Source organism: Dermacentor variabilis, chromosome 6 (genome assembly GCF_050947875.1).
Source record: "Dermacentor variabilis isolate Ectoservices chromosome 6, ASM5094787v1, whole genome shotgun sequence".
Taxonomy (NCBI): domain Eukaryota; kingdom Metazoa; phylum Arthropoda; class Arachnida; order Ixodida; family Ixodidae; genus Dermacentor; species Dermacentor variabilis.
The window spans coordinates 185856065-186131219 of NC_134573.1; the positions used below are offsets into that span (position 1 = coordinate 185856065).

General features: G+C 46.4%; 4 protein-coding genes and 1 long non-coding RNA gene across 15 annotated transcripts; 3 read left to right on the forward strand and 2 right to left on the reverse strand.

The window, feature by feature from the left end:
- Positions 1 to 1385: 1385 nt before the first annotated feature.
- LOC142585942 (uncharacterized) lies at positions 1386 to 24103 on the forward strand. 2 transcript variants are annotated; one of them, XM_075697064.1, is made up of 4 exons: positions 1389 to 1688; positions 11206 to 11377; positions 21804 to 21955; positions 23215 to 24096. In XM_075697064.1, the coding sequence occupies exons 1-4, from the start codon at positions 1601 to 1603 to the stop codon at positions 23568 to 23570; spliced, it is 768 nt and encodes a 255-aa protein (XP_075553179.1). In that variant the 5' UTR covers positions 1389 to 1600; the 3' UTR covers positions 23571 to 24096. The 2 variants fall into 2 exon arrangements, with proteins under 2 accessions (XP_075553180.1, XP_075553179.1); XM_075697065.1 differs by lacking the exon at positions 11206 to 11377 and having other exon boundaries at positions 1386 to 1688; positions 23215 to 24103.
- A 57721-nt stretch (positions 24104 to 81824) lies between these two features.
- Positions 81825 to 94547, forward strand: LOC142585943 (ubiquitin-like protein 4A). 2 transcript variants are annotated; one of them, XM_075697066.1, is made up of 4 exons: positions 81825 to 82201; positions 82493 to 82598; positions 83029 to 83195; positions 92479 to 94547. In XM_075697066.1, the coding sequence occupies exons 1-4, from the start codon at positions 82145 to 82147 to the stop codon at positions 92653 to 92655; spliced, it is 507 nt and encodes a 168-aa protein (XP_075553181.1). In that variant the 5' UTR covers positions 81825 to 82144; the 3' UTR covers positions 92656 to 94547. The 2 variants fall into 2 exon arrangements, with proteins under 2 accessions (XP_075553181.1, XP_075553183.1); XM_075697068.1 differs by having other exon boundaries at positions 81830 to 82192.
- Positions 94548 to 110443: 15896 nt separating this feature from the next.
- On the reverse strand, positions 110444 to 113745 carry LOC142585944 (uncharacterized). Its single transcript, XR_012829156.1, has 2 exons — positions 113499 to 113745; positions 110444 to 113333 (listed from the first exon to the last, which is right to left on the reverse strand). It is a non-coding gene; the product is annotated as an uncharacterized LOC142585944 (long non-coding RNA).
- A 4234-nt stretch (positions 113746 to 117979) lies between these two features.
- Positions 117980 to 175554, forward strand: LOC142585947 (mitochondrial S-adenosylmethionine carrier protein-like). Of its 6 annotated transcripts, none has more exons than XM_075697073.1 (9): positions 117988 to 118639; positions 118739 to 118895; positions 119703 to 119836; positions 126965 to 127069; positions 133981 to 134073; positions 160905 to 160968; positions 163028 to 163092; positions 169929 to 170002; positions 175205 to 175554. In XM_075697073.1, exons 1-9 carry the CDS (start codon positions 118598 to 118600, stop codon positions 175419 to 175421), a joined length of 951 nt encoding a protein of 316 aa, XP_075553188.1. In that variant the 5' UTR covers positions 117988 to 118597; the 3' UTR covers positions 175422 to 175554. The 6 variants fall into 6 exon arrangements, with proteins under 6 accessions (XP_075553190.1, XP_075553191.1, XP_075553188.1 ...); XM_075697074.1 differs by having other exon boundaries at positions 117990 to 118639; positions 119703 to 119812; XM_075697075.1 differs by lacking the exons at positions 169929 to 170002; positions 175205 to 175554 and adding an exon at positions 165724 to 165978 and having other exon boundaries at positions 117980 to 118639.
- LOC142585946 (cytochrome P450 2J4-like) lies at positions 148093 to 243205 on the reverse strand. Of its 4 annotated transcripts, none has more exons than XR_012829157.1 (10): positions 231870 to 231992; positions 223508 to 223789; positions 222285 to 222412; positions 221921 to 222027; positions 221045 to 221346; positions 216421 to 216527; positions 198612 to 198873; positions 197243 to 197430; positions 196097 to 196342; positions 148093 to 151478 (listed from the first exon to the last, which is right to left on the reverse strand). XR_012829157.1 is itself a non-coding variant. In XM_075697072.1 (9 exons), the coding sequence occupies exons 2-9, from the start codon at positions 223720 to 223722 to the stop codon at positions 196152 to 196154; spliced, it is 1500 nt and encodes a 499-aa protein (XP_075553187.1). In that variant the 5' UTR covers positions 223723 to 223789; positions 242991 to 243205; the 3' UTR covers positions 194583 to 196151. The 4 variants fall into 4 exon arrangements, 2 of the variants coding, with proteins under 2 accessions (XP_075553187.1, XP_075553186.1); XR_012829158.1 differs by lacking the exon at positions 148093 to 151478 and adding an exon at positions 174825 to 174874; XM_075697072.1 differs by lacking the exons at positions 148093 to 151478; positions 231870 to 231992 and adding an exon at positions 242991 to 243205 and having other exon boundaries at positions 194583 to 196342.
- Between the last annotated feature and the right edge of the window lie 31950 nt (positions 243206 to 275155).

Genomic DNA, 275155 nt, shown 5'->3' on the forward strand with positions numbered 1-275155 from the left:
GCCTGCCCCAGTGTGTGTTCAGGCACCTCAGCCATCTTGGCCAATCGCCACATGTAGTTGAGTGGCCAAATCCAGGTTATGTACTGAAGCGGTGGATACTCCAAAAGAACTTGTTCTTGGGAAAGTTGTTGCTTAGACTTTCCAAACATATTGTCGCTGGCGCAAAGTAGAAGAACATGAAGCAGGAGAACAGGAAAAAGAAGTGGGTCAGAGAAGAGAAAGAAGGAGAAGCTCTCTGCTTTTTCTTTTGTTCGCCTGCTTCATGTTCTTCTTCTTCGTGCCAGTAACAATACGTTTAGCGATACACCTGCACGTTTTTACACAAGCAGCCTTCTCTAGTTCTTTTGCTGCGATTTACAGGTATATTGTAATTTAAACGATTTTAGCTCACTTCTTGTTTACATAAAAATTACACGGTGGACATAAATTCAAAATACATACATACATACATACATACATACATACATACATACATACATACATACATACATACATACATACATACATACATACATACATACATACATACATACATACATACATACATACATACATACATACATACATACATACATACATACATACATACATACATACATACATACATACATACATACATACATACATACATACAATTTAGTTACCTCTCCTGTGGTATCCATCCGTCCTTGTTTTCCGTCATCACTGTGGAAATATCCAGAAGAATTCGTACAAAACCAGGATGCCGGGCAGCAATCACAGTCGTATTTATCAAATGGTATTTTATGCTGACGATAAAGTAATATTAAAATAAATAATGCATAATTGATGTAGTCTCTGTGGCTTCATTGCACGTGTTTTCGATTATGCTAACGTATTGGTCACGCCAGACACAGCGGGACATGAAGTGCAAATCAAGTGTGGAAGGAGAAGCATATCGGAAAAAGGCGCAAACAGAACATCGATAGCTATCCTTTTTTGTTCGTACCTTCCTTTATTTTAATCTGGGATTTTCGCTGGTGCGCCTTGGTTGGCCTGCTCGCATGCTTCCCCAAATTTCGCAATTGCAAGCCACTATATCCCTTCGACACGTTAGCAGAAGCAACAGGTATTCAGGGTAAGTACGACAGCACGTGAACTGCATCTCAGTCAACGACGTAAGGCACAGCGAGCTTTGATTATCCCGCCACTCGAAAGCCGACGCGCGAAATAGCCGGAAGTCCTTTCTGCTCCTATTTCCGTTGAGCTCATCTCTCTCCCCTCGACCTTCGCTGCCTCCACTCTCAGCTTCATAGGGGTCTCTGGTTTCGTTGTGGTTGCCCTCTCCTGCTCTCTGCGCACCGCACCGCCGTCTCCTCCACCCTCCTTTCCTCCTCCTCCTCCCCGTCAGCCTCCGCTCCCGGAACGGAAGGGGGGCGAACCAGACGGCCGTTCGGTATGGGGCAATCCTGGCGTCGTCGTCGTCATACACCGCCGTCGCTGCATTCGATCTGCGTTCATCACACAACCACGTTGTCGTCGCCGCGGTTGGGCGACCGGCCATGCTTGCCGCTGCCTCTTCGTGAGCGGACCACGAGCTGACCTCTCGGGGCCCGATCGAGACGTGCAGCCGTAAGATGAAATGACAAGTCGGACACTATGGACAGTGATGCGTCCCTGCGCTCCTTCACCAGCCGTTGGGCTTCTCCTTACGGCGTCGCTCCTTTCCGGTAAGTCACCCAGCGCAGGAAACGCTCTCGTGCGCTCGACACCCGTTTGGCAACCGCGTGCTGGACGGAATGGCAGCCGAACGAGTCTTGCGCTGCCGCTGTGTTCATCTCCCGTAAACATCTCCCGTAGCACATTCCCATTTCTTCCTATTCTCTTCTTTCTTCGCGATCTATTTAATTATTACTTTTCTTTTACGTTTAAGTGACCAGCTTAATTCGTCTTTCTTCTGCTATATTGGTGCACTATATGTGTTATCGTGTAGTGAGGTTGTTGCGCGAATTTTTCCCTGCAACCCCTCAATCTTCTTCACACTGAACGTTCCTGGATTTCGTTGTTATCATTTTACTTCTTTTGATAAGAAGATGCATAGTGCACGTTGGCAGTAATTTGCACAACTACAAGTACGTATTTGCTTAGCATGACTGCCAGTATGACAGCGCACATGCTTGCACCAATATTCTGTTCTCTAACTGATGCATAACTAAAAGTTTGAGGAGCTCATGCTAATTGTTTGCACCCCTCATCCCGTCAAATTTTGCTAATATAAATATAACCTCAATATGACATTATCGTCTCCCGGTGAAGGAACCATGGGTTGTTTCGTTTAAAAATTTGGAATGAATAATGACATCCGTGCTTTTGCTTTTTCTCAGCACTTGAACGAAAGCTTCACAACGGTGTATGATGTTCTGCGCAATGACACAGTCTCTTTCTTTCTTTCTTTCTCTCTTTCTTTTCCTGTTTCCTTTTTTTTTCTTTTTTTTTTTTTTGCTGCGGTGTTATGTCCCGAAGCTTCACACCCCTCCTGCTCTCAACGTATCCGTGTAGTTAGCGCTGCTTTATGGTTGTGTAAAAATACTCGTGATGCCTGCTCTGAGAAAGCTTGCGCGCAGAATCCATTCTTCGCCATACAACCGGCAAATGAGAGAAAATCGTGATGCTCTGTCGACAATCCAGATGCCTTTTAACTGCTGTAAAACGAAGGTTGCGAGAGAAATGCAGGATAACTACGTCTTGCACTTCGAACGAACTTCCCGGCAAATAAAGCAAGTGCCACTGTTTTACCATATTGACGTCTAATGCAGAGATGTTTGGTGCTGAGAAAAAGAAAAAAGAAGAGCCCAATTGCAAGACTGATGACGACAAATGTTTTTTTTTTCTTCGTGTTCAATGCTTTATTTTAAGTATTGTCCATGCCTGAGTAATTACGTGTATCGCGCGCGTGTTCGTGCTGTCGGGTTTTCGTGAAAGCATAAATGAATAAAGCATGGCGTAAACCCTGGCGCTGTGCCCAACTCATTTCGAGCTGTTCGCTCGCTCTTGAGGACAGCGAACCCTCCTTCGGGGAACGGCCCAAATCGATAGAGGAATGACACGGGCGTCGTCACGAATTGTACACTTACACGGCGACAATGTTTTCGGGAGGGTCACGAACTTGGCCATCGGCCTTGACAAAATCTCGTTAGGCCGCTGGCACATCGCAAGGGAAACGGCGTGCAACGAGCCGCGTGAAAGCGGGAGGGGTACGATGACATGGGTCCACCACTTTGTTGTCAGAATATCGTCCGTGTTTGCTTGGCACTGTGAGCACTGTGAAAGAGTTCGACGCTGCCGGAGCTTTCTTTGTTTGTTCGTTCGTTTGCTATTGTCATTAATTCTGGGGATCGAACCAACCTATTTTATATACAGAAAAATAAATCGAAATGCAAGATCAGGCACGAATGAAAACAAGAAACGATGAAGATTTCAGCCATGGAAAACGCCTCCGAGGCCGCAATGAGCTCCGCTTGTGGTCAAGTGTTTCATAAGGGAAACATAAAAAAGTGTCCAATTACGCGAAATTTCGACGGAAACACCCATATCTGCCGCATTTATTTTTGTTATTTATTTATTTATTGTGCGCGTGCGTGGGGGCGTGCTTATTGTTGTGTGTTTTGTGTTGGCGTGTGCAAGGTTTAAAATAAGGCTTTGTACACAACGAAAAAGAAACAAGATTTCATCATTCTTGTTGTAATTGGGCGGCTGCTTGCCAGCTTTATTTCTTTTTATTGGAGTTGGGGAGGGGCATAGTGCTTATCTTTACATTCAGATAGACAAAAATTATGGCCTATATAAATGTAAAGCAATAAAATTGAGAGGACAAGAAGAGGAGTGCAACGTATCTTCAACACGAATCCTCGCATCTCCTTCGCTGGCACTGAAGCTTAGTTTGTGCTCCTAGTGACCAAGCTCCTTATTTTCACGCATCCTCCCTCACATTTTATATTCCTTTCTCCTCTTCTTTTTCTAACCACCCCTACCCCCATAACGTAGAATAGCCAATCGTAAGGTTATTCTGGTTAACCTTCTTTCTCTCTCTCTTTGTCCTCGTTTACACACATACGTATAAACTGATATTACTATGCTGTTGTTATTACAACGCTTCTCCGACAGTCTAGGAACCGATGCTCAAGGATCATTTGTCGCTATGATATTCTAAAATTTGCACGCAGATAAAAACTTTTTTTTCTTTTCTCCACACACATGAAAGCGGGACGTTGCGTTACCTCCGCTCTTTCATGAAGTGAAAACTAGCATTGCTCTATATGCTTATTTAGAACGAAGGCGTCAGTGAATATGTCCAACTCACTTAAGCTCTTATAACAATATTTATTTGGAATGAAGTGAGAAGCTGCAAAGCGTAATTTAATAGAACCATATATATATATATATATATTGGTAGCTTACGCCACCATTAAGCCGCGGCTTTTCAGTGAGCTCAACAGTTTTCCGAGTACCGTGACTTGAATTTTATTTATTGACTGACGTTTGCAATGTAAAATGAGACGTTATACAGTAAACATATTCGTTTCATCCGGGGAAAGACAGTGAGCTCCCGTTAATTCGACGTCGGGTAAAGAAGAACTCGTTTAGTTCGAACGCGACAGTATGTGGCTTCGGTTAATTGAACCTCCACCGGTTCCCATCGTTATTAGTCACAGCGTTTATTGAAGGCTTTAAAACGCAAGAAATTCAGCAGACAGCGGTACTACTCGCGTACGCGAGAAGCTCTCGCATTTTTGTTTTTTAGTGGCTAACGCTCCCTCCGGCCGTCAAGCCATCCTTCCCCGCTTGTCTCGTGTCCCACAATATTGGGCAACCTTCGTCGTACCTTCAGCGTGGCTTTGAGCAGCAACTGCAAAAACCTGTCCATTGAGGTAGAGAAGGAAATTCTTCAGGATCTCTTTATTCGTCCTGAAAAAAGATTTGGTATCGTTCTTTTTCCTGCCGTTTGTTAATTCGACCTTTCTGATAATTCGACCAAATCTTGCTATTCCGCGAGGGTCGAATTAATGGAACTCGAATTTATTTATTTATTTATTTGTTTTTTGTTTGTTTGTTTGTTTGTTTGTTTGTTTGTTTGTTTGTTTGCTTGCTTGTTTGCTTGTTTGCTTGTTTGTTCGTTTGTTCGTTTGTTTGTTTGTTTGTTTGTTTGTTTGTTTGTTTGTTTGTAAAGCACGCCTCCTCTCCGAAATTTTGCTACCAGCACTCCCCCCAAACAGAAAGTATGGCTACGCTGACGCGTGCATGCCTGCTGCGTTCATGGTGGCCGGTCGTGCCGACTGCCGAGAATCGCGACGCTTCGCCGCGCTGCACGCCCACGGGACACAAGCGCGTCCGTTCTCCGAATTTCTCCGGGGACGCGCGCGTGTCCTCCGCACGGTCGACTTCGGCCCCTCCAGCGCGCGCTTCCCGGCACGTGACTCACCATCGATTACCGGAATGCGCCGTGCGCGCGCGAGCAACGCCGTGAGCCTCTTTGTTGCGCCTCCTCGAGGCGCTGGTGCACGGCTGGCGCACGCGCGCGACGCTAGCGAATTCCGCGACGCTGCGCTCTTCCGAAAGCGTCGTGAGGCGTCGCAAAATTCGTAAGTGGCTTCTCGGGGCTGCGTCCCGAGATTACGGGGGCTCTTTGGCGTTCGTGAGATTCTTCGGCTCGATGTTGCTCCTCGCTTTAGCGTCGTGCCACTGAGCACGAGGCCGACAGTTCTTCGCGACCGCGTACAGAAATTGTGTGAGGAAGCAAGTTATTCACTGCTGAATTCACGAGCGATGCGAAAAACCGCCTTGGAAATCTCCGGAAACGCTTCCTTATGCATTGCGCGGACCCCACCAGTGTGTCTCGCAGCACCGCTTCGGAAATGTATATTGAAGCTCACAGATTTCTCAGGACACTTACGAAAGGTGTGCGCTGGACAGCGTCTGGTACTGTCTGAGCCAGAGAGAGAATGCAAGCATAGCTTAAAGATATGCGAGTATTCGTTTCGCTATACCCTGCGGGCGGGTGAGAAGCTAAATTAAAGAGAGAGAGGGAAAACATATAGTAAGTATTGCAGCCCGTGTCTTCGCTCTAATAATCGAATATGCCTTTACTGCACCATCATCTTGTGAAACACTGGGCTAACGAAACCGAAGTCAAACTTAAACAGTGCTCCTTATTCAGTGCCTTCTGACCCTTTCACCCACCTGAGTTCAATCAAGGTTCAATCAAGCACATCCCCCCTCTCCTTTGTTTATTTTTCGAATTTATCTAATAAACATATTTTTCGTCAACGATGTTCATCCCGTCGGCGCTTCCCTTTTGTAGTGATATCCGTCTGTGCTGTTTCACAAGGCGAGTGTACGCCAACTATGCCAGTTTTGTTACAACAGCGTACCTTTTTTCTGTCTAATAATTAGTAATCATGCACAGCGTAGCTCCTAATGTTCATGGTCGCTCACGCTACACAAAGAAATAAAGCTTATTTTTTTTTTCATTTCCACTGCAATGACAAATAATATGTACCGTCCTCATTTAGACAAGCAGCGTACGCATGCGTCATGGCTCGAAGTCGTGTAGCGGTGGTGACGTCATACCGAACAGGTCAGCCACAAGCAAATGCGCAAATCCACCTCTCTTTTGAAAGGGAAGCTTTCTTTGCCTAGCCCGCCGTGGATTCGCGCTTGTCAGTATCTCTCACGCTACGTTTGCCCACCGGCCTATAATGTAAGCACTGCAAGTTCACCTCCAAATAAATAACAATGCGTGCACATTTGTTGTGCTTGGTCAAACAATAAATAACGGCGTAGAACATGCACATAGGACGGCATCTCATAGGTTCCTCTAACCCTTCTTAATGAAATAGCGCATGATATTTGACGGTTTTCTTGGAATTATATTTGGCCAGCACCCATTTTTGGGCAGTTGCATACATGTGCCACTGCGTACATACGGTCATTCCAACCCCCAAGAATGGGCATGTGTTATGGTGATACATAATGAGTTACGGGAAACTTAAATGTGCATATATATGTGTGTAATGTCGTTGTTATTATCGACTTTATCAATTTTAAGAAAGTGTGTCACAACTATATCTGTCATCCCATCCGTCTCTGTAATGCACCCTGAGCAGTTGAGAGTATCAACAATAAATAAATAAATAAATAAATAAATAAATAAATAAATAAATAAATACTAATAAATAAATAATATTACGAGGGTGTCGTTCTTCCATCCCTGCATGCACCTATAGTCACACCATTCTTCGCCCGACAAGGACCAGACATCGCCGACATCTCACAGTGTGCATCCAACTGAACTGTCGTTTGCAATCCGGCATAGCTTGTGAACGGCAACGGCATAGTGAATAAAAATTACTATTGCATGACAATAAGGTTGTGACCCGTGCGTTGCGTAAACATTGAATTAGGTTACATGTTTGCCCACAATAAAAATAAATACAATCTTACGCATCGCATTTCATCTTACGTTGTATTTAAATAAGCGCCTTACAATAGCTCCGCTTCACATAGATTCGGACTTGCGCGTTGTATCTGCATATTCATTTTTTTTTCTTCGTTAGAGCATGAGGCTTCTGTACCCAATTCAAAAAAAATATTCGATAGCCAGCAATTAATACTCGACAAAAGCAGATAAACATACACACGTTAAACGTTGAAGAGCATATATATATATATATATATATATATATATATATATATATATATATATATATATATATATATATATATATATACTTCTCTCGTCAACATATATATCTTTAAAGGAGTCCATCTTGCTGAACGTGCTCGAGGTTCAAAAACGTAAATTCTATTTTTTCTGTTGTTGTTGTTGTTGTTGTTGGCGGCAACGAACATTCCCCTTCACCGTCACAGCATTGCAGGCATTACAGGCACTGACTGACTGTCTTCGAAAGCCCTGCGCCTATTATACAGCCCGTATACCATCCGCATACACACGCACACTACACACGGGCAAGCACGCCTCCCACGAACGGGCGCGTTTCGGCCCGGCTCGCCCGCGCTCGAAGCGAGGCGAACGAAGAATGCGCGTGGCCTGGCGGTAGCCATACACGTCGGGCCCCGCCTACTTGGCACGGGCTCCTCGGACGCTCTGTTAGCGCCGTCGGGCGGAAACGAGCCGGTTGCGCGCGAGATAGCGGTTGGGGGGCGTCGGAAGCAGGACCGCCGAGTACTCGCGCAGATTCTGTGGCACGCAGGAACTTTCTGGTGCGCCACTTGTGCTCACAGCCGACGGAAAGCTTCTGTGCGAAGTCACATCTCTTTCTCGGACAATATCGGAACGTCCTGCGCTTTTAAAATCTCTTCATGCAGGCTGTACTGAACTTGTGGCGTTCCTTCAAGGTTCGTTTTAATATTTATGTTTTTCGTTGCCACGAGTAATAAACAGCCGTCATAACCGTAAGGTGACTAGTTATAAAAAAGAAGATAAACGACAGATTAAACGACTGGACAAAGCGCAGTATTGTCGTTCTCTTGAATAGCTGTATTTCTTCGAAGTTACTGCGTGCTCCGCCAAGTTCTTTAGTGTTCAATTTGCGAACGAAAGGCTGTCAGCCATATGAAGAAAAAGTGATTTGTTCCTATAAGATTCATCAATTTTCACGGAATTTGGCGCTCACAGTCCTTATACAGAGCAATAATAGCATTAATAATTGAGAAAATTTAACGTCCCACAGCTACAGTTTAAAATCGGGGACACAACCATGGGGTCCTCCGGAATTACTTTGAACTACGCGGAGTTTCTTAACGTGCATATGCATCGTTTTTTCTTTCTCATTTTTGCAGAAACACTAAATCGTTAGTATTTTATATCACAAGAAATCCTTTGACATACGTTTTGTTAACTTCTCTATTCTCAGAAACTGCACGTCCGTGAATCAATTGGTTGACGTGTGAGGCAATTACAATCCAAAGAACCAGCGATAGCTGTCAGGCAACGCGGATGTGCGTGCTGTGCACGCTGGTCTCACCGCACCGCCACTTCCCCCTCTGCATCTACCGGAACAGGAACTCGAGCACCGCCCCTCGATCGGTTATTAGTCGACGCGAGCACTCCCCGCCGCTTGGCAGCAGTTCATGTCCGGAGAGCATGCAAAGAGGAAGTGAAGTCAAGGAAGAAAACAAAGGCAGCGACAAATTTGTTGTCACTTGGAAATGATATGGCGTACTCCTTTTTTTTCGTTTGTTCGTCAGTGTCCTTTAGGTAACCGCCACATTACATATTAGAGACTTTTAGCGTATCCGCTATTCCGGAAAACTGGGGCGGTTTGGGCGGATTACCGGATGGTCGGGGGTAAACGTGAGCGGCCGGAGCGGCGCAGCCGCCTGGTGTTGTAGAGCTAATCAGACAAACACAGAGGTAAAATTGTAGTAGCCTACTTTATTCTACTTCGCTGCTGGTGCAAATTTTTGGCAGCGGCGTAATTGTGTTCAGAGTTACGCCGCTGTCGAAAACTTGCACCCCAGCTAAGAATAATATAGTAATTGGCTATGTGTTTAGGTAGTTGAGCTTTGCACGACCAGCTGGCGCCACCAATCTTGCAGCTGACGTTTACGCCCACAACCATCCGGTAAACCACCCAAACCGCCCCGGTTTTCGGGAATAGCGGACATGCTAAAAGTCTCTATTGTCAAGTCGCATATCGTGGCAATACTGTTGGTATTTGTCATGTTACCAAGTGTCCTCTGCGTGCAATCTAGAAAATTCCCATTTACGTCCGTTTCATTTTCCCCTCTCCGGCTCTTTCGCCAAGCTCACGGTGTAAACATGTGCACGAATGCCCTTGTACGCAGAAACAGATGGATGGATGGGTGCTATGAGCGTCCCCTTTGAAACGGAGTAGCGGTTTAGACCACCAAGCTCTTGTCATTTTTTTGCCTAATGTCCCACCTATCTCTTTAAAAAGGCACCAAGCACCAATTCCAAGCACCAAATTTTCTGAGCCACTATGAATAACTTTGTTTTTGTACGCCTCCGTTGTTTGTGATCTCCCTACTTTTCTGCCACCCAACTTCCTATCGCCTCTTACTAATCTGTATTGCGGACGTGTTTACTTTCCCCCTGCTATGGCTGAACCCAAGGTCTTCACGGAGGCCAGAGTAGCCTAAACCGGCCGCTGTGCGGATATCTTCATGTTCTAATAATACGTACATGTTCCATCGTTTCCCTAGATTTACCGCAGCAAGTGCATGTTTCTTCTTCCTTGTTTACCTCACTTTATAAGTATGCGTTCTAAGGCCTCCTGATCTGGCTTCCAAAAGTAAAGAGCTGCCCTTTTAGTTATCATAAAATGTTTCTTTCTTGATTTCGTTTTCCTTTATAACTCATAGCAGGTTTCTACTACAAAGAAGACAGAACGTACACTGCTTTCTACGCGCCCTCGTGCGGAATCAACGCATAGGCCAATGACGCAGTTCGCATTCCCACCTTGTTCCGTACGGCTTGCTTGTAAAGGTTTTCGGAGATGTTTTCATGTGCACGTTTCATTTGCACGTTGCGGTCTACTGCATGTAAATATGCGAATACTCTTTCGCAATTTCTTAGGTGACGGAAGCGCAGCCGAATATTCCAATACCTTGGGACGCGTTCATTCGTGGCTTATCAAAAACCTCCTCGCGTCTCAATCAATTCTAGGAAGAAAGCTGGCACGCCGAAGATGTTCAATTTCCACCAAAGAATGGAAATGACGACGCACGAACCTTTCGCTGCGGGAACGCGGCCGCTTTGTTGTTACTCTCGCTTATAGCAACCTGAAGTGTGTCCTCCTGCCTTCGGAATTTACTCTGCCAACATTTTTTTTCCTCCATACACCTCGAACTGAAGAATGTTCTAACTTGTATTCTTTCCAGGAGTGTCACGCCTTCCTTTTCGGTCTCCTGGAGTTGCATGTGCGTATGCTGTATTGGACCAGAGCTAAAACCGAACAATCTGCACTTATAGGAAAGCACAGTAAATCACGTCTTCGTGGCTTTACGCGTGTTTAGACGTGTATGGCCATGTCTAATCCACGTTCAGCTGCTAACCGCGCACTTGCATACCACACTGCGCTGTTGGTGAGCTTAAAATGTCACTTGTCTTTAATTCCACCGCTTGCCGAGTTTCAGCTCGCCCCGGTTGTGCATCGGTGATAGCGTGTACGCACATGCAATACTCATAGCAAACGAACAATGCAGGCCTGACGCCGTGCGCCTGGTGCTGCCTGCCTGGTCTGCAGGATTACGACGTTTGCTTCAACATCTTCTTGGAGCGCGACTTTCCCCTGGTGGAAGCCTTCCTGCTCAACAGGGCGTTTGGATCTCGGGGCAGGGTGCTTGTGGAGCCCGGGGACCTGGCCACCATGTGCGAGTACGGCTTTGCGTCACAATTTGTTGCAGAAATCGCCTCACTTCTGATCAGTTTATTCGGAAGTCAGCAATGTGTTAGCGTTGCAGGCGCCCAAACAGTGCGTTTCTATTCAGCATTGTTTGCGTGGTCAGCATGGCCTATTTGTTCTCGGTACCGTCTTGCTGTTTTGCACTGCCCAGCCTTTAGTCAAGTTGGCGCAGTCAGGCCATCCCCCATTCTTCAGACGATATCCCCCCTATTCTACTATTACTTTTGTTGCTGTAACAATGACTCTCTTCTCGCAGGATACCTCTTCCTTCACACCTTCCAGCAATTCCGGAACTCGCTTTTCTGTCTTCGTACTTTTTTAACGTCGTGATGCCATCTTGAATGAAAGTTGAGCTCAAATGCGAGAAGGACCACCGTCTATAAATGTTATCGCACTTATAGCAAAGAAACAAAAAGAAATCCTGTCATTGTCACTCGCAATACAGCTGCGCGCACCTAATTCATTCCGTCGAGATCACACGCGCTCATTCAAATTATAGGACAGTGCTAATTTGTTTTGCGGTGCGTACTTCCAGACGCAATTGAAACATAATCTCAGAGCTAACTGCGACGAACCAAAACCTTGGGGTTGATTTTAATGCATACGAACAGACAGGCAAGAAATAAATGTTTAGTTTTGTCTTCGACTCTACCTCCATTCAAAGCCGTTTTCGTGATCAAGTAAACATTTTTTGTAGGAGATATTGTTTTCTCTTGTTTCAAAGTGTATTTCCACGTGATATAATAAACGAAACAAATTAAAACAAAACATGTACGCCCGTTTCATGTAGATACTGCATTGTTGACTTATAATATGCGCCGTCAATGAGTAATCGTTCATAATAGACAGGTTGTTTAATTAGTAAAGCATAGTATGTAGCATGAAGTCGCTTTTCACAGATACTCTTGCTCCTGCAGACATTTCCAAAGCACGTGATGCGGATCTTGTAAGCTTCGCGTACCTCCTTTGCGTAGGTGCTGGTCGCACAGGCGCCCGACGCTTGCGTCTCTGACGTGAACATGACTGATTTCCGCGCTCTGTTGGCGAGAGAGATAAAACATCCTTATTGAAAAGTCCCTTCTGGGTTTGAAAGAAGAACGGAGAGGCCGGGAGGCTAGTCCCGTAAAGCTCCCCTCTCCATCAGACGCAGACCAGGCCTTGAACCGTAGCGGCGTCCTCCGCCAGCCGGACAACAGCCCAGAGGTGGTCTTCTGGGCATTGTCTGAGCAGTATAGCCTCCCACTACTCAGGGGTTTTTATTTGAGCATTGTGGTCTATGCTGTGTCTGATATTGTTTGGAGCTGATGGGCATGCCCGTATAATGTGACGGAGGTCTGCACGTGTTGTATTGCATCTCTTACAGTGTGATGAGTATGCTTCTGGGTGTATTCGGTGCATGAGTAGTGGTGTAGGGAAGGTGCTTATTTGTAGAAGTATCCATGTATTTGCTTGGTGTTTTTTTAATGATTTTTCAGGAGGAGAGTATTTATAGTGAGCATTTCTATAGTATTCGAGGATTTTTCCGTAAGTAGTCATTTGTTCGTATTGGGAAGCTGTTATTGCTTGATCTGGTTCTGGGGCCGTAGTTCTGTTTGGGTCTCTTCAGTGATTTGTTGTCCAGCGAGGGATGGGCGACGCAAATGCCTCTCCCTGTTGACACTTGCTCGCGCAGCGTCGTGGGCAGCGTTGTTCCCAATTACCCTTGCATGGCTTGGCGTCCAGGTGAGCCCAACAGGTCTTCTGCGGATAGGATGTGTTCCAATGAGAATTATGTATGCTTGAGGTGATACAAGTTCCTTGGTGTAATAAATTACGGCTGCTTTGGAGTCGGTAATGATGCATGATGCATTGCTTTAAGTGTATGCTAAAGCTATTGCAGCCTCTTCCCCTTCTTGTGGGTGTTTGGTACGTATGAAGCTAGTTGTTGCGATATCTATTTTTGTTCACGTAATGACTGCCAGAGTCACGGCTGGTTGTGACGGATACTTTGCAGCATAAACATAGGCCACATGTTCAGCGTCTTTGAGCACTTTGTTGAGTCTTTGAGTTCTTGGTTTCCGTCGCTCTGCGGTATGGTTCGGGTGCATGTTCTTTTTTTTTTTGGGGGGGGGGGGGGATTATGAAGGTGTTCCTTATGCCCGGTGCAATATCTCTTTTCTTAAATTCGCGTCTGGTATTGTATTGCCAACTTGTTTAGCATTGTCCTTCCTGTCTTCGTGTGCGTTAGGCGTTCATAGTGTCATGTTCTCTGTGCTTGTATAATTTCGTCCAGTGTATTGTGTGATCCTAGGCCTGATAGCTTTTCGTTCGCTGTGTTTGAAGGAAGGTGTAATGCTTGTTTTAACGCTTTCCTTATCATCATGTCATGTGTTTCTCGCTATGCGTTAAATTTAAGAATGGCACACTATATGCTATAAAGGTGATGATAAATGCTTATACTTTTTGTGCGCAAACAAACAGGGACGAAGAATAGGGGCAACACAAGGACGAGCGCTCCAACTAGGCCGACTCGCAGTTATGATAAATGCTTGTACCAGTCGAATGATATTGCTCTCTTTCATGCCCGTGTGTCTGGTAGCAATTCTCCAAGTAGGCCGGCTCATAAGATGTGCCCTGTGTGCATCTTTAAGCGTTCGATTGTTGTAGTCTTTTTTTTGTCACTTTACATGTATAATTCCAGTACCTTTAGGCATGAGACCTGGGGCCGGTACGGGTATAACTTTGATTTCCAAGGTAATTCTTTGTTAGTTGGAGCTCAGATTTCTCCAGGTAACATGAGAGTCCAGTCGGCTCTACGCATGTCATGACTGTATTGCTTCCACCAGGTTCTCAATTTCGCCATCGCTACCACCCGTCACCCATAGCGTTATATCACCCGCATATAAGCTGTGGTGTATGTGCGGGATGTTCTCGAGTCTTCTCGGGAGCCCAATGAGTGTGATGTTGAATAACTGAATAACATGGGTGATAGCACCGATCCTTGGGGCATGCCGTTCTCACTCATGTTCACAGTGTTCGACTTGAGTCCTCCGATATTCAGCGTAGTAGTTCTGCCGGCGAAAAATCCGCAGTATATCAGTTTAGGTTCGAAAGTTCTTCTAGTATTGAGTTGTGGCTTACGTTAGCAAATGCTTTCTTGAGATCCAGCCCGAGCATGGTTCTCGTATCCAGCTCAGGAGCCTGATGCGTATCTATGACTTGATTGTAGAGTTGCAGCATTATGTCTTCCGTCTTGCCACATAGTATGTGGTAGTTGCTCATTCTTTTCAATGTGTGTAGTAGGTCTCCTTAGTGTTCCTTAGTGTTCCATTGTTTTTCCGAGACATGATGTCAAGGAAACTGGGCGAAGGTTATCGAAGTTTAGTGGTTTCCCTGGCTTTGGAAAAAATATAACCTTAGTATGCTTCCAGGTTTGTGATAGCTGTCCAGATTCCCATATTTCGTTCATGTATTTCAGTAGGGTTTTAAGGGCTTCCTCGTCTGCATTTCTAAGAATTCGATTTGTTATACGGTCTTCTCCAGGAGTAGAATTGGTGTTATGTACTTGTGCCGCCTCTTGTAGTTCCACCATAGTTATTGGAGTATCAGTGTCATTGTTATCCATTCCTTTCTATTTTCGTTTTGTCGCAGGTTCATGGTCTGCTGCGTATTTTTCTTTAAGGCAATCCAGTATCTAATCATTGGCTCCTGTGCATTTGTGTAACATTTTCTGTAAGTTTTGTTGCTCTTTTATCTTCGTGGTGCTTTCATTTAAGAGGTGCCTTAGAATGTTCCAGGTTTTAAACACATTTGTCTGTCTCTGCATTTCATTATAGACAATATTCCATTGTTGATTTGTTAGTTGTGATTCATATTGTTCTACCTCTTGGTTTAGCAGCAATATTCTTTTTCAAAGTGTGCGGTTGAACTTTTCCCTTTTATATCTTTTCTGAAGCTCGTCCGATGCTTCTTGCATATGTAAAAGTTTATTATCTGCTTGCTGTAGACCAGCTTCTTTAGGTACATATGTGGTTGTTTGTTGTGCATCGTTCAGTACCTCTTTTGTCCATTCTTCTAGGTTGGGCTCCGATCCTACTGTGGGTGTCCATTTTGCTCGGATTGTTTTAAATGCGTCCCAGTTTGAGACCGATAAAGGACGTCTTTCTTGTCTTTGCCATGGACCAGCTTCTATCTGAGTTTGTATGGTGAAATGATCGCTTCCGAGATTATTTTCTTTGTTTAAACATCTAGCTCTGTCACTGCATTTGGCTAACGGGAGATCTGGTGTCGTGTCTCTTGAAACACTATTTCCCATGCATGTAGGATGATTAGGTTCTGTAAGCAATGAGTAACGAAGTTGCTGGATGTCTCCCATAGTTTGCGTACTTTCCGTCTATCATGTGGATAGTCGCAGGCAAGCGCCGATGCATTGAAATCACCGACCACTAGCAAGCGTTTTCTGTGGGAGAGTCGATCCGCTGCCGCCAAAACATTTTGAAACAGGTGTTGTTGCCTGGGGCTGCTATATGTATTTAGGATAAACAAACTAGATTTGGGTTTACTCGAGGTTGAAATAATTTCAAGTAGGTGTGGTGAGCTATCTAGAAAAGGGTCATGCCGTATGGCTGTGATGTTTCTTCTAACCAGTGTGGTGAGCACTGGTTGTTCATTTGCATTGCGTTCCTGAGAGTTAATAGCGGCATATCCCGTTAGTTTTGCTTCCAACAGGCTCTTGAAGAGCAATGGCATCTGGTGAAACTCTAGGTGTAATTTTTTGCAAGCATTGTTGCAGAATCCCACGTTTTCTTTTGTAACCCCGACAATTTCATTGCCAGACAAGGTACTTATCTTACTTTTATTGTGGGACGCCGCCATCATCATCATTATTGTTCGCCACCGTGTTCGGGCAGAACTTAGCGCGGGTCTTGTTGATTTTTGGGGCTCTACAGCCTTATCCACTTGTTCTTCAATTTCCATCATTCGTGTTTCTAGTTACCCATCGTCCTGAGTACTTTCTGCGCTAGTTCGGAATGTTGCTGTTCCTGTTCTGATTTAATTGGGCTGCATTTATGAGGGCCGATTATACCCTTATGTAAATCATTTCATGCAGTCCTCCTTCCACTGTTGATGTTGCATAGATTACTGTAGTGACTTCGATTGGATATTTTTGTTATAAAGCTTGCTTTTCATAATTTCATAATTTCATAATTTATTTATTTATTAGTAAAAATACAGATAATTGCATGTGCGTAGTATACATAAGGAGGTCCCATAGTCAAAGACTGTATCGGGACCTCCTGCTAAAGACACTTATGATGTTATACAATGTTTAAAGCAACAGTAGTACAGATGAGAGCGACGGCCACGGCGGCCGCATTTCGATGGGGGCGAAATGCGAAAACACCCGTGTGCTTAGATTTAGGTGCACGTTAAAGAACCCCAGGTGGTCAAAATTTCCGGAGTCCTCCACTACGGCGTGCCTCATAATCAGAAAGTGGTTTTGGCACGTAAAACCCCAAATATTATTATTACAGATGAGAGCGAAGAGTAATATCAAAACATGTTTATAGCATATGAGTAATAAGAACACTTGTTAACAGCAAGACGGTATAAAAAAAACGGAATAAAATTAAAAAATTTAAAAAAAAACAAAAAAAAACAAAACGAAAAAGAAAACAAAGAGAGTTTCAGTAAGTATTTATTATGAATGATTTTAGTTCTCTTTTAAATTGGTATAAACTTTTTGCATTTTTGATGATAGGTGGTAGAGTATTCCAAAGCAATATTGCGGAAAATTCCGCAGTCTGTTTACCATAGTTAGTTCGCACTTTAGGTAGAAGAAAATTATTATTGAGTGCAAATCTAGTGTGACTATGAGCTATTAGGTCACAAGGTGAGAAGCAGATTGATGGTAGTTCCTTAGTCATATATTTGTAGAATAAAATTCCTAGATTATATTTGGTGAGTTCTGAAATGGTTAGGATGTTGTTTTCATGTAAAAGGGATTTTCCATTAGCAAAGCGTGAACTCCTTGTGATTATTCTTAAGGATTGGTTCTGGATTACCTGGAGAGATGCCAAATGGGTGTTATAAGTGTTACCCCAGCATAGTATGCCGTAGTTAATATGAGAGTGAATGAATGAGTGGTATAGCGAGATTAATGTGTTATGTGTGAAGAAGGGACGAGTTTTAATTAGAACGCGAATACCGTATGCTATTTTATTTTTGATGTGAGAAATGTGATCTTTATATTTCAAGCTACAGTCAAGAGAAATACCAAGAAAAGATGAGCATGGACTGGGAGAGATGGAGTGTGGGCCGAAAGTTAAAGGGGAGAGTGCCGAATGTTGTTGATGTGAGGAAAATACAACAAATTTAGTCTTGGTGGCATTAATAGATAACAGGTTGGCATTACACCAACTTAAAACATTTTGTAGATCAGTGTTTAGCTTGTTAATAAGAAGTGACATGTGTTTATCAGAGGAAAATATGGTAGTATCGTCAGCGTACAGAATGCACTTAGTAGAGGTCAAACAGTTATGTAGGTCATTGATATAAATCAAAAACAGTAGTGGTCCTAAGATGGATCCTTGAGGGACGCCAATGTTAGTGGTTTGTTCTCTGGAGTAGACGTTAGACACAGACACTATTTGAACCCTGTTTGATAAGTAACTTTTGAATAATGAGAGCGCAGGACCACGAACGCCGATAGCCTCAAGCTTAGCAAAAAGAATAATATGGTTTGCGCTGTGACTTGCAGTAATGATTTTGTTCTGGTTCCTCCTTGGAGCATGTGTTGCATCGGTCGTGGGTTGGATCTGGACATACATGAGCGCGATGTCCCACCGCCCCGCACACGATGCAGAATTCGCCTTTCTTCTTGTGTCTGCAGAAATTATATTCGGCGTATCTGTAGTAGGTTTGGAATGCTTACTTTCTTCTCGTCAAATACGATGAGCACGGAGTTCGTCTTGCCCATTCGCGCGTGCTTGGTTCGGGCTTATGTGGGGGTTTGTTTTCTTCGCTAAGCTGTTCGTGATATCCGCTTCAGTGTCGCAGCTTGGTATCTTGTGTCTGACTCCTTTGACGGTGACGTCCGGTGAAATGACATATGCGGTTGCTGTGTATTGCTTCCCTTCAATTTGTAAGGGTGAATGCTTGCATATTTCTCGGCGTTTTGCATACTTGGGGTGCTAGTGATAACAATATTGCCTGCTATGTCCGTTCTGTACGTGTCTTCTTCTGCGTCATTTATTGTGAGTCCTATTGAAGTTGAAGCGAGGATTGCATCTCTGATCTGGGCTTCTCCAACCTTGGTGGCGTTGAAAACGTCCCTAAGGCGGATAACGATCTTTCTGTCATTCTCCAGTAGTTTGGGCATCTTTGGTATTCTCGGTCTATATGTGATATGTTGTTCTAATTGTTGCATTCCTCTCATGAAGTATTGCGTCGGCTTGCTTGCTTGTTGTTGTTGTTGTTGTTGTTGCTTCTTCTTGTTCTTGTGTCTAGTCAGCTATCCAGATTTTTCATTGCGATCCTTTGGTGCGATGTCTATTCCTTCCAGTTCCATCACCTCTATTGTTCGAGCACGCCGACTGGTTAGCTCTCGACGATATATGCCTGGGCTCCCGCTGCAGCGTGCTCGCTTTACTCACCGCAGCGGCGACGACATCGACGGCGCCAGCTGCTGCTCCTCGGGCAGCTGCGCAGCTGTCAGCGGGCGGGCACTCTCTCCGTTAGTGTTAACGAGATGGTGGCGTGACGTCGTAGGAATTCTTCGAATAAAGTCATTGTGGAGCTCCGAATCCAATGTGGATGTTCTTATCAAAGAGCTGATAACTTCCCGAAGAACTCCTCGGTAATGACAGGATGCACGGAGTAATACTTGTGCCGTCGCAACCTCGGAAAGCTGTAGCACATAGGATAGGATAGGATAGGATAGGATAGGATAGGATAGGATATCCTTCTTCGATAGCGCGTACCCACTGCATAGCCTCCTGGTTAGTTCATATGGTAGCACATGATGATGATGATGATGTCCTTGATGAGTTTGGCGTTTACCCACTCGCGGGGATTGGCCAAGAGTCGGGCAGACTTTGCTTAAGTGTGCAGAAAATGGAGGTAACAACCTAAAATTTTGTTACATGAATTTAGCCGAGACACATACCATGTGCGTCTTGCTCTCTCGTCTTCTTCTTCTTCTGTTAGGGAGAAACGCTAAGTAGAATGCTTGCTTTAAGTTGTGCAGCGTTATAGTCCCTGATTACACTGGCAATCATTTGGCGCTCTTTGGCCAGAACTGTCCCTTACGCCGTGAAAACCCATTAATCAATTGGGCAACAGATATTAGCGGCGTTCAGAAGAGCAGCTCCCGAGTTTTAAAACGCGGCTATATTACGTTCGGGTTTATCTTACCTCTTAAACAGAAGGCACTTAAACTACCACTTCAAATGTTACCGCTTAAACAGAAGCGGCGAATCACGGAATCACGGTCAGAGGCGACAAATATCTCTCTTCTACCCCAACTGTTGCTTTATTTTCCTCTACCGCAAAAGCACGCCTTTCTTTCTTCCGTGTCAAAAGGCTCACACACGTGACATTCGAAGCACTTCGGGTTTCGAGTTACTAAAAGAGAGAAAAAACAAAGATGAATAGAAAGATATGAAACCCTATAGTACCCCTCTTTCAGGATGAGATACATAGGAGTCAGCGTGACTGACACGACGTCCGCACATGTGCAGATATGCACGCTGCGTCAGAAAATCTGGAGCCGGCGAGGCCACCGAGGCGCGTAGAAACGAAAACAGAAAAAGAGAGAGGGAGAGAAAGCGAACCAACACGAAAATGGCGCGATGTCTCCAGCGCCGACAGACGAGAAGCAGCTCCTGCGTATCACTCCTCCCGCCGGCCGAAGCGATTCTTTCTTCTGACGCGTCTTGCGACGCACGCCTTCCTCGTAAGATGATGCGCGCGGTGTGGCAAGGCATTGCAGCAGCAATGACCGCCTCATTTGCTGGCGGTTGCGCACACTCGCTTCATGCGTGCCTGTGACCGCTAGATACAGGCTGAGAGTGTTTATTGAGAACAACTATGGTTCCCTGGAATGTTCGACATAGCTGTCGTCTTTAACAGTGTCGCATTTGTTACAAAATATAGCTTCTTAACATTGTCAGGCCATGGCATATCCCCTTCGGCCACGAATTATGATCGACTGTCGATGCATGTGTGAAACATAGATAATTTTATGCCAGGGTGCTTGACACTCCACTGAAAGCAAATCAAGGTGGTAGACTGACTCTTTGTCTATTTTATGATGAGCCATCGTAATTGCATGGTAACTAAATATTTCAATATTGTAAAGCTAGTCATGCTACGTTTCTCCATAAAAATGATTGAATCACCGGTTCGAATCACATCCACATGTTATTTAATGGCTGCAAGCATTTCAAGAAAGAAAAATATATTTCCAAGATGCTACCGACATGCCCCACGTCAAATGTTCCGTAAACACGGTAGTGCCTTTACCAAAGCGGTACTCTGTAACGATACGTGTCACCCAGAAGTAAAATGTAAGTAATTTAGCAGAATGTTCAATTTATCGTAAGCCTGATGTTTGCACTGTATTCCTTGCTACTACTGCACATGAAAGGTTTTTAGGTGGGCTTGTCGGTGCATATTGACTTTTGGGTGAACTGCGCCATGAAGGGACAAGGAAGGAAACAAACACGAACGCCGTAATAATAATCGCCACGTCGTCAAAATTTGTTGCGGCGGTCTCGTGATACCAGACACCAATAACGCGCATACACATACTATGGTCGTGCTGCCGAAAGCTGAGTTTATTAAGTATAGGTGTGCGAATGGAAGTTCTTGTGACTGAATTTGAATTGATGCTCCATAGCTTAACTACTCGGTCGATGGTCATCCAATAAAGCTATAAAAACGAGAGAACATTTTCCGTTAGTACTTCTTTAAGAAGCCATCCTGCTGAAACCACTATAGCAACCATGTGCATGAAGCGCGGGCTTCCACACGCACGCATAGTGGCATAAAGCACTGGGCCACTGGCAATAATACAGCACGGACCCGCCGAGATGGATCAGTGCCTGTAGCGTTCTGCTGCTCAGCGCGAGCTCAGACGTTCGACTCTTGCCCATAGTGGCCGAATTTCTTTTATGACAGAATGCAAGAACGCGCATAGGGGTACGCGTTCTCAAAGAGCCCCGAGTAGCCCTTTGAATACCCCACACCTCCCGTGTGCACTATACATATAGCGTCTCTCTTGTTTCCTTTTGAGACGTGAAATCCCATATAGACCAGTGAGTAATACAGAACGATTCCAGAGTTCTCGCGTACCGTGCCACACACATTTCTCGCCCCTCAACCTGATCGCATATCTCGCGCGCCTCTTGCTTGCAGCGGCTTCGGAGAGCTGCTGGAGTGCTACGCCTTCCACTACCTCAACTGCGCCGACTTGGGCGGGGTGCGGCGCGAGTACTTCGAGCGGCTCATCAAGGCCATGGTCTCCTCTTTCCAGCTGCTCTGCGCCGCCGACCGAACCGTGCTACAGAGTGAGCGTGCACGCGTCTCGCGCGGTTGCACCTTATATGGGCGCGTGGTTTCACTGGGTGTTCCTTGACTTGTTCGTCCTCATTCCTTCTTGAATATTAGATTAACCCTGGAAGTCAGTATACAACGCCTACAGGCGCATTAATCAGCAAATCCTACAAGGTCTAGCTCCTACATTCGTATATCCTTGCTAATTTTTATTTATTTATTCATTCATTTTAGTAAAACGTAAATTGTCAGCTATGTAAAAGAGAACAGGCGAGCGCGCGACATAAGGTGTATCTTTGCTTCACACCAACGATGACGCCTGCGTCTTCATGTGCACTGTATTATTTGACGCTGCGGCCAAAATTGAAATTAACTGACCAGAGCGACGGTGCTGTTCATTGCCTGCAGCTGCCCGCAGCCAGTGCTGGCAGACCTTGATCGCAAGGATGAAGTGCGCTACACAGTGTTGTGTATTATTGGTTCATGCTTTGGGTTGCATCCTAGGAGAGAAACCAAACCTTCTCTTCAAATTCTTACATCACGACATTCGCGGCACGTTACAGCACAAGGTAGCGTCAGTTGTCTTTGACTCGGGAGGGGTGTATACTCCAGCGATATATAGGTTTTAGGACACCGACGCCGTTAGAATAAAATTCCGCCGAATAAAATGTTCGAAGAGAACATTGGCGCAAGGAAAGTGCCAAAAGATGAGAAAAGTGCACTGGTCGTTCAACTTGCTTTTAGTCTGGCCGCAGTGCATCGTTAACGGCGCCATATCTGCCATGCACTCGCGTGTTCCTCTTCAGTGACACTCGTGATTGTATACAGAGTTAATACAGTGTTGGAATAAGTTTGTGAGCGCAGCGTGTACTGGCACGTCATTCGCAGCAATTCGCAAACAGACAAGCAAATAAGACAGATGAAAAACAAAGCTATATGTCCAGCTGTTCAGATGACGGTGTCTATTGAGTACAGATGATAAGAGTCTGTGCTGATGTGTTCAAACGTGCATAAGTCTTGCAACACCACAACATGTGGGCAGAAAGAGCAGTTACTTTTTATTATACCACAAACTCTGACCAAGCGAATTTCAGTAGGAGCATTTATTGCTGCGGTATCGAGCGCAAGCTTTACTCGAAAGCTTTGCAGCGTGCCAGGACGAGCTCCGACGGAGCATGATCGAACAGGTGCTTTGCACTTCGAACAAGGAGGCGAGTGTCCTCTCCGCAAACTTGGTTCGCAGCAGTGAACGCGTGACGCCCCGTCTACGCAGACCTCTTCTACGACGGCCACTGCATCGGCTCCGTGTCCGACGGCGCGGGCGACTGCCGGACGGCCAACTTCGACCTGGCGACGGCGTGGAAGCGCATCTTCCGTTTCCTGGCCACGCAGCGGGACTGCAGTGACCTGGTGCGCCACACGCGCTGCCTGGTGCGAGCACTGGGCTCGTCCGCCTGCCGCCCCGAGGCCACCGCCGCCTACAACACGACGGCCATCGACTTCCTCTTCGTCTTCTGCCAGCAGGACTTCTCGACCAGGAGCTCGTCGGTCGGCCATTGCTCTCCATCGGCAAGGAACGCCGTTGCAGTGCTAGTCAGCATTCTCGCCGTGTACAGACTTTGGCGCTAGACTTTGGCGGGACTCGGCGGTGTTGTTGTGCGCCGTGCTTGTATTCTTTCATTCAGATTTTGTTTTTGCGTTTTACGTTGCATAGAAAAAAAGCAAGCTTAGGTCATTCATCCACGCACAAAGTTAGTTGCCAAACCGCAACTCCAAGACCGCCAGCGTCCTGTGGCATTCGCAGATCGTATGTTGTTGAGATACGCGCAAGAAATTGTCTCTTCACGAAATGATCGCCTCTTGTTAACAATACTTGAAACTATGGGACTCGTAATAAATGAACTTCAGCGTACAAAACAATACACATATGAAAATAATTGTTTGCTGGCGAGTTTCTTTTCTACTGAATTCTTTAGAAGCGCGAAAAAAATATTACGACAGTTAAGGCGTAAATAGCAGTGTGTCCATCTTCCTTCCGGCCGCATGAAGTTGTTTTCTTATTTATTGCTATTATTACCTCAAAGACACATATATGTGGTAGGGTCGATTGATTGATGGTTTTCCTGGCGCAAGGATCAGTTCTGGCCAAAGAGCGCCAAACACATGGTGCAATGAGCTAACAAATGTACATGAAGTCAAAGGTTTAGCATGTATATATATATATATATATATATATATATATATATATATATATATATATATATATATATATATATATATAGATATATATATAAACAAAAAGAAAGGGGGTCAACCGAGGGGCCTTTATGGGAAATTACTTGTAGCTACTCATATCAAGAAATGAAAATCATTTCTTTAATTCATTTAGTAGCCGCACGTAATTTCCCCTGTTTTCGTTGGTGTCATTGTTTGTTGGCTCCTTATGATATGATTTATGAAAAATCGGACCCCTCGATTAACCCCCTTTCTTCTCGTTTATTACAAAACGAGGGTCTCGAATCCGGCAACATTGATGCTTTCAGGTAGCATGTGTGGGTTTATAGGCCAGTTCATCATCAACATCATCATCATCATCATCATCATCATCATCATCATCATCATCGTCGTCGTCGTCGTCGTCCTGCCTACGCCCACTGCAGGGCAAAGGCCTCTCCAATACTTGTCCAACTACACCGGTCATGTGATAATTGTGGCCATGTTGTCCCTGCAAACTTCTTAATCTCATCCGCCAACCTAACTTTCTGCCGCCCCCTGCTGCGCTTTTCTTCTCTTGGAATCCAGTCCGTAACTCTTAATGACCATCGGTTATCTTCCCTCCTCATTACATTTCATTTTTTTGTTCATTTTTATTCCTTAAAGACCCCGTAACGGGGTATTACATAAAGGTTACATGTCCTGTCCATGCCCATTTCTTTTTTTATTGCAACTAATATGTCATTAACTCGCGTTTGTTCCCTCACCCAATCTGCTCTTTTCTTATCCCTTAACGTTACACCCATCAGTCTTCTTTCCATAGCTCGTTACGTCGTCCTCAATTTAAGTAGAACCCTTTTCGTAAGCCTCCAGGGTTCTGCCCCGTAGGTGAGTACTGGTAAGACACAGCTGTTATACACTTTTCTTTTGAGGGATAATGGCAACCTGCGGTTCATGATCTGAGAATGCCTGCCAAACGCACCCCAGCCCATTCTTATTCTTCTGATTATTTCAGTCTCATGATCCGGATTCGCGGTCACTACCCGAATTAAGTAGAGGTATTCCCTTACCACTTCCAATGCCTCGCTACCTATCGTAAACTGCTGTTCTCTTCCGAGACTGTTAAACGTTACTTTAGTTTTCTGCAGATTAATTTTTGGACCCACCCTTCTGCTTTGCCCCTCCAGGTCAGTGAGCACGCATTGCAGTTGGTGCCCTAAGTTACTAAGCAAGGCAATATCATCCGCGAATCGCAAGTTACTTAGGTATTCTCCATTAACTCTTATCCCCAATTATTCCCAATCCAGGTCTCTGAATACATCCTGTAAACACGCTGTGAGTAGCATTGGAGTGATCGTAACTCCCTGCCTGGCGCCCTTCTTTATTGGCATTTTGTTGCTTTCTTTATGGAGGACTACGGTGGCTGTGGAGCCGCTATTGATATCTTTCAGTAATTTTACATACGGCTCGTCTACACCCTGAATCCGCAATGCCTGCCTGACTGCTGAGGTTCTCTCGTGATCAATGAAAGCTATATATAAGAGTTGGTTATATTCCGCACATTTCTCTATCACCTGATTGATAGTGTGAATATGGTCTATCGTTGAGTAGCATTTACGGAATCCTGAAGTCTAAGGTGTTCCTGATTCTATTTGCGATTACTTTGTGAATGCTTTGTAGGCAACGGGCAGTAAGCTGATCAGTCTATAATTTTTCAAGTCTTTGGCGTCTCCTTTCTTATGGTTAAGATTATGTTGGCGTTCTTCCAAGATTCCGGTACGCTCGAGGTTATGAGGCATTGCGTATACAGGGTGGCCAGTTTCTCTAGAACAATCTGCCCACCAACCATCAGCAAATCTGCTGTTACCTGATCCTCCCCAGCTGCCTTCCCCCTTTGCATAGCTCCCAAGGCTTTCTTTACTTCTTCCGGCGTTACCTGTGGGATTTGGAATTCCTCTAGACTACTCTCTCTTCCATCATCATCGTGGGTGCCACTGGTACTGTATAAATCTCTATAGAACTCCTCAGCCACTTGAACTATCTCATCCATATTAGTAATGATATTGCCAGCTTTGTCTCTCAACGCATACATCTGATTCTTGCCAATTCCTAGTTTCTTCTTCACGGCTTTAAAGCTTCCTCCGTTCCTGAGAGCATGTTCAATTCTATCCGTATTATGCTTCCTTATGTCAGCTGTCTTACGCTTGTTGATTAACTTCGAAAGTTCGGCCAGTTCTATTCTAGCTGTAGGGTTAGAGGCTTTCATACATTGGCGTTTCCTAATCAGATCTTTCGTCTCCTGCGATAGCTTACTGGTATCCTGTCTAACGAAGTTACCACCGACCTTTATTGCACACTCCTTAATGATGCCGATAAGATTGTCGTTCATCGCTTCAACACTAAGGTCCTCTTCCTGAGTTAAAGCCGAATACCTGTTCTGCAGCTTGACCTGGAATTCCTCTATTTTCCCTCTTACCGCTAACTCATTGATCGGCTTCTTATGTACAAGTTTCTTGCGTTCCCTCCTCAAGTCTTGGCCAATTCGAGTTCTTACCATCCGCAGTGGCGTAGGGGTATAGCATCCACCTCGCGTGCAAGAGGACCGTGGTTCGAATCCCGGTGCCGCACAATTTTCCACCGGATAAAAAAATCCGCGTGAAGATAACATTGCATAAACAGGCCTGCAGTGCGGCTTGATCCCGGTGACCATAACCAGCAACGCGCACTCCCTCACCAGAGCAGGATTGGACGCCCTGGAGCAGTACTTGGCCCCAACCTCCTATATGGATACAATAATCAAACCACGGCCCTCAGTACCCAGCAGCTGCGAAGTAACTGACCACGGTGGTGGTCAGACCTGTGACGCAGCAGAGGGTGCTAAAAATCTCTGGGTCCGGACAGGCCGCCATTGGAATTGGCCAGTTGCCTTCACCCAAATCGATCACGTACTCGTGACGCCTGCTGCAGAAAGGATGTTCCACATCCGCCGCTGCAAGGTTTGTGGGTAGTGGCGCTGGCTAACACTCCCAGGGCTAATTCTCGTAGTAAAACAAACACCCAAGAAAGTGGATGGGAAAGCGGCGCCGCGGTTGCACAATTGCTTAGAGCATCGCACGCGTAATGCGAAAACGTGGGATCGTTCCCCGCCTGCGGCAACTTGTTTTTTCGTTTCCATTAATTTATGGTTTCTTCATTTCATTTATTAGGCACAAGTAGTTTCCTCTGTGTTTTCCTTGGTGTCACTGTTTGTTGGCTTCTTACGATACGATATTACATATATATATATATACATATATATATATATATATGTGTGTGTGTGTGTGTGTGTGTGCGTGTGTGTGTGTGTGTGTGTGTGTGTGTGTGTGTGTGTGTGTATGTGTGCGGTGTATTTCAGCGAACACTTTTAAAATTTTTGAAGATTGCCTGTGGCAGATAGCTTAATTCTAGTTTATGAGCCGGTTTACTCAAAGTGGCAGACACTACTTGCACAAAAAATTGAAATGCAAAATGACTAATTAGCCAGAATTCACTAATTAACTTTTTAGCTAGTTATCTTATGACCCACACCGCGGTACGGCGCGCGCAAAGGCCGGCGCCATGAAAGACGACGAAGCACGTAAGCTGCACGCTCTGCTTCTCGCCCGCCATTAAAGCGAAGTGTCTATATTGTAAGACTCCCTCTTCAATCTACGTTACGTTTTTTTCTGGTGGAGGTGCGGCGTACATGCTACCACTCCCAGACCGAACGCCGCCTACAAGCCCGGTACGAAGTCCGGTCGAGCTGACTCCTGTTCACGTACGGACAAGCCGTCGACTTCAAGGACTGCCACCTGAGCACGAGCCTCTACCCAGTCGGGTCGGAAGGATGAGTACATCAGTTCCGTCTTCTTCCTAAATGGCACCGACCGAGGTCGTCTTTAACCAGCCACGAATCCCCACATCCTTCTATGGGGACACCTTCGAGGATGGTGAGGACTGGCTCGATCACTTTGAGCGTTTCGCACAATTCAACGGTTGAACTCCAGAGCGCAAGCTACGCAACGCCTACTTTGCCCTCGAGGACTACGCACGGGCATGGTTTGAGAACCGTGAGGCGGCCTTATCGACATGGGACGAATTCCGACGCTAGCTAATCAGCACATACGCCAGTCTCGATCGCAAGGAGCGAGCTGAATCTGCAATTGAGGCGAGGTAAAACGGCCGAACGAAAGCGTCGCAATGTTTGTCGAAGATATGTGCCGACTTTTCCGACGCACGGATCCATCTATGCCGGAAGAAAAGAAGGTCAGGAGCTTGATATGCGGTGTCAATCAAGAGTTATTCGGTGGCCTAATACGCAACCCACCAAAGACCTTTGCAGTTTCTCGCGGAAACCATATCAATGGAGAAGGCACTGCAGCAACGAACAAGGCAGTACAGCCTCGACGTGTCGACCCTATCGCGTGACCCTCTCGCTGTACTCTTGGACAGTACCGACGCCTTGCGGGAGCTCATTAGGCTTGTTGTTCGAGAAGAGCTCCAAAAGCTTCAGGTGGCTCCGGCATCGGTAATGCAACTCGCTTTGGCTATGGTCGTCCGGGAAGAAATCAGGCAGGCAGTACAAGTCCCGGAGCGCAGCGCGACACCACAGTACGAGGTACGGCAGCCACAGCATGTCGTATGCGGAAACTGCGCGAAGTTCGTTGTCTCCGACTTTTCACGATGCGCGGGACTTCCTGGACTATCATGGTGTGCACGCCGTTGAACAAGCAACTAACGACTTCAGGACTCGCCGCACGCCATTCATGACAAACAAGACCACCCCACAAGAGCGACGTATGGCGCACTGCAGACCGGAGGCCCTTGTGTTTTCATTGCGGTGAAGCCGATCACCTCTACAGGGCGTGTCCTTACCGTCGACCTGGGCTCCGTGGATTTTCACTGAATGCACCATGCCCGCGCAATGGTGAATGCCCCCTGGAGATTCAAGCCTACCTCGCGGACGCCAGGAGCTCGTTTGGCCCACGATTCCGTGACCCCCGGTCACCGTGACCTGCCCGATACAAGTCTTCCAGCCCCGTCTTCACGCCAAGCGCAACAAGGCGTCGCTCACCCAGCCCTGCCTCCCGGGAAAAGTGAGTCCAGCGACCTGCGGAGGTGAGGTCGCTGACGTTGCGAACGCTGAAGATCCTCCACTACGAGCACCGCGAAATGACGTAATTGAGACACAGAGAAAGCAGTGCAGTTCGGTGTTAGTGTCTTGCGACGTACCAGTTACCATAGATGAACGCGAAGTCACGGCGTTAATCGACACGGGTGCGGACACGTCTGTTATGAGCCAGAATCTCGCGCGTATACTGAACAAAGTTTCGACGCAATTGACCGGAACTCAGATTCGTACTGCAGGAGGGCACCTCATAACTCCGATGGGCCGGTGCACAGCACGGGTCAACATTCGGGGCTTCAAGTACATCAGCGACTTCGTCATTCTTCATGAAAGTTCAAAGGACCTTATACTCCGCATGGATTTCCTTCAGGCGAACGGTGCCATCATCGACCTGCAAGAGTCCAGAGTCAGCTTCGCTACTACGCAAAGCATAGCGAACAGTAATGGCAACGACCGTGACATCGCGCTTCGCGTTGCTGACGATCACGTCACATTGCCACCCAAGAGCGGCGTGCTTACCCTTGTCCTATGCGACATGGAAGACGACGCCGAAGGAATTGCTGAGGCAAACATCCCCCTACTTCTTGAGCGCCACATTTGCATAGCCAGAGGGCTTCTTCGGGTGCGAAACAAATGTTCAGTTGCTTTGCTAACAAACTTCAGCAACGAGTATCGGCATGTACCGCAAGGAACGACAATCGCATTTCTTCGCCAAATCAGTGATGTTACTGACATTGGCAGATTGGAAATCGCATCATTTCAGCAATCTGAGTTACCCAGCCTAAAAGAACGGATTCACGTTAACGCTGCTCTCCCAGACCCTCAGAAAGACCGTCTACTGAGTCTCGTCAATGAATTTGCAGACTGTTTTTCAACGTCGTCCAAAGCACGGCGCACGTCCACCACAAAGCACCGCATTATTACGGATGAGTCGGCACGTCCTGTTCGTCAGCAGCCTTACAGAGTGTCTCCAGTGGAAAGGGGAGCGATCAAGCATCAGGTGAAAGAGATGCTCCAAGACGACGTGATCCAGCCCTCCACAAGCCCGTGGGCCTTCTCTGTAGTGTTATTCAGAAAAAAAGGCAACACACTACGCTTCTGCGTAGATTATAGAAAGTGGAACCATGTCACTAAACGCGATGTTTATCCATTGCCACGCATCGACGACGCATTGGATCCTCTACAGCGTGCCAAGTTTTTTCTTCGTTGGATCTTAAATCAGGGTATTGGCAAATCGAAGTTGATGAACAGGATCGTGAAGAAACAGCGTTTGTGACACCTGACGGGCTTTACGAGATCAAAGGCTTTACGAGATCAAAGGCCGACCGAGCGGGATTTGCAGCCCAGAGCTTCGAGCTAACAGTGTGCTGTTTTTCTAGGCTCCGACTGCCCTGAGGGTGCGCAGGACTTTGTTTAACGGCGTCGGCTGAATCGTAATGGTTCCTGCGGATTCCTGATCAACGAGACACGTGCCCTACTACCCCGTGCCGTGTATTGAAATCGCCATCTAATCCGGTTCAATCAGCAGTTCATCGGTCCTGTTCCTGCTTGTCGCCTGCAGCACCCTCTAGTCGGCTGTTCTGTTCTGCAAAAAGGATCGCCTACGCCGACCGAGCGGGATTTGCAGCCCAGAGCTTCGAGCTAACAGTGTGCTGTTTTTCTAGGCTCCGACTGCCCTGAGGGTGCGCAGGACTGGGTTTAACGGCGTCGGCTGAATCGTAATGGTTCCTGCGGATTCCTGATCAACGAGACACGTGCCCTACTACCCCGTGCCGTGTATTGAAATCGCCATCTAATCCGGTTCAATCAGCAGTTCATCGGTCTTGTTCCTGCTCGTCGCCTGCAGCACCCTCTAGTCGGCTGTTCTGTTCTGCAAAAAGGATCGCCTACGCCGACCGAGCGGGATTTGCAGCCCAGAGCTTCGAGCTAACAGTGTGCTGTTTTTCTAGGCTCCGACTGCCCTGAGGGTGCGCAGCACTGGGTTTAACGGCGTCGGCTGAATCGTAATGGTTCCTGCGGATTGCTGATCAACGAGACACGTGCCCTACTACCCCGCGCCGTGTATTGAAATCGCCATCTAATCCGGTTCAATCAGCAGTTCATCGGTCCTGTTCCTGCTCGTCGCCTGCAGCACCCTCTAGTCGGCTGTTCTGTTCTGCAAAAAGGATCGCCTACGCCGACCGAGCGGGATTTGCAGCCCAGAGCTTCGAGCTAACAGTGTGCTGTTTTTCTAGGTGAGTGTGTAGCAGTGTGCCTCTTTAAGGACTTTTCAATCGCTAGCTGGCTGCAATTCCCCATTGTGTCCACTGTCATTGACGGACTAGTTATGGGCATTGATTTGTGCACTTACCGCGCCCGCATTGGCTGTTTCGTTCAACCGAGAAGAATTGCGGAGCCATGCAGCCTTGTGTGGCTCCGGTCGTGTTCCTTTGGTAGGCGCTACTTCGTGGGTGGACGCCTAGTACTTTTACTTTTATCTCTTGTTCATTTACTGATCTGTGCGGGAGATGTTGAGGTTATAATCCGGGTCCAGATAAGACTGACCAACTTGTGACATTAATGAAGGAACTTACAGTGTCAAACGAGCGATTTCACAAGGAAGTGACCAATAAACTTAAAGATATCCACACTACTGTGACATACGTCAAAAGGCGACTCTCGAAAATTGAAGAGCGACTTGAGGCTGTTGACAACTTGAGTGAAAGCGTTACGGCTGTCGGTACTGTTCTTCAAGAATCTAAAGTGCAGTTGAAGAACATAGAGCAGAAACAGATTCAACAAGCAAACATCGTTGTGGATGACTTGAATAAACGAATGAGGCGAAACAATCTCGTATTCAAGGGTATTCCCGAACAAGCTGCTGAAAAGTGGAGCGATACGGAAAAGCTTATTTCTGAATTTGTCATGGCAAACCTGGGTATCCAAGCAGGTGAAATAGAGCGAGCCCATCGAGTCGGTCAACGTAAACCCGATCGCACTAGGCCAATTGTGGTTAAATTTCTGAACTTCAAAGACAAAAGCAATATCTTGAAAAACTCTTTCAAACTAAAAGTCCTCGCAACCCCTCGAGTCTGGATCGAGGAAGATTTTTCACCGCGAATGCAACTAATCAGAAAAACGCTCCGTGATTTCGCACGCGCGAAACGCCAGCAGAACGAAAAATATAAATTGCAGTTTGATAAGCTTATAATGGGCAACGGAACTTTCACAGTCGACCCTTCAAACAATGAAGTGGTCGCCATTCCTAGACACGAGGCTCCCGCAAATGGCAATTGACGTTTCAATGCAGATGACAAAAAACTGTCTATTATTGTGGCAAATTTCAGAAGTATTTTCAGAAAACAGGATCACCTTTGTGCTTTTGTCGAGTCCTGCTCAGCTGACATAATACTAGGAACAGAGACATGGCTGTCTTGCGACGTGTCCGACAATGAATTGTCTCTTTCTAAAAACTTTATCTTGTTTCGAAAAGACAGGGTAGTAACACGAGGCGGTGGTGTTATAATTGCAGTTAAAAAGGAATTCCCAATACGCCTACTTGACACGGGTTCCTGTATTGAAATTTTGTGGGTCATGCTTCAGATTTCACGTGTAACTTGTGCCGTTTGTGTTTGTTACCGTCCTCCAGATTCGCAGGACACGTTCATTAAATGCCTTAACGAATCGCTTAGCTTTGTAAGTAACAAATTTCCCGGCTCACCTATTATTCTTGCTGGTGACTTTAACTACCCTGGAATTAACTGGCGGATGGTTACAGCTGAAGGCGGCCCAAGGAAAGCAGAATCTAAGGATTTTCTTGACGTGATTTCTTCGTACGGATTAAGCCAAATAGTTTCCTTACCAACACGGGGGGATTCAATCTTGGATCTTGTGCTGACCACTGAACCTGTCAACGTGTCTGTTCATGTGTTAGATTGCATTAGTGACCACAACGTCCTTCACTGTGAATACGATATAAAATGCAAAACAAGTGTACAGGAAAAGAAAACCATTTATGATTATGCGCGAGCAAATGTTGAAATGATCACCAGCGAGCTCTCGGCTTTTTGTGTAGAATTCTTGAGCGGGATGCATAATTATGATAGCAATGATAACTGGATGATTGTTTGTAACAAGCTGACTGAACTTAAAGAAAAGTACATACCAAAAATACAAATAACTCTGTCTACTGGAAGTGCGTGGTTCACCTCTCACGTAAGGCGCTGTATTAATAAAAAAAGCGCGCTTATTCAAAAGCTAAAAATTCGACATCTGATGATACCTGGAAGTGTTATCGGGAACAATCCAAGTTATGCAAAACAGAAATTGAAGCAGCCAAAGACAAATTTTTCAACCATGATATTTCGAACATGTTAGCCCACAACTCACAAAAATTCTGGAAAGCAATAAACCCCAAACCATCATTATCAGGCTTCATTTCCATAAAGAAAGACAGTGAATTCCTTCCATCATCGGAGGTCGCTACTGCATTAAATTATTTCTTCTGTTCTGTTTTTACAAGTGAACTTCCCGTTCCCGCTAACATTGTACTCGGTTCTGTTACCTCCATCATGAGTGATATCGTCATCACCCAAAAGGGCATTGAAGCTGCTATTGATCGTCTTTCTAACAGCTCGGCTCCCGGTCCAGACGCAATTTGTCCAAAGCTACTAAAAATGACTAAACCAGTGATATCTCGCATTTTCGCCGCTCTTTTTCAACAATCTATTGATTCAGGATGTGTTCCTAACGAATGGAAAATAGCTAAAATAATTCCAATCTTTCAGTCCGGTGACCCGTCATCTGTCTCAAACTACAGACCTGTTTCACTGACCAGTATTCCATGTAAACTTTTAGAACACATTATATCATCAGCAATTATGAAATACCTAACCGATCACAATCTCCTCTTCATTAACCAATACGGGTTCCAGCGGGGTCGCTCATGTGAGACGCAGTTATTCGAGCTAGTCTCTGACCTGCACCAAGCTATCAACGACTCCTCACAAATAGACGCCATATTTATTGATTTTGCGAAGGCTTTTGATAAGGTAGCTGATAACCGGTTATTATTAAAACTTCGCCATTTTAACATAAATAGTAGGATTATGAATTGGATTAGAAACATTTTAACTAACCGGTACCAATTTGTAACTACTAATGAATTTTCTTCTCCGCGATCACTAGTTAAATCCTGAGTGCCGCAGCGATCTGTATTGGGACCAATTTTATTCCTGCTATACGTAAACGACATCAGCAATATCATTAAATCTACAATAAGACTATTTGCAGATGACTGCGTAATTTATAGACGAATAATTAACTCTTCCGACACTGACATTTTGCAATCTGACCTCGCGAAAATTACCGACTGGTGTAAACAGTGGCAAATGGAAATAAATGTTTAAAAAACTAAGGCTATAGCCTTCACTAGATCCAGTAACCCTAGGGTTACCCGTTACGTGGTGAACGACATTAGTATTGCACATGCGCAAACAATAAAATATTTGGGAATTCATTCAAACGTTTCATGGAATCACATCGATGCGATTACTAGCAGCGCTTGTAAAACCCTTGGCTACATTAGGCGTAACCTTTACTCGGCAAACAAGTCCACTAAATTATTAGCCTATACGACACTAGTTCGTTCGAAAATGGAGTACGCGCCTTTTATTTGGAATCCGCATCAATCGTACCTCTTAAACAAGCTCGAGTCGGTCCAAAACAGAGCAGCCCGCTTCATCACGAAAAATTACTCTCGAATGTCTAGCATCACTAACATTAAAATGCCTCTAAATCTCCCCTCGCTAGAAAATCGAAGGCTGATAGGACTTCCTTCCCATTTTCACAAGTTATATCACTGCAGGTCGTCTTTCAGCGCATGCCACATCAGGCCCGCCCATCGTATCTTCCCGCGCCTTGATCATTCCTTTAAAGTGCAGCCCGTTCTTGCGCGCACTAACTTCTTGAGACACTCGCCCCTCTTTCTCGCGATATATCATTGGAATATGTTACCACATGAAATCGTATCAGCTCTAAGTCACGATGATTTCCTAGCAAAACTAAAACAGTATTTTAACGTACTAACAAAGTATTCTCTTGCTCATTTCTTATAGGCATCACTGTGTTGTTGCGCGCCTTGTATTTTTTTTACTCACCATATTTTGATGTTCCTTGCGCAAATGGTTTTGTTCTGGATTAGCGCAGGGTCACTTGTACTGCATAAACTTTGTTCTGCTTGTGCTGTTCGTTGTTTCATGCAGTATCTGCTGCTATGCGTACGTTTTTATCAAGTATTTTTTTTTGTATAAAGTGACCAAGTTACGTTGATTTTTTGTAACACCCAGTTTAAATCTTTATCTTCAGCGTTTAGGACGGGTCGTTGTATTGCTCTTACTGGTTTCTTTTTGTTTGTTTTCCTGTTTTTCCGCTTGTGTTCTTTTTATTGTAGCATGCATTATCTGTGTAAATGCGTATACTGTACATATAACTAATTCATTGTAACACCCCTATGTAATGCCCGCATGCGCCTTTAGGGCACTTGAATAAAAAAAAAATTTCTCCCCTTCGGTCTCTGTTCCGCACCTGCCACCTTTCAGCGGATGATGGATACCGTGCTTGCTGAACTCAAATGGCCAACCTGCCTCGTATACTTGACCGACGTCTTCGTGTTCTCGAGCACGTTTGACGAACATCTCGCACGACTCGAGAGTGTCCTCGCTGCGATCCGTACTGCTGGCCTTACCATCAAGCCTGAAAAATGCTACTTCGGGTTCCACGAGCTCAAATTTCTTGGCCATGTCGTCGGTCCTACAGGCGTCAGACCAGACCCCGACAAGTTAGCTGCCGTCGCCGAGTTTTCGCCATCCACAGTCAAGAAGGCTGCCCAACGCTCCCTTGGTTTGTGTGCATATTATAGGCGCTTCGTCGAGGGATTCTCGAGAATTGCTGAGCCTCTGACACGGCTTACACGCGACGATGTGCCTTTCATTTGGGCGGACGAGCAGCAGCAGTCGTTCAATGAATTGCGCAAGCGTTTGCAAGCGGCCCTAATACTTGCTCACTTCGACGAAGACGCTGACACTGAAATCCATACTGACGCCAGCATTACGGGTCTCGGTGCAGCTCTTGTGTAGTGGCAAGCTGGTGCGGAACGCCCAATTGCTTATGCAAGACGCGGTCTCACCAAGGCTCAGAAAAACTACTCAACCACTGAAAAAGAATGCTTAGCGGTTGTGTGGGCAATTGGTAAATTCCGACCCTACTTGTACGGTAGGCCCTTTAAGGCTGTCAGCGATACCACGCCCTATGCTGGCTTGCCAACCTCAAGGTTCCTTCAGGCAGACTAGCCCGTTGGAGCCTGTGCTTACAAGAATACGACATCACAGTTGTCTACCGATCTGGGAGGAAGCACAGCGACGCTGACTGTTTGTCACGTGCACCATTCCCTACGACGTCATCGGACCCTGACCATGACTTGCCATTTGTCGGCGTTATCGACGCCATAAAGATGGCTGAGCACCAGTGCGCTGACCCTGAGTTGCTGCCGCTGATCTAGCACCTTCAAGGAGTTGAAGGTGTTTTACTCCGCTCGCTCGTGCGCGACTTATCATCGTACTACTTGCAGAACAACGTCCTTAAGGAAAAACTGCGGAGGCGGTCCTAATACGTACCTCCTTGTCGTGCCGTCGGCGCTGCGCCAAGACATTTTGCAAGCCTGTCATGATGAGCCATGCGAGGGACAGCTGGGATTTGCTAAGGCATTAGCAAGGATACGACAGAAGTATTACTGGTCCCGGCTTTATTCTTCTGTCAAACTGAAGACTTGCCGCGATTGTCAGCGCCGCAAGAAACCACCAGTTAAACCAGCTGGCTTTCTCCACTCTGTGGACCCTCCTCAAGCACCGTTCCAACAAATAGGAATGTATCTACTTGAGCCATTCCCAGTGACCTCATCGCGCAAGAAATGAATAGTCGTCGCTACCGACTACTTAATCCGATACGCCGAAACCGAAGCTATTCCGCAAGCAAACTCATATGAAGTGGCCAAGTTCTTTCTACGCCACATCGTCCTACGACATGGTGCACTGTCTGTTGTCATCGCCGACCGCGGTTCAGCATTTACAGCCGAACTTATGCAGGACGTTCTCCAGCTGACGCATTGCTCTCACCGCGACAGCACTGCGTATCACCCTCAAACCAATGGCTTAACGGAACGTCTGAACAGAACGCTGGCTGATGTGTTCTCCATGTATATCGACGTAGAGCACACGACGTGGGACGAGATTTTACCCTATGCGACCTTCGCGTATAACACTGCTGTACAGGAGAGTACACAGTTTACGCCATTCGAACTTGTATACGGGCGCCACGTCACGTCCACACTTGACGCCATGCTACCTCTGGCTGATAATAGCCCGACCAGCGAAAACGTAGAAGAGTTCGTACAAAGAGCCGAAGAAGCACGCCAGCTTGCTTGGCATCGTATCCGGAGCCAACGGCATACCGACACCCTTCGATACAATCGGGGTCGACGCGACGTCCATTACAATACCGGCGCCTTCGTGTGAGTCTGGGCGCCCATCCGTCGCCGTGGACTCTCGGAAAAGTTGCTCCGCCGGTATTTTGGTCCCTACAAGGTTACACGCCGCCTCAGTGACGTGACCTACGAAGTCGTCCCCTGCAGTTCTGACCCCGGTTCGCCCCGTCGTCGTCCTCGCGCTGAAGTCGTTCATGTGTTGCGCATGAAACCATACTATGCGCGTACGTGAACGCCGAGATGCACCTGAGGAGATCCATTTCTTGTCGTCACTGCAAGAACTTTCTCATGTGACCGAGACGGTCGCTTTTGGCATAGGGGGCAATTGACACAATGATGTGGGGCTCCCGCACCGCGGCATGGCGCGCAAAGGCCGTCGCCATGAAAGACGACGAAGCGCGTAAGCTGTACGCTGTTCTTCTGGCCCGCCATTAAAGCGTAGTGTCTATTTTGTAAGACTCCGTCTTGAACCTACGTTACAATATATATATATATATATATATATATATATATATATATATATATATATATATATATATTGCTACGAGGTGCTGGAGCATCGAACGATGCGGAGACGATTGCCGTGTGCAAGGGCTACATCTTGTGTGCCTGTCTTCTGCCCGTTGTTTATATCATTTAAATATATTGAAACGTGTACACTATCACGTCAAGCGTCTTTTCTCCCCGTAACGTTTTGGTAGAGAGTGCTGGGGTTTTCAAGTTTAAAGCGGACGCTCCTTGGCGACATTTACAATGCGAGCGCACGGCGGAGACGAGGATGCTTCGAGCAGGCCGCCAACCGTCCCTCAACCATCCGCCGCCAACTGCCCCGTCGTCTTCACACAACCGCGTGACCCAGGTGCCTTTTCCGGCTCTAATAACACCGACGTCGAAGATTGGCTTCAACTGTACGAACGGGTGAGCACTCGCAACAACTGGGATCCGACTCTGATGCTAGTGAACATCATATTTTACCTGACGGGCACTGCACAAGTGTGGTTTCTGAACCCCAAACAGGAACTTACGAACTGGGAGGTATGTAAGCAAAAGCTCATCGATCTGTTCGGCAAGCCCATCGGACACCGTCGTACTGCGCAGAAAGAACTTGCATGCCGAGTTCAGGCTTTATTTAATTGATTGAAAACTTTAATATTCCACCGAACTAGGGTGCCCGCCTCTTACCCTACATCCAGGTAGGGGGTATTACGTAGCAGTCCCCGCACGTTGAGGACGGTGAGTCTTCACGGCCTCAACGGCCAGGCGGATTGCTCGACGCTGGTCGTCTTCAGCCTCGCTCTAGAGCAAGGCCTCCCAGGCTTCTCTACTGTCAATTTTTTCCTTGGCCCTAGGGGAGCCAGCACATTCAATATTACATGATCTAGAGTACCTTTCTCCTTACAAATTTTGCAGAGGGCGTTGTTATAGTCCCTCGTCTGGGTTAAGTAGATCCAATATGGTGATGCATAATTGTTGCCCTGGAGGCACCGCCAAATGCGAGCGTCCTCCAGATATAGAGACCGATGCGGAGGCGGAAAGATTCTGCTTTCGGCTTTGTAATGATCTACAATTTCCCTGTACGTGATGATGCTATCTTTGATCCCTGGAACTGGCTGCTCTAGAGTTAGTTGCCCGGTGGTAGGGTGCTCGGGCGAGCTCGTGAGCGGCTTCGTTACCTGGGACTTCTTCATGGGCCGGAACCCAAATAAAAGTTGTGTTCCTCCTAGGAGGGTTTTTGAGTAGAATTTGGAGGGCCTCTTCCGAGATTCTCCCTTTGTTAAAATTTCTTATAGCTAGTAACGTGGAAAGTTGGGCTAGTTGGTGAGTGATCATAGTACCTTGCTGGTGAAGCAGCGCACAAACACGGACACAGTGGAGACAAGCAGAGCGAGTGTCGTCTATTCCTGCTTGTCTCCACTGTGTCCGTGTTTGTGCGCTGCTTCACCAGCAAGGTACTATGATCTTATAGCTAATTTGTTATCGCATAATATTACTCCCACTTTTGTACCCGCACAAGCGAGCGCTACTGCAACCTCCTCGGCTGTACAGGCGTTCCTCGTTCACGTGGAGCACGCTATATTAACGCACCTGTCGCCATCAACCACCGTCGATACCGCAGCCCCGTCTCTGCCGCAAGCGGCGTCCACATACGCTACTTTACGCGCCGGTGTGTTTTTAAATTTATTTACTAGAGCTTTAGGACTGTGAGCTCTCCTCTCTTTGTTGTTGTTGTAGATTGTAGATTCCTTGTTTTGGACTGGCTTAATCTTTCCAACTGAGACACTCGTACTGCCTCATTGAGCTCATCTAGCGTGTTGTGAACCCCCATTTTGAGGAGGAGGTCTGTCGAGGTCGTGTCTGGGAGCCCTAGGGCTCTCTTAACGCTCATCCTAATGATCGCATCTATACGGTGTGGCATACGTTATTCGGGTGGTAATAAAGGCTGTCATGAGTCTGAGGAGGCTGTTCTCTTTGAGGCCCCTGCCTTTGAGTGCAACTCTCCTAAATATCTCCGTGACCTGTGCCACGTATCCTTCTAACTTCTTGATTGTTGGGAGGTTATATCCATTTCTCTGGATATACATGCCCAGAATTCGGATTTCCTCCACCTTGGGAACCTCATTTCCGCTTACGAAAACATTGATGGGTCTGATGGCCCCAGCGTGTCTCCTTTGATATTTGGCTCAATGATTAATAGCTCCGATTTCTGTGGCGAGCACGTCAAGCCTCTGCTGGCCACATACTCTTCCACCATATTCGCCGCTATCTGTAGTTCAAATTCGATTGCTGCGTCACTCCCACTGTTAACCGAGCTGTTGATATCATCCGCGTACATGCTAAATTTTATCGATTTAATCTTATTGAGTTCCGCCGGGAGACCTCTCATCGCTATGTTAAATTGGAAGGGTGATAGCACCGACCCTTGCGGAGTCCCCTTGCTCTTAAGTGTGACGGCAGGGGACTTTACATCCAGAAATTTTATATTCGCCTCCCTTTGTGACAGAAAGTCTTTGACGTATGCATATGCCCTATGTTCCACACATATCTTTTCGAGGCCTGCCAAGATAGCCTTGTGGCTAACGTTGTCAAATGCCTCGGTGAGGTCGAGGCCCAGGATCGCCCTGGTGTCAGTTGGGTCGTATCTGTCTAATATGTCATGCATAAGTCTGAGCATGACATCTTGTGTACTGAGCCCTGGCCTGAATCCAACCATTTCATGACGCCAGAAATCATTCTCCTCCGTGTACCTGGTCAGTCTCGTTTGAAAAACATGCTCCATCAATTTCCCTACACATGATATGAGGGAGATTGGTCGCATGTTGTTCAAGCCGGGTACTTTGCCAGGCTTTGGAATGAAGACTACGTCCGCCTGTTTCCATGTCTTTGGGAGTTCTCCTTTCTCCCACACCCCGTTAATGTATTTTATTAGTGCGATGATGGACTCATTGTCTAGATTCCTGAGAGCTGCGTTTGTTATCCCATCCGGACCGTGGATCTCTTTCTGAGGTTATTCAGTTCTGCTCTAACCTTTGTCGTGGTGATGGGGGCATCGAGATCTGGGTTGGGAGGTCCTTCGTAATCCTTAAACACCTCGCTATCTGCTTTTCCAAGATGTGTCTCTTGGAGCTCGCTAATAAGCTCGTCATCTGTGCCTACGAGGCCATGCCTCGCTCTCATCTGGTTTGTGCTGGCTTGCATTTTTGATTTCCTAAGATCGATGAGATGTCTGAGAAGGCTCCAGGTTTTTGAGAGACTCATATTGGCTTTCATCTCATCGCACTTGCTGAACCAATTCTGCTCGTTGAGCTTAATCGCACATCTTTCGATTTCTTTGTTGAGTCTGGCTAGTTCGCACCTGATATTCTTGTTCCATCTTTGTGCCTTGAGTCTTTTCTCCAGGTTACTCTTTCTGCTCCACATGTTCAGCAGTATGCTGTCTAGCGCAGGGGGTGCGTCCCCATCCTCTGTAGTGGTAGTCGCTTGTCCTATGTGCGTTTTAAGGAGGTGTATCCACTCGTCGATATTGTAGATATCGTCCGGCAGTGAGGCCTCCTTTCTTATCTCTGAATTTATCCCACTCCGTTAATTTTGGCTTTTTGATGAGGCGAGTCTTGACGCCTTTTCCTAGCGTGAGCAAAATAATGAAGTGATCGCTGCCTAGATTTTCTCCTGTGCTTCTCCACGTTACTGTTCCCGCCATATGGCTCATCGTGAGGTCGGGTGCAGTGTCCCTGGTTATGCTGTTGCCTGTGCGCGTAGGGTCGCATGGATCAGTATGTAGAGTAAGCCTTAGCGTTTGTATATCCTCCCAAATTCGTCTACCTTTGGGGTCTCTGTATGTATATCCCCATTCCTCATGAGCCGCGTTGAAGTCCCCCATAATGATGAGAGGTCTCCCATCTGCGGCTTTGAGTGCTTTGCGGAATAAAGTAATGAATTTAATTTTCTTCTGCCTGAGTGTGCTGTACACGTTCAGCAGGAATATGCTATCTCAATTTTTTTTTCCTGCGATAATTTCAACGAGAACAACCTCTGCCTCGCACGGGGAGACATCATGGACTATGGTTGCAATGTTTCGCTTTACAAAGGTGGCGACTCGGCATTTATCCCCCTTGCCGCTGTCAAAGCTTTGGTAACCCGATAATCTAACAGGGGCCTTACCCGTTTCCTGCATGACTATGGCTACGGGTGCTTCCTGTTGTAGCTCGAGGTATTGTTGCAGCAACGTTCTTTTCCTCTGGTACCCGCTAGAATTCCACTGCCAGAATGTGGAGGCATTTTTCTTACCCGAGTCTTTATCCATTTCTATTAAGAATCGCTTCTATTGCCCCAATTTTCGCGCACAGCCTAGCTGTTGATCTGCCTAAGGTATCCATCGACGTGCTTAGGGGGTCTGTCTCGCAAGACTGTTAGTTCATTTGTGCCTGTAATAGCGCCATTGCTCCTCCATTATGTAGCTGTCCTGCTTTCATGGTTTCGTTCTCCTTGTCCATTTTCATCAGCCACGTTTCAATTTTCTTTTGCCAGCTCGCCAGCGGGTCGGTTTTCCCCGCCTTGCTTTTGGAAGGGGTTGTCTCGTAAAATCAACATTCATATCCTCTTCCTCCTGTCCAGATACAGCTGGCTAAGGAGCAGGAGTAGTGGCTTGGGGGTGGCATTTTTTGGGAGCCTCTGCGGGGACTTTCTCGATCTTTAGTGCAATCACCTGATTTTCGATTTCCCTCAGCAATCGTTCTAACCTCACGTTTGCTTTCTTCTGCTCCTCTGTTTCTTCCTTAAGTAAGCTAATCTCATCTTTCTCAGCCTGGGAGCCCTTGCTACCAAAGCTTTATAAGTGGGTATTTTCTTATTTATTCTTTTCCCCCACGGGTCCTTGGGGTCCCTGGGTGGCAGGCCGGGTCCCCGGCCCTGGTTAGCAGGTCCTCAGCCCGAGTCAGGAGGCCCCTTGGCTGTAGTCTGCTGGGGGCCCCCTCCGGACCGCGAATTGGACCTCCTTGCGGGTCTCGATCTAGATATCGCTCTCAACTGCTGCCCTGCCTCGTCTCTGGTAGCATCCCTTACTCTGCCTCGGTGCTCCTCTCTGAATGCCGAGGTGGTGGCCTGGGGCTTGCCTTGAGTGGCGGCTTGCGCGTGGAGCTTCTCTTCTTCCATCTTCTCCCATAATTTTTTCTTGATGATGTACGGCATGCGATGTATCTCCCGCTACTTGTCGCCTAGGCGGTGGGCTTTCTTGCATAGCAAGAATCAAGGCTCGCAGCTGTGATTTGGTTGCGGATTTTCGGCTCCGCACCCCCGACATCTTACGTCGTCGGGGTTCGGGCAAACGTCCGCCCGATGTCCAAGTTTTCCGCAGGTGACGCACACTTCATATTTTTTCTTGTATAGGTAGCAGCATGTGGGGAAGCATCGGAGGTAAACTTCCATCGGCACTTTCCATTCTTCAAACAGGATCAATACAGATTTGGATTTCGCCCCAAGTCTTCTGACTCCCATGATCGACGAGTTTTTTTTATTTCTTCTAAGTGCATCGAGGATTTCTTCGTGAGTTGCATCCAGCGGGACGTTGTGGATCACTCCTTTCCCTCCGTTTTACGGCATGGCAATATACGCCTTCGTCTCGACCATCGATCCACCGACCCGCAGTGCCGTGATCGCAGCGTACTTGCTTGCTCGTGCCGCGTCTAGCATAGCTATCATGATCGACTGCTGTGCCAGGTTTGGTGATGCTACGTCTTCGTCTGCAGCCTCCGGGTCGACCCCGGCTGCCTGGGACAGGTAGACGTGTATGCGCAGTCTTCCAACTTCCTCCAGAATGCGATTAATACCTCCTTTCGGGCGAATAATAATTTTCTCAGTATCTTCCGGAACCTCCGCGTGCTGCTTCTCGACCGATTTTGCAGCCAGCTTCTTCCCCAGCCGGGGGTTAGGCCTCGTACCGCTCCCCGTCGGCTCGCGCACAGCGGTACGTCGCCGTGCTCGGGTGTGAAACGGCCTTTTCTCCGAATAAACCATGTTCTCCCGCTTGAGAGCTCGTCCGCGGTAGGGGCATCGTCCACGGTCTCCATTTCCAGGCTCATGTTAGCTTGCGAGCGCCTTACGGCCTTACCTAGGCCTCAGCTCGGCCCCTTCACGTTTGTAGCTCGGTTAGGCCTAGCGCTCAGCTGGCTGAGCTCGAACTTCCAATGTCCATAAAAATAAAAAAAATGGCCTGCGCCAGAAATCCGATATCCCCATGTTTCTTGTAGGTTCCGTAGATCGCTGGTAAGAAGAATTTCAACGAAAAGTTCGATAAGCCGCCAAAGCATAAAAAGTAGCAGTGCCGACACAAAGAACGTCCGCACTTCGTGGTCTTATTCCTCCAGCTCAGGCTTGTCCTATGTGACGTACATCCAGGACGTGCTCGCGCTTTGTCTCAAAGTCGGTGACACGATGCAGGAAACGGAAAAGGTTGCGTATATCCTCAAAGGTATCGCGGATGACGCGTTTACACTACTGGTTTTTAAGAACTCATCCACAGTGCTAGACGTCATCAATGAATGCCGACGCTGTGAAGAAGCAAAAAGTAGCCGCGTTACACCGAACTTCACATGTCTTCCGAACATGGCTGGGACGTCTACCTGCGAGGACCTCCGTCTCCCATCCGTTCCACCCGCTCCTGCTGCATCCGACAATATTGTGAGCATCATCCGCCGTGAGATTGAAGCTGCCTCCCCATTTGCCCTTTAGGAGCGTAACCCCTACGAGTCCCATGCAACCATCTCCCTTATCCAAACCGTTGTGTGTCAAGAACTAGCAAAGGCAGGGTTACAGACGCTTTGCCCAGTCAACAGACCCTACCACCCGCCCGTCGCACCTGAGTTATACAGGCGCCCCACCGTTCATCCTCGTTATCAGGATTCCGCAGAGTAGCACACTTCCGATGGCAGGCCCATCTTCTTCTGTTGTGGAAGCGTCGGACACATTTCCCGCCGTTTTCGCAGTGCTTAGAATTCGCAGCCTTGGCCGAGCTATCGAAACATCCGACGTCCAGTGGTATTTCCCGAGTGCCGGTACACAATGATGACGACAGCGCTCCGCCATCATTGGCACCAGCACGATCAGATCGCTCCCCTTCGCCATCCCGACACCTGCCCCGCTCACCTCTGCGTCGTCGCCCTCCTCCCTCATACTCCCGCCGCTCATCGGAAAACTAACGGGCGCAGCTCCGAGAGGTGAGCCTGCCACGACGACCCGACCCGAAATTCCTATGCTGACACTACCTGGACATCACAACCTCATCAACGTAGACGTGGACGGTATACCTGTAATCGCCCTCATTAGTACCGACGCCCACATACCACATATCGGTCATGAACTCAAGCCTCCGTATTCGTCTGAAGAAAGTTCTTACGTCTGCTCCGATTGCTGTAGTCCGCATAGCCGATGGTGCGACTCCGGCTGTTGCTGGGTTGTGTACCACCCGTGTCACTGTTGCCGAGCGCCACACTTCAGTTTTGTTTTACGTCTTGGATTAGTGCCCACATGCAATCATCTTAGGACTTTACTTTCTCTCGGCAAATTCGGCTCTTATTGACTGCTCTGCTGGGGTTATCCAGCTTGCCTTGCCTCATGCCGGTACGACGACGAAGTATCTTCTTGGTAGAACGCTTGTATCTGTGTTCTCTGGTTTCTGGCGAAATCTCCGGAATTTCCTGGTGCCTCGGCTCCCGGTCTTGTGGCCATGGACGCGGAGCCATCCAGAGGCCCTCCTGGCCAGAGGTCACCAAGGCCATCCTTCACAAGGAAGAGAGGAGGCGTGCTCAGTGGCACCGAGGACACTAAGCTGTACTCCGGGTCGGATAAAGACTCGTCGGATGATAACTTCATCACTGTCCTCAGAAAGAGGGCCAAAAGGAGGACTGTCAAAGCGAATACATCACCGCAAGCGAGCACAGCGACTCTGAAGTCAAGGCCTGTACACTGGCCTTACGCCATCGTGTTCGTACCCGAGGAACCCTCAATCAACCTCCGACGGCTAAACAGGCAAGAATTATCTGTTTGCTTGGAAGGGGTCGTGCTTAATGAAATTAAGGACATTCGGATAAACACACGCAAAAATGTCCTAGCAATAGATATTTCCAACAGGAGTGCGCTCGAAAAACTGAAGCAAATCCCGGAGCTAGGGCGCATCAAAGTGCGTTCCTATATCCCAATGGATGGTGCATCCACAGCAGGTGTAATTTATGACATTGATGTCGCCATTCCCAACGCGGACTTGCCTATCCTCGTCAAACCAGCAAGTGAGGGTGCTGTCATCACGCGAAAGAGCCGCCTTGGAACTGCGCGCTGCGTCAAACTGATTTTCAAAGGAGATTGCCTACTATCGCACGTCAAAGTCGGTCACTTCCTACAGCCTGTTCGACTCTTCGTACAAAAGCCTCTTCAATGCCATCAGTGCTTTAGGTTTGGACATGTCAAGGGGATCTGTCCAAACTCGTTACTGTGTCCCCGGTGTGCTGGACCTCACGCGGAGGACACTTGCCGAGCTACTGTCCTCAAGTGCGGCAGCTGTAATGGTTGTCATGCTGTCTCGTCTAGAGACTGTCCTTGCATCAAGAAAGAGGTCGCTGTTCTCAAGCAAACGGCTCGGGACAATTCGACACACAGGGAGGCTGCTGAAATGACCCGGCGTCGGCGTCACCGAACCTCCTCAAAAAAGGCAGATTCACGAAAGGAGAGGGGCCCTTCCATTGTAGCACCAACATCCTCCAATCATGCTAAAAAGGGGCTGAACAGCACAAGAAAGTCACCTGAAAAGGATCTTCCTCGAGAAGGATGGCCTGCGCTTTCGAGCCAGCAACTTCTCACAGAACCACAGACTGTCAATCCCGCTCGGGAGCCCACTCCTGCCGCTGATGACACGCCCAGAGCAGATCGTCAAGTCATTTCAATGCTGCGTCCCCTGACAGATGCCATTCGAGTGGTTCTGTAGAACCTTGTAACCACGTCTGCTCGAAGTGCACTGAAAGTACTGGACGCCTTAAGCCCAGTGCTTGAGACTCTCGAATAGAGGTATGGCCAACTATCGCGCATCCTTTCGAGAAGAAGTCAAGGGAGCGTCCATGATCCAGTGGAACGCAAGAGGACTAAAGTCACGCCTTTCATACTTTCGTCAGTAGATATATATATATACACTTATTTGTTCCCAGTATTTGTCATATGTGAGCCTAACGTGTCCAGACCAATCAGATAATCTGGATACGAAGCTGTTATATCCGCAACAACTGAAAGTACTGGACGCCTTAAGCCCAGTGCTTGAGTCTCTCGAATAGAGGTATGGCCAACTATCGCGCATCCTTTCGAGAAGAAGTCAAGGGAGCGTCCATGATCCAGTGGAACGCAAGAGGACTAAAGTCACGCCTTTCATACTTTCGTCAGTACATATATATATATATATATATATATATATATATATATATATATATATATATATATATATATATATATATATACACACTTATTTGTTCCCAGTATTTGTCATATGTGAGCCTAACGTGTCCAGACCAATCAGATAATCTGGATACGAAGCTGTTATATCCGCAACAACGGAGGCATGCAGCAAAGTCATCGTTTTTATTCGTCGAGAACTGACCTATGTTCGCCAGCCAATTCCACCTCATGATAACAATCAATATGTTTGCCTAACAATTTAAAAGGGCAAACTCATGTTTACACTTCTAGGCGTTTATATATCGACTACAAGTAATTTTGATCCCAAAAGATGAACGAACATCTTGTCGGTGTGCCCTGCTCCATATGTCATTATCGGTGATTCTAATGCGCACCATATGGCACGGGGAAGCACAAGGACAAATGCAAGAGGGCACAGACTTGCAAACTTCGCCTGCAGGCACGGCCTTTCACTCCTGAATGACGGCAGCCCAACGTTTATACGAGGCGTGAATTATGGCAGCTGTCTTGACCTAGCTTTCGTCTCCAGCTCTTTGACAAGATGTGTTAAATGGTTTTTGGATATCGAGACACACAGGAGTGATCACATTCCCACGTACTTTGTCATCAAAGGGATGTCCAGGTCCTTCCCACGAAACACCATTCGATTAATTGGCTGGACTCATTTTACTTCCACCATGGAAGATACTTGTCTGGAGGGCTTGTCCTCTGGATTAGAGGAAACAATCAAGCCAGCAATACGAGACGTCACGCGCACGGTCACGGTTTCGTCGAAGCACACAGAACTGGATATAGAGTTGGAGCGACTTCGTGCGCTCCGTGGTCGTGCGGAGCGGGGTTACCGGCGTTCAAAATCCATTGAAGACCTTAGGACAGCCACAAGACAACAAAAGAAAATTCAACGTCGCATGGCTAGATCGGCATCTCGACGTTTGACAATGTTTTGCCAGCCACTAGACCTCAGAAAGCCACTTTCCCGCATTTGGAGAACCATACGTGATTTGCGTTCCCTCCCTGAACAACGCTTCCCATTCAAAGCGCTGGCGCTTTTCCAGAGGCGACTAGATGCTTATGTTACAGAACACTTTTGTGCAAGGATCGCTGGCCAAGCAACCGGTCCAGGCTTTCCAGCCCCCAGTCAAGTCCCTATTTCACGTGGCTGCCGCATGGATCTTCCTTTCACAATGGAGGAACTAGAAGCGGCTCTTGCTCTATGCAGGCGTTCTTCATCCCCGGGATCAGATGGAATATCCTACCGCGCCTTGAACAACTTGAATGATGGCGCACGGAGAGAACTGTTACATCTATACAACGTATCTTGGCAAGATGGCATAGTACCCGAAAAATGGAAGACAAGCCGCTTGGTCCCTCTTCTGAAGCAAGGCAAGTCCCCACTTGAACTCACCTCATACCGCTCAATAGCGCTGGCCAGCTGTGTGGGAAAGGTAATGGAAAAGATTATCCTTGCTCACTTGGAGTGGTACCTGTAACACTACAACCTGTTACCAAATTGCATGGCTGGTTTTCGTCGAGATCGCTCATCAGTAGACAGTGTTGTTGATCTCGCTACGTGTGTCCAGCATCAAAAGTCACGCAAAAGATTCTCTGCAGCTTTGTTCTTGGATGCCAAGGGGGCATACGATAACGTATCTCATGAGGCTATCCTCAATGCTCTTGAGATGGTTGACCTAGGTGGTCGAGTTTTCCAATGGATTTCTTATTACCTTTTTAGGAGATCTTTCATTGTGTGTACCGGCGATGGTAAAACCGCACGAGACTACACCTACCGAGATGTTCCTCAAGGCGGTGTACTGAGCGCTACCCTATTTAACCACACACTCATTGGTGTCGTTGATCCTCTGCCAGCAGCGATCAAGATATCAGTGTACGCAGACGGCATATGTATATGGACTTCAGGTGTGACACGTCCTCAGATACGTGCAAGACTTCAAAAAGCTGCTACTCTGACAGCTATATACCTCCGCAACCAAGGTCTTCTCGTCAGACAAATGTGCACTGATGGCATTCACTCGCAAAGCAATGACACCCTACACCATCTTAATAAATGGCCAGATAATGCGTTATGAGAAGACTCACAGACTTCTTGGAATAATCATTGATAGAAATCTCTCATGGAGCCCACACGTCACCTACTTAAAACAGCTTCTGACAGCAATCTCCCAGCTTTTCAGGTTTCTGGGCGGAAAGATTTGGGGAATCTCAGTGCATGCAATGCTGGAATTGTACAGGGATCTTTTTCTGGGCTTCTTGAGATACAGTTTGCCCGTACTGACCAACACCTGCCAGACAAATCTTCGTGCTCTACAGGCTATTCAAGCTCGGGCTCTCAGGGTTTGTCTTGGTTTGCCAAAATGCACATCGACAGCAGCGACTATTGCGATTGCCCGGGACCAACCTATACAAACACACATTGCGGTAGAAGTGTTGACAGTGCACATTAGGCACGTTGCCCGTGCCTGTTCCCACCATCTGGAAACACTACCGTCAGAAAGGCCGCAGGCATCATTTTGTGCTACGATTTCGGAGTATTACACCTGCCTTCCATCAGGCTTCACCCCCGCAACTATGCCATCGATTCCTCCATGGTGTTTGGCTCGATCCGCAGTGCACCTCCCCGTACTAGGAATCAGGAAAAAATCTGAGCTGTCATCATCTGCTCTTAAACAACTAACTCTGCTGCTTTTGCACGAGAGGTACGCAGAACACGTACATATTTATACTGATGGATCGCCTCTCTGGAGCCGTGGTCTTCCCAGCGAAAGCCACCACCATCATTTTCAAGACATGTCACCCAACAACACCGATGGCTGCGGAACTTGCAGCTCTTCGCGCTGCACTTCATCTCGTCAGCCAAGAACAACCTCGAAGATGGTCAATATTCAGTGACTCGAGGGTAGCACTGCAATTTTTGCTATCGACCCTGCGGCGCGGACACGGAGGGCGTGGACCACACGAACAACTGTTATTCGATATTAGAGAACTAATCCATACCTTGACTGAGAAAGGACACCACGTGACATTTCAGTGGCTTTCGAGTCACTGCGGCGTCATGGGGAACGAACACGCCGATAACGCTGCTCGGTCGGCTCTTCAAGGCGACGAAGAGGAGCCGATACCATTATCAAGGACAGATGCCGCTAGAAAACTTCGAAAGCTCAGCCGTGATATCACGTTCTCCTTGTGGAATGCAGGAAGTTTTCAAAACAACCGGCTGCACAACCTAGACACTTCTCTGCGCCTTTGTATTCCAGCTGGACTCTGCCGTCGCGAAGCTACCCTGCTTTGTCGAATATGGCTGAGGGTGGCGTTCACCAAGTCTTTTGCTTTCCGAATCGGATGGGCCGACGACGCCTCGTGTGGTAACTGTGGTAACGAGGAGACTCAAACATCTTCTCTGTGACTGTCCTCGCTATAATTTACACAGACGATCGCTCACAAGCGTGATAGCGCGCTTTGACCAAAGACCTCTAACAGAGGAACTCATTTTAACATGCCACCATCACAAGCCATCACAGCAGAGGGCGACGAGGGCACTGTTGCAGTTTTTAAGAGCAACAGCATGAACAGATCTTCATGGTGCTGCAGGTGCTACTGTGCAGTGCGGTGACAGAATGCGGCGACAGTGACGGATTGTGATTGTATGTCTATGCTCCTTCCTTTCTTTATCTCTACTTTGTTATCACTTTACCTCCCCCCTCTTTCCCCAGCGTAGGGTAGCAAACCAGATCTTCCCTTCTGGTTAACCTCCCTGCCTTCCCCTTTCCTCTGTCTCTATCTCTCTCATGCCGTCTAGCCATCTGATCTTGCGCCGAGTCGGCTGTGTGCCGCCAAGTACATTCGTCTACCACATCTAGCCATGACGCACATCGACGTCTCTCCTGATCCTCCTGTGGTCGACGGCGATTACATCATGTCGCCCAACGCTACGATCCTCTGTTCGCAGAATGTGATGTTCCCGCACTCTGTCATCAGTATAAAGGACAATGCCGCGTGTCTCCCTATTGTGAATTTTGGACAATGTCCTCAAGTGATAGCCCAGGGTATTTCTCTTGCAACCCTAGCTCCAGCCTCCGACTATCATGTTTCCGTCTTAACTGAGCCTGCTGCACAGCCTCCTGCTGCTATCAATTCGAACCCCCCGATGTTAGATAACATAACGAAGATTATCGCTACGGACCTTCCGCCCGAACACGTATACACGCGCTTCGGGGCCAGCTCATGTCGTACCAGGGCATTCTTGATCTCAATGACCGACCACCACTGGGCCCAAAAGATGTGGTATATATACAGCAGTATGTAAATAACAGTTGTGTGTGTGTGTATAACTGTTGTTTATATAACTGCTGTATATATACCATATCTTTTGGGCCCAGTAGTGGTCGGTCATTGAGATCAAGAATGCCCTGGTACGACATGAGCAGGCCCCGAAGCGCGTGTACACTCTAAGAAAAAAGTGAGTAAAAAGTGAGTCACGGCAACTTGACTCTCTTTTTTTTCTTACGAAGACCCATTTTCGCGCGGGTAGAGTCACAAAACAAGAGTCAACATTTGTGCATGGGTCGTTTGACTCTTAATAGCACGCGAAGAGTCATCGTGGAAGATCGCGACTCCTCTGATACGTGTGTGTGTGCGTGTGCGTGTGTGCGTGTGTGCGTGTGTGCGTGTGTGCGTGTGTGCGTGTGTGCGTGTGTGCGTGTGCGTGTGCGTGTGCGTGTGCGTGTGTGCGTGTGTGCGTGTGTGCGTGTGTGCGTGTGTGCGTGTGTGCGTGTGTGCGTGTGTGCGTGTGTGCGCGTGTGCGCGTGTGCGCGTGTGCGCGTGTGCGCGTGTGCGCGTGTGCGTGCGTGTGCCTGTGCGCGTGTGCGCGTGTGTGCGCGTGTGCGCGTGCGTGCGTGTGTGCGCGTGTGCGCGTGCGTGCGTGCGTGCGTGCGTGCGCGTGCGCGTGCGCGTGTGCGTGTGCGTGTGCGTGTGCGTGTGCGTGCGCGTGCGCGTGCGTGTGCGTGTGTGTGCGTGTGCGTGTGCGTGTGTGTGTGTGTGTGCGTGCGTGTGTGCGTGTGTGTGTGTGTGTGTTACGAAAGATGTTTATTTACAGGGTGAAACGTGGTCCAAGAAAAAGCCACAGGCCAGGCCCAGCCGGCGCAGAGTACCCCCGAGATCACGCGCGCGCACTCTACTTCTTTCTCTGCCTCAGTCACGCAGCGCTGCGACATTTTCCCCGGGGGCAGACGAAACACGCTGAGCGAGTTAAAGGGACCTGTGATGGTGGCCCCGTGTAAGTGGCAAGAAACTTGCGGTAGAATCCCTATTTGCGAACAGGTGTCCACAACCAAATATAGTCACCGGGAGTAAAGCTGACGCGAATATGCCACGCATCATAGTGAATCTTGCTGTTGCCTTGCGAGGACAGCGTCCTAGGATGCGCCAGTCGACGTGCTTCTTCAGCACGACACAGAGTTCAGGCGATGGAAGAATCTTCTTGACACAATAAAGGTAGAATAGTGTCCAGAAAGCTCTGGGGAGTGCGTGCGTACACCAAAAAGAACGGCGCATATCCAGTAACTTCGTGCTTTGCACTATTGTACGCGTACGCGTTACAAAAGGCAAGACGGCGTCCCAATTTTTGTGGTCAGCAGCGACATACATTGATGACATGCTGGTAAGGGTTCGATTCGTCGGCTCCGTGGAACCATTGGTTTCGGGGTGGTAAAGAGTGGAATGACGATATGCAGAACCACAAAGCCAGAAATGTTCTTCACCGACGTCGGCGGTGAATTCCCGTCCACGGTCACTGATGACAACCCGGGGAGCGCCGTGACGGAGTATGACGTGATGCAACAAAAATGAAGAGATCTGCTGCAGTGGCAGATGGTAGTGCCGCCGTTTCCGTGTAGCGAGTAAGGTAATCTACGCATACTATAATCCAGCGGTAGCCAGCTGACGTCTTTGGAGCGGGCCGAGCAAGTCAATGCCGACTTTTTCAAAGGGTAACGTAGATGGCCTAACTGGTTGCAAATAGCCTGCTGCAGCCGTCGTCGTTTGTTTGTGGCGCTGGCAAACAGTACAACTGGCGATATGCTGCTTCGTTGTTTTTCCAGAACTTTGGCCAGAAAATCTCTGTTGAAGTCGGTGCAGTGTGCGTGCAAAACCAAGGTGCCCGGACGTGATATCGTCATGCATGAAACGAAGAACAGCAGGGCACAGGTTTTCCGCCACAACTAGAAGCAATGGAGAACCATCAGCCGAGCTTTTTTTGTACAGCAAACCATTACGAAAAGTAAACGGGGTTCCTGCTGGCTCACGTGCCGCTACCCGCAGAAATTTCAAGGTAAGTTCACAAAGTTGCTCGCTCTCGAAGATACTCAGGTCTGGAAAGTCGGGAGAGATGGAAACTAAGTAGTCATCGAAGTCATCATAGTCAGCTTTAGTGTGCGACGAAGGGAGACGGGATTGGCAATCAGCATTCGTGTGACATCGTCCGCTCTTGTAGTTAACGGAAAAGTTGTACTCTTGAAGACGCAAAGCTCAGCGGGCCAACCAGCCAGACGGGTCACGCAGCCCAACGAACCAACAGAGTGTGGTCAGTCACTATCGTGAATTCGCGGCCGTGTAGATACGGACGGAATTTCTGAATGGCGAAGACTGCTAGACACTCGAGTTCAGTAACGGTGTAGCTTTTCTCCGCTTTTGTAGGTGTCCGACTAGCGTAGACAATGACATGCTGACGGCCACCGCAGAGCTGAACAAGCACAGCGCCTACACCCGCACCGCTGGCATCAGTATGCAGCTCTGTTGACGCCTCCAGATTAAAATGCCGCAGAACCGGTCCAGAAGTCAACAAAAAAAAAACTCCGACTTGCAGTGAGTAGTCCACAAGTATGGGGTGTCTTTGTGAAGGAGAGACGTGAGGGGAGAGGCAAGCTGTGCGAACTTCTTGATAAAGCGCCGAAAATATGAGCAAAGGCCCTCAAACCTTCGCAGATCTTTCACCGTGTGTGTCTGTTGGAAGTCGTGAACCGCTGCTATCTTTTCAGCGTCTGGTCGTATGCTGTCTTTGTCGATCAGAAAGCCTAGTACGAGGGCTTGACGCTCACCGAAATGGCATTTCTTCGAGTTTAAAATAAGGCCAGCTTGCTGGATACAGTCAAGAACGACCAACAGACGCTGATTGTGCTCGTGAAATGTCCGGCCGCAAATAATGACGCCGTCTAAATAGCACATGCAAATTTCCCATTTTAGTCCGCGGAGCACGGTATCCATAAATCGCTCGAATGTCACTGGAGCGTTGCATAAGCCAAAGGGCATTACGTTGAACTTGGACAGTCAGCTGTCACGAAGGGTGTCTTCTCCTTGTCTGAGGGGTGCACGGGAATTTGCCAATATCCTGACCGTAAATCAACAGAAGGGAAATACGATACGGAGCGGAGGCAGTCGACGGCGTCGTCTATTCGTGGTAGGAGGTACACGTCTTTCTTTGTGACGGTGTTTAGGCGGCCATAGTCCACACAGAATCTCCATGAGTTGTCTTTTTTCTTGACTAAGATCACAGGAGCCGCCCAGGGGCAACATGATTCCTGGATCACTCCTTTCTGTAACATTTCTTCGACCTGCTCGGCGATGACTTTTCTCTATGAAAGTGAAACGCGATAAGGCTTCTGACGAATTGGCGTCGCTTGCCCTGTATGGATGCGGTGTCGCATACGAGACGCTTGTGGTGTATGGGATGCTCGTTGGCCTTGAGCTAAATTAAACACTGTGGCGTAGCGAGCGAGCACTCCTTGTAGCAGACACTGCTCACTAGAAGATAGCGACTTGTTCATCATACGTTTAAAGTCAGCGGAATTGTCGGTGCTGAAATCGGGGTTGGATTCTTTTCCCGGCGGTTGACATTTCGAACGTTCCGACACTGACAATGGCTTGTTTGTCAAAACTTGCCAGTTTAAGTCCTAGCGGCAATGTTATGGATTGGGTTGAAACGTTCATTGTCCGTAAACGGCTACAACCATCAGTGGTGACAACGAGGGAGCGAGGGACTATCACGTTTATCTTGAGCGCGTTGTTATAATTGGGCTCGGATAAACCACAAGAACCCGCACGAGGGCGAGAAGTATTGAAAGGTACCAAGATTGCAGTCTGCGGGGGCAAACACACATCTTGCGACACGGAGAGAACGTCGGCGGCATCACTGGTGTTATCTGTCGTTGAAGTTCGCGCGTCTAGGCGAAGAGAAATCATGCCACTTCCACAATCCAAGGTCGCCCCCACTCACACAAGAAATCAATTCCTAAAATAATGTCACGCGTTGTAATTGCAAGCACAGTAAATTCACTTCAAAATGTCTGGTCTCCTATCATAATTGAAACAGACAGACCCCAAGTGGGCGTAACATTTCCCCGCCAACTCCGCGAAAGGTAGCGTTCCGATCCCAAGAAAACATAACTTTTTGTCCAAGACGATTTTTGAAGGACAGGCACATAACAGAAACTGCTGCCCTGGTATCAACTAAAGCAAAATCACTCTAGTTGCCAACCAAAACACGAACCTTGTTCTTAAACAATTTTCCACAAGGGGTCCTGATGAAGATGAATATATTGTGGCCTCACCCCCGTCGGTCGCACCAGCTATTTTCCCAGCGCCGGCGGTGACAACGAGCGACGACGAGGTGATGGAGAGCGCCGTTGTCGTGTCGGTGGTGGTGTGGAGGCATCGCTCGGAAACGGGAGTCACAGCGGTTCGCGCGTCCCTGCTGCAGCCGTTGGAAGGAACTGGGATACGGCCTGGGCTCGTCAGCGGGCACGCGGGGTGTATAGGAATTAAACCGTGGAGCACGCTGCTGGCGGCAGTGGCAATGCCTAGCAATGTGTCCAGGCACACCGCAGCTGTAGAAAATGCGGGAGTCGCGGCTTGTCGCGGGTGACACCGGTGGCATGGGTGTCATGTGTAGAAACGTACTCTCAGGCTGGTTGTAGGAGGGAAAAGCCCGCGGAACAAATCGTTGGGGTGCTTCTTGCCGGCGTCCCAGACTTGTCGTTTGCGGTGGCAAGTTGCTGCTCTCCGGACGTTAAGCATAGGTCCTGCGAGGCTCTCAGTAACTCTGACGTGCCCAGGTGGCTGGTGGCACACGAGAGCGATCATCAAATGCACACTGATGGCACACATGAGCGTCAACAACCTTAAGGCGTTCAAGCTCTTCTTTAACCACTTGCCAAATCACCGAGGAGATGTCGTCATGGGTTGGGACGGACACACCTGCAATAGTAGTAACATTGTCCAAACGTACGAACTTTAGTCTAATCCTTCTCATTTTCAGCGCTTCAGACGCCCGGCAGTGTTTCTTCAGATCAGATGGAATACTAAGATCTCCCTTCGTTATAAGAAAATTATAAACATCTTCAGCAATTCTTTTCAGCAGATGTCCTACTCTGTCTTCGTCTGCCATGTTAGCGCTGACGATTCCGCATAATTTCAAAACAGCCTCTATGAACGTTGTACACGTTCTGCCAGGTAATTGAGCTCATCGCGAAAGCGTCTGCTCAGCCTTCTTTTTCTTAGAGATCGGGTCCCCGAAGCACTTGGTGAATTCTTCTACAAAATTATCCCAGCTTGTCAGAACGTTCTCGTGGTTTTCAAACCAGAGGAGCGCGGTTCCAGCGAGAAAAAAAAACCATGTTATCGAGCTGCTTCGTAGTGCTCCAGTGGTTGTGGCGATTCACTCTGTTGTAGTGTTTGCGCCAGTCGTCGACGTCTTCGTTCGCCTTCCCCGAAAAGGTGAATGGCTCTCGCACCGGTGCCAGTAGCCCGCCTGCCCTGCGTGATTGCTGTCTGGTTCGCCGCAGGTGGGGTCGTCAATGCCTTCTCCGGAATCGGCCATGTCCGCTGCTTGTGGTCGTAAACCGGCCAAGCGTCTACTCCGTCGGACTGTTGGTAGAGCTGGGTCGTCCAGGATTTGCCCCGCAAGTCCACCAAAAATGTTACGAAAGATGTTTATTTACAGGGTGAAACGAGGTCCAAGAGGAAGCCACAGGCCAGGCCCAGCCGGCACAGAGTACCCCGAGATCACGCGCGCACACTCTACTTCTTTCTCTGCCTCAGTCGCACAGTGCGGCGACAATATATATATATATATATATATATATATATATATATATATATATATATATATATATATTCTTCTCCCAGCTAACATTTATACCCAAGATGTTTAACGAAATAAAGATTAAACGCTCGATGCAAGATACGATATTTAGACTTACGATATTGGACTTAACTGAACGAATTGAAGCAGAAGAATTGAACCTGAGAATAGGTATATCACATTTTTTTTTTGCATTTCGGCGAAGGTCCGCCTTTGATAACGAATTATACGGGAAGGAAGTTGAAAAAGTTCGTCGGCCCCAGTCCCCCCAGGAAAATAAGAAACGCACCGCGTACGACGGCCAGTGTTCCCACACAGCGAGACCAGATACGCGTATACTGCGCTTGAACAAAGTACACGCGCAAACGCGAGCGAAAGTGCAACGGTCTCTTCTGGCCTTTCTCAAGGCCCTCCGTCGAGCATAAGCGTCAATAAATTGAACCAATTAAATGAAGCGTTTTATGAAAATTGTGTAAAGATGTACGGAAAGTATGACGTATACATGAGCTGGAGTCATGATAGCTTTGGATTATAACTTGAACATATATGAAAATATATTTATTTCACAGGATAACTAAAAAACCAATAAGTACATCGGAGGACAACCACGCATTCACTTGTGGGTCTAACAAAGTCCAGATGCAATACCCTTGGGGCGTCCTCGGTAGAATATGTAAAATTAGATGCAGTGCAGATGTCAGCTATTTTCCTTCGAAGCGAAGTATGTTCATTTAACGCAATGATATCCAGTAGATTTCTCTCGAACATCCATTGCGAGGACATGGCCATCCTTGGAATTTGCCGAATGCGTTCAGCTGTCGCGCCTCGCACCACGATTTTGCCGCACTTTCAACGCCCTGCGGACATTTCTTGCATGTGCATGAACATCATTATGGGGACATGCCGAGTACATTGCACGGACGTGTCTGTACCTTTTCCACAGCGTTTGGTATAATGAATGATGTTCACAGAAGTAGCTGCGATAGATGAAACAACGCGCATGAAGCACGCTCACATGCGTTGATCACATGCACGCCCGCCGCGGAAGTGCTCCTTCTTTTTCAAGGTCCACCGCCAGGCGTGAGTGGCATACGAGTGCAGTCCTTCGTTCCGGCTATTTTTTGCATCCAAAACAAAATGTACGAAAATCGATTTATAGCCGCTTTCTCCCCGAAGTTTTGCCGTTTCGTATAAATGAAAATAATGTTACATGTAGAAAGACACCGACGAAAGAGGCTATTTACAGGCTATTTACACTGGAACCAGGCAGCCAGGCCGACACTCGCCCGCGCCAAGGCACAGACCAACTTCATCGTCGTTCTCGCGGCGGCTCGTCTCTCGAGCACCTCCCGACAATATCGTAATACTAACCCCCGGCGGCAAAAGCGCCGTCACGGTGCTGTTAAATATCCAAGGCGCGTGGACAGCTGCAGGGCTTGAGTCGAGCGACATGGACAATGTCACTGGTTGTCACAGCGGAGGACGTAGTGGGCGTGGCTAGAACAATTTCATAGGTCACATCAGTCACTTGGCGGAGCACGCGATATGGGCCTCTATAACAGGAAAGCGGTTTCTGACAAAGGCCAATTTTACGCGATGGTGACGAAAGCACCACGAGGGTGCCGGGCACAAAATGCATCACCGTGACGGAGGTCGTAGCGTTGCTTCTGTTTGTCTTGAGACGCTTATAGACGAAGGCGCGGAAGTTGACGAGCATGGTCAACACGGGGTTAACAGTGGGTTTGAGCCACATCTGGCGTGGCTCGCTCGGCTCCAGCTTTTTGCCAACATTTTCGGATATTTTTCGAGTGTGTATCCCAGAACTTTCTACATTTTCGGATCCGTGAAGTGAAGAGGAACACGCCGATACCCGACTTTTATGGGTGGGTGGACTTTTGTGACATTTCTTGCCGTTTTTTTCGACTACGCCGTGACCGTGTGCTGAGCCTAACCGTGTTAGGGTTCGCGAGGCGAGACATCGCTCGCCCATGTCTTCTCGTCGTAGGCTTTTCCACGGACTTTGTAATGGAGTGTGAGGTGGAAGGGGAGTTTTTATCCCCCGAGGACTTCACTAAAGACTCCGGCTGGCAGCTCGTTGCCACCAGACGTTCTTCAATGAGCAAGAGAAACGCGGCCAATGCCATTGCGGCCGACGTTCAGCATAACGCCGGTTCCAACGCTCGGCGTCGCGCCGACCACGCGGGCATCAAAAAGCAAGATCATTCGAGGGGCCAGGATGCCTCCGATACCCAAGGAAGAGGTAAAGATCGTCGTGCGGCCCATGGGAGGCCTGTGTATCAGCAAGTGTGGACCTACCGCAGTCGCCGACGCCATATGGCAGGCTGCCGGGCTCGATTCGGCGTCGCGGGACACCGCCACTATGTGTCCCAACTTTCAACAAAACATAATGGTGATCAGCACACCAAACAGGGACAACGCTGCACGCTACGTCGGCATCGAGGGCATCTCCGTCGCCGGTCAACGTTTCGAGGTGAGCGCTTACGAGGCCGCCCCCCACTACACGTGCAAGGCCGTCATCCGAGGCGTCTCCCTTAGCGACGGGCCCGCGGTGATCGACAAAAAACTCATCAACCCGAGAAATCCCACGGCGCTGGGCGCCAAAAGAATAAGAAAACGCCGCCACCGTGGTGGTCCTGTTCGAGTGGTACCGGGTGCCAAATTTTGTCTCCTACGACGGCACTATCGTCAGGTGCACTTTATTTCGCAAGCAAATGGGCGTGTGTTACAGCTGCGGCAGACTCGGGCACCGCTCCGACGTCTGCCCTTCGACCAACGACGCCATCTGCAGAGGATGCGGAGAAGCAAACCCCGACGCTCAGCATAGGTGCGATCCCAAATGCAAGCTGTGCGGAGGCGACCACCTTACCGCCGCCAAGGAGTGCAAGCGACGATTTCAGACGCCATATCTCGTCAAGCACAGACGGGGGCAACGCTCCCGCGCCCTCAACGGCGAACATTTTCCGCCCATGAAGGGCGCGAATCAAGCCCGGCAAGCATCGCCTGAACGCCAATACGGTCGCAGCCGCACCGGGTCCGTAGGGAAGCCCAGGTCTCGTGGCCGCTCCGGCGGTCGCACCAGGAGCCGCTCCGTCTCCAGGGCTAGGTCGAGGTCAAGATCCCTGTTGCGATCCAGATCTAGGTCGAGATCCGGTTCCAGAACGTAGCCAGCATCCGGGCCTTAGCCCGCCTCCACACGTTGCGGAAAGCAGCCGACCCTTGTTTGGGCCGATCTGGTACGACCCAAGCCCGGCGTCAATACCGAGGCTGCTCCGGCATCTCGTAGCAACCCGCCCACAGAGCAAGCTAGAGACGCGGAAGTCATACGCTTCCGCAAAGAAAACGACGACCTCAAGAACACAATCAAGAGGCTAGTTAGCGAAATGGCAGAGATTAGGAAACTCGTTTCGAATGTGTCGGGTAACGGTGCGTCAGTCACGGCCACCGAGACTCCAATCTCAGCTCCGATAGACGGTACTGTGACGTCCTCCAAACGCAGGGCAGTACTCAAACAAACATGTGAATCGGGAGCGTTGTCTGCAGAAGTCAGCGAGATTAAGTAAAGTCTCATTGGGCTGGCAGACGGCCTCAAACAGGTCACCGCTAGCGTCGCTTCCCTCAGTGATAACGTTCGCCAAATTCAGGTTGCGCTCTGGGACCCCAACAAGCGCCTCGGAGCTCTCGCAGATCGCATCGACGCCATTGAGGCGCGAATGGCTTCATCCGCCTCCGTCGTACAACCGCTAACCGTTCCCGCCATACTAAAGGAAGCTACACTTCATTATCCCACCAGCGCGGCGACAGGAGGTCCCATTCTTTGCGCAGGCCTAACTGCCCCGTTAGGTGGTAGTCCGTCAGGTCAGCCATAATGAATAGATCCAAAGAGAGTTTTCGCATTTGGCAATGGAACTGCAGAGGGTATTCTAACAAAAACGCCCCTCTGCAGCAGTTTTTCAGGTCTTTCGCTGCGAAACCTCAGGTCATTGCTCTCCAGGGAACATTAATCTCCGCCGCCTCGCTCCAGGGCTACAGGGCCGTGTCGGGCCGGCCCGGGGGGCGAGGGATTTGCACCTTGATCGATAAACGGCTAACTCATATCACCCACGACCTCAAGCTGGCGAGTGGTAAAATCGAATATGTCATGGTTGAGATTCTGCTCGACGTTCCGCAACGGAATCAGCGCAGAAACAGCGTGTTCGTCCTCAATGTATATAGCAACCCCAGAGACTCGCGCCAGCAGTTCAAGACCATCCTCAAGAAGGCGACCGACTTGGCCGGCCCTCGACCCTTGGTCGTCGTCGGAGACTTCAACGCACCATATGGCATTTCGGGTTACGTCTACGACACTACCAAGGGGCGCAACCTGTGGCAAGACGCCAACGAGATGGACCTCACTCTGGTCACTGACAAGAATTTTCCTACGCGCATCGGCAACTCCGTCACCCAGGACTCGACACCCGACCTCGCCTTCGTAAGGAACGTCGAGAACGTGGGTTGGGAGAACTCCGCCATGGAGTTCGGCAGCGACCACTACATTCTCGAGACTAACTTCAAGGTGTCTTGGAGTAGGGTCAGGGAATTCACGTTCATCGCTGTATCTTCGCATATGTATATTCCATTGTATATTCGCATTTATAATGAACGAGGGCGAGTTAAATGAAAGGGAGCCCACCCACTCCGCGCGATAATGGTTCGGATCATTATCTGCGAGGCATGCGCGTAGCACACAGGTACCTTTCATTTACAAAAGTGACAGGCAGGTTTGAGGGTAAATGGTCTTTAATGCTCTCATACAATGGATTGTACATGGTTGCGTGACGTAGTGGACACTTCAGAAGTTGAGCAGCGGGGTGCCGTGAGGTTTTTGAAAGCTGAAGGTGTTTCCCAAAAATAAATTAGTCGCCGCATGGCTGTCGTGTACGTTGAACATTGCATTTCATTGGTCACTGTGAATCGTTGAAGCAAACGGTTGAAAAAGGACGTCCAAGTTGCAAAGACGATCCAAGACCGCACCATAGCCATTGTGCAATCACCCCCAACACAATTGCAAAGGTTGATGAGCTGATTAGACAAGAACGGAGGATAAGCATCGAAGAACTGGCAGAGCGTGTGAACATCAGTCGCGGTTCCGTTCACACCATAATTCATGAACATCTTGGTTATCGGCTCTGGTGTGCACAATGGATGCCCAATATTTTGAACCACCGCCAGAAGAAGGTTTTGCGCTCCCTTGACTCATCTCATCTGGTATCACAATAAGGGTGACGACTCCTTGCCTGCAGCTGTGATCGGGGACGAACCATGGTGCCACTACTGTGAGCCTGAAACACGACGGCAAAGCTTACAGTGGAAACATTCGAATTCACCACCCCCAAAGAAAGCAAAGGCCGTCATTTCCGCCGGGAAGGTGTTGCTGGCTTTTTTTTTTCGATCGTCAGGGGCCATTACTGATGGAGCTTGCCGGAGAGACTATCAATCGTTTTCGGTAGTGTGAAACGCCGGATCGCCTGCGTGTCGCAATCAAGAAGAAACGACGTGAAAAATTAATGAATGGGGTCATCTTGTTCCACGACCTCGTTATGGTGTTGGGCTGTTGAGCACGAGGACGCGGAACTGAATCCCGGCCACGGCGGCCGAATTTCGATATGGGCGAAATGCGAAAACCCCCGTGTACTTAGATTTAGGTGCACGTTGAAGAACCCCAGGTGGTCGAAATTTCCGGAGTCCTCCACTACGGCGTGCCTCATAATCAGAACGTGGTTTTGGCACGTAACACCCCATAATCTCATTTTTTAATTGTTCCACGACAATGCCCTTCCCCACGTCGCTGATGTGGTTAATACAAAACTGGCAAAGTTCAAGTGGGAAACGCTGCAACATCCGCCATACAACTGAGACCTGTCGCCTTGTTACTTCCACATTTCGGGACAAATGAAAAAAACAGCTCAAGGGAAATAGATTCGTCTCGGACGTTGACGTAAAAGAGTCAGTTGCAGATTTATTGAAGCAGTAGCCTAAGAAGTTTTATGAGACGGGAATCACCCGACTCCTTAGTCAATGGGACGATTCTCTAAATGCTCACGGAGACTACATTTAAGTAAAGTGCACCGTTTGTCATATATTCGCATTGGCTCACTTTCATTTGACTCGCCCTCGTATATTTTGCAGAACTGCTTTATATAGGTGCTCTCTGTTGGGACAATAATTTCGGTGCAATTACTCACGATACACGACCGGTGACAGCTGCTCCTGCATAATACATTGGAATAAATGACAGCGTCATTGAGATTTTTCACTGGTCATCGCATATGTACAAAATGTAAACAAGGCTCTTCAATGACAGTTTCATTAACATATTTGTCCTCAACATTCCGCTGTTTATTTCATGGCCTTTACATTTTTCATGTGAGTGGCATGCACTGCTTTGCTGGTTTCGAAGTGATATAGTTCTAAAGATCATGTGATATTTTCTTATTGAATAGACAAAAACAAGGAAGCATTGATATCAGTTATTTTGAGCACAATTTCTGGCATATACGAGTATATCTTTTTATGAAAAAATACATATATTACTTGTTGTGACAGTGCGTAGCGTTCAAGAATTTGTTTGCAGCATCTTTGGCAATGCAATGCAGTTATTATTCATGTATTTAATCCCTCGACAGATTGTTTAAGAGGAAGCTTTAGCTCGGACCCTACTCCGACGCGGCCTATTCAAATACATGTAAAACGCAGAAACGCTTTTCTGAGCTAACCCCTGAATCTCTTTTAATGAAACTTGTTGAATATAAGAGAGATAGTTAAATACTAGTATCTGTCGGAAGCGGAATTTTGATTTAGGGCCTGTATTTTGTTTAAAATATTTTGAAAATTTTGAAAGTGCGAAAAGAATAGAAGCACGACGTTTACAAACTAATAGCACTTCATCAAAAACAGATATCGCGGTTCTTCAAACGGCATCTATTATAAGAGCCAGAGCGGAAAAATTTGGTTTGTCAATTTGTATCTTACGTGAATTGGTTACGTGGTACACAAGGGTACTGCAAAAGCCGTATTTCATTAATACTAAATTGTTTGAGATTCATTTGTAACATATCAATTTTGTCCGCTGTAGATGTATTATTAGATGAGATTTACAGAAGTGTCATATTGTTTTTCATTGTTGAGTTACAGAGTTTTAAACGTGATAGTTCCGTTTTCTGAAAATTCGCTATTTTTGCCAATTTTTTTAATAAAATATTTACAAAATAAATGAATAATTCAAAACCAGAAGTAAGTAGAATTCAAGTTTTTCTTTTAAATGCAACAAGCCTCGTCAAATTTGGTTCAGTGGTGGCCGAGAAAAACGAATTCACCTTCTACATGTATTTAGCTAGGAGAACCCAAGCTAAAGCTTCCTCTTAAGGAGGAGGCCAAGCTGCAACGTGAGACCCCCCCCCCCCCCAAACGAAATTTCTGGCTACGCGACTGCATACAAGGGAGGAGAGGGGGAGGTAACGTGAGAAAGCAAGCAAACCCTACTACTATACCACGGGTCGCAGGGAAACTGGGTGAGCTTAGTTCAAGGTACCGTACAACACGTTGCTGCTATTTATGAAAAATAAACACCATGAAAATGTGTCAAGTGGACAAACTACGCCCACTCCGGAGTTTTCAAGGGTGGGTCTGAGCCCCCCCCCCCCTCCAAACGCACACTTAAAGCGCCATTACCAGAGCTTTGTCACCCACATCATTTGAGGTTTCTTTTGACTTTCCTCGACCTTTCCACTTGCAATTTTACTGGGCTAATAGCTTACTGCATCATTGTTGGCGCGGACGTGCACGGTTTTTAATTCATACTTTAGCTTTATTTCTGCAAACGCTGACAATAGGAGGACACGCGCATTAGAAGCACTAGCGGCGGCTGCCTCATCCGCATTTTCTTTTTCTCAAATTTCCACTGTAAACGCAATACACAATGTATTTCAATATTCCCACAGAACAAAGTTTACTATATTTTCGAAAGAGATGGAGCAGGCCCATTAAAATTTATTTCTAAAGGTAGGGATAGCCTATGCCTGGAGAATGAATATGTGACTGTATGTTCACCACGCTTCAAATTGGTTTGCGTGCTTTTTTGACCATGAAAATAAAAACTATAGATTTCAGTGACCACTTCAGTTTTTTATCAATAGCGTGTGAAGTGCACGTGAATCTTCTGTCTCTCGGTATTGTTTCTCTTTCCAGTAAGCAGTGCTAACGACTCATGAAAAAAAAAGCATTTCTAGTAATTTACAACATTTATTAGGGATGGAAACATCGTCACTTGCATGCAAAGTCATAAATATATGCAGGGAGTCCAATTAACTGTCATGAACCACAATATCATACTATAATTAATTATCTAACTCGAGACGTACTATCCTAATTATCAAACTATGAATGAGGCATTTGTAGGCACAGCCAAGGGACATAAACTGCGATATATTCAGCGATGCACTAATTGCGTACAGTTTTTTTCTTTCAACTGATAAATAAACCTCGCGAAACATGCAGAATACCACTTGACTGCGCTCCCACCCGGATCATAAAGCAGTGCCCTCGAACAGGCTCCCTCTGAGTTATCCAGAGTGAAATAAAAGAAATAAAGAAAAACATCGCGATCGAGTTAGTGCCCTATCTGCCGCGCCTCTGCCGAAGAAACACATCGCGTTTTGTGTTAGAAGGAAACAAGCAGTGATAGCTATTGTCTTAGCGTAGGTAAAGTGCACGGATGCTTTTTTTTTTTTTTGCCACGGAACTTATCATCACAAAAGCGAATTGTCAACGTCAGTGCAAAAGTTTAAATGTGCGTTTCGTTTCGTCCCAGTCACCATGTCTTTCTCCAATTAGCAGAAGGTAAGCTTATGATCCTTGCTTTGGCATCTGCAAATGGCAACAAGAGGAAGGCCGCAAATATATATATCAGTCATGGAAGTGTGGCGGTAGACCAAACGCATTGACTATCATCAGAAATTATGAAAACATGAGCCAAACCGGCAGCTTCAAGAAACAGTGGCGGAGGACTCCATTTTTGAGTCCTAGCCTACGCACGGATGTTCTAGAATTTATGGCCTCAAATCGTCATGCTAGCGTGCGGGAAGTGGCCGCACAGGTACCAATTTCCAAGACATAAGTTTAGAGGATTCTAAATAACGGCCTTTCGCCCGTACCACCTTAACCAATGCTTGGAAGGACCTGTAAAATCGTCTTAATTTCTCGAATTCGGCCCTCACAAAAGACGATGAGTCCCCGGACTTTTTGAGCAACATCATGAGCACAGATGAAGCCCATTTTCGGAGAAACGCCTAGATAAATTTACATAATGCACAATATTTGAGGGACTCCAATCCACACTGGGTAAAGCGCAATCGGCACCAGTACCAGCGGTCGTTCAATGTGTGGTTCGGAATTTACGACGGTGCTATAATCGGTCCCATCTTCTTCGATCACGCACTGACTGGACAGCGTTACGTGAACAAAATCCTTGAAGGAGTAGTGAATTAGTTTCTCGGCGAAGTCCCGCCGTCACGTCTTCCCCTTCTGTGGTATGAGCAAGACGGGGCTCCAGCACACAGCAGCAGCCGAGCACGAAACTGACTGGATGCGACTTTTCATGTGCAATAGATTGGAAGGCACGAGCCTGTAAATTGGCCGGCTATACTACACATTACCTCGCTCCACTTGATTTCTTTCTTTGACGTTATGTGAAAGATTGTCCTTGCATGATCCAGACGGACGTCAGATTTAGCTCAAGACAAGGATAACGTATGTCTGCCGTAGAATTCCGGCGTCGGTCATCAAGAAAGCCACTGAAGATTCGATAAAGCGGACACAGTACTGCATAGCCGCAAAAGGAAACCTATTCGAACGCGTCCTCTAAGCTGGTGTTCGACGGCCCTTACGAATTCATAGATAATAGGGGCACACTGAAAACAGATGTTTATTTTTTTGTGCAGTCACCTTGGTTGCCGATTCGGCTCATTTAGAAGTAGTATATTTACTTTCCTGAATGAATCGGTTTTCCTACTCTCTACGCGTTGGTCGCTTCCCGGTCTCTTCATTTCGCTTTTATTTTTTGACACGAACCTGTTTTTGCAGCACGTATACATTTTCATGAAATATAAGACGACCACTTTAATTTGGCTTTGGTCCGAAGCAAGTTTCTGCCGCAAAATATAGCTCCGCGCTCACTCTTTCGATGCGTTGCGAATAAAACCGGGATATTGAAACACTCTATGCCTAATACATTGCTTTTCGCATCGATCGTGCGGGGTCAGAGCGGCGCTTCGGCCGCGTTATCAAGGGGCTTTCGTTATCGATGTGATCAGACGGCATTGAAAGACGGATAATTAGTGTGACGTAGATATGTGAGGAAAGAACAGCTGCGAAGCCGCGAAACCTGATGTTGATGCTCCTTCCGTACCATTATCAAGGTGATGTGCTGTCTCTTCGCGTTTGAGACAGGCAACGCAGTTACTTTCGTTCAGCTTGTTTGCGGGCACTGCTTTATGAGGCGGGCGTGAGCGCACTGACGTGGTATTTCTCGTACTTCATGAGGTTCCTTTGCCAGTCAGGAAAAATTGTACGCAATTTTAGTACTTGGATTGCCCGTCCGTCGCGACGGAGATCCGGCGACCCAACTCACGGACTACCGAGGCACTTTACCTACCTTTACCTGGTTGTATGCGCAGCGCGGATTGTGTAGTACTTTCTGGAAGCCACGCGGAACCAGCGATTATACTGGAACCTTCGACGAGTCATGTATAAAAGCTGACGCACTTAACCCGCAGATCAGATTTTATACGATTGCCGACTCTGCTACATGTCTCTCTGATATTCATTGCCTCACTATATCACGAAATGAAAGCACGTATACAGCTGCGCTCAAATTTCGCATTAGGGAGTATCGTAATCATCGGTGAATTTTTTACGCACGCGTTCTCGCACGCGAAACGAGCGTTATATTGTTAGCCATCCATTGGTATTGCTTCATTTCCATATTTGTCAGGACTATATAGGCACGCACTAATTATTCGTGCCCTAAATGATTTCGAAGAAAGCTTATTGATGTGTTTTACCTGCGTCGCGCTATTTACGTCTCTTGGCCCATCCATGCGTAAACGTCTGGAGCTACAGCATAGTCACTTGCTGGACGAGTTGACACTATACAGTCATAAAATGACACGTGAATTGACGTGAAATGACTCGCACAGACGTACTTGCCCGTCCGTCGCGACGGAGATCCAGTGACCCAACTCCCGGACTACCGAGGCCCTCCACGCCCCGAGAAGACTTCTCAGTTGCCGAGGTCAGACAGGCCATCTTCGCGCTCAACCGCAAGTCTGCACCGGGACCGGACGGAGTCACCAACAGAATGTTGAGAAACCTCGAGGACACGTCGATTGTCTTTCTGACCGACAAGATAAACGATTCCTGGAAGAGCGGCATTGTACCTGCAGAATGGAAGACGGCCTGCACGGTGCTTATTCCCAAGCCCGGCAAGGCCCCGAACATCGAGAACCTCAGGCCGATTTCTCTAACCTCCTGCGTCGGCAAGGTCATGGAGCGCGTCGTCCTCAACAGGGTCAACGGGTACCTGGAAGAGAACGACGTTTACATGTACAACATGGTCGGCTTCCGCGCCGGACTCTCGACGCAGGATGCAATGAAGCTAATAAAGCATCAGATTGTGGAAGGCCGTTCCAGGGACGTCAAGGCTTTGCTCGGTCTGGACCTCGAGAAAGCTTTCGACAATGTGCTTCACAGCTTCATTGTAGAGACCATTTCAGACCTGGGTCTCCGTTCCAGATTCCATAGCTACGTCAGCTCTTTTCTAATGGACAGGAAGGCCAAGCTTCGCATTGGGGACTTCCGCTCCGACGATGTGCCTCTCGGAGGGCGGGGCACTCCTCAGGGCGCCGTCATCTCACCCACACTGTTTAACATCTGTATGATTGGTCTTTCCGAGAGTTTGGCACGCGTAGAGGGCGTCAAGCACACCATATACGCCGACGACATCACCTTATGGTGCTCCGGCGGCTGCGAGCGCAAAGTCGAAGAATCCATGCAGGAGGCGATCGACGTGATCGAGGAGTATCTCCGCCCCACCGTACTTCGATGCTCCTCCGCCAAGTCGGAGCTTCTGCTTTACAGAAAAGAGAAGGCAGGAAGACCCAAAGATTGGAAGCCAGTCTCCGAAAGCAGCATCAGTCTTCGCATTGTGACGGGGGGGAGGGGGGAAGGGGGGAGTGATACCCAGGGTCGACGTTATTCGGGTCCTGGGCATGTTTGTCGAATTAAACGGCGGGAATGGAACGGCTTTCCGCGAGATCATCGCAAAGATAGACAACGCTTTCCGTCCTGTTCGCAGAATAGCAAACCGGCACCGAGGAATGAAGGAAAACAATCTCCTCAGGCTTATCAATGCCTTAAGTACTATGTCACTTTACGTACACAATTTCTATGCACAACTGGCTCAGAGCGGTGCGAGACAAGCTCATCGTTCTTATCCGGAAAATAGTCAAGAGGGCTCTTGGGCCATCAGAACCCATACCGAGGATCTCTTGAAGCTGGAGGTACATAACACCGCCGAGGAGATTGCCGAAGCCCAAGAACGCGCGCAACTCAGTCGCTTGACCACCACAGCGGCAGGTAAACGCATCCTCGAAGAGCTGGGTTACCCCCTGCGGAATTCCCGACTGTCAGTACCCCGATCCCTAGGTGCATTCGAGACAAGTTCGTAGTGGCCCCTGTGCCCCGAAGCGTCCATCGCGTCCATAACGAGGGCAGACGCAAGGCCAGAGCAGCAGCCATCCTCAAACAGATCAAGCAACGAGACATTAGAGGAAGCTTCATCGACGCCGTGGAGTACAGCGATGGGAAGACCTTTGCCATCGTTGTGATCGACTCCAGCGGCAAGATTTCCAATAGCACCTCCATTCGCACTTCAGACCCCGGAGTCACCGAGCAAGCCGCCTTCGCCCTCGCCCTGCTAGACGGTCGTGGGTCCGAGATATATAGCGATTCCAAAACTGCAGTTAGGGCTTTTCAGAAAGGTTGCATCGCCAAGCAAGCTGCTCGTCTTCTTAGCAGCTCGAGCCAATATGCTCTCACGCATCATTCAATCCACTGGTTTCCCGCTCACGTAGGGTCTGTCGAGGGTGCTCCCCCGAACCTCAATGAGTCTGCTCACGAGGTTGCGCGTGACCTCACCGACCGCGCTTCCTCTGCAAGAAGCACCGACTCCCCTCCTCCCTACGGCCACAGGGACGCTCCCGCTACTCACAACGAGATTATTAAATTCTTCTACATGTCTAGAAGGGCCTTTCCACCCCCTCACCCCAAGTTGAATAGGGCGCAAGCCGTTTCGCTTAGGCTTCTGCAGACCAGCACGTATCCGTGTCTGTCCGTTCTCCACGAGGCTTACCCGGACGTGTATTGCGACGACTCCTGCCCCTCCTGCGGGCAGACCTCCACTCTAGCGCACATGCTCTGGGAGTGCAGGTCGACATACCCCAAGTTCATCAAGGAAAAGTGGGATGCGCTTCTGCGTAGCCCCGCTCTAGAAAAGCAAATCCTGGCTGTCCGGCGTGCCCGTGACCGGGCCGGTGGGCTAGAGCTGCCGGTCCCGACGTGGGACGAGCCGGGTGCGCGACGAGTCCGAGTCCTCGCCGGACCTGCAATAATGTTTCTTCACTCACTCACTCACTCACTCACTCACTCACTCACTCACTCACTCACTCACTCACTCACTCACTCACTCACTCACTCACTCACTCACTCACTCACTCATTCAGATGTCAAATGTCATTTTCATCATCATCATCATCAGCCTAGTTACGCCCACTGCAGGGCAAAGGCCTCTCCCATACTTCTCCAACTACCCCGGTCATGTACTAATTGTGGCCATGTTGTCCCTGCAAACGTCTTAATGTCATCCGCCCACCTAACTTTCTGCCGCCCCCTGCTACGCATCCCTTCCCTTGGAATCCAGTCCGTAACCCTTAGTGACCATCGGTTATCTTCCCTCCTCATTACATGTCCGGCCCATGCCCATTTCTTTTTCTTGATTTCAACTAAGATGTCGTTTACCCGCGTTTGTTGCCTCACCCAATCTGCTCTTTTCTTATCCCTTAATGTCACACCCATCATTCTTCTTTCCATAGCTCGTTGCGTCGTCCTCAATTTCAGCAGAACCCTTTTCGTAAGTCTCCAGGTTTCTGCCCCATATGTGAGTACTGGTAACACACAGCTGTTATACACTTTCCTTTTGAGGGATAGTGGCATCCTGCTGTTCATGATTTGAGAATGCCTACCAAACGCACCCCAGCCCATTCTTATTCTTCTGGTTATTTCAGTCTCATGATCCGGATCCGTGGTCACTACCTGCCCTAAGTAGATGTAGTCCCTTACCCCTTCCAGTGCTTCGCTACCTATCGTAAACTGCTGTTCTCTTCCGAGCCTGTTAAACATTACTTTAGTTTTCTGCAGATTAATTTTCAGACCCACCCTTCTGCTTTGCCTCTCCAGGTCAGTGAGCATGCATTGCAATTGGTCTCCTGAGTTACTAAGCAAGGCAATATCATCAGCGAATCGCAAGTTGCTAAGGTATTCTCCATCAACTTTTATCCCCAATTCTTCCCACTCCAGGCCTCTGAATACCTCCTGTAAACATGCTGTGAATAGCATTGGAGATATCGTATCTCCCTGTCTGACACCTTTCTTTATAGGGATTTTGTTGCTTTCTTTGTGGAGGACTACGGTGGCTGTGGAGCCGCTATAGATATCTTCCAGTATCTTTACATATGGCTCATCTACACCCTGATTCCGTAATGCATCCATGACTGCTGAGGTTTCGACTGAATCAAACGCTTTCTCGTAATCAATGAAAGCTATATATAACGGTTGGTTATATTCTGCACATTTCTCTATCACTTGATTGATAGTGTGAATATGGTCTATTGTTGAGTAGCCTTTACGGAATCCTGCCTGGTCCTTTGGTTGACAGAAGTCTAAGGTGTTCCTGATTCTATTTGCGATTACCTTAGTAAATACTTTGTAGGCAACGGACAGTAAGCTGATCGGTCTATAATTTTTCAAGTCTTTGGCGTCCCCTTTCTTATGGATTAGGATTATGTTAGCGTTCTTCCAAGATTCCGGTACGCTCGAGGTTATGAGGCATTGCGTATACAGGGTGGCCAGTTTCTCTAGAACAATCTGACCACCATCCTTCAACAAATCTGCTGTTACCTGATCCTCCCCAGCTGCCTTCCCCCTTTGCATAGCTCCTAAGGCTTTCTTTACTTCTTCTGGCGTTACCTGTGAATCAGAATCAGAATCAGAATCAGAATCGGTTTTTATTGAGATCATTAGAATGATTACAAGTTGTTAATATTCAGGAGGAGGTCCCGGAGTCAAAGACTGCAATGGGACCTCCTTTACAAAGTAAACGTAATAAAACAAAAGTACAGCAGTTTTCAACAAATGGTTAAAAAATTACAGGTTTTAGTATAAATACCATGATTGAAGAATTACATATGCATAAATGTCATGAAAAAAAGCTCAGTAACACAATCTCGTTGACAACTGATGAAGTAACTGCGTAGATGACTTGACGAACACAGTAGAATTTGTTAACTCGAATGTATATGTGATGCAAAAACAGAAACCTAACGGTATGGCAATGAAAATGAAATGAAGGGACCCTGAAAGAATGGTTATGAGTATGGACTAGGCATCAGTATTCGACATAATGTAATCTTTTAGTTGTTTCTTGAATTCGTGAATTTTAAGTGTTTTTATGTAAACTGGTAGTGTGTTCCAAAATGCGATGGATGAAAAATGAACGCTCTGTTTGCCATAATTAGTATGGATTTTAGGTAAAATGAAGTTCCTATTTATTGCAAACCTAGTACTATTAGTATTTAATAGAGCAGACTGTGGTAACAAGCTATCACATCGTGTGTAATTGATTTGGCGGAACAAAAAGGTACCTAGATTATATTTAACGAGTTGCGTGACTGTAAGAATGTGATTAGTTCGTAAAAGATATGAGGCGTTGTTATTATATGGGCTAAATGTAATTATCCTAATAGCCTGATTCTGTAGAATTTGCAATGAGTTTAAATGGGTTACGTAAGTGTTTCCCCAGCAAGTAACGCAGTAAATAATGTGGGAATGAATAAATGAAAAGTATAATGATAGTAATATTTGATGGTCAAATATGTTTCGTGCTTTTAGAAGTACCCTAATCCCGTAGGTAATCTTCCGTTTTAGTTTGGTTATGTGTTCAGTAAATTTAAGATGTTTGTCTACTTCTATGCCAAGGTAATTGCATGAAAAACTTGCAGGGATAGGACTTCCGCCTAATAAGATGGGAGGAATGGAGTGAAGTGTTCGTTGGTGGGAAGTGAATACAACAAATTTTGTTTTAGACGGGTTTATCTGTAGCTGGTTAGTTTGGCACCACTCCATCAGGCTGTGTAAGTCGCTATTAAGGTTAGATACTAAGGTTGTAATACATTTATTGGAATTAATAATAGTAGTATCATCTGCATAAAGTATACATTTCGAAAAGGACAGGCAGTTAGGCAGATCATTCACGTATAATAAAAACAAAAGCGGACCCAGTATGGAACCCTGGGGCACACCAATATTAGTGAACATGGTTTTAGAATGAACGGCTGAAATGGTTACTACTTGCATTCTGTCTGTTAAGTAATTTTGTAGTAACAAGAGCGCTGGGCCGGTGATTCCCAATGATTCAAGCTTACGAAATAAGATGCGGTGATTTATTTTCTCAAACGCTTTGCTGAAATCTACAAACACTGACGCTGCATAATTCCCTACATCGATAGCTAGTTTTAGTTGATCGGTTAGAGCAACGAGAGCCAGTTCGGTCGAGTAACCCGAGCGAAAGCCGTATTGGAATGGTGAGAGAATGTTAAATTTTGTAAGGTAATTAGTTAAACGTCTTTCTATTAGCTTTTCGATTACCTTACTAAAGAATGGTAATACACAGATGGGGCGATAATTGGAAATTAAAGAGCGGTCACCTTTCTTAAAAATTGGGGTGATCTTGCCTTGTTTTAGCTCTTGTGGGAAACTGCCTGATTTAAACATGACGTTGATTATGTCTGCAAGGACATCACTTATTAGGGGTGCAATTAATTTTATATGGGAAGGGTGTAATTTATCGATGCCGGCGCCGGTTATTTTCATGTTGTTTATAATGTTTAGAACTTCCTGAGATGTAGTTGGAAATAAAAAGAAAGAATGTGGCAGGCGCTGGGGCACGGGATTGTCATGCGCAGGTGGCTGTAGCTCGCTGCTAAAGAAGAAATCAGCAAACGCATCAGCTATTTCTTTGGCGGTCTTGTATACCATACCCTGATATGCAATTTCTGTTATATCTTCGCGATTATTTGCCCTGTTTAAGAAGGAGTTAACAATTTCCCATTTCTTTTTTACGTTTTTATCGCATTCCAAAATTTTCCTTTCGTACCATGTTTTTTTAGCTTTTTTCAATGTGGCAGAAAGCTGGTTAGAAAACTTTTTGTACCGGATGGCTAAATTCTTGTTAAATGGTTGTCGTTTGGTTTTCTTATAAAGATTATCCTTTTTGCGCATTAAAGCTAAGAGCTTATCTGTTATCCATGGATTTTGAGGGGACGCGTACTTCTTCTTGCATTTAACTTCAACGGAATGACGATCAACACATGACTTAATCATAGAGATAAACAGTGCAAATGCTTTTTGCGGATCATTTGTAGAAAAAATGGGGGACCAGTCAAGGTTCGACACGGCTTCAAGGAATGATTGTTTGTCTAATATAAACTTCGTGTACGTGATTTTTTCGGAGCCATGAGTGTAATGAAAATTTAGAAATATAGGATAGTGATCAGTTATGTCGGTCATCATAACACCTGCGTCTGGTGGATATGCCAAATTTGATAATGCATGGTCAATTAATGTACCTATGGGGTGGTTAGCACATCGTGTCGGTATCTTAATTAAACATTCATAACCAAAGCTGTTAAAACAATCAGAATAATGTAAAGCATTAGTAGACGTACTATCAGCGAGGTTAATGTTGATGTCGCCTATAATTATTACATTTTTGTTTTCATCTGCTAGCAGTCCCATGACTTTATGGAGAGCAGTACAGAAGTCTATTGCTGATGACGAGGGTGAACGATATATGCAACCAATTATTAGGTCTTTGTTGTCCATGTTGAGGAAGTCATTTTTAAGTTCAATCCAAACGTCTTCACAATTAGTTACATTAAGTTTAAGATCGTTTCTTCGGTTGTAAGTAATATCTGAATAGATGTACAGCGCTGCGCCGCCATGGTTGCTGAACGGACGATTGGAGTATTCAGGAATAAAACTAGAAAAACAGAAAAGGTGTTTATCGTGGTCGCTCAACCAAGTTTCAGATACTCCGATGATTGAAAATGGGAAGGTGAATGAAGAAACGAGATCGGAGAATTCATCGAAGTGCTTGCGCAGACTGCGCGCATTCAAGTGCAAGACAGATCGCTGATGATTTGAAAGAAGATTGTTTAACTGGTTAGCTGTGAGATAGGTGGAAATTATGAGACTTGCCTACGGGACAGGCGTGGCGCAAAGGTGGATTAGAGCTAGGTTATTACTGAAAGGTCGGATTCGGTTGCGATGCGAAAGACGCGGCTTTCAGTTGTTTTCCGGGCCTTGATTTGACAGTTTTCTGTCCACAGAAATCTCCAGTTCTTCGTTTTTTTCAGACTCAAGGCTTTGGAAAAGAGAGCTTTGTTTTCAAGTGTTAAATGTTCATTAACGAAGACAGGGTTCTCTTTTGCTGTTGCGAGGCCAATATCGCTCAGGCAGAGTCTAGCTTTTCGTGCTTTCGCGACGAACTCGGCTTTCTTCGTTCTCGAGCAGAAGCGAGCGATGATGTTTTTATGTTCTGTTTTAGTAGGAACACGATGAACAACGTCGAGGTGACTGGCCGTTACTGGGCAACCAATTTTGTTGCCAATAGTTTGTATGACTGTCACACAGTCCTCTCCTTGCGTGCAAGGGATGCCCTTAATCTCGACGTTGCTTAATCGAGAATATTGCTCCAGTTCGCCAACTTTCTTCTTGAGAGTGTTGTTGTTTGCTTGTAAAGCTTTGTTTTCGGATTTCAGCTCTTTGTTTTCGGCGCTCAGCTTTTCGACGAGTTTGCTTAGAAATTCCACGCTAGTTTCTAAACTATCAGTTCTTTGCTTAAGTTCTACGACGTCTATGCCCGAATTGCTCGCCCTCAGCAGAAATTTCCCAAAAATGTCATCAAGAAGTTTTTCGCTTACGTTTCCAAGCTTAGATTCAATGTCATCAATTCTTTTGGCAAGCTCCGCATTAGTAGGCATTGTTCACCGACCACACCCGGAAGGCCGCACGAGACGACGCAAGCTTGGCAGTACAAGTTAACACAAATTCAGCAGCAATGTTTGGCAGCGGCTGCAGCAATATTGGAATCACAAATGACAATGATACAAGCGCATATGACTAACCTGCGGATACAAAGAACGCTGGTCAGTCTGTGTTCCTGTTGCCACAACCGCTGCCAGAATAAGGTGCCGGTACCGCTGCGCCTCCTTATATCCTTTTCTCACGGTGGGCTGGTGGCGCAAGCGCAACGCTGGTTCCGATGGCACCGAAGATTCTTGAGTGGCGCAGCTGCTGTAGGCCGGGTGGACACACGTGGAAGCAGATAGCGGTACGTTGGTCACGGGGAGTGGAAGACGACGACACAAGCCTGCGGATACAAAGAACGCTGGTCAGTCTGTGTTCCTGTTGCCACAACCGCTGCCAGAATAAGGTGCCGGTACCGCTGCGCCTCCTTATATCCTTTTCTCACGGTGGGCTGGTGGCGCAAGCGCAACGCTGGTTCCGATGGCACCGAAGATTCTTGAGTGGCGCAGCTGCTGTAGGCCGGGTGGACACACGTGGAAGCAGATAGCGGTACGTTGGTCACGGGGAGTGGAAGACGACGACACAAGCCTGCGGATACAAAGAACGCTGGTCAGTCTGTGTTCCTGTTGCCACAACCGCTGCCAGAATAGAGGATAGAGGATTTCGAATTCCTCTAGGCTATTCTCTCTTCCACTATCGTCGTGGGTGCCACTGGTACTGTATAAATCTCTATAGAACTCCTCAGCCACTTGAACTATCTCATCCATATTAGTAACGATATTGCCGGCTTTGTCTCTTAACGCACACATCTGATTCTTGCCTATTCCTAGTTTCTTCTTCACTGTTTTTAGGCTTCCTCCGTTCCTGAGAGCCTGTTCAATTCTATCCATATTATAGTTCCTGATGTCCGCTGTCTTACGCTTGCTGATTAACTTAGAAAGTTCTGCCAGTTCTATTCTAGCTGTAGGGTTAGAGGCTTTCATACATTGGCGTTTCTTGATCAGATCTTTCGTCTCCTGCGATAGCTTACTGGTTTCCTGTCTAACGGAGTTACCACCGACTTCTATTGCGCACTCCTTAATGGTTCCCATGAGATAGTCGTTCATTGCTTCAACACTAAGGTCCTCTTCCTGAGTTAAAGCGGAATACCTGTTCTGTAGCTTGATCCGGAATTCCTCTAGTTTCCCTCTTACCGCTAACTCATTGATTGGCTTCTTGTGTACCAGTTTCTTCCGTTCCCTCCTCAAGTCTAGGCTAATTCGAGTTCTTACCATCCTATGGTCACTGCAGCGTACCTTGCCGAGTACGTATACATCTTGTATGATGCCAGGGTTCGCGCAGAGTATGAAGTCGATTTCATTTCTAGTCTCACCATTCGGGCTCCTCCACGTCCACTTTCGGCTAACCCGCTTGCGGAAAAAGGTGTTCATTATCCGCATATTATTCTGTTCTGCAAACTCTACTAATAATTCTCCTCTGCTATTCCTAGAGCCTATGCCATATTCCCCCACTGACTTGTCTGCAGCCTGCTTCTTGCCTACCCTGGCATTGAAGTCGCCCATCAGTATAGTGTATTTTGTTTTGACTTTACCCATCGCCGATTCCACGTCTTCATAAAAGCTTTCGACTTCCTGGTCATCATGACTGCATGTAGGGGCATAGACTTGTACCACCTTCAATTTGTACCTCTTATTAAGTTTCACAACAAGACCTGCCACCCTCTCGTTAATGCTGTAGAATTCCTGTATGTTACCAGCTATTTCCTTATTAATCAGGAATCCGACTCCTAGTTCTCGTCTCTCCGCTAAGCCCCGGTAACACAGTACATGCCCGCTTTTTAGCACTGTATATGCTTCTTTTGTCCTCCTAACCTCACTGAGCCCTATTATATCCCATTTACTACCCTCTAATTCCTCCAATAACACTGCTAGACTCGCCTCACTAGATAGCGTTCTAACGTTAAACGTTGCCAGGTTCAGATTCCAATGGCGGCCTGTCCGGAGCCAGGTATTCTTAGCACCCTCTGCAGCGTTACAGATCTGACCGCCGCCGTGGTCAGTTGCTTCGCGGCTGCTGGGGACTGAGGGCCGGGGTTTGATTGTTGTATTCATATAGGAGGTTGTGGCCAAGTACTGCACCAGGGTGGCCAATCCTGCTCTGGTGAGAGAGTGCGTTACCGGTTCTGGTCACCGGGATCAGGCCGCACTCCAGGCCTGTTTGTGCAATTTTCTCAACACACGGTTTTTTTTTTTGTATTTCCCGGTGGAGAATTGCGCGGCACCGGGATTTGAATCACGGTCCTCTTGCACTGGAGACGGATACTCTACCGTCCCCGCAGGAGTTAAATAAAAAATTGAATTATGGTGTTTTGCGTGACAAAACCACTTTCTGATTATGCACGCCGTAGTGGAGGACTCCGAAAATTTCGACCACCTGGGGTTCTTTAACGTGCACCTAATTCTAAGTACACGGGTGTTTTCGCATTTCGCCCCCATCGAAATGCGGCCGCCGTGGCCGGGGTCCGATCCCGCGACCTCGTGCTCAGCAGTCTAACACCATGACCACTGAGCAACCACGGCGGGTCCCGCAGGAGTTGTACGCCTCATTTAACCTACAGTGGTGCCCTATTTGATCAGTCAAGGTGGACCAATCTGAGCTCGGTTATACCGCATGGATGGCACTCGGCTAGAGAACCTGGTATATATGACCTGCACATGTGCGGCCACACATAATTGAGGATATATAATTTTTTTTTTAGGAGGGTTTCCGTACAGTGATAAAAGGAAGGAAAATGCGTCATTGACACTTTGAAAATTATATAGACTAATTCTCGAGTTAGATAATCAATTGCAATTACCGAATTAAATCTCAGTAACGAAATAATTACTGGCGGCTACTCCACTGCACTGGAAACAATATGCACTAGGTTTTCTTCGAGTAACGCAACTGCCATCTTGGTGCATGATAGTCGGAGAACACTATAATTCACTAAGTAACCGAAATGAGGCCAAGCCGGATTGACTGGAAATCAGAATCAACAGTCATGCGCGGGAGAACCTATACTAGGATTCAGAGAAAAAGAAAAAGCGATAGAAAGGGAGAAAGAGGTTGCAGTTTTACCGGAAAAGCGAAGCAGTACTAGTGATAGCCAAGTATACGACAATTAGACGAAGGAAGATTACACCACCGAGAGGACTCAGGCTGTGAAATTGTGCTGCCTCCTACTATGAGGTTTTGTATGCCGTCATGAGGTCTTGAGGCCGTCACGTCATCACGTCAGCGCTCAATTCCGAGGTCGCAGTAAGTTTCTTCAAGTGCAAGATATATATATATATATATATATATATATATATATATATATATGGTATATGTATATGGTATATGGTATATATATATATGGTACTCTGACGAAGGCTGGTCCACCAGCCGAAAACGTTAAGTAAAAGAAGTCTCCCAAAAAGTTCGTCGTCTCTTTCCTGCGTATATATATATATATATATATATATATATATATATATATATATATATATATATATATATAGACAGAGAGAGAGAGGGGGGGACAGGGGGTTAACCGAGGGGCACTATTGAAGCGCGCACTCTTTCGATGCGGTGCGAAGGTTACTTTTCTTGTGGGATCGTTACCCACCTGCAGCGAGTTGTTTTTTCATCCACTTTCATTTCCATTAATTTAAGGTTTCTTTATTTCATTTATTAAGCACAAGTAATTTCCCCTATGTTGTCCTTGGTGTCAGTGGTTGTTAGCTTCTTATGTATAGATATATATATATATATATATATATATATATATATATATATATATATATATATATATATATATTACGGGGTTCGGAAGGCTGGTCGGGCCACAGAATCCCCCCCCCCGGAAAAATAACTCTCCGCCTATGGCGACACTTGTTACAGCATATATCTCCCATGAAATGTGACCTTATATGTTCATTGTTCATTTCTCGTAATGTCTGTTTTTTTTTTCTCCTTCTTTCTTTCATCTTTTGCACGATAGTTTGTCAGTTTCTTAATCGTTTCTTCTTTGCATGTTATGGCATTTGCGTTGCGTTTTTACCTCCACAATAAGACCGAATTTCTCGTAACCTACTGCGAGCCACAACAATTTGCAAACAGCTTGAGCAGCGGAGCTTTAGCGGAACGACACTACGCTTTAAACCGACTGCGACAGCCTGCAAAACAATTTCGGTTTCGGCTCATTCAAATATAAAGAAAATATAAATTATTGTGAATAAAACAAGTAATCAATAAGCTTTGAAAAAAATGAAAGTCAGAAAGTGTAACTGCTGAAAGCGGCAATTTTGCTAGTTTTTTTACAGCGCTAGTTTTTTCACTAGAGGGCCGCACAGCTGGAAGCGCTTTAGCGCCTCTAAAAGTGTGTAGCGCGATAGAAAATAGTCTCCATATTACAATCATACGCAAGTTCGTAAAGAAGCGTGAATTAAAGAATAATATTTACATTACAGTTGAATTATTTACGTTTAATTTGATTACTGTACTTATAAAATTATTAAGTTATGAGTTTTACCGCATCGCGTGTATCCTTCCGCGTTCACTTGAGTTAGGCCTATGCTTCGTTTGCTCTGTGTTCGTAGACCGGAGGGGTTCAAGTCGAACTTTGCCCCAAAATTCGTACCTGTGACGCTCGAACCAGCGACGCGGTCATGATAGGGCAGTAGGGCATAATAAAAAGGTCTCAAGCACGCACAAGCAGTAGAGACAATATGTTTATATCGGTGAAAATTCTTCAGGGTGAAGAATGCACAATAGAGGTAAGTGGGGTACGTAATAATTTACTATTCTTCTTACATTTCTGCGTCTGGACACGATCCTCTTGTAACATGCATCGTTCTGTTTTATTTACTTCTGGTAGATTGATATATTCGATGTGAACCCAAGCGTCTACGTCAGCAGCTACCGTGCTGCGGTTAGGTTCCCGGTAGCGTCATCAGCTGCGTTGCACTTGATTTGTTCTTCCCGTCTTTTGAAACCATTTGCTGCCTTTGGAGCTTGTGCTAGTAGAGCACCATTCGTTAAGGTGTAGAGTGTTTCAAGAAAATATATTTGTGCAGGTATCTGCCAGTTCTTCCATCAGCGCTGTGAAACACCTTGTTGCCCAACAACTGCAAATTCCTGTAGACCAGCAGCGCCTAGTGTTCAGAGGCAAGACACTCTCAGGTATGTGTGATGTGTATTTGTGCGCGTGCGCATTATGTTAAGCTAATGCACTTGCCTGTTCTCTATGACCTAACCTAATCAAAAGTTGCCGTGCTGCCCCAGATTGAGACGTGTTTAATCCAAAAAAAGCCAGTAGTGTGATCCGCTGCTGCCCACGGGTCGGCAGTACTTGCTCGTTCGTTTTCTGGATAACGCACCTTTGTCAGGACTGCTTTGGCCCTGCTATGCCGACCTTTATATCTGTCGTGGTTGTGTTTGGATGGTTTGTCACATTATGGCAAGCAGTGCAGTGTAGGTGATGCCCTCGCAACTGCATTTATTTCTCGGCAATGGCGTACGCAAGCAACGGTATAACTTGTCGGTGTTGCTGAAGCGTACCTTAAGCGAGACTCATTGAAGTTCATGAATTTGATGACATTCGACTCTGCAGATAGCCTATCTCTGGGGGACTACAACATTGTGGAAGGGAACAGGCTGCACCTATTTGTTCTCAAGGCCGCCGACAACGCCGCAGTCGTGTGGGACCAAATGCGAAAATTTCTGCTGTCCCAATTCTCCCATGAGGATGCCGAGAAAGTGTTAGAAGAATATAAAAAGGTACGTGCATTATTCCTGTCATCTTGCCTGGAAGAAATTGTGCATTTTCTGTTTTTGTACTTTGCATGTTCAGAAACCATTTCCTGAATACTTTGTTTACATAGAATGAACGTTTCAGTGTGTGATTCAACATATATTGGTGAGGCACAAAAAAATTTCCAGAAACCATGCCACGATGACTGTTGACGGTAATTCATCTAGCCATGAATCAATATAGTGACACACCGTGTTGCCCTCATTAAAACAAGTTATGTATAGGTGTTTACTGCAAAGAATTCCTTTTTCGCGCTTCCCTAAGAACACTGGACGCCCTCTAGGGGTGCCAATGCTTATATATGTGTTATGCGGCAACCATGCTCCTCACTAGTGCTTCTTTCTGAACGTGCTGCCACATCTAGGGACTCTGCCAAGAAGTCTGCATGTGGCCTCCAAGACAAAGTGTGGCGCAGCGGCTGTGAACGCTTAGAATTGTTCCCCACTTGCCGCACACCCAGGGGTATATACTCAGTGACCCAAGTTGCTGAAGGGTTCACCAAAGAGCAGCACATACCCAGTGCATTCATGACGCAGCTCACTAAAGCATTGGTGTGAGACGTTCATTAAAAAGTGGCACGTTGCATTTGTGGTGCAGCCTTCTAGAGCATCGGGTTGCTGTCCTTGAGCAACCCTTGTGATGTGGGTTCAGTTATGCCAAAAAACGGAGACATTTAAGTAATCCTTTTTGTCATCGTAGGGTGCCACATTCCAACTGGCACATACCTATTTACCCAAGTTGGCGTCAAAGACGTTCATTGAGAAGTGGACATAACCTAATGACACATACACAGTGACCTAAGTCATCATCGAAGAAGGTCACTGAAAGGGGTCCGGAACCACCCCTCTGGTTTGGCGAAAAAACATAGTCCATGGATATATGCTGCTGTGACCATCTCGGTCAATTTTGCAGTCGTGCGCGGCCTGTGGAGCTCGTCAGCATAGCACAAGGTCATATTTTTCTCAAACACTCTTTATCAGAAGCCTGCTTTTTGCTCTCTTCAGGCTGCTCTATTTCATAATATAGCAGGTTCTCATACACGGCTGCTGTCGGCCAATAGCTGACATCAATCAAGAAGGTTGTTTGGACCAGTGCGCTTCTTGCTCATGTTACTGGGTTTATTTTATTGGTGCAGTTTATAAACAGGCTGAAGTAAGCAAAAGCTTGTTTTCGAATTTCGATAAGAATTACGTACTTCTGGAATAAGCCTACTATCGGCTGCTCACACACGGCTGTGGCGTGAGCAGGCCACCCTGCTTTTCGGTGGCGTAGCCATTAAATCTGGTTAATTTTGACTAGTTTTGAACATTCAACTAGCCTCAAACCATGCAAAACTTAGTCAGGCCAAAGAGCACTCCCATTCCTGGCTGCTCCTTGTCGGAATCCTTGGCAGACTTCGCTTTGTTTTGAGCTATTTATAGCGCTTCAAAATCTGCAAGTTGGATGTGGCTAGTACCGGTCGGTCAAGCTGGTGCAGGACCAAGCCGGTCTGCGCCATGTAGTAATGCTAGACTGGAGCTTATGAACACGAGCGCACACGAGCCTTGTCATGCCCTAAGCAAATGCTGTGCATACGCACTAAACTTGCATGTAGCTGTGCTCTGCTACGTAGCCAGCTGCTACGGGGTGCCGCGATGAGTTCACTGGCTGAACGCCCTCCCTGCGGCTCCCCGGGTATAACCTCATCTGGCACGTCATAGGGGCCAAAATTGGAAGTAGTGGCGTCTACGTGGACATCCAAAATCAAATTTGAACTGCACGCGATGGTGACGTTCAGCAGGTGGAGTGTTGGGGGCACACCCCGCTCAGCTGTAGCCTTTGCAGTGCAGGGCATTGAAGAAGGAATGGCAACACTGCGAATGGGGTCATATGCTACCTTTGATTGCCAATAACTCTGCTGCTGCTGAACACATTGAAGTACTTTGACAAAGTATTTCTCTTGGACGACCAGCACAGACGGGGGGGCACATACCCAGTGCTCGATGTCTGCGTCAAATAGTGAATTCCAGTGGCAGATTCATAGTGGTCGACGAAATCTGTGCCAGAGTACTCCGCAATGGCAGAGGGCAACGGACTGAAATCTGTGATTGAAACACAGGCACTCCCACCAGAACAATTATCTGGGGGCGCTAGTGCCCATCAGCTTCCGAAGGCATGCAGCATTCCCTGTGTGTGTGTGTGTGTGTGTGTGTGTGTGTGTGTGTGTGTGTGTGTGTGTGTGTGTGTGTGTGTGTGTGTGTGTGTGTGTGTGTGTGTGTGTGTGTGTGTGTGTGTGTGTGTGTGTGTTTTATCATTTTCGGCCTTTTCAGCTTTAACTCGTGTGTGCATTCTGTTTTGAAGTTTAATGTTTCTTTTTAGCCTCCTGCACTCTAATAGAAGTCACACCACATGTTAGTCTGCTTCTCACGTCCTCAGTCATTGTGTGTCGGAAACATCGGAAATGCAGTGAAGCCTGCAATTATTTCAGTAGCAACACATTGAGACAGCTTGAAGTGCCTTTGAAACTGCATTTCATCAGCAAAAGTAAAGGCTCTTAAAATTGCAAACTTCTGAAAAGGAGCCGTTGTTACCTCTTCATGAATGATGTCGTCAATGAAACGTATTACTTTCAGTCTCTTGGCCGGCAGCCAAAACATGTCAAAAGCTTGCTTGAATACACTAGCTTCCTAAGCTTCTCCATCGCTTGAGTCGCCGCCGGTCGATTCGGAAGTTGTGCTAAATAAATCATTGCTCCCTGCAAGCAGTAAAAGCGCAAGTTGATGATGCGAAGCACCACTAATTTCTCCAGAGAGACTGCAATTCGCATTCACAGGCACACGCGCCATAGCAGTACGTTGGCTCTGGGTGGGCTGACACCAAGGGACTTCCGGTAGACTCCACATCAATTTTTGCAGAGCAGAGAGTGCTCGCTGCTCTGTGGAGGGGATCTAGCAGTGGGGCTGCTCCCAATTCATGGATAGGAAATATAGGGAAAGTGCTCACAATCTCCCAATATAATAGACTTTCTCCGCAAAAAGCAGGAAAACTACTACCGGAAGTGCTCTGCATCTGCCATTGGAATTCACCAAAAGGGTTTCATTGAACAGCGATACCTACCCAGTCCCGCATCTACATTGACCCGTGTCAGCGTGAAAGAAGAGTGGCACATATGTACACATTGCCACATACAGGTGGCCTGGTGGTTGGCTTCAAATCGTGTTCCCTTAGCACAGCAGCCCAATGCGCTACCCATTCGACCATAGACTACTCAGTGACCCAGGTAGGCGGGAATTGGTTAGGTACAAACATGCATAGAAAAATACATAGCCAGTCCCCGGAAAGTGCGTGAGGTACCTTAAGAAGGCTAATACATTAAGAAAGTGGGGGTTCTAGAGTACATTCAGTAGTTGACCCTGTCTCACAGGGCACTTTATTTTGCAACAATTGATGCCATCTCTGTCCAGGCAGCTAGGCTAAGCTTATCTAATTCATTTGTTTCAGAAGCAAGCGACTGAAGAATTCAGATGCCATTAGGCAAAGTGTCCTTTTTAGCATATACAGCTTTGCCGATATCTAAATGTGCTAATGAATGTTTTCTACACACTGCACAGTACACATAAGTAGATCAGAGGTGCAGACGCTTGTAACACCTTGACCAGAGGAAAGCAACAACATACATTTAATGATACATTATGTTGTGCCTGGCTTATGTTTGCAGTGTGTCAGGCAGTTAGGCTACTGCGGTTATACATACAGGGGTGGAGGTGCTATGCCACTTGCTACAAAATGCAAATTTCAAAACAGGTTTCAGAGGCTAAATGCTAACCAATGCCATCGCTGTGCCTAGGCAAACACTTTCACCTGCAGTGTCTGGCGTGTGCTTGTTAAGGGGCACATTGTTTCTTGGCCACAGGGAAATCGGGAATGTGTTGCCGTGGCCTGCTGTAGACAAGAGCAGTGAGATGTATTTAATGAAGATAATTAGAACGAAGCTTAAGTCCTGGCTTCTTCTCTTGCACCTCGTTCGCACCCTTGTGGTAGTCGTCTTTGTCGTCAGCATAGTTTAGCATAGATAGGGACGTGGCATTTGCCTCCCGCTAGAAGGAGCATTGTCCTGATGTTTGGCAGATAGCATCCAGTGTCCAGCAAACCAGAAAGTATGCATATCATGCAGAAAAATAGGGCTTCATGCATGCCATGTGCACAGTCTTGGGCAGATCCTGACAGCGCCCTGAACAGGATGGGTTATCTGGAATGACTTCATAGTTGACATCACTGAGATGCTGTAGAGCCTTGTATGGCTTGAAGTATCGGCGTAGAAGTTTCTCCAAGAGGCCTCGGCAGCGAACCGAAGTCCAGAGACAAACTCTTTGGCCAGATTGGTTGACAGCGCATTGATGGTGCTTATTGTAACTTCAGGCATCACACTCTTGCTTCTTCGGCATGCTCTGTAAAATATGCAGCATCAGTCTTTGAATTGCTAGAAGGGGGAACATAGTGTCCAGCATTGCAGTCACTTCTCGATCGTGGAGGAAACTGCACGGCATCGTTCTCATCGCTTCTTGTCGAAGCCGTATTACTGTATTTACTCCAATTGCGTGCACGTTAGAATTGAGTACGATCCTAAATCTGCATTACCATCTCGCTGTTGGCATTTCAAAATGGCCGCCTCATATGCGCTTTGAGGCAAGCTGCTGTAGCTTCCTCCATGTGCTGTAGTATGTGTGCTTAGGTTAGTCTACAGTCTGTCTTCCCATTTTCTGCATTTGCTCTATCAGCATGGAAGTGCCAACTGCGAAGACACGCCGAGTTCATCACGATGCTGCAATTAAAAGGAAAGTGATCATGTGTGCAGAGACGGACGTAAATCGGGCCGCATCACGGGCATTCGGAGTTCCCAAAACTTCCGTGCGGGACTGGCAGAAGTGTTCGACACCAGCGGCGGCTGCGTATGGTGCGGCCACGTGGTCGCTATCTTGAAAGCGACCTGCGATGGGCACAGTCTACGCATCTGGATGTACTGCCCTGTGTTTTCGTCACTTAATTCACGTTAAAGAGAGAGCCCACACAAAGGTCAATTCACTCGCTCCTGCTACCACACTTCCTCACCCCAGCATTTTGATAAAGTTTCCATGGTCATTGAGTGAGACCTGTTCATGTTCGTTTGTGCACACGTGACACCATCCATGTTTCTTAATTTTTTTTATTAAGCTAATGTTTAAATTTGTCTGACAAAACTACTACTATTACTTTTCGTATAGCTGTGTACTAATTTGCTATCGCAATCAATGCTTTGCCTTTTGGGTGAAACTGCTACTTTATTTATCGTAACTTTAGCACATTGCGAGTAAATCTTTGTTTTTCCAAGTGAGAGAAAGTTGTATTTCTGTATGAAAGAATGAGGTGTGTGGTACTGTAAAGGACTTTTCCATTCTTTCGGTCACGGCTAACAGGTGCTCATTACAATCGAAAGTGGTCTCTGTTGTTTTCTGTCTTTGTTTTTTTTGTTCACGGAAAGCAAGTGCTTGTTACAATCAAGGCAACATTAGAATTGAGTAAATATGGTATATGGAAGGAGGTGTTACATTGGGCAATATTTGTGCTCCACATCTACATACATGCACAGTATTTCTGCGAGGGTAGTGTATGGAGCCCATTGCTCTTGTAAGCCCAGTGCTGGGTGCGTGATAGGCGGTCGCCCTTCTGTGCACTGTGCCACTGAGTGTGAACACACTTCGCAGAAGCTCAGCTGTGAACGTAGTTCCCCTGTCGAGTACAATGACCGCTAGAGCACCATCCCTCAGGACGATGTTTTCGAGGAAGTGTGTTGACTCGGCCGCTGTGCTGCCCTGATGTGCCTTGGTTTCTGCATATTAGGTGAAGTAATCTGTCGCAACTATGGTCTCCCTACTTCCAGTAGCAGATAGTGGAAATGGGCTCAAAAGGTCCATCCCAGTTTGTGCAAACTGTGTTTCCGGCACCGGAATGGGAATGTAACCTTTGTACATGTATTTTTTTTAAACCTAAAAATTTTAGAAAATTTGATTTAAATTATTCATGCCCTTAATCGAAATTTCGGTTCCAACAGTTGCTGGAATTTAACTCTCTCTCCCTGAGACGCAGCAAATTTAATTAAAATCGGCCCACTTGTTATCTCAGGAATGCGTTTCTGCATTTTACATGTATTTGAATAGGCAGCATCGTAGTTGAGCATGATCTAAAGCTTCTTCTTAAAAACTGTTCCTGTAATGCCCCCTTATTTAATGCTCCCACTGTGGCGCCTGTACGGTACTGTAAATGAATGAATGTGGGGATACAGGGAAATACAGGAATACAGGGAATGAATGAATAAGTGAATAAGCATGTTACATATGCTTCACCTCATAACACAACTGTGTTGCCATAAAGCTGAGTTTTGTCAACTGGCATTAGACAGTGTTTAGACCTTTGCTCATATACCTCCCTGCTAATTCGCCCGTTTCACTTGTAATTTTATATAGAGTAGAATATTGGCTATATCCGGACTTGTTGGTAATTAATTACTTGTAAGAAATTACTTTTTTTCATAGTTTTTTAACTTATTACTTGTGTATTCAGTAACACTCACTATAATTGAATTACTTTTCAAGGAACCAGTTACATGTAACCAGTCACATTATTGACAACACCAGCTTCAACAGGCAACACAGCTTTCAGAATCTGTAGAATGCCTGCGATCGTGCCATGCAGCAGCCTTGCTGATGCACATGTTCAGACATGCAAAGCCATTTTAACAGGGCCTTGCCAGATGTTAGCCGACAAATCAAAGCAGTGCTGATATGTCTTGATAGTGACAGCTGCTTAGGAGGTTAATACCAGGAAATCGCATACGAACCTTTTTTTTTTTTTAAGCTTTTCATTGCTCAGCTGGGAGCATCATTGCTAAGTACCAGCAACGATGAAGCTCTGTGCTTCATAGAGAATGCAGATACTGAGTAAGAAGAGCACCTTGTGCTCAAGGTGTCTGTATGTTGAAACATTGCCCTACCCTCCAGTGCGCACATCCAGCCAGTTCTCAGTGTTGCTGCTGATGTCTTCACAACAAAAACGAGGGAAGGGGACCAGCAAAAGTTTTGAAAAGCAATTGTTAGGGAAGCCAAGCAATGTGTGGAGGGCTGCAAGGGATGCACTGAAAGTGCCAGGGCAGCTCGAACATAGTCTACTTTAACTTTGTAATTTTAATTAAAGTTTGGAGGAAAGTAACATGGAAGTACCGTATTTACTCTAATGTAACACGATCGACATTGTAACACGAAGTCAATTTTTGTCAATTTTCAGTCTGCAAAATAAAATATGAAACCACAATTGTAACACGAGATGAACAGAAAGAGAAGTGGTACCTTTATTTAAGGAATCCATTCAGAAACGAGTTCTCTTAACTTGTCATCATCGTCTGAGGAGGATACCAAGCTTTCCTTGGGTGGTATTTCGGACAATCACTTTGGGAGATAGTTTCACTTTCACATGACTTGGCACCTAAAGCATCCCCTACAAATTTTTCTGGCACTGTGCCCAGCTTGTGATCAGTACGAAGAGCGCTGTTGAATTCAAGGGGTTTGGTGCTGAAACGAGCCAAGTGTCACCAAAGCGAAACTATTTCTGAAAGTGATTGCCTGAGAATCAAGTGATCCATGCCATCGAGCTCATGTGTGATTAGGTAGATGGCACAACCATTTCATTCGAGGACAGTGCCAGGCCACTACAAGGCCCTTCTCACCAACCCCGCATTTACAAAAGGCATCCCATTGGTGCCACCATCCAAGAATCGCCGACTTGTTGACGTCAAGCCGCAGTGGAATTTTTCAGCTCAGCCATCAAAATTACTCGTCTCTTGATGCAGCTGTCATATCGAACGCTCTGCGTCGCCATAACATTGCGAATAAATGTAGTCGAAACGCAAATGGCCGTAGGGTAATGAAGCACTGTAACACCAGCCACAAGCACAGCTAAAATGACGTTGATTCCAACAAAAATATTTTTACTTTGGTCGAAGTTTCTATGAATTGAATCAAGACATAGAAGTTATCAGGTCGCCAGCACAACATTAGGAACCGCGGAATTCAGAATATTTGTTTTAAAGTCGAAATTTTTGCCGATATTCAAATGTAACGCAAAGGTCGAGTTCAAGCAACGAACATTATTTAAAAAACTCTCATTGCAATCGAGTAAATACGGTAACCAATTACTTTTGGATAATTCAATTATTCTTCGTGGTACCTTAATTGGTGTTAAGGCTGCCACCAGTTATGAGGAGGATGGGGTTTTGGTGACCTTCAACAGCGTCTGCTTGGGCCTCAAACCAGGTTGACCATCGGAGAGGCTTCGGCAGGGAAGATGAGGTGATAAAAACAATAACAGAAGTTTAATGCATTATTATGGGTGAGCAGTGTGCTCCAAAACAAAAGAAACATTTGGTGTGCATGCTCCTGCACGCAAGGGCAGAGAAGATGTCTCTCCATGTGGTGGCTCGCTGGTTTTCTTATACCCTCCACCATCCAGGCAACCTCATTCTCTCTTGCTCCCTGGTAGAGGGCCATAAGGACTCGTCAGGTCAACCCACACAGAGGAGTATGGAGAGAAACCACTCCCCGCTGTAGAGGGGGTGAACGTAGGTCATGTTGGGTCAACCCACACAGATGAACATGGAGGGAAACTACTCCTTGGCGTAGAGAGGTTGAACGTAGGACGGAGGAGAGTAGGGTTTGCAAAGAACATTAAAATCTGTAGAAGACCCTTTGTTCGCCTGTTAGAGGCATCATGCTTGCATTTCTTTCACATGGACCTCAATGCCATATCCTTTTTTGCCTATATCAATGTGTATCCTTGTAAGGAATATTCAATATAACGGAAGTTACTGAAGTTATTTTTGTGGCAAGTGGGACGTTGCTATAATGAGGTTCACTGTATTTGCATACCAGGTCATATTTTAAGGCACTTTGGGTGGCGTTGCTTTCATTTGATTAAATGTCAAACACATTGCAGCATTTTTGTTACCTTTTAGTCATTGTTGCTGCTACTTGTTCTGCTTGTGCATTTGGACAACTGTGCAAATTACTGACGCTGGTGTAAGCCTGCCCTGCACAAAGTTGTTGTCATGTCTGCTTGAGTGGGTTCGGCCAGTCTGCCCACATTGAAAGTAATATGATTGGTTAAAATTGCAGCCTCTTTTGTGAGTGATTGTGTGTGATTGCTGACGGTATGTCTTGAATGTGTTGACCGAAATCTGCGCAGGACTTCTCCCAATCTGTTGCTGGCTTGAGCCTTGATGACATTGAAAGATTGGCCAGCAGCAGCCTGGGAACAACCTCCACTACTACTTCCACCTCAGGCGACACAGCGTCGAGACCTCCGCCAGGTAGAGGAAGCGGTAGCTCCCTCCTGGTTCTCAGCAATGATGACACCTCCTAACAATGCTACAAGACCTCTTTATTCCTTGCCTACCCCCCCTTTTTTTTCTCTCTTTCTTCTCCTTTGGCCTTCACTCAGCACCTCTGTGCTCATTCCGTCTCAATCCCAAGAGACACATGTTGTGGGTGGTCCATCCACACCACTGTCAGGCTCCTCCTGTTAGCTGGTGTGTAACTGGCCAAGAGCACAAACAATAAGGAGGAAGCACAGTGTTGAGATTTTGTGTGGCGGATGAGGGTGAAGCCATTTGCCATCTCATTTTGGTGCCTCAGGGGGTCGGCCACTGGCAGCAGCTGTGAGAAATCATCTTTGAAATAAAAAGTGCCACAAGCGCTTGTGGTGACGTGCTTTGGTTTCATAATGTGCAACAATCTGCAACAGGGCTGACAAACATTTTTCTTTTGTGTGTGTGTGTGTGTGTGTGTGTGTGTGTGTGTGTGTGTATGTGTGCCAATTGGCTTAACAGTGTTCTGTTCGTTTAATTTTGCTTTACTGTATTTTTCACCAACTGATACATTTGTCTGTCATTATGTTTGCTTGCATCAGAAAGGAATGTACAATCAAGATGAGCATTGTTGCTGCATTGGCCCATCAAGCCACCCCTTGGTTTTTGTATGCTGGATTCTGCAGGCAGGCAGTATCAAATACAGTGACTTGCCTGAACAGGGCAACAGTACTGTGCTGCTTTGTTTGTAGTCGTTCTGCATACCCTTGCCATCACAACCACGCATGTGTGAGAGGTGATGAGACCTTGTGTTTTGTCCATTTACCAGTTTTCCTTTTATGTGTGTGTTACTCAGCTTGTGGAGGAAGGATTGAGTGTGAAGTGGCCATTGGAAGCTATGTAAAGCATTAGCGAAGGAAGCAGTGTTTGTGTGTATAAGTTACTGAAGGGGAAGTTGTCTTTATTGTTTTTGTAAAACTGGGCACGGCAACGTGGCCTTGGACACTCAAAGCTGTGTTTGTGGCCTAAGGACAACAGCAGAGCAAGTGCAGGTTTCTCGGGCTACCAAAGACGACTTGCCGGCACACATCAGACGGGTTACATTGGCAAGCGTCTCAACGTGTGTAGTAGCGAGAGTTCTGCAAAGTAGTGTTTTGTGTGTCATAGCAAGAGCCCAGCGACATTCATGCTGCCGGTGGCACACCACTCTGTATTTAAAAGCTGCTTATCTGCCTTTTGTTATACCTTTGCCTGAGATGAGCAACACTCTTCTCTTTTGTACATACAGTTGTCTTGAAATGAACTTACCACATTTGATCCTGTGCCCACTTGTATTTTGTAATGGTCCAACGTGCAGGCATAATTCGTTGGGTGAGTTTTTAATAATGGCTGTTCTTGCACGAGTATTTGCTTCTGAACAGCCATGGCACTTTGCATCATTTTTTTTTTTCATGCAATTGCCCTGCCTAGACATTCATTCTTGGAAATAGACATGATGGGAATGCACATCCAATTGCACATTCTCGAGGCAGCTGGGAATGGTCCTCCTATTTATTTTTCAATAGCCCGAGAAATGTAACGCCAGTATTCTGGCCTTGATTGCAGTCAGCTTGCGTAACCCAGTCAACAAAGTCATTATCATTTATAAGGATTGGTGGAGCCTCGCCAGTGCACTGAAAAATGCGCTCGAAATAGGTTCTACTAGGGGGAATATAACAAGTCAGCTTGGCAGTAATTTGGTGACAGAACATTGTGTTGACCATTGTTTTTAGCCATTCCTGTCTCTGTTGTACAATTGCATCAGTCACTTTTATCTGGAGCATTTTCTCTGTTCATGCTACAATTCGCATTATGCAAAAGAATTCTGCCCTGCTGCCTTGGCTTCCATACAAGTACTCTTGTAATGAGGTTCCCACATAACCAATAAAGTTCATTTTTTGTGCTATAATTTGTGTTTGTGCAGGTGCAAGTGCACAAACCACAATGTACTTTGCTCTCTCTGGTGGTCAAATTGCATGCTACAAAGTATCCTACAATACTTTACTTAATATGGTACACTTGCTGTGAAAAACCTAGACCTTCGATTATTTGTTCATCTTATAGTTTCCCTCACCAGGCTCGGGCCTTGCAAACAGGCAATTGTAATGTGTGGATCATGGCAGTGGCAGTCTTGTCTGCAGAGTATGTTGCACTGATGTACACTACAAAAGCTGAAAAGCCCAGGTGCTCTTCTCAGAAGAGACATTCTGGCAGTGAAAAGAAGTTGCATGCCACCTACAGCACTTCAATAGCCAGCAGCACTAGAAACAGCTTAGGGACTGTGAGGGCAGAGCGAGCATGCAGAAGCTCTTGGAATTGCATTGTGCAGCAAGAATGACAAGGAAGTGGGGGTCGCAGGCTGTGGGCATTGCAAAAGAAGGAGCCTTGGCTCCGATGTCAAAAGGATTTCATTTGCGGGCCCTGATTGAGAGAACTAGAAGGTGGCTTGTCTCCTCACACCACTGCTTTACATTTCTTTGCTTTCATCTTGGCTAGCAGTAGACATTAAAAATTGTTGCAGTAGAGTGCTCCCTGACCAGTCTTTTACAACTAGCGTGCAAGAAAAAAAATTTCCAAGGCCTGATGAAGGATACCCTAAATGATTTTCACAGCACCTTTTTCGAAAAGGGTGGAATGAATCTCCTCTTCCGCTGAACCTTACCCAACAAAAAGCTTTTTTGGATGTGTTTGTATTCATGGATTTATCGGTGATCAAATGCCACTGCTGTCGGGCCCCCATAGACTTCCCCTCGTTTTTGTTGTCCATACTGCACTCAAAACCATGCTTTGCGTGGCTTTTGTATCGTTATAGCAACATTGTCTAGTACACACTAATGGCAACTAGGTCATGTGGCACGAACCTCCTCTGAGAAGCCATAGTATTGGTCCAGTGGCTTCATTCTTGGCAAAGCGGATGAAACCACCACTTTGTCAGTTATGAGAATTCTCCAATTTTGTCAAAAGCACTTGTTTAGTCGTGATGTTTAACACAATTCACAAAGTAATAATTATGTTTACTGTTGTACAAAAGGTGATTTGAAAAGTAAGAGTGGGCACTTATTGTGAGAGAAATGGAGCTCCCAACTGCATGTTCAGGGGTACTTGGCTTACAATATTTCCTAGTGACTGCATTTAGTCAGCATGTCCAAGAACAGTTGCCGAGCCCTTTTAAAGTTCAGCCTAACAGAAGTTCACTAGATATACAGTGAAACCTCGTTAAACCGTAGTTGGCCGGAGCTCGGGAAAGGTACGTACTAAACGGTAGTACTGTTTAACCGAATAGCGTGAGATCGCCCACTTACCTGTCGAAAACGGAACTCTGAGAGAGTGCGATGAAAGGGGGAAAAACATGCAGTATTTATTCACTTCGCGCGACAAAAGCGTTACTTTCGTTTCATGCCGCGGCGGCCTAGCACGCCGATGACAGCGGCCTCAAACTTACTGAAGCTGCGAGCCAGCTTTTCGGCCAGCCCCCTCTTCTCGGCAAACACTCGCATGGCAGATTCCTCGTTGGCGTTACGTATTCACCGTGCACGTGCGCAGTAGTGCTGCAGAAGTCCCGGGGGCGCCTTTTTCATTACGGGTGCCGGAGTTTTGAATAATTTTCATTTGGAATAGAGTTACGTTATCGCGCCCCTATTGTCGTCGCGACAATTGCATTCATGAGGCTGACGCAACGCGCAGCTTATGCCACTGTCGGGCCTGAATCGCCCGTGCTATCGCTTTCCGTGTCATCCTCGTCACTGTCACTAGTCGACACTTCGGCAACAACAGAGGCAATGATGGCGAAAAGTCTAACCTCGTAGCCGACATATCTTCGTGGTCACAGCAGCGCTGCCGAGCAACTTCTTCGCATTCCAAATGCCACACACTGTAGTCAACAGCAGATCCCTGTTGCGTGTCAGCACCGACTTCTTCGTGTCACGTTCGATAGCACGGACGATGTCTAATTTTTCTTCTATGCTGAGCACCCGGCGTCTTTTTTATCCAAGCTTCGGAATGACGCGAGTCCTCGCTTGCACGACGCCATCGGCACCGCGTCGAAATGATGTTCATGTGGCTTCACGCGCAAACGCACAGGGTGCTTGGAGGCCGTTGTTCCGATCTCTGAGGCGTGTTGTTCTGCCGGGCCGCCCGATGGAGACTGCGCAGCGCCGTGTTTGCGTGACGAAAAGTTCAAACGCTACGTTTTAACCGATGCGTACGCAGTAAGCTGGTACGGTTTATGCGGATACGAAACACATTATGTTCAATGGCCGCTGAGTCGGGGATTTGACTTTACTACTTTTAAAACGAAACTACTGTTTAAGCGGGTACGGTTTAACGAGGTTTTACTGTATTCGTAATGGAAGAAGCATTGTAAAAAAATGTAGGCAGTTTGCACTAGTGCAAGGTTGGGTCAAAGCGGAGCTAGTTCCGGCTTTTGCTAAGCATTGCTAGGTTTTGCCAAGTCTTGTCAAGTTATACGTGGCTTGGGTAGGTTTATACTAAGTGTTACAAAGTTTTGAAGGTTATGCATGGCTTAACTATGTTCATACTAAGCGTCGCGAAGATTTGCCATGTTTCACCAAGTATTTATGAGGTCATGCACAGCCAGGCCATTGAGCCACACAAGCCCCAGCAAGGCATACGCATATAAGCCAAAGTATGTGCATCACAATTATGTGCAGTGCTTCAGTACCAGTCATCAATGTTGATCCGGTCTTCGACGTCCAACCGTCCCCGTGGTCGGTGGCATCGGGGAAGGCTTCGCGAAGCACTTTCAAGGCAGAGCTCTTCTGTTCAAAGTTTCGCACCGAGCCCAACCTGGAGAGATTGACGTTGAACGATAGCCGGTCACAGACGCGGCTGCTGTGCCCATACTCTACCCAGAAATTCGCGTTAGAATCGGGTGTATGCATCCCCTTCGAGCTTGATGCTGGAAGTTTTCGAGCAGTCACAGGTCAGGATCGCTTTCTCGGCTACATCGAGCATTCCCTGGACCGAAACTTGGGATCCTCGACTCTGTGTCGCCTCTTCTCAGCCGCAGCTTCGGCGTGGTGTTCCAGATCAACTCGGTGGCGATGCATCGGTTCTCTCTTGGCAGTACAGTAAGCCGTACTGGTAAGCCGCTTCTTCGGGCGTTCAGACGTTCTTCGGTCTTCCCATGGCAGTAGCACGGAGTAGAGGAGGCGAGAGGTGTCGCCGCGCCGGCTGTTCCGAGCTTTTACTCTCCTGCGATGTCACGACTCCGCCCTTTGCGCATGGGGTGCAAGGAGGTGACGTGGCTTGGTGCTCACGCAGGTGGTTGCTAAGTAACGTGAGGCAGCACACAGCTGGGCTGGGTTTTCTGGTAATGTTCCACGGCAGAACGAAAGCTTAAGCAGCTCCGCTCTTAAAAAGTTAGCCATATTGGATAACAGTCAAACTGCTACAAAGGCAAACTGCTACAAAATGTTGGACTTTGCCAAAAGCTTAATTTCAGATAGTATTCATTTAGAGCAGCCTCCATGCGAAATTTCATCTGCAATACAAGTGGGTGCGTGCAGAAACCTTGCAGAAATATTTGTTTCTCATACTGAGGCTGGAAAAACCTGTTGTCACTGCTTGCCGGAAATTATGCAGAACATCAACTATCGGCAAGCACCTATGCATGACCTCGGAGATTAAACGACGCACTGAAAATTTTGGGTGACCATGGTCAAGGATTTGCATTGCGTCTGCTAACCACCAAGTGTTGATGGCATCTGCTTAGGTGCTATTTACAGGCTGTTATACTAATACCAGATCTGCAGTTTTTCAACATTGTTACAGTAGTAAGTACTCTTGCAGAATTACTCAACCAGTTCACCTAAAGTGAAATTTCTTCGTAGTTGGGTTTAAGGAGAGTCTACTGTAGTTGGTGTGCTGCTTCTCAACACCACTTGGTTTCCTGATGCCAGTCTCTCTTGGAAGTTGTAATCCATGAACAGTAAAGTAGTCAAAACCAAATGGCATTTCAGCGCTATTTAATATGTGTATTTGAGAAGTGATGCAGCACAATCGGCATGGATCTTCATCTGCTGGGTATTCTGTGGCATAAAAGTGTAACCATTATGTAGCTCAATGTGATACATTTCCTTGCAAAGCTCACGCACTTAGTTTCTCCTATTGTAATGGTTAACTTAAAATATGCCTAAAACTAGTTCTGCATAGAGTACAGCAGTGCACTGTGCCCAAGTATGTTGTGCTGCAGATTGTGTGTTTGTTGAAAGGGCTGTGTGAACAAAGCATTGTCTAAAGAGAGAACAGAACTCGTGGCTTCTCGGTATTTACATGTATATTGTATTGAAACTTGAGAATGCCCTCTTGCAGAGATATAGCCAGCTTGGTATGTTGTGCTGGGGATTTTGGATTACTGCCTTCAAATAAAAAAGTAGATGTGACACTCCTCGCATTACACTCTTGTACAAAAGCCAGATCAAATTATGATCATTCGCACACTGGATGTTGCGATACAGCAGGCTCTTATGAGACATGGCGCAAAGGAAGACGAAGACGGGCATCTGAGCTTGGCACGAACTGGTTACCATCTTGGTCTCTGGCTGCGCTGCTCTTATAAATACAATGTAAATGGTCTCTTTTGTGTCTTTCCGTGCGTAACATTTCCATGGAGGTTTCAGATTTCTGTCCTTGCCACGGAGGTCTGCAGCGGTCACTACATCGAGCTCGCTACCATGCCTCCCGGAGATGAGACCCCATCATTGTCAGCTGCGACTCGTCAGACTGCTCCAGCCATGATGCTTACCCACGCTTGCGACCCTGGTCTGTTTTCTGGTTTGGACGGCACTGACGTCGAAGAATGGATCAGCCTCTATGAACACATTAGCACTAATAATAAGTGGGATCTAATGATCATGCTCGCTAATGTCATTTTTTACCTGACTGGCACCTCTCGCGTGTGGTACCGAACCCATGAAGATGAATTAACAAGCTGGGACATGTTCAAAGGAAAACTTCACGAAATGTTTAATACCCCTTCGGGCGCATGGTCGCAGCAAACAAGGGCCCTTGTGACACGTGCTCGGAACCCCACAGAGCTCTACATCTCGTACATGCAAGACATCTTGGCTTGTTGCCGCAAAGCTGATGACAGCTCTGAAACAAAGTGGCCCACATATTAAAGGGTATCGCAGATGACACCTTCAACTTGCTAGTTTTTGGCAATGTTTAAACTATTGACGCCATTATCAAAGAATGTCATGTCACGTCCCACATCGTGTGCAGCTGCCCAATACCACTGCTACGTCGACTTGGGAGGGCCATCCCCGCCAGCTAATCCCATGTGACAACGTAAATCATGTCGTTCGCTGCGAGCTTGAGGCAGATGTTCTGTGGCCCATTCGCCATCCTCACACCCCCCGATCCATCATAAGCCACAAGTGCTATGGTCCAGGCTGTTGTCCGACAGGAATTCCAAAACATGGGTCTCAACTCTGTGTTCCTTGACCGAAGGACCCAGCGTGCAGCACTTCTCTCGCGGCCCTCCTCGATCCCAACAATCCATTCCTGCCACATCCCACAACACATCTGAACAGCATGCATCTGACAGCTAGCCCATCGGTTTCCATTGCTGCCGCACTGGTCACATCGCTCATCATTGCTACAACCGATGGCCATCTCCAACATACAACAGTGCCTATTTCTGCAAATCTGCACCTGCTGTGCCTTGTGCTTCTCGCCGTGATTATACTACCACTGACGCCCCTGGTCCGAATCTTCACTATGGCTTATCGCCATCACCCCGAAGTCGTCAATCACCTTCACCCCAGCCCCATCGCTGTCCATGCCCCTTCACACCCAGCCGGAAAACTAGGAACCACAGCTTCTCGAGGTGAAGCTGCGATGTCAACCTTGCCCTCACATCCTCTGCTTACTTTGCCCACGAACCAGAACCTTCTTGAAGTTGACGTTGAAGGCACTTCTGTCACTGCGCTGGTCAACACAGGTGCACAATCTCTCCATTATGAGCACTGCCTTCCGATGACAAATTAAAAAGCTCCTTACTCCTGCAATCACACGCAGAACCCGCGTTGTGGATGGCAGTACTATTTCCGTCATCAGTATGTGTACAGCATGCATAAGCATCGCCTGCACGACCTCACTCTCTGCCTCAATTTTCTCTCGGCACATTCAACTCTTATTGACTGCTCTGCCAGCCCCCTCTGTCCGAACGGCCTATTCTTTCGGATACTTGCAATACAAACCCCAGCCACATAAGTATTACCAGCTTTGTTCAACTGCCACCCAAATCATTATCATATTGTTGCATAGGAAGGCGCAGACAAAAAGCTATATACAAGTATAATTACAAGGAAATACGCTGCACTTGGCCAAGAGGCAACAGCCCGCGCTAGCCTCCAATCGTCGTCATCTTCTTCACACTGCTCGCCTCTTCGTCATCGCAAATACTGTTCCGTAGCACCGTGTTCCGTGGCAAAAGCGCCATCCCGGAGTGACTAAAGGCCGGACTTGGAAGCACTGTAGTAGGCCTTGAGCCTACTTATGTGCACGACATCACTAGATGCCAGAGTAGAGGACGAGGTTGAACTCACAGGAGCAATTTCGTTCGTCACAGGCGTCACCTGGCACAGCACGCAGTAGGGCCCTGTGTATCGCGAAAGGAGCTTTTCTGAAAGTCCGACGTGACGAAAGGGCGACCACAGGAGCATGAGCGGACCAGGCGACAACTGTACGTCACAGTCGCGGGCGTTGTACTGACGCTGCTGAGTAGTTTGCGAGGCTGTCAGTCGAGTACGGGCAAGCTGGCATGCATAGTCGGCGAGGGCTATGGCGTCGCGCGCATACTCGCTTGTTAAGATCGCAGCAGGAGGAAGTGCTGTGTCAAGGGGCAAGGTCGGTTCACGACTGTACAGTAGATACAATGGAGAAAATCTGGCGGTGTCGTGCCGGGAAGAATTATACGCAAATGTGACGTAAGGAAGGGCGATGTCCCAGTCGTGGTGGTCCTTGGAAACGTACTTGGACAGCACATTGGTAAGAGTACGGTTTAACTGGTCTGTCAGGCCATTGGTTTGAGGATAGTATGAGGTAGTCAGCTTGTGTTGAGTGGAGCAGGAACGCACAATGTCGGCGATAACTTTCGAGAGGAAGTTACGACCAGGGTCAAGTAAGCAGCTGTCACGGGGCGCCACGAAGCAAGATAATGTCACGCAAGAGAAAGTGCACGACGTCAGTGGCGCAACTGGTAGGGAGAGCCCGTGTGATAGCGTATCGGGTGGCGCAATCAGTTGTGACGGCTACCCATTTGTTCCCAGAGAGTGACGTGGGAAAGGGACAGAGGAGGTCTAATCCAACGTGAAAGAATGGTTCCACAGGGACGGTGATAGGTTGGAGATGACCGGCAGGTAACACCTGAGGTGGTTTCCGACGCTGGCAGGGATCACGGGCAGCAACATAGCGTCAGACGGAGCAAGCGAGACCAGGCCAATAGAAGCGGCAGCGGACGCAGTTGTACGTGCGGGTTACCGCAAGATGTCCTGCAGTGGGTGCATCGTGCATCTCTAAGAGCACAGTCTGTTGTAGATGTTTTGACACAACAAGAAGATCAGATCCGTCAGGGAGGAAGTTCCTTTGGTACAGAATGCCAACCTGGAGGACATATCGGCGAACGGATGCATCGGTAGGTGTAGAGTGCAGGCGCTCGATGAGTACTCGCATCGATAGATCTCGGTAATGCTCATCGGCGATGGCGGACACAGAGAAAATGCCGTTGGCGGTACTACTGTCTGCATCGTCAGGCTCGTCTACCGGGTAGCGAGACAGGCAGTCAGCATCCTTGTGTAGTCGGCCAGATTTGTAGGTGACAGAATACAAATATTCTTGGAGGCATAAGGCCCAGCGACCAAGTCTTCCTATAGGATCTTTTAGTGAGCATAACCAGCAAAGCGCGTGATGGTCTGTGACAACGGAAAAAGGTCAGTCATATAAGTATGGGTGGAACTTCGCAACCGCCCAAACTAGGGCCAGACACTCATGCTCAGTGATGGAATAATTGCACTCTAAGGGTGAGGACCCTGCTGGCGTAAGCGATAACACGGTCGTTGCCGCGATGGCATGCCAGTACTATGCCAATTCTGTGACCGCTGGCATCAGTACGGACTTCGGTAGGTGCAGAAGGATCGAAATGGGCCAGAACAGGAGGCGTTGTGAGAAGGTCGATTAGATGCAAGAACGCAGAGGCCTCGTTATCGCCCCACTGGAAAGGGGCATCTTTTTTCAAAAGCTCGGTTAGTGGTCGTGCTATGGCCGCAAAATTTTTCACGAAATGGCGGAAGTACGAACAAAGGCTGATGAAGCTGCGCACATCCTCGACACTTTGGAACAGGGAAGTGTGTAACAGCATGGACCTTGCCTGGGTCCGATTGCACTCCGTTCACGTCAATGAGATGTCCAAGGATGGTAATCTGGCGACGGCCGAATTGGCACTTCAATGCGTTGAGTTACAGACCGGCTGGACGAAAAACGTCCAGGACTTCTGAGAGGCACTCGAGGTGCATAGCGAATGTTGGGGAGAATACTGTAAAGTCATCCAAGTAGCACAGGCACGTGGACGATTTGAAACCGTGAAGAAGGGAGTCAAATCATGCGTTCAAAAGTGGCAGGAGTGTTACATAGACCGAACGGCATCACTTTGAATTGATAAAGACCGTCGGGTGTTACAAAAGCAGTCTTCTCGTGGTTGAGATCGTCCACGGCAATCTGCCAGTAGCCGGAGCGAAGCTCAATAGAGGAGAAATAGCGAGCACCGTGGAGGCAGTCAGGGACGTCATCAATCTGAGGTAGGGGATACACATTCTTTTTGGTAACCCTGTTAAGGTGCCGATAATCCACGCAAAAGCGCCAAGAGTCATCCTTCTTTTTTACCAGTACAACAGGTGACGCCCATGGACTACATGGCAGTTCAATAATGTTCTTGGCAAGCATATTGCGAACTTCTGCCTGAATGACTTGACGCTCAGCCGGTGACACTCGATATGGGCGGCGATGAATAGGAGGGGCATCGCCGGTATTAATGCGATGTTTAACAGCTGTAGTTTGGTCCAAAGGACGATCATTAAAGTAAGAAAATATCATGGTAGGAAAACAGAACGTGGTAGAGCCCACGAGCGTGCTCGGACGGCATGTCGGGCGCAATCATTTTCTGTAAGTTGGCGATGGTACAAGTTGCCGACTGCGATGGTAAAGGAGTCTACTGCAATAAATGCTACTGAGTGATTCTCGAACGAGCAAAGCTGGGCCAGAGACATCCCGCGTGGCAGCATTTGTGTCGTCAAGCCAAAATTGACCACTGGCAGGCAGACGCAATTCGCCATAATAGATGAAACTGTATGAGGTACTGTGATCCCGTGTGTAAGGAGGACGTCTTGCATAGGAGCCGCGATGTAGTGACCGTTGGGCACTGGTGGGGATGACACTAAGTCAACGTAAGTCAGTGCCGAAGGTGGCAAACGAACGAAGTCGACAGAACTGAGGCGACTGGGGTGTGGTTCAGCGGGATCCAGAACAGGCAGGTCAAGGCGGAGAGTACTGGTGGAACAATAGATGAGAGCAGAATGTGCGGAGAAGAGGAAGTCTAAGCCGAGGATGGTGTCGTGGGGACAGTGCGCGATGACTGTGAATAGCACGATAGTGGAGCGATTGGCGAAGGAGACGCGGGCGGCACACAACAATTACGGGGGCTGTCCCGCCATTGGCGACACGGCAACAGGCGTCGTGGCGGGCAAGATTATTTTCTTCAGGCAGTTACGAAAGTGAGCGTTCATTACCGACAAACGTGCCCCAGTGTCTATAGAGTAGATACAGAAACACGTCAACTTGCACGTCAAGAAGGTTCAGATGAGTGGGCAACATCAGTAGAGGATTTGGCGGTGTAGGGAGCAATGCAGTGTCACCTCGAGGCCCTGCATCGTCTAGTTTTCCGGCTGGGAGCGGCGGCCGAAGGGAGTCGGCGAATAGGAGCGACGGGGCTGGGGAGAAAGAGATTGTCGTTGTTGGGGCGAAGGCGAACGAGAATAGGGGCAGTTCGGCGCAGGAGAATCAGTGGCAGCATTATTGGAATGTGCGGCATAGGGATGAAAAGGACCACCTGGGGGGCGAGAGTAGGCAATATAAGTAGACCGGGTCGGGGAACTCCAACGACAGTGCAGAGAAATGTGCCCGATTCGACGGCAGTGAAAACAAATGGGCTTGTCGTCAGCAGTACGCCATTCAGATGGGTCGCGGAAACGTGGTGGGTAATAAGATGCGGGAGGGGCCGGAATCGAAGAAGCCGGGTGAGTATCAGGGCAATGGGCCAAGCAGATGGTGCGAAGACCGATGTTTGCGAACTCCTGGCGGATAACTGCCTGGATCAGGGAAACCGTGACTGCAGGTGCGTTGGAGGAGCTGGAGTCGAACGCAGCTGGATAGGCGGCCTCGATCTCGCACCGGACAATCCTGGTAACATCGCCAGTGTTGTTGGGACGAGAAGCGTTGGCACAGGAAGATGTCACGGGGGTGTTGTGCAGACAGGCAAACTGTTGGTCGATACAACGGCTTTTAGCGAGTTCCAGGCGGCGGCACTCTTTTATAACTGCATCCACCATCGCCACATTGTTAAAAACGAGCAAGTTGAAGGCGTCATCGGCAATGCCTTTGAGGATGTGGGAAACCTTGTCTGACTTTGTCATGTGTGTGTGAACTTTGCGGCATAGAGCCAAGACATCCTGAATGTACCTAACGTAGGGCTCTGTTGACGTCTGCACATGGCCGGATAACGCCTTTTGTGCAGCAAGTTAGTGACCGTAGGGGTTGCCGAGCAAGTCCCTGAGCTTTTGCTTAAGCAAATCCGAACTGGTGAGCTCGTCGTCGCGCATCCGAAACCAAACTCGAGGTGTGCCACCGAGGCAACAGACTACTTTGGCGAGCACAATAGTAGGTCCCACCGGTTATTGCGGTTGACGTGTTTGTACAGGCTGATCCATTCCTCGACGTCTTCCCCATCTTTGCCCAAGAATACGCCAGGATCACGGGGAGTGGGGAGAGCGATGTAGGTCATCGAAGTGGCAGCAGGTGTAGGAGGCAGCGGAGTCGAGTTGGCATCGCCGGGAGCCATGAAGGAAGGCTTGACGTACCATCCACTGCGAAGCTCTGTGACGAGGTACAGGCAACGTCCACCTCCACCAGATATGTTACGTAGGAAGACGCAAATGAAAAGCTATATACAAGTATATATAAGTACATCTACAAGGAAATATGTCACACTTGGTCAAGAGGCAACAGCCCGCACTAGCCTCCAATCGTCATTGGCGCCTTCACACTGCTCGCCTCTTCGTCATCGCAAATACTGTTCTGTAGCAATATATTGAACTGTCATCTTCCCCACCCGTTCCTGATGGAGAGTATCTCATGACTCCGCTGACCAACATTCCACTGCAGTATAATGTCATGTACCTCACTCAGCTCTGGCTATCACAGCGAACCGGACTTGCATTCCTGCCATCAACTTCGGCCGAACTTAGCAAATTGCGCCTCAAGGAATTTGCCTCACTCTAGTTGAGGCATTATATGACCATCATGTAGCAGCTTTCTTGCCCGAGGCTTCGTGTGAGCCTACCAGGTTTTCAAAGTCTGCTTCTTTTGCTGATCCCAAGATTCAGAAAATGATCGCAATGGAACTTTTACCTGCACAAGCCAGACCTCTACCATGTTTTGTCTTCCTGCATGGATGTATTGTACTTTGACAATCACCCCTTAGGCCAGACGCTTGCTGTCAAGCATCGCATTAATACTGGTGATGCTTCTCCTATTCACCGTAACCATATTGAGTATCTCTGTCGGAAAGCCAGGTAATTCAAACTGAGCTTAAAAAGATGCTCGATAAAAACATCATTGAGCCTTGAGTCTGTGGGCATCAGCGGTAGTGTTGGTTAAGAAGGATGGGACATGATGCTTCTGTGTGGATTACCGCCATTTGAAGAGTGACTAAGAAAAACGTGTACCCGCTGCCATGAATCTACGATGCCCTTGACTGCCTCTACAGTGCCAGCTACTTCTCTATTGACCTTTGATCTGGATGCTGACAGATCGCCATCGACAATATGGACAGAGAAAAAACTGCATTTATAAAACTAAATGGTCTTTTCAAGTTCAAAGTTATACCCGTTGGATTATGTTATGCGCCGGCCACTTTTTAGCGTATGGTGGACTCCTTGCTTCAGGGTTTCAAATGGTTCACATGCCTGTGCTGCCTTGACAACAGTATTTTCTTTTCACCAGCATTTGACACACGTTGAACATCTCTCTACTATACTTGACATATATTATAAGGCCAGGCTGCAACTCATTGAAATGCCATTTGTTTTTTCCGCCGTCAAATTACGCTTTTGGGCCATCTTGTTGTTTCGTGCCATCAGAGACTTTCCGGTTCCAAAGTCAGCCACAGACATTCGCAGTTTTGTTGGGCTATGTTCTTACTTCCACCGCATTGTCCAAGATTTTGCTGCTATTGCTCAACCTCTCACTGACTTTTTGAAGGAAGGCGTACCCTTCTCGTGGGGATCTCCACAATCTGCTGCCTTCTCTCGTCTCATCACACATTTGACCTCACCACCAATCCTTGCCCACTTCAACCCTAATGCCCCAACAGAAGTGTGTGTGAGTGCCAGTAGTCATGGTGTCGGTGCTGTACTAGCCCAGCATCAGGGGCCAAGGTTGCATGATCGCTTGTGCCAGCTGCCTCTTCTCACCACCAGAGCGCAACTATTCTACTATGGAATGGGACTGCCTTGCTTTTGTCTGGGCAGTTACCAAGTTCTGTCCTTACCTTTATGGCTGTTCCTTTTCCATAGTAACTGACCACCATGCTATCAGCTGGCTTTCCTCCTCCCTCAAGGATCCCACGAACCGGCTTGGTGTTTGAGGTTCCAAGAGTTTTTATACTCTGATTTAAAACTCTGGATGCCTGCACCACAACACGGATGCTTTGCTGTGTTACCCCGTCGACAGCTATGATGTACGCGACATTCAGTGCTGCTTGTGTTTTCTCCATGTTACAGCTCCTCCATATTGCCAACGAGCAACATAGTGGTGCCTCACTCTAAGTGCTCATCAATCGTTTTGAATCTGCACCTGATGATGCTTCCTTACGCATTTTTGTACCCCTTGATGGTAGTTTGTACTGTTGTAATGTTCATCCTGAAGGTCCCGATCTCCTCCTTTTCATCCCAAAGCACCTCCATGCGACCGTCCTTAAGGAACTTCACGATGTGCCCACCACTAGGCATCTCGACACGTCTCAAACTTATGACAGAGTGTGCTGCCTTTTTTTCGGGCCTGGTCTTGCATGTTCTGTGCGATGCTACGTCACAGCTTGTGAGACATGTCAGTGCAGGAAGCCATCCCTACTTCCCGCTGGCTACCTGCAGCCACTTGAAATCCCGGTAGAGCCATTTGGTTGTGTCGGCTTGGTCCTCCTGGGCCCTTTTCCGGCATCTGCGCCGCGGTACAAGTGGGCTACTGTCGCTGTTGACTAAGTGACCAGATACACCATTACACTTGCTATCCCAATCAGCTGTGCTACGAATGTGGCAGCTTTCCTGCTACACATCATTTTGGTACATGGAGCTCCATGTCAAATGCTCACAGACCGAGGCCGTACCTCCTTTTCCAAGGTCCTTGATGACATCATGCACGTCTGCTCTATTCAGCATCAGCTTACCACCTCCTACCATCCACAAAACAACGGCCTGTCCGAGCGATTGAACCGAACCCTTACAGATATGCTGGCAAAATACATTTAAACTAATCACCACAATCGGGACCTTGCTCTGCCATACAGGTACCAAATAAATAAATAAAATTACCTTCTCCTATAATTCGTCCCACCTGGACATTGCCAGCTGTTACCTGTCTACCTCTTGTATGGCAATGAACCAACACTTCCGGCCGACGCATTGCTACCATTGATAATGACCTCGACAAGTGAATGTGCATGATGCCATCGCTCTCACTGACCATGCTCGACAACTTGCACGCGCTCGCCTATCAGTGTCGCAAGAGAACCAGTAGCATCGCTGCGACCTCTGCCACTGTGAAATGCACTTTTCGCCAGGTACCCTAGCGCTCCTTTGGACGCATTTTCCTGTTGAGTAGGCCTTTGCGAGAAACTCCCGTCTTGTTACAAAGGCTCATATCGCATGGTTCAGAAAGTCACCAACGAAATCATTCCAGTCAGCCTCACAAAATCCTCCGCTACAACCACCAGTGAGTCGCCAGGCTCAAGCCCCACAACTCTCTGCTTGCCACAGATATCTAGTCGCACCGGGACGGTGCTTTTGCCGCCGAGGGTTGTGTTGGGATACAATAGGCGCTTGTGAGACATGGCGCAAAGGAAGACGAAGACGGGCATCTGGGCTTGGACCAGTGACCATCTTGGTCATTGACTGCGCTGCTCTTGTAAATGCCGCGTAAATAGTCTCTTTCGTCTGTCTTTCCATGTGTGTCAACAAATTTTACATTAATAGCTGTTTGGGCTTACTCCACTAGTTGTTTTGATGTCCATCACAGAAATCCCCAAGTTTATAAAGAAGCTTATAAAAAATGTGAAAAGAAAAAAAAAAGTAACAGTGCCCTGCAATGATTTGATCTCCAATCATGCTACAGCAAAGAAAATGCTGCACCTAGAGAGAGTGGTTACATCACAAGCTGACATTAGTGTAAAGCTCCACAGGTGATCTATAAACAAGCACTGAGCTAAGAGTACTTCAATAAATCTAGCGGTGATAAGCAAAAGGCAGGATAGGAAAAAGAAGGCAGAAGCCACATCTCAATTTCACTACTGAAGAGCATTGCCTCCACAATAACTGCACTGCCTAGAGTTCACACTGAAGGAAGTTTCCTTCTTACCAGCGGATAGTTCTTGCTCATCTACAAGTGTATGCTACAACTGATACCAGACAAAACGGACTGGCCACATATATAGTTCCAGCTATTGCATCACTGCTTCGCATTATGGGTGAAACTTCCAATTTTTTACATGAAAGCAATGTTATGCTTGGTTTTCATTATTTAGCCTGTTCATAAAACTACACTGAGCAAATGTTTTGTTATAGAAACAAGGATAGGGAAACAAGTATTATGTCACGTACAATGGCAATGGAGAAATAGAAATGCAAGTGATGCAGTGAACTATAAGGCCTGCTCAAGCTGTTCAATATACTTGCACAATGACACATATACTTTATTGCCCAATATTGCCGAGGCCTACCTTCCCATTTTTTCAACCTTTAAAATGAAGTAGAAAAAGAATATTGCCACCATACTATTATTTAACATTAGCACAGTTCCACGTGGCAGTGCTTGTTTAGAACAAAACTTGTTTGTGAACCTGTTGGAGCAATACTGCAGAGTTCTTAACTAAAGGCTGTACTGCAATCTACTGAAATTTAGCATATCTGATTAAATCTGCATCTAAAGACTGAGAAGATGGCAGTTAACATATTGTACAGTGCACACACAACTGTTACAACTTTTGCAACAGATTTTAATTTTTTTGCATGTTATGTGAATATCACCTTTCTCTCTTAGGCCCTAATGATGCCATCAGCATGTGCATAGAGCAGGCAAAAGGGTCAATGGCTCCCCCTCTACACAATGGGGAGAACCATACAAATATTTCACAATATCTAGTGTCTTGTAGAACATTAACAGAAATGGGTGGAGATGCAATATGGAAAAGTGTCGCACGAGTGGCTAAATGTAAGGATGCCAAACTGAACATGCAAGCAGTATGTTTCTTAGTTTTAATCAGATATTTCACAGTAGCTCTCTTCAAAAGGATCAGCACATTTACTAAAAGAGGATGCAAGCTGGAGAATGGAGAAGGTGCCATGAGAAAGAAAAGGAAGTGGGGTGCTGCTATGATCTTGGCGAAATGGTTAACACTGCACATGCTTGCAGTGTAGGCGCAATATAACTTCAGTCTTGAAAAACAACTCTCTTTAGCAACACTTCACTTTCTGCATCTACAAAGTGAGTGTTATCTTGTTCAGTGTTGCCTTTGTCCACAGCTTTTCGCAGTGAGTTGATCACATCAGCTGGTGCTGCTGAAATGTCCTTTGGCACCCACTCGTGATTCACGCGTATAAAACTCAAGATACTCAGAGTATCAACACAGATACTCTGTCTACCGTCTGAAGCAACGGCACCATATTTTTCAAACATTTTTTCCGAGTACGTATTGGTTGGAGGACATGCCAGGTACGTGACTGCTACAGTGTACAAAGACGGCCAAATCATCCGCTTTGTCTGCCAATACAGTGCTGGGTCGCTCATGGGTGTGGAGAAATCGGCAATGCTGTCTTGCACATAAGCCTCAAGCTCAAACGCAGCAGTTGCTGCTCCCTCTGTGTTTGCGCCATCTGAAGAAACTTCAACCTTGGACCTTGTAAGCCCCATCTGTTCGGCATTCGTAAGCCATAGTGAAAAATCCTCATCAAGTGATGGGGCAGTTTCATTTTGCTGTGGTAATTTGCCAATATTAGCTGCATATAACAACTTTGTGGAGTGTGTGTAAGTCTCGCGTATTTTCACAAGAAGGTGCTTCTTCACCTCATTTAGCTTTTGTTCTGCCACTGCTTCATCACTACTAATGTAACTGCAGAATGTGTCCCTGAAGCGAGGGTCCAAGAAGCTTGCAGTCCAATATGCAAGGTCTGCTTTTACAGCAGTTACATGGCTACTTGCGCTAAGCTTCGAAAGAAGGTGGGCTGAAAGCCAGTGTGCAGGACTGCCTCTTTCAGATCTCTCCAACGTGCTCTGCAGCATCTTCTCAGCAAAGCAGAGCAGCGGGAGGACCTGTCCCATCACGGCTGTATCCATGCTCAGGAGGCGAACAACTTCTTCCACAGGCTGTAGCACGCTAGCTGCATCCCTGAGCACTAACCACTGCTCTGGGCTGACAGAAATTCCACCTGACCCTCTCAGATACTCATTTACTGCCAGCTTCTGCTCACAGAAGTGCTTTAACATGCGCAGTGTACTTTTCCAATTTGTGGGAGAATCTGGCACCAGTGGCCTTTGCTTGAGGTTGTGATGCGACTGAATTGCCTTCAATTTGGCTCTAGCTGCATCGTTGTGGCACAACTGGCTGCAAATGGTGCGAGCCATGTCAAATGAGTCTGCTAGCTTACTATGAAATGTGAAGAGCAGGTTTTCTACTTCAAAATCGAGACAGTGGGCCATGCAAGTGATGTGCTTTAGCTGCATTTTTGGGAAAGGTAGTGCTTCACTGGGAAGACGTTCAGTAACTATACACCCAACCTTAAGCTCTGCAGGCAGCAGCCAGTCTTTAATAACTGCCTCCAGCGCTTGACTGACATTTTCAAGAGTACATGACTCTCCAAGGTTAACAACATCCAGGACAGCCCTGCACCTTACAAGATTTTGTGCAGGCTCTTGAGACTTCACCCAGAATGCTGTCACAGACACCAGGTCACACATGTGGGGACCCTGCCATGTTTCAGTACCAAGGTGCACGGTACCTCCAACACAAGTTTTCAGGTCCTTTCTCACTGCTTCTTTAATCATGGTTGCAAGCGCAGGAACACCAGAGTTTGCAAAATAGCCTTTGTTGGGGACCTTCCACTGTGGTGCACAGCAGCGCATGAACTCAAGAAAAGCTGGTTCTTCTGCAAGTGAGAACGGCTGGATACCATTAGCCATGAACACTGCCAAGTAATGGTTTAGAGCCATCGAATCAGCGTGACGCAGTCCACAGGACTCGCTCTTGGTTTTGAGTACTTTTTGATGTACAGCAGCAACTGTTGGTGACACTTGTGACCGTTTGGTCATATTACAGGGCATGTCTTGGCCTCTCCTGCCATGACCTTCTCTCGTTTTGAGGGTGGGGTTTTTCTGAAGTAAGAATTTGTGGTGAATAGTGACGTGCCTATGCATTGCAGTTGTCCCCACCCTGTTGCACCCACCATCCTTTCCCAGACGCACTTGCATTCTACAGATTCTGCACACCACCAGAAATCTGTCGCTACCATAGTAATCGAAGTGCTGCCAAACTGATGACGAAGGCTGCCGCTTCCTTCTCCCATCCAAGCTTTTCTCCTTGCCACCACTGGTTACAGCATCATCACTCGCACTATCCGCTGCTCGTGATTTTCTGGCGCGCACACCGTCCACTCGAGAATGAAGGCCGGTCAAGAGGTGCGCGTGGTGGATTTCAAGGTGACGACGCATTGCCGTGGTGCCTAGTTTGCTGCAGCCGCCTTCTTTACCGAGACGCACACTCATATTGCAGTGCTTGCACACTTGGCTGCATTTGTCCAACGTGTGGCGGTCGAAGTGTTCCCAAACGAACGAATGTTTTTTCTTCGTTTTCGCTTTCCCCGCAGTTTGATCCGCCGTATTACATTCGGAAAGGCTGCCCGATGCCGATAGCCATTCTTCCGTGGTCATAGCAGTCATAGTCCCTGAAGAATCAGACGAATCGGCCACGACGTACACAGCGTCATCGCCTGGTAGTTGAGAGGTGTGGCTGGTCTCTTCTGTCCCGATTTCTGGCTGAAACAGCACGTAGTGTGTGACGGGGTCGTTAACACGGCCTCCTTGGTCGGTGCCACTCGGAACGACAGCCGCTTTCTTCATTGCGAGTATAGAAAGCCTGAAGAAAAATAAAAGGAAAAAGAACAAGTTGCATATTTAATTACTATTCAGGAGCTACAAGAATATGTGCTTGCTTGCTAACGGCACTGATTAAAAGAAACCAGATGCATGCAACAGGCGTTTGGCGAGACACCGTCCACGCACTTTTCGCTTATTCACTTACCTCTAGAGTCGCGAAAGAGTTGTTCAACACAGTTGGCAACCCGCGGTACAGCTACAGAACACCCACGACGAACTTTGCGACTGGTACAGCTGATACATTACGACTATATAACTTACACATATAAGTTATGAGCATTCCTATTTTGTTTCTTTGCTCCATGCTTATGCATTGAATAAAGTTGAGGCCACGACCCATTGAACTCCGGACCTACGCAGATCTCCCTGCTCCAGCACGCCTGGTCTAGTTCGCTTCTTTTGCCGCTAGGAACCGAACGTACGAGCAGAGTGGCGCTAGTTATAACTTGTTCGCTGTCGTCTGCTTCTGCGATTTGTTCAGCGCTCGTGTTGCCACTTCGGCAGGCACAAAGCACTTGTATTGGCGGTAAATGAATAAATTCACAAATATACAAAAGAAAACAGATATTTGCGAATGCTTTGCGTTTGAATAGTGAAACTAGAAGAGGAGGAGCGGTGCAAGAAATGTAAACAACGAGCATAGGTGGCAGCTGCAATGTTAGATCGACGGCATGAATTTCCCTTTCCTAGCCTCCGTAAGACACTGGAAAAATTGTTTTAAAAGATTCATAGGATAATCTAGCTTTCTTTAGTTGATTACAGATAGCCTAATGTCGTAGATCACATTAGGATTTACTGCTGTGTGCCGTGGTGAAAGGCAGATATGATCTGGTGAACGTATTAAGTCCTCGATCCGCCCGATATGTGCAATAGGTTGATTGATTCTGTTTCAAGGAAAGGTGAGCATATCTTGTTTTTAATGGCGTTGGATGTCTAGCTTAGTAGAAAGCTTGCAAAAGCGATCCCAGTGATTTAAAACGTGCGCTGCACTGCAGGCCTTAAAGGGCCTCTGAAACGGTTCGGACAAATTTTGTAGACGCGTAGGGTACAGCTTAAGTAGGACATTCGCACCAAAATTTAAGTGAAGCGTTACGTATTAATGATGCTACAAACCATTACAAGTTACCCTCCTCCCTAGCCATGCTTTTCCTTCTCAACTCATTCGCCGAGCGATCGGGGCTAAGCTCCGCCTTCACTAGCTTTGCGTCACGATGCGACGTCACATCGTCAACTTCCGGTTGTTTTGGAGCCCGCCCCACCGCCTATGGGGAACCAGCGCTTTTTCACGACGCCTGCAGCGCCGCCCTGGCAGTCAGAACGTGCACAATGCAGCCGCTCCCGCGGATGGAAATTGCTACTGGTAGTCGCGTTGCGTGCCCTGAAAGTCGAAGGAAAACAAAAGGACGCCGACGATATTGTTGCGTATACAAGTGCCACAACTACGTGGGGATGAGGGAGGATGTATCCTTCTTGATTTTTCCATCTAAACCCTACGAACAAGAACGGAGGCGGCGTTGGATCCAAGCACTCAGGCGAGCGGAGTGAGTTCCCGTCTTGTCGCCCTGTCAAGCGGTGTCGGACTGGTTTCTAAATCGAATTTCGCGTGTATGCTTGGTTCATTCGATAGTGAAGACGGTCAGCCATGAAGACAGTACCAAACAGCAGAATCTGCAGTCGGCATTTCGTCGGAAACAAAATGAGCAATAGCATGCACCATCCGGCATATGTACCAACCATTTTTCCTTCGCAATACCACCGCCAAGCCCCTTTCCAACGCCACCGAATCAAACGAACGATACGAAAGGTAAATATTATCCATTCATTGCCAAGAATTATGTGGGAGGTAAGCTGCCTTGTAATACGAGTTGTGTGCGCATACTGCCGGCGCACGCGCGACTAAGCCACCTAAGTGTTTTTAAAAATGCGCATGCGGATGAGGACTCGGCGCTGTGATGCATCCGGTAAATTTATGTAATTAGTGCTAAATGTAGCCAGCGTTGTTACGGATCCAGCAGCGGAGCACTCAAACATTTGCTTGTGCGAGTCAGCCGATGCGATAGAGCTTTCTTCCCCATTGACTGCTGTGGCGAAGTAACATCAGAATTTTTTATCTCTAGCCAGAGAAATATGGAATGTCTTCAGGCCAACTAATACTTCCGAAACCATGGCGCAGCACGACCGCAGCCATATATAGCTGCTAGATTTGCGAGACAGCCTGCGACGCAAGCATGGCAACGGCACACGGCGCAATCGTTAAAGCATAGAGTTTATAATACCCTAGAGGGAAATGTGGCGCTAGTGTCTACGGGGGTTCTCATGAGCGTTGCCTCAACCTACATGGGAATGATGGGAAGTACAGGCTTCGGATTGACTTCGATCTTTAGACTAGTGGCGTTTGCTTGCGGCGCATTAAACGAAGCTATACTCAAATATTATCGCATAAAAACTAATTTTATTTCTGCAGTATGTCACATAATGTACAACACGCTACATAAACTTCGTATGACTGTGAGATGGAAGCATGGTTTACTATGGTTTATCACCAGGACACACCAGGGTATGCATTCTTGTGCAATTATGTTCCCGATTCAACGCCAGAGAATAATTATTTATTTATTTTTGCAACAGCTATAACAACCATGCATTTACTTATATAAAAATACTCGTCAAATATTATTGGAAATAAAAATGTTGTATTGTGAGAAAGTTTTGCGCCCTTGAGCGGAATGCTGCAAGTGTCGTCTGCTACGACACCTGCTCGCTAAAAACGCGAGACATTTCTCGCAGACGACAGGCACTTGCGAACTCTCTTGCTCTTTCGAAAGGCTGCGTCAGCTGTCACGATTGCTGAACATCTTCAAGTACTTTTAAGCACATCTGCTGCAGTGCTAGCTAGGACGCTAGTGGCCTCAAACGAGTATGCTTCATCATACATTATATTGAGATACCGCTTCCGAAGCGTTATGGCGTGGCTTTGAAATTACCCATTTTGCGACCCTAGACTACAGCCAGGAAGCAGCAACCTGTCCTACCACAAGTAAGTTTGTGTTCTCAGAGACCTAAAACACGCATTTCAATGAGCACATAAACCAGCAATGCATGATGAAGCCGTCAATAAAATTTGATTGTCAAGCCACTAGAAGTACAACTGTATATGTCTTGTATCAGTAGTGCCTTCTTTTCCCTATTCTGAAGTTTCATAAAGCACGTAACGCTACAGCGTCAACCTAACACACTTAACAAACCAAAGTCCAAACGCTCAAAACGTTCTTTCAATGTTTACGATGCCGTCGCTTTCTCGTCAGGACTTCGACACCACACCGCGACACAAACATCGTCTCAGTCGCTGGCCCAGCGCGCTATCACCACTTCGAGCAACATAACAAAGGCAGAGAGCTTCGCGTTGCACTGTCCCACTGCAGGTTATAGCAATTGAGCTTGAAGCGAAACCAAAACTGAAAAAAAAAACTTGTAGACTGGTTCGCCAGTCAACAGAACGCCAATCCGAAGCCTGCACTTCCCATCATTCCCATGATGGTTGAACGATCGCAGCGCCAGATTTCCCTCTAGGTATACTAATATGAAACTCTATGCGTTAAAGAAACACACCTGCTCGCCGCGACACACTGTGAAAAATATATGAAGCTTAAAAAAGCTTCTTTCGTCATTTCTTCACTTGATGGCGCAAGCTTCTTTACAAAAGTGCCTGCCGTGATTTATCGCTCACGGCCAACGCCGCCGACACCGACGCCGACGACACCGGCTTTTCTGCGACACGAGCTCCTTAACGCTATCGCGTTAAAAAGTGTCCCCTTGAAGCGGCGCGAAAACGGAAACATACGAACTATAATACGGCCGCGCACGTGTGTGTCGTCTGGTCGAGAGGCTGGAATATGCCGCGTTTCGTCGCCAGGGCGGCGTGCAACGTACTCTTTTCGACGCGCCGCCTATCTAGCGCTGGTTCCCCATAGGCTGTCGGCTGTCGGTGGTTAATCAAGACACAGAGTTTCTCACTATAACACCTAGAGGGAAATCTGGCGCCACCATCTATGGGAGTTTCTTAAGGGGGCACCGTGCCGTCATGGGAATGACGGCATATGTGTCTGTGAGGCTCGTGTTGGCTGGTGTTGTAAGAGGCTTCGTCTAAAACGTGGATATATGGTTACGCAAATAACACGTTCTCAAAGTAAAATCTTCATAAAATGTTTCCATTCACGCACATTACATCTTCACTCACCTACAATGCATGACGAAGGGAAGAAAAGCAAGAACAGACGGCAAACTGTTTCAAAGCGAGAGTGAATCTTGTCGTCTGTCCTCCAACTTTAGCGGCCCGCTGATACTTCTTACGTAACATATAGTTGTACACGCATTAACAAGTTCTCATAGCTAAATAAAACATGTTTTTGCGTAATAATAAAGCTAAATACCGCTTTTCATGTGCTGTTTTAGTAGAAAATGAATCATTGTGACAGACGGAACGGTACTTGCCAAGCGCGTCTTCAAGGTGTCCTGTCTCTCCGAGAACGATGTCGATCCGAAGTCACAATATACCGGCATTCCCATGCATACCACAGCGCAGCAGCGCCAGATTTCCCTCTAGGTAATGTAGTGAGAAACTCTATGCCCGCATGGAGGAAGGGTTAGGAGGGCTGTTCCCGCGTCGCCACCTCGTGCTTGCCTTTGATTGCTCGATATTAGAAATGCATTTCGTCATTTGAGTTTCTTTTCCACGCGTTCCTGTTCGCAATATATCAGTTTTAGTTATATTAAATGTTTTTAATACGATTTCGTTAGTAAGAATTGCTGTCCTTCGGTAACATCACGGAAGGCTCAATCGACCTTGGAAGGATATCAAGAACAATCAAGAACAATCAAGGAACAACCACAGACCGAAATCATGGCCGGAACCATCGGAACGGCTTCAACTGAAGTCCCTATATGTTTTAAAGCAGAAAATCTAGACTTTAGCCGATGGCACTCTGGAACCGGTCGGAACTTTTGAAGCACCAATCCGCTTTCTTCCTTTTTATGCCCCTCCTCTCACACAGCTGTCCGTGCCATGTGCGGCATGCGCGCGCCTTGTGCGCCGCCAGTTACAACCTGTGTTACAACTACAGCGACTACAGTAGGATGCCAAGCCACTTGTGCGGTTCCCGGTTGACCTGTGGAGGTAGAATTACTGATGCCGAATGTTGAAAAAGTTATTCAGGAGTCAACTGGAGCAGAACTTTACCGAGCACAATGGAAAGTGTTGACAATCCGTCCTTTTTCGCCTCGCTAGTGGTATGTGTTTCGTGTAATTTCGTGAACATGTTTAGTGCTGCTGCAGTGTGACAACCGAGTTCAGGACATCGCTTCTCTTTACCTCTCTCTCGTTTTTAGGCTGGCGCAATTGCTGGCACCACTGTGGACGTCGTTCTTTTCCCACTCGACACGCTTAAGACACGCTTGCAAAGCCAGCAGGGGTTTCTGAAAGCTGGAGGCTTCAAGAAGATCTACTCCGGTGTCGCATCTGCGGCGCTTGGCTCTGCACCAACATGTAAGTTCAATAATTGGAAGTATAAGGTAAGACTTCACTATGTAACAATGCATTTTCCACGCTGTAGATGGGAAGAGTAGTGTCTGCTCAACGGTCGTAGTCGCGCTAGGCGATCGCTATGCGAGTACTACACGATCTGCATTGCAGTCATTTCTAATCGATGAAGCTCATTTAAGGGCACTTACAAGCCTCTCTTATCTACGTTTTTTTTTTCATACCTGACAGACAACCTTTACATCGTTAAGTGCAGGAAAAATTTTACATGCATGAATTCGCGGAGCTAATGGCCAACCGGTGACCACGGATCATCGACAAGGAAAATTTCCTTGTGGAAACTTTTCCTTCGTTCTGGCCTGAAAATAAACTTGCCTAGAATGCTTTGAGGGTACACTCTGCCGTTGGAGGAAAGCAAGTAGCTTTTCTGCAAGTAATTCTGTTCAAGGTGACCCGAACGAAATTGTTTAATATTGTAACATGTTTTTGTACTTTGAAAAAAATTGTAGCTGCTGGCAGTGGTCTCGGCAAACGACTCATCTGTGGCTGTTTTCGGCAAGCTTCTATTCCACACTAAAGAGTAATCATTCATAATATGATAGATGTTATTAGTACTGGAGCGTCATTTTTTTTTATGTGATGTGCACTTGACAAGAACCTCTGTCTGTGGCAAAATTGTTTCCAATTAGTGCTAAGCGCTCACTGAATTTCGACAGTGTTCGTGATTACAAAAATTACTTCATTGTGTATAGTTTGCTGAACTCTTGCATTAAGAAGCAAATTGTTTTATTAGTTTTCTTTCTTTCTTTACAGCTGCACTATTTTTCTGTACCTATGAAGGAGTCAAGCAATTTGTTGGTCCAGTCATGCCAAGCTTGATGACTCCTTTGGTGCACAGTATTGCAGCTGCATGTGGTGAAGTGGTACGCATATGTTTTGCAGTGGAGGTATAATATTGGAACTGAGTTGTCTATTCTTCTGGTGTTTGCAGTACCATGTGACATTTCTATGCAATGTTAAGCTAATGCTAAGAATGACAAGGTTGCCTTAAAGAGGCACTAAAGCAAAAAAAGAAAAATTATACTGTATTTGTAATTTACCTTTCTGCAATACCATAAAAGCCATTCTTACCACGAGATTGGCGGCTTAATAGCACCAGAAAGGACACACAAACAAAAGATGAGTGGCGACGCCAGCTTTAAAGGGACCCTGAAACGCTTTTGACGATTTTCTACAAACGTATTGAGTCGTCAGAGTAGGTCCTTCTGATCATTAATTGACACATCTAAGTGCTCCGCGGAAAGCGTGTAATTTATTATAAGGTTTTAAATATGCACATCGCTGCCGATTGCAGCACACTGCTCGGCGGAATTTTAAGCCGCCCCTACCCATATGACCGAAATCACCCATACGACGTCAGTGGGGCGAGCTATCCGATTGGCTGACATGGGCGCGTGATCGACAATTTTTCCAATTTTATGGTAAACAAATGATCTTCGTAATAGTTGGAATGTTAATTTGTTTTTATGAAAAGAAAGGAACATAAAGAGAATGCACAAGAATAATTTTTCAGTACACTTAAGCACTTCCGGCACACAGCGTGTGTCGTCTGCTTGTGTTACAACGTACTCCATTTTGAAAAGAGCTCCGCAGTCAGAGTCGGTCTCAGTCTTTTGGCGAGCACTATGCTTAGACTTTGTTGCCTTGTGGACTGCAAACGTAGCGACTGGCAATATGCCAAGCTGCGACATCGTGTCCCTCTGCAAGGCAGCGTACGAGCGAACTGGCTGCTGCGCATCGAACTGCCGCTATCCGATCGGCGCCAGGATTTGCGCGTTTGTGGCCGTCACTTTACACCGGAAGATTACTAACGCAATAGCATTTCCTGAGTCCGGTATTAGGGAAAACGCAAGCGCAAGGGGACAGAGTCTGGCCGCTTGACTTTGCCGTAACGGGATGAGCCATGAGATGAGCAGAAGGGCAAATGCGAATGGTCTGCACGGTGCAGCCACCTGGTGGCACAGAGCTCAACCATACACAGTAGCAGCAACGAAGTGTATTCTTCTTTGCTGCTGGTGTGTATTTTTCGCAGGAGTGTAATCATGAACACGTTGTTTTTATAAATGTTTAACATGTTTCACACTTGGTTAGAGCAATATTAGCGCTTTGTTTGGCTGGTTAAGCTCTGCACCAACAAGTGTGTGGACCGTGCAGACCGATCAGGCCGCTCACGTACGTCTACGCTGAAGTTCCTTCATCAGCTTGAGTTTATGCCTACAGTCATTTGCCGAAATGACCAGCTTGCCTGTGGTTATCGGAATACAAGACACGTTCGGCGCTACGACAGAATGCTCGCAACGCACGCTGCTTCGATAGCTCTCGCTTGGGGTCGACGGTCAAGCGGCTAGCGGAGCGGTCTCGCGCGGGCGGGGGCGGGCTCCAAAACAACCGGAAGTGGACGATGTGACGTCGCATCGTGACGCTGAACCAGTGAAGGCGGAGCTTAGCCCCGCTTGCTCGGCGAATGAGTTGAGGAGGAAAAGCATGGCTAGGGAGGAGGGTAACTTCTAATCGCTTGTAGCTCCATTAATACGTAACGCTTCACTTAAATTGTGGTGCGAATGTTCTACTTAAGCTGTACCCTACGCGTCTACAAAATTTGTCCGAACCGTTTCAGGGGCCCTTTAAGTTTTTGCGCCAACCTTTAAATTTATCTTTGAATGTATAACTATCCACTTCACTCGAATGGCCACTTTTAATGTGATTAACATTCTTTGCCTACTTCAGCCGTTTTGAGCCTATCTGTCTGTCTGTCTAGCCCCTTATGCCGACCCATTGCCCCAAGTTGCCTACCAGCTTGGGCCACTAGGTCTGTGCTTGTGGTCATGATGCCAATGTGGTCATTCCATTGTCATCATTCCAACTTCATCATCTGACTCTCGTCATGCCATCATTGTCATGGGGCTCTGTGATACAATCTTTCTTGCCATCGTCCTCATGCACTCGTAAGCTCAGTGTCCTCATACCATTGTCATAGCATCATCGTCATGCATTCGTTGTCATACCGTTGTCGTGATGCCGTCACGGTTGTTCCATCATTATTATAACTTCATCATCCAACTCTTGTCATGCCGTTGTCACATGTTTTAGCACCCGTCATAACACTCCAGCTCCCCTATTTAAGCAGTTAATTTCCCTTTTTTGCTCGACGAGGGAATTCACTGTCCTTCTTCTCAGCCAGTTGGAACTGTCGCACAACCTGCAAAATCACCCCCATGGTGTCTCACCGCCCCACTTCTGGTGTGCAATCTTCGACCTGCCCTCATTGCAATGAAGATGCAATTTCATGTGAAACCTGGGATCGACACTGTTGCCACAAAGTCATAAGTGTGGGCTCTTTGAAGCAATTAGTAGGTTGCACATGGTTGATGACCCTTTTAAGTTTGGGGTCCCAGAACTCGTCTCATTCGTCAGCTCGGAGTCATTGAACAGACACATAATCGCATGTCAAATATCTTAATGTGACGCTTGTTTTGTCACCAGCTCTTTGATGTCAAAAAGATGAAGCATGAATGGCATTCTATAGCTACATGCTTGCCACTGTGCATCCTTTGTCCAGAAGGACTCTAGGCATAACAGCACCCGACACCTGATAGTGCAGTGGGGGGTCAACTTGTTCAACGCAGCTCGGCCGGCGTGGTGCCTGAGTTGCTCTAAGTAATGGGGCCATAGCTTCCAAGAAGGAGGATCTTCTGGCCAAAGGCCTCTTGAGAGGTGGGCTCTGACTGGACTGCAGAAATGCAAGATGACAAGCTCCAAGGAGCGACCTTTGTCAGGTCCACACAATGACACAAGCGCCACATGCAAGCCACTCTTATCACCAGATTGTACACGTTAAAATAATCTGATCACCCACTATCTAAAATAAAACCTTGAAATGCAAGGTGTATGTTGATCTGAACAAGTACTAAGAAACGTCCTATGATCTATCCTCGCAAATAGACGCAAACAGGGTTTATGTAATGAAGCTAAGTAATTATGAAGTCGAGCTTTCCACAGATCAGGAAGGCGAAGGGAGAACTGGCCTTCATTAATTCACACTCCATAACACTTAACACAAGAAAGCTACATAATTATTACATAATGTCGTGAATGCAACATAAACAAAATAGTAAAACCATCTACAACCCTTATCGCGTGCCTAAATTGGCTCAGAAGGTCTGACTTATTTTGCCTTTCCTCTGGCACACCACTAAATTGTGCTGCTTTAATGATGTGCTCCATCTGACCATTTATGTGACATACCCTGACACAATACATCAAAGAGAAAAGAAATCTGCAGATTATGCCATTGCTAAAAGTGATCTGTAAAACCATTTTCTAAGGTGCACTCTTCTTTACATGTGTGCAGGAATAACTATCTGCCACTTCTCAAAATCAGCTGATCTAGACTGCAGAGTAACCATGCCCTGAGGCTCTTTATCTTCTGCCTACATCTCCATGAAAAATAACAAAAAGAATTAAAACACTGGCGCTTTCCCTTCTGGAGCATTGAGCTGTAACATTTCCATGAAGGTAATTTTTAATTAACTCAAAATGTGCCTCCACCATGAGCAGAAGAGACTAACAATGCCCTCTGCCTTACAAAATGTTTGTAAAGGTGTAAAAAAAAAAGTCCTCAGAGAAATGAATGTTCATGAACATAACCTACAAAACATGCCTCTAAAAAAAGCACTCCTGTCAAACAAACCATGACTCGTCATGAACTCGTGCAAAAGCGCAGCTTATCAACTCGCGCAACCTTTCTACTGTATGCAACACTGACACTGCTTGCATTCCAAGTCTACACCAGTCGTCACTTAAACATTCCATTTGAAATTGTGGATCTAACCTGAACAAAAAAGGCTAATAACTTAACAGAAATGTGCCGTATTTAGCTTTTCAAGCGTTAAATCTGCAACTAAGCTCTTACAAAGTGAATACAAAAGAGCAAAATCCTGCAACAGTCTTTCCGAGTGCTTTGTTAGGTCAACAGGTCTTTCCGAGTGTTTATACGAACCCTTTCAGATGAGCTCGAGGGGGTTGCGCATTCCGGGGTTTCTGCAAGGTGTGGTCACAAAAAAGGCAAAAGCCACCAATCTGCATGAAGCACCTTGTTGCTGTGGCTTTCGACAAGCAGCCTCCAAATATTAGAAGAGTGGTGCACTCCCAGGGTCTCGAGTCCATTGTCGCATTATTCGCTAGGCAGTCTCTTTTCTCTCTCCCAAGCGAGTGATCAGCAAGTGCAGCAGCCTGCCAGATGCTTCACTATGTCCCTCTGCTTACAATGCACTGTATACAATGCAGTCAGGTGGCAGTTACCATGCCTGCATCTTCACAAAATTCTGCTTTTCTCAATGTGCGTCACGCCGATCCCTTACCTCGGCAAACAGCTAAGCTTTGGATTTACGTTCCTTCACTTTTTCGTGCTCTGTGGCTGGATCCTGACCTTTGGGCACTTACTTATGGTGCCTTGGCAGTGCGTCTATGGTGCCGGGTTCCGCAGTGCATCCATGAAACAGAACATGACCAGATTTGATCTTTGCACTCAAGCTATTTCATCCTAAGAGTGTGCTGATGCACTGCCACTTGCCTGTCCCTCTCGTCGTGTTTCAACAATGATTTCCCAAGCCTCGTCAGCTTCATTGACCATCACATCTGCCTGCATGACGTCGAGGACTGCTTACTTATTTTTGCGGAGCTGGTGGAAATGCCTAACTCCTCGCAAGTTAAAAGGAGGTCCTGCACTTTGAATTTCTTCATAGCAATCTCATTTTCCTTCAAAATTCAGCTTTACTTAAAACTAAAATTCGCTATTTAAAGAAGTTAAGTTTCCAAAACAGTGACTGCCACAGGACACAAAGCTACTCTCCCAGAATCTGCCTTCTTGTACTAGAGAGTTCTGGTGACACGAAGAGTCGGGCACTACCCAGCCTGTCCTTATCGCTACCATTATGAGATGGCAGAATTTCTCACTCTTCGTGCTCTTTCCTTGGGAAATGAATTTTCTGGCCTCACTGGGCTCCTTATAACTCAACTCCTCATTCTCTAAAAGCTCTGTTACCTTTCGCAGGGCCAACTGAAATGCCCATCTTCTCACAACTTTCAAGAAGTTCTTGGATTTTAAGCTTATAGATCCTTACATACAGTGCACCCTGTATTTCTTCCCTATTAGTAATTCAACCCACGAGGCACTCAATGCTTGGCCTTCGAGACAAAGTCAGGAACACCACCAAACACCACTACCGACTGCCTGCGCTAATGAGTTTGACAAAAAGAAAAGCAAACATATAGCACTCACCACTCCGATGTAGCCAACACCAGCCGATTTCATATGCTGCCAGCCACTGTTGTGAAGTTGGAGGTCCGAACAGCGGCGAAGGTACCATGGCTGGTGGTGTGCTATGTGCCAGGTGAAAGAGAGATACAGAACGGTGTCCGAGAGATGTGAAAATCAAATTTTCATAAACAAATTTACTTGATGGCTGTTTGCAAGAACGGCTCCATGAGCCTCAGAGCTTACTACATGTCAAGTCTTTACATCTCCGAGCGCCCCTCAAAACACTCCAGCTCCCCTATTTACTGTACTTACTCGCATAATGAAGGCACTTTCTTTTTCCCCCAAATTATGTGCAAAATTGGGGGTGCATTCATTATGCGGGATAAAATTATGAGCCATTTTCTTTTCCCGTGGCCACCTCTAAAAAAAGTGTTTTTCCCAAAATGCGAACCATCGATGGTGGTAGCAAATGTGCAGTCAGCTACATGAAGTAAGGATGGTAGCTTTATCAGCTGTATAAACTTGCAAACATCCGCTTCAACGTAAACTGAGCGGCGAGAACACAGCACGCACAAAGGTATGAGTCGCCATCCACTCGGCCCCCGACAAAGATTGCTTTGAAGATAAGGCACGCCACAGCCATGCAATGCGCAGTTGCTGCTGAAATAACTCCCCCACGGCTGGCGCCAAGCGCGCGACGGAAGGCGGCGTGTTTCCTTCCCGCTTTCCTCCACTGTACGCGGAAGATGGAGTCGCGATCGTCGGTGCCCCTTGGTGCGACACATAGATCCACAGATTTTCCGTGACAAAAGTAGGAGACACGGTACTATTTGGCGTCCAACGCGGTGTCGGAAACAGTCGCACCCGCTGGACGCCATACCAGATGCCAAATTGTACTGTGTGTCTTCTACTTCACGGCAGCAAGTTCAGGGCACGATCATTATGCGAGAAAAAGAAAACATGCACTTCTTGATTAGAAAAGGGGGGCTGTGTTCATTACGCGAGCGCATCCATTATGCGAGTAAATACGGTAAACAGTTGATTTCCCTCTTTTGCTCGACGAGGGAATTCAATGTCCTTCTCGGCCAGTTAGAACTGTCCCACAGTCTACAAAATCATTAAATGCCAACCTATGGCATCGCACCACCCCACCGGACTCCTACTCTGGTGTCCAACTTTTGACCTGTCCTCGATGCAGTGAAGATGCGATTTCATGTGAAGCTGGGGTGGACACTTTTCCCAAGACGTCATCAGTGTGGGCTCCTTGCAGCACTTAGTAGGTTGCACATGGCCGATGACACCTTTACAGTTTGGGGTCCCAGAACTTGACTCATTCATCAGCTCCGGGTCGTTGAACAGGTACATAATCGCTTGTCAATTATCTTGACATGATGCTGGTTTTGTCACCAGCTCTTTGGTGTTGAAAAGATGCAGTGGTCAAGAACCGCGAACCATGTCTGGGCCCGAGCATCAGTCTCGGTCCTAGCACTGGTTATGATGTTTGGCCATTGTTTGTCGTCTTCATAAAGTTGTTTTAAACCAGAAATGCACTGCCAGACCTGATTGGAAGTTTAATGTGTGTGCTGCTTTGAATTGGCACTGCTAGCAAGTCTTCTTTCTTGTATCAAAAGACGTTTAACTCAGTACTAATTTGCACACCTGTCTGATTCTTTACCTTGGTTGTAGCATCATGTTCACTTAATCTATTACTTTAGAGAGTGAACATTTATTTACACGTGACTTGCTCTATTTACAGGCAGCCTGCACTTTAAGGGTTCCTGTGGAAGTTGTGAAACAACGTACTCAAGCAAACCACGATATGAGTAGTTGGAGGACGTTTAAAAGTGTGTTGCATATTGAGGTATGTAGTTCTTAGCCATGTGGGCCATTTTTCAAGCACTCCAGTATGAAAACACAGTTACTTGCTTAAGTCCACCTTTTTGATAAGGCTATGCACGTTTTTAAAGCTGCAGTTATCACGAAATTTGCTAAAGTGTAATATTAAATTGTGTGATTAGTGATAAATTTGCTGCTGTAACTAACCTAAAATCCCACAGTCTTATTTTAAAATGTGCGCAAAATTTGGTGATCATCACGCAGAAAAAAGTTGGCTACTCAGTGGGCTAAATATCAAGATGAAGATACACATACATGATTTCCTCTTCATGAATGGTTAATAATGCTTACGGTGTGGTAAGGTTAATTCTTATGGCGTGGCATGTGTGATTAACTGATTTTGCAGGTACCATTCAATTTTTAATGTACATTTTTAACACATCTATGAACATGTAGAGATTAAAAAGGCCCAGATGTAAGCACGTAGCATGGTTCTGCTACCTTCCATATTACAAACCATTGTCCACACAAAAAGCATACTAGTTGTGCATATAATTTCTAAACAATATCATACATATCTTGCAACACTCTTGTAGTACATTCATATTACACATATTCATGCACAGAATTCTGCATGTTCATTCTCTTTAGTTTGGCAAATCAGTCCTGTGCAAATGAGCATGGTGGAGAAAGTTTCGTTAAAGGAACTGACAACCAGTTTTTATGGAACCAATTATTTTAATGCAATTGAAAGCTTACTGGTTAGAGTGCCAAATCACGCAGTGGTAATGCTGAAAACGCCATGCAACATTTTTGATTAAAATCTTTCGATCTACAGTGAGGATGTAGTTGTTCACTGGAAGCATGCTGGAAACAGTAATAGGTGAGCGCGGTTGTGATTATATGCCGGCATTGGTGGCAGGCCACAGAGTTTCTCACTATATTACCTAGAGGGAAATCTGGCGCCGCTGTCTAAGGGAGTTTTCTAAAGTGCACTGTGCCCTCAAGGGAATTATGGTAAATGGGTGAGCAAGGCTTGTGTTGGCTGGTGCTGTACGAGGCATCGTTTAAAACGTGGATGTGGGTACACAAATAATGTGCTTAATATAAAATCTATATAAAAGGTTTCCATTAACCCATATTCTTTCAATGAAGTTTGCTTACTTACAATGCAGAATCAAGCAAATAAAAGCACAAGCAGACAACAAACTGTTCTGAAGCAAGCACGAATCTTGTCGTTTGTCCTCCAACTTTAGCGGCCCGCTGTTTCTTTTGTGTTTCATATAATCGTACATCCATAACAAGTCCTCATATTAAACAGAACATGTTTTTGTGCAATAATAAAGCTAAAACAGCTTTTTACATGCTGTTTCAGTAGGAAATAAATAATTTCGACAGATGAAATGGTGCCAGCCAGGCACATTTTCAAGCCGTCTTGGCTCCTCAAGAACGATGTCAATCAAAAGTCGCAATATATCGGCATTCCATGCATACCACAACTCAGCAGCACCAGATTTTCCTCTAGGTAATATACGTAGTTAGTTATGTGGCAGGCACAAGACAAGCGTGGTGATGGCTGTGAGAACGTATTATTTTGTTTATCAAAGCAATGTTCCTGCAAATCATGTTTTCTGAAGTCAAATTATTATTTCTAAAATAATGGCTGCGTGCTTTTGTTGTTTCCTGTCCCAACAGAATTGGTCATTAATAGAGGGTACTAGATAAGGGAGTGGGTCCAGTGCAGGCTACCCCCTGAGGCTTCTTTCTTTAATTGAAAAGTTGGTGCCACCGTCGCCTTCACCTGAATGAGTGGCCCCACGCACGGACTGGACGTTTGTTGCATCGAAAACCCGAGCACAGCTGCATGGAGCTTTGACAGGCATTTCACTCTCCTAAAATTCAAACTAACTATGAGAAATTTACTGTCATGTTTTCAGGCGTATCATTGTGGAATTCAATTCCGTCCGATATGAAATCATATGCATTTGAAGCCTTCAAGCGCGCAAAGCTAAGGCGCATTATATTAACTCATTACCGAACTCCTAGTATTTTTATTGTGCGATGTAAACATTATTAAATATATTGTATTGTACTGTTCCTAGTTCTCATTCTATATTTCTTTGATTTTTTTTCTGTCCCTGTCAATACATTACAGCATTGCTTGTTCCCCATGCTACCACCACCTAGTTTCGTATTAAAACACTGCATTAAATGCTGCTGACCAACACAACCTTTGTATGATGTAGCCTGCTACTGTTGCCACAATTGCACTAACCCACATTTGTTTCCTGTTTAGGTCCCCCCGACAGTTTTTACTTTGGGACCTCCGACTGTGCAATTATACTTCACCTGTTTTTTTCTTTTTGTGCTACTGATGAAAATAAATAAAAATCTAGTTTTGACACTCGGTGGTGAAAACAGTGATTTTATTCCTCACTGACCTGTTGTAAATAAAATGAAGAAAGAGCAACGGAAATGACGCAACAACAATGGTGCATCGAGCAGATGACAGCTACTCAGCCCTCGTGCTCGCCTCAGCCAATGGGCGCTGCCAAAACAGCCGGAGCTTTAGGATAAGACGATGACAGAGCCGTCGTAATTTCAGCATTTTTTGCATCACCGCAAGTGGCGCTTGCCAAAGCGTCCACTGGTTCCACTCTCCCATTCTAGTACACTCTAGTTATGGTAGCTAGAATTAAAGGTGGCGCCAATGCCCGTATCTTTGCAGCAAAAGCACAATCCTTTGATTTATGCCGCCACCGCAGTGGCCGAGGTGGCGCTGCAGTCAGCATTGCAATGTCTCCCATAGCCGCCTAGCCCTTCCGCCTATTTCTCCCACTATCTGTGCATGAGCATGTGTGATTGTTGTGTTCTCGGTTCGACGTTGCACGCATGTGATTTTTGCGATATTTTATTTGAGGTGAAAGATTGCTCGTTAGCATGTAGGTTTGAGTTTCGTGCCCTGTTCCAGTCAAATGGGTCCTCGCGTAAAGAAAGTGAAGCAAATGCACTGCTTTGCGCTTCGCTGCAAGCCTGGTTACATGTCATCAAGGAAGACAGAAAGCGTGTCACCTTGTGTTCTGTGCCAAAGGACCCCGAACATCTTGAAATGTGGTGGCAGGCTGTCATCAGGCCTGACAAATTTCTCGACGAGAAATCAGCCTTCCGTGAGCTTCACTTCCACGAACAATACATTGCGTGGCACTTCACGCACGTGGTCAGCAGCAATACAGTCAAGATTCCCATGATCGACCTGTGCTTACAAGCGACGCAGTGCCGACAAGTTACCCAAATGCTCCATCGCGCCTCTCCAAGAAAGCAGCCCTCACCACCGCTGTTGACAGGGGAGGTCTTTTATATCCGTCAGATCAGCTGAATGAACTGGTGACATCGCTGGAAAACACTTTCACCCACTGCTTCAGTGTGATGCAAGTAAGAAGCGACAGCTTTATGGATCTGGTATTATTCCTCCATCTTACCAAGCTGAACCTTGTTGGCTGCCCTGAACACAAAACAGCACTTACGAATATAATCGTAAAGTTCTATGTGCTCACAAGGCCTCATTTCTACGTCAAGTCTCGAAACGTGAAACAGGACGAAACGCGGGAGTGAGTGAAACTAAGTGGAGCTAAAACTGCATTGAGTGCTCTGAATTGTACCTCGAGAACCTTGCTACAAACCTTTTTGTTTTTCATCAGTGACTTTTAGTTTCAGTTATGGGCAATTTCTCTGTGATATGTGTTGAGAAGAAGTCCTATTTCCTGAATACAATGTGTAAAAAATGTTTTGGCAACCTAGGTTTGGTTGCTGAGGTTCGTGGCTGTTTCTATTGTGCTCCTTCATTAGTTGGAGCTGGCCGCCGTGAGCGTGGACATCGTATGAGAATCACGAACTTCCTCACTATCGAGTGCGGTGCGATAATCAATCACTCTCAAGAGCTGAAACTGCATGTAGAACTTTACTCACTGTAGGCCTTTAAGTCCTCGCTTGCGCTTTTAACTTATCGGCGCGGAAATACGTGCCATGAACTCAAGTAAATGCAGCTTCTTTCGCTCGCGGCGAGCCCATAAACGCTGCCCGCGGCCAGCCCGGCCCAGTGCTGTGGGCACTCGGCACATCGTGCTACGGAGGGCAGCGCCACCTATGCAAGACGAATAGCGGTGCTCGCCACCCGTTGGCGTCACCTAACAACTTCTAAGCACCGTACTCTAATTATTAGAGAGCTTTAAATTAGGGGACGGAAGCGGCTCGCGTATGCAAGAACTAGGGGTCACAGTATTGCGCATGCGCAGTACCGTAGCCCCTAGTTTTTGCGTTTGCAAGCCGCTGGCATCCCCCAACCTAAATCTCTCAACTAAAAAGTCAAGGGTGTTTTTTTGTTAGCTAAGCCAAGTTCTCTAAAGTAGAGCGACGCAGTTAAGTGTGTTGCCGGAGCCGCGCAGACGCTTTTGATTTCCGATGCCTGTCGTCTCTTGAAGGTCTGAGCGAGCTGGAACAAAGAATTTCAGCTCGCATGCATGCTCAGAATGCCGCACGCATACAACAGGAGCTATTTCAAACTTTCCTATTCCATGTAATCAGCCCTCAGCGATTGGTCAAAAACTTCTTGGGCCACTCCCACTTCGCCTGTCATTCACGCAACGTCGCGAAAACCGCGATTGCTCCCCATCTGATATGACGTGTACACAGTGTTCATGCATAATTTGACCGAACAACAGAAATTTTTTTTTTTCTGATTCGATGCCTTTTTGCCATTAACGCTCGGCTATTGGACAAAAGTTTTCGGGCTGCACGCACTTCACCTTCATGTCACGCGACGTCACAAAGCCGCGAAAAGTCACGCCGTCAAGGTGACGTCTACGTGTTAAAGATGCATTAATATGCCGAACAAAACAGAATTTTCTTCTGAATATAGCCGCACGCTGCCCCGTTCCGAAAGGAATAAAAGATGGCTGCCGCTGATCACTCGGGCCCTGGCTACTCGCACCAGCCGAAGAGCAAGGGTTTATTTGCGTATAATAAATTTTTTTTGCATGGCAGTGTAACGTTTTCGAGCACTTTCAGCACGTTTATGACCTCGTTCTGCCAACTCTTTTGCTGAGGATTCGTTTTAGCGTCATTCTAAAGCTCTGTTGCATGCCGCCGCGATTTTCGACCAGCCACCGCATGCTAAGTAAGGGAGCGGACCAATCGCAGACACCGGCACTGCCCTCTTCATCCGCTTATCGATTTTCAGTGCACTGGCTTGGCCCCATCGAATGCCTCTCCACTTGAGCGTGCTCCTCGCCTCTTGTCAGCCAATAAGATAAGACAAACCGCTCAATGTAAGCAATGTTATTCGTTTTTCAAGCAAATGAAAGTGACCTCCTACGAACGAGGAGAGCGTTTGATTGGCCTGTTCAGTCAACCCTGCGGTTGACCGCCCCATGCTTGCATCGGTTGTTACGGAAATTTGACGTCAGGAGATTGGAATAAAAATATTGGAATAGTTTTATGTTATAGGGACCCAGCAATCATGTGTGCCGCCATGCATTGAGGAACGCAAGCGCTGCTCGTTAGCGTGAACTCTCTTTACAACTATTCTGTAAATAAATGTATCTCTCTCATGTAATACGCATAGAATAAAGCGTAAAAGCCTAATAATATACGAACTGCAATTTTAAGCAATGAGCATACAGTACTTACAGCCGACTTACGTACTGTGATCTCATACAGTCAATGACTGATTTTTAGGGCATGTCTGATGATTCGGATGCCTTTGCGGCACCGCCACAAACTCCATAGAGTTAGTCCATAAGAATGTCTGATATTTTGGACGCTGAAATACTGCGTCGTCCGACTTTCCCGACTTTTTGCCGTGAATGCATGTTCGAAACGGTATTAACTTAAGCTACTACCGCCGCCATTTTGATTGTCTCTCAGCGTCAACCCAGAATTCTTGGACGTAGACCTAGCTGCTGAGACGTTCGCTACCAAGCTTCCCGCTGTTTGATGCCATGCTTTTCATTGGTCAGCAATAGCGCTGACTCCGCTTTGTCATCCGGGCTGATTGCTTTGAAGAGCAGGAAAAAATGGCAAAAACCAAAAGTTCCATAACCCCGGTTCCCAAAAGTCGGCTTCGCCGCCACACAGCGACGTTACGCACACAAGATGTGTTGTGGTGAAGATAATCAAGAATAGAAAGGGGCCCCTGTCACGGGGCAATGTACATATTATTTATTTATGCAGGCGACCACCCGCATCCTCCTGTCGCGATGTGAGTACCGACACGCCTAATAAGTGTACTGGCAGGCCTTCAGAGCTATCTCGGATGTGCCTGTGGTGATTTGAGCCTTTGGGGGCAGTAAAGGGCACACATTCATTTTTTTCAGACTGCTCAATTATTCAGGCGTTTTCGCGGCCGCTAAGGAGTCAGAAAAATCGGACGTTGACTGTACTGCATCCAAAGTACCAAGGCTTCACTGCCAATTCATGCCACTTACTAGATTTCTAGACTTTCTTTCCCAATCGAAATGTATAATTCCTACTTAACCACGAAGAGCGTGCTCGGTTCTGTCACCAGAAATCACTGTCATTTCATTTCTATCAACTTCTCGCAACATATTCTGACCAGTTGTCAGTCCCTTTAAAGGGAGATATTGTCATCTACCTGAGCATATGTGTGCCATGAAAAATTAGTATGGGTTTCTTGGGTTCTATTTCAGGCTCTATTTTCTTGCAAACATGATGAAGTCATAAAGGTTTTGTTTGTAACTTCGGCCCACTCGGGTGGATAATATTTCCCTTTCCACATCTAGAATTTGTGGCATTGGCATGTGGACCACCAAAGATAGTGTAAATTTTCTTCCTCCATAGTTTAAGTAAGATACTTTTGTTAATTGAGTGAATTGAGAACAAAAGAATTGTCATGGCTGAACTATTAAACATCTGTTGCAGGGTGTTCGTGGTTTCTACCGTGGCTACTTTACGACAGTAGCAAGGGAGATTCCCTTTTCGTTTATACAGTTCCCCCTCTGGGAATTTCTCAAGGTATGTACTACTTTGAATGCCATCTAAATGTCTGCAGTGTCCTACAACAATTATATTGAAGGAGTAGAACTGCACAGCAGCACTTGTCGCATTGTCTTTTTTTCTCCTCGTGTCACTTTGACACCTGCCGTGGTGGCTCATTGGCTGTGGCGTTCTGTCTGTCAGCATGAAGTCATTTTTTATTTATAGCCACTTCTGGTGCATTCCTGTGGGGGTAGGGTGCAAACTTGTATGCCAGATTTGGGCACATGTTAACTTTTCCTGACCGTGGAGTAAGCCTTTCTTATGTGGTTCTTGCTTACATATTCTTTTTTTTTTTCTGGAACAAGAGTTAAGTCTCAAATATGATGCCATACAAGAAATGAAGCTTAATAATAATGCTTTTCTGTTATGTAAATTTCAATGCGCTGTCCCAATTAGTAATTAGTTATACAAGATATTTCTTCAAACAGAAAACTTTCCAAAACTATGCCCAGACCGAATATGCTTCGGCTAAAAAAACATGAATTCATTATATACAAAAATTTGGTAAGTTTGGTCAACACAAAGCTCCGTAAAAACTATAATTTTTTGCGGAAATACTTTTTGACTTATGAAATGTCAAGTCAACCTTCATGGCGTACGTACCATTGGGCAAAGCCATTCTGCAATGTAATGAAGCACAAGCACACATTTCATTCTTTTTTTCTACAGTGATAGCTGTGTTGGGCTCACTTCCCTAGTGGCTTTGATATTTGTTGCAGGAATCAGAGTGCTTTGGCAGAATTTCATAAAGAAATAAAGGCAGTAGACTTATGCAACCTCACAGGATCACAGCCAAATTTCAAGTGAAGCTATCTCTTTTGAGCAGTCGCACTGACAATACCAATTGCCTATAATTAAACCACATATTTTAAAATGTTGCCCGTATATGACTTGCCCATTTGAAATGTTAACCACATGTAATGCTTTTTAGCAATTGTGCAATTTTTTTAAAAGGCTGAAATTCACCCACACATTTAACTTTCCATGCGCATAAGCCATAATGTTCCCCTCATTTTCACCGAAATGATCTCTGTAGCCATTGTAGTTCTCCCAGGACAGAGGGCTGAATTCTGTGCCATTTGTGAAGCACACATATAGCACTTTGAAGTGCTTGCAAATGTTATTTAATGTAAAGGCCGTACTATCACCCATAATCTGACCCCTATTTTTACTGAATATAACAAGGTGCCTTGTTTAGTTCACTGAGGACACCAGCAAAACCTCCTATAAATCTTTTATTATGCATACAAATATTGGAATAACGCATATTCAGTAATTAATATAAGGCAAAGGAAAAAAAAAAGAGACGCAGTGCAAAAATACAGGGACACAGGAGAGCGACATGCACACAGTGCTGACTTGCAACAGTTTGCATGTCGCTCTAATGTTTCCCTGTCATTTTTGCGCTGTGTCCTTTTTTTCGATGGATCACCAAGAAGTCCAAGGTTCCACGCTAAAATGTAAGGCACTTAACCTACACACTTCAGACTATTTACCCATGTCACACATACCATGCATCTGCCACAGTAGCCCGTGCCTATGGTGTTGCACTGCTGAGCTTGAGGTTGCAGGTTTGATCCCGGCTACAGTGACTGCATGTTGATGTGGTCGGATATCAAAAACACATGTATTGTGCATTGGATGCATGCTAATGAACCCCAGGTAGTCAAAATTAACTCAGAGTCCCTCGCTACGGCGTACGAATTATCACGTCGTCATTTTGGCATGTGAAGCCCCAGAATTTTTTTTTTTAATCGCCTATAATATGCCCACCAATTACAAAATGGCTGGTTATTTTTGTTCTCCGAGGGCAGTGGGGAAACTTTGTAAGCATTTCATCTGTAATGCCTCTTAACAGGCAGAAAACAAGGGTTCAGCTATTGTCATTTAGCCCTAGCTAATACTCCATAACAGCGGTATTGCATAGCGTGCGAATCTAGGAAAAAAGACAGAGAAGACTAAAGAGTGCTCTTTAGTCTTCTCTGTCCCTTTTCCTACATTTGCGCGCTACCAATGCCACTAGTATGAACTGCAAGTAGCTCGCCCAAGCTTCCACCCTAATACTAATGCTCCAGTCAGATGGGAAAATTTAGTGGAAAACTGAGGAAGTGAATTTCACCGTAGTGTGCCTGTCGGATGGAAATGTTTAGTGACACTTGCTATGGAGTGCACTTGTCAGCAAGTGTGTTCAAGGAACTCGCTTCACTGATTCATATGTGTAGATAACAATGCTTCAAGAATAAATAACTAAATGACCACAGTAAAGTTGGCACTAATTCTGAGACCACTTTTTCGTGATTTCAAATGTTATGAGCTTCATTGTGACATCAGTGAAGCCAAAAAGAGCTCGGCAGATTCCACCATTTGGCCCTGGGGATTTTGGATATGTTCCTTGCTTGTATTGGCTCAGAACAAATGCACATGTTAATGGGATTACGATATTTCTTGTACATAAGTATTTTTTCGTAATAATACGGTAACTATTTCTAAAACTCAAAATGCTGCAAATAAATCAACCCCTATGGCTTCGTAGATCGTCATTGTCATCAATACCAAATGACACTTCGTTTTGCCATCTAGCACCATGCCACCGAAGGTCCACTCAACGAGGCGAAGTGCACTCGCTCAGAATATAACTAAATTTGCTCATCTGACTTTGGTATAACCCTCACACTTCAAAATTTGCCTGCACGCCGCCCATAACGGAACCTTAATTTCCTGTATATGTAAACTTGGTGAATTGTCTAATTATATCAGGATGCCAGGAAAACATGCACATAACATATTAAGCGCTTCTAGCTGTAATAAGAGGTGGTATTGCGCTGAAGAGTTCAAATGGAACTATTGCATCATCCAACCGCACATCGGGGGGGGGGGGGGGTATACTGATGCCTCTACAAGCTGCCCATTCTACCTTGAACCAGTGTGGCTGTTACACCATTTTCTTTGGGCAGGCCATAGTTGTAAACCAACCATTGGCATCACTGGTGCTGTGTGGGTCTTCATCCAAACAGGTCGACAGGCTTGTTCAACTAGACTCATGGACCACATTTCCTCTCCCTAAAAAAAAAATCATGTGAGACTTCGCAATTATGTGTTGGAAAAAAAAAAAATTGAGGCAGAACCCATCTCATGATGAGTGCCAATGGTAACACATTTAGCATTTAATCAATATTGTGACACAAATATTGCCACCATCAAAATTAATTATGTATGAGGTGTGTACTGAAGCAGAAATTCTCTTTTGCGCCTTCCCAAGAACACCTGGCACCATTTAGCGGTGCTGCCACCAGCCTACGCATAGCCTCTGAAATGCATGGTGCACCGGTGCATGCGAACGCTGAAAAACACCTCATGTGGTAACTGACCTCCTCTCTCGCACCTCTTTCTGGGCAAGCTGTGCAAAGTCGCTGCTGAGAAGTGTGCGGGCAGGCATGGTGCACAGGTGCCTGCGAACACTGAGAATTGTTCCCTCACTTGCCACACAATCAGTAGCACATACTTGGTGACCCAAGTTGGTGAAAGGTATTGAAGAGTGGCACATACCCAAAGCATTCAGGGTGCAGCTCGCTGAAGCGTTGGGATGGCATTCCAGTGAATGGCATTCATTGAAAGCAGCACTTAGCCAGTGCATTTGTGGCTCAGCCTGCTAATGGGTTAGGTTGCTGTCCTTGAAAAACCCTTCTGACATAGGTTTGATTGCGTTCTGCATCGGAGAAACACAAGGGATCTTTTTCGTCATTGTAAATTGGCACATTCCCAGTGGCACATACCTGGTCACACAAGTTGGCGTCAAAGATGTTCATTGAAGGGCAGCAGGCACCTACTGGCACATACCCGGGGGCCCAAGTTGGCATCAAATAGCTTTAGTGAAGACTAGCACAGACTGTTTGGCACATGCCCAGTGCTCCAGTGGGCATCAAAGGGTAAGTACCTACAGTGGTACCCACCCAGTACCACATCTACAGTGACCCATGTCGGCTTCGAAGAGGTTCGTTGAAGAGCAGCACGTATGTACACATTGTCACATACTTGGCGACCCAAGTTGGGCTGATAATTGATTTCAAACCTTGTTACCTCAGCACAGCGGCCAGATGTGCTACCCATTCAACCGCTGTCTACCCATGCACTGACCCACTTAGGAAAACGGTTAGATACAAACAAACAAACATACATAGAGACTAGATACATAGCCGCCAGAAAGTGCATGAAGTACCCTAAGAATGCTAATGCATTAAAGTTTTGATGTTGAAGGGCAAACTAACGTTAATAAAAGACATAGCTTCACTTTGAAAAACAGGCACTGTCTCGTGAGGATTCAAATTCCGGGCCCATATATTCCGAGTTGAAGATTCTGCTTCTCAGTCGCTCTGCCAGTGCTGCAGCATACTGTTCCTGGCCTCTTGTGTGCTTTTTCAAATAATTGACTAATGCTGCTCTGCAACTTATTCATAAACCAGTGCTGAGCTGAAAGAATATAAATGAAGCCAGGGGCTGGAAGTGAAAGGCAGGATAGAAAAAAGGAGGGAAGAAAGTAATTCTTCATTCATTTTAACAGCACAAAAGAAACTGGACACAAAGAGGAGAAGCAGCCGCCACAAATGCTGGAGTAAGAAGGAGTAGAACAAATTTCACCGAATGTGGGACAAATGTCTATGAAATTCCTTTGGGTTGCGGTCACCCGTATATAGGTAGGAGGGAAGATGTTTCAACGAGTGGGCCAGGGAGCATAATCCTAACGCATGCAGTAAGACTGGTGTCTTTCTAGGTGAACATTGCAAACTGTGTGGCTGCAAACCAAGATATCATGCTACTAAGTTTGTGAAGAAAGCAAGAGATAGGACTGAGCGAGAAATTATAGAAGCTTCCTTTATTATAAGATCAGTGGACAAGTGAATGAGTAAGCCATCCATTTTAGTGAATGACGATGAGAACAAGTTTCTTGAAGGTTTTGTTTAGGTCATAAATGTTTTACGTTTCGATCACAGACAGCTAAGCTAAGCGTGTGGGTTCCTATGTTCGGTGCACATGTTCCTTGTTTTCATTATTTATATTTTTTTCTGTATAGTGACTTAGCCTTAAGCTTTGAGACTCGTGGTGATAGTAAATCATAGTTTAATAAACACATGTTTATTGTTTCTGTTGCTGTGGATTTAGCACAATATGTTCTTATTCCTTTGCAGTGTCTCGTTATGTTTAATCATATGTGACCATTTCTGAGGTGGTAACTGTGGTGTCATGTGGCAAGCCTTTGCACATAAATAGGCCGGTTTCAGTGCAAGTAAAACTACTTTTTAGTCAGTGCTTGTAATGTGGTTTTCTGTTTCCTTGTGTCCATCTCAGTCGCACTGCACCTTTTGAATAGCTCGACTAGAACTGAAATTTACTTCACAAAAGGTTGCCTGAGCAAGAACCGTAATATGTGCAGCATTTCTAATGTGCTTGCGTGCCATTCATCGTCTTAAGATATTCAATTTTTTTGTGTGTGTGATACCAACAGAAGTAGTGCTAATGCAGTTATCACCTTGTTTTCTGATACAAAAGTCTCAAATATCAATCCATTAGATACTGATTTAAACCTTCATAAGACGCATACAATATTAAAAAGTCGGCTACACTGACAGCTTTGACAGTAATCAGCAAGATGTCCTGGACCTTCATTGTGATAGCAATTATATGGACACTCCAAGTGCATTTCTGCCGTTGGCATCGCCATGAGGTTCCGTATAAGGTCTAAGGGCAATAACACCGTTGCCGCAAGCCCTACGTTGTATTTATGAGTGAAAGTGTGTGGAGGAGAGCCGACGGTCGTGACTCAGTCTCGCCCGTGCGAAAGGGATGAATGCAAAGAGGAAGCGCATTGTATTCTCTCATGCGCAAGGCACCCAACATTGCAAGGCGCCGGTTGGAGGGGAAGGGAGGGGGGCGGTGTTCTCTGCAGTTGCAACTGCACATGTGGTGGCTGTGCGCGGTCGCGAGGCCATATCTTGAGAGTGATTTGCGTTAGGGGCAGAGTCCAGGTACATCGGCGGCTCATAGCTTCGTGTGTGCTATGTGTCCTCTGCACTTGCTTTGCGTTGAAGTGATAGACAGCACGAATGTCACTTCGCTCGCTGCTGCTGCTGCATTTCCTCATGCCAGCCTTTTGACAGCGAGTGTCCGCAGTCATAGAGTGTAATGTGTTCGTGTTTGCTGTGCATGCTGGCACCACGCTTATTAATTTAGTTAGCGAGCGAATGTTTACAAGTTCATATGGCCGATAAAAGTACTGTCCTTACTTTGTATGGCCGTCTGCTAATTTTCTATCACAATTGATGCTTCGTCTTTCAGGTGCAACTGTGTTCTTTTTGATAGCACACGCGTCTTGCATAGGTTTAAATCAGAATCTAACAGACTTCCCAACCTGTGCTGCGCGGCGCTACAGATGCTGCTGAGCAGCGCCGCTCATGGAAGCAAATGAAAACACCACCAGGCAGTGCATTTGCGTAGGTGTGCTGTGTACGGGAGTATGGGCTGCACGATTGTGTCTCCCATGCATTTGTCCACACAGGCCTGCCAATCAGTGCCACAACAGCCTCAAAAACGCAGAGGGCCGACACCTGCCCATGAACCTCTACATATTTCTGGGCAGCTAGTGCAAAAAAGAAAGGAAACAAGCATGCACCACTGCTGTTGTTGGCAGTGTCATAAGTTGTGCTTGTTCACCTTTGCATGCCAGTTTAAATAACATTTTCGCATGTGAAATCTTTATCAGTGTTGCACAGTCAGACGAAGGGGCTCTTGCATGCAACTGGGGTCCATTATGAAAGGGGACACTAGAGCTCATAGCCTTTGCTAGGTGCCACCACAAAGCGTCTGCAGGAGTGGCAGCTTCGCACAGCTGCATTGAGTGGCGTGGTGTGATGTGATATCACTGCATGTTAGAAACAGAAAGAGGCAAAGGATTCATCAAAGACTAAAAAAAAAGTGCAAAGAAACTCGCATGGAAAGCCACCTCACAAGTAGCAGGAAAGAGGAGTTTACCATCGTGTGGCGCGACAAGTCTGTGGCATCCCTAAGATGTCTAAACCCATGATGAATTTATATCCCTGTCACTTGGGCACTTAAGAGCACTATTAAGTCCAACCTGGATTGAGTACTTCTACACTGGCACTTTTGACCACAATTTTGCACGACCGAATCCAGTAGATCAAGATCGTAGGCTGTTATTGACACCCTAATGCTGAGTGAGATCAACCTACACGATCCAGCCTGTTGGACCATGCAGCAGCTACAATTTTTGATCGCGACTGATAACTTTGATCTGTACCAAGCTTGATCGCGATAGTGGCACCAGTATTAAAGAATTACTGAGAGCAAAAGCAATTCAAATCAACGCTGCCCTCCTCTCGCAACGCAACTTACAGAGTCAAGATGCCACACAGTACAGTCCACATTTGTTTTAGAAATTGGCTGCCTAATCATACGTCTGTGCTGAAGCACTCAACTGCTTGCAACTTGCTACCACAGAAATATTACTGATCAAGTGCATCTGTCAATCAAACACGAGAAAGCACATTGTGCATCACATATGCAAATCAGCTGACGCTCAATCCATCACTCGTAACACGTCAAAGTAGAGCTTCAATAATATTGTCATTGTCACGAGCTAACTGCCATGACTGAGCTGCAAGGCGAAGCAGCAACACTGCACCAAATAATAGCAAACATTAAAGGGGCCCTAAACCACTTTTTATCAAAATGGAGAAAGGCATTTGAAGTGAAAACAGGCTATTTCAGAAATACTTTGACGCAAAAAGTACTTCAGTGCGTTCAGTAGAAGTGGAGTTATTGGCAATCAAACATGGCCTCCACTGCGCTCCTCTTTCTTCTTCAATGCCTTACACTGTGAAGGCTGCAGCATAGTGGGGTGTGCCCATAATGCTCTGCCTTCTAAACATCACCATGGTGTGCAGCTCAAATTTCATTTTGGATGTTGATGTAGGCACCACGACTTCGGCCTTTGGTCCCTACGACATGCTAAACTTAAGTCAAACACAGTTGCCCTGAGCAACCCGCAGTGCGCTTAGCCAATAGACTTGTGGCAGCAGCTCGCAGCAGCCATGGTATCTACACCATGTAGCCAACCGCAGCTTGATGTCAGCTATCGGCCAATAGCAGCCATCCGAGGGAATGATGAAATAAAGCATACAGAAGAGATTGAGGACAAGGCCTTCTGTTGGAAAGAGATCGTTTGAGAGGAAGGTTATTTTGCGATCTGCTTGCGAGCTCCACGCACTGTGTACAACAGCAAAACTTGGCTGACATGTTCACAGCAGCGTATGCTACCTGCGGACTATGTTATTTCACCAAGCCTAAGGGGTGGTTCAGGGCCCTCTTAAGTAAAATGGCAAACTTTCCCATTCTGACTTACTTTATTCTGTGGACAGTGGTTATTCATGTCTCACTGCATTCCTTTTCATACCATTTACCTGGGACATTGTAGAATTTGACAGGTGGCTGCAGGATCAGAGTGTTTCTGTCACTGTTGTGGCATTTCACCATGCAACAGTATTGGGCACCTCGGATATCCGACCACCAAACCATCATGAAACGACGATGCGAAGAGCAATTTTGATAGCTCACGGCCATTACGAGTGCCTTGCGGTACTGTCAACCTAATACATGGTGGCACTGCTCTCCGCCATGGGAAGGAGTTGCACTGCCGTCTTTCGTGAAACTTGAAGTTCGGAGACCTGTAGACTGGTAGTTGAGGCATTATGCATTGGAAAAAAAGGTGATAACTGCATTTGTATCGCCTGTTGGTATCACACGGAAGAAAATCTAATATATTAGAGGATGAGTAGCATGTATGCATGGTGAAAATGGTGCATGTTTTATGGTTCTTGCTTGAGCATCCTTTTGTGAAGGTATGCTTCAGTTGTAGCTCAGTGTTTGTGTTATTTGTGTTCCCTCTTTGTGCCCTGTTTCTTTCACGTTGGTAAAAAGAATCAAGAATCTTGCAACCAACTAGCCCGTTTAAGAGCACTACTTGAAGAAAGAGTCATGTCTCTGCTTTTCCTCCCCTGGGTTGGTGCCACCCCCCCAGAAACAAAGATGACTTGGACTAGAGTCATCACTGACTAAAGTTTTCTTCTTTTTGAAAGGCAATTGCTCGTATGTGTCTAGAAAATATTACTTTAACTGATACCACATGAAACAGTGCAGGATACTTGCTGCACATGATATTGTGCAAGCTGTTGTGTCTAATGGTGCTCATGGTGCTCCTAATATAGCTGTGGTGCATCTGAAAAGCTTATTACATCTCGGAAAGGCCACTGGACAAAATCTTTGTTCTCTAGAGGAATGCAAGATTATAATGCAAATTGAGGTACTAAGATATCTTAATTTATAAAATGGGATATTGTTTCCGCTTGTCTCGGCCTTGTAAATTATAACTACTGGGTCATTCCATTTCAAGTGTACTAGGTGTTTTTTCGGCCATCTCCAATTCTGCTGAAAAAGATCATACTATTTTGAATCATACTATTGAAGTGATTTCCTTCTGAAAATAAAATTGCTGATGCCGTGAGGGCACTTTTAAAGTTACACACAGAAGGAAAACTATGTTGGGCAGAAAGAATTCTACAAAAATTTTTTGCTTTGACCTATTACTGCGAAATTTTTTTCTATATTCTACAGATGGTACTGTTTCATGAGTATTGCAGTTTATTACATTTTGTTTTAATTTACATTATTTTCAGTCATGAGAAAAAGTCAAAAATTGCCGCATATTTAATATATTATACAGAGAGAACTAATTGTTTCATGAGGAATAATTTCACAGCTTCACAATTTCACTTTCTAGCAGTATTTGTACCGCTATCAGTCATCACCTACCTATATATTTTATTGTACTCCAATTTCACTACACACCTAGACAGGCTGCTTCTGGTATATATTACTGAATTGTAAATTCAAACTCTCTCACACTTTCATGATGAAATTGAGCAGACAAAGTTGGATGACTTATTTTCTTTCTCCTGTATTGATTTAGCTAACGACTATTTTATCTGAACAATTAGTTCAGTTTGTAATAAACATTTCCCACTTCAGGTTTTTAAAACACCAAAGTGTGCCTCATACCTTGGATGACTACAGAAATCCTAAAGATGCTGAAGGGAAAGGATAGGCTATTTCATGCATTCCTAGTTAACCGAGATACAGATGCCTTGAGGATGTTTAAAAAATGTAGAAATTTGGTCATTAAGTTACGACGGCAAGCAGAACAAAATTATTTATTTATTTATTTTTATTTACAGAATACTGCAGGCCCAAAAGAGGGCCCAAGCAGGAGAGGCAAAACTACATAAGAATATATCCAAGCAATGCATACAAATATTAGCATATAACAAGATCATATACCTAGCAACAAAGAGGAGTAATAATTGTAAAAGCAGAAAAATGAAAAGAAAAAGGCACAAACCGTACAAATATTAGCAAATGACAACATCAAGTGCAGGGCAATGAAGCGTAGCAACACAATGATATATAAAGTTGTTTACGCACTTGAAACACAACCAAATTATCAAAAGCATGTCACACACGCAGATACACAGACAAAAAAAAAGAAAAAAGAAAAAAACCCCAACATTTTACGAGGCCGTTACTGCAGCCAACGAGACACAGGATAACCGAACACAAGAAAAGAGATATGTGCAGGTATAAATTTGCAGTACATTAATGCCAGTGATGTTAAAGACATATGTTCTATAAGGTCAGCATTAGATAATTGTGAAAAAGGTAAGTTGTTCCAATCTGTTATGGTGCGTAGAAAGAAAGAATAATTGAAAAGGTTAGTTCGGTTGTTATAAGGTGTTAAAGAGTCAGCATGATGATGCCGTGTTCGACATGCTGTTAGTGGTTCTAAGTAAAGATCTTGGTTTATAGACAAGAGATTATTCTTCAGTGAAAACAGAAATTTTAGTCTTTGTATTCTTCTTCGTATGAAATGTATGAACGCCTCTAACCCTACAGCTAGAATAGAACTGGCAGAACTTTGCAAGTTAATTAACAAGCATAAGATAGCTGACATAAGGAAGTATAATATGGATAGAACTGAGCATGCTCTCAGGAACGGAGGAAGCCTAAAAGCAGTGAAGAAGAAACTAGGAATCTGCAAGAATCATATGTATGCGTTAAGAGACAAAGCCGGCAATATCATTACTAATATGGATAAGATAGTTCAAGTGGCTGAGGAGTCCTATAGAGATTTATACAGCACCAGTGGCACCCACGACGATAATGGAAGAGGGAATAGTCAGAGGGATTTGACATCCCACAAGTAAGGTTGGAAGAAGTAAAGAAAGCCTTCGGAGCTATGCAAATGTAGAAGGCAGATGGGGAGAATCACGTAACAGCAGATATGTTGAAGGATGGTGGGTAGATTGTTCTATAAAAACTGGCCACCCTGTATACGCAATGTCTCATGACCTCGAGCGTACTGGAATCTTGGAAAAACGCCAACACAATCTTAATCCATCAGAAATGGGATGCCAACTTGAAAATTTATAGACCGATCAGCTTACTGTCCGTTGCCTACAAAGTATTTACTAAGATAATCGCAAATAGAATCAGGAACACCTTAGACTTCTGTCAACCAAAGGACCAGGCAGGATTCCGTAAAGGCTACTCAACAGTAGACCATCTATCACTATCTATCACTAATACTATCAATCGGGTGATAGAGAAATGTGCGGAAATAACCAACCGTTATATATAGCTTTCATTGATTACGAGAAAGCGTTTGATTCAGTCGAAACCTCAGCAGTCATGGACGAATTACGCAGTCGGGGTGTAGACGAGCCGTACATAAATTACTGAGAGATATCTATAGCGGCTCCACAGCCACCGTAGTCCTGCATAAAGAAAGCAACAAAATCCCAATAAAGAAAGGAGTCAGGCAGGGAGATACGATCTCTCCAATGCTATTCACAGCGTATTTTACAGGAGGTATTCGGAGACCTGGATTGGGAAGAATTGAGGATAAGAGTTAATGGAGAATACCTTAGTAACTTGCGATTCGTTGATGATATTGCCTTGCTCAGTAACTCAGGGGACCAATTGCAATGCATGCTCACTGACCTGGAGGGGCAAAGCAGAAGGGTGGGTCCAAAAATTAATCTGCAGAAAACTAAAGTAATCTTTAACAGTCTCGGAAGGGAACAGCAGTTTACGGTAGGTAGCGAGGCACTGGAAGTGGTAAGGGAATACATCTACTTAGGGCAGGTAGTGACGGCGGATCCGGATCATGAGACGGAAATAATCAGAAGAATAAGAATGGGCTGGGGTGCGTTTGGCAGGCATTCTCAGATCATGAACAGCAGGTTGCCATTATCCCTCAAGAGAAAAGTGTATAATAGCTGCGTCTTACCAGTACTCACCTACGGGGCAGAAACCTGGAGGCTTACGAAAAGGGTTCTACTTAAATTGAGGACGATACAACGAGCTATGGAAAGAAGAATGATGGGTGTAACATTAAGGGATAAGAAATGAGCAGATTGGGTGAGGGAACAAACGCGAGTTAATGACATCTTAGTTGAAATCAAGAAAAAGAAATGGGCGGGGGGGCATCGGCAGGACACTTAATGAGGAGGGAAGATAACCGATGGTTACTAAGGGTTACAGGCTGGATTCCAAGGGAAGGGAAGCGTAGCAGGGGGCATCAGAAAGTTAGGTGGGTAGATGAGATTAAGAATTTTGCAGGGACGACATGGCCACAATTAGTACAGGACCGGGGTAGTTGGAGAAGTATGGGAGAGGCCTTTGCCCTTCAGTGGGCGTAACCAGGCTGATTATTATTATTATTATTATTATTATTATTATTATTATTATTATTATTATTATTATTATTATTATTATTATTATTATTATTCGTAATTGTAGTCTGAATGTTATGCTGCATCATTAGACTAGAGGGAGAGTCATTTGTACAATATTTAGAATAAAGGAACCTGACAGCTTTATGCTGTAGCAATTCAAGAGCATCAATATTAGTTTTTGTATAGGGATTCCAGACAATGCTGGCGTACTTGAGTTTAGGTTGAATTAGATATGTATAAGCCGTTAGCCTCGTTCTAGGAGGTGTATGTTTTAGCTTATGTCTGAGAAAGCAAAGTTTCCTGAACGAAGAGTTAGGTATGCATGTTAGAGATGTGAGTACTCCAGGCTAAGGTTGTTGGCTATTGTGATTCCCAAGTACTTGTACTCGCTGATTTTTGCAAGCAGTTCAGAACCTAGTTTGTAGACAAACAACAGTTTATTCATTTTCTTTTTGGTGATTGACATGTACACTGTTTTATTGGTATTTAATTCCATGCTCCATTGAAGACACCACGAAAGAATGCTTTGGAGATTAGAGTTTAGTACTAACTGATCTTCATGGCACTTAATTTCATTATAAAGTACACTATCGTTCACAAATAATGTAATTTGAATCGGGGGTTTAATTTCATTTGTAATGTCATTAATGTATATCGGTCACACGAGGTCGCACGAGGAATCGTAAATGTCACTGATGGGCGCATGGACCTGTTGCTAACAAATTTTAGCACAGAGCCACGGCGTCTTCCAAAGGGCACAGCTGTGGCTTATTTTGACGGTGTTGCAGATGTCCGCGGCTGCTGTTCACTACTCGAAGAAGCACCTACACAAGACCCAGCTCCTGTACTTGACGTCAGCGCTGCTTTATCGCCACACGAACGAGAATGGCTTCTTACGCTACTGGCCAAATTCAGCGACTGCTTTGCATCGACGTACAGCGTCGGTTGGACACCACTAACAAAGCACCGAATAATTGCAGAGGATACGGCACGACCAATTCACCAAAATCCTTATCGTGTTGCTCCCAGAGAACGTGAAGCCATTCAACAACAAGTCACAAAAATGCTTAAAGACGACGTGATCCAACCATCAATGAGTCCCTGGGCATCTCCTGTAGTTCTAGTCAAGAAAAAGGACGGCAGCTTGCGTTTCTGTGTGGACTACTGAAAACTAAATCATGTGACAAAGAAGGACGTGTGCCCGCTTCCCCGTATAGACGATTCACTCAACAGGCTTCGACACGCGCGTTACTTCTCTTCAATGGATTTAAAAGCGGATATTGGCAAATCGAGGTAGACCCAAGAGACCGTGAAAAAACTGCTTTTGTGACACCAGATGGCCTATACGAATTTAAGGTCTTGCCTTTCGGCTTGTGCTTAGCCCCTGCTACATTCCAACACCTCATGGACACTGTGCTTTCAGGCCTGCAGCGGAAAACCTGCTTAGTGTACCTCGACGACGTCATTGTGTTCTCTGCAACATTTGGAGAACATCTTGAACGGCTTGAAGCGGTTCTGCAGTCCATCCGGTCCACCGGCCTTACCCTGAAACCGGAGAAGTGCCACTTTGGCTTTGCGGAACTGCAGTTTCTTGGTCACATTATCAGCCACGCAGGTGTCCGCCCAGGTGCCGAAAAAATTGCTGCCGTCGCACAGTTTCCCGTACCATCCAATAAAAAGGCTGTCAGGCGCTTCCTCGGCCTCTGTGCGTATTACCGGCGGTTTATTGCAGACTTCGCTCATATTGCGTCGCTGTTAACTCGCCTGATGAGAGACGACGTTGCTTTTATATGGGGCGACGAAGAGCAACGTGCATTCAGTGACTTGCGGGAACGTCTCCAGACACCTTCAGTGCTTGCCCACTTTGATGAGACCGCTCCTACATTGCTTTACACTGATGCAAGCAATGTTGGCTTGGGAGCTGTTCTTGTGCAACAGCAGGAGGGCACAGAAAGAGTACTTGCCTATGCAAGTAGAACACTCTCATGCACAGAGGCTAATTACTCCACGACTGAGAAAGAATGCCTCGCCGTAGTAAGGGCGGTTATGAAATTTCGCCCATATTTATATAGCCGCCATTTCACAGTTATAAGCGAACATCATTCACTGTGCTCGTTGACAAACCTTAAAGATCCTTCGGGACGACTGGTGCGTTGGAGCCTACGGTTGCAAGAGTTTGACATGACTGTCAAGTACAAGTAGGGGAAACAACATACGGATGCTGACTGCCTGTGTCGATCGCCAATAAAGTCGTCTTCTCCGCCCGAAGAAGACTCAGCATTTCTTTTTCTTTGTGTTCTGGACACATCCACCATCGCGCAACAAGCGAATAAAATTTGGCAGTGTATGCTGGAAGTACTGACGCTTAGCATGCCCCAACTTTTGGTTTAAATTATTGTGATTTCTTGGATTGTGTCATGTGAACCACATTGCCGTCTTAAGCGCTTAACTCTTCTTTTAAGGTGTAAGATTTCTCTTGTTATCCAGGGAGTAACTTTAAATGTTCGTTTAGTTGTGCTCGGAATAAAATTGTTGAGGCAGTGATTAACAATTTTTTTTTAAATGTGTCCCAAAGTACAGTAATGTCATGCCCTCGGAAATTGTCAAGGCATATTTCAAGGTAATCTAGAACCCTTTTATCATTGGGCTCGAGAGAAGTTTTTAATAGTAATTGTCTTGTTTTTACTGACTTGACACGAGTTCAACGAGCATGTGAAATACAGGAGTTCATGGTCAGAAATGCCAGTTTCAACGGAGACAGAAAAATTTTCAATAGATCGACATACAAAAACAAGATCAAGGACCGTTGCCGACGTGCCATGAACGCGTGTCAAATGTTTGACAACCTGTTGCAAGTTATGACAAAGCATAATATTGCGTAGGAAGTTCACGTGCAAGTTAGACTCAGTGAAGGAAGGTACATTCTCCAAATCAATGTGTGGGAGAATAAAATTGCCTATAAGCAGCACATTATCACTTGTAAACGATGCAATATGTTTACAAACATCAACAAGAAATTGTGCAGAGGAGTCAGGGGCTCAATAAATGGCAAACAATAAAAATATTTTACCCCAGCAAGAAAGTTTCAATGTAACAGCTTCTAGGTTACTGGTTTTACATAAAAGAACAACAGTTATATTTTTGTTTACCAAACTTGCTACCGCACCGCCCCTCGATGACCTATCACGATGATAATAGGCCTGGTCAGACAGAGGAAAAAGAACTGTGGTCATCAATAGTGTCATGCAGGTACGTTTCAGTTAACACAACTACACGGGGATTGTAACTCAAGATAACTGGTTCAAGTTTCTCAGTTTTGTTGACAATGCTGCGAGCATTAATGTTTCGAACCCGTAATTCTTTGACTGCAACCATAGTGCGTCAGTCATTTTCTGGAGCACCTTGATTACCACGAATTTGCGTTCTCTAGTTTTTTCGTTCATCCCAAACGAACTTATTATCCACTCGCAGTCTGTCATTAATTAAGCTGACTTTCCCTGCTCCTTCTCGGCTTTTGCGCTCTTCCATAAAAGTCTTCGCTTACTCAGAGTACTTCGCAAATAGTCATTCTGGACCGATATACTGGTGCCCTTTAAATTGTAGACATTCTTCAACACAAGTTAGTTTTCATTAAAATCCTGGAAATAAATTATGACCAGTCTTTGTTTGCCCGGCCTTCCAAGGTGATGAATTCTACCAATGGATTTACATTGACTGTCAAGCTTTGCAGCAAAAATTTCGTCAAGAACTTTATTCTTTAGGACTGATTCTGTCTCATCCGGACCTTCAGGAATACTGAAGACCACCACGTTTGAGCGTCTACTCCTATCTTCTAGGTCAGTGAATTTTGCTTCGAAAGATTTTGCTGTTCGTTCAAGGTCGTCGACACGCAAAGCTTTCTTTTTCCATCTCAGCAAACCTGGTTCCAAGATCAGCCACAAGTTTTTCCATGCTAGTCTGCTGTTTCCTAAGTGCTGTTACATCTGTTACCAGTTCATTTTAACCTGCCAATAGTTCTTTGAGCATGTATTCAATAGAAGAGTTACTGTTGCCAGAGGGGCAGAGATTTAAATCAATATCTCTGCACAGTATGTGCAAGCACACACAACACACATCTTTGCCAATAGAGATGCACTGTTGGGGACACTGCAAGACCACAAGACCACGATAATCACTTATAATTGTGCTATAGTAATCACTAACCAGCATGAAGCAGAAGAATGGCTTATAAATCCTCATGCTTGTTGATAGTCCGCCGTGTTCACTGAAATTGTGCAGCTGGGGTCGATGCTTTTTAAGGCACTGAGCCGACGTCATTTGACAACCAGGTAGCTCCTCTGATAGAGTATCTTGAGACAGAGAAGGGGCGGCATCACGAAGGCTGTGATGCAGCACCAGGGGCAGCGGTGAAGCAGTTGTGATCCAGGGGCACACCTGACAGCTTGACAGATACGGCTTGTGCAGTCTCACGCTGGCTGTATGTAGTTGCTGAATTGTTGCGGCCAGACCAATATTGCACACCTGCATGAAGCAGAAGAATGGCTTATAAATCCACATGCCTGTTGATGGTCCGCATTGCCCACTCTGTTATACCATGTTCAAGGGGGTCACAGATATCAAACAAATATGGGATAAGTTACACTCATCATATCTCCAGGTAGAGTAATAAATAGTTTAGAAGAACTTGCTGACAATGAAGTTATTAAAGGCAAGAAGTTAGCCGACAAATTCAATGAATAGTTTGCATCTGTAACTGAGAGCTCACATCAAGATAGCGCCTTTGATTACTTACCCGTGCCACTCAAGGAATCAATGTTTATTTGCACAACTGATGAAAACGAAGTATTAAGAGGATTTAAAAACTTTAAGATGAGTATTTATAATCTTTCCTTAAAAACTGGCACTTTCCCACATCATATGAAGAATGCTAAGGTGATGGTAATATACAAAAGTGGTGATAAAAATATTCTCTGTAATTATCAGCCCATTTCAATCGTTGCCCTATGTTCCAAAGGACTTGGAAAAATTATTCATCTTGTACTGTCAGAATTTTTTGACATTCTTTCATAAGATAATTGCAATATAGATTTAGATCAGGTTTTTCAACAGAAAGTGTTCTACTGTTTCAAAAAGAATTGATCCTTAAAAATATCAGAGCAAAAAAATTCACACTGACCGTATTTTTAGATATGTCCAATGCCTTTGATAAGATTATCCATGAAACACTAATAGGAAAGCTGCTGTGTCATTGAGTTTGTGGTGTTGCCCTCAAGCTCATTCAAAACTACTTAGCAAACAGATGTCAATGTGTATAGATAGGTAGAGCTCTATCTTCTATACAACCTGCTAAATTCAGAGTTCCCCAAGGCAGCATATTGGGACCGGTTTTGTTTACTATATTTATTAATGACATTGTAAATATTGACCCTTCAGCCCAATATGTAATCTATGCTAGTGGTACAAGCCTTTTCTTTTCCGGAACGAATGTACATCGCCTCATGAATTTAGCTAGCGTAGCATTAGAAAAATATGCATCTGGACACTTAGAAATTCTTTACTAATTAACTGTTCCAAAACTAAAGATTTTTCTCTCTACACCCCTGCTTTATTTGCCCACCCATTCTTATAACCTCATGTTAAATAATAAAATTGAATTTTCTTCTAAGCAAAATCTTTAGGTGTTATTTTTCATGAATACATGAAATGGGGGACCACTATAAGTAATTTTTACAAAACAAAGTTTTGCAAGGTCTTGGGTGCACTTAGAAAATGTCAGCGTGTATTGCCAGTTCCTCAAAAGCTTTTGATATTTAAGGCACTCTTCTCATCTCATCTGCACTGTTATAAATTAATTTAGGGTAACTGAACAAAGCAATCCATAAATAATCTTATCCTACAAAAAAAAGGCCCCATGTTCTGTTGCAAACCTACCATTCAATGCACACACTTCTGAACTATTTGTTAAATACAATGTAATTAAATTAAACATGCTATATCAATACACTTTATTACTTTCCTCTAGAACTGATACTGTAAAAAATTGCGGTTATACACACAGTGTGGCTAACTTGCAACTAAGTCCTTCTTTGCTCCTAAATCGATGCTCGGAACAACGGTATGTGCCACGGCTGCACACAAACTATGGCTTTCAAGCTTCTAAGTTATTACTTGCTGAAGACATTAAATAATTTCAAAATTTCTTGTGAAAATGTTTGTACACTAACACTTCTATTTTAAGCATGCCTTGTTAAATATGTTAAATATGTTTTTAGTCAAATTCATTTTTTGTAAAATAGTTTTCTGTGTGTATCATGTGTATTCTCATTTGACACTGATGTTGAAATATATTTTTCTTTTACTGCCATGCTACCATAGTGAAACGGTGATGTAGGGCTAGTCAAGCTGTTTAATGCAGCTTTTTTACTCGTCCCAACCACTTATCTAAAACTTCATGTATGTGGTAAATTAAATAAATTCAAATGAACTCAAACATGGGCCTATGTGTGTATACTAGATACCGTATTTACTCGATTCTAATGCTACCTCGATTGTAACGAGACCCCGTTTTCCTCGACCAAAAAAAAATAAATTGAAAAAACACTCTCGATTGTAACTCACACGTGTTTGCCTTGACCTAAAAAAAAAAAGAAATTCCTTTACAGCACCACGCAACTCATTCTTTCACACAGAAATACAACTTTCTCTCATTTGAAAAAACAAGGATTTACTCCCAATGCACTGAAGTTGCAATAAATAAGAAAAGTTGCAGTTTCACCCAAAGAGTGAAGCATCGATTACGATAGCAAATTAGTAGACAGCTATACGAAAAGTAAGGATAGTAGTTTTATTGGCCATATAAACTTTTAAACATTTACTTACTAGCTAAATTAACAAGCATGGCGTCACGCTCGCACAAGTAAACATGAACATGTCTCACTCAATGACTGTGAAAACTCTTTATCAAAACGCTGAAGCAAGGAAGTGCAATAGCAGAAGTGAGGGAATTGACCTTTTTGCGAGGGAATTTACCTTTGTGCACCCTTTCGCTTCAACACAAACTAAGCGACGAGAACACAGCGCAGTGTGCCTAGATACGTATACTCTTGTCTCTGTCGCAGATCGCTTTCAAGATAGGGGCCGCACAGCCGCGCCGTACGCAGCCGCCGTTGTAGAGCGCCTCTCCTATTTGCGCCAGTCCTGTACGCAAGTTTCGGGAACTCTGAACACCCGTGATGCAGCCTGATTTCTGTCCGTCTCCGCACACGTGATCGCTTTCCTTTTAATTGCGGCATCGTGATGATGAATAGAGCTAACGCATAAAATGGGAAGACGGATGTAGCACTAACCTAAACCAAAGGAAGCATTGCCTAAGCACATGTACTGCTGCACATGGAGGAAGCTACGGCAGCTAGGCTCGAAGCGTGTATGAGGCGGCCATTTTGAATTGCCGATGGCAATATGAGCAAAACATGAACAAGGTGAATGCAGGAGCCAAGGTTTTGACAAGTGGACTTGTCTTCTTCAAGGCGACGTACGCTTTCCTCGCCACAGTATATATAGATGGGAATCTTCTAAAGTGGAGAGGGTGTGAGGCGGTAGGGTGCGGAAACGAGGGAAGGTGTGTTAGCGTGTTGAATTGCAAGTAAAGGAACGCTGTGCACAAGGTCAAAGCCGGGCCTCCCCCCCCCCCCCCCCCCCAGTCTGTCAACACACACGTGTTAGCCGGCGTGTGAAGGGCGTCTGACACGCCGGCTAAACAAAAAAAAAAAAAAGGGGGGGGGGGGGGGGTTATGCCAAGAAATCAAACTAAGTGTTGTTGCCTATAGCTTGGAAGTTTAGCATAGCGAATAGATTCTAAAGCTCCCTTTGAAACGTTTATGCCTATTGGTTGCAATGTCTTGAACTTATGGATAAGGTATGATTCTCTGTATTTTCTTTCTCGTTCAGAACGGAAATTTGACTGTAAGATGTAGAGTTTAAGTTCATCAAAGTTTTGACCTGGTTGGTTGAAATGCTTGGCAACTGCTTTGGGAAGCTTTTTAGCTGTGTCCGCGCGATGTCTGTTTAATCTGACGTTCATTGATGGTCCTGTTTCACCAATATATTGTTTCTTGCAGAAGGAACATTCAAGCATATAAATCACATCCGAACTTGTACAAGTGAAGCTAGATTTGACTTCATGTGTATAACTATTTGCAGTGCTTTTAATTTTAATGTCACTTTGAAGGTGCTTGCAGGTTTTGCACCTAGGACGACAACATGCTTTTATTACAGGGGAATGCTGTTGGCTGACTTTTGCGTGCACTAACATGTCTTTAAAGTTCCTGTTTCGGTGATAGGTAACCCTAGGTACATCCGGGAACGCTTTTCGCAGACGCTCGTTACTTGATAATATTGGGTGGTATTTTCTTAGGATGTTGTTTATGCTTGGGAGTGCATTAGAATATTTTGTTATAAAGGCCGGCGGTCTGTCAGATTCTAGTGTGGGCTGTCTCTTCACCAATTCCGACTGTCTCCAATCTTGACACGACATCATAAGCTCTATCGAGAGCAACTTGGGGATAGTTCCTTTCTGCTAGCATTGTTTTAAGGTCATTTAGGTGGTGGATATAATCGTGGTCTTCGCTGAAGATTCTTCTTATACGTTTCGCTTGTCCAACAAAAATTCCTTGCTTGCAATGTCGCGGGTGATGACTGTTGTAGTCTAAATATTGCTGGCTATCTGTAGGCTTCCGGTAAAGTGTCGTTCTCAGCTTTCCGTTTTCTATGTAGACCGTCATGTCCAGGAAGTTGATCTGACTAGGAGAGTGGTGAGCAGTAAATTTAATACTCAGGTGAAAGCGATTGAAATGGCTAATTAAGTTGGTTAAGGCGCTCGTGCCATGTTCCCATATTATAATTATGTCGTCAATGTAACGAAGATAGGTGTGGGGCTGTCCAGCTGTCCCATGAAAATGTTCACATACGTGGGAGCGAATGGCATACCCATGCTAGTGCCGAAAATTTGCAGGTAGTGTATAGAATCGAATTCAAAATAGTTGAGCGTGAGAACTAACCTAAGGAGAGATAAGTAAACTTCAGGAGCGTGTGCTTGGGGATTGATTGCGAGGGATCTAGAAACGGCTTCAATTCCTTCGCTCATGGGAATGTTGGTGTAAAGGGCAGAAACATCCAAAGTGACTTGAATAGTGCGGTCGGAAAAGATTTGGTTGGTGTTGATGCCGTTGATAATTCGAAGGAAGTGCGGCATGTCTTGAACAAAAAAGGGAGGGTGGTGGGTATGTTTGACAGGTAGTGATTTAAGAATTTAGATATCGACTCAGTAGGTGTGTTGTTATTAGACACGATAGGTCGACCTGGGATTTCTGCTGTAAATATTTCTTCGACCGGAACTTTATGTATTTCAGGAAGAAGATAAAAATGGCCTGCTGTTTTGTTCTTGGGCATCATGAAGTGATATTCAGATTGCGTGATCAGTTCCCTGGACAGGAGCTCCGATATTATGTTTATTACAATATTGCTGTAATCTGAAGTTGGGTTAGAGTCGAATTTTCTATAATGGGTGTAGTTGCTCAGTTGTTTAGAGGCCTCATTCTTGTACTTTTCTATAGGCCAGATTACGATACTGCCGCCTTTGTCTGCTGGTTTTATTACAATATCATTCCATTTCGCAAGTTCTTTAAAGATTTGGTGTTGAGCGGGGGTCAAATTTTTTGCGTTTCCGGCAATGCCGCGTTGACTCTAGAATTTCCTTTGATATCAGTTTTATGTATAAATCGAGGTCTGGGCACTGTTCGGTTTCCAGTGTCCACGTGCTAGGTGGTCTAAGAGTCTCTATCTTCTTTTCCAACATCTGGTCTATCGAGAAAGAACTCCTTGATGCGCATGCGTCGTGAAAACTCTGTTATACCTTTGTGGAGTTCGTATTCGTTTACTGCGTTGTTCATTGGACAAAACATTAGACCACGTTTCAGGAGATCAACTTCTTCGGGGCTTAGACTCTGGGATATTTCTGCTGCATTGCTGCAGTGCTCTGGATGCTCGCCTATAGGACTGTCGGTGGAGCTATGTGTTGCAGGGGTTACATTAGTTTCCTTGGGTGGATCTGCAGCTCTAATATCGTTGCGCTGGTATTTATCTAGTAATTTTTCCTCCTTAGTTGGAACGAATTGTTTAAGTTCTCTTCTTTCCGGTTCAGATAACGTTATGCTGTCGAGTTGATCAGAAATTATCATAAGTTGTTCCTTGCAGTGTTCTTCGAGAATGTCAATAAGGGAGAGCGATGCATTTTCTAGGACAGCATTCCACTTTAATAATGGCCTGTAGGGTAAAGAACCGAGGGCGCATCTAACCTTAATTCTGAGACCTTTTGGGATTTTCCTCTGTTTAATGCAGCTAGTGTAAGTTTTTCGGTGAAATCTGTAATTTGTTTGTTTGGCGATGAGTTTGCGGGATTGGAGGAAAGGGCGAGATTTGTTGCGTGTGCTATCCCTAGTGCGTGGCAGTCATTTCTGTTTGGTTCGGGCAGACCTCTGGGACGAAAAATCTTCAGGTGGTGTCTTTTTACGCTTAATTTTCTTGTCAAGGCCTGCACCGATGTCTGTATGTTTATCTGTCTATGTATCGGTTTGCTTATTAGTGTATGTAGCTGTTTGCGTGAAGGCTTCGCGGGTGGTTGTGGGCTTCCGTATGCGCGGATGTTGTAAAGGTGGTGTTGGTTCCGTGTCCACCGTCTGTGTAGATGCTTCTTGGGTTCTAGCTTCGGTGGAACGTGCATGCGAGCTGGTGTTGAAAATTTCAAGCATGTGTTTCTGTGTTGAAGCTAACTGGGACGCAGGATTTATTGGTGTTGTAGGTTGCGTCGATTTAAAAGAGTTCCTGAGCCTGTACTTGATGTTGTTAGCCATTACCTTGATGCCAAAAAATTGGGGTGTAGTCCGTCCCGGGTGAGCAGAATGTCGGGGTCCTGGTGTATTTCAGCGTGGTGGATGACATCGACATTTTCGTGTTGGTTTCCAATGTCAAGAAGAAAATCATTGAGCTTACGTGTCCCTAGTGCGTGAGCTAGGAGTGTCGCTGATTGTTGAATAAGTGGCCTGTGTTTGTTTGTGATCCTGTGAAGTACTGTTGTCAGGGTGATTTCTGCGTTTGTTCTGTTGGTGTGCAAATTGTTTATGAGCGTTTTCATGGCCTCAACTGTGTTGTCACCAGTGTCGTAGTTAAGGTCATTAGTCCCGCAGTGAATGACGAAATGTGTGATGCGCTGTGGTGCTGCAGCAACGAGAAAGAAAATACAGAGAATCATACCTTATCCATAAGTTCAAGACACTGCAACCAATAGGCATAAACGTTTCAAAGGGAGCTTTAGAATCTATTCACTATGCTAAACTTCAAGCTATAGGCAACAACACTTAGTTTGATTTCTTGGCCTATCCCCCCCCCCCTTTTTTTTTCAGCCAGCGTGTCAGACGCCCTTGACACGCCAGCTAACACGTGTGCATTGACAGACCGGGGTTGGGGGGGGGGGGGGCTGGTGTGGCCCCGGCTTTGACCTTGTGCACAGCGTTTCTTTACTTTCAATTCAACACGCTAACACACCTTCCCTCGTTTCCGCACCCTACCGCCTCACACCCTCTCCACTTTAGAAGATCCCCACCTATATATACTGTGGCGAGGAAAGCGCACATTGCCTTGAAGACAAGTTCACTTGTCGAAACCTTGGCTCCTGCATTCACCTTGTTCACATTTTGCTCATTGTCTTAAATTTCCATCTCCCGCATTCCCCATCTTTTCGATGGCAATATGGTAACACAGATATAGGGTCGTACTCAATTGTAACGTGCACGCAATTTTTGGACCTGTTTTATAAAAAAAAAAAATCACATTATATTCGAGTAAATACGGTAGTAAAAATACTCTGATAAGAAATGAAACCTTAACCTTCCTTTAATACCATGACAAAAATGGAAAGAATAACATCTGACCAAATTTGTGGCTCTGTTTTCACAATGTAGCAGTCAAAGTAAAAATATTACGTGATCAGCATTGTATAGCATGCTTTGCTGCCAATTTATTTAGAAAGTTCCAAAAGAGTAAATTTTGCTTCAAGCCAGAAAAAATATTTAAACTGCACAATGACCAGGTTGTGCAGTGCATCTTCGTTTGCATTCACTGCATAACACATTGGTCATCATTCTAGTCCGGCTTGTTTCATGCGTTCCTTTCCTTTCTTTTTGAAGACGTCTTCTTTGGTGACTTCAAATTGATTTGAGATTTGTGGGGTCTGGGTTTCTGGCCACTTTCGTCTCATAAATTAGATGATTTGAGGCATTCTAGTGCACATGGGACAAGAAACAAGCATCAAAATGAAGCTTGGAATGAAAAAGACACACAGTGTTAGCATAGAGCTATGTACTAAGAAGTTATTATGTTTATTTAGTACATTTACTCTTTTTCGCTCCAAGCTTCAATTTCACACCTGTTTCTTTGTCCTGCATGCACTAGAAATCCTCAGATCGTCTAATTTACACAACGAATCCAGACCCCATGAACCTCAAATCAATCTGAAGTCACCAAAGAAAACCTTGTCTTCAAAAAGAAAGAAAATGAACACATGAAACGAGCCGGGCTAAAACGATGGCTGACGCATGTAGTGAAGGCGAAACAAAGAGGTGCCCTCTGCAACCTTACGATTCTGCAGTTCAAGAAATTTTTTTTTTGTTTAGAACAAAATTTACTTTTTTTTAAATCTTTCTAATAAATTGGCAGCAAAGTGTGCTATACAATGCTGATTAGGTCATATTTTGCTTGGACTGATACAGTGTGAAAATGGAGCCACAAAATGACCAGAAGATCACTTTTTCCCCATTTTTGTAATATTAACATGTTTTTAGGTTTTAGGTTTAGTCTTTATTTCTTATCGTAGTATGTCTATGATCTAGTATACACACATACCAAGTCCATACTGTGAATATATTCCTCATTGAACAAATAGTTTTTTCTCTAAAAGTTATTCAAAAATGGGGAAGTTGTCAACTTTTTTTCTTGACAGAAGATAATGTAAATTAAAGCAAATAGCAATAAAGTACAATAGTCGTGAAATAGTGCCGTCTGCCAAATATATAAAAAAAATCTCAGTAATAGGTCAAACCAGTAATCTTGTGGATATTTTTCTGCCCGATATGGTTTCCCTTGTGTGTGCAACCTTTAAAGCACCCTCATGGCATTAGAAAACTTTTTAGAGCACAGCTGTTAGGCACCAGTCTCATCGGTGAGTGTTGGCAGCGTAACCAAGCGAACAAACACGGTTAAAGATGAAAAAGTGAATGTAGACCACAGCGGAGAACGAAAGACATGAGGAGGAAAGTGTAGGAGGAGGGTGTGGCAAAGGGGCGAGAAGAAAAGCGAGGTGCAGCGATGATGGCTATGAGATGGCAGCTGCTAGTGTGAAATGCACCCATGCATCACCCATGCTCTGGCTCTTGCGATCTCCAGATTAGCGAGGCATTTGTGCCACAGTTTGCTCTGTTTGCAACAAGCCGCACGAGACAGATTGTCTGTACCACCCAATATATTGTGAAATGAAAACATGTATAGAGCTTTGCTTAAATTTTACATTAGGGAGTATCGTAATCATCGGTGAATTTTTTCAGAAAGAAATTGCTGGAATTACTTCCCACATTGAGGTAAAATGGTATGATTTTTTCAGCAGAATCGGAGATGGTCGGAAAAGCACCTAGTGCACTTGAGATGGAATGACCCTGCCATATAATAAAAAAGATGTTGGGTGTCATTTAATGAGGTTTGCTTAATAGCTTGTATACCTGTTGGCCAGTGTGTACTTGTGCGTGGTAGCACTTTTCAGTAAGTGCCCCTACTTTGTTGCATTGTGTTAGCTCATCTTTTTACAGGTGTTCTGGGACTTGCGCCTTCTTTTTTCTTTTTTAGAACATGTTTGCAAACCCGGATTCCTTAGTGACCTGGCAGGCTGCTGTTTGTGGGGCTATATCAGGTATGTTATGTCAGTTTCTGTGAAACTATACTGACTTTCTGAATTTCACTGACCCACCTTGAAAAAGTAAACATGGAAAGTTTGGACATTCTGCTGGAAATTTAGTTTGGACGTTCTGCAGCTTTCATACTTTTATTTCACATTATGATAGTGTTTTTTAGTCTGCATCATAAGATAATGTTTGGGATTAACACTTTCTTGATTGATCTGTAAGAAATTATGCAGAAACCATTGAACATAATTGTCAAAGCAAGAAAATGCCTTATGCAGACCACAGAAACCAAGTGGAAATGTTAGCAGTACTTCCCAGAGTACGCTGCTGACATCAATAATGGTGTTTGATGACAATGTCACAAATTATCATTAACATCTGTTAGTAGACGGGATGACACTGTAAATACCATGAAAATGGTTTCGGCACGATGAAGAAGGCAGTATGACAACAAAATCTCGACCATGTGATGACTGGCCTCGGAACAATATAATTGTGACAGTGTGACGATGATGGCATGACAGTGGCTGCACATCGGCACTTCCCTCATCTCACAAAGTTTACTACACAGCTACACAAAATTTGGGTACGTTTCCGACCATTCACTTTAAGATCGTGCATAGTGTCAGTCAGTCTTAGTGAAACGATGATGATGATAAGATGAAACCATGCTGGATCTTGACAAGAGATACACAGCAATCTATGGCGATGAACGTGCCCCGCAGTCATGAGCCCATGCAGTGAAGAGACGCGACACAGCACCACTACCGAGCATAGCACCTAAACATTCAAATGCCACAAAGGTTTCATGCGACAGCATGTCTGTCTGAAGGAGCTAGTTTGCCTTAGGCACCGAACGTGGTTCGTGACTCGGATAACTCATCTGCTGCCTTTTCACTCAGGCAAATACCCAGCCAGCACCCAGCATTCACAGTAGCCAAAGAAAGCTATTTGCTTTAAAATTAAATTTGCCATCATGTGCTTGAAAAGCCAGGTGTTCAAGGGGAGTGAACTAATTTCACCACTTGTTACATGCCACAGTGGCTGTGGCACTCTCTTGCTGAGCATGAGGGCCAGGGTTAAATTCCCAGCCACATCTGCTGCATTCCAATGGTGGTGGAATGCAAAAACACTATTATACAGTCAACTTCCATTAATTCGACACTGGCGGGATCGAATAAATCAATTGAATTACCTTGCAGGTTAAATGAATCAAGATGCAGAAAAAGCAACACACACACACACTGCTCATTCACAAGGCAATATTTGCTCAATACTACTAGCATGCTCCCAAATCAAAGGCGCACCAACTTTCTTTGTGTCCAAAGTGGAAAAATAATGTTTAGATAGCATTAAAGCTCCTAGACAAAGTAAACATCTAACGTGCGCCTGATTTTTTAGCAAAATAATTGTGCAACGGTCTAGTACGTATTGCACAGTTGTGGCCAGTTTTCTATAGTCAGCTTTGCCGCAATACAGTTGTTATGCGGCAAAGCATACAAGCACCGCGAACGCGTTCTTTTTTAAAATTCAGTTTGGTTGGGAAAAAAAGAAAGACGAGTGCGAGTTACAGCTACCACTGTTGCTTGAAAGTCTTGCTAGGACAGGCAGAAAATACTTAGGGGACAGTGAATGCATTGAAAACGTCATTGACCATAGAAAAAGGCATTTTCTATGGTCAGTGACGTTTTCAATGCATTCACTGTCCTCTAAGCGCTTCCAAGACAGATGCAGCTAGTAAAACGAATAGTCAAGTTAAATTTATCCAGCGAAGGCCAATTTTAGGATTGAAATAACGGAAGTTTGGGCCCACAGAAATGCATGGGTGCCACCCAGGACCTGCAGTCAGGATCGAGTTAATCGAAAGGGCTAATTATCTGCTGCACTGAGCTTTGCAGGGAGAACAAAAAACCCTAGACAGTAAAAATTAATCTGGGAACATTCGTTACAATGCCTTTCATAGTCTCATGTGTTTCCTTGAGACATCAAACCTCATCATTCAACAACTTTTATGACAGGAGGCAACATCGCTGTCATGTAATATAGGAAAGCTTATCACTATTACAGGTGGTATTGCAGGAGGACTGACCACTCCTCTTGATGTTGCTAAGACAAGAATAATATTGGCTGAGGTAGGTCATCTGTATTTATTATCACATCCATTTTGCTGCCTTTTTTTTTTTTGTAGAGTATTGTCTCTTAATGTGGCTACCTTTTATTTCAATGAGACCTTTGCTCAGTCCCTGAAGCTTGTGTATATTCTGTTAGACTTGCCCCACTGTGCTTTCCTGACATGCTAAACCATAGTGTGCAAGAAGCAGTCACATGCACTTGCCATCTATCTCCTCCTCACAGTCACTCACTCAAGTACAATTCTTCCTCGCTGACTAGTGCATGTTGAAGTATACCTGGAAATATCTCCTTCAGGCAACAGTCAATTGTCTCTGTTGAGAATTTATATTAATGCATTTATTCCATCTGTGGCATTAATAGATGTACTGGGTGATTACCAAACTTTAGGCAAGGTTTAAAAAATGGCATGCCTTAACGCAATTGAGAATAACAGTATATCGTTTGTAGTTGTCTTGTGTTACATAAACGATTTTTCAAAGTGCGAATCTTGAACTATTTAAACTTCATTTGGCAGCATTTTGAATATTTAGGTCATAAGTTTGACCAGAAGGGTTGTAGAGTGTGCTCAGAAACACCCTATAAAGCTGTTTCCAAGATGTTACTTTTTACGTGGTTCAATTCTCTGAGCTTTTGAGAAAGCTCGCTGCCATCGCCACCTCATATGCCTTCGTGTAAGAAGTAACAAGTGTTCTCTCTGTAAAATAACGTAGTGGGCAACCTCCTGTATTTTTGCTGAGCACGAGGTCGCGGGATCGAATCCCGGCCACGGCTGCCGCATTTCGATGGGGGCGAAATGCGAAAACACCCGTGTGCTTAGATTTAGGTGCACGTTAAAGAACCCCAGGTGGTCAAAATTACCGGAGTCCTCCACTACGGCGTGCCTCATAATCAGAAAGTGGTTTTGGCACGCAAAACCCCAAATATTATTATTATCCTGTATTTTTGTACCACCCACCCCTTATGTAATGCCCCGCAAGGGGTCTTTAAGGTAATAAAATGAAAAAAAAATGAGAAAATGAAAATGACAAAAAAAGAAGACTTCATGTAAGCTTGCATGTGTGGCTTGCTGTGGGCTCAACTGTGTTTTTAAAAGGATACTAAAGGCAAATACTGAGTCAACCTGGACTATTTGAATACCATTCCAGAAACCTCGCAACATTTGTTTCGAGCCAAGGAAAGACTTAGTTCACGAGAAAATTGCACCTGAAGGGTCGAATGCCTTTTTCAAAATTCAGATCTCCCGCTACCCAACCGGGGGAGTGGTGACATTGCACACGCCATCACCTTCCTTTGCTGCCGCCGGTGGGTAAAACTCCGCCTGACAGACGGCGCTACCGAGCCGAGACAGAGTGGTCAATTCGCCGCTGCAGCTGCTTTTTGGTCAAGTGCTGTGTACCGTTTGGGCATTCTGCAGCATCACGTGGAAGTTTAATTCTCTGTTACTTGCAGTTTATGCGTTTCATGAGCCAACAAAACCAGCGCAGCACTATGTGATAACGAAAATAGTGAAACTCGAAAGCAGCGGCAGTGCGGAGCCAAGTAAAAATGAAACCTTTCGACCACCCGCATTGTTGTCAAGGGTAATTTCAATGAGTATTTTTTTCCATAAAATGAAATAGAACTGGACAAGTAGCATTTTATTTTGTCTTATAATACAATACAAAGATGTTTTTGAAATGAATGGTTGAGCACTAGAGACAGAATTTAATTGAGTGCTTTCATAATTGGGCAGGTGCTTGAATGTCCCGGGGGAGTTGCTAACCATATCCTGCATTTACCTTAATTTCTTGATTATTAAGGCACTGTTCGTGATAATGTTGACTCCTTAGAGATTCTCAAGCATTAATCTATCACTTTAGCTTGACTTAATATTTGCCTTTAGTATCCCTTTAAAGAATGAAGCCTACATGCCTATTGTTAAAGCAGCCAATAAGTGCATTTCAATCTGCTTTCAGCCTTGGCCTATTGCTTATCATTTTGGACCATGGCACATTTTCATTTTCACAATGAATGTGTTGATGTGCTGTTTTCGATAGTTGTGGGCAAATGCGTCTATTTGCAGTTGACATGCAGCCTTCATTCTCTTTGAGGGCATGACAAACTAAATGCACACACATGCTATTACTCTTTTTTAAGCTTTCTTGAGCGCACAAGAAGAACCACTTAAAAAATTCATCAGATACACAACTTCATTGGGTGTTTCTCAGCATTCTCTACAAGTTTTGCAATCCAACTATGTCCTAAAACAATTATGTAAATTTTATAATATAGTTTATTTCATCAACAGATATGAAATTCATGTGTGAACTCTAAAAAAATATTAAGTTGTAGATGAGCAAAATAATTTTGATCACCTGGCCTTACCTGCCCATAGCAGATGAGGCACACTTTTATACCAAAACTCTAAAGCAGCACTACAAACACCTCCGCCATTCATTACAGACTCTTCCGCCAACCACACCCTTTCCTCTCCACTGCCGAAATACATACCCTCAGGGCCATCCAACTCAACACTTTGATCATGCCAGCACACCTATACCTTTATCGTTACTGCTCCGACCCTTCGTGTCCCAACTGCCCCTCTACTTATGCAAATGTAGAACACATCCTTCTTCTCTCTTGCCCCACAGCCCTACTACCCCCTCCCTACCCTAACCCCCACCTCCCCACTGGCGGGTGTGCTTGGCGTTGGCGGCCTTCGCCAACCAGCTGGCCATGGTCCTCCTGGCGGAGGAATATCCACAGGTCTTAGTCTGGCCTGGAATAAAGTCTTTTCTTCCTTTCTTGTATGCAGTATACTTGGAAAACACACAGCAGTTTTAGAATTTTGTGTCATAGAAATCATTATTCTAATAAACAGCAACACATGAGAACTTACATTATGCAACATATTGCCATTACCAGCAGCCATCCAGATGTCCATAGACTGGCACATTTTTCCGACAAAAATTAGGTTAGCTTCAGAAATGGGGGACCCAAAGTTAGGGAATGCAAACTGCTTGACTTGCAAAAAAAAAATATGGAAGAGGATACACAAAAAGGCTTAAATGCAATATTTCTAACGCTCCCTATTCTGTGCATAAAACAGTTTTGCAGCAAAAGTCTAATTAAACAGTGTAGTGATAATCTGTATGCAGTGTACCTCTAACATAGTTCTTGTTAGTGCCTGTTGATCTGAGACATTATTTTGACACTACTAGTCCAAGAAAAATTTTTTAGACTACAGTAGGAGAACAAAAAATTTTAATTTTGCTTGTGCATGGCTGTGCAACATTGAATTGGATGGAATATGCACCACATTGCCCAAACACTCGCAAGCACATTGCACCACTGATTTTGAGGGACTATGCTTATAAACAACGTGATAAAATTTTTTCTTGTTACACTTTTGTTCTGCAAAGCTTTTGCTTGTGATTGTACAGTTGTAGATAAATGACCTGAAGGGTCTATTAGGTCATTACCTTCAGAGGAATTTCAAAATGACAATGAGTGCAGTTCTTGTCTAACATGACAAACATGCATGTAATTATCAGACAGAACTACGTAAATCTGAAATGGGGTTCTCCATCCTTTATTTTCACAAATAGTCTATTACTGTGTAATAAAACTTAAAATGCAATATCTGAGACATTATCCAAGACAGTGAAGTGAATTTTGTTTTCTCGGTAGCTCAAAATATTTTGGTAGTAAAAATGTCAAATGCTTAGCAAGAACTACATACTTAGAAAGACAGTCTGGATGTGCATGCATGTTTGGCCAGTGACATGTCTTGGCTATCCCACAGCGGGCAAGTGAATGTGTGTAATCTCATGTCATTATACTGATTGTATGGTATGGTTGGATATTAGTGATGGTGCACAATGTGTTTGCAATTTAGCATTGTCTACATGCTATGTATCAGCACTGCGAGCTGCTGACAGGCCATCAAAATCAACAGGAGACCGTTTGCTGGCCTGTCATGTAAGCTTGAGCTTCTTTCACACTGGCACGACTGAATTTTCCTGTATTACCTTGCCTCAACTGGCTGACATGGTGGTTCAGTAGCTGAGCACTAACTCAGGCTCAATTTCCAACTGCACTCTTAGAAAAATGTACACCAGACAAATGTACACCCTTTGGGGTGTATATTTGCTTTAAAACAATAATCGTCTGCCTTGCTTGCATTTCCTTGAAAACGGCATGCTCGCTACTTTCTTGCCGAGAACTCTCTGTCATGCTGATAACACGCATGCGGTTCGTGACTTGGAAGTACCGGGCTCGCAGCGTTAAAGGAAGGAAATGCAGTCAAGACAGATGACGATTATTGTTGTGTGGCAAGATATGACCCAGAGGGTGTAATTTTGTTTAAGAGTGTATGACGTCTAAATAGTGATGGAGGTGGAGAACAGAAATATCCAAGTGCTGTGCCTTGGGTTCAAAGTTAAGAACAGCTGGTGGTCAAGATATTATGGGGTTCTCCAACACAGCATGTCTCCTATATCTCGTGTTGCCTTGAAGCAATGTTGAACCCTGTCAATTGCAATTTAATCAGCTTGTTTAAACTTTCCTTCTACTGCATTGCAACATGAAAGTACTCATGCTATTACTTTCTTGGAAGATTGATAGAAACACTACCAGATCGATTTTCCTCCTGGCCTCCATGGAGTGCTGTTATCTGCATTGATTATCAGATACTACTTTGCGGTAATGTGGCTGGTAGAAAAAGCTAGAAAATTTTAGCATCATTGAATAGTTTATGCATTACTAGTGCTGTCAATTAAAGCACGATTTGCAGCTTTTGAAGTGCTTATATCTACAACGCATACCCTTGAACACTTGTGAGTGTGTCTACATCGCATTGGTACCCAGGAATATGCATCCTGAAGGCAACAGTTGATGCACTCTCGTGGGAGCATTACAAAAGAAGTATGCCAATTCTCATGATGCGCGGTGCACACACATGGCCAGGTATGAGGACTGAGATGCCCACACTGTCAGCTGTCATAGACTGCGCCCTCCATGAGATTGCTGCAGTAACGATACAGCGCATTGACACCACAGGAGCTGGAGAGGCAGCCAGAGCCACAGCCATAGCCACGGACCCTCAAAAAACACACATCACAATAATCATAGACTCACACGAAGCATGTCATAACTACACAGCTGGTAGGATTTCCCGAACGGCAATCTCCATCTTAAGGACATCTACCCTCCCTGAAACGGCCACAACAGTATGGACACCCGGACACGATTCTCTCGCCGGGAAACCGATGGCCTACGCCTCGGCTCGAGCACACGCTCACCTAGCATAACAGTCTGACAATCGTGACAAGGAGAATTTTGAACCAGTTTGCAAAACAATTTCATGCCATACTTCAACACTACAGACTACAGTGCAGGAAGTACCCCCACTGCACGACTCCCTTGCGTGCTGAAGCAGTTTCATGGAGGCAGCTACAGACAAACACCTTTCCGCACCACACACTATATCACGCCATGCACCTCGCGCTATACCTGCACAATGCCCAGATTGCAATGGCTCGGCCACGTTCCACCATGCCACTCGGGTGTGCCAGTTCATGAGCGCCAACCCTATAATCCTGCATCCATCCATACGGCAGTGGGAAGCCTCGCTGTATAGTGTCAGCTCCTGGGACCAGCTCGATCTAGTCGTAAGAGCGCGCTGGGCAGTTGCGGCTCATGCGGTCCTGGACTGAGGACTCTACCCACGCCCGGGGCCTGTCAAAGGACCCTGCGGTTCCTCTTTATTTTAATAAAGGTTTCTTTTCTCTCTCTCTCTCTCTACAGTTAAGGTGTTTGTAACATTAGTGAGGTACTGGTCTTGGCAATGATCCTAAGTGATCCTGGTAGACAAAGCTTACTAGTCACTAACTGTGCATATATCTTTAATTGTTGCTAGTCCCCATGATTTTTTGCTCAAGCATGGGGCAGCTAGACAACATATCAAGGATAACTTCAGAAGTAGCCTCGTAGGAAGCTGAAATACAGGTGCTGCTTAGCTGGTTGCAGCACTATAACATTCTTGCTCTTTCCCTAAAGTAATGTTTAAAACTCGTAAAGCTAACCACTTTAGGCCACAATCACTTATGAAAGGGCACTTGAGTAGGATTTCAGTCAGCAAGATTTTTTCGCTTCATGTCAGTATAGTGTAAGTTCAGTTTCAAGTTTATTGATCTATTTTATGTTACGAAAAGCTGCTTGAAAAAGTTGTGAATAGAAGTTGCAAAGTAAAACTGCTAAGGGGGGTACCTCCTCTAAAACAGGTGTACAAGATTGTATGTAGCAGAAGATAGAAGACTTGGAAGATACAAAGTCAGTACTTAACAGTGGCTGTAGACTTCAAGTACATCACCAAGGCCACAAAATAATATCAAGGTATTCAAATGGAAGAAAGGGCATAGTACACCGTAAGGCATAATGTGTGTGTTGTTTAAAAACAAACTTTAGCAAACATAACTTTAGGGAATTATGTAATGAACTTAGATTATCACATGATTTATAATAGTTCAGAGCAAGTTTCAAATGAATGTTGGAGTGAAAATGCCGATAAAGCTCTATTAATCATGTTCACTGTAGATTAAATTAGGTTAGCTTGTTGAGAAAAACCTCGAGGTTTTTCTTTGTGAGAAGTGGTATGTAGAAACTGTCAATAGGCAAATCTATGTTGCCAGTGTTGAACATGAGCGAGGCCATGTTTTGTTTAAACGAGTCTTCATCTATTTTTTCATGTAAACTTTGCTGCTGGTGCATGTGCTAGCCATGTTTACGGCATTATCAAAACAGCTTCTATTTAATAAATTTTTGTCATTGCTCATACCCCATAAACTCTCTGCAGCGAACGAGCCACCTAGCTGATGGGAGCATGTATGCTGCACTGAAGACTGTATGGCATGAGAAAGGGTTACCAGGGTAACTAACATTGCCTGCTGATGCTTGTCTCGTGAATAATTTCTTATTTTTGATAGAATGGATTTGGCATTGTTGGTGCAAAGAGCCTACCTTAAAGGGCCCCAAGCCACTCTGAGGTCGAACTTTTTTTATCATACGAGTTTCATGTAATTTGAACCATACTTCAAAAATAAGCTAGTGCACCTGAGTTACTCAGACTACATTTAGAAATAGTAGTTAGCTAATTAGCTATGCATAATTATGCAAAAATAACAAATATTATTTTTTGAGCATAAGCCACATCTTCAAAAGTTGTAGAGTAGACTCGTAGGCACTCACGGAAGTTGTTTCCGTCATGTTAGCTTTAATGTGGTTCTTTTTTCTGGGCTCTGAAGAATGCCCATCAAGTATGAAAAAATGGTGTAGCTGTGCTCTTGTGTGTCTGGATAGCAGTGCTCTCAATCATGTTTTAATAGAATTAAATGTGCATGCACGTTGTAAAAGAAAGACGGTATTTGCCATGTCGTCCAACGTATATGAGAACATTTATTGCAAAGACTGTTATCCACTGTGGTCCTAAATGACAAGAGATAAGCACGCACTGAATGTGGATTCAAACACTCGTTGGCTTCATTTTTAAGATGTGCATGTAGCTTTTGTTCTTATGAAAACATGATTGAGAGCACTGTCATCTAGATGCTCAATAGTGCAACTACATCACTTCATTCTTGGCAGGCTTTCTTTATACTCCGTAAAAGATAACCATGCAAAGACTGTCTTGGAAGTAACTTTAGTCAGTGTTTTGGAGCACACTTCAGAAGTTTTTGAATATGCTGTAGGCCCTATAATGGGTATTTAATACTTTGAATAATTAAGCTTAACCAATTAGCTAACTACTCACACTTAAAAGATAGTCTTATGACGACTTTGAAGAATATATCATTGGTCTCATTCATATGAGGGGTACCGTTCCATCATTAACAAAGTTTGGTTCAAGTTAAGTGAAACGTCCTGTATAGTGGCAGCTGTGTACCAGTTTACAATGAACATGCAGTCCCCAGAGTTTTTTTAAATGATGCCATAATATAGCAAAGTTACAAATGTATGATGCATAACTATGCAGCTGCAGTGGCTTTTCTCCTTGCCTTCGCTACACTTCACACGGTTGCTCTCTTTCTTGTACTTCTCCGTGTTCCACTCACAAACTTTGTGCACTGCTGCAAAAGCCATGGGCTGCATAAGGCAACCAGAGAAAAAAGCCAGATTCCAGAGCAAAATATTCATTTATAGATGTGCAAACTTCACCTTCTTTCTTTCTTTTGCTTTTTTTTCCTGCAGCGTCAGCTTTTATTCATGAGTCATCGAAGGTTCCAGAATAATTACTGGTGCCTGCGTGTCTTCCAGAAAGTACTACACAATTTGTGTCGCACATGCAATCAGATAACACAAGATTTGCTGACAACAGACAACAGATAGAACCATCAATAACATTCAAGAAACTTCTGATACATGCAGGTGCATCCTGTGTTGAGCGGTAACATCTGTTAGACGGTAAAATGCGGTCACCCGATGAAAGATGAACAGTACATGTGTCAATACCCCCTGCTTGAATAGCATCATCCCAATGCTGCAAACAACAAAAACACCCGTAGTAAAGATACAACAAAATAACAAAGTTCATTAGTGGGCATAAAAGGGCTTAAGATGCACCATGCGAACTACTTTAGATTGTGTGCAGCGCCGCTGTGATTGCGAAATACTGTCTGGCATAGCCACATAGTCCAGCATGCCAATACGTCAGATGATCTTGTAGGGTCTGAAATAGCATTGCAATAGTTTCTCGCTGAGTCCTTGTCAGCATATCGGGGCTGAGCTGAGCAATTCTGAGCTGAGCAGCACGGCCGACCACCACGCCCGTAGATTTTCCGGGGAGACTGTCATTTTATCTTGGTATATTTCACATCCCCACAACATGTGTTAAAAGGTGGCTCTAACAGACTTGCATAGAGAGACTTGCATAACTTGCACATATCGCTCTCGTATATATCGGGTAGAAAGCGTCTTGTCAATTAAGTCATTCCGTTAGGCCACTTGTCTATGGGTGGTAGGCAGTGGTCCTCCGGTGGCTTGTCTGTCTATACTGCAGGATGGCTTGAGTAAGCTCAGCTCTAAAAGCCGTGCCTCTGTCATTAATGAGAACTTCTGGCACACCAAGTCGCAGCAGGATGTTCTCGACTAAAAATTTGGCTACTTCTGCTGCACTACTTTGGACAGGGCTTTCGTTTCGGCATAGTGGGTAAGGTAGTTGGTAGTAATTGGGTAAGGTACTGGTTTTCAGATGTTGATGTTGGAAAGAGTCCCAGATAATCCATCCCGATATGCTGAAACGGTCGGCAAAAAGGCACGGTTGGCTGTAGTAATCCCGCTGGCCTTGTTGGCAGTGTCTTGCATCGCTGGCAGTCTCGAAATGTCTCGACGTAATGGGTGACATCGGTGGTCAGGCATGGCCAATAGTACTTCTCATGTATTCTTGCGAGAGTACGGGAAAACTTGAGGTGCCTGGCTGTCTTATCATTGTGCATGATGTGAAGGACTTCTGACCGGAGTGCTGCAGGCACAACAAGAAGGTAGTTTGCGCGGGCTGGGGAAAGTTCTTCTTCACCAGGACGTCGTTTTGTAAGAAAAATGGAAGACAATCCGTGCCTAAATACACTTTGGACAAAGTCGGTCTTGCCTTGCAAGTACTCCGCAAGGCTTCTGAGTTCTGGGTCTGCTCATTGCTGCTTGACAAGGTCGCTTACACTTAGTTTACCTAAAAAGGCGTCCTCATCTTGGTCATCTTGGGACGGCGGGTCCATGGGAGCTCGAGACAGTCGGTCAGCATCAGAGTGTTTTCATGCGGACTTGTAGATTAGAGTGATGTCATATTCTTGCAGTCTGAGGCCCCACCGTACCAGGCGTCCTGAAGGGTCCTTTAAGTTTGCTAGCCAACACAATGCGTGATGGTCGCTGACGGCTTTGAATGGCCTGCCATATAGGTAAGGGCAGAATTTTGCTGTAGCCGAAATGATGGCGAGGCTCATTAGGGCTGAGGATTGGGCAAGTTGGTATTGCATCCTAAAACTGGTACCGCGCAACATAGAAAGGAAGAAACAAGCTGAGCTGGCCAGATGAAAGAACAGAGCACTCTGTTCATAGAAAGGAAGAAACAAGCAGAGCCGGTCAGATGAAAGAACAGAGTGCTCTATTTTTTCATCTGGTCAGCTCGGCTTGTTTCTTCCTTTCTATATTGCGCTGTACAAGTTTTTGGATGGCGAGGCATCCCTTTTCTGTGATAGATTTATTGCCTTCCGCTTTTGACGTCAGCCAGCTAGCATAAGCTATAACCCATCAGTCTTTCCTCTGGACTGGGACGGCACCGAGGCCTTGTCTACTGGCGTCAGTGTGGATTTCTGTATCGGCGTCTTTGTCGAAGTGCGCAAGTACCGGTATTGACTGCATGCGCCATTTGAGTTCTTGAAATGGGTTGGCCTGTGGCATTTCCCACTTGAACTCGACATCAGATTTAGTTATATGTGTCAGTGGCTCAGTGATGCGGGAAATGTTTTTGACAAAGCGCCTGTAGTAGGCACACGTGCCAAGGAATCGATGCAGTGCCTTCTTGTCGATGGACTGCTGGAATTTTGCGATGGCAGCTGTCTTCTGCATGTTGGGGCGGACTCCAGATTTGCTGATGATGTGGCCCAGGAAGAAAAGCTCGTCGTAAGCGAAGCAGCACTTTACTGGCTTTCGACTGAGCCATGATGACTTGATGGCATTTAGTACTGTCGCAAGCTGCCTAAAATGGTTGTCAAAATTTGCGGCGAAGATGACAACATCTTCCAAGTAAACAAGACACGTCTGCCAGTTCAATCCTGTTAACACCATGTCCATCATGCGCTGGAACATTGCAAGCGCCGAGAACAGTCCGAATGACGTGACCTTGAACTCATAGAGGCCATCTAGCATTATGTAGGAGGTCTTTTCGCGATCCCTCTTGTTGACTTCTATTTGCCGGTAGCCAGTCGTGAAATCAATTGACGAGAAGTATTTATTGACGAGAAGTAGAGCTGATCCAGTGCGTCATCTATCTGTGAGAGGGGGTATACGTCCTACTTCGCGATCTTATTCAGTTGACGATAATCGACGCAGAAACGTAGGGTTCCATCCTTTTTCTTCACCAAGACTACAGGAGATGCCCACGGGCTTTTCGACGGCTGGGTGATGTCGTGCAGCATTTCGTCAACCTGTTGCCTTATACCTTTACATTCTCTTGTAAAAACTCGGTAAGGGTTCTGGTGAAGTGGTTGAGCGCACTCTTTGGTTATCACGCGATGCTTTGCAACTGTTGTTTGTTGAATCCTCAATGATATCGAAAAGCAGTTGTCCATTGTCTGTTATCACTGAATCTTGTGTAATCTGGTAGTATACACAACACAAACAGTGTAGTACTTTCTGGAAGACACGCTGGCATCAGCAATTATTCTTGAACCTTCGATGACTCATGTATAAAAGCTGACACACTTGCCCCACAAATCAGATTACGCAAGCTTCAGTGACAACAGACAAAACCATCGATAACATTTGAGAAACTTCCGATACATGCAGGCGCATGCTGCACTGAGTGATAACATCTGTTAGATGCTGAAACGCGGTCACCCCATGAAAGATAAAAAAGTACACGTGTCAATATTGTTTTCATTCTAGTAGGGTAGAAACTTGGGCTTCGGTGTAGCATAGTTCAAATTCTTGAGGACCAGCAGTCAGACAACGTACATAGAAAAGAGCGACGCACACATTGTATGGACTATCAACCGTGTGAGTTTATTGCTTCTTGCTTTGAACTTTACGCATCTGGAAAAAGCAACAAAAAAAGGAAAAGAAGGGGTTGGGAGCATAGATCAGACCTATAATGAGAGATACAGTTCCTTTTTGCGCAGAAGAAGTGACATAGTGCTGACGAACACGTCTTTTTTTTGTGTATCATAAATGCTTCAAATATTTCTTGGACATGCTGCTCATAATATTTTCACATAATCTGGCACCTGTCGTAATCTGGATCGCATTTTTTTGTGTACTTCATCTTAGTACTCGTTCGCAATGATTTGAACGATGTTTTCATATTATGTGGATAGCCCTTTTGCACCAGATCAAGACATAACCTTACTTTATTTTCCTTTCCAGGCTTTTTAGCGGTGTCACTCCCAGAGTAGTCTCCCTTTCAGTGGGGGGCTTCATCTTCCTTGGTGCCTACGATCAAGCCAAACAGCTCTTCTACAATTTCTTCCCACCTTCTTCTCGTATGACCAGTTTGACACATACACCTGTGATGACCACCAGTAGAAAGCAGAATTTGACAGATTTGTCAGAGCCAACCTCGTTTTCTAAGACAGCAACATGACCGAGCTCGAGATGTGCCAACTTTCTGGCTGTTACCATGCGCTGGTGCAAAATAACCAAGTTGAGGGCCATAGTTTAGTTCCTTTTTCATGGTCAAAAAAATATATTTGCAAAAAAATGATTGTGAATGTGAATGGTGTCCCAGGATGTATTTATTTCGAACATTTAAGCTTATTGGAGTGGAAGAATACATTTGCTCCATCTATGCTTCTGATGTTGCAAAAAGCCTTTGGCACTTGACCTAGTTACATGGAATTTTGCTCATTCTTTCACCCACATTTGCAAGACTAGAATTTTCACTGGCATTAGCTGCTATAAATCCAAATAAGGTGGAAAGTTGGGCTTGTTGGTGGTTAATGACACTTCGAGGAAGACAAGATAAACGGGAAGCCTTTTGGTCTTTCCTGAAAATGTTTGTTCATGAACAGTGCTTGTGGTTGTTCTTTGATGATTGCCATTATTGAGGTGACATGTCGGCCCAGCTGTTAATCTTCCGTACCGTCATGAACAGGTCAGTTCAGGAAACTGGGCATTTTAGGTGCACACACAGTTAACCATGCCTGCCAGCTCACTACTTTTTCATAAAGTTTAGATATTTGGAATCCTACGGTTCTATGAATGCAGCATCAAGTTCTGTGAACTGTTCACAAAAAAGTTTATAGAGTTGAAAAATAGGGCTGCGCAATATTGCAAAAAATGTTCACAAAATAGAAATTGTAGTGGTGCCTACACCACATGCTTGAGGTGTACTTTCTTCGAGCAAGTTTATTCAGACAAGTTCATCTAGCAGGGGCGATCGGTAACAGCAATGTCACTGTGATCTAAAAACAATGTTTTGTGGGGGTTTACTATCTGCTGTTGCAAGTTTGTTGCTGCTTGTGTGCTGTGTCTAAAGGTAAATATTGATTAATTAAATGTGTATGCATCCTACATGAAGTGTGTCCTGTGGGCGAAAAAAAAAAGAACTTGCTATTAGCACTAACACCGCTCATTCACGGAGTGCCCATGGAATTTTTTTACAAATTTTAATGTTCACATGTTGGCAGGTGTGGTTAACTGTACATATTTATATTGCTTTACAGGAATAAGGTCTCAACAGAAAAAGACGGGCTATTATTTTCTGCTCGGCTATACTCGTAGACAACTTTCTGTGGCAATAAAAGGAAAGCTATCGAGGCAAATTGTGCACAAGCAAAGCACTTCTGAAATAAGTCTCACATTTTTCTCTGCATTAGTTTAACCTGGAGAAGAGGAAACATAAACACCTTATTTACAACAGATAAATAAGACAAAACACGCAACTGAGTGCTCAGGTTGACTTATATTATGGCTTTCACCTTCCACTTCTGGGCAAACACAAAACTGTCGCATGTAGAACCTGTGTCTATTCAGTGTCTTTTCTGAACACCCAGAAGCACTCCCACACGTTGCAGCACTACTTAGCCTGCTTACACATCAGCAGAAGCTCAAACCCCGTAGCTCTCTGTTTATTTCTACAGAAAGTCGTCCGAGAGTATTATTAAAGTGTGTTACATGTGAAAAGAAAAGTTGTAAAACAAGTGATGCTTTTTTCCTGTGTTTGACTGGTTTCACTTTTGTTCATGTCTTAACACACCATAACAAGAAGAAACAAACTCATAGCGGACATGAGCATGCACCGTTCACTTAAATGTCCTAAAACAAGCTCTAGAAAGGCTCGGGTGGCATGCCTTTATTCTGAAGCATAAGCTAAGACACACCCTTCGTGGGGGCTTAGCGGCTATGGTGCTGAGTTGCGAAGCATGAGGTCATGGAATTGAATCCCAGCCACAGCAGCTGCATTTTGATGGAAATTAAATGCAACAACGCCCATGTACCATGCATTTGGCGCGCGTTAAGGAACCCCAGTTGGTCAAAATTAATCCGCAGTAACCTACTACAGCGTGTTTTACAATCTGGTCTTGGTTTTAGCACGTAGAACTGCAGAATTAAATTTTTGAAAGCTTTGAGACAAAATCAATCGTTAATTTGCATTAAAACAGATGAATTTTTAAGGCAGCTGAAAAATACAACTAGGATAGGGTTAACATCATAAGAAGCCAACAAACACTGACACGAAGGACATGTGGATCCACAACAAATGGGGAGACGGCGCCGCAGTAGCTCAATTGGTAGAGCATTGCACGTGTAATGCAAAGACGTGGGATAGTTGTTTTTTTTGTCCACTTTCATTTCCACTAATCTATCATTTCTTTATTTTATTTATTAAGTACAAGTAATTTCCCCTATGTTGTTCTTGGTGTCAGTGTTTGTTGGCTTCTTATGACATGATTAATAAAAATAAGGCCCCTCGGTTAACTCCCTTTTTTCTGGTTTAACTAGGATAGGGGTGTTTCATGAAATGAATCAAGTAAAAATGTACAGATCTAATGTACATGTTGGAATCTGTGTGGAGCAGAGCTTTAACAAAGTGATTAATTAAAATGCTTCACAAGTAATGACGATGCATACAATTTTGTTTACTTTTGTACTATGCAATGTGTAATGTCATGCAATGTTTGTTTATTCATCACAAACGTCACAACTTTATTTTCATCTAATTTTTATATTTAATCACTAAGTTAATCACAAGCTATGCTGGAATGCAAAGTCAATATCAGGCAGCGGCACAGTGTGAAACTGCATAGTGATGTCACTAGAACGAAGGCAGTGTAGGATGCTTGTTAAGGGGAAAATGGAGATGACAAGTGTATTCACAAAAAAGTATGACACTTATCAAGCAACGTTTAAGGCTTCTGTACCTCTCGTGTCACGGACCCCCAGGCATACCCAGTGGCATACCCCCAGTGGCACAAACTGAACAGCTAAATCAAATAAAATCAAGCAAATCTAGGAATTGACTAAAAATCGCCCATCTGCTCTCTGTAATAACAAAGACAACAATGGGAGTTCGTTGGGTCTCAAATGTGCTTTTGGCACAAAGGAACGACAACACAGTAGTGCAAACATTCAAAAGGGCATTTATTGGGCCTTCTATACACCAATATAGCCACACGAATTTTTACAATTGGAATGTGCCAGTGGGTGCTGACAAATCGAAGAATTCCGACTCACCACAACAGGATATCGAGCGAATATATTCACCCCATGCCAGACACCGCCTTATCGGTAACGTGTAGTCACACAAACGGCATGTTTGAACGATCGTGTTTGTCCATCCTGATGCCCCACTGAGGCTTCTCGTAGGATGGTCCCGTGAAGCGTGCTGTGCACACGAAACATCAGTGCGTCCTGAGCGTACTTCGACGTGGTGAAAGATATGAAAACTAAGAGGCTGTTCTTTGTACTACGTGCCCTCCTCTCCTGTTTTCAGTGCACCATGACAATACCGTATTTACCCGCGTATAACCCGCCCCTGCGTATAACCCGCACCCCTAACTTTGAACTCGGCGGAAAAAAAAAAAAAAAAAAAGCTCGCGTATAACCCGCACGTTTACCTGAAAAAAAAAAATTAGCGCTAGAAAGATGCAACTCACACTCAGTGATCATTTCGTTTTCAGAACATTTATTCAAACGACCGCCACCACGTCACTGGTTATCCGATTCTTAATCGTCGCCGCTCTCACTACTGCCATCCGAGGCTTCATCGCCACTCTCAAAGACGTAGTCGTCCTCGGAACCATCCAGACTATTACTGATCGCACATTTTTTAAAGCTTTTGCGCACCAAATCGGCCGGTATCGCTTTCCACGCATCCACGATCCACTGGCACAGCAATAGAATATCAGGCCTTCGCACGCGTCCCGTCGGTGTGAGGGCGTAAATGCCGTCGGCCATCCACTGGGCATACAGCCGCTTCACGCGTGCCTTGAACGGCTTGTTCAGGCACACGTCGAGTGGCTGTAGCATGGACGTCATGCCGCCAGGTATTATGACGAGGTCGGTGCTGGTCTCGGCAAGGCGAGCCTTCACCGCATCAGTGCAGTGGCCTCTGAAGGAATCTAGTACGAGCATCGAACGGCGTGCCAGCAAGGCACCTGGTCTTCGCTCCCAGATTACTCGAAGCCAGTCACCGACTAGGCCACTGTTCATCCACGAATTTTCTTCCGCACGCACAACGATTCCTGGGGGCAGTGGAATGCCAGGTAGCGTCTTGCGTTTGAAAATGACACACGGGCGCAGTTTCGTGCCGTCAGCCAAAGCGCATAGCATGACTGTGCAGCGCAGCTTGGCATTTCCGCCGGTCAGCACGCTGACTGATTTGGAGCCCTTTTTTTCCATGGTCGTGTCCATCGGCATCTCAAAGTACACAGGTGTTTGATCAGCATTTCCTACTTGAGACAGCAAATAGCTGTGCTCCTTCCGAAGTGCGATCACATATCGTTGAAAGTTCAACAACTTTTCCTCGTAGGCCCGCTGGCACATGGTTGTTCGCCGCCGCATAGAAAATCCATGTCTTCGCATGAAGCGCTGAAGCCATCCACGGCTTGCACGAAACTCACGTGGAATATTCAATTCCCGGGCCAACTTCAGGGCTTCCATTTGCGCCATCTCAGTCGAAACAGCGTGGCCACGACTTCTCTGCTCCTCAATGAACTTCGCAAGCTGCGTCTCGAGGTGGGGGTACGCGCCAGTCTTCGGACCCCGAAACGCTCGCCTGTTCCGGTTCGTTGCTTCGAGACTCTCTTTTTTCTTCCTCCAGTCGCGAATGCACGACTCGTCGACGTCATGCTGTCTTGCAGCAGCTCTGTTGCCGATTTCTTCGGCAGCGGCTATAATCTTTAGCTTCTCTTTCGCTGTGAAACACTGCCGTCGAGTCGCACTCATGATGCCAAAACAAAGCAGGCAAACAGTGCAAACTGGGGTAAGTACACTAAACAGCGCCTAACGCGAGGCTCAACAATGCTGGCCTTTCGTTGGCCCTTCATCGGCTTGACAAGCGTCGATGACGATGGGGATGGCGGACTACACGGGGAGGCCGCCGCACATTGCGGTGAAGCCGACCCCCCCCCCCCCCTCCCACGGAAAAAATTCGCAGATAACCCGCACCCCCACTTTTTAAACGCGTTTTTTCACATTTTGGTGCGGGTTATACGCGAATAAATACGGTATACTTCACCATTCCATTAACAGGTCGGTGTGCTTGAGAGATACCTGTTAGCCGACATCATATGTTCAGTTTTTATGTAGGATTTTTTTTTTTTTGTATGCAGAACAGGAGCTCTGCATACTTGCACTTTATGTAAGCTTGTTTGCTGATACTTTAAATCGGTGGGCATATAACCTTCGTATACACAGTGTTGCGGCGCTAGATTATGTCTTGAACGTGACTTCATATGGTTCCCAGGTGGGGGCGACGTCTTCGGCCCGTGAGACGAGTTCGAGTTGCGTTTTCTTATCTGCTCTTGTCAGCAGCTGGTCATAGAATAGATGGTTCCAATTCTCCTCGGAGGGAGCTGGCAGTAATGATTGTGGGGGAGGGTTACCCTCGCATCCCCAGAGAATGTGTGCCCGAGTGGCGAACAGTACGAACACTCCACGGTGGCACTTAGTACAGACAGGGTCGTAGTCCCCGCCAGTGATTAAATAAAGCCTAGAATGACTGAGAATGGAATCGGTCTGCAGTCTGCGAAGCATGGTGGCTTGCGCTCGGTCGAGGTCGGGGTGGGTAGGCGGGTACACGCATCTCGCCTCCTAGTAGAAGTTGCTAATGTCAACACTAGGTCTACCTGCCCTAGCTTCCTACCCTGCAGTGGCAAATAAAGTTGTTTCTATGTCTCTCTCTTCATATGGTAGTGTGGCGGAGGCTTCGAGTTGAATAAATCAGAAGCTCGGAAGTTGCGAAATCGAAAACCAACAGGTTTACTGGCACTTGAACAAAACTTATTTACACCGTTCAATTGGCAAAACATTTAAAAAAATGAGGCCAAGAGTTTAAAAACGAGCGTCTGGATGAGCCCCATTTCCATGGCCCAGAGCCGCTTGTTTTCTCTGTGCGTCATCATTATAACGCCTAGCTCTGTTCCAGCCCTCCCTTCTGGCACTAGCCCATCACACACGTAACAACCCACTAGGATGACAGCCAATCAAGAAGCACAAGCAACACTGTTGCAGATGGAATATCAGACCAGAGGCCCCACCAAGTTCCAGCGGGCGCAAAGGCCGAGAGAGGGTCTGGTCGTGGGAATGGGAGAGGAGATTTGTTACTCTCAACTGGTCTCCGCTGCTTCTCAGTATAGGGCATGCATCAGTTCGGGGCGGCTTTCTTCCGGGGAACGTCCATAAGCCCTTGGCGTCGTCTCAGCCTCCCCAGGAGTGGCAACTCTTTCTTCCCTTTGTGGTGCTTCTTCTCTGACGAGGGGAGCTCGTTATGGGAAAATTAGCAGCGCCCAGCATCGCGTAGGGACTGTCCTCTTCCTAGCATGGCTTTCGAATTCTAGCACGTCACAAACAGCATGTTGTCTACTGCAGTCATAACAACAGTCAAACCTTGTTATAGTGAAATGGGATATAAGTAATGGATGTAACAAAGTAAGTGAAACTCTCCTTGAAATCCTTAGAGATTCATGTTGCAGTACATGCAATAGTTCATATAACGAAGTAATAAATATAAAGTAGTTGTCACTCCCCTTAAACTTTGTTATAGTGAGGTTTTGCTGTCTATCCACAAATATATCTGCCAAGATACTGAGTGACCCAGCCAGCAGCCACGCCATATTCATGAGGGCAGGCAAAGAAAGCTTCACTTTAAAGGTGTGCATGCAGAGTGGTGGGAACAGGATCTTTTTTTACTAGTCCATGCTGTTTTAGTTATGCGTCCTACAGTCACGTTGACTAGACGTATCGAGACTAAAATATTGCGATGTCATCGATTGTGGTTAATTTGGCTATGTGTTACTGCATGTGCACTTATAAACACAGGCCTTAGCCCAGCACAATATATTGGTGCACTCCGGAGCACGTAGTCAACTGCACAGCAATGTGACGTTCATTATGTCCCAGGAAACATGCAGCTAGCTAGTAGACGTCTACATTTCAGCTTGATCTAGCTAATGCCACAACTAGTAGTCGTCTTTTTTAAGCTGTGCTCTAGACCTAGACCTCTACAAGCCGGCTGGTAGCTCAGCTAATGCTCTCTCCGCTTACGGCTAGTAGCCACCTTGGGAAGCACTGCTTTAGCTATGGTGTAGACATTCAAAGTTCAGTGTTATAGTTTTGCAGCTGCTATAGTTAGCGCTGCTTACCAGGCTTACAATCCTGGAAGGTTAAATTTTTATTTTACATGACATGACAAGAACTTTATTTGAGTCCTGAGGGACTGAGATCTTGGGGAGCCAGAACCGAAGGCTCCCGAAGATCAAGTCGGTGGCTCCGCCCACGATGGGACCAGGAGATCAAGTCCCGCCGCAATGTCGCGGGCCCTCTAGAGACAGCCTGGAGTTGAATGTGGAAATTGCTGCTCTTGAGAGATTCCTGCCATTGTTCTTTCGTGATAAGTGGAGAGGCGTTAAGGGCTGGGCACAGCCAGAGCATGTGGTCAAAAGAGCATGAGTCTCACTAAAAAAGTGCAAGAAGGGCAACAACCACATTAAAAATTTCACTTCGATTGTGGTCACTGTCTTGTGCCAAGTTAATTCCCAACCAGATGAGCTGTTGTGAACCCGTTAATTTCATGCGACAAATATCAAACTCATCATCATCATCAATCTGGTTACGCCCGCTGCAGGGCAAAGGCCTCTCCCTTACTTCTCCAACTACCCCGGTCATGTACTAATTTTAGCTATGTCGTCCCTGCAAACTTCTTAATCTCATCCGCCCACCTAACTTTCTGCTGCCCCCCTGTTATGCTTTCCTTCCCTTGGAATCCAGTCCGCAACCCTTAATGATCATTGGTTATCTTCCCTCCTCATTACATGTCCTGCCCATGCCCATTTCTTTTTCTTGATTTCAACTAAGATGTCATTAACTCCTGTTTGTTCCCTCACCCAATCTGCTCTTTTCTTATCCCTTAACGTTACACCCATCATTCTTCTTTCCATAGCTCGTTGCGTCATCCTCAATTTAAGAAGAGCCCTTTTTGTAAGCCTCCAGGTTTCTGCCCCGTACGTGAGTACTGGTAAGACACAGCTGTTATACATTTTTCTCTTGAGGGATAATGGCAACCTGCTGTTCATGATCTCAGAATGCCTGCCAAACACACCGCAGCTCATTCTTATTCTTGTGATTATTTCAGTCTCATGATCCGGATCCGCGGTCACTACTAGCCCTAAGTAGATGTATTCCCTTACCACTTCCAGTGCCTCGCTACTTATCGTAAACTGCTGTTCTCTTCCGAGACTGTTAAAGATTACTTTAGTTTTCTGCAGATTAATTTTTAGACCCACCCTTCTGCTTTGCCTCTCCAGGACAGTGAGCATGCATTGCAATTAGTCCCCTGAGTTACTAAGCAAGGCAATATCATCAGCGAATCGCAAGTTACTAAGGTATTCTCCTTTAACTCGAATCCCCAATTCTTCCCAATCCAGGTCTCTGAATACCTCCTGTAAACACGCTGTGAATAGCATTGGAGAGATCGTATCTCCCTTCCTGACGCCTTTCTTTATTGGGATTTTGTTGCTTTCTTTATGGAGGACTATGCTGGCTGTGGAGCTGCTATAGATATATTTCAGTATTTTTACATACGGCTCGTCTACACCCTGATTCCGTAATGCCTCCATGACTGCTGTGGTTTCGATTGAATCAAACGCTTTCTCGTAATCAATGAAAGCTGTATATAACGGTTGGTTATTTCCGCACATTTCTCTATCACCTGATTGATAGTGTGAATATGGTCTATTGTTGAGTAGCCTTTACGGAATCCTGCCTGGACCTATGGTTGACAGAAGTCTAAGGTGTTCCTGATTCTATTTGCGATTACCTTAGTAAGTACATTGTAGGTAACGGACAGTAAGCTGACCGGTCTATAATTTTTCAAGTCTTTGGCGTCCCCTTTCTTATGGATTAGGATTACGTTAGCGTTCTTCCAAGATTCCGGTACGTTCGAGGTCATGAGGCATTGCATATACAGGGTGGCCAGTTGTTCTAGAAAAATCTGCCCACCATCCTTCAATAAATCTGCTGTTACCTGATCCTCCCGAGCTGCCTTCCCTCTTTGCATAGCTCCCAAGGCTTTCTTTACTTCTTCCGGCGTTACTTGTAGGATTTCAAGTTCCTCTAGACTATTCTCTCTTCCATTATCATCGTGGGTGCCACTGGTACTGTATAAATCTCTATAGGACTCCTCAGCCACTTGAACTATCTTATCCATATTAGTAATGATATTGCCGGCTTTGTCTCTTAACGCATACATATGATTCTTGCAGATTCCTAGTTTCTTCTTCACTGCTTTTAGGCTTCCTCCGTTCCTGAGAGCACGTTCAATTCTATCCATATTATACTTCCTTATGTCAGCTGTCTTACGCTTGTTGATTAACTTCGAAAGTTCTGCCAGTTCTATTCTAGCTGTAGGGTTAGAGGCTTCCATACATTGGCGTTTCTTGATGAGATTTTTTGTTTCCTGCGATAGCTTGCTGGTATCCTGTCTACCGGAGTTGCCACCGACTTCTATTGCACACTCTTTAATGATGCCCATAAGATTGTCGTTCATTGTTTCAACACTAAGTACCTCTTCTTGAGTTAAAGCCAAATACCTGTTCTGTAGCTTGAACCGGAATTCGTCTATTTTCCCTCTAATCGCTAACTCATTGATCGGCTTCTTATGTACCAGTTTCTTCCGTTCCCTCCTCAAGTCTAGGCTAATTCGAGTTCTTACCATCCTATGGTCACTGCAGCGCACTTTGCCGGCACGTCCACATCTCGCATGATGCCAGAGTTAGCACAGAGTATAAAGTCTATTTCATTTCTTGTCTCGTCATTCGGGATCCTCCACATCCACTTTCAGCTATCCCGCTTGCGGAAGAACGTATTCATTATCCGCATATTGTTCTGTTCCGCAAAGCCTACTAATAATTCTCCCCTGCTATTCCTAGTGCCTATGCCACATTCCCCCACTGACTTGTCTCCAGCCTGCTTCTTGCCTACCTTGGCATTGAAGTCGCTCATAAGTATAGTGTATTTTGTTTTGACTTTAGCCATCGCCAATTCCACGTCTTCATAGCTTTCGACTTCCTGGTCATCATGATTGGATGTAGGGGCGCAGACGTGTACGACCGTCAATTTGTACCTCTTATTAAGTTTCACGACAAGACCTACAACCCTTTCGTTAATGCTACAGAATTCCTGTACGTTCCAGCTATATCCTTATTAATCAGGAATCGGACTCATAGTTTTCGTCTCTCCGCTAAGCCCCGGTAGCACAGGACCTGCCCACTTTTTAGCACTGTATATGCTTCATTTGTCCTCCTAACTTCACTGAGCCCTATTATGTCCCATTTACTGCCTTCTAATCCCTCCAATAGCACTGCTAGACTCGCCTCACTAGATAACGTTCTAGCGTTAAACATTGCCTGGTTTTAAAATATGATGTAAGCAGCGCGTGTAGATGGGGGGGAGGGTTCCGTCATTCCGGTTGAGGGTGCTATCTGTGATTTGGATTAGGAGGGATTCCAAGTGGTGTCTTGATGTCAAATTTCTCTCTTTTTCTAATATCTTGGCGTTATCCCAATCAATCCTGTGGCCCAAGTCTTTTGAATAATATTTGTCTTTTTAATAATAATTGAATGAATACAAGAAAACGTCTTTTCTTGTATTCATTCAGTGGTCGGTGTCCTTCTTTTTTTACCCTTCTTCATGATGCCTCCCGACCAGACGGGCTTCCGTCAAAACCTCGACTTCATTGCCTGGTTGAGATTCCAATGGCGGCCTGTCCGGAAATATGAAATTAATAATCATTTAAAGAAATAATAAATACAGTGCAACAGAATACTTTTTATCAATACATAGCACCAATACTGAAATATCCCAACGTTCGCAAAGAAATGTATTTGTGCTATGTATTGTTCTCCTACTCCTTGTAGACTATTCACGTAAATTGCAAGACAACGGCTTTCGCCTAAGCTTGTGCAAGTATATGCATTTCTAGTGTTCAAATGGGGACAGCAAAACAACTTTAAATGTCTACGAAAGGTGGCAATGAAAGATAATTGGAGGTTTTCATACAAAGTACGACACCTGCCACTACGCATGTGCAGCAGAACAAGCCACTTTACATTATGCCCCTATATTTTTCAGAATTCAAGATGCAGCTTAAACAAGTGTAGCACTTCAGCCTAAGCATACACTGAGTGCACACAATGCATTGCAGTTCACTCAGTTTGTTCAGACATTCTCAACGTTCGAGCACCATAGTTCATTTTCAGGGTCGAAAAGGACCATTGTTTTGCGATACTAGTGGATCAGTATTAGCATACTACACCACGCATGCTAGCTGTAAGAGGGGAGTTAATAAAATATAAACTCCATGCAAGCGATCTTGCACGCGACTGCGACAAGCAACGTCTTCCCGGTGTTGCCAGTATGAAGGTAGCAAATTCGCACCGAAACTGGTGTGACGCATGTTTTATTAATTTAAGTTGATGTGTTTTACTGTAAAGAGCAGCATAAAAAAGTTCTGTAAGTCTTGCAGTATTGGGGGCGAGCTCCACCACTGGGAAAGCTGGCGCTACCGTCGGCGTGACGTGGCAGGAGGGATCGCGCGGACACAGCGGCCGCATCGGCTGCTTCGGAAGTGCCGAAGCGAACTGAAAACGAGTTTAAAGTCCCACTTGCGCTGCGGTTCTGAATAAGTGGTGAGGTTTTCCCGCCTTGGGTATCTGCGTGACAGCCTTTGAAAGCACTTTAACAGGTAGTGGCTGCATTTGGAGGCGTGCACCATGGTAGGCTCGGTGTCGCACTGCCGGGCGTACGCAACGGAGCCTGGCGGCAATCTTATTCACATGCAGCCGCAGGACAAGAAGCTGCGTGAAGCTTGGCTCGCGAAACTTGGAACCGGCAAACAGCCATCGGCTACAGCTCGGGTATGCAGAAAGCACAGACGCGATGAAGATTTCTGCTACGGCGTCGGAACTGCGATGTTCGGTGAGTAGCAGAAAACGCGCACTGAGTCGCTCGCCCGCGTCCTCTGCCCCGCTAATGTCATGACGCTTTATTTGGTCTATGAACTTGTTGATGCTAGATTCTTGCAAGTTCACTAGTTCACTGGAATGGGAAGGGAGCGTTAAGAACCACATTAAAGGCATGTCACATGGTCATGTTTGTGTTATGAATTAATGTACTGGATTACGAAAAAGAAGCAGCGGGAAATCGCACGCTGAGAAGACCTATAAACATGCAGTACGACGCAACTTGAGAAATAATATTGAAATCTCCAAGAATTTAGAAAAAAAAAAAAAGAACGATTGAATTGTCGCGACGGCACTTCACAGTCACCGTAGGCGTCGAAGGTTCTATAACGAAATTATTTTTGAGCCGCTCTGATAGCTTCTACGCAACAATGGTTACTTGTGTATTGTCCAATGTTCATATTCTGCGCCCTAAAGCTCACGGCATGGTGCGAAAACGCGCTCCCAGCGAAAGGAAAACATTGTGCGCGGACATGCATGCAGACGCGCAGTCGGTCGCTGCGAACCTGTGCGATCACTGATTTGAGGCTTCATTCTGTTATGCTCCATTCGGTTATGCAGACAGCCCCCTATAAGAACATATTTCACATAGTTTGCTCTCGGTGTTTACCTACCTTTTACGCATGAAGCCGGTTCGGGAGACTCCATGGCGGCGACCGCGCGCAGTGGCGTTCACTGTACATATTCGGTAAAGAGATAGCGTCTGTAAACGATTCGGTGCTTGCAGTTTGCCCAAGATTATTATTTCGACAGTAAAAAACTTCCCTCGTTTTGAGAGTACTTACAAAAATTTCCAGGAGGGCTGCCGCGTGGTGTTTTTATTGATTATTTATTGAGCGCCGTAAGCGAAACCTATGGGGCCGCCGAGTTATCCCTCGTACTACGCAAGGGAGGCGCTTCCAACAGATGGCGACTCCGTAAGTCCTCGCACTTATCAAAATTTAGTCGTTTGTTCCATATGAAAATCGGTAGTACTTGACTGATGTACATCCAGTTCCGGCTTCGCGCTATGATTCTGTCTACTCGCCAAGCTTTGTGTGTGCGTCCGGAAAGTGCGAGAGGCAGCGCAGTGGAAGGTGGGAGCACGTTTTACTTTCCATACTAAGGGAATACCACGTTCCTGTCGCTTTGTCTATGCCTGCCGCTCGATTTTTTTCCTTTATCAAGTTGCTGATATTATTCAGTTCGAAGCGGGCGGCCGGGACCGCCGCTGTGTTTTACGTGAACTATGTAAACAATGCAAGGAGGGTAAGATTAAATCTGAGAAATAGCGTGCGTACGCTAAACGTCCTGGTAGCGTTCTGAGCACCCGCATTTGAACCTCGCTATTCCGCCAAAGCAGCTACGACGCTGAACACACTAAACTAACTGTCATCGTGGTTTCGGCACGTAAAATCCGACAATTTAATTATTTTGCTTATTTGATTTTCATGGTCGCAGAATCTATTCGCTTACGTTGACAATAACATTCCATGATTTCTGCACCAGTACTCCTGAATTAACCGTGTTATCCACTTCAGTCATGGATTAAGATGGACTATCGAAAATGTGTCAAGGATAACTTTATTCCAATGCGCTGCAGAAGTTAAGGGGGCAGGATGATTTATACATTTTAAAGTTATGATCATTACAGAATTACTAAATATTGGTATATTGTACAGTAAGATAGGTTTAGTTTTTTTATTCAACTATATAGACACTCCAGGCGCATTTCTGCCGTCGCCATCGCCGCGATGTTCCAAGGACGGTGACATCGTCGCTGCGCGCGCCGTATTCCGTATGCACGAATGAAAGCTTGCGTTAGTCGACGATCGCGGCTCAGTCTCGCACACGCAGGGAGGAAAGCGGGGAGGAAGCGCGCCGTCTTCCGTCGCGCGTAAGGCGGGGGGGGGGGGGGGCGTTTTACTCTGACGGCAGCTGCGTATGGTGCGGCCGCACGGGCCCTATCTTCAAAGCGATCTGCGATGTGGGCAGAGTGCACCGAGTGCTGATAGCTACGTGTGCGCTGCGTTTTCGCCGCCTAGTTTACGTTGAAGCGAGAGGCAGCACGAAGGTCAATTCGCTCGCTGCTGCTACCGCGCTTCCTCACTCCAGCGTTTTGACAGCGAGTTTCAGCGGTGATAGAGTAGGAGGGGTTCATGTTCGCTTGGGCGCGCGTGATACCAAGCTTGTTAATTTAGTTGGTAAGCGAATATGTTTACAAGTTTGTACGGCAGATTAAACCACTATCCTTACTTGGTATAGCTGTCTACTAATTTCCTATCTCAAACCATGCTTCGCCTTTCGGGCGAGGCCTTTTTAGAGCGGAGCTCTCCGTTCCTGTGTTGAATGTCGGCGTGCCACGGCGGCGTAACCAAGTGAACGAGCACAGCGAAAGAAGAGCGAACGCGCAGCGCAGTGATGGATAGAATACTACGAGAGCGAATAGAGGGTGAGGGAAAAGCGTCGGAGGGGGTGCAGCGGAAGCAATAGGAGGAAAGAGGAGGAAGCTAAAATCCCTTGATAATTTGAAAGTACAGCCACTCTTTGAATTCTGCGGCCGCCGCGCCTCCTCCTCGCCTCTCCCCTTGCGCGTCCTCCCCGCGGGAACCAGTTTTGCTCCCGTTTTTCTGCACGGCGATTGGTCTCCTTGCCGTTGCCCTTGGAAACGCGCGGATCTTGTGTTTTGATTGTTTTTCTTTTTTGTTGGCGTCATTTTTCTCCTTAGTTCGCGGCTAGCTCGGCGCAGCGAGCGTTTGCCCACTGTGTTTCCTGCGGTGTTGTGCTAGCGCTATGCCGTGCTGTAGCGCACATAACTGCAGCAAGAAGCCGTTGAATATGGTTATGCAATTTTTATGATACCACAACGAAAGCGTGACGGCTTGCACAAGGAGCAGTGGCTACACAACATTAGCCGAAAGAACTTTGTTCCGACAAGGAACATTGTTTGCGACGCAAGGCGCCTTTCTTATTGCTTCTATCATGCTTCATGCTAAAGCTATCATAATAATGCTATCATGCTAATGCTTTCTTTTTCTTTAGTTCATCCGGCCTGCTCATTGGCGTTTTTGCTGCGGCAATTTGTACATTGCATAAAAACGGGGGTGTCCTCAGTAAACTGAATATTTTGCTGGGACTAATCGTCTAGCACGTCGTCAACTGTTATTAACTCGTAAATGCAACACTATAGGTTCTGCTTCCCGCTGTGAACAATTATGTGCGAAGATGCAGCCTCTCGATTGCACTTTTCGTGAGTGTTAAGATCCGTTGCCTGTTTTACTGAAAATCGAAATCGCAGCTTCTAGAGGAGCTTTCTTTCAAGATTACTTCGACGCGTGCGTCAGTCACTTAGATACAATGAAGGCAGGTCCTGAAAAAAATTATGGCGAGTATGCCTGTGGCACTGCGGGTGATGAGCGCCAGCTCGTCTACATTGCGTTTTTAAACCGCCATGGTTGTTTAGTGGCTATGTTGTTGGGCTGCTAAGCACGAAGTCGCGGGATCGAATCACGGCCACGTCGGCCGCATTTCGATGGAGGCGAAATGCGAAAACACCCGTGTACTTACATTTGGGTGCACCTTGAAGGGTGAAGGGTTTATTTCATCATCAGTTCAGCATACATATCCAGTGGTACAGCGGGAAGGGGTGGCAAAAAGGCAACTGAACGCCTGACAATGCGCCAATCCCCGCCCAGACCACGATATTGCACAACACTCAGCGAGTGACTGTCTAATACATCAATGTAGTAAAAAAGGAAAAAAGAAAGAAAAGAGAAACAAAATTATTGCAGTACACTCAGCCTGTAATACATAATACATAAATATAATACTACATAATGACACATGATGTAACACTAACACATCATGTAATACATAAATGCAGAAGAGAAAAAAAAAAGAACTAAGCCGTAGTTTTAATAAGTGAACTCGAACATAATTGATATGAACAGCTTATCGACAAGAAATTTTCATGGCTGAATTTTGAGCCACAATACAGTTCTGGAAGAAAGTATACAATATAAGGAAGTCTTACACGGAAGAGAAAGAGAAAAAAAAATTGCATGTTTGAAGCGCCATTAGATAAGCATGTATCTTTTTTTTTTAAATTGCTACTGATCGGCTTTCATGTGCACTATGCTCATGGCCGTCATGTTAGAGTTTAAAAATGAAGGAATAAGGTGCGTTAGTTTTTGCTTGCCGTAGTTGGTTCGAATCCTTTCACTGTAATAGGTGGTCTTCCTAAGATTATACGTGTGTGTTTTCCGCGAGTAGGTATCCTGAAATATATCTGCGTCCGATTTAATTTGATTGTAAATGACTGTCGCTAGTTTTTTATGAAATATATTTCCGAATTTTAATATGCTGTGTTTATGGAAAAGTGTAGCGGAAGGCGTTCGGCGCGGAACATTTTCGATTATACGCAAGATTCTTTTTTTGGAGCCTGTGAATACTATCTTTATTTGTTTTTGTTGTTGTGCCCCAGATTAATAGGCAGTAATGTATGCGCGAGTAAACTAAAGTGTAGTAAAGCTACTTTGTCACCCACAAGGGTAGTAAACATCTGATTTTGCCAATTATGCCAATGGATCGCGATATGTGGGTGCGAAGATTATCTGTGTGATTGGACCAACTCAATGTTTCGTGAAAGATAACGCCTAGAAATTTTTGAGTCTGGACGCGCTCAATAAAAGCTCCTTGGAATGTGAGCTGCCTATTGCGGAGAATACAATGGTTCTGAGGTTTAAAAATGATGTACTTTGTTTTCTTAATGTTTAGTTCCAGCTTATTTGTTATCAGCCATAGCGACAAATTGCTAAGCCAAAGGTTCGCTTCTTGTACTAGAGTAGACATATCCTGACCTGAAAAAAAGACGTTAGTGTCATCGGCATATAATATAATATCTGGTGTTAGAGGTACGTTTACGATGTCATTTATATAAAATAAGAATAGAAGTGGCCCAAGTATAAGGCCCTGTGGGACGCCGTACTTGATCTTGCCTATTTGTGACTTCGAGTGCTGCATATCTGTATACTGATACCGATTAGTAAGGTAACTTCTTATTAAATCAAGGGGCGTACCTCTTATTCCATATTAATTCAGCTTTTGCAAAAGAATTTCATGCTTGATCGAGTCAAAAGCTTTCTTAAAGTCGAGAAATATTCCAATTGTGTAATGTTTTTGCTCAAAATGTTCAATAATTTGATCTTTAATAGATAATAAGGCCTTTTCAGTACACTTATTCTTCTGAAATCCGTATTGATGTTCGGTTATAATTATTTTTAAGCTACAAAAGTTTGCAATTCGTACATATATGACACGTTCTATAATTTTTGAAGAAATGGACAAAACGGAAATGGGCCTGTAGTTATTCGTGTCATTTTCATTACCCCCTTTGTGAACAACGGATACTCTAGCAATTTTCAATTTCTCCGGGAACGTTCCAGTGCTCAAAATAAGGTTGCAAATATGTGCAAATGGTGCGCTTATGTGTTCTGAAAATGCTTTTAGAGGTTCTGCCTTTATATTGTCAAAACCCACAGCACATTTGTTACTTAAATTCTGTATCAGCGAGGCTACTTCCGATTCATTCGTGGGAGTTAGGAAAATAGATTCCGAGACGTGTGTTTTGATATACGATTTGTAAGACTGGACAGCACCATTTGAAATATCAGAAGCTCCTGAACTCAAAAAATTCTCATTGAACATATCGGCAAGTAAAGTACCTGAACAAGATCTGCCCTCTATTTGAAGCTGAGAGATAGCCTTCGTATTTTTCCTTTGCAAAAGATCGTTCACAGCGTTCCAAATTGCTTTCTGATCATTGAGTATGTTTGCAAACTTTTTTTCGTAGTAGCTAAATCGCGCCTTTTTAATGTCAGATCCTATCTTATTTCTGACCTGCTTAAATTCGACCAAACTATAGTCTAAGCGCTTTGTTTTTATGAATTCGGTGAACAGCTTATCTCTTGCTTTCATCCTTTTCAAAAGTGAAGCGTCTATCCATGGTTTTCTCGCCCTCTTGTTTATCTTATGCACCACAATCGGAAAAGCTAAATTATAAAGGTCTGTTAACTTTGTTATGAATATGTCGTAGGCATTCACAGGGTCAGTATTATTGAAAATACAGCTCCAATCAGTGTCAGCGACAACATTCTGAAAATGCTTAATTGTTTCTTGGTTAATTTGTCTACGCTGCGTAGGATTTGCTGGATTTCGTTCTTTTACGCACCACGGCAAAAATGCAAAAATCGGCAGGTGATCGCTTACTGAACCCCTTAATGAACCCCGATGTGGTTAAGATTTCCTGATGCGCCGTGCCTCATAAGGTGGTTTTGGCACGTGAAATCCGATAATTTAATAATTAATTGCGTTTTTAATGCGTAAGCATTCCTTGGCGACTATTACAGCCTCATCATGCGAAAAATGTAATGCCTTGCATCTGCACAAAAATGCATAATTTGCAAATTTTAGTCATAATCATTATAATAGTGTAAATGTATATGATTCGTAGCTTCATAAGCTGTAGGGAACAATTTTAACCCTCAAGAAATAAATAAAAAATGGTTGGGCGAACTGGAACTTTGGGGTTGAGTCAACTTGAAATTTGGGGGTGGGCCAGCTTGAACTTGGGGATAAGCCAAGTTGAAATCTGGGGGTGGGAGAACCTAAATTTCGGGGTGGGCCAACATAAATTTGGGGGTCGGCCAAGTTGAAATCTGGGAATGGCCCAACTTGAAATTTGGTTGTGGTTCAACTTAAATTTGGGTGTTGGACAACTTGAAATTTGGGGGTGGGCCAACTGAAATTTGGGCGTATGCTTACGCATACCTAGACAACTCCAGTGGAGTTTCTGCATTATTTTTCAGGTCTTGAATTTGCTTTGAAATTGGCTGCTACGAATGCATGAGTGGGTGACGATTATTATTTCCTTTTCTCACGGATACAGGCAATGTGCAGCGGGTGCTCGCATGATCGCGCACTCTTGCTCGCACTGAAATTGCAAAACCGTCATATTCAATCTCGCATTAAGCTATATAGCTCCTTCACAAAGCTACTTTCACATTCATAAAACAAACACATGGACGGACGATGCACTCGCGACTAATTTATTAGAACAAAGCACGCTGAATATAATACCTGCGGTGCACATGCGCGCACAGGCAAGAAAAACTAAACTCAAACACAGAGGGATGTGCCACAAGCAATACAAGATCAGATGCAGAAAGTAAAGCATGTTGTTATCGTGGCGAGTGCTATGCTTGGAGTATAGCATTCACCTTAAAGCTTCTTTTACATCACTATGCCCCATTCATACAGCTTTAAGAAGAAACCAACCTCCTCATAAACGTTACCTTCGGCATTCTCGATGCTGTTATCACTATTTTTCAAAAATTTCGGCATCACTGGGGCGCGCAACTGGTCCAAAATCATGCGCCTCCATCGAACGCTGCAGCCCGTCCGCGGGAGCCAAGGAGAAAGAGCGTGCCGTGCGCAGCGCGCGCCGCTGGCGCGCGAGGAGAATTGAGGAGGAAAGCGCCGCGGGGAGGAGAGTGTCGCTACTTTCAAATTATCAAGGCTCTTTAGAGGAAGCCACTTTGAAGTGCCACCAGTTAGCGCCCACGTCTGTGCATCCAGGACTTTATGCATCCGCGGCACGGGCCGTGCAGGCGAAAGAGAAAGCTCGTCTTGGTGCATAGAGTTGGCCGCAAGCGTTTCCTAGTAAAGATTCGGTTGCATAAGCTGCTGTTGCCCGAAAGCGGCAACTGTGCGGCCGTTCCGCGCGTTGACCGTGGCTCTGCCAGTCGGTGTGGTGATCTGTGTGATGCCTCAATGTATCGCGAAATGAAAACACGTATACAGTCGCGCTCAAATTTTTAAAGGATTGATCTCCGGGCCAAAGCGTATGCACAAGTTAATAATTGCAGGCATAACGAGAAAGGTAGAAAATTCCAGCAAAATAGAAATCCCAGAATGACTGTCGATATCAATGTGATTGGAATTGAAGCAATGTATCGACACTGTATAGCCACCGGCGAAACGCGTCATGTAAGAGACTGGGACACCTGTAGCTAGCTAGTAACATTAGATAGATAGATAGATAGATAGATAGATAGATAGATAGATAGATAGATAGATAGATAGATAGATAGATAGATAGATAGATAGATAGATAACGGGAAGTGCGTGAAATATCCTAAAAATGTCGCATTAAAGCTACTTTCGCCAGTGGAACGCGGCGCGTCGAACATACCGTCAAACATTGTGGTGCCTTACTTTTTGTTACCATCACTGGACAGAACTGATGAAAGCAAGTCGCGTGCCCATACGTGTGCACCGTGAGTCAAGGGTTTACTGTACAGCGGTTGCGTCTATTACATATAATTACTGTTACGTAATCTCTAGCTATCAAGGAAATGTCGGGGGAAAAATCATGAAGCGGCACTCGTAAAAGAAAATTGATATCCGTGTACATTTATACTCGTCAAAAGCTAACGGCAAAAATTATATCAACAATAAAACGACTTTGGTTTCATCGCATATTTGGTCATGTAACGAGTGCTTACACCATCACCAGCATCACGAGTATGCCGCTTTATACCTTAGCTCCGACACTCTGTCGAGCAGCAGGTTCAAAGGTTCCACTTGTGGTGTGCTCAACCGCGTACCCGTCGCGGCCGGAAAACGAGTGCTTGCGGCTTGGGTCGGTTAGAGAGGCCGGTGATTTCGTCGAAGACGAGACTTGGGCCGCCAGGTGGCGCCTCGATCGTGAAGTGCTGCAGGATGGCGGTGAAGTAGATGAACTCTTCCATGTTGGCGATCGCCTCACCGGTGCACGATCGCTTGCCTACGAGCAGTGAAAAATCCACGCTTGAAGCGAAGCAGTGAAAGATGGAGAAATTGTGGTGTTCAGTATAATCTATGAAAAGCTTCAACGTCACGTTTTATACACAACTTCTCCTACAAGACGATATGCTAGCTTGAAGCGAAGCAGTGAAAGATGGAGAAATTGTGGTGTTCAGTATAATCTATGAAAAGCTTCAACGTCACGTTTTATACACAACTTCTCCTACAAGACGATATGCTACTCTTCATTCTCTGGGGTAACTTGCGTAATGCGGGCGTGTTTGCTACTCGCGTGTTTTGACCATTTTCCGAACGACAGAACTACTTACTACATTATCATCATCGTCACCATGATCAAAGCATAATAAAATGTGCTGAAGCCCGCGCATTCTCTTAAAGCGCATTTTATGCACTGGTGGAGTGGTTGTCGCGTGGTACCTATTTTTTATATGACCCTATTTAGCGCTTTTTCAACGCATTTTGCCGTTATTGCGAAATGAGCTAGCCGTAGATTTGAAGTATGTCGTGGAAGGGAAACTTTGGCGAGTTGGTGGTAATTCATGTTTCGAGAAATAGCAGCGCTACACAGGCAAAGAAGGACACGACACTGGCGCTGTGTCGTGTCGTGCTCTTCTTTGTCTGTGTAGCGCTGTTACTTTTCGAAACTGGAAGTACGTCGTTTTCCAAGATAAAATCTGCTTTATCTGTTCTCGTGCAGTAAAAATGAGTCCCCACGTCAAAATATATTGTGTGATTTTTTTTCCTCATTGAAGCTAATAATGTGTGCGTTGAGAGCACATGGTTCCGTGTGTACTGCACTCATTTAGACGCAGCTTCTTGAGCTATCCGTCGCCCTTAGGTAAATATCTGTTACCGTAACGAAATATCAAATATTTATTACCGTAAGAGAAAGGGATCAATTGCTCTGGTTTCAGCGGTCGCGTCTCCCCGTCGACAAGGAAGCGCTCCGGCCGGAAGTCTTCCGGATCTCCCCAGAAAGACTTGTCGTGGAAGATGGACCACATGGAGGCGATCACAATGCTGCCGCGGGGGATAACGTAGCCTCCCGCCTTGACGTCTGCGTCAGCACTGCGTCATGAAATAGTGAGCGAAGCGCAAGGTGTTAACACATACGCTTACGATTTTGCGCAGAAAAGTGAAATTTAAGGGTCATTTTTTCTTGTATCAGCGGTCAAAGCGTGTAGAAAAAGTTTGTGGCCGCATTGGTTCTGGTGAAGAGGGTGCGAAAAGTTTTTCGAGATAATTAACTGTTAAGCGTTGGTGTACTGTAGGATTGCTCAGTCGGATGCTAGATATCATGACACAGGTGTTGGGCGCCTTTAAGCGAGGGAGAAAAGCACGCCCGGTTCTCTTATCGACTTCGGCGTAAATGTTTCGCGAATATCTTCAATAACAGCTCTGTGGACACTTAGGCCTCAACCTATGTCACTTATGCGTTGTTCCTTCCCACCGTTCTTTGTTGTGGATTAGATAACAGATTTATCAAGAAGAGAAAGATGTGCGCGGCAGGGAGGGTCAGCGGCAGGCTTTAGAACTTCGCGGGCAGGGGCATTAACTGCAGTAAGTACAGGTTTCAAGAAACAGCGCATCTGGTTTGATGCATGCACGCTAGTAGGGGAAAGCGCACGGGAAATGCGTGTTTGTAAGTGTCAAGATTCATGGAAGTTTATTTTAGAAGTGACAGAGAGATATGCTTCTACGTTTTCTGTAATATTGTAGCAAGGGAAGCAGGAAGAAAGATGGTTCTTTCACTATGAGGGAGTGAAAAGTAGATAAAATTGGGGACGTTATCAGCCGCCAGCTGAACGTCCGCCTTGCTACTATGCACATGGGCAAAGAGATGAGGAACTAGAAAGAGCAGAAATCACACTGCACGTTCGCGACAACGCTGCTATGCACAGCAGGTGTGTACGTACAACCAACCATCGTGTGCGCTTCGTGCACGGAGCAAAAGATCACAGAAAGGTTATCGCACAGATTCATTTGCAACACAATGCAAGTGAATCAATTATTGGCTTTCGCTTGACGTTCATTTCCAAGAAAAACTAATGTAAACTGGTCATGAGGCACTTACTATTGCGTAATAAATTAAAGGAACGAAAGAAAGACACGGAGAGAACATTTGGCTCTGCTTCACTCTGCTCTGTTGGAACGCTTGCGCTATTTCTTTTCCGGTCTTCCTTGCGCACCTTAAATTTTATTCCGTATCGTGAACCAGCTCGGCCAACAACACGTCTTGTTGAACTTACTATCGCATTATGTTAAGCGGGACGACCGGCTTGTAGCGCATCGTCTCCCATATGAACGCTTGCGTGTACGGCATCCGGCTGCGGTCACTCCACGAGACGTTCGAGCTCTGGTCACCCTCGAGCACGGCATCGATCTCGGCGTGGATGCGGCGTTGCAGCTCCGGCTTGGCGGCACACGTGAGCAGCAACCACTCGATGGCGGAGCGAACAGTCTCGCTGCCGGCACCGAAGAAGGTCGCTACGTTGCCCTTGAGAAGGTTGCCTGCATGCGTAGGACGCGTTGTGCACGCCACGTGACGCTACTGTTTTTGTTAATTTGTTCATTTATAGCAGGATAAAACTTAAAAAACAGCAGTTTACAACCAAGGCACACGGACCACGCGTGGTTGTGCTATTCCGCCTGCCAATCACAGAACCAAACAACATCGTCATCATACGGCCTTTTCAAAATGGCGTCGTACTTGATACCTCCGGAGCGTCTGCTGTTGTTGAAGAGTCTTTTCACTGGCGGAAGCGATAAGGTGTGCAACAGACATGGACAGAGTGTATCGAGTGTGAGCATTTCACTCTTCAGAAGTCCCCGGTACAGCTTATTTCACCGCTGACCCCGTGCTGACTCATGAAACTCAAAGCCAACTGAAGTGACACTTAGCGATAAATAGTTGCAGCGAAACAAGCGTTTTATTTCAGATCAGTAAATAATTAGGCTTTCACCGTTTCGCTATAATAGATGAGTGAACGCGCTTATAATATTATTTTTGTGGTTACCGCCTTATTTAGGTAACAGGGAAAGTTTGAAGTACGAAGTATTTGCAGCCTCGCGTAGGAACAGTGGCTGGCGGTTATGAGGGCGTGGGCGGAGCTTCACTGCAGACTTGAGTTGTATCTGACTATAGTTAGTTATTTTAGAGACTGTAGTCTTACAAGGGCTATAGCAGGGGTGGGTGTAATCGAGAATTCACGAAGAATGACACAGCAGCATTGTGTGCGAAAATGAAATAATTAAGAGAACGTACACTGTTAATTAAGGACGCCCAAAGCTTCAATGATAGAGCGACCGCCCTGGAAAAGCGTCGTTCCCGGGTTCTATCCCCGGACCAGAAGAAATTCTTCAAGTGCGGAATGTTCTTTCGAGCAACTCGTATAGGCTTTCTCTGCAGCTTCGTGCTACAGTCGTACGGATGATTGTTCACGCTGCAGCGTCTCGGCGCTTCAGAGTCCTGCTTGAACCCGCCGCTTGTAGCTCGGCGGATATGTGGCGTTGCGCTGCTGAGCTCGAGGTCACTGGTTGGATCGCGGCCGCTGCTGCCGCATTTAGATGCATGGGGCGAAATGCAACAACGCTCTTGCACTTAGATTTCGTTGCACGTTAAAGAACCCCATGTGGTTAAAATTAATACGGAGTCCCCCACCACGGCCTGCCTCAAGACGAGATCGTTGTTTTGGCACGTAAAGCCCGGAATTTAACTTTATTTAGAGTTATGCCTGATGTTTTTAGCATACCAGAGCGTTTTCGGTACTCTGTTCAGCAGAGTGAACATTTCGCTTGCGATAATTTATTTTATTTTATTTATTTATAGAACACTGTCAATCCCCCATGGGGATTTTTACAGGGGTGAGCAACAAGTCACATCAATGAACACTACTAAAACATACTATAGAAGAAGAGCACATAATGATTGGAGACTATTCAAAAATAGCAGTAGTACATTCATACATAAATATACACACAACGAAACCAATGTACATCAACCAGCAGGAAAACTAGAAAAAAAAAAATGCAGGGTAGAAGGCATCATTCAAATACAAAATGCACAAAACAAAAAGTGTAAGCAAGTGCTTTCCTATCACAAACAGAATCGGGATGCATTGCATGGCGAAAGCAATTTAGTTACTTATATTGACAACTTTTAGGCTCATCCAGGCTCATCCAGCATGCTCAATTAAATCCATAAACTTTGCTAGTGTTGGCTACTGTTTTGCGACTACATCCAGTGCATTCCATTCACGAATGGAGCGTGGGAAGAAAGAATAACGAAACGTATTATTAATAAACGGATATTCTACAAGTTCCCATGCGTGCCGTCTTCTGGTCGGTCTGGCATCACGAAATTTAAAGTATGAGTCGGCGTTTATACGGAATGATCTATGCAATAGTTGGTATACAAATTTGAGCCGAAAAAGCTTTGCGCGACTTCAAGGGTAGCTAGACCAGCACGCTGTAACAGAGCAGTAGGCGAGTCAAGACGTCCGTATCTGTTAAAAATAAAACGCACCGCTTTCCGCTGCACCCTTTCCAAAATGGCAATATCGTTCGCAGTGTGAGGGAACCACACAGTACTGGCGTATTCTAAGACTGGGCGGACAAAAGTGACGTGTGCAAGAACCTTTGTTTCATGTGTAGAATATGACAAGGCCCGTTTAATGAAGAACAGTTTGTTTAATGCTTTATTTGACACTTGACGCACGTGCTCTGTCCAGCTGAGATTAGACGATATTATGAGACCTAGATATTTATACTGGTTTACACTTCGAAGTGGCACATCGTTAAAGTGGTATGGAAAATCAAGCTTAGACGCTTTATTTGTAATGGACATGAATACGGTTTTATCAATGTTTATTGTCATTTGTCAATCTACACACCACTGAGCTATTTTATTCAAGGCATTATTTAATTTCACCTGGTCATCGCGGTGTCCTACTTCATTATAGAGCATGCAGTCATCAGCAAAGAGCCTGAGTTTCACGTCTGCATAGTTAGTTATGTCATTTATAAATATTAAAAACAAAACTGGAGCTAATACAGATCCCTGGGGAACGCCTGATAACACTGGAGCAAGGTCGGAGGAGTGAGAGCGGTACTGTACAAATTGGTAGCGGCCAGTTAAGTAATTAGTAACCCATTGGTAAATTGGGCCGTCACCTAATATGTAATTAAGATTAAGGAGTAGTTTAGTGTGCGAGACGCGATCAAAAGCCTTCGAGAAGTCGAGAAAAATGACGTCAGTTTGAATGCGCTCGTTAATGCCGAGGGCTAGGTCATGCAATGTTTCGACAAGCTAACAATGGATAATCCAGATCTAAAGCCATGCTGATTCATGTGGAGAATGTTGTTCGACTGAATAAAACTTATTAAAAATTTTAATACAATGTGCTCTAGAATTTTGCTGAAGTGCAAGTGATAGAAATAGGCCAGTAATTAGAAGGAGACGCTGCATTGCCCGATTTGAGTACGGGAGTAATTTTTACGATTTTCCATTCAGCAGGAAGGCAACAGTCTTTCAAAGATTTGGAATATATTGCCACATCCTATATGGTCGCCGCGGGTATGTGCCAGGCGATGAGAACGACGCTGAAGTAGCGCGCGAGTGGAAAAACAGAGACGACAACGACGTCGCGTTGACTGCTCTCATAGCTGAGGCTTCATCATCATCATCATCATCAAAAGTGCTTTTACACGTCCTCTACGCCGGCTTTCCCGTCTCCTACTAGGCTGCTACACTGGTGGAGGTGCCGGGTAGGATTGCTTCATGCTCGGCACCCCTTCGCGGAGCCATACCTCGAAAGCGAAATCACCTTCGTTCGTCGAAACTCCTGTTCACCGGTACAGTCGCCGCCTGCTAGGCCTGACGCCCGAGTTCAACCCTTTGCAGGACCCTGCTGGAACGCGTCAACCTACTTCCGCCATGGCTACTGCAACTCCATCGCAGGTGACGCTGCAGAATCCTAAGATACCAGAAAGTTTCCATGGCGACGCTTTTGAAGATGTTCAAGATTGGCTTGACCAATTTGAGCGTGTCGCCAGTTATAATGACTGGGGCTCCCAGCAAAAGCTGGCTGTCTATTTTGCGCTTCAAGACAGTGCGCGGACGTGGTTTGGGAACCGGGAGAGGAATTTGACCACGTGGGATGCCTTCCGCACCCAGCTGCTAGACACGTTCACTAGTAGCGACAGAAGAGACAACGCGCAGCGCCCACTCGAATCCCGTATTCAAAAACCAAAAGAGAGCATTGCCATGTTTGCAGATGATATGGCCCGCCTTTTCCGCAGAGCAAACCCTGAGATGGCTGAAGAAAAGAAGTTGTGCTATCTTTTGCGCGGAGTGAAGGAGGAACTGTTTGCCGGGCTCGTGAGGAACCCACTGACGACAGTGGCCGAATTTACCAAGGAGGCTACCGCTATAGAACGGGCACTACAGCAACGGTACCGCCAATATGATCGCAAGAGCTCGCCGGTGAATGCTTCAATTCTACCTGAGAGCTGCAGCACGTCTCTGCGGGAAGTCATCCGAAAGATTGTGCGAGAGGAGATCGGCAGCTCGGGATCTTTCCCATGGCACCAGCGGTGGCTTCTGTCGCTGATATCGTTCGGGAGGAAGTTCGAGAGGCCTTTTCGTCGCCCGACTGGCAGGCGGTGCCGCGACGATTGACCTACGCGGAAGCTGTCTGTCGTCCACCTCCCGCCACTTCGATGCTGCTGACACCGTCGACCACTACGACGCAGCCATCACCGCCATCCCCGACGCCCTATTTTCGACAGTCACAGCCGCCGCGAACTATGCCGTATCGCCGCCAGTCGATCGCTGCGCCTCGTTTCTACAGTGAATCCCCTGCCGGCTACCCGCTTCGAAAGACCGATTTGTGGAGCACCGCTGACCGCCGGCCGCTATGCTTTCATTGCGGCGAAGCAGGACATGTTTACCGCGCGTGCCACTACCGCGCGGCTGGGTATCCAAGATTTCCCATCTGCAATTACCCTGTGTCTCATGGTGCACGTAGCTGCGACGGAAATTCTACAAACTTTCGGCCAGCAGGTTCAAAGACGCCTCGATCACGTTCCCCATCTCCGGCTCGTTACACCCCACCGACCCGTCGCGGTTTTTCTGACGCCTCTAGGGGCAGGTCCCCTATAGCCCGCGCCGGGGAAACTAGACGCAGCGACCTCCGGGGGTGAGGTTGCAAACCGGCTAGCTACCCAAGAGCCCCCGTCTCCGACGATCGACGACTCTACAACTCCGACGACTCCGACCACACCTCCTGTAACCGACGCCGTCAGCGCCGATCTTGTTGTTTGCATTGACGGCCACCAAGTGGCCGTTCTCGTCGATACTGGTTCGCATTTTTCGATAATCAGTCAAAAGCTGGCCGACAGGCTGCGATAAGTGAAGACGCCGTGGACCGGGCCCAACATCAGAACTGCCGGTGGCCAGTTGATGACGCCGATTGGAAAATGCACAGCCAGAATAATAATCGGCGGTGCAACCTTCGTCGCCACCCTCGTCGTTCTCTTTGAGTGTTGTAAAGAACTTATATTGGGGATGGATTTTTTGAGAGAGTATGTTGCAGTAATTAATGTCCGTGACCTCGTCGTCACATTTTCTACGAGTTCAGACGACGTCGACCCCGCGGAACACCAGCGACCCCGCTTACGTATCGCCGACGACGACGTCACGCTCCCGCCGCGAAGCTGTTCCCTAGTGCCTGTTATCTGCGACAACTTGAACACCAGGACTGGCGTCGCTGAACACATCGACACACTGGTACTGAGTCAGGGCGTTTCCATCGCCAGGGCCGTAATTAACGTACACGACGGACGTGCTGAACTCCTGCTGACGAATTTTACCAGGGAACGTCGACACATTGTTGAAGGCACGGCTGTTGCTTACTTCGACGAATTTACCTCAATACAGGACTGCCTCTCAGTGGAGCACGCGACGTTCACCGTGGCTATGCCTGCCCCTGTGGTTTATATCAGTTCCACCTTATCGCCAGTCGAACGCAGCAGCCTTCTTGAGCTCATCGATGAATTTAAGAGCTGCTTCTCATCCACGTCACGAGTTAGCCAGACGCCGCTCACTAAGCACCGTATTGTCACCGAAGCCGACGCCAGACCAATTCGGCAGAATCCTTATCGTGTAGCACCGAAAGAGCGCGAGGCAATCCAAACGCTTGAGGACGGCGTTATTCGGCCCTCTAAGAGTACTTGGGCATCGCCTGTCGTATTGGTGAAAAAGAAGGACGGCAGCCTGCGCTTCTGCGTCGACTATCGAAAACTTAACCAGATCACAAAGAAAGACGTTTATCCGCTACCGCGTATCGACGATTCCCTGGACAGGCTACGAAACGCACGTTACTTTTCGTCGATGGACTTGAAAAGCGGCTACTGGCAAATAGAAGTTGATGAGAAACCGCGAGAAGACCGCTTTTGTGACGCCTGTTGCGATTCGCCTGCGACACGTGGTTTTGCCGGCGCGACTGCGGCGGGGCGGCAGACATTTTTGGCCCGATCGTCGTCGCCGCAACGCTCATCGCCAGGTGTTTCCAAGCGCGACTGCGGCGATGCGACCGCATAGGGATCATCCTCGCATCTGTTGCGATTCGCCTGCGACACGTGGTTTTGCCGGCGCGACTGCGGCGGGGCGGCAGACATTTTTGGCCCGATCGTCGTCGCCGCAACGCTCATCGCCAGGTGTTTCCAAGCGCGACTGCGGCGATGCGACCGCATAGGGATCATCCTCGCATTCCAGTCATTGTGCCCGAAACAGGCGATGCCAAAGCAGGGACCATCCTCTCATTCCAGTCATTGTGCCCGAAACAGGCGATGCCAAAGCAGGGACCATCCTCTCATTCCAGTCATTGTGCCCGAAACAGGCGATGCCAAAGCAGGGACCATCCTCTCATTACAGTCATTGTGCCCGACCGGCAGCGCTACAACAGGGTGCTACGAGATCGTGCTCGACAGGGTGCTACGAGATCGTGCTCGTCATGGTGCTACGGCATCGCTACGACAGTGTGCGTCACCATTAGCCCATTGTACATTCACGTGCTCGTCTTTTGAGGGGTTCCTTCTTGCCCTCAACTGCGAGAGTATAAAAACAGCTGCCCCCGGACGCAAAAAGGAGGGCTCCGATTTCTTCTGTTGAGTAAAGTGCTCTCCCGTCTCTCTACTTCGGTCAACCTGACCGCCAACTCTTTGCGATGTTAAAATAAACAAGTTGTTTTGTTGTTACCAGTCGACTCATGCTTTGCCGGGACCTTCGGATGCTTCCAGTTGTACCCCAGGCCGCCAGGCCAACGCTACCCTTGGGGCTTGCGACCCAGGTACAACCTCGGGCGTCAGCGCCGAGTTCCCAACAGATCGTACCAGCGGTGCGATCCAAACATCTGGTTGGCAGCGGTGAGATCGCCTCCGACTTCAAATAACTGTCTGCCAGCGGGGAGATCGCGACAACGGAGGCCAGCAGCGAAGAGATGCAGTTGACTGTATGCTGAGCAGCTCAACAACGATCCGGGAGCAGTGCAACGAGCCCTGTGTGATGACTGGTTGCCTGCAGCGGAACGACTGCGCTGGACTCTTGGCTGCGAGGTTTGGTGAGTGCGGGACTTTCTTCTTCTGAGCTTTGCCAGGCCTTTGTTAGTGTCAGAAACAGAGCTGGTAATTGTGGTTGTCGTTGCTGCCGGGTTAGTTTGCGGCAAGACAATAGTAAGCAGTAGAGAAAGCAGCATTCAGAGCAGCCATGGATTTGAAGTCGTTGCGCAAACCGAAATTGTTGGAGCTTGCAAGAGAGTTGGGTCTGGATGTCTCAGACAAACTAAGAAAACCTGAACTGCTAAAGGCTATTCTTGAGTTAGAGGCTGAGGATGACGAGCTGTCGGAATGCCTTGAGACTATTGAGGAGAGGTCAAAAAGACAGGAGCGCGAACTTAAAGAGCAAAAAGAGAAACAGGAGCGCGAACTTAAAGAGCAAAAAGAGAAACAGGAGCGCGAACTTAAAGAGCAGAAAGAAAAAGAAGAGCGTGACCGTCAACACGCTTTGGAAATGAAGCGTCTTGAGGTAGAGATGGAACGCGCTCGTAATGGAAGTCAGGCACACGGTGCAGGAGAACGCGTATTGTTCAAAATGACTGACCTGATGCGGCCGTTTAAGCTTGGAGAGGACATTGGTTTGTTCCTGGTTAACTTTGAGCGAACGTGCGAGAAGCAGGGGTTCTCTCGGGAAACGTGGCCACAGCGCTTGCTCACTTTGTTACCCGGCGAGGCGGCCGACGTAGTCGCTCGCTTGGATAGAGAGGAGGCAGAGGATTTCGACACAGTGAAATCGAGTCTTCTAAAAAAGTACCGGCTGTCTGCGGAGGCGTTCCGTCGGAAGTTTCGGGAAAATGAGAAAGGCAGAAGTGAGTCATATACAGAGTTTGCGTATAGGCTTATGTCGAACATGCAGGAGTGGCTCAAAGAAGAGAAAGCGTTTGGTGACCACGATAAAGTTCTGCAGTGCTTCGGGCTAGAACAGTTTTATAGTCGGTTACCGGAGAACGTGCGATACTGGGTCTTGGATAGGCCAGACGTTTGTACGGTGGCTAAAGCCGCTGAGCTAGCCGAGGAGTTTGTGACGCGTCGGGCTCGCGGAGCTAAGGACGGTCAAAAGGGTGTATTTGGCTCGAAGTTTGAGAGGCCGAAGTTCACACCCATGAGAGTAAAGAGGGACAGGCGTAGTGAGGATGCGAGTGAAAGCAGTCCGACCAAACGTAAAGAGACGGCGGCAGCCAAACGCAGAAAGCGGTTCGAGATGAGGCGAGCGCGCGTTTGTTATACGTGCCAGAAGCCGGGTCACTTTTCGGCGCAGTGTCCGGAAACAACACCAAAAGTTGTGTTTTTTTCAATAGGCAGCACGGACGAGAACATGAAGCTTCTCGAGCCTTACATGCGAGACCTCCTCGTGAACGGGAAGGAGTGCCGAGTGCTTCGCGATTCCGCAGCTACGATGGATGTAGTTCACCCGTCTTATGTAGAACCCCATATGTTCACGGGCGAGTGCGCATGGATCAAGCAAGCCGTGGAAGCTCATAGCGTGTGTCTGCCAGTAGCAAAGGTGCTTATTGAAGGACCTTTCGGAGCGCTTGAGACAGAGGCGGCAGTGTCATCTATGCTGCCACCCCAGTACCCGTACCTATTTTCAAACAGGTCCGATCACCTCCTGCGCGAGAAGGGGCTTTTGTTTGGTGAAGCTAGTGTTCAGGCCTTAACCAGATCGAAGGTTCGGGAGCTCGCTGCAAAGGCGGTAGTTGCGGGGCCGACGTTATCAAACAACGAAAAAGGGTCAGAGGTGCAGCAAGCTGATATTCAGAGCACGCCCGAACTGAATAAACTTGAGTCTGTAACGTTAAAGGCGCCAGATACTGGAGAGGAAACGCCCGACACGGGAAAGTTAGAAGAGCTATCTACTGATTTGCTCATCGCGCCTACGTCAGACGGACTTGATAGGTTGCTAAACGTCAGCCGGTCGGCTTTGATAGCCGAGCAAAAGAAGGATGGTAGCCTAGAAAACATACGCTGCAATGTCAAAGAAGGTATCGCCAGGAAAACTGCGCGTTTTGTGGAAAGAGGTGGAGTCCTGTACCGGAAGTATCTAGACCGCCGAGGAGTGGAGTTCGATCAGCTGATCGTGCCTCAATGCTATCGTCAGGATCTGTTGCGCTTGTCGCATGGGGGTTCGTGGTCCGGACACCTAGGAGTTAAGAAAACTAAGGACCGTCTCTTGCAAGAGTACTATTGGCCAGGGTGTTTTCGGGACGCAGACCATTTCGTGAGGACATGTGACACTTGTCAGCGGGTGGGCAAACCAGGGGACAAATCGAGGGCGCCGTTGAAATTGGTACCTATCATTACGGAGCCTTTTAGACGGCTCGTTATTGATACTGTGGGACCTCTGCCGGAAACAGCCACGGGGTACAGACACATTTTGACTGTGATCTGCCCAGCGACAAAGTTTCCTGAAGCAGTGCCGCTTAAAGAACTCAGCTCAGTTGAGATAGTTAATGCACTACTGTCCCTATTTGCGCGAGTTGGTTTTCCTGCGGAAATCCAATCAGATCAGGGCACAGTGTTTACTAGCGCTTTGACGACAACTTTTCTCGAAAGGTGTGGGGTAAAGCTGTTACACAGCTCAGTGTACCACCCACAGTCGAATTCCGTTGAGAAGCTCCACTCCGTCATGAAGCGCGTGTTGAGAGCGTTGTGTTTTGAACATCGAACTGACTGGGAGCTGTGTCTGCCTGGGGTGATGTTTGCTTTAAGGACCGCGCCGCATGCGGCTACGGGGTTTTCGCCAGCTGAACTGGTGTACGGTCGCTCGCTTCGATCTCCGCTTCGCATGCTTCGAGAATCGTGGGAAGGTAGGGGCGACGACCCAGTCGTGGTGGAGTACGTACTTAAGCTCCTCGAACGCTTAAGAAGGGCACAGGAGTTGTCAGGTGAAGCAATGACAAAGGCCCAGCAGAGGGCCAAGGTTTATTATGATCGGACAGCCAGGGCCCGTCGTTTTGAGGTTGGCGATGAGGTCATGATATTGCGCACATCGCTAAACAACAAACTAGACGTGCAGTGGGAGGGCCCAGCACGAATTGTTCAGAAACTGTCGGACGTTAACTACGTGGTAAGTCTGCCAGGAAAGCGGAAAGCACAGCAAGTTTACCACTGTAATCTGCTCAAACCTTATAGACAAAGGGAAGCAGTGGTGTGCATGATGGTAAACGTTCCTGAAGAGCTTCCGGTCGAGCTTCCGGGACTAGGCTCAGTGACGAACAGGGAAGACACCGGTCAAGTCATTAGTGACCTTATCAGTAAAGCACCGCTGTCGCCCGAGCAGAAAACCGAACTACACCAGCTATTACAAGAGTTTCAAGGTCTGTTCTCTGAGAGGCCTGGTAGGACTTCTGTACTTACTCATGATATAGAACTTACCTCCACAGAGCCAGTACGATCCAAGGCGTATCGGGTGTCACCCCGCCAGAGCAATATTATGGAGGCTGAGGTAAAGAAAATGCTACAGCTCGGTGTTATTGAGGCAGGTGAGAGTGATTATACCTCCCCTTTGATTTTAGTTGAGGTACCGGGCAAGGAACCTCGTCCTTGCGTCGACTACCGCAGGCTTAATTCCATCACTAAGGATCAAATTTATCCGATCCCTAACATCGAGGAGCGCCTTGAGAAAGTTAGTAGCGCTCAGTTTATTTCCACCCTAGATCTTGTCAGGGGTTATTGGCAGGTTCCACTTACAGAAGAGGCTAGTAGGTATGCGGCGTTCATTTCACCAATGGGAACATTCCGTCCTAAAGTGTTGAGTTTTGGTTTGAAGAACGCGCCATACTGTTTTTCAAGCCTCATGGATAAAGTGTTGCGGGGACAGCAAGAATTCGCTTTACCGTATCTAGACGACGTCGCGATATTCTCCGCATCCTGGTCTGAGCATATGGCACACTTGCGGGCAATGCTAACCCGCCTGCGCGAAGCGGGCTTGACAGTAAAGGCTCCTAAGTGCCAGTTAGCACAGGCCGAGGTTGTCTACCTCGGTCACGTGATTGGTCAGGGTCGTCGCCGCCCCTCTGAAATAAAAGTGGCCGCTGTGCGAGACTTTCCGCAACCGCGCACCAAGACCGATATTCGGTCGTTCTTGGGTGTCGCCGGCTACTATCAGAGGTACATCCCTAGGTACTCTGATATCGCGGCTCCCCTGACGGATGCTCTAAGAAAGTCAGAGCCTCAAACAGTCGTCTGGGACGAGACAAAGGAAAGAGCTTTTAGCGCCCTAAAGAGTGCCCTAACAAGCCAGCCTGTGCTACGATCGCCAGACTATACAAAAGGGTTCATTGTTCAGTGCGATGCTAGTGAGCGAGGCATGGGCGTTGTACTGTGCCAACGGGAAAATGGAGAAGTAGAACACCCCGTCCTGTATGCTAGTCGTAAGCTGTCCAGTCGTGAGCAGGCGTATAGCGCCACCGAGAAAGAGTGTGCGTGTCTCGTGTGGGCCGTTCAGAAATTGTCATGCTATCTAGCCGGCTCGAGGTTTATCATTGAGACGGATCACTGCCCTCTCCAATGGCTGCAGACCATCTCTCCCAAAAATGGCCGCCTCCTGCGCTGGAGCCTCGCTTTACAACAATATTCCTTTGAGGTGCGTTACAAAAAGGGGAGTCTCAACGGTAACGCCGATGGCTTAAGTCGAAGCCCCTAACGTAGGAATCAGCCTCAAAATTGTTTGTTACTGATGTTTTTCTTCCTGAGGCAGGATTTTTTTTAACATATTGCTTTTGTTTAGTGTTTCAAAGTGATGATATGCTTTCTAGTGCAAGTTTTCAATTTGTGGACGCGTTCTGAGTGATGCTAGACTACTGTAAGGAACTAGGCAGTGGTATAAAAAGGGGAAAGAGCCTGGCAGGGCTTAGTGAGGGTTGTGCCGTGCTTGCTGACTGAGCGGTTGAGTTTCAGCGTAGTTCTAACGCTTGCCGGGAACGAGAACAAAAATGTGAACTCTCCCGAAGTCACTTTGCAGTGTCCCGTGCGAACCTGAACGAGAGAACGAGGCCTTCTCTGTGCGCTGCGCTCAAGAAACGTCGAGGGACGCCCGACTTCGGTTATGTGCATCATCGAGCGACATCCCTCCGGACAGCGGATGCAGTCCCCTGTCCATCGGGATCTCCTTCCCCCGGCGGGGCGGTCTGTTGCGATTCGCCTGCGACACGTGGTTTTGCCGGCGCGACTGCGGCGGGGCGGCAGACATTTTTGGCCCGATCGTCGTCGCCGCAACGCTCATCGCCAGGTGTTCCCAAGCGCGACTGCGGCGATGCGACCGCATAGGGATCATCCTCGCATCTGTTGCGATTCGCCTGCGACACGTGGTTTTGCCGGCGCGACTGCGGCGGGGCGGCAGACATTTTTGGCCCGATCGTCGTCGCCGCAACGCTCATCGCCAGGTGTTTCCAAGCGCGACTGCGGCGATGCGACCGCATAGGGATCATCCTCGCATTCCAGTCATTGTGCCCGAAACAGGCGATGCCAAAGCAGGGACCATCCTCTCATTCCAGTCATTGTGCCCGAAACAGGCGATGCCAAAGCAGGGACCATCCTCTCATTCCAGTCATTGTGCCCGAAACAGGCGATGCCAAAGCAGGGACCATCCTCTCATTACAGTCATTGTGCCCGACCGGCAGCGCTACAACAGGGTGCTACGAGATCGTGCTCGACAGGGTGCTACGAGATCGTGCTCGTCATGGTGCTACGGCATCGCTACGACAGTGTGCGTCACCATTAGCCCATTGTACATTCACGTGCTCGTCTTTTGAGGGGTTCCTTCTTGCCCTCAACTGCGAGAGTATAAAAACAGCTGCCCCCGGACGCAAAAAGGAGGGCTCCGATTTCTTCTGTTGAGTAAAGTGCTCTCCCGTCTCTCTACTTCGGTCAACCTGACCGCCAACTCTTTGCGATGTTAAAATAAACAAGTTGTTTTGTTGTTACCAGTCGACTCATGCTTTGCCGGGACCTTCGGATGCTTCCAGTTGTACCCCAGGCCGCCAGGCCAACGCTACCCTTGGGGCTTGCGACCCAGGTACAACCTCGGGCGTCAGCGCCGAGTTCCCAACAGATCGTACCAGCGGTGCGATCCAAACACGCCCGACGGACTTTATGAATTTCAGGTGCTCCCCTTCGGTTTGTGTTCTGCGCCGGCAACGTTTCAACGACTAATGGACACTGTTCTCTCAGGCCTCAAATGGCAAACCTGTCTGGTCTACCTCGACGACGTGGTTGTTTTCTCCGTCACATTCGAGGAACTCTTATGGAGACTAAAGACGGTCTTTGAAGCAATAAGCTCAGCTGGTGCAACTTTACTACCTGAAAAGTGCCATTTTGGCTTTGAAGAACTTCAATTTCTCGGTCACGTTGTTAGTCGTGAAGGTGTCCGACCTGACCCTGATAAAATCTCTGCCGTTGCTAATTTCCCAACGCCATCAGATAAAAAGGCCGTGCGACGTTTGCACACGGCCTTTGCGCCTACTACCGACGGTTTATGGCGGAATTTTCGTGCATCGCATGGTCATTAACACATCTCACCAGAGATGATGTCCCCTTCGTGTGGGGTGAAGACCAGCAACGGGCATTTCACGACCTACGGCAACGGCTGCAGGCGCCTCCTGTCCTCGCACGCTTTGATGAAGACGCTCCTACGATTCTTCATACCGACGCTAGTAATGTCAGCCTTGGTGCAGTGCTTGTACAGCGGCAGGACGGCACCGAAAGAGTGATTGCTTACGCCAGGAGGATGCTATCAAGGGCGGAGGCAAATTACTCCACTACAGAAAAATAATGTCTTGCACTGGTGTGGGCCGTCCTGAAATTTCGGCCATATTTGTATGGTCGGAGTTTCACCGTTGTCAGTGACCATCATGCACTTTGCTGGCTGACTAATTTAAAAGACCCAGCCGGTCGGCTTGCGCGCTGGAGTCTTCGGCTCCAAGAGTTCGACTTCACGGTTGTGTACAAATCGGGGAAACAGCACACCGACGCCGACTGCCTCTCTCGGTCTCCTGTTGAGACTGCAGTCCACGACGATGATGACGCGGGTTTTCTAGGCGTGCTAGATACTGTCGACGTTTCACGCCACCAACGCGAGGACGCAGGACTGGTTCCTCTTTTCGATTACTTAGAGGGAAAAACAAGCAGCGTGCCGAGGTTATTCGCGAGAGGGCTGACTTCGTTTTGCTTACGCCACGACGTTCTCTATAAAAAGAACTTTTCACCTAATGCCAGCAGCTACCTACTCGTCATTCCCACATCTCTTCGCGACGAAGTCCTACATGCCTGTCACAACGAGCCGACCGCTGGTCACTTGGGATACACCCGCACATTGGCAAGAATTAGGCTAGAGTACTACTGGCCAAGACTTGCGTCGATCGTGAAACGTTCTGGATTGCCAGCGCCGCAAAGCCCTACCCGGCAAGCTACCTGGACTGCTGCATCCTGTTCAGATACCGCAAGCGCCGTTCGAACAAATTGGCATGGTCCTTTTAGGTCCGTTTCCACTGTCTACTGCCGGAAATAGATGGATAATCGTCGTCACAGATTATCTGACTCGATACGCCGAAACAGGTGCTATCCAACGTGGAACAGCAGCCGGAGCAGCGCGATTTTTCGTCGAAGCCGTCGTCCTAAGGCATGGCGCTCCCGCAGTGGTCATAACAGACAGAGGATCTGCGTTCACGGCTGCGCTTCTGTATACCGTGTTGCGACTAAGTGGTACCACTCACCGAAAGACCACGGCTTATCATCCCCAAACCAATGGGCTGACAGAACGTATGAATAAGACTCTGGCAGACATGATGAGTATGTACATCGACGTCGACCACAAGAACTGGGACGAGATTTTGCCATATGTTACATTTGCGTATAACACGGCTCGCCAAGAGACAACACGTGTGACGCCTTTCAACCTCGTTTACGGACGCGATGTGACAACAATGTTGGACGCAATGATGCCACACAACTGCGGTTTTCAAAGGGGGGGGGGTGCAAATGCCACATCCTATATGGTCGCCGCGGGTATGTGCCAGGCGATGAGAACGACGCTGAAGTAGCGCGCGAGTGGAAAAACAGAGACGACAACGACGTCGCGTTGACTGCTCTCACAAAAGTGCTTTTACACGTCCTCTACGCCGGCTTTCCCGTCTCCTACTAGGCTGCGACAATATGAGACAAAGATATTTGTTGACTGGCTTCGCGTACCGTTTAAAAAAGCTGTTGGGAATTGCGTCTGGACCGCTAATTTTTTCATTGATGCCTAATAGGAGTGAAAGGATACCAGCCTCCGATAAAGTAGGCGTGCCTTGCAATCGATTATCCCGATTGTAAAAGGAAGGATTCATTTTCGCAGTACCATTATCAGTTGTGAAAACCGAACAAAAATAGTCGTTAAAATCATGAGCTCTAGCCTGATATAGCGCATCTGGTGAAGCTGGATTAGTCCGCTTTGCATTCATATACTGCCAGAATTTGTGAGGCGCGTTCTTAATAAACTCGTGCAATGTAGTGGCACGGAATTTCTGTTTAGCGTTGCGCACTTGTTCCTTAAGTAATCTAGTAAGGGAATTTACTTGAGAACGGTAGCCTGCAACATTCCGTTGCTTGCTAGTGTTTCGTAACCTCTTGATTTTACGTTTAGTATGAATTATTTCACGCGTGATCCACGGATTGCGTTTGTGAGTTGATTTGTACACAGTTGGGACGAAATTACGCATACAATGCATGACATGAAACTTGAATTTTAACCAAACCGCATCGACACTATAATGTTCATCGGTACAAAAATCATGAAATTCAGGGTACTCGTGTGCAAGGTACGTCATTATAGCGTCATCATTGGCTTTGTTAAAGGCGGGTATTTGCTTTAATTGGCCACGTAATGTAGGTGGGCTAGTGAATGGCAATGAGCATAAGACCATTTTGTGGTCGGATAGTCCAAGTATGTCTACTCGCGACTCATTTATAGGTAGACTGTTACTGATAAATACAAGGTCCAAGATTGAGGATGACGTTCCCTGTACACGAGTTGGGGCGGCAACAAGCTGATCAAGATTAGAGCCAAGCATAATGTCCAGTAGTATGCTTTGAGTTTTTGTTTCAGGGACAAGGGAACACCACTCAATCTCGGGAAGGTTAAAATCACCAGCAAGTACAATCGAGCCCCCGTGCACGTGCGATTGCATATAGTCCAGTAAATATTCAAGGCACACGCTTTCAGCATTCGGGGGCCTGTAGAACACGCCCACTTTAGCGATCGTATCTTGAAGATGCACGTTGCACCACAGAGCTTCAGTATCTTTGACGTCGGGCATAGTAGAAAAGTGGATCTCTTCCTTAAAAAGAAGCGCGACACCCCCACCACGTGATTCCCTGTCTTGCGCACTATCGCATATCCTAGGGGTACAACTTCCTTATCGGAAATACCGGAATGCAGCCATGTTTCTGTGATACTGACAATATCAGGTGCATGTGCCAGGAGTATTGCTTCTAGCTGATCTACTTTATTAAAGAGACTGCGAGCATTTATGTTGATTATTGTTGCTGACTTCGGCTTCTCGTGATAGGCGGCTCGTTTGGTACATCTTTTTTCATTGCCTTTTGCGTGGCGCTTTTTGTTACTGCTATCATTTTATTGCTGTTTTCGCCCCAAGAAAAGAGCCTTCCTTTTACTTTAACCTTATCGTACACAAGGCGTACTTTTTTCTGTCGATCACGATTTTATTTCGTGCGAGCCCACAGCTTCCTTCTAATTTATCGGATAGGCTGGGAAAAATCCTCACCGACGTAAATTGTGGAGCCTTTCAATTTTGAGCAGTTTTTCATAATGTGGGTTTTATCTTGGTAATCAACAAGCTTTATTATGATAGGCCTGGATTTTTGCTCATCGCCCTGCTTTGGCCTACCAAGACGGTGAATGCGTTTGACTCCCGGTATCGTTACGCCAAGTACATCCTCGAAAAATTTTCCTAAACTACAGCTGTTTCGAGTACTTGAGTCGACTCGTTTTCTCGTTCCTCGACACCATATATGATCAGATTAGAACGACGGCTTCTATTTTCGAGGGCATCTAGTTTTTTGGCCATAATTTCCACACCACACTCAAGTTCAGCTACTCTGTTGACACAGTCAGTCACTTTAGTCTCAAGGCTAGCAATTTTTCTCTAGCTTTTTATCAAGTGCATTGAGATTTTCATTCGTTTCTGCTCGGCCATTTTTTATTTCACCCGCGATAAGCTTCAGTTGAGCGGCCAGCTCTTCAAGTGTGGGTCCCGGGTTGGACTCGATATCGCCACCCAGAAGCAGCAAGAACCGCATAATTGCCAACTAAGTCGCACAGGAGCCTTTGTATTAGGATTTGCGACAAACAAACAAATAAATAAGACAAAGGAAACTGTGGACGACAGATACACTGCTTACTTCACCGCCCTTCACCGTCATCAAAAGCGTACGCGCACTCACGAGTGAAACCTCCGTTTCGCTGCTGCTTCATCTCGCTGAGAAAGCCGTCGATGTAGTCTCGGACCAAGCCATCCTTGTAAGTGTCCAGATGCTCGTTGATCTTGGAGCTGGAGTAAAATAGTTTTCATGTCAGTACGCTGAAAGGAGGACGAGACATACAATATTATACATTTAGTCATTTTCATTTTATTGGTTTAATAAGATACCAACACATGAGAAAGCCTAACCCTTTCGAATTATCACTGCAGCACGCCTACATGTTCACAACCATGCCTACGAAGTAAGAGTAACATTTGAAAATTCCGCAGTAGAAATTGGAAAACACTTAAAGTTCGTGCTTTTTATTTGAGTTTTGTTTCGTGAAATTCAACTGGCCCACCATTTCGATGACAGCACCGTAAACAGCGCCTATTTAAAATCATATCATGGTAGGAAATAGAAGAAAACAGTGAAATCTCAGAGGGTGTGCATTTATTTGGAGTCTATTGTGGTGGTGTTCCTAACAGCCAGGGGCATAGACTAATTCCGAACGGTCAATGTAAGCGTTCATCATTATTGCTAAATTCGTTTTCACGAATATTTTTTACGAATTCGTTATTACGATATTTTTTTACACACGCATTGCCTCCTTTGCGCTTCAGCTATCAAAGGCGTGCAAATTTGACCGTATCTGACAATAACCCTGCATGTGCGAAAGTCTGGTGTGTATCCACAATTGCCACAATGTAGCGCCAAGTTGCTTGCTCCCTTGCTTCTGGCTAAGGTTCTTTACGTGTTCTCTGAGGTGAACATTGAGGCACCATCCGGTCGGCATGTGTTAGCATGGCTTCGATAACTCTAAGCAAAAAAGAAATCTCATTCTTAGAAAGTGCATCTTAGACCATTCCCGAGGAAAAACCACTTCTTTAAAATCGATGATTCGCCGTTCTTATACACAAGAACCTTTTACCTGTAATTTTATATCTTTGACGATATGCTCGACGCATGCGGGGAGGTTGTTCAAGTTCTATATATTGCCCTGTTCTAATAAAGACAACGTTGTTAGTCAGCGCATGTGTTCTAAGTCCTCGTCTTACGCGCTGTTTCCCCTTCCAAATGGAGCACCAAATAGCAAAATGTCGATCTCTTATGCATTTCGTAATCTGGTTCTCGTAATGCCTTCGTTGTCGTGATTTCTACTCCGACCGATTTCAACTTTCGTCCTGCCATCGTCAACACGCGCATCGTCATACATGCTTCGTAACAGATTCGTCGTCACGCCATTGTCGACATACACTCGTCGTCCTCTCGTTGTCCTCACACGCCCTTTTCATGCCATCATCATCGTTGCGTCGTCGTCATACTGTGGTCGTCATGCTTTCGTTGTCATACCAATTGTCTTGAGGCCATTGCTGTTGCTCCATCGTTGCCATTCTAACTTCATCATTCGACTTTTGTCAAGTCGTCGTGACGATATATTCGTCACACAGTTGTTGACATGCCATTGCCGTCATGCTGTGGTCGTCCGCTGTCATTTTGTCATCATCATTTCAGTAACGTGATCCCATTGTCATGCCGTCGATGTCATACGACCTTCGCATTTTATCGACGTCAATTCTTAGTCATTCTACCGTAACCATCGGGTCATGACTTGGTCATTATACATATACTCGTATATGTATACGCCATTATCGTCACGTCATCGTCATATCGTACAAGCTTCGTGATACAGTCGTCGTCACGCCATCGCAGTCATAGACATGTCTTCATCTCATTATCCTTACACAGTTGTCATTTCTTCGTCACCATGCGTTGGTTGTCATAAGGTCGCCGTAATGGCGTCGCGGTCGTTCTATTATCGTCATTATAACGGGAGTCATACGAATCTCGACATGCCGTCGTCGTCAGCCGTCGTCGTCATGCTGTGGTTTATTATATTAATCACTTCAATAACGTCATACAGCCTTTGTTGATCCATTGACTACATTCCTCCTTCTTCGAGAGAAAATCCTTAATGAAAGGAAGAGATTTTAGCCGGCGTATAGACATCGCTGACATGGTACTTTGCGTGGGGAAGGGAATTGGGGAGAGAAAGACAAAAGCAGAGAGGCGCAAAAGAAAATGGAATAAGTTTTAAAATAATTGGGCACTGAGTTTTCTGACTCATGGACAACGGCGTGAATTCACTATATGCACCGTGCTACAATAAGGTGACAGAATTGGTCGCTTGAAAGGCATGCATGAGGGTTTCAGTTTCCTTCTTCACCATTCTATTGTAATCATGTAATCATGCTGTCGTGATACAATCGTGATTATACGCCGGTGTCATGCCATTATTCTCATTGCATCCTGGTCAGACAATCGCTGTCATGAATTCGTTGTCATACCGTGGTCATCATATACTCGTCGTCGTCTTCCTGATGTTGTCATGCCGCCGTCGTCATACTACCGTTGTCGTGTCTGGTTATTTCCTCTTCGTCATTCCATAGCCGTCGCTGCATCGACATCGTGCACTTGTCGTCATTCCAGCCATGCGCTTGGCGACCTTGGCAAGTGTGCCATGACAAAGGGGGACAATGCCGAAGCACGTCGGATATAGCCGATGCAGCGAAAGTGTCAGAATGATCGTTACAGATGTTAAATAGACGTGACTCCAGAAATACGGTGTGTCGCTACATTGCTCGAATGTTAATCGTATTACCGCCAACAGTCATCACGGATGAGTTCTGCCGTAATTTTGTTTTATTGTCCCTACTACCCACCCACTGAGTGTTTAATTTCATAAACACGATTTGCGCTCCACCACTGACCACCAACTTCTTGAATTTATTCATTCACCGACTATTGCATGATCCTTATACGCATTGTTAATTCAATGTGACAAGAGCTCTATGCGCGTGACCATCATGCGGGCGAAAATTGTGCATACGGCGATAAACGATCTGACACACTCCACGGGAGCATGCGAGTCCTTGACGTGTGCATGTATCTTGAGTTGCGCATCCAACGACTGGAGCGAGCTCAGCGAGGCGCTAGCGTTGCGTTTTGATCTGATCGTTTTGGACAATGCTGGCAACGACAGCATTCCCATTTTGAGTTTGACGGCGCAAAAATGGAGAATGGCTGAAGCTTGGTTCTGTATTTCCTTGTCTTGGATGACTTTGGTTACAAATAGTGTTATTTACATCTGCCACTTTTAGTCGCCGAGAAACAAGCAGAAATGGTAGCGGGTGTTTTCAGTGTGTATATCCATGAGGCGACTTTAACGAACAATTTGAAGTGTTTTAGGGGCGTGCGATGCAAGTAGTCGTGTTGCTGTTGCGCACGCGAGGTCGATAGCTGTGGTTGATGGTGTCACAATATCAATGTCACAGCTCAAACATCATTTCGCTGCTTTTGTCACTGTTGCTGAACGTTGTATATAATATTACTGTAAATATTCCATGTTGTCTAGCTGCAGTGAAGCTACACAATGTATTTAGTGTGATACGCACTCAGTGGTGCGATAGTGTAAGCCTATGCGCTTGCACTATATTGCTTCTTATGGCAGGACAGGATGACAGGCATAAAATATTCTGTTGGATAAAACACTAGCTAGTTCGCGCTCACATTTCGCACGCAGCGCCTGGTAGCTTTTGAACACCCTGCTTGTGTGGTTCATTTCGTCTTGTGTGAATCGAAAGAACGTAATATATGAGGTAGTTCCAGACAGGAAATGTGGATTTCCCAATTAGAAAGAAAGATGGTACCATCTTTCTTCGACACGAACACGCTGCGACCGAGGAAGTAATAAAAATGTGGAGCATTTGCGAGAGTTACTCTTTCCAGCAGACGGTTTCACCTTTCGTTTTATTGAAGAAATCCACTTTCTGGACTGACGTTGTGGAATGCTGTACTCCACTTTACTAATTTATCCACTTCACGCACCAATTAATTCTTGCCATTAAAAATGTAGTTTCACCACACTTTCGCATGCTCAGAAAATGAGAACCGCACTGCTGGTGAATGATTTAAGAAAGTTAAATTCTTCAATGAGTTTTGTCAAGTTTACAGGATATGGACTCCATCCATGTGATAACTCCCTACAGGCACGCCAGCTACAATAACATCTCAACTATTTAATGTCCACCATACTCGTAATGGCATTCTGATATCGAGAGCAAATACCCAGGTGCCTATTCTGCCAATACGTTTTACTAAAACGCCTTACACACATTCAAAATTGCAGCACAGGTCCAACTAAGAGAGTTTGACGGTATTTGCAACATGCAGATTTTAAATGTCATTATTTTCGTCAGTGCTTTTGCTTTTGATGCACTATCTTGGTGGGCACAATTGTGCACACAGCGCATGCAAGTTTCATCCTCAACGAAACAGGCAAGAAGTGGTATTTAACAGATCACACCGCAAAATGTGGTTCTTGTGAGTATTGAGCGTACTTTCGAATTAAACGGTTGTTGTGCTTCATTGAACATAACAAACTGTACATTTACATATAATGTGCTTCGCTCGTTTTATGATGAAGGGCTAACCTTCGAAATTAACTAATCTAGTAGTTTAAGCGAAAAACCGCTTATGCGTCCTTGAGCAACGCATAATTCATTGCTGAAGGTGTGCGATCTGTATCTTATGGTGTGCCACTCACTCTGCAAAATCTTCTCTGCGGGCCAGGGCGTCCCTTAGCCGCTTGCATGTGCCCACACGGAAGAAGACGAGCAGCTTCCGAAGCCAGGGAAAGAAGTTGATGGCCGCCGCCTGTGCAGCCAGTGCTGGGATGACTTCGATCAGTTGATCCAGGTAAATGCGCTCGGGGTCGTCGTATTCGAACCGCCGGCCGAACACCAGCGCCGAGATGATGTTGGACGTGCTAGGCGTCAGCAGGGACGTGGGAACCACGGGCTTGCACTCGAGGGATTCCAGCTCGCGGATTAAGTACGACAGCTCCTTCTGAAATTGCAGTAAATTGTTCAGTGTTGTATTCCCGCGTGGCTCTAAAATCGTAAACGCCGCTGAACGTTCGTAGGCCGTACTTCTGCGGCTCCCGAAGCGGCCATATTGTGCTGGGGTGGTGGTATCTCGACTGCATTTGGGAGACTAGGGTTCAGTCCGGGCGCGGTGCTGGGTATAGTGACGAGTGCCGCAGCGCATGCTCACAAGGTTCAGCATGTCATGTGCGCTATTCGCACGTGCGGACAGCGCTGCCCGCCGTAACAAATTCGTGGTTTGGTATAACAGTTTAACATACTGTGGGGTCAGTATGGGCACCCCTAAAATCAACAATATGGGGGTTTAATGTCCCAAAGGAAAACGCAGACTCTGATAGATGCCACAGTGAGGAATTCCAGATTAATTTTGACCTCCTGGTGTCCTTTAGCTTGGGCCTACATATAAGTAAACGAGCGAGTTTTTGCGATCTCCCTGCATCAAAATGCTGCAGCTGTGGCTGGAAGTCGAACACGTGAACTATGAATTGATTTGAAGCAGAAGGACATAACTGATGTGACGAACCACGAGGACTCACGCGTATGTGTCTCTCCATGGCGGGGGTGGCGACGCCCAGATATTTGAAGACCTTCAGCGAAAATCGACGCTGCAGTTTCCACAGTGGCCCATTGATTAAAAGAAGGCCTGTGCAGAGAGACAGAAAGAGCGAACAGGCGCTCTCCAATCACGTGGAACTGACTACAGTAACATCAGAGAGCCTCTTATGAGTGTGTGAAGCCATATACTCAATAACTACCGCTCTAATCGTGCACTACAGTGTTACTAAATTTCTATGAGTGGCGAGTACAAAATTGCTACCCGTGGCAAAATTGTCACTTTTGGGAAAAAAAGTGTATGGTCTTGAAGCGTCTGTTTGCCATGTGAAATGCGCCTAAGCGTACCTTGTGACTGCTCGTGGATCTTAAAGGGAAATTCTTCTGGTCTGTTGAGAAGAGCGTCCTGCGAAAATGCTTCTTTCACGGATCCGAAGTCGCACAGAAAAACCACGTATCGGCTGCCCAAGTGTAGCCTGCACACAGAAGTCGTCATTTGCGACGACGCAGGCGTGGACACGCATGCGACAGTGGACGGGGGAAAACAAGACAGAAAATTACTCGTTTCAGCGTGCAGTTGTAAGTAAACTTTGCTTCGCGTTCACGAATCGATTTTCTATAGTGTTAGCGGTGCTATTAGTTTGTGTTCCCGGAATATTTTAAAGAAGTAAGAGGAAGCCAGTAACGACAGATCAACAACGTTAGCGATGTCAGGTGGCAAAGGTTGGGCGAAGGCAAAGAAACTGTGCGATTGATTGATTGATTGATTGATTAATTAATTAATTGAATAGGTTTAGCGTCCTAAAGAAACCCGTGGGCTATGAGAGGAGCCATATCTGAAAGGTCCAAATTATTTTTCTGTGATGTGGCTTTCTACCTCACGTGTAGCAAAATATGTGTGCACAAGCGCCTTCGCATTCTGTCGCCATCGGAATGCGGCTGCCGCGGCAGCCTGCTGGCGACTTCGTGGTCAGCATTGCTACTGACTTAGAGCAACAGCAGATAAAGATAAAGTCACTCCAATTCTATCGAGACTGTGTAAATCCTGTCAAAGTGCGCCTAAATATTTTACAGTTTTCTTCAATATTTAGATGATCTTGCTTATGCATACCCTCTTTCCACCAGTTTGCTTGTTATATTAGAAGAACATTTCAGATTGACATATATGTCGGCCTTTTGCTTATTCGTTCCTGAAAATTTTGTGACAAGCACACATAACTTAAAAATGACTACAAGCGAAGCGCGTCCTGGAAATTTCGTTTGACTTGTACTTAAGTACAAAGTGCAATTGCACTTTAAAAAGCTAAATGCTTTAATAGGCGCAGCTCTGTAGTCGTGTGGCTTCAGAGTGGTAGCACCACCTGTGAGACCTACGAACCCACAAAACAGAGGGGGGTGGGGAGCGCAGATCGTAGCTCATAGGTGTTACCACAGTAAAAAAAATGAAAAAAAAAATATAACGCGCGCGCTGAATGAATGGCTTGCATAGCGAGCGTTTGATTTATGCTTTCGTTGTGAGCCCAGCTCTAAACACCGCCTAGAGTCCCTTAAGCGATGAGCGGGATACCCACCCGAATACGTTGCCGTATCTCTTCTTGAAAACCTCTACGCCGTGGTGGTCCTTGGGCATGAAGGGCAGGTAACCGAGCAGTGGCAAACCGTACGGCCCCGGCGGCAGGTCTTTCCGCAGGCACCTCTTGATCACGCCCCACAGGTGCTGCAGAAGAAGTGCGCCGAGACAAGCCACCAAGCCTGTGGTGAGACACTTCCAGAGGACTCCCTGCATGGCTGGGTCCTATAGGCACTGTGATAGCTCAGTGTCGTGTATGTGGACTCAGCCACAGTAGTCGACGCTGAAAAGAAAGAATGTGCCATCAGGACATCTCCTGTAGTTCATGTGCGCTTTGAGTGAAGGAGGTGTATTTAGGTACATTTTTCATGTGTGCATTATCCAGCGTTGATCAGCGACTGCGCGGCTTAGTGTAGCAAGAAGTATACCAAGTACTTTGATTGCGAAGAAGGAAGATAACAGGAGAAAGTGCTCACTTCACGTGATAACTTCGGAGAGTTACTTAGAGTCAGAAGCGTTAGCAGGCGTTTCGTCATTTAGGAGGGCTCGTCGACTGGCATCATGGTCTTCTTTATGTCATTCGTACACGATCAGTGTAACACAAAACTGAAGACGGTGAAGCGTTCCGCTTTCTGTCTACTCTGAATGTATCTGCGGCCAATGTGATGATCAATGCTTACGTGTAAGTCGTTCTCGTTGGCTTGGATGCGGCCCAGCATACCTCGCAGCAACGTGCAATAAAATCCAACTATTGTTATATCCCTCACCCGACCCCTAGTTACAACTCTGCGCTAATGTGTTAAGGTTGCCAATTAGTTTTCTAAACGACACCATACATCACTAAAATGCTCACTTACATGAAAGGCCACACGCATGTGGTGCAAAACAAAAGGACTGTTTCATTTATCACAGAATTAGCGCTAAGAAACATTCTACCATGTAACCGGTGTTATTGATTCCCTTTTCCCCGTGCACCTAACTGCTAACGACGGAAAGGTAACAGAAAATGCAGCCTGTTTGATGCAACAAGCACCCGCCGTGGTTGCTCAGTGGCTATGGTGTTGGGCTGCTGAGCACGAGGTCGCTGGGTCGTATCCCGGCCACGGCGGCCGCATTTCGATAGGGGTGAAATGCGAAAACACCCGTGTGCTTAGATTTAGGTGCACGTTAAAGAACCCCAGGTGGTCAAAATTTCCGGAGTCCTCCACTACGGCGTGCCTCATAATCAGAAAGTGGTTTTGGCACGTAAAACCCCAAATATTATTATTATTATTATGCAACAAGCGCCCGTCACTCATAAGGCGTGCTGCTGTGTAGCTGAGGGGAGTCAAAGACGGGAAGCAAACATCGGCCGCAAATAAGGATATTTTCTAGAAAAAAAAATTTGGCCATGACATTGTTGCGATCAAGTGCACCGATACTACATAAGATGAGGACGAAATAATCGCAGCAGCAAAATAAATAACACTAAGGACAATAAAGCAGACATTCCACTTTCTCGACACCAAAGTGATTGAATGATGAGGTTTGACAATCCAAGGCGACGCTTGAGCCGTGGGAGGCGCTGTAGGTGATGCCTGTGGTACATGGACGTTTCTTGCATTCCGCTCCGCCGTGTGCAAAACGGCCGCCCTGTGCAGGAATCGAACTCGTGACCTCGTGCTGAGCAGCCTTAGCCATTGAGTCGCTGCTGCGGGTCATGAGGAGAAGACAGGTTCCGATTCCAATAAATAGATTGAGCACTTGTCGCCAGATTCGGCGTTTGCTGATCATAGTGATAGTGATCATAGTGATCAACGCCCCTTGCAAGGTCACCCTGATTGCGCTATAGACGAATTAAGCAAACATCATACCGCAGAGGGATGATTTAGGGGTTGAGAACGTGGGATCGAATGTTCGAGCAAAATAAAAATGATTTAAGGATGCTACGTGCAACTTTGCAGTGTTGCGGATCTTGCCTGTTTGGCATATGGAGGACATTCCACGTCAACACGTCCAATGCACCGTGCCGTAACTCGAGTAGTCAAGCATGGAGGAGGATAGCTAGAAATACGATATCGTAAACCCAATTATTAGTATTTAGGGTTACGACGTAATGCCTAGAATATTGCAATATTGGCGCTTAAAGGGGATTTACGCCGTTGCAACGCCTCTATATCTCTTATTTGACGGTTCATTATCTTGCACACTCAAATGACCACTACCAGTGCGGTGCACATCTGGTTGGGTACATAGGACATTGAGAACCAGTGCTTGGCAATTGAATTGGTACACTAAACGGGTGTAGCTCAGGCAAATTCACGTCTATGAATCAGGTCCAGCAGAAATCGAACTATTCATTTAGAAGTTGCTCTAAAAATGTAGCAAAACTTACGTGCAAAACAACAAGCAGACGAGAAAATACGAGCGTGCGGCACAATTTGGCAGGTCAAGAAGGACTGCTACAGTGATATATGAGCGCGCAGTGTGCCAGCTCAGATGGCTCTCACTGTTCGACCAAAAAACACTAATAAGGCGTTTATTTACGAACCGATGAGGGAACATTGCTTTATTTTGTATCTTTACGGCTCAAGGAGCGAGCTAGCTTTTTTGCCGAAGCTCATACTACATCATATATGTTCCTTTTTACTAGGTGATAACTGATTCACTTTGTTTAGTTTAAGTGACCTTACAAAAAGACTATAAACAAGGCTTGACCGCTACCTACCTACCTACCTACCTACCTACCTACCTACCTACCTACCTACCTACCTACCCACCTACCCACCTACCTACCTACCTACCTACCTACCTACCTACCTACCTACCTACCTACCTACCTACCTACCTACCTACCTACCTACCTACCTACCTACCTATCTACCTACCTACCTACCGACCTACCTACCTACCTACCTACCTACCTACCTACCTACCTACCCACTCACTCACTCACTCACTCACTCACTCACTCACTCACTCACTCACTCACTCACTCACTCACTCACTCACTCACTCACTCACTCACTCACTCACTCACTCACTCACTCACTCACTCACTCACTCGGTCGGTCGGTCGGTCGGTCGGTCGGTCGGTCGGTCAGACGATTCAGTATTTGCGTTCTTTTATTGCGAAGGTGGACGTAGGGTGGGGGAATGGATTGTAACTGTTTCGAAACCACTTGGCACTGGACAGTGCTGCACTTTGAATGTGCATACTCGTATATTCGCACCTTGCTGCCTATCATCACCACTCCTCTTCCCCTCCCCTCTTAGCAGAGTAGTAGGCTAGACCTCAGGCCAACCTCCCCTCTACGTTTCCTCAGTACAGCCTCATCTCTCTTCTCCCTCCACGCACTTGGCGCCCGCCGTGATGATCGCTCAGTGGCTGTGACCTTCTGCTGCTGCTGAGCACACGATCCCACTTTACATTACCGGCTGCGACAACTGCCTTCTAATGAGGGCAACAAGGTTCGCTTACTGGTCTCGTGTGTGCCCGTCAGATTGCCTCAGGTGGTCGAAAGTTAACCGGAGTGTTTCACTACTGCACGTCTCATAATAAGATGGGGGTTCTGTCTCGTAAAAATCCAGAATTAAAAAAAGATTACAGGGACGTTACCAAGGATTACGCGCTAGACATGCGCATCACACTAATATACTAAATGATTTGTTGCGGGAAGAACAAGATGGATTCAAGGCGTACACATACGTGACTGGCGTTTTGAGTCACGGAAGAGGGGCGAATCGAAAAAGTGGGCATTTGCTTTTCAGAAATTGGCGCTGATCCAGATGCCAACGATACAGGTGTCAGTGACAAGTAAAACTTTCGTTTCGGATACAAGACATGGGGCGCCGCTACCGCCACGCGAGACGTGCGCCAAATGTAAGCAGACAAGATAAGCCGGTGTCAGGTATAAACTGGTAATGTAAGTTGGTTCTCCACGCTTCTGTCAATGCGGCTGAATCGGCGCGCTGCGATGCAAGGAAATCGCTATCTGTGCGTTGCTGGTTGGTTTGAAAGACAACAGTGCTTGCGGCCAGGGGAATCCAGAAGGACGCCAGGGCAACTCAGTATTAAGCCCTGTTACGTTTAACCTAGAGGCTGCTGCGTCATTACTCTTCATTTGCTCTGCAGCACCGCGCTCGAGAACTCGCGACAGCAGCGTGGACCGAAACGCGGCACGTTGATGCCGCGTTCACACTAAAATGCGGACCATGAACGAACAGCTTCGCGTCGGAACTGCAGCGGTGCGTCGATCTTCTGCGCTCTGTGGTGCTTCGACTGAACGTCGGGCAAGGTGAGGGAACTAAAAAGGAGTGGTTTCTGAGCATGGTGGCGAATTTGTTATGAGGGCTTACAACATTTTTGAGTGTCAACACGTTAAGGGGAGTTGGGAATGCAGTCATGTGAGTCAAGGTAACTGACAACTTTGTGCTTCACGGCGTACCTTCTCCGGGAAGAGATAAAGAAATTGTTTAATTAGAGGCTTTGCGTACAAGAAGCCCAATACCCGCCGTGGTTGCTCAGTGGCTATGGTGTTGGGCTGCTGAGCACGAGGTCGCGGGATCGAATCCCGGCCACGGCGGCCGCATTTCGATGGGGGCGAAATGCGAAAACACCCGTGTGCTTAGATTTAGGTGCACGTTAAAGAACCCCAGGTGGTCAAAATTTCCGGAGTCCTCCACTACGGCGTGCCTCATAATCAGAAAGTGGTTTTGGCACGTAAAACCCCAAATATTATTAAGAAGCCCAAAAGAAAATAAAGATGGCTGCAATCATGTGCGGTTCACAAACTGCCAACACGTTTGTGATAAGCCGCGAAAAAGGTCACTGTGAGTTAAGTTTGGTTCGTTTCCTTGCGAGCCCTCTCTTCTCGCAGACACTTTGTTGTGCAGCAGCGGAAGAACGCATTCTTTGAACTCGACTATTGTGGCAACGCGTCAACGGTCACTGAACACTTATGATAGGTACTGTACGCAGGCAGGAGTACTTATATTGTTTCAGGTCAAGTGATGTGGTTTCCTGAGAGCAAAATAGTCATGCAAAAGTATGGCGTCGTAGGCACAATGCAGTTGCGGGGTTTTGTTACCACGAGGTTGTTGCGCAGAGAACAAAAGTAGCAACGAAAGTAACGATAACGGAGGAACCGCCGCGATAGCTTAGTGGCTGTGCCGTTGCTGTGCTGGGCTCGAGGTCACGCGTTCGATCCTGGCCGCGGCGGCCGCGTTTCCGTGGGTCTAAATACGAGGGCGCGCGTGTGCTTAACCTAAACGCGCGCGAAAGAATCCCGTGTAGTCATAATTAATCCGGATACACCCGCTACTGCGTGCCTCGTAATTATATAGTGATTCTGCCACGTAATAACCCAGAATTCGATTTGATTCAATGTTTAACATAACAGAGACTATTTAGTATGTGAGCTTGAGTGCTTAGTAAAGGACCTATTGCCTCTGGAGAGGCCACTCGCACATACTGCTAAATATAGTCGGTTCCAGGAAAAGGTACTCCCTTTAAGTTATCTGTGCATGGTGAGCGATAGTATAAGCCGAACAGGCTGTAACAAATTGGAGCCATTAAGTATTACGTGGTGTTCTGGGCAGTACGCCTTCGTCAGATTAAAATGACACCTTTTCACGCCGCACTTGTTATTATAATCACTAAACCAGGTTAATCTCTCAAAGTGTACGTATTTTTTCGCTATGGTGTCCCTCCGAAGGCGCCAGCGAAGTGATTTATTAGATTATGCTGATATGAATCCGTTAAATAATGCCTGCTGTTTCCGAGAGATGCGCGACTTGAATCCGTATATTAACATCAGAAAAAAATATTACGTAGGCAGTACCGGGGACGCAGCCGCAGTGCGGTACGAAAACGTCTCGCGCGTGCTTCTGAGGGTGTACGGGCACTAGGAGACAAACGACATAACCAAATACGTAAGTTACATTTATTCACGCATTACAAAGGTTACGTGCTTAACTTACGATACAGCTATAGGGTGTACTACGCTCTCGCATTCGTGCTCGCTTCCTGTCAGTAGGGTGCCGGCCGCGGTCAGAGGTGGCGGGCGCGAATCGGCATCCCTCTGTCTTGCTGTCCGGGTCTGTACGTGTCGAACTCGAGGGCGCAATAGCCGAGCAACCGTCTAACTTGTGCGACAAATTGTACACTTGTATGCCTCGTAACTCCTGTGAGCGCCAGTTTGAATTTGATGGATTATACCTATCATGGAAGAGTAAGCGACCTCAAACGTGATTACTCCCGATCGAATCGACAAACGTACTGCCGAGCTATGCGTAAGGTAAATATACCTGGTAGTGAAGCTTCTATAGAAGCCGATACGGTTGAAACATGGTGGTTGCTGGGCGGTTCTTGCGCCATCTGTGTGACGAGTGGACACTCCCAGTCGACAAAAAATAATGTGACGCCATATCCGTTAATAACACAAGTGGAGCCATATTGCTCTCAAAGGCACGAAACTTGTTTTGCTGACCTGTCATTAAAGCTATATTCAACTGTCCCGCAATTCGACTCGATGGACGTTTCGATCTTTCAACGTGGAAGGCGGTGCAGCCAAAGGTCAGCCGTACGGGTATCGAAACTGGACTCCGGAGGCCGACGAAAGTTTTGGGTGCAGCGTGCTGGCCCCACCCTCCGACGCGAAGCCCCCGAGTGCAGCTAATCTGGTGGTCGTAGCTGACTAATTTCGACCGAACAGGTTATAGAAGATGAAATAGTGCGAACTATATAATTTACACAAACGTTGACAAGCAAAACAACGCACCGGGTGAGGTATTGAAAAAGGTGAACTTTATGTATAGGAGCGCGCCTTTACGCGCATTTCCAGAGCTGCATTGCAGTGCAACTGACAGCGCTGAAAAAGAGGTATTTATTGATGACGATAAAGTAAAATATAGGTTTCTTCTTTCCTCGGCATGCGTATATAAAATTGATTGTAAATTTTATTTTCGCTGAATGAATCGAACTGTGTCTCGTTTTAATTAAAAAACGCTTTTTTTTTTCTTTCTCAGTGCTCGTTCTCTCCACGCATAGTCGAACTGCAATCGCTACTCCAATAACCACTCTTGCTGATGTTGAACCGCTTTTCTCCCGAAGCTTCGCGGCCTGTTTGGATCGACCTTGCTATGCCTACCTGAATGTCGAGCGAGTAATTAGTTCCGATTTGCGCCATTTGTGGCGCGACAACGACACCATCTGTGTGCGACCCACGCATGATCGAATAATAGCTTCTTTTTCTCCAACAAATATACTAAAGCGAGGCGTGTTGGTAATGCAGTATAGCGAATATATCAGCTATAATATTATAACATGTTTCCAGTAGATACGGCAAGAAACCCCTAGCTATGCTCAGCGAACTGAAAGACTTCTCACATAAAAAAAAAGAAATGTTACAGCTCGGTTTTAATGCGACACTTCACGCATTTTTCTAGGCCTGTCTGTCTGCCTATCTCTCTAACCATTTTTCCGGCAACTTGGGTCACTGGATAGTCGATAGCCCAATGGTTATATCATCAAGCTGCTGTAATGAGGGAATCGGGTTCGTAAGTATAGTCGCCGGACCAACTTGGGTCACGGCTATGTGACACTGCGTATGTAACGCTCATCATTTAATCCGCTTCATGCTAACTTGTGTTACTGGGTATGTGCTACTGTTTACGCACCGCACTTCAATGAACTATTGTGATGTGAATACTGTATATATGCGCCGTTCTTCAGCGACAAAAAAAAAAAACTCCTTTAAATTCCTCAGGTGGTGGACGGAGTCTAACACCCGTCGTATAAATTCAGATGGCGCAGCCTGTTCAGCGCGCAACGCGAGAGAACATACACATACCGAACATACCGGCTGCATACACGACATACGTGACGCGTTTTTGGAAGTTCCAATACGGTGTGTCGATACATTGCTTCAGCGCTCATCGCATTAACGTCAACATTCATCGTGAGATGGGTTTTGCAAGATCTTTGCTATTGCTGGATATTTGCGCTTTTGATGCCACAAAGGAAAGACGTTACGACAACACAGGGTTCGCGGTGTTTTCCGCGGGGTAGCTGCGCTACTGCGCTGCTTCACGCGGCGTCGAATTGCGTGCAAGCCGCGATAACAGGCAAACATTTTAAGCGCGCAACCAGACGGGTAAACAAGACGTCTGTCCCCCGGCTTGTATCACCGTCCTCGTCTGGTTGTGCGCTTACAGCGTTTTTGCCAGCACGCCCAAACAGCCACATCCGCGATAATAGAATCGTGAGCGCCTCTTTCGCGTAACGCGGATGTCGTTAAAATAATTTCCGCAAATGCTAGGGCGATAGAAGCCGAAAACTGCGCGTGAACGTCCCGAATTGTCCTGGTGTTAATTCTGCTCACCGCAAACGTCACGATTTCACACGCAGGGCCGCGCACTTCCAGTATGGAGTGGGAAGCAGCTCCGCTTATGACTGCGCACCTGGAGAACGGCAACGACAGGAATGCCCGCGGCGCCGAGAGGAGCGCATTTGAAGAAAAAGGAGACACCGACTCCCACGATAGCGACGCGTAGATAACGTATCTGACACAGAATTGAGGTTGTTAGCCATTGGCGCATGTGAGCTAGGTCGCGTTGGTGTAAACATGTCCGCTGCTTCTCAGTTGAGCGACCGTGGACCTTTTCGTGAGTCCCGTGATGTAGGGAGAAAAGTAAGGAGAGGCAAGTTGCATGGAGTCTTGCTTGTAGTCAACTCGGCTGTTTTTAACGCGACTGCGTTAAGGACCCCGTGTCGCAGAAAATCAGGTGTTGGCGTCCGGCGCCCGCGTACCCGTGAGCGAGATTTCCCGTATATATGTTTAGGTATATGTATATGCCATGCCTTGTTATATGACATGCGGTATATGCGGGCTATATTGCTACACCATTCTGTCACCAAAGTTGCCCATACCTTGTCTTACATTCTTTACAAAGTTATTCCTCGGAATTTTGAAATGACACCCCACATAAAAATGTCGTGAAAAGAAACAGCGGTAGCGCATGCCTTTTATGTTAAATCTGCTCGGACTGAAATAATAAATGTGCTAAACAATAACAAAAGCCCGAAAATTATGTTATAATTTTTGGCGCGTCTATGCACTACCTCGAGGATCGGCCCAAGCGAGAAGCCGCGTTTCTACCAGAAAGCTCTCCTTCGTGCATAGCGTTCGCCGCCAGCGTTTCCCGATAAACATTACAGTTACATAAGCTGCAGTTGCCGGCAAGCGTGCGAAATAGTAAGGGATCTTTGAATGCTATGACGTTCCACTCTTATTAAAGGCGAAGCTTAAGCGTCCTCCGATTTTTGTGCGATTTCGCGTACCGCTGACAAGACCTTTCAGAAGCGGTGTTGATTTGGTCGGTGTGATTTGAAACAACTGGTAGGGAAGGTACAGTCAATCCTGAATACATATTCTCGCGTGAAGAATGAGAGGGAGTAAGGGATAGGAAGACGTTGACCGGGAGAGCGGGCCTCTAGTGAGCTCCTCTTGGCTAGGGCAAAGGGAAAAAGCACAGGAAGCACATGCAATATATACAGGATGTCGTCCCATGTAACTTGCAAGGTCGATTCAAATGGGTTCCGAAGCTTCGGGCGAAAAGTGGTTGGGAAGCAATTGCCACTGACATCAGCAAGGACGGTTATGGGAGCAGCGATTGAAGCGCGACTAGGTGAGGAGGGAATAAACAGTATTCAAGAAAAAAAGAACGTTTTGATTAAAAACAAGACACAACGTGATTTCATTCAACAAAAATAAATTTCCTAATCAAAATTTTATACATGTCGTGAGGCAAAACATTCAACTCTCTGTCATTTTATCATTAACACTAAATAGACCTTTACAGCGGCCTGTAAGAAAAGGGGCGTTCACTCCGCTATCAATTAAAATGCAGTACAGCTCTCGTAGTGTGAAAAGTAGCGCGTTATTAAAGTTACGAAGGCTCCGCTAGGCAACTTGTGCCAAAATGTTTAAATATGCGAGTGCCACGTAGCCGGACGCAACCAGGATATTGTTGTTTACCTTCGAAGCCGGATTATTCTTTGCCCTTCGCATTATTACATAATTAGGTATTATTACTTAATTACCTTTTCAAGTATATAATCAGGAAATTGTGCCACGCTACTAGTCGCGCGGTACTTTCTGCCTGCTCTTGCGGGCTTCTTTCAGGCCAGGAAAGAGCTCTTCTGTAGCACGTATAGGGCAACAGGAAGATGGATAAGGAATTCTTCATGATAGTGTACAATTTTCTGGCGGACAGCGTTGCCACGATTATAATATATGACATGTTAATTAATTGAAAACTAATTATGTCATTGTGTAACTAGGCAAGATGAAAAATATAGTCTGACTTGCCCCAAGCGATGGCATGCACTACCGCGGTTCTCTACAGCTACCTGGCACACGCATATATTTAAATTTTGGCACAAGTTACGGGGGACACCCTGTGTACAATGAGCCACGAATGCGACGTATCCGCACTACGCGCGCAGTGCGGATAGGCGCACAGATTCGGACAAAACAATGGGTCAAGCCTAAAACATCTATCTGGGCTGTTAGTGCATAGAGCGTTAAGTTCGGGATCGAGATGTCCAGAGGTCCGATTAGCACGCGGGAACACAATTACGGCACGCTATTAAAAACGGCCCGCTGAGGTACAAGTTTTGGCAGCCAGTTGCAACAGCGGCGTCAACTTTTCTTGGAAAGCCACCGTTACGCTCTAGCCTCGGCGCCGTTGTGACTAGACGCGATCGGCGGACCAACTATTGTTACTGAACCCGCCACCGCCGACCTGATCTGCTATGAGCGGGGGAGTTGCCGAGGGAACGTCTCCGGAGGCCCCTTCCCACGCGCCGTTCAAGACGCAAGACAATGGACAACCGGCGGCCGCGCTGCGGGGGTCAGCTCGGGGAATCGGATATGCCGTTCCTGACGTCAGCTCCAAGTTCTGTGAAGGCCGTCTGAGGTCGGTTGGGGACCGTGACACTCGTGCAAAGACACTCGTGTGTGTAAGCCCTCGTCTACGGTGCCTGGTCGAACGTTTCCCGCACCTTGGGATCGAGAGAGGACTGAATGTTTATAAACCGCTGTTGTGCGGCTGCTCAGTGTACTTTCGCTCGCAGTCATCCTAGACTGATGAACTGCAATGTCCTGATATAGATACTGTAAATAAACCCATATTCCTCGTTCTCGATGAGAAGCAGTCCTTCCCTTCAACAACGTCGTCAGCGTGGATAAGTTGGACGACGGCATGGGCCAGCTACCATCTAATTCATGCCTGACTCCAATCTTGACAACTGATTACGAGCATTGGGATTGACCTCCCAATCCTCACAACTGGCTGACAGCGGTGAGATGGACTTTGCGACGTGGTGCTGTGTACGCGGATTAGTGCTTTGTTCTTGATTTGACTCTCTAGGCTTCATTTTGTGGTTCTTTTTAGAACTGTAGGGAAGCTAGATTGTTGATTGTTAGCTAGGTTGCGTTTTCCTAGGTAGATTTAGCGAGCAGGACGAAGGCAGTAAAGCAGCAATCATGGAGTTAAGGACACTGCTGAGAGACGAATCGTTGATTGTTGGTGAGGAACTGGGCCTAGATGTACGCAAGAAAATGCTAAAATCGGAATTATTGCAGCTAATTTCCGAACAGGCCAGTGAGAAAGAAATTGAAATGGGGTTGGAACTTCTGAAAAGAAGAGAGAAACGGGACAGAGAGAGAGAAGACCAAGAGAGAGAGGAACGCGATACAGATCGCGAGTTAAGAAAAATGCAACTTGAACTTGAAAGCAAACGTTTGGAGTTGTCTCAAGGAAGTTGAGATGCTCCGGGACGATCAAGTGAGGCAGAATCATACCGCATGGACAGGCTATTAAAGCCATTTGAGGTCGGGACTGACATAGGCTTGTTCCTAAGCAATTTTGAAAGGACTTGCGAGAAGATGAACTTCGGTCCGAGCACATGGCCACAGCGGTTGCTGTCTATGTAGCCGTGTGAGGCGGCGGAAGTAATCGCGGGACTCAGTGCACAGGATGCATATGATTATGCGAAAGTTAAGGCTAGTCTCCTGAAGAAATTCCGCCTTTCAGCCGAAGCTTTTCGGCAAAGGTTTAGAAGCACAGGCAAGAAAGATAGCGAGGAGTATCCGGAGTTTGCATATAGCTTAAAGGCAAACCTAGTTGAGTGGTTGAAAAGCGCGGAAGCATACGAGAGCGGAGACAGGATCATTGAATGCATGTGTCTAGAACAGTTTTACAAAAGCATCCCACCATCTGTGAAGCTGTGGGTACAAGACAGAGGAAATGTAAACACTGTGGAAAGGGCGGCGGAATGAGCCGAAGAGTACGCAACGCGAAGAAAGCTGAACGCCGAGGATAGTAATTGGGATGGTCGAAATAGACCGCGGAAACGATTGCCGTTCAAAAGGGGTTCGCAGACTAGACGATCGGAGCCTGTAGACGTGGAGGAAAAGCCCTCGGAAAAGAACGAGGAGAAATCAAACGGGGAAACAATACCCAAAGAGCAGGAAAGAAAATTCGAATCTTTCAGACCAGTCCCCTGCTATAAATGCCACAAACTGGGACATATAGCTGTAAACTACGGAAAGCCTAGCGTAGTTTTTTCCTACGTAGATGAAAAAGATGAGAGAGAGAGAGAGAGTGAACTTTAATGAGCACCAGCAGTTCAGTCGGCTCGGCCTAGACCTCCCACGATGGGACGTCGAGGTCTTGCCTCTTCGCTGCTTCGTAGGCCTGCTGGGTCGCCCAGAGTTGGTCGTCGAAATGGAGCTGCGCAGGGCGGCGTGCCATCTCGACGAGAGGGTCACGGGATTAAGGTCTGGGTATTGACGTTTGCACTCCCATAGCATGTGGGGGAGTGTTGCTGATTCAGTTTTACAGACCTTGCACGTCTGGCTCGGGTAGATGGCGGGGTATATAGTGTGATAGCGTGTGAGGGAGGGGTATGTATTCGTCTGTAACAGGCGAAGGGTGGTTGCCTGTGCCCTGTTTAACTTGCTGTGAGGGGTGGGCAAGGATTTTCTTGCGAGGTAAAATGACTTCACAGGGACGTTGTATCTTGTAAGGCGGTCGTGTCCTGCAGGTGCACCAGCACCGTCTCCGGCACGGTTGACTAGTCCTCGTGCTACGGAGTGTGTAACCTCGTTGAGGTTGGTGAGGTGCGGGTGGACAACGCCGGCGTGTGCTGGGATCCAGACGAGGGTGGTTTGATTTTCAGGCGAATGCGGGGCTTGTCGTAAGATACGGAGTGATTGCTGAGAAATACGACCTTTGATGTAGTTGTTGATTGCTGCGCGAGAATCGCTCAGTATGGTGTGAAAGGCTGGGTCAAGAGTGGCCAGGGCGATGGCCACTACCTCGGCCGTCTCGGCATTTTTGGTAACGATGCTGGCAGCATGTCGGAGCAAGCTGCCTGCCGTGGTAACCGCCACAAAGGGCCGTCCATCTTGGTACTCAGCTGCGTCGACGAAGGTGACGCCCGCGGTGTTGGCATAAGCTTTGATGAGGGAGGTAGCTCGTGCCTTCCTGCGTTCTTTGTTGTAGTCTGGGTGCATGTTTTTCGGAATAGAGTCGGCGTGTATCCATTGCTGAATGTCGCGTGGTATTGGGTGCTTGTCTCCATGTTGACGGTGGTAGGTGATTTTAAGCTTGTTTAGAATGCTGCGGCCCGTTTCCGTTAGGGTAAGCCGCTCTAGTTGGGATCGACGTTGGGCTTCGATTCACTCGTCTAGCGTGTTGTGGATACCTAAGCGAGTTCCGTGCTGGTGTGGTTGGGTAGTCCTAAGGCCTGCTTATAGGCTCCTCTGATGATAATGTCCAGTTTAGTCTTTTCAGCTTTGTACCAGTTGAGAAAGGGCGCAACGTAAGTAATGTGATAGACGATGAAAGATTGGACAAGGCGGATGAGGCTTTCTTCCTTCATACCTTCTCGCCGGTTGGTCACTCGTTTCAGCAGTCTGGATGTATTAGCGGTCTGTCGAAGGATCTTGGAGATAGCCGTAGAGTTAGTTCCGTTGGCTTCTATGGTCATACCAAGAACGCGGATATGCTAGGGACCACGGGTATAGGTCTGCCATCTCAGGTTGAGCTCTATTTCCTCGTATTGGCGTTTATTCGTGGAGCCCCGCGGGGGGGGGGGGGGGGGGCGTCCACGGAGTGTGGGGCGGTATAGGAGAAGCTCCGACTTTTCAGGGGAACAGCGGAGTCCCGTGCCTTCAAGATAATTTTCTACGTCGTCAATGGCGTCTTGTAGGGCAGTTTCGATTTGGCCGTCACTGCCCTTTGCAGCCCAGATTGTAATGTCGTCGGCGTATGTGGTGTGTTCAATGCCGTAGAGTTTTTGTAGTTCTTGTGCTAATCCGAGCATAACCAGATTAAACAGTATTGGGGAAATGACAGAGCCTTGCGGTGTGCCCGTGCTGCCGAGGGAGAGTTCCTCCGATCGAATGTCTCCGACCGACAGGAAGGCCTTCCGATTGGATAGAAAGTCTCTTACGTAGTTGTAAGTGCGTTCTCCAAGTTTGAGCAAGGAGATGCGTTCGAGGATGGTGGAGTGCCTTATGTTATCGAAGGCGCGCTCGAGATCGAGGCCCAAGATCGCCTTCGTGTGACGGGATTTGCCATCTAGGATTTGATGCTGAAGTTGGAGCATAGCGTCTTGGGTGAAAAGATGCTGTCTAAAGCCAATTATCGAGTCGGGGTAAGCACATGTGTCTTCAAGGTGAGTGTTTACACGGGTTAGGAGTGCGTGCTCCGTGACCTTGCCTACACATGAAGTTAGCGATATGGGCCGGAGATTGGCGAGGCTAGATGGCTTAACGGGTTTGGGGATGAGGATTACTTTGGCCGTTTTCCATGTCGGGGGAATGGATCCCTGGCGCCAGCAGTTGTTGATGTATTCGGTGAGTTGTCGCACCGAGGGATCATCTAGATTTCTTAGTGTTTTATTCGTAACACTGTCTGGGCCTGGCGCCGAACGGCTGTTCAGCTTATGCAGGGCAGCATGAATCTCTGCCACGCTGAAATCTTCATCAAGGGCAGGGTTGGATGTCTCTGTGTATGGCCCGTCAGGTTGAGTGGGCCCAGATGGGATGTACTTTTGACATAAGCTATTCTTAACGTGGTCCTGGCCATGCGCCTTGCTTTCTGTGAATAAAAGCTTGGTGAGGTGACCTTGTTGATATGAGCGGGTGGTGGTGCTATCAATCAAATGTTTGAGAATTTTCCACGAGCGGGGGTGGTGGAGTTGCCCGTCTAGAGAGTGACAGAGCTCTGTCCATTGCTGTTGACTTAGAACGCGGCAGTGGGCTTCAATTTCCTTGTTGAGAAGTACGACCTTTCGTCTGAGTCTTCTATTGAGCCGTTGTCCCTTCCATCTAGAGAGGATGGATGATTTGGCCTCGATAAGGTGGGCGAGTCTACTGTCCATGCGCTCAGTCGGGGCATCTGTTGTGATAATGCGGGTGGCCGATTTAGTATCGGACAGTAGGTCGCATGACCATGATTCTATGTCGGTAATGGGAGTGTCCCTCGTTGCTGTTACACGGCGTTTACGGAACGCATCCCAATTCGTCCAAGTAAAGTCCTTTGTTCTTCTCATAACGGCTGTTTGGTGTGGGAGAGTAATTTCCATGATAGAGTGATCACTCTCGAGGTCGTGTTGGGTGCTGCGCCAATAGGCGTTGTCTGCGTTTTTGGTGAAAGTGAGGTCTGGTGTCGTGTCTCGTTCAGTAGAAGTGCCGGGGCGAGTGGGGAAGGCTGGGTCAGTAATGAGTGTAAGCCCGAGATCATGAGAGTCTTGCCATAAGTTACGACCTGCAGCAGAGCTGTGTCTGTAACCCCATCCTGTGTGCGGGAGATTGAAGTCACCTCCGATGATAAAAAGGGCTGCTGCCTGCGATTTAAGGGCCTTTTTGAAGAGGGTTAGAAATCGGCTATGACGTTGAGATGGAGTATTGTAGATATTGAGGATAAATATTCCTTCCTTTCGTTTTCTGTGCGGGATGAGCTCAATGAAGAGGTCTTCGATGCGCCGATCGTTGAGATCGTGTTCGATTGCGGTAATTCTTTTTCGAACGAGTGTGGAGACTCCGTGTGGAGCGTTGTTCGCAGTGAAAGGTTGATATCCTGGAAGGTTGACCGGAGTATCGTGCGTTTCCTGGTGTAAGATTACGTCGGGTTGACATGAAGTAGTACGGAGGTGTTGACGGAGAACGGGTTGTTCATGGAGGTAGCCTCGGCAGTTCCACTGCCACAATGTTGTGTCAGTGTTAGTGTGGGCCATGATGAAGGATAGGGGATGCCACAGGTGGCAGGGTGGTGGCGACGTTTCCTGTCGAGAAAGACGAGAATATGGAACTTTTAAGCCCATATCTTCACGACCTGCGAGTTAATGGCAAACCATGCCGAGTGCTAAGAGACAGTGCCGCCACGATGGACATCGTCCATCCGTCTTACGTGACGGTAGATGACTTCACTGGAGAAGTAGCGTGGATCAAACAGGTCGTAGAAGAACACAACGTGTGTCTGCCCATGGCCAAAGTCAAAATCAGTGGACCATTCGGGGAGCTAGTGACCGAGGCTGCAGTTTCCAGATTTTTGTCACTGCAGTACCTTTACATTTTTTCGAATCGTTCGAATCGGTTACTGCGTGAAAACGGGCTTAAACTGGGAGAGGGCGTACTGCAGGCATTGACGCGAGGCGAACTCGTAAAATCGCGTCGCTTTCGGCTGAAAATGCACAAGCTGCTCCAGCGGAAGCAGCAAAAGAGATAACTTCAATAACCGAACCCGAGCTAGGCTCGAAGGATGAAAAAACAGTTGAGGAAAGCCTACCAGCTGACCATCTCAATGAGAGCGTATCGCCAGGGTGTCAAAGTTCACTCCTGCAGGAAGAGCCCGCTGATGTACTCGCAAGCGAGACAGGGTCATTACTATCACCGGTCTCAAAGAACTTTGATCAGCTCTTACGTGTGGGTAGAGAGTCACTGGCAGCCGAGCAAAAGAATGAGAGCTTAGCTAAATTACATCACACAGCTAAAGAAGGCGTTGCTAGGCGCACCGTGACGATACATGAGAGAGGATGATTGTTGTATCGGCACTACAGAGATCGAAAGGGTAGGATTTTAGATCAGTTAATCGTACCTACTAAGTACAGGGAGGACCTTTTGAGTCTCTGTCGTGGAAATGGGTGGTCGGGCCACCTAGGCATAAACAAATCAAAAGAAAGATTGCTTATGGAATGCTACTGGCCTGGCTGTTTCAAAGACATAGAAAACTTTGTAAGATCATGCGACGCCTGCCAGCGCTCGGGTGAACCAGGAGAGACATGGAAAGCTCCACTAAAGGTAGTGCCCTTAATAACAGAACCTTTCAGGCGACTTGTGATAGATACGTTAGGGCCTCTACCAACAACACAATCGGGTTACAGATACTTGCTTACCATGCTGTGTCCGGCTACAAAGTTTCCAGAAGCAATCCCTCTGAAAGAGCTCAGCTCCACCGAAGTAGTAGACGTGCTTTTGACAGTATTTGCACGAGTTGGGTTTCCAGCCGAAATTCAGGCGGATCAAGGGTCAGTATTCACCAGCGCACTGACTTCCACATTCTTGCAAAAGTGCGGGGTAAAGTTGATACACAGTTCCGTCTATCACCCTCAGTCAAATAGTGTAGAGAGGTCTCCCAGCCCAAGGAGGACTGGGAGAACTGTCTGCCGGCAACTTTGTTTGCTTTGCGAAAGGTTCCACATGAGGCTACAGGGTTCTTGCCAGCAGAACTAGTGTATGGGAGGACACTCCGTTCTCCACTGAGTATGTTAAGAGAGATGTGGGAGGGAAGAGGAGAGAGTCCAACAGTGGTTGAATACGTGCTAAATCTGCTGGAACGGCTAAGCGCAACCCAAGAACTAGTCGGAAAGAACATGGGAGTAGCTCAAAATAACGCCAAATTCTATTACGACAAGAATGCGAGGCTTCGTACGTTTAACGCCGGAGACCAGGTAATGATCCTCAAACCTTCAATAAAGAACAAGCTTGAAGTTCACTGGGACGGGCCCGTTAAAGTGTTGCACAAACTTCCACATACTAACTATGCTCTGAAAATGCCCGGTCGCAGGAAGGAGGTGAGGATATATCACTGCAATTTGTTGAAGCCGTATATAGAGCGGAGCGGAGTCGTTAACTATACCATAAAAGAGCAGGATGGCACTAGTACCGAGTTTAAGGAGTATAGGGCGACCTCCAACTCTGAAATCGGCCTAGAAGCAGTAGTAAAACACTTGGTAAGCTCGCACGATCTTAGACCCGAGCAGCTAAATGAGCTAAAAGGGGTGTTAGGGGAATATCTCGACAGATTCAGCGATCGGCCAGGTAGAACCGACCTAATAACGCATGAAATAGAGCTGACATCAACCGAACCCGTAAGATCAAAGCCTTACAGGGTGTCTCCAAGACAGAGAGAAATTATGGAGGCATAGATGCAGCGTATGCTCGAGTTGGGAGTTATTGAGCCCGCTGAGAGTGACTAGACGTCACCGCTAATACTGGTAGAAACCCCTAACAGGAACCCTCGCCCGTGTGTTGACTACAGGAAGTTAAATGCCATCACTAGGGATCAGCTGTACCCGATACCCAACATTGAGGAACGAATTGAAAGAGTTAGCGCTGATAAATACATTTCAACTATAGATCTCGTGCGGGGGTACCGGCAAGTTCCCCTTTCAGAAAGTGCCAGCCGCTATGCCGCATTCATCTCACCTGTAGGCACTTTTCGCCTTCTCGCACTCAGCTTTGGGCTGAAGAACGCGCCCTTTAGCTTCTCTAAATTAATGGATATTGTCCTAAAAGACTTGCAGGAGTTCGCCTTGCCATATCTTGATGATGTAGCCATTTTTTCGGACAGCTGGGAACAACACGTAGCGCACCTCAAACAGGTGTTCTCACGGCTGAGGGAAGCCGGCTTAACGATGAAAGCGGTAAAGTGTAGATTTGGTTGTTCGCAGGTTACTTATCTGGGCCATGTTGTCGGCCAGGGCACGAGACGGCCGGCTGAGCTGAAAATAGCTACGATTGGAGAGTTTTCTCAGCCGCGCACGAAAACAGACCTTCGTTCATTTTTGGGGCTTGTGGGGTGCTATCAACGCTACATTCCGAATTACTCGCAAATGGCAAGTCTAGTAACGGACGCCCTCCGAAAGGGAGCACCGAGTAGCGTACACTGGGATGAGGACAAAGAGAACGCTTTCCAAAGTTTGAAAACGCTTAAAGAAGGGAATTGCGCTAAAAAAAGACACGGACGAGTAAGGACATGGACCGACTCGCCCAACAACGTGCTCTCCTGAATTTGAAAACGCTATTGGTTTATCGTCCTATGCTTCGCGCGCCAGACTACAAAAAGGAATTCATAGTTCAATGCGACGTATTAATTGCGACTACCCGGGGTTCGTTAGCGCGCACTGAAAGCAAAGCTGCGCTTACCCATCACCTGCACCTCGGGCCATCTCGATTCGCACTGTATCCCGTGCCAGTTTGCACTATGCCCAGCACCGTACAATCGTGCAAGGCAGCAACCTCGTACATATATCCACAAATATATCCGCCGAGTTACCGACTGACCCAGCGGCACGCAGCAGTCAGCAGCTACGCGAATGCCGGGAAAGTAGGCGAAAAAAGCTTCGCTTTGAGAATATTGCCGCGCGTTGTGAATGCAGAATCTCCGAGGGTATGGCATTATATACGAAATTTTGACAGCAGGCGTTCTAGGGATTGGGAGGTCAATCCCATCGCTCATAACCAGTTGTCAAGATTGGAGTCGACAGACGTATGGGCGTGGTACTTAGTCAGGTGGGCGACAATAACGAGGAGCCTCCTATCCTCTATGCCACCTGTAAACTAACTGTAAGAGAGGAAGCATACAGCGCTTCAGGGAAGGAATGCGCTTGTTTAGTTTTGGCCGCCCAGAAGTTGTGTTACTTGTACGGAGCGAAATTCATCTTCGAGACCGACCACTGTCCTCTGACGTGGCTCAATCAAATGTCACACAGAAATGGCCGCTTGCTCCGATGGAGTCTCACTCTCCAAGAGTACAACTTCTCCGCTAGATATAAGAATGGAAAGTTGCATAGCAATGCGGATGGTTTCAGCAGGCTAATTTGAATTCTGCGTTTAAGGTTCCCGCCTAAATTTTAGGGTTACTATTGTTAATTTTGTTAAGCCAAGAAGATCCCCACTCATTTAGCAGGATTCCCCCTATGATTGCTGAATTTGTCTGCACGAAATTCCGATTCCCCGAGCTGACCCCCGCGCTGCGGGGGTCAGCTCGGGGAATCGGATGTGCCGTTCCTGACGTAAGCTCCGAATTCTGCGAAGGCCATCTGACGTCGGTTAGGGACCGTGAACCTCGCGCAAAGAGGTGTGTGTGTGTAAGCCCTCGTCTACGGTGACTGGTCGAACGTTTCCTTCACCTTGGGATCGAGGGAGGACCGAGTGTTTATAAACCGCTGTTGTGCGGCTGCTCAGTGTACTTTCTCTCGCAGTCATGCTAGACTGATGAACTGCAACGTCCTTATGTAGATACTGTAAATAAACCCATATTCCTCGTTCTCGATGAGAAGCAGTCCTTCCCTTCAACAACGTCGTCAGCGTGGATATGTTGGACGACGGCATGGACCAGCTACCATCTAATTCATGCCCGACTCCAATCTTGACAACTGGTTATGAGCGATGGGATTGACCTCCCAGTCCTTAGAACGCCTGCTGTCAAAATTTCGCATTTAATGCCATACCCTCGGAGATTCTGCATTCACAACGCGCGGCAATATTCTCAAAGCGAAGCTTTTTTCGCCTACTTTCCCGGCATTCGCGTAGCTGCTGACTGCTGCGTGCCGCTGGGTCAGTCGGTAACTCGGCGGATATATTTGTGGATATATGTACGAGGTTGCTGTCTTGCACGATTGTACGGTGCTGGGCATAGTGCAAACTGGCACGGGATACAGTGCGAATCGAGATGGCCCGAGGTGCAGGTGATGGGTAAGCGCAGCTTTGCTTTCAGTGCGCGCTAACGAACCCCGGGTAGTCGCAATTAATACGGTGCACCCCATAACTGCGGCTTTCGCGCTCTGTGCGTTGCTCAGAAAAGTTAGACCTTATCAGTAAATAAATCTATTCGTTAAATTCTCATTCCAGCAGACGTGCTGGCAAATCTCTTACACGGTAGAAATAGCTCGCGCTTTAAAATGTGGCCTTCTTAGGATACTTTGCCCACTTTCTGGTCGACGCGTCCGTGACTGCCTGACCGTTCTCCCCGACCTTCAATAACACACGCGCACACACACACGCGCACACACACGCGCGCACACACACACACACACACACACACACACACACACACACACACACACACACACACACACACACACACACACACACACACACACACACACACACACACACACACACAAACACAAACACACACACACACACACACACACACGCACGCACGCACGCACACGCACGCACACACACACACAAACACGGACACACACGCGCGCACACACACAAACACGGACACACACGCGCGCACACACACGCACACGGACACGCACACGTGCACACACACGCGCGCACACACAAACGCGCGCACGCACACACAAACGCGCGCACGCACACACACGCGCGCACACACAAACGCGCGCACGCACACACACGCGCGCACACACACGCGCGCACACACAAACGCGCGCGCACACACACACACACACACACACAGTGCTCCACGCGCGTTCCTAAAGCACAACACAACCCGACGTTCTAGCGCACATGCGCCGCGAATGCCCGCGAGGACACTGGGATTCACGATATCTTCCTTTCCAAGTTCTAACCTCTATCGACTCGCTGCGAGCGCACTGCACAGGTGCATGTCCTACTGATAAAAGCTGACAATGACTAAAAGCTTTACGCTTGATATAGACGACCGTGCAATCGCGCTTAGCTCGTTTGGCGTCAGATATGCTGAGCTGCAATTCTACCGTGCCAGCGAAACAAAACTGACCGCGGTTGGGAGGCCACGTTTAGTGAATCTTACTTTGTAGCGCGCCAAGCTGCACACGCTGTGCTCTGTGGTGGCGCTTTGACGCATGCCTGTAATATGCGATTACAATTCTTAGCCCAGTGCTCCTACTATGCAGATTGCGAATAAATGTGTCTCTAGGAATAGTGTTTCTCGCTGCATTGCTTCAATGCTGCTCGCTTTATAGTCGACAGTCATCGTGAGAAGGGTTCCGCCGAATTTTTCGTCCGCGTGTGTTGTCACTAAGTGGTCATCCATACAAGAGACATATACAACTGGAACCCAACTCATGTATGTGCAGGTAATTATTTATTGCTGCTGACTATGAATAATGAGAGATGAATCTCGAGTGACAGACGAAGAACGTTTCAATTACGAAAAGAGACAAAGAGCAAGAAGAAGCAAAGAACAAAGGAAATCGCTATGCTAAATCGATTCTATACTTCGATCGTTGTTTGCTTCTCGAGAAAAGGGTAAACATCTGCAGTCCGTGTAAACTAAGAGAACGGGACTGCTCGCTAACACACTTCTTTGAAAGTCATCCTATAAACCATTTGAGTGGCCATTTCGGTGCAAAATTTACGTGCAAAACTTGATACGCGAGAAAAGGATAATAAAGTAATTCAGAAGGGGCGGCGATTGGCCTGCATGGGGAGTGAGGAGGTAACCGAGGCAACTGCGTCAATTTACTTCAACTTTTATTTCAGCTTCAGGAAAGAAGCCGAGGGGGTCGAGAAATGAAAAAGTGTTAACTACCGCTTTGCTGTCTTCGCCACCCCGGCGCAGTGTCGGTGCATGACACAGATGGTTGTGCAACAGCCGTAGCGCATGCACAGCAAACTGCAAAGCGAAATGCGCTGTCCAAGACGAATCATTCTTTAATGAGAAAACATTATATGCCCCCTGACGCAAAATCCGGCGTTGTCGTCGTCGGCGTGACCGAGCGATGGTACCAAAAATGGCTGACGGCGCAGAGTAAAAACGTCAAGAAATGCTCGGGCTGACGTCAAATTTTTTCAGGGAGGTTCCTGTAAACAAAGCAAATTAATGGCGTTGAAAAGAAAATCTGTGAGAGCTTATCGGCATTTACTCCCATGACATGGATAGGGGGAGTTATCAACGGCCTATCCGGAAAGATTCGCTTACATAGGCCATTCGAAGCACTTGCTTTAAAGCAAGGAAGAGATTTACCAACCCTTGCAGAAGATTTTGCAGATGTGTATACATCTGGCAGATCACCGGGAATGGCGACTTCTCTGTCATCTCAATCATTGCATGCAATGGATACGCATTCATCTTTCGTGAGTTGGATTTGGCGCTTAGCAGATTAAAAAGATGCTGTGCTGTGGGTACCGATTTAATCAGCAATCTGATGCTGACAAATCTGCCATACGAGCGAACGCGAGCTCTTCTGGACATATTTAATCGCGTCTGGAATACGGGATTGGATTGGATTGTACTGGAGCAAACTTTATTTGGGCTTGCAGTTGGGCGCTCGCGCGCACCGACGAGAGCCTACGTCATCTGCAACGTTGCCGTTACTCGGCGCGGGTTTCCGCTCGCCGTTGCCGGCTAACTGGGTCCCTGCCTTTCGAGCGCCCCGAGGACCTGCTGGACGGCCCAGAGCTGTTGGTCTTGATCGTAGCTCTTCGCGGCTGCCTCGAGCCGCTGTGGGATCGTTCTTGATCTTGCTTCTTCTGGATTTTTGATGCAGTCCCACAAGATGTGCGTGTAATCTGCCGTCTCCCTTCGGCAGAGTCTGCACTTATCGGTGGGGTATGTCTCGGGGTACATGCGATGCATCAGTCCCTGGCTCGGTAGCGATCCGGTCTGGAGCTGTCTCAGTAGTACCGCCTCCGCTCGATTCAGCCTCGGGTGCGGGGGTGGGAGAGTCCTGCGAGCCAGACGGTAGGCCTTCGTGATGTTGTAGTCCGTCATGCGGTCCTTGGCTCCGAACCACGTCGCACGGTCTGTCGCCGGGGCACGGTTGGTTAGCGCTCGCGCCGCTGCGTTTGCCGTCTCATTGTGGTTCTCACTGCATTCCGACGCCTCGCCCGCGTGCGCCGGGAACCATTTGAGTCTTACTTTTCTGTCTTGTAGTGGCTCGCAGTACGCGCTCGGCCTCTCTGCAGATTTGGCCTTTGGCGAAGTTTCGCACCGCCTGTCTCGGGTCACTCAGCCCCGTGTGGCTAACTGTCTGCGTCCGCTATGGCCAGGGCGATGGCTACCTCTTCCGCTTGTTCCGCTCCGGCGCTTCTCACGCTCGCTGCCGTCGTCGTGGCGCCAGTTGACGCCTCTATGACGACCGCTGCGAAGGCGTTCCGTTGGTATTCGGGCGCGTCCACGTACCGCGCGTGCTCGTCGTTGGCGTGCAGGTCGATGAGAGCCTTCACCCTCGCCGCTCTTCTTCCCTTGTTGAACTCAGGATTCATGTTCTTGGGTATGGGGTCGATTCTGGTCTGGCGTCGGACCTCTTCGGGACGGGGGACTTCATCTCCGCCTCGTTCGAGCGTCCTATTCCCAGGTCGTCCAGTATCTTTCTCCCGGCTTTGGTCGTGGACAGTCGCTCCAGTTGAGAGGTCCGTTGCACTTCGGCTATTTCTTCGAGCGTGTTTTGTATCCCAAGTTGTAAAAAGCGGGTCGTGTTCGTGTACTCGAACAGGCCCTAGCGCCGTCTTGTACGCTCTTCTGATGATCACGTTGATTTTGTTGCCTTCGTGTTGCAGCCATCTATGGTAGGCCGCATCGTACGCGACGTTGCTGTTGATGAAGGATTGGAGGAGCCTAATTAGGCTTTCCTCTCTCATGCCAGCCTTCCGGGAAGTGACTCGTTTGAGGAGTCGAATCGCGTTGGGTGCTTTTGCCGTGAGCCGGGTGATGGTTTCGCCGTTTCTTCCGCGCTTTTCGATGACCATGCCTAGGATCCTAATTTTGCCGACCTCGGGGATCACGTTGCCGAATTTGGTTACGATTCTGATTTTTATGTATTCGAGTTGTCTGGTCTTGCCTCTGCCGTTGTTGGTAGGTGGGGGTATGAGAAGCTCCGATTTGCTCGGCGAACCTCTCAGTCCGGTGCCTTCCAGGTGGTCTTCTATCGCATCGACGGCAGCTTGCAGCGCGCCCTCGATGTGGGCGTCGCTGCCACCGGTAACCCACAGCGTGATATCGTTCGCGTAGATGGTGCGCCTGACGTCTTCGATGTCCGCGAGCTTCTCGGCCACTCCGATTATTACCAGGTTGAACAGCATCGGCGAAATGACCGATCCCTGCGGTGTGGCGGTGCTCTCGAGCTTCTTCTCTTGCGTCTGTATACGTCGCCTGCTCGTAGCTCGGCGGTCCTGTCCGTGAGGAAGTCCTTGATGTAGTTGTAGGATCTTTCGCCCATGTTGAGCTTGGAGACTTGAGACAGAGTCGCCGAGTGTTTCACCTTATCGAACGCACTTTGCAGTTTGAGCCCCAGGATTGCCTTCTTGTCGCGGGCGCTGCCGCCACGGTCGATGATTTGGCATTTGGGCTGCAAGATCGCTTCCTGCGTCCTTAGGTGCTGTCTGAAACCGATCACCATGGCCGGGTGCAGCCCTCCTCGTTCCAGGTGCTCTTGCCACCTGTTGAGCAGTACGTGCTCCCGCACCTTGCCCACGCAAGACGTGAGCGAGATGGGCCGGAGGTTGTCCGTGTCCGGTGGCTTCCCCGTCTTAGGGATCAAGATGTTCTTGGCTGTCTGCTTTGGCAGCGCGCCCGCTCTCCAGCACTTGTTGAAATATTATGCGAGGTTCTCAATCGAGCCGTCGTCGAGGTTCTTGAGCGCCATGTTCGTGACGAGGTCCGGGCCGGCTGCCGACCGGCTGTTGAGGTGGTGCAGGGCGCGCCGGCTGTTGAGGTCGTGCAGGGCCGCGCGTACCTCCTCGACGTCGATGTCACGATCGAGCTTCGCGTTAGGTAGGCCGCCGTACGGCGCGTGTTCGGTGGGTGTAGTCGGCAGGTATTTGTCGTTAATGCGCCTGGTGACTTCGTCGGCGCTGTGTACCGAGACCGCCCCATGTATGAGCCTGGCGAGCTTGTCCCTTTGGTGCGACTTGATCTTGGTTTTTGTCGAGCAGGTGCCGCAGCAGGTTCCACTTCTTCCCGATGTCCATCTGCCCGTCGGCCGCTTTGCAGATCTCGTTTGACTGTTGCGTGCAGAGCGCGCGGCAGTGCTCCTCGGTCGCTCGGTTGAGCCCCGCACCCTTCTTTCTGAATCTGCTGTTAACCCGTTGTTTCTTCCAGTGATTGAGTATCGACTGTTTGGCTTCAATGAGATGCACAAGCCGGCTGTCTACTTTGTCGATCTCCGCGCCCGTTTCAATTTCTTTGGTCGCGTCGCATACTCTCTTGGTGATTTCGGCCGTCCACGAGTTGATGTCTTCAATCTCGTCGTCACCGTCTCTCTTCTATCTTCTAGCGTTTCGGAAGGCATCTCAGTCTACCCATCTGTGTGTTTTGATGCTGGTGTCGTAGTGTTCTTGTATGCCGATTTCCACGTTGGTGTGGTCGCTGCCGAGGTCGGTCCCCATGTTTCTCCAGGTAATCGCGCTCCGGATGTCGTTCTTGACGAACGTGAGTTCCAGAGTAGTGTCCCGGGACACGGAGTTACCGATTCTCGTCGGTTGCGTCGGGTCCGCGATGAGGTGGAGTCGAGTTCCGTGGCGTCTTGGTACATGTCGCGGCCCTTTGCTGTGTACTTGTCGTAGCCCCAGGCAGGTTTCATCGCGTTGAAGTCGCCGCACGCGATCAGCGTGTTGCGGCTAGCTGCAGTGCTGGGTCTATGCAGTAATGTCTTTAATCTCGGTTTTCTCTGCGATGGTTTGCTGTAGACGTTGAGCAGAAATATGCTTCCTTTTCTCTTCTTGCCCGGGATGATTTCGGTGAGTGTGTGCTGGATCTTGACATTGCTTTGCAGCTCGCGTTCGACGAACGTGAGTCCTTTCCTGACTAGAGTGCACAGGCCTCTCCCGTCGGGCGTTCTCTTGTGCACTCTGTAGCCGGGGAGGGATGGTGCGTGGGTTAGTGTTTCTTGTAATAGTATAACGTCCGGCTTGCGCGTGGCGTGTGCGATGTGCCGTTGGAAGACTGCCTTCTTCCTTTGGAACCTGCGACAGTTCGACTGCCACGCTGTTAAACCTGCTGATGCTGGTGGTGCGTTGGCAGCCATGATTGCGTTGGCGTGTACGGGGCTCCCTGGTTGGGTGGATGTTGCGCGAAGAGGGGCGCAAACGTCGGGTGGTTTACCATCGGCTGTAGGGTCCTTTCGATGTAGGCGAATCTGTTCGTGTTCTTGGCGTGGTAGGTCTCCATTGTTTGTTTCATTGCTGTCACTGCTGCGATGTTCGCCGTGATTAGCTGTTTGAGTTTGGTGAATGCCGCTTCGAATTTCGCGTCGAGGTGCTCGATGCGATCGTTTTCTGTTTGCTTGCGCGTGGCCTCGACGGCTCGCTTCTTCGGTGCCGGTTCCTTTACGGAAGTTTCCTGGGTGTTCGTGGTTGTTTCCTCGGTCTTGCATGTGCTTGGCGTGGGTCTCTGTAGAGGCTCGCTGTGAAATAGCAGCAACTGACGGATCTCGGTGATCTCTCTCGTGAGGTTGTTGATGGTCGTTCGCAAGGCCGTGTTTTCTTGTCTTAGGGTCTCATTTGCTTCTCGCACCTTGTTCAGATCTTCTTTCTTTGTGGCTTCGGTGATTTTCTGCGCGTTCCTTATATTGTTCCCTTTCGCTGCATCGACCCAGCTCACTCGCCGACGTGATGGTGACCTTTTCCTGCTGAGGCTTCTCTTGCAGCAGCTGCTCTCTGGATTTAGGCGCGTGGTTCTCTGATGGGGTCCTTGACTTTCGCACAGCTGGCGACTTGTCGAGTGGCGGGAAATCACTCTCCGACAGCAGCTGGCGTTCGGCCGGTCGGCGCTCCAAGTTTCAAGTTTCAAGTTTCAAGTTCATTTATTTACCACATACATGGAGTTTCACATAAGTGGTTGGAACGAGGGAAAAAAAGCTGCATTACAAACAGCTTGACTGGCTCCACGTCCCCGGTTCACTAAGGCAGCATGGCAATAAAAGGAAAATACATTTCAACGTCAGCAACAAATGAGAAAAACAGGATCTGCACAGAAAACATACTTTACAAGAAGTGAGATTTAACTGAACATATTTAACACAGCATGCTTAAAACAGAAGTGTTAGAGAGTGTGCGAACGTTTTCATAAGAAATCTAGAATTTATTTAATGTCTTCGGCAAGCAATAACTTAATGTTTGATAGCCATAATTTGTGCGCGGCCGTGGCACATGCCATTTTTCAGAGTATCTGTTTAGGCGCAAAGAAGGATTTAGTTGCAAGTTACCTACACTGTGTATATGACCGCGATTTCTTACGGTATCAGATCTAAAGGAAACTAATAAAGTGTATTCATATAGCACATTTATTTTAATTACATTATATTTGACGAATAGTTCTGAAGTATGTGCATTAATTGGTAGGTTTGCAATAGAACGTAGTGCCTTTTTTTCTAGGATAACAAGATTATTTATGGATTGCTGTGTTCCGTTACCCCAAATTAAGTTACAATAGCGCAGATGTGATGAGAAGAGTGCCTTAAATATCGAAAGTTTTTGAGGAACAGGCAATACACGCTGACATTTTCTCAGTATGCCCAAGACCTTGCAAAGATTGTTTTGTAAATGTTCCGTATGGTGATCCCATTTCATATATTCGTGAAAAATTACACCTAGAGATTTTACTGTAGAAGAAAATTCAATTTTATTATTATTCAACATGAGATTGTAAGAATGAGAGAGCTCATAAAGTGGAGATTTAGATCGAAAGAGAATAGCTTTAGTTTTTGAGCAGTTAATTTGTAAAGAATTGCTAAGTGTCCAGCTGCATATTTTTTCTAATGTCAAGTTAGCTAGATTCTCGAGATCATGTATATTTGTTCCTGAAAAGAAAATACTTGTATCATCAGCATAGAGTATGTATTGGGCTGAATGGTCAACATTTACAATATCATTAATAAATATATTAAACAAAAGCGGGCCCAATATGCTGCCTTGGGGAACTCCATATTTAACAGGTTGCATAGAAGACAGAGTTCAGCTCAACATTTACAATATCATTAATAAATATATTAAACAAAAGCGGGCCCAATATGCTGCCTTGGGGAACTCCATATTTAACAGGTTGCATAGAAGACATCTCAGTAAGGTGCCTGGTGGTGGTCTCGTGCTGACGATGCCCTCTCGGTGAGCGTATATTTCCCCCTCAACTTTTAAGAGATTCAATACGTACATACAAGCATTTGCCTCGCAAACCGGATTTATTTCAACGGAATTTTCCACCTCTCAATAATTTCTCTCGTCGTATTCGAGTGCTGATTGCCGTGTTATAGTTTGTTAACGAAGCTTCCCCTCAAGTCTAAATATTGTAAGGCAGTTTGTCGTGTGCGTATCATGGACACGCATGCTTATATCGCTTTCCGTTTCTCTACCACGGTAGCGCTTTAAAACCACGGCGCTGCAAGTTTGCTTCAGAGACTTTCCTTTCCTTACCACTTCTCCGTCCTTAAACTGGCTCTCTTAACTACTACACGCACAGACAAAGCAACATCGCGCGCTTTAGATCCTATAGATGAGATGAATATGTACAATTATTATTAGGGTTATAATTATATTCGAGTGCTGATTGCCGTGTTATAGTTTGTTAACGAAGCTTCCCCTCAAGTCTAAATATTGTAAGGCAGTTTGTCGTGTGCGCATCATGGACACGCATGCTTATATCGCCTTCCGTTTCCCTACCACGGTTGCGCTTTAAAACCACGGCGCTGCAATATTGCTTTCCTCTCCTTGCTTCTTCTCCGCCCTTAAACTGGCTCTCTTAACTACTACACGCAGAGACAAGCAACAGCGCGCGCATGCGATCCCATAGATGAGATGAATACATATATATAGAAAAGTATCAGTCATAGCTCTCGTAGTATAGCCTTCTGAGCCGTTTCCTTTTTTTCTTTTTTTTTCTTTGAAAGAAGTCCTATTAGGGTTATTATAATTACACGAAGGTATTTCGCCCTCGCCAGCAGCAGTACTTGAGATAGCTATTCCGGCGGCTAGCTTCCCACGCTATGCGCGCCGCCCTCGCACCTGTTTAAGCTTTTTCCTAGACGCTAGAGCTATACAATGTCCGCGCAACCTTGAGCGATCGGAAAGCGCGTTTCCCATTCTTGGCCGGCGGAGAGGGGAGACTTCGTTCCGGCCGCGAAGCTCTACATCTCAGTAAGGTGCCTGGTGGTGGTCTCGTGCTGACGATGCCCTCTCGGTGAGCGCATATTTCCCCCCTCATCTTTTAAGAGATTCAATACATACAAGAATTTGTCTCGCAAACCGGATTTATTTCAAGGGAATTTTCCACCTCTCAATAATTTCTCTCGTCGTATTCGAGTGCTGATTGCCGTGTTATAGTTTGTTAACGAAGCTTCCCCTCAAGTCTAAATATTTTAAGGCAGTTTTCCTAGTCTCTAAAGCCGCTCGAGTTCACGCTGCTCCTCTGGCGGCCATTTTTCCAAGAAATTATGCCTTCCAACCGACTGTCGACTGTCGACTGTCGGTTGGAATCGACTGTCGCGGACAACGCCAGTACCTTTCCACATAAGTATGAGGCTCGGAGCAGGAGTTATGGCGCTTGAAAGTAACCGTTGGCTTGACGAACCAACCGACTGAGCTACCTTTCCGGGCAACATTGAAGGATCACGAGTTAAAATCACATGTTATGTTCCTTTACCCCCCCCCCCTTTTTTTTTCTTTCTTTTTAATGTATTTTCCTTCATTTTATCACTGTACGGAAACCCTCCTAAAAAAAAATTATATATCCTCAATTATGTGTGACCACACATCTGCAGGTCATAAATACCAGGTTCTCTAGCCGAGTGCCATCCATGCGGTATAACCGAGCTCAGATTGGTCCAGCTTGACTGATCAAATAGGGCACCACTGTAGGTTAAATGAGGCGTACAACTCCTGCGGGACCCGCCGTGGTTGCTCAGTGGTTATGGTGTTAGACTGCTGAGCACGAGGTCACGAGATTGGACCCCGGCCACGGCGGCCGCATTTCGATGGGGGCGAAATGCGAAAGCACCCGTGTACTTAGAATTAGGTGCACGTTAAAGAACCCCAGGTGGTCGAAATTTCCGGAGTCCTCCACTACGGCGTGCATAATCAGAAAGTGGTTTTGTCACGCAAAACCCCATACTTCAATTTTTAATTTAACTCCAGCGGGGACGGTAGAGTACCAGAACCGGTAACGCACTCTCTCACCAGAGCAGGATTGGCCACCCTGGTGCAGTACTTGGCCACAACCTCCTATATGAATACAACAATCAAACCCCGGCCCTCAGTCCCCAGCAGCCGCGAAGCAACTGACCACGGCGGCGGTCAGATCTGTGACGCTGCAGAGGGTGCTAAGAATACCTGGCTCCGGACAGGCCGCCATTGGAATCTGAACCTGGCAACGTTTAACGTTAGAACGCTGTCTAGTGAGGCGAGTCTAGCAGTGTTATTGGAGGAATTAGAGGGTACTAAATGGGATATAATAGGGCTCAGTGAGGTTAGGAGGACAAAAGAAGCATATACAGTGCTAAAAAGCGGGCATGTACTGTGTTACCAGGGCTTAGCGGAGAGACGAGAACTAGGAGTCGGATTCCTGATTAATAAGGAAATAGCTGGTAACATACAGGAATTCTATAGCATTAACGAGAGGGTGGCAGGTCTTGTTGTGAAACTTAATAAGAGGTACAAATTGAAGGTGGTACAAGTCTATGCCCCTACATGCAGTCATGATGACCAGGAAGTCGAAAGCTTTTATGAAGACGTTGAATCGGCGATGGGTAAAGTCAAAACAAAATACACTATACTGATGGGCGACTTCAATGCCAGGGTAGGCAAGAAGCAGGCTGGAGACAAGTCAGTGGGGGAATATGGCATAGGCTCTAGGAATAGCAGAGGAGAATTATTAGTAGAGTTTGCAGAACAGAATAATATGCGGATAATGAACACCTTTTTCCGCAAGCGGGTTAGTCGAAAGTGGACGTGGAGGAGCCCGAATGGTGAGACTAGAAATGAAATCGACTTCATACTCTGCGCGAACCGTGGCATCATACAAGATGTAGACGTACTCGGCAAGGTACGCTGCAGTGACCATAGGATGGTAAGAACTCGAATTAGCCTAGACTTGAGGAGGGAACGGAAGAAACTGGTACACAAGAAGCCAATCAATGAGTTAGCGGTAAGAGGGAAATTAGAGGAATTCCGGATCAAGCTACAGAACAGGTATTCGGCTTTAACTCAGAAAGAGGACCTTAGTGTTGAAGCAATGAACGACTATCTCATGGGCATCATTAAGGAGTGCGCAATAGAAGTCGGTGGTAACGCCGTTAGACAGGAAACCAGTAAGCTATCGCAGGAGACGAAAGATCTGATCAAGAAACGCCAATGTATGAAAGCCTCTAACCCTACAGCTAGAATAGAACTGGCAGAACTTTCTAAGTTAATCAACAAGCGTAAGACAGCGGACATCAGGAACTATAATATGGATAGAATTGAACAGGCTCTCAGGAACGCAGGAAGCCTAAAAACAGTGAAGAAGAAACTAGGAATAGGCAAGAATCAGATGTGTGCGTTAAGAGACAAAGCCGGCAATATCGTTACTAATATGGATGAGATAGTTCAAGTGGCTGAGGAGTTCTATAGAGATTTATACAGTACCAGTGGCACCCACGACGATAGTGGAAGAGAGAATAGCCTAGAGGAATTCGAAATCCCACAGGTAACGCCAGAAGAAGTAAAGAAAGCCTTAGGAGCTATGCAAAGGGGGAAGGCAGCTGAGGAGGATCAGGTAACAGCAGATTTGTTGAAGGATGGTGGTCAGATTGTTCTAGAGAAACTGGCCACCCTGTATACGCAATGCCTCATAACCTCAAGCGTACCGGAATCTTGGAAGAACGCTAACATAATCCTAATCCATAAGAAATGGGACGCCAAAGACTTGAAAAATTATAGACCGATCAGCTTACTGTCCGTTGCCTACAAAGTATTTACTAAGGTAATCGCAAATAGAATCAGGAACACCTTAGACTTCTGTCAACCAAAGGACCAGGCAGGATTCCGTAAAGGCTACTCAACAATGAACCATATTCACACTATCAATCAAGTGATAGAGAAATGTGCCGAATATAACCAACCCTTATATATAGCTTTCATTGATTACGAGAAAGCGTTTGATTCAGTCGAAACCTCAGCAGTCATGGATGCATTACGGAATCAGGGTGTAGATGAGCCATATGTAAAGATACTGGAAGATATCTATAGCGGCTCCACAGCCACCGTAGTCCTCCACAAAGAAAGCAACAAAATCCCTATAAAGAAAGGCGTCAGACAGGGAGATACGATCTGTCCCATGCTATTCACAGCATGTTTACAGGAGGTATTCCGAGACCTGGAGTGGGAAGAATTGGGGATAAAAGTTGATGGAGAATACCTTAGCAACTTGCGATTCGCTGATGATATTGCCTTGCTTAGTAACTCAGGAGACCAATTGCAATGCATGCTCACTGACCTGGAGAGGCAAAGCAGAAGGGTGGGTCTGAAAATTAATCTGCAGAAAACTAAAGTATTGTTTAACAGTCTCGGAAGAGAACAGCAGTTTACGATAGGTAGCGAAGCACTGGAAGTGGTAAGGGAATACATCTACTTAGGGCAGGTAGTGACCACGGATCCGGATCATGAGACTGAAATAACCAGAAGAATAAGAATGGGCTGGGGTGCGTTTGGCAGGCATTCTCAAATCATGAACAGCAGGTTGCCACTATCCCTCAAAAGGAAAGTGTATAACAGCTGTGTGTTACCAGTACTCACATATGGGGCAGAAACCTGGAGGCTTACGAAAAGGGTTCTGCTGAAATTGAGGACGACGCAACGAGCTATGGAAAGAAGAATGATGGGTGTGACGTTAAGGGATAAGAAAAGAGCAGATTGGGTGAGGCAACAAACACGGGTAAACGACATCTTTGTTGAAATCAAGAAAAAGAAATGGGCATGGGCCGGACATGTAATGAGGAGGGAAGATAACCGATGGTCACTAAGGGTTACGGACTGGATTCCAAGGGAAGGGATGCGTAGCAGGGGGCGGCAGAAAGTTAGGTGGGGGGATGACATTAAGACATTTGCAGGGACAACATGGCCACAATTAGTACATGACCGGGGTAGTTGGAGAAGTATGGGAGAGGCCTTTGCCCTGCAGTGGGCGTAACTAGGCTGATGACGATGATGATGATGATGATGATGATGATGATGATGATGATGATGATAGAAGACGGAGTTCTGTTTATCGATACTCATTGATTTCTGTTTGTTAAATAGTTTTGAATTAGATTTAGGGGAACACCACGAACTCCATAACACTTTAGCTTTCCTATTAATGTTTCATGGATGATTTTGTCAAAGGCCTTGGACATATCTAAAAATATGCCGAGTGTGAATTTTTTTGCTTCAATATTTTTAAGTATCAATTCTTTTTGAAACAGTAGAGCACTTTCTGTTGAAAAACCTGATCTAAATCCGTATTGCGATTTAGTTATGACGGAATGTTGGTCAAAAAAATTTGACAGTCTAAGATGAATAATTTTTTCAAGTCCTTTGGAGAATAGGGGAAGGATTGAAATAGGTCTATAATTCCCGAGAATGTTTTTATCTCCACGTTTGTGTATTACCGTCACCTTAGCATTCTTCATATTTTCTGGGAAAATGCCAGTTTGTAAGGAAAGGTTATAAATATGTGTCACACACGGGCTAAGTAGATCAATAACATATTTAATCGGTTCCATTTTTAGACCATTTATGTCCTCGCTCTTAGTCATCTTAAAGTTTTTAAATACTCTTAATACTTCATTTTCATCAGTTGGGTAAAAATATATTGATTCCTTGAGCGGCACGGGTAAGTAATCAAAGGCACTATCTTGATGTGAGCTCTCAGTTACCGACGTAAAGTATTCATTAAATTTGTCGGCTAACTCCTTGCCTTCGATAACTTCATTATCAACTAGAAGTTCTTCTAAACTACTTCTTGCTCTACCTGGAGATATAATGGAGTGTAATTTATTCCACATTTGTTTGATATCTGTGACGCCCTCGAACATGTTATAATAGTAATTTCGTTTTGCTTGCCGTTGTAATTTAATGACCAAATTTCTACATTTTTTAAAGATCCTCAAAGCATCTGGACTTCGGTTAACTAAGAATGCATGAAAAAGCCTATCCCTTTCCTTCATGATTTTTAGGATCTCTGTGGTCATCCAAGGTTTGCGGGCACGCTTTGGTTTTTTAAAAACCTGAAGTGGGAAATGTTTACTGTAAACTGAAGTGATCGTTCGGATAAAGCTGTCGTAAGCTAAGTCAGCACAGGAGAAAGAAAATAAGTCATCCCATTGCGTTTGCGCAATTTCATCACGAAAGCGCGAAAGGGAGTTTAAGTTTACAGCTCTATAACATATACCAGAACCAGCCAGTCTGGGTGTGCAGTGGGATTGGTGTACAATAAAATATATAGGTAGGTGATCACTGATAGCAGTACAAATAGTGCCAGCAAGTACGGAATCGGAGGGAAAGTTTGTTATGAACAGGTCTATTAATGTTGCACTCGAGTCAGTAATACGAGTAGGAGTGACAATAACATTCGATAAAAAGTGGGAATCAAGAAGTGCCGAAAGATTCTTTTGCTTATTTGTGCTTGCTAACATATCAATATTCAAGTCACCTCCCAACACGAGTTTATATCCATTGTCATTAACGAAGGAAAATATGTTATCTAAAAACTGTATAAAATTGTTTATGCTGCCATCGGGTGGTCTGTATACTGCAATAAATACACAGTTTTCTACTTTAAGACATACAATTTCAATATCATCCGTGCACTGAGACCACTCGTTAAGCCATTCGTATCTCATCTCATCTTTAACATACATACATACGCCACCTCCTGTCCTTATTTTCCTATTTAAATGAACTGGATTATAACCTTCGATATTAATAACGTCCGATTCATCACGGTACCAAGTTTCTGTTAGCATAACTATGGAGAAATCAAATTTAAACTCATCTAGAAGAATAAACAGGTTGTCCTCTTTGCAGCGAGCAGACTGCATAATAATATGAAGCACAGCTAGGGGTGATATGCGTTGGTCTACAATGCGTGAATTTAGTTCCGATGGAGTAGAACCTATGCTATTTGAATCCATTAGTAGGCAGTGGTGATAACCTATGTATACAGAAATTAATTATAGCAAGTATAATAAAACAGCAGCCTTCGAGAAGGGTAAACGTACTCAGAAAGAGATGTTGTTGAATCGTTACGAATCCATAGTTTCGTTGTACAATGTGAGAAAACTAGCAAAGACAACAGCGAAGCGATTTAAGGCACTAATCCAGCACACAGCAATATTAAAAATTTTATACAAATGTTCAGTTGCATAATGTAGATGAAGAGTAGGGGCATTTGTAACACAAGAAGCTATGTAATATGAAGAATTAGGTTTAGACACATATAACACTCTACAGAAGAACAGGATTATGTTATCCTGTTGAACAAAGTGATCAAAAAAATAAAGAAAAATGACATGCAGGATCACAACTAAGAAAACCATTTTGCACCGTGACGACCTGTTAAACAACTTGCGCCAAGTCCTCCTCACACGTTATGCGCAAAACTGATGTCTTTTCCAATTTCCGCATCAGAACTTTGCCTTGAGACACCCAGATAAACTTCCATTTTATTTCCTTCCTTGCTTGTCTCGCTTTTGCTAGCAAAATTTTGTTTTCGCGACAGAGATGCTCATTTACATATATAGAAGCATCTGTGTCATACCCTAGATCCCTTGCATTTAGTTTTCTATTCTTTGCTGCCGAAAGCAATCTGTCCCGGGTGGCCCTCAAACGAAACTTTACGACCACATGCGGCCTACTCTTATCTCTGGATGGCACACGATGCACTACGTCTATGTCATTCTCGGTGATGCCGGCCCTGAGATGCCCCGCAAGTTTTCCAACTTCCTTCAGAAGGTCCTCATCTGGTACAACCGGAAGCCCTTGAATTTCAACATTCATATTTCTGGAGTATTGTTTTAACTCAGTTATCTCGTTCCTAGCCTGTTTCAGTTCCTTTTTGAGGAGTTCACTTTCAATGCGGCACTGCTCATTGTCAGCCCTAACAGCAGAAAGCTCACCGCGGAAGGCCTCAACATCAAGTTTAAATTTTTCAAAACCATCACTCAGGAATTGTACGGATCGTTTAAGACCAATGATTTCCGACCGAATTTCACCGTTAGAGGTACTGATCCGTGCAACGTCAGTTTTAATGTCTGAGGTCCCGTTGTCTACGTAGGGGATATTGTATATCGATTTGCACGTTCGGTTTCCGGGTGTTCGTCCCCGCACAACTTACATTTTGGGGTACAGCGATGGTCTTCTGTAGGGTTCGCGAGTCCGCAGGCCAGGCACGTCTTGATTATGGGGGTCGGGCACACGTCCTTGCGGTGTCCCACTCGGCCGCACTGCCGGCAAACGTCGATCTGTTTTCTGTAGAGGCGGCACGGAATCAGGGTAACTGTGTATCGGACGAAGTTCGGTACCTTGGGTCCTTGGAACACCACGACCGCAGTGGTCGTGTTGCCAATCCTCTTTGCGCCCACTGCTAGCGGGTTCCTCTCGTTGACGATGTTCCTATCTAGCTCGTCGGCGCTCGCGTCGATGGGGATGCCTCTGACGACGCCCTTTATGGGTGTCGTGAGGTGCCGTGCGATATGCACTGACCTCGTAGGGTTTGCCTTAAATAGAGATTTCCTGGATTTTAGTGTACCTAGCCACGTTGTCTTCGTTCGGTGTACTGACGACCATGATGTTCTGTTGCGTGTTGGGGCAGATGGTGTCCGCGGCGCTTTCTTCGCTCGTGATCTTGGCCGCGGCGAGTATGGCCGCAGCGACGGTGGTGGTTCCGGTCTTGACGATGTCCAGTCCCCCTCTGGGTCTGACGACTATCTTGCTTTCTTCCAGTGGCATGCCTGCGGCCTTGATGACCGAGGCTCTGACGTTCTTGTTGAATTTCGACTTCGTGCTTGTTTGACTCCCTCCGGGTCCGTCGGGCTTGCCGCTGGCGGGGGTCCGCAGGCGCAGCCTCGACATGCGTTCCCCCGCAAGTGTCCATCCGGCATCGTTGTGGTATGTCTCGGGTGATATCTCTTTTCCTCTAACTTGAACGCACATGTGATTGTCCATGATCATTGTTGTCTGAGGGGGTGCCTCCATTTCAGAGCTGAAGAGCGGCCGCAGCCGAGGAGTATGGAAGGCGGCTGTCGGTGTGACGGTGTTGGCCCTAGCGTTCGCGGAACACGCCTAGCCCTAGCAATCTTTCGCCCGGCGGCAGTTGATGTAGTTACAAAATTTGGCAAAGAAAAATGCACCTCTGGGGTCAGCTCGTATCGGTCGATGCCAGCCCCCTTCACGGTGTAAGGATTGGGGGCTCAATCCCATCGCTCGTAATCAGCTGTCAAGTTTAGAGTGGGGCATGAATTAGAAGGTAGCTGGCTCATGCCGTCGTCGAACTTATCCACGCTGAGGACGTTGTTGAAGGGAAGGACTGCTTCTCATCTAGAACGAGGAATATGGGCTTATTTACAGTATCTACACAAGGACGTTGCAGTACATCAGTCTAGCATGACTGCGAGAGAAAGTGCATCAGTCTAACATGACTGCTCGAGAAAGTGCTCTTGAGCAGCCGCACAACAGCGCTTTATAAACACTCGGTCCTCCCTCGATCCCAAGGTGAGGGAAACGGCCGTCCAGTCATCGTAAACATGTCGCCTCTCTGCGGGACGGCTCACACACACACACTCACGCACACACTTCTTTGCGCGAGGTTCACGGTCCGGAGCCGACGTCAGACGGACTTCGTAGAACTCGGGGCTTACGTCAGGAAAGGCGCCTTCTATTCCCCGAGCTGACCCCCGCAGCGCACCGCCAGGTGCCCATTGTCTTGCGTCTTGAACGGCGCGTGGGAAGGAGCCTCGAACTTCCCGCGAGTACTCCCCCGCTCGCTGCAGACCAGGGCGGCGGTGGCGGGCTCAGTCACAATAGTTGGTCCGCCGATCGCATTCAGGCACAACGGCGACGAGGCTAGAGCGTAACGGTGGCGTTCCAAGAAAAGTGGCCGCCGCTGTCGCAACTGGTTGGTAAAACTTGCACTTCAGCTGGCCGTTCTTAACAACGGACACATTAGTGCAAGGAAAGCTTTGGTTCGAGGTAATTAGCACTGCGTAATTGGTTACTAATCACGGAGCCGATCTGTGGCTGGCTACATGGGCGGTGCCAGTGCTCAAGTCTGGAAAGGATCCTAAGAACCTTGCCTCATATCAGCCAGTATCGCTAACATCATGCGTATCAAACTTCATGGAACGACTAATATGTACGAGGCTAACTTGGTAGCTTGAGCAAGGAAATTGCCATCCTCGATGACCGGCTTTCGTCCACGGTTGGGTGCCCAGGACAGTGTCTTAGACTTACTAAGCCACATCGAGCACCATCACGTGCTGCCTGCCATCTTTATGGAGTTGCCAAAGCATACGACTGTGTGCTGCTTACTTGCATCGTAAACGGATTCCGAGCCCTGGGTGTCTCTGGAAATACTCTTTACTTCGTCCATGAAGTGACATGTTCAGGTTAAGCTCGGAAATTTGATGAGCGAAAAGCGACGCATTTCCCTCGGCGTCCCACAAGGAAGTGTCCTATCTCCCTTCCTTTTTAACGTTGCCGTGGCCACCCTTCCAGACGCACTGAAGTAGGCTGGACGGCTGTTAAAATGTACATCCAGGAAGATGACATCTGCATTTAAATCTCAGGGTACCAGCACAAACGTTTGGTCCCGATAGCCCAGGGTGCAATCTCCGTCATCGATCGCCACTTATCGACGCGTGACCTTTTTTTATCAGCGGAAAAATCTGCCTTCATGCTTTTCCCGGGAGTGAGGCGCAAGTCAACTCGCCTGTCTCCGAATATTAGAGGTCATCCAATTCGTTGTGCAACTAGTATTCGATTCCTGGGCGTGATGCCCAGGAATCGAACACTAGTTGCACACCTGTCGATGGTGATTATCGACAGCAAGCTACTTTAGGGAAGCGCATTTGAAAGTGTTGTGGCTGCAAGAGTCAACGCACTTCGTCGAATGGCATGTGTACGTTGGAGGAACATTCCTATGTCTATGCTCAAACTGAACGCTGCACTGATAACCAGCCGCATTCAGCGCTGGATTGAGGGTGGGGGGGGGCTAAGGGGGCTGTAGCCCAGGACTTCACCTCGGACAGTAGGAGAAGGGGGCCCATTTGTTCTAACCTGCTTAGTATATATAACCATGGGCAACGGAACTTCGAGCGACATGTATGAAGCGAGAAAACCAGAATGAGCAGACGGGGCCCCCCGCCTAATGTAACAGCATGCGTTTAGCCTGATCATTTGGGGAAAGCTTGTCATGCTGCAAAAACAGGAATCCCCCGCCACCCCGGCGGGGCCCTCTTGCTTACGAAGCGAGGTTCGTTTGCTTGGAAGAGTTTTCGTGGTTTCCTGTAAGTCCGTCTGTCCAGTGCTGTCTGGAGAGGAGGGGCAAGGGGGAAACACCCTAAATCATGTAATGTGGGATGAGGACCTAAATCTCCCTTGCCCCTCGTCACCACCACGCCACCCTCCACCTCTCAAATAGTTCCGCCGCTGTCCTTCTCATAGAAAGGATGTGCTGCAGTGCCCAACAGTGCCTCCCATTCGACTTTTCTTTACCGTGATGGTAATTTGGGCGGGGGAGGATGAGTCTGATGGCAGAGTCTAGGCAGGAAAGGAAAGAAGACGTCACACGTGCTTTTGTCCGCGTGCCGTGGGGCATGGAATGTTCACTGTTCGGGCTAGGGTTGTGGGAGAGTGAAGGGGGAAGTTGGAGAGCTGGACACAAAGGCATGTCTCCAGGGCCCATTCCTGCCTAGTGGCTGTGCACCCTCGCGCGCGCTCGAAGCAAAAATTAGGTCAGACTGGCCGCCGAACTTTCCAGAAAAAAGTAGAAAAAGATGGCTCAGAGGCGACGGAGGGCGCGTAAATTCGCCCGCGCTAGGAGTCGCCCTCTCTCCTTCGTTCTCGCGCTCGGCGTCGACGGGGCGAAAGAAAACTCGAGACCCTACCAGAACAGACGATTGCTCCTAGCCAATAGGAAGACGAGACCGGAACGGGAGAAGAAGTGAGTTTGTACGGAGAAGGAAGGAATTTGTACAAGGAACTCGATGCGTATGTGAACGCCTGCTTTCGCGCTAGTAACAGACAGATGCAGCGCGCGTCTATAAAAGGAAGTTGATCGCGGTCTGCGATTCAGCCCCGAGCGGCTGGTTAAGCTTGCATAAGCCCGTCCACTGAGGAGCTCCCGGGGGACGCACCACTCTCGGCCAGCCACGGACCATCCAGGCAGCGTGCGCCAGTCATCGGGACGGCCATCGTTGGACAACTGCGGTTGCGTCGGACTGATGAAGTGCCCGGTGAATAATTAGCATCCATTCATGCGAAAATGCTTGGTCGGAAGCATCAAAGTGGTGTGTCTAAACGAAAGACGAAGTTAGAAAGAGAAGAGCGTGAAAATAAGCTATCAAAGATGAGAAAGTACCTACTGAATGCAGCTTGCGCGGAGCAGTATGATCGCTCTACCCAGAGTCCGTGTCAAACTCCTAATAGTACCGACTGTGCTTCTGTGGAGGACTTGCCAACTCCATCACCACGGTTTCCTGACAAGAAGCAAGGTTTTGACTCATCTTGATTGTCTAGATCCTGTGAAAACGGTGCCAACCTCGGTCGTCTATATTTCTGAGCAACCGACGCTAACCGAGCCCTGCCCTATTCCTGAGTCAGCAACGTCTATGCTACTAGGCCGGACCTCTGCCTCAGAGCTCCAGGTGTCCGGTCCGCCACGCCCGATTTCTGCTACTGCTGATCAACAGGTGCCAAACCTCTCCGATGACCCTCCTTCTACTGACAAGCGCCAGGAAACAACACTCCAAGAACCGACTCACTTCTTTCCTGTTAGTTTGGCTTCAATTAATCATGTTCCCACCCACAAAGTGTGCCTCGAGAGGACGAATGAGACGGCTTCTCGTTGCGGCAACAGAGAAGCACAGACACCCCCGCAGCAAGAGGTACGTTGCGAGATTCTCCGACCCTGCTAAGTGGCTGGACGTTATTACTCACAGCTTTCGGAGTGTATGCCTTGAGAAAGGGCCATTGTATTTTCAAAATCGGGCAGGAAATTTTCCGTCTTCCGAAAGGGAATACAAAACTCAGAAACGCTATTTGTCACCTCATCTTTTCGTGCGAAAGGCTGTAAATGGGGAGGCGTACGAGCAACACTGGTTAATGTACTCGGAGTTTAAAGGTTCCATTTACTGTTTCATGTGCAAACTATTTTCGATTTCAAGCAGCCCCAGTGCTTTCACCACGCAGGGCTTTTCTGATTGGAAAAGAACAGAAGAAAAGGTTTGCGCAGATGAAAATAGCGTCGAGTACCGGAATTACGTGGCAGCATGGCTCACAAGCTCTAACTCGAGCAGCACAATTGACAAGGAGCTGGTTAAGCATCTTGTCACTGAGACCGCTTACTGGAGAGAGCTGTTGAAGCGCGTAGTCGTTGTAGTTAAGCTTCTAGATAAGCGCAATCTAGAGTTCAGGGTCAGTGAGGAGATTTTTGGTTCACCGAGAAATGGCAATTAGATGAGAGTGCTTCAGGCCATTGCCAAGTTTGATACCTTTCTAGAGGAGCACATCAAACGCTACGGGAACAAAGGAAAAGGTCACCCATCGTATCTGTCGAAAACCATTTGTGATGAATTTATCGAGCATATATGGCAAAGGCTGTCAAGGAACGTCTCGCTGACGAAGTGAAACGCGCAAAATATTTTTCTTTAATTGTTGATTCGACTCCAGATCTTACTCACGTTGATCAGCTGTCAGTTGACTTACGATACTATTTAAATGGGAAAGTGTACGAACGCTTTCTTGGATTTGTTCCAATTGAATCGCATACCGGCTTGTATCTTTTCGATACCGTGATGTCCCTCTTGACGACCAATGACATCTCAATTGATGATTGTAGGGGCCAAGCTTATGATAATGCGAGTAATATGTGATGAAAATACAAAGGACTGCAAACTCAAATCTAACACCTGAATGAATTGGCAGTCTACGTCCCGTGTGCTGGTCATTTACTGAACTTAGTTGGCGCGTGTAGCGTTGACAATTGCCTTGAGGCTGTCAAATTTTCCCCTGTAATTCAGAGAATATGTGTGTTCTTTGCTGCTTCACCTAAACGATGGAGGTATCTTTTGGACATCATGGGCGGAACTGGCCAGCAGCTTGTTTTGAAAAGTCTCTCTGAGACCAGGTGGTCAAGACACGCTGAATCATGCAAGGCCATTGTGAAAAAATTCAATAGAGTCTTGTGTTGCCTTGAAGCTATATCAAAGAACGAGGATGAAAACGGTGACACTAGGAACGAAGCGCACTCTCTCTTCAAGAAAATGACAAAACTAGTGACTGCATTCATGGCGATTTTCTGGAGTGAAATCTTGGAGCGCTTTGACAAAACGAGCGTAGCACTTCAGAAACCAGGCATAGACATTTCAACTGCTGTAGATCTGCTGAGCTCTCTAGAAGGCTTTGTTAATTCTTTGCGACCTCTCTTTAATACCTTCGAAGAGAGAGCACGCACGCTAAGTACCAATCAATGTTATCAGGATGAGGATAAACGTATCGTTTTGAGTAAGCACCCGGACGGAAAAAGCGATAGTGCGCTACAAGGTAGAAAAAAGTTTATCGTAGAGACCTATAATGTTGTACTTGACAGTCTAGGCTCGGCTTTGCGAGTGCGAAAGGCTGCCTACGCTGAAGTCTGCGAAAGGTTCGGATTCTTAAAATTGCTGACAAAAGTTGGGAGCGAGGTCTCTCTGGCACAGCAGGCTGAGAAGTTGGTGAAAACCGACCAGAATGATTTGGAGCCAGCGTTTCCCGCTGAAATTGTTCAGTTTGCGAACTTTCTGCGCAACTGTGTGTGCCAGGACACGAGTCCCCTGAGAATAACGAAGTCGCTGCACGAAAGAAAGCTTATTGATGTATTTCCGAACCTCTCTATTGCTTTGCGAATAACTTAAGCATAACCGTGGCAAACTGTGAGACCGAACGATCGTTTTCCAAGTTGTCGCTGATAAAAAATCGCTTTCGTTCGAGCCTCCTTGACAACAAGGTGAACTCGCTTGCTAACATGTCCATTGAAAGTGACCTCCTCCGCGATCTATCCTTCGAACAGACTATATCTGATTTCGCCAAAGCGAAGGCGCGAGAGACGCCATTTTAAAAAAAGAACTGTTTGCGCTATACATGAATAGTTCCAATAAGTTCGTTGTGTCGCCTCCCAGCCTCCATGTTGCCAATGAAACGCTGATCACTGTAATTCAAGATATGCAAATATTCGTTGTTCGTCTCTTGTTTGTTCTTGTGATATTTAGCGTGCTTATAAAGAAGGGTATTTTTGTTGTTTTTGATAATGCCACGTTTATTTATTGTCGTCGTTGCTTGTCTTACCTTTAACGAAAATATCTTCAAATAATGTTTTTTAATTACGATTGATAATTTTCATTGGTACTCTAGTGAATTTTTATGGTGTTTGTATTGCCTTAAGTATTGTATATATATCTATTGCATATTTATAGAGTAACGTGTATAACGATTACAGCAGTTTGATGCTTGAATTTTAGTAAAGATTGTTCTGGATAGAACCATGCGTCCCCCCACGGGAATAAACTTAGTGATGCAAACAAAGCCTAGCTTCGGAAGGATCGACATCTGGGCTGTGTTGGCTTTTTTCTACGTTCTAGTTCGTCTTGAGTGCACTAAACTTCTTATTAAAGCCTAGCTTTTGCTGAAAACAGAATGCAGATTAATCACAAAGTGAACATATGTGTTGGTGTTTACAACAGCACGCGTTTCTAGCAAGTTTCCTTGTTTTCCTTTTAATAATAATAACAATAATAATAATCCGGTTGTTCGCAATTCGTTCTTTTTCATTTGGTGGAATTAAAATGAAACGTGTCATATTTCCAGTAGCGTAGCAGGCGACAGGGGAGGGGGGGGGTTCACTATAGGGAAAGGGGGCCTGCATGCGCATTAGCCCAGGGCCCCCATTTTTCTTAATCAGGCCCTGGCCGCATTCTTTATCATCTGCCGCTGATATCGCCATCACCGAGCCAGTTCGAGCGCTTGGACGCACTGAACAGAAAGGGACTTCGCTTGGCGATGGGAGTTCCTCAGGCGGCTTCAAACAAGAAGGTTAATAATGAAGCGGAGTCTCTTTCACTCCGTCTTTTCGCATCTCAGGCTTTGCTGATGCAGCTTTCAAGGCTGGGTGAGTCCCTCGCAGGCGCGGCACTTCTTTTTCGGCGAAGAGCAAGAACTCGTTCTCATTTCCACGCGGCGCTGAACACCTTTCGATTTTTACTATTGGAGTGGCCTAAACAGAGTCGCCTTGACCCGCCATGGTCTTTATAGGACGTTACGTGCAGCCTCAGTGTACCCCTTCTACCAGCGAAACGCACCATTCCAACTGCCGAAGCAAAGTTTCTTGTGCTAGACCACTTGAGCACAGCGTTTCAAAGCCACCTACAAGTGTACACAGACGGGTTGGTGTGTGTACAAACAGACAGCTGCGCTGCGGCATTCTGCATACCCTCCCTTGATGTGTCCTGGTCTGGCCGCCTGGATCGCGTAGTGTGGTCTACAACAGCAGAAAGTCCCGGCGTTACCGCGGCCTTGCGAAAACCACGTACTTATTCCGTACGTGACGTCGTGGTGTTGATGGACTCAACATTATCGTTACAACAATTAGACCGGGCCCTACCTCGAGACAAATTTCCAAGGCAATCTCTGGCGCTGATCAAAGTTTTAATGAGCAAGGGATTTACCGTAAAATTTCTGTGGATCCCATCTCATGTAGGAATTGAAGGAAATGAGAAAGCTGACGCTCTTGCACGCCGGGCACTGACATGTGTCCCAGATGTTAGAGCGCCAAATATTTTTAAGAATTCTAAGAATGTAATCCGCAATCACTTTAGGGCGATCTAGGCTCCACACCCAGCCTGTGTGATCCATGTACTTACTAGGGAAGAAGCAACGCTGTTGTACCGCATCCGAACCATCTCCGCGTACACCCCGACTTGGTCACTCAAGACTAGACAATGCGCTTCCCCGTTCTGTGCCTTCTGTGGTGAGATCGCCGACATCGAACATTTCGTTTGGATATGCCCGTAGTTCGACACGGAAAGGAAAGCGATGGTCGACAGCCTGTAAAAGAATGGCATTCCATACAGGACCTTCGAAGACGTCGTTTTCCCCGGAGGGCCTGCTGCAATCAGGAAAAGGGCGCAACGACTTCTGATTGCCTTCAATCGAGACACAGGGCTCTTCGACACCTGGTGACACACACTGTGACACTCATAGGAGGCTCAGACGCAACAATTTTCGGCTACGTATGCCAGGCTAACCCCGCCTGCTGCAACACCACCACCATCACCACCAAAAGGAAATTTAGTCAATTTTGGTCTTAGTCGGAATCGAACCCGGGCTTCAGGGGTGCGAGACGACCACGCTTCACCGACGCCACGGCGGCTTTTTTTTCTTTAATACCGACATGGCAACATTCGAAACAAGACATACAAACAACACATGACAGTCACGATAAAAATCTCTGCCACTGATTGGCTGACACGGGGGCTAAAAACGCTCGAAGCTGTTGAAGGTTTGGGTTTCCATGGAAAACTTAAGTAGGGTACCACGAAAGCGCTTATATAAGGACCTGATAGACGCCACGTTGCCGGTGCCATTGTATCGCTCAGTGTTCTGCATTGGATCTGAAAAGAACGAATGCCAGTACGCCCGTCGGTACAGTCTTTCTTTATCTAGCTCCACACCGTTACTTCACCTTTTAAACCGTGGCAAGAGGAAGGACATTTTGTGCCTTGGAGCGTCAACTGTTTACTATGCTGAAAACCCTAAATAGTTGAACACACATATCTTGACTGCTGGGATGCTGTATTCCGTTGGGATATCTTACAGAGAACCTTAAAAAAGGACTTGCCGACTACGCCATACGAGATTCGTTTCTTGCCTATGCTAAATGAAGACACTGTACCGTATTACATGTTCATGCTGTTATCCTTGCATAGTTTATAGAAAACTAGAATGGCCGTGAGACATGCTGAAATAAACGCCCGGCCTGTTAGAGAACATTTCATCGAAAGCATTTGCTATATTAAGGAAATGTATAATTTGCGAAAAGAAAAGCCAGCATGGCTCGGTGTGATGACTGTGACGTCACGGCGGCTCCCCGGTGCTGGCTGACTGAAGGCGTGCCTATAGCGCGTGCGTCATCGAGCGCGTGACGGCGCCGCCAATTTACGGGGAGGTGGCGCGTCACGTCATGAATGTATAAAACGAGTGTCTAAAATAAAATGTCACAAAGGGACTATAATGACTTCACATTCGTACACGTAGGCAGTCTTAAGTGTCTCTGCCATATTTTTTTTTGCAATCAGTCACAACTTAACTAATAAAACTTAGTGGTTACAAAGCATAATAACTATTACACTTAACATCAAAAATATGAGGAAAGAAAGAATACAAAGAAACAAATTAAAAAAATATGCACGACTTGAACTGTATTTGCTAAGTTGTACATGTACACCACGCATTGGTATGAAAATTACTAAACGATAGAAGGGACTATTTACAGCAGTAATCATCAATTGCAGAAAAGCACATAGTTCTCAAGTGTTCACAGATCGATGCACTTAAACATTCTGGCAGTATATATTTAATCGTCGCGAAGCCATAATTTGTGCTTGAAGAAAAGAGCGCTACGAAGACGCGGACTAAAAGAGGAACATGTACGACGCACAAGGCGCTACTTCCAACTAAATGTTTTTTGAAGAAACAGGCTTTTAAATAGATACAACCTAGAATGGCCTATCGTGACATCCCGACCTCCCTATCTCATTAGAAATGCTACCTCTTTTTCGGTAAGCGTCACTGAAAGGCAGCTAATGCACGTGCCCTCGGCCTTTGCAATGTGGAAAGCTCCTAATACCTCCCTTTCTAGTCTATCTCGAGACCGTGCCAGAAACCTGGTGTCACGAAGATGCGGGCGGCAATTGTTCCTCTTTGAGTCCGCGTCTTCGTAGCGCTCTTTTCTTCAAGTATGCAAAACCAGCTCGCCCACATCAAGCTTCTGATGCATAATTTGTACGACACTTTGGTAATATGAAAGTATCAGGTGTTCTACTTGTATATGGCTTTTTATAACACTGAAGTGGTACATCTTGAAGAAATGTGCCATTAGTTGTTATTTCTAAAAGCGAGCAAATCTATAATCAAAGAAACGGTTTACAGGTATGATTCTGTAATCGAAGTAAATTGGTCTTGTTTCAGAATCGTAAGAAGCTGTAACTGTTACTCGCAACATTTTTTTTTTGTAACACTTGAAGTTTTAGAATGTGAGCCATTGTGGTGTGACCTCCAACCAGAAAACAGTAGTTTATGTAGGAGTAGGAAAATGCAGTGGGTAACAAGTGTTCGCTGCGTGAAATCGCACGCAGCGATTTCACGCAGCATTTATCGCATTATAGCATTTTATCGCTAAGGTGAGTAACACGTGCGTCACATATAACATGGTTGGCTTGAGTATGACGCCAAGGGACCGGAAATACTGTCAAGATCACGCATGCGAAGCTTTACCCTGAGAAAACGATCCTTTCTTTTTTGTCCATTTCTGGACAAATGTAGCCTTAAGGTACGTCCTCACTCGTGGAAGTAAGCACGCGAAAGGCGGCGCGCTTAAAAACGCGCGCCGCGTTCCGAACGCCACACCACTGCTCGTTCGCGGAGGGCAGGCGAGAATTCTCGCCCTCTCTCGAGATGCCCCGGGAACGACAGCTCTTTATTCAATGATGACAGCGCAGGAATGAAGCCCACCGAGAAAACACGGCGCACGCGCCGGTCGGGCTCGCCGGAGAGAGCATTGCTCTTACCATCCACGTGACGACTTCGGCGCCTTCGATTGGCTCGCTCGGATTTGCGGAAACGCGGCGCCGCGAAAAAGTGGGTTTGGAACCCATCCTCGCGCAGCAGAGAATTCTTGCCGCGAAAGCACCTTTCGTGGGGCGCGTTTTTAGCGCGCTGCTTTGCGTGCGCTTATTTCCGCAGGTGAGGCCGTACTTTTATGCGCATAACGCTTGTTTTTTGGCCTCTTCTTGTACAACACACTCCTACATAAGATGGCTGATAGTAGCCACTTGATCAGAAGAGCAAGTGATACTATGCATTCTTAGTGGTGGTAGATGCCCTGCTCTTTCATAAACGGTTTATTGTATACCGCCATATTGCTAGCATACAAGACGGTGGTGCTAGGACTTAGGCCCCTCGAGGCATTCATTTAAGTGAAGGAGAAAAAGTGACTTCCCACCTGAAGCAAAGAAACAAACCGTGAACAGCTAGTATGTGACAGGATGTGCAAAGGTTTCGCGCTTTCACGTTAAAGACAAAAATACGCCAAATGCATGTCGGAAACACAGCGAAGAAAAGCGCGGTCTCGGGCGTAGCAAGTAACGTTGTCTAGTAGAACAGATATTTGGCCCACAACTCACATAGGTGCTTTAAATGGTGCTATACATTCTAAAACTTGTTAGTCGGATGCGTTCTCGGCAATGTTGCACAATTGAAGGCTAAACTTTCTGTCATATTCAATACATACAATAGTATACCACACCTGTGCGGATAACAATTTACAGGTCATACATGATATAAGATAACTATTGTGAAACGATATATCATTATTTCTTTTTTTTCGCGATGCACGAACAAAATGTGATCCATTTGAGTGTGCGACATCTGGTAACATGAAACATGAGTTGATATGCTTTAATCGGAAGCTGAAAGAGTCTAGAAAGAGTAAAAGAGAGAAAATCGAATGTTTGAATGAATATAATTCTGAACATCATGTTTGACGCCAGGGGTTGAAGGAAAAAAAGAAAGTTAACTTTCATAAGCATAGTTCACTTTGCTACTAACGCTAGAGCCAGCGGACTTATATGCATACCCTGAAATGATGTCTGGAATCCTTGGAAGCGTAACATGTCCAATTTGTGCTGAGCCTTATAGCAGAGTCATTAGGATCCCCCACCCCCACTTACTTTCTTTTTTTGTGTGTGTGTTCCTGGCCCTCGTATCTTGCACAGAGGTTATGCACTATGATATACTATTTTCGAATACCATGTTTGAAGACACAGGTTTCTTAGCTGTTGGCATAAAACTAAAAGTATTTTGTGGGCACTGAGATTGGGGGCAATAATGTAATGAACGAAATCAGCAGAAAAGAGACTGGCAGCCAGCTGCCGCAGTAGGGAGAGACGAAATGGCAGGGAAGTTTATCGGAACTACTCCCCCTGTTCGGGGGGGGGGGGGAGGTGGGGGGGGGGCTTGCCCGATAATCTATCCTGTTGTCAGAACGCCTTCGCGCTCTACCTGCGCCAGGAAATGGCCGAAATGCGAAGCCGAGTGACCTCGCCTTCGTCACCACACATAGCTCTTAAGGTGGCAGCAAAAAGCACAAATGCGAGAATAGACAGAAGTGTACACTCACAAAAAAAAAAAATTATCGTATAGTAGTCTATGTGTGACAGGCAAATAAGCTAAGGGCCAAATATAACGGTTTAGACTACAAGGGATGATAATCGAAAAACAAATAACATGTTACGAATTAGGTGTTAAGGTTGAGAGAGAGAGAGAAGGATGCATAGAAAAGCAGGGAGGTTAACCAGAGGCAGTTCCGGTTGGCTACCCTGCACGGGGGGAAGGGTGAAGGGGTCTTAATGTTGACGAGTTAATTCCCTTCCACCAGTCGCTGTTCTATAGACACGATTTGTCACTAAACACCATGTGCTGCGAACATTTGGTGTCGGGAACGGCAGGTACAAAAAAAGAGCAAAGATCGGCAACTGAAGGTCGTTTTTTGTGAGTAAATGTCCGCTCAGACTCGCACTTCCCGTGGTCGGAAGAGGAGTTCCTGGGGCTTTGGGCGGAGTGAGATGCCGAGTACTTCATCGAGCACAAGGTTTTGGCCATCTGGTGGCGCCTCTACAGTGAAATGCTGGAGGATGGTGGTGAAGTAGATAAACGTCTCCATGTTGGCGATCACTTCTCCTGGGCACGCCCGCTTCCCTGCGAGAAGATGCGGGGTATAAGGTCGCACTGAAGCACGATTAAGAAGACAGCCGCAGCGGTGGCTTAGCGGCTATAGTGTTGCGCTGCTAAGCACGAGGTCGCGAGATCAAATCTCGGCCTCCGCATTTCTGTGGAGCTAAATGCAAGAACGCCCGTGTCGCGTGGAGTGGAGGTAC

What these genes read in the sequence shown, in the direction of transcription:
- LOC142585943 (XM_075697066.1), top strand. Translation starts at nt 82,145, where the DNA reads ATGTTTATATCGGTGAAAATTCTTCAGGGTGAAGAATGCACAATAGAG. An exon ending in CAGAGGCAAGACACTCTCAG is followed by an intron (nt 82,599 to 83,028) that starts GTATGTGTGATG and finishes TCGACTCTGCAG; the next exon opens with ATAGCCTATCTCTGGGGGAC. An exon ending in TGTTAGAAGAATATAAAAAG is followed by an intron (nt 83,196 to 92,478) that starts GTACGTGCATTA and finishes AAATCTGCGCAG; the next exon opens with GACTTCTCCCAATCTGTTGC.
- LOC142585942 (XM_075697064.1), top strand. Translation starts at nt 1,601, where the DNA reads ATGACAAGTCGGACACTATGGACAGTGATGCGTCCCTGCGCTCCTTCA. An exon ending in GACCTGGCCACCATGTGCGA is followed by an intron (nt 11,378 to 21,803) that starts GTACGGCTTTGC and finishes TCTTGCTTGCAG; the next exon opens with CGGCTTCGGAGAGCTGCTGG. An exon ending in CGACCGAACCGTGCTACAGA is followed by an intron (nt 21,956 to 23,214) that starts GTGAGCGTGCAC and finishes CCGTCTACGCAG; the next exon opens with ACCTCTTCTACGACGGCCAC.
- LOC142585946 (XM_075697072.1), bottom strand. Translation starts at nt 223,722, where the DNA reads ATGCAGGGAGTCCTCTGGAAGTGTCTCACCACAGGCTTGGTGGCTTGT. An exon ending in CCATGGAGAGACACATACGC is followed by an intron (nt 221,347 to 221,920) that starts GTGAGTCCTCGT and finishes CTGCAATTTCAG; the next exon opens with AAGGAGCTGTCGTACTTAAT. An exon ending in ATTGATCCCTTTCTCTTACG is followed by an intron (nt 196,343 to 197,242) that starts GTAATAAATATT and finishes CACTGCTCGTAG; the next exon opens with GCAAGCGATCGTGCACCGGT.
- LOC142585947 (XM_075697073.1), top strand. Translation starts at nt 118,598, where the DNA reads ATGGAAAGTGTTGACAATCCGTCCTTTTTCGCCTCGCTAGTG. An exon ending in GCTTGGCTCTGCACCAACAT is followed by an intron (nt 118,896 to 119,702) that starts GTAAGTTCAATA and finishes CTTTCTTTACAG; the next exon opens with CTGCACTATTTTTCTGTACC. An exon ending in CATGAGAAAGGGTTACCAGG is followed by an intron (nt 170,003 to 175,204) that starts GTAACTAACATT and finishes TTTCCTTTCCAG; the next exon opens with GCTTTTTAGCGGTGTCACTC.